Genomic DNA, 288,358 nt, shown 5'->3' with positions numbered 1-288,358 from the left:
CCTATTCAGTCTATGAGGTTTGGGGTTTTTTTTCCTCATCATGTAAATGTAATGCACTCAGAAAGTCTCTGAGATAGATTCTCCAAAAGAATATTGGACTAAGATCCTATGGGAGGCAACTGTAAAAGAGGAGACCAGAACAAGCTGCAAGTTTTGTATATATGCTGTTAGAGGTACTTGGAGGAAAGTGTAAGCTATTTTAGTGGCATTGATTGGTTTTATTTTCTTGTTTTCCTCACCTTCCTTCATATTTTGTTCACAAGCTTTATTTTGACACCAATACATTCTAACCACTATGTTTTTATATGTATCAGGATTGAAGGACTGTCAGTTTTTTCTCATTCTCCAATGCATCAGAGGGAATTGCTTACTGTGTGATAGGTAACAATCCACCTAAACATCACACATCTGTTCTCCCTTTAAACTATGCAATCAAAAGAATGTGATTGATTTGATTTCTTCTTCTTGCTGTTGCCAATATTTAAGAAAGCGATTTCAACAGTATTCCTCAAGGTTCTTGTGACAGCATATTAGCATTGCCCAAAGATCACACATTTTGGTTTTGTAAATTCTCATCACATTGTCTCTATGCTGCTCTTTAGCTGTCATTCTAATGACATTCCTCTTTTAACTACTAGCACAAATACTGCATTAACATGGTAGATCTTGTCTTTAAAACCACCGTTTATAAACAGACTAATTTTATTAAATACTTCACGGGACTTTTACCACCTCTGCACTGTCTTCTGTTCAGGATTAAATCAAATGGAAATGTGCTGTGCAAACACCTTGGATGAACTCAAAGATTAAAAAAATAAATAAAATAAAAATACACTTCTCCTCCTCTTTTAGATCAACTTTATGGGATGATTTGGTTTGCATTCTTTAGTAGGTCTCACCATCAGGATTTCACTCCTGTGAGAGGCTGAATATCTTCAGCTTAAGTTAATTTCAGTAGAAAATGTGGGAACTTCATATCTCAGAGGAGGCATTTAGCATCAGTGATATATAAACTACTTACCACTCTATCCTGTGCTAAGAAGTTAAGTAACCTAAGTCTCCATATAGGTGAAGGCAACAGTGAACATTTTACCATCTTTGAAACCTCTCCATTCTGTGCTCTGTGTGGTTATGCAACTGTCTACTTGTGGACTTAATCATACGGTCCAAATGGAAATGAAAATTGAAGCATATTACAAAGACAGAAACCAAACAAACTGGAATTAGTAAAAGAATTCAGTAAAATAGAATTCAACTTAAAGTGGAACTATCCGGCAAAAAGCTTTAGGTAATAGGATATTCTTAAAGTAATTCTGTTTTACCCGTGACATGTCTGGGGGAAACTGTGAAGAAAAAATACCTATATAAATACATACATACATATATACATACATATATACAGTTAGCATTAACCCAAAGTTGATCATTTGGGTCCTGGAGCCCTGCTCTCTATTATGACAGATAAAAAGCAATCTCTTTCATGAAATGAAGAATTTGTCCTTTAAAATTTAGAAGAAGTCAGTGCCCTTTCCTTCCTTCATTATTAGTCACTTTGGAGAGCTGTTCCAAAACCTCACTTATCTTATCCCTAGAAGGCTCCCTCTAATTCATAGACTAACAGCCCATTTGAATCCATTTGTTCTTGGTTTAACACCATCCCTTGGCTTAAAAAGATGTCTTCCATTTCTAATTATCCTAGCAACCATTCTCTTTTACTAGCTCCAAAGTAATTCACAGACTTTCATAGGAGATTTCACTGCTGTTTTGCACAAAAATGATTATCTCCTGCCATTGATTGGAAATGCCTTTCCTCATGCACCCTACAATTCATTTGCATTTTCAAGATCATTTCACATTATTGACTCTCTGTTGTCAGTTAAAATATATTTTTCTTTCTTTTTTGTTTCCAACTGATACACTTACATTTTATAACAGGAATTATATTCTTCTGTTAATTTGCCATCCCAGTTTGTTTTGGGGGGACTGGAAACGTAATCTACCTGGAGGCAAATTCAGAATATTTCAGACAGAGGTAGAGTCAGATTAAAAAAAAAAAAGGAGTGTTTTTTTCTTAACACAGTAAACTTTCCCTGTAAACTAATTCTCACGGTGAGTTACTCTCTCTTTTGCCTAATTTATAACATGGCTTTGAACCAGGCTTTTATGGTTGTTAAGAAAGTGCCATGATCACCAGGATATAGGATATGTATATAGTATTAAAGAATTAATGGAAGCAGGGTCACAGGCACTGTTGTTCTCTCTCTTCCATATAATGAAAATGTAAATATTATTAAAAGTAGAACAGCCTCAGTAGGAAGAACTGAGAGCTACACCTGAAACAACCATATAGCTTGAGCCCTGACCATACCCCTGAGACACTGGAGTTCTTTGCCCTGAGACAGATGGTCTTTTATACCACCATTCAGAAACGTTTCGTCACGAAATTTTGATATAATCTGAGGTTAAATGAAACTCCAGGATGAAACAGCATGTTGAACGAACCTCTCTCCGAAAAGGGTTTTCTTATTAAATGCAAATTTTGCCTCATTAGCATAATTCAGTAAAGCACACTCCTCTTTTTATGCACAGGCTACTTTCACTTTTTATAATATTTTCCCTTAGATGGAAAATTATGTTTCAAACTTCAGAATCACAATAACAGACAAACACCAAAAGGAGGGTTTTTCCTTTGCTAGTTAGCCTTCTATATCTGAGTGTTTTAAAAAAAGTAATTCTAGGCAGCATTTCTATAGCGGTACATCAGTGAATAAATAATCACTTTCAATGGATTTAGTATCCTTTTACCTGATAATGCAGAATGTGTCCAATCTCATGCTAATTCCTCTGCGAATCACAAAGACGATCCAGAAAAGAAATTAGCTATCAGGTGAGACATCTTTTCTCTCTCCTAAAATAAAGGAGTAGGAAAGAGGTTTCACTGGCCAATTTGACTGCCGAGCATGACAGACTGAAGACTGAAACTTTATGTCCTAAACTATACACACATCAATTTGCATGTATCCATGGCCTGCCAGATGCAGTGCGCCCGTTAATTCCAATATAAACACTGTTAATGTACTGTGAAATGATTTTCCTGAAACAGCATAAACATTTAGTCTTTTCATTAGACTAGCAAGTTGTAAATTACCATATTTAAAACATAGTACAAAAATATTTTTAAAACTTAGGTGAGTCTCATCATTTAAAATTGATTAATAGACCGACCTTGAAACTCCTTCACTTCATCAAATTATTTATAGATATTACACCAACAATACCTTTTTAATTTAGAATCCTTATTTCTATTCCAGGATTATTATTTTCAAAAGTTTAATATCTGCAATGCTGTAACTTGTTCTCTCTGTATTTGTCAGATAAAGTAATATATTTATTAGTCATATTTCCCAAACTGCTCTTGGTACCTGATCATCAATTTCAGCTGATACTTGGTTTTCATGAACTGCATTTCATTTGAATTGATTGCAGGTCATCTTATATTGCTAACCAAATTTGGTCTAATACGTGGTTTCCATTCCATCACAGTTAGTTAAACCTTTAAAATATATGGTTTTGGTGACCAAAAGAAGCAATGTAAAAAAAAAGAAAAAAAAAGAAAAAAAAAAGGTGGAGAAGAAGTTGTTCCCTGAACTTTATTTCTGTTGTTAGGGCAACCACCTGCTCAAAATCTCTAGAGAATATGCTCAGAGCAACTGCTTCATTTAATGTGTGATGGACCTAGGTAATAATAGAATCTCAAACACATAAGAGAATGCATAAGGTCTGGATCTAAATGATCATTTTATTTATTTTCTAAAACGAACAACAGTTCTCTTCTATTTTTCTGAGGCACTATGCAAAGAAATGAAAAAAAAATGATTTCAAAGCAGAAGAGATTTAGAAGTCAACAGAACCTTGTGGAGAGAGTGGGACATGATTTTAGCTGTGTCATATCCATGACATCTCGATTTCTCAGAAAAAGAATGGCTTGGAAAGTTAGACACTAGTTACAGCTCAGCCCTAATGCGTCATACTTAACTACACAAGCTAATGGGGATGTTGATGCTGGAGCACCGCTGTGGAATGAATGTAGTGAATGTTTTGAGAGGAAAAGTATCACATTAAATTACTAGCATGTGTGTGTGAGTATAGGAGTAGGAGAAATATACTGCTTTTTTCTATATTACACAGTGCAATGTCATCAGGGAGATAAAAACAAATATGCTTAAATAGTGCAAAATTGGCAAAGAAAAGAAACATGTCATTCGAGGAAAAATCTCAAAACCAGTCACCTAATTTTTTCCTTTATTTTAAAGAAAGAAGAGTAAAAGGCTTGGACAGAAATTTCCAAGGGGTGCCAGAAGCAACAGATTTGGCATACTACATTTCAGTAGTACAAGGAAAAGAGTTGAACTAAATAACTCTGTGGGAATACTTGCTACTTCTATGAAAAATGTCATAAAAGCTTCTTTGACTACTACCTCAGCAATGGTATAAAAGATAATTGTAATATCCTGGGAATACAATATATAGTAAAGAACTTATTTGTTAAAATTAAGCTAATGTGTCACCTAGAAAAAAAAGCTATTATTAACTACAATAAGGTGTTATTAATCATTCAGAATACATTGGCTTCTATCAGTCTCCTAGGAGAAAATTCTTTGAAAGTTACGATTAAGTTTAGTGTCAATTAGTCCCTTGCTATCCCAAAGGCCTAAAAAACCATGAGATGTTCCCAAATTCCAAAAGACTACTTCAAAATGTCATCTCTCGGATGTTAGGGAGCCTCATGTAAATTATGGATTAAACTAGACAACACAGATAAGGCAAGTGATTGGACTAATGATTATATGGGACAAATATAAATTATTGCATTGCATCTTACAGAAAGACACTACAAAAAGAATCAAAGTGGAAGAAAGACACCCAGTTCTTCACCTAAGTATATAAAGAGGAATTCTTCATTGAGCTGCCATGAGATCCTACTGGACAATGTCTATATTAAAAAGTAAGACGTCTTATGATTAATAAGGAAACTTTCTGTCTAAAGAATCTGTATTTACTTGGCAAGTATTAATCTTGGTAGAGATGTAGAGATATGCTTAGAGACATAAGTTGTGTGTGAAACATATCCAAGTGTTACCATTTTAGGTATTTTTTAAAAGCACATATTATATACGTATTATAACTTATTGTTGCTAATAATAGCAAGAGAAAATTTTGCTTCAGTTTTTTTTGTGATACTATATTATTAAGTAATATCACGGAATTATATTAAGATCCCTACAATATTAGTGGAAAACACGAATATCACCTAGTCACCAGTCCTAAATCAAATGCATTGTAAAATTAACTATGAAGCCAGATGATTACTGACACTTTGCAGCCCATGGCTTTGTTTCCCTGTCATGTTGGCAGACAGAGAGACGTGAAACTATGTTGATAAGGTACGTGTTGATCCTTCCTGTTCAATCAGGGTTTCTGTGGGTAACAAGATGATTTTTACTGACTCTCACCTTTTTGAAAAATCCCACTTCAGGTTTCATGATGGCGATGACAAAATACACAGGTTTATTTTAAAATAAAGGATGTATGTTAAGGAATCATTATTTTTCATGAATCTGAGCATGGTTAAGTCTGGGACAGAAATACAATTAATTCCACCCTATGAAAGAATTGTGGTGGGTAGCTGAGGGGAGCAGGGGATGCTGTCCTCAAACCCTAAGTAACAGCAGGGGACCTCTAAGTTTCAGGTCTGCTAAAAAACAGTAAATAATGGACTCAAGTAAATGCCTTCCTATTCAGACTGACAGAATAGAGTAAGTAGCAACAGGTTATGGGATGAGAAAAGGGGAAGAAAATCACAAAGGCAGTCAGTCACTTAACTCCTTGTGCCTTTGAAAATGTCTGCTTACATGTCTCAGGTCAAACAACATCACAGTATATTGACTGAACCACAGATCATTTTTTCTGCATGACTGAAAGCTGCATCTTCAAACTTTAAGCACATGGCAAGAGAATTTCAGGGATCAGTTATTTTGAAGCCAAAACATTCAGTTAGAAACTCTAACCTAGGAAGCTTTTTAAGTGCCTTTTAATATAAAATAAACATTTCTGAATTACACATTCATTCTCTGAGTACCTGAAATCATAATACTAAAAGGCAGTTTTAGCGGATTAGCCAAATTTACCTAGATGTAAGTGCTCAGCTCTGGAAGCAGCATGTTTGAATTTTGGACATATTTGGACATAATGTATACAACATTCCCTAATAATTGCTTGAACATTTTTACTATTAAATTTCTTCACTTGATTGTTTTGTGGAAAGCAAACATGAAATGAATTCAGGTTTATGTGAACAAATACTCACTGAAAATTCTTTCTATTCACTCTGCTCATATTCACCCTCACTCATATTGGCAAGGCTGACAGAAAGTAAAACAAGAAAATACTTGAGTAATAAAATCCTGGAAGTGCCACCAACTTAATACAGAAGTTGGTTATATTTGAGAATGGAACTGAGGCAGGTGTATATATATGACCTGATTTGCTGCTCACTTGTACCTGGGTAATCATTTACACTTGCAGAGAGTGGGTATGAATGCTGTCCTCCACACAACATTTTGGAGTCATTATGGATTACCCTGCTCAGGTATAAATAATGACTCATTCTGCATAGGTATAAATGCAAACTAGAAAAGACTCATATGATTCAAAGACGACTTGGAATTTATAATCTTATAAGAACAAATATGCAAAGGATGAATTCTATCTTCACAAAGTCCATGGAAACACAGAAAAAAAGTTAATAGCACTGTAAAACTTATGATGCTCACACATACACATATTCCCATAGAGACACAAGAGGCCTGACTCAGTATGCATTCAGATGATGTACTGTGGAGACAGTCTGAAACAGGGCTAAGGCAGAAGTGTCAGGCATTCCTGAAATTATGAGTTTCACTGTTAGAGTACCTACAAGATAATATTCAAATCTAAAGCTGCGTCCATTCAGAGGCTCCACGGGGAACATGTACAGGTATGCTTTTGGTCATGCACTGTCATTCTAACAGAAAGACAGACTTCCCCCTTATCCATTAACACACTAATTTTACATTATATTGATCTTGAATAATAATACAGAACAGGAAATCAAGACAATATATTTTGGGGTATATGTTACATAATTTTAAATATCATAAGAATTGGCAATTTATGAAAACTGGTACTATTATTAAGTACGGTAAATATTTACCTTTACTTTGCAGAAAAATTTTTAAAAGTATCAGATACATGATGTAATAAACAATAATTTGTTCTCTGCCAACTGTCTACCATTCTTTTCTTCTTTTTCTTCCTTTCTCATACAATCATTACTTCTGCACTCATGTACAAATGACCTTATCTGACTGGAGTCAAGTGTAGGCAAGACTGCAGTTGTCTTACCTATTTCAATTACATGTATTGCATATTATAGCTGAAAGGAAATTTTAGGGGCATACAGAGTCATGAGATCCTGATGAATCTCAAATGAAGTCACACAAGCTTTAATGAATTTTGAATGAATTAATAATGACTGCTCAGTCAAAGGAAAGCATTGCAGGGTTTTGCAACTGCCTTAATAAGGTCTCCAGTTAAGTATTCAGCCATAAAGTAATTAATACAATGATTCATCTGGACTTGAAACTAGGGTAGTAAACTTTAGTGCCTTGAAAAGGAAGACAAAAACAAACCCCAAAACCAACAAAAGCAAACAACAGTTCTTTTATACTTAGAGCTAAAACACTCTGCTGTCAGTCTCAAAAGAAGCAAGCTCATATTTGTATTCATACACAATCACTTGTTCATGAGGCAAAACCAAATATCTATTTCATATACTCTTCATCATCATGTAGAATAAAAAAAGAACTGGTAAAATTATGATTACCACCACTAATGCATTGTCAAAGGTCACCTGACTGTATTAGTAGGTCTACCAAATCATAACCACTAGTAGTTCACTATACATCTGAAAGCATAATTGAATATGACAAATTTATCCACTCACTTAAGTGAGATACAAACATGTATAAAAAAAATCCTCTGTGGCTAGACAAAGGCATCCAATTTTTACTGGTCAGAGAACAGTTCTTAAAGGAGAGAATATCTATGCTGATATAAATAAAACCTTGAAATTTAACATCTAAAACTGGACACAGAGCACTAGAAGAGACTTCAGCAAAGCTGAATAGAACAATTACTTCACTAATCTCGCAGGCTACACTATATCCCAGTTCAAAACCTCCTTCACAACTCTGTGTCTTTGCTAGGTCATACTCAGCTGGCCATTGACTATAATCTCAGATCTATTTCCTACTGCCGTAAAATACTTATTGAATTTCATCTGCTTTTACTCCATTTTGAACACTAATCCATTCTCCAGGGTCCTTTTAAGCCATTCCAGATGGATTCAGCTATTAATTAAAAACTGAACACTGTTCAATCTATCACCTGTGTCATTAATGGAAATATTGCCATCTTTGCACAATCTGATTTGATATATGCTTTCATGTTGACAATAAAGCATTTGCAATTATTTTTCAAGTATGGCTTTCCAGTCACTTTTGCATCATTTTTATAATACTACACTTCTACAATTGTATAAGACCATTACTTTTTAAATATGAAAATACATGCAAAACTGAGTCAAAACTCTTGTTATAATCAGGATATATCAACTATTTCTTTTCTGTCAACAAGACTTCTTGCATGAGATGTGCATGGTTGACCTGAATTTGCATTTCAAACATCTTGTTCACTACATCCCTGAATTTGAAAGTATCTAGCTTTCCTAAGTAGCCTCTAACCAGGCTTTTTCTTCTGCAGATTGAGTATTTTTCATTTTGCCACTGACACTAATTGTATTAGCTCCATTATTAGCTGATCCTATTAGTAAAAACTGTAGCCAAAGCAGAGGTTTTTTGCACGCATGAAGTATCAGCAGATTAAGAAAGATATAATTAATATTTGCTTGGCTTGAATCCAGACATAAACTCACCTGAATAGTGTGACTGTTACTGTGTATAAGCATTTTGTAACACTTCTAAAGCACACATAACCAGCAACAAGCATCTCGTAACACATCTAAGCATAAATATATAATTAATATTTAACTTCAGATGGTCAAATGGCGATGCTGTCCAAATAGGGTGCGGGAAAATACGTTCAAGCAGCAAATTCTGCAAGAAGCAAGGTTGTTGAACAAGCAGGAAAGATATCTGATGGAACCAGAATAATCCTGCAAGATAAAAAAGAAAGATGGCCCCCAAAATAAGATGAGCTATGTCAAGAGCAGATGTGGTTGTCCCTTTTTCTTTTGGGAATGCGGCGAGGAGCAGAGAGCATCAGCGAGGGGGCAGAAGGCAGTCGCCCATGCTGGTTCCCCCTTCTCTCCCCAAAGAGCTCTCAAGCCTCACCACAGCCTGCACCCTGGCGGCCAAGATCACCAGTGACTGCGGCCATCAGCACTGTATGGCACCAGCTCCGTGTATACTCAAAGCTAATTTATCATAAGCTTCTTCAGGGCTTCTTGTTTGTATATGTAATGATAATGACTAACAATGATTAAGGGCTAACTATTGGCAATCTGCATCATTAATTAACGTCAGTCCTGTGAAGTGTTGCTTTGAAGTTTGAAACCGGCCTGATTTGTCAGTCTTTCAATCTCTCCCATCACAGCAATCTCTAATTTCCTGATGTGTGTATATATATATATATATATATATATATATATATATATAAACTGTATGCAGTTGATATATGGTTGTGTATATATGTACAAATGGCTGCAAAAAAAACAGTGCACAAAGGTTACCAAAACTTCAGCCTTCTTAAGGCATCTGTCAACAGCCATCGCTTTCCACTGATTATCAGACCTCAATCTTCCTCATACAACTAATATACTCACAGAATGACTTCCTGTTACTTTTATGTCCTCTTCTAGTCACGTCTCATTTTGTGACTAGGCCCTTCTGATCTTGCGCTTCCTTTATGCTTGGTACATTTGCAAATCCTACTTTTAATCTGTGTCAAATTAATTAGGCATAAAGTCAGACCATGTTCTGTGATGTTGCTGCATACCCAAACGTACAGCAAAAAGTAATTAATTGAAATGTTTGCAAACCTTTATATTATCTATATATTCTGTGATTCCACTGTTAGCATAAGTGATATGGGAATAATTCATTACTGTATTATATGCCAGCTTACCTCAGGATATTCAAACACTCAGTTACGAACTTCTTAAATCATATATGGATTTAGGTTTAGAGCTTTTCTTCTGGACTAGTTTATTTCTAAATTAGTTTGACTGTTTCTTCTCAATTTTGGAGTTCGACCCTTCAAACTCTTTTCTACCCTTTAAGTCACTGGGCAGGGGGTCAGTTTTCTACACAGGTGAGAGAACTAAGATAATAATTAACTAAATGACACCCTTATCTCTTTAAAAATCATTTTTTACAGGGTTTATGGTAGGGGGTTGACTACAATTATAGATACTCACTTTCTTGGATGTTCAGTGCTAGATAATATGTTATTTATTCTGTAGCCAAATGACATGACCCCAATTTTATGTAGGTTTTTTTCCCTCTTTTCTGATTTCCAGTTTACTGCTTCCTCACAGCTTCATCATACGATTATATGATACCGTCCGGCAATTTATGACAGGTTGCTGTGTAGGAGGGAAAAAAAGCCATTTTTTCAGGTTATTAAAGTTAGCATGAATTAAAATAAGTTTATCTAGGGACATGGTGAAATATACAAAGAGGGCAGATTCCTGACCAACGTAAACTGAAATAATTACGTCCATACAACAGCTAGATACTTCAAAGCAGATATGCCAGTTGGCACCTCCTAGATTTTTGGCCCATACTTACCAATATATCTTGATCAATAGTAATATCTAGTTTCTCAGTGTTATAACCATAAATGTGTATTCTGATTTATGTGCTGATCATCTTCTCCTCAGTATATTTATGATATTCAAAACGTGAGATTCTGAGTGTCTAGACATGCAATCTGGAGTACATTCCAGGTTTTGCAAATATCCTTCTGTGAACTCATCAAGCCCCTGCATCCAAAGAGTCTGACACTTCAAAGCTTTCAAATGTTATGATCTGGACTCAGCAGCTTGGCTATATTCAAATTAAGTTTCCAGATTGACCCATTTTCTATGGGCTTCATTCTGCCAAAACAAGCAAAAAAGAAAAGGAAAATACACTGTTAGACATATGCATAAACCAATTTAGATGACTGTAGAAGTAAAGATACAAACGAAAATAAAGATCAGAGGAAAAAGTGAGGAATATTTATCTTTCCAGGCAAGCAGAATTGTTACTTTATTAGCTACTTATTAGCACCAAATCTGTTACAGAAAATGAATGCAATGGCAAGTGTTATCAAAGCACTTCAGTATTTCAATCTGCTTGACAGTAGCCAGAAGAAACTTGATTGCAGGTAAGCAAAAATACAAGCACAAGTGAGTATGATTTCTGAACTCTGTACAGATGTGCCTTCTGCCTATGCTTATCAGTTAAGAGCAGAAAGATGTCCTCTGCACACTTATATCACCACCACTTAAAAAGAAATGTAAATCAGCACTTTAGCACAGATCGTCACAACTGATGAGATTTACAGAATGAATAGGTTATCCAAGAGTACACTGACCAACTTCTTATTAAAATCAAAATGAGAATCTCTCTTTGAAAAATGAGTACCTGGATGGTCAAGTATTTAAGAATGTCAAGTATGACCTTCAACAAACTGAAACTTGTTGGTTTTGGTTCACCAATCTTGAGTAGTTCAAATGCAGGTGCTACTTGTACAATATCTGCCTTTGCAACATGCATCTCTGCCTCTAAGCAACGCATTATGATAGCGCATGCCAGTGGGATCAGAGCTGACCTTCTGTAGAGATCTACATGAACATGTTCACTTTGCAAGCATATAGGATGAAAAACTGGGTGAGTTGCAAGTAAAAGAAACCACAGTTTAATCCTGGAATTGTCATTATTTCCACAACAGAGTTTTCATAATTAGCACAAAATCATTTTACAAGAGTTAACTGTTAGTCATATTCCTGTATAACCTTTGTGATTCTTGGATGGATGTTGGAAGAGAGCTCTCAACTCTAGAAGAATAAATTATTATTTGCTCTCATTCTGGAAAACACTTAAAAATTCTCAGTAGGAATGAGATGGAAATCTCAGAAGTGTGTGATCACTTTCTGTGTTCTGAGAAAAACATTCTGGTGCTGCCTGGAAGTTTGCAAGAAGAAAAGCTGATATGCATCAGAAAAGAGAATAGTGTCACTGAAACAGAGTGCCAGGTTTTAGACCTATATCAGTCAGGGAAAAAAATGCAAGGAGAGAGTTATAAATGTTTCTCCACAGTTTTCTGTCACACAGCTAACTAAAACCATTACCGGGAGCTAAAGTCTTTCTCCAGTGCACTGGTCTTGTACCTCTTTTTTCTCTTTATTTCTCCCATAATGCATACCAGATTCTTTATTTATGACCAACCCTCAGGGCCATTTAACATCACTGTGACTTAACTCCAAAGACAGACCAAATGCCACACGAGGGATGTGGTCCAGAACAGAAAGGATCTACCACTTTCTCCCAGAGAAACACAGCAAGTCAGCAATGTGCAGAGCCTACAGTTAATTTTATCTGCAATAAAACTCAGTCTGATTTTCAGATTCTGGTCCCATTTTAAGGGGTTGTTGTGTAAAAGCAGTTCTGCCTCTGTGTGGGATGGAAGTCAGAGATCTATGTGCTTTTCTATAAGCAACAGAAATGGAGTTTTCTCAAATGTTCAGATATTCAGATCAGATAAGACTCTCTGAAAGTGTTTAATTTTTCCCCAAACTACTCTGTAAGAGCAACAAATGAAAATGTTTTCATACCAGTGATCCCAGTCTTCCTTGAATTTGACATTTAACAAGAAACAAAACCTGGCTGCAGTAACTGTAGCTCTCTGTTTCCACTTTTGGCCAGATTATAGAGCAAAATATAAAACACTTTAAAGAGAGATTGTCTAGCCCTTTAAAATGTTTGGCTTCAATTCATGCAGAATTTTTGGAAGAAGGATAATGTATTGATTTGATTTGAAATGGTTCATATGTTCATACATAAAAACAGAAAAATGACTGCATTGATCTAGAGGAACAGTAAGCGCACTGTAATAGATAAACCTTATCCATTCTTAACCCAAACTTAATTTTATCAAACAAATCTTGAAGGAAAAGATATTCCAAAAAGATAACTATTATAACTAGGATTTGGAGAGCACGCTTGTTAAAACCATTTATATGCCCAGTAATGTCAAGTTGTGTATAAGAATACATTAACAAAAGGCAAAGTGACAGACTCTAATTAGTCTGCTTTTAAACAGTGAATATATTACATAGAGGGTTTCTGTGGACACACAGAGGAAATTACAGTGATAAACCAGCAGCAGTTTGTTGGGACATTGGGACAGCCTGTCCAACAGTACCAGCAAACTTTTGCACACTGATAAAGAGGTTCTATAGCAATTTCACTACTGACTCATTGAACCTGCTGCCCTGTCCTTGGAGGATCATTACAGATGTTTGCAATTTAGAAGACATTCCTAGGCCATTAATCCAGGGTCCACTTCCAAAGCATGATTTGATCAACAGCATTAAGAGGTTGTTTTTCTTGTTTCAGTCTCCAATCTGCAAAAAGAATGCCACATTTCAAAGAAAATTTCTGTTTCAGGGTGTACAATGAAAGAATTATTATGGTCTTTTATATTTTGTTGTACTGATGTGTATTTTACAAATGTCTTAGCTAGTATGGGTTTTCTAAGCATGTCTTAAAACACTGTGTAGTTAATCTACCTAAAAGATGCTGGCCAGCATTTGAAAGATGGAAAAACTCAATTATAAAAAATGACTATAAATATGGTAGGTAACATATAAGTAATTTTGATATGTTAGCTAAAGTATTAACTGAACTGAACTCATTCTTACAGATCAAATACTGGAATCTTACAGTTGGGTAGATAATGCTGAAGGAGGGAGTACATCTCGCAGCATGAATGCATAAGGAGTTAGCAAAATTATTGTTAAATTCCTTCTAAAGAATATAACTTTCATTTCTGAGACATCATAAAAAATTGAATCTATATTAATATGAATGTGGATTTTGAAGCTGAGTCTCACTTGCATTAGTACGTTCTTATAGGTAATATTTGAAGTCACAATAAAATACTTCTTAAAAATATATTGTTTTTCACCTTTACACATTAATTCAATGGCTGCTTTATGTAACATGTTAGAAAAATATATATATTCTTTTGGAAGGTAAGCAATGATAGACCTGACAAAAAGTGAAATAATGATATGTCACAAAATAATCTTTCGATCGTATTTTTAAGATTAATTTTTGTCAGGTCTATCATTGCTTACCTTCCAAAAGAATATATATATTTTTCTAACATGTTACATAAAGCAGCCATTGAATTAATCTCCATGGTGTAATATGGCTGCCTTTCTCTTCAAGGAAATTTGTGAGCAGAAATAGAGAGTTATTCAAAGGAAAATATTTGAATAGAACCGATGGATATTTATAACAATTTTAAAAGCCTCTCTTTAATATATCATGGAATGTACAGGTCAAGGTTTAAACTACCTCCTCCATAAGCTACGCTCATCCTCTTCTTGCTTTGCAAATGTACTACCATAGGATAAAATACAGCACATAATGAACATAATCTAGAATTACATTAGATTAAGATTTTTTTTTTTTTAACATATGGGAAAGCTTTTTTGTAAAAGTTTCTGCTAGATGAGTAATGTTATGCATTCTTCCCATGGAAAATCTGCAATATACTTTTACACAACAATATCCCTGAACAGACTCCTCTGTAGTTGCTGCACAATCCTCCACCATAGCACAAGGGTCATTTCTTGGAGCAAAATCTCCTTCTGTTCTGTACTTGCAAGATGGAAACCTTTCATTGAAAATTTAAACCTTTGATTACATTTCTGTAACAGCCTGCCTCTTAATGGTTATAAATTTATGAGCTGCTGTTAATTTTTAAACAGGGAAACAGCAAGAGTAGCAGCAAATATTGCTTCAAATTCATGTTTTAACATCAGTTGCTTCATAAAAGTAGACCAGAAAGGTTATGGAGCCAATACTTGCATAGTCAGCATTCAGTAAACGATTGGCCTTGGCTTCTCTGAAGCTTGCACAGTCTGGCATGCACATGTCATAAGGCTTTACTGAACACTGGGGAGCAAGAATAAGAGACCAGGGACTTCTTGTTCAGCTTGCACTATATACACCTGAAATAAGAATTGTCTCATCAGCACTCCATGAATGAGTGGCTTTCCCTAAAGTTTCTTAATTTGACATAGGCATTAGACCACGTGGCTTGACTGAACTTAGGTGAATAAATGAAGTAACAGAAAGTTTTAATAATGCTGCACAGATAGTTGTCTTGTTGCTCCACAAGCATTAGCAAGCAGAAACATTCCACAAGGAATTAACAGTATTTCCTATTTCCTCATATATTTGAGAGAGACAGAGAGAATTCGTTATTTTGAGAAGAGTTCCATTTCTGTATTTCCTGGAATGCTCTGACCTGTGCTCATTGGGAATTTCATCTTGCCAGACTTGCCTTGCCAACATACCTGTCCTCATTAACAATTGCACCTTTCAGCTGTCATTCCAGGAGTACAGTATGTGTTGAGCTACTCCAGTGTTTCTAAGCATACTCCTTAAAAAAAGAAATTCAACTGCAGCTTAAGCAGGATGCTGAATTCTGAACACAGACATGACATCATGCTCCTCGAGGAACCAGAGCTCCTGCAATTTATTTCTGTAGCTTGATGCAAATAACACCTATCCAAGCAATACGAAAAAAGTTTAGCCATTGGTTCTTGCATGCTTATACTACATCTCATCTAGGCTGAGATTTTTTATTCTATGCAGTTGTTTTATTGATTTTAATTAGTTGGAATTCACTAACTGTTAATGGTTATATCTGTGGAGCGTCAATGGTCAATCAAAATTGGTGGCCTATGGCGCTGAGTTCCCTATAAGGCAATAAAACATAGTCTTTAGTTTCAAAATGAACACGCTTGCTTGTCCAGCAATTGATCTTTTACATTCTCATCAGACTATCTAAAATACTTTTTCCCCATTTAAGAGAACTGTGAATTAGATGTTCATTTGAATGTGACACTGTCCTTTTTTGACATACCTGTAACATTCGTACTAAGGACAATATATCTAAAGCTTTTATGAACAATTCTACTGAACTTTTGAGAGTAGATTAAAAATAAAAGACTTCTCAAATTTCTTATGAAGTCACAAGCACTTCAGCTACATAGAGACAGGTAGTCCCTGAATAACTGACACTGAAATGACTTGCTGCTGAAAGGAAGGCATGGATCAATCTGCCTGTATCTTGCATCAGATAACTCTACTTTTTATGGTTGAATTTTGATTTAAATATTTGTTTGATTATAAACTAAAACTTCAGTGTAAGAGTTTTGAATTTAGGTTACTATTTTAAGTGTCTAAAACCTGAATTGTTTTTATAAGGTGTGCTTTTATAAGGCACTTGAGACAAATCTCTGTTTTGATTCAGCATGAAGCAAGATATATGTGAGCACAAAAATATAAATCTAGATGTCCAGCTTCTCGTAGGTAGACTTAAAAATTTGGACAAAGACTTTCTCAACAACAGGGTAACTGAGCTAGGGTATTAAGTGGTTTCAGCTTGCACAGCTTTAGATTGTGTCCTTCATCACACTTCCATAGAGCTTATGATTAACTGAATTTTTAAACCATTAAACTATTCTGCCTTATATTGTTAGTGTAATAGTAAATCAACTCAATACTATTCCTAATATTTTCAAATGATCTTAAAGATAATATGGTTGAAAGGACAGCGTTTCTCTTTTCAGAATCGAAATGCAATACTGACACTTCTGAAAGAACTTTTCCAACAGTTTTGTGTTTAGAAAATGTGTAAGCTCAGTGTTGTAAGATCATTTTCTTTAGCAACTCAGCTGATAAATCTTCATAAATGAAATTTTATTTGGCTAGGCTAGAGATACTATCCAAAGTTCAGCCCTGAAATTAGACATATAAATATTTTCAATTTAAAAATATAAATATGGGCTGAGTCTCACTGAATCCATACAGCTCACACATAGTGAACAGACTCCTTACTTTCCTCACACGCAATTGAAAGTGTGACTGGCCAGCCAGAGGGTGAATGTGTACATAAAAACAGAAGGCAAGCCTGAAGTATACATAATGCTGTTTATCAAACACAGTGCACTCACCATTCAGCTTAATTTCTTAACGAAAGGGCTCTTTTATATATCTATCACTTACACTACTTTTTGTGTTGTATCTGCCCATTTAATAGAAGTCCAGATATCTAGCAGACAAATTACTGGGAGCCTGTGGGCACTTGAGACACATACAAATCCCTGTTTTGATTCAGCATGAAGCAAACTGATGGAAAGGCAACAGCACTGCAATACGCATGCCTTTTTATTGGATGTTAACTTGATTTTTCACATTGTCATTGCTTCTGGACCTCACCATGTGCATTTTTCTGATAAGCATGCTCCTTCCTTTCAGAAGTTCATACTGCTGACCTTGCATTCATTTGGAATAGAAAAACTGATCCTGGCTGCAGCAGATTAATATGAGCTCTGATCATGTTGGTTTTGATTAAGGTGCTGAGGTTAGAGAAATGTAATTTGTACCCCACAAGGTACCATAGTATGAACTGTGACAGCAATTAATCCTTTGCCTACTGATGACAATGATAAAATACCTGCTGCTGCTGCTGCTGCTAACTTCATTCATGTTCCAAAAAGGAAAATTTACCTGCCCCATGGACGTGAAAGAAAAAACTACACTTTCTATCTACCTGCAAGTTTTTTAGTCACTGAAGTTAATGGTTGCTCTTAAAAAGACAATTTATAGTTTGAAATAGTGTTTATAAATTCCTTATTTGCCATACTAAAGAAAAATTTGGATTTCTCATGAAAATTAAAAAACTGCAGGAAGTAAGATTTCTTTTTTGGAAACAATTAAAATGGAGGATGAAAAATACAAAGAGCTGCTACAGGGGAAACGAAGATTAGCTTTGAATCTATTTCTCATGTGATTAAACAAAATCTTGAAAAATGCAATAACTAAGGCCCAAATCCTAGTAAAAGCTAAACATGCTGTTTCTCTCATAAGGGAGAGAAATACCCATTGTCTTCTCCAATGAAACACTATTTGGAGCAGTATTTACATTTGTTATTTATAGACAATATTGAGTGTACTGTTATGTATGTTTTTAGACCATCGTAGCAATATTGGAAAAATCAGGTCATTTTTACATATTTCTTGGAATGTCCCAAAAGAATTAACATTTTAGGTTTCCCTTAGTAAGTATTAACTTACGTATAAAATTTCACTCTATTTCCTTCTTTCTCCCTTTTAAAAACAAATATTACAACCAAAAATTTCTATTATTTTATGACACTAAAACCTCTGATGCTTAGAGCTGTGGTCTACACCACCCCTCCACTTTGCCAAGGTCAAATTAACTACTTGCCTGCAACATATCAGGAGCCACACTGAAGCCACATTGCTGATACTCTGTGGGGGAATCGATGTATCTTCAAAACCTCTACCAAGCACTCTAACTGGATGTGTGAACACATAAAACTCTGTGCAGGCTCCAGCTACTCCACTTGCCCTTTTCATAGAAGTCAATAAGCCTCAAGTCACCTGGAACATTCCTGATGCTGCCTGTCACAAGCCCTCTCAGGTTCGAAGACAGCCTGAATGCAATCTGAATTTAAGCTGCCTATTGAAGATAATACAGGTAAACATAGCTGGGTCTGGGAAACATCACGAATTTAGACATCTCTTAAGAACACTCTGCAGATATAATATAGATAAGGCACTGAAAATTATTTTGATAAATTTATTTTCTTAATATTTATAGAAGATAATTTAGTTAATGAGGTTTAACAACAGCGGCTTCTAAAATAATCATAAGAGTTGGCACTGAATCAAGCACAAAATGGAAGCTGAATGAGGACTAATTCACAGAACTTAAAGCAATATTTTATATGCCGTAGACCATCATCTTCATTTCAGCCAAGTATAATTGGGTACAGCAAAGAGAAATAAGATGTAAAGACAAAAAGAAATAGTGACATTCTGAATTATTCTATGAGTGAATTAAGATTTTAAATTTTTACTTGGTATAATAAATTTTACTATAAACTGTTTGCAGTATAGTAGGCAAGTTGCTAATGTTCAATTCAGAATCAAAATAATGGATATAAGTCACTATAATATGTTTATATATACTTCTAGTTATATTTACATATTTATATTTATAGCATAACGGGTGTTAACATGAGTAGAAAGGTGCTTGAATGATCAGGTTCAGATGGTAGTGGTTAAAGTGTCATACTCTACCTTCAAGCCAGTAAGAAGTGGTATATGTGAAGGACATCTTCAGTAGTGACCTGGTGGAGGTGACTGATTGCCCTTTCCTCTAGTTTGCAGATGACACCAAACTGGGGTGACCAGCTGATGCAGCCAAGGGCTGGGCTGGCATCCAGAGGGACCTAGACAGGCTGGAGGAATGGGCTGACATGAACCATATGACAGCCAACAAGGACAAATGCAGAGTCCTGCCCCTGGGCAGGAAGAGCCCCCTGCAACAGGACAGGCTGGGCCAGGGGAGCACCTCTGTGGAAGAGGCCCTGGGGGTCCTGGTGGGCAGTGAGCCGAGTGTTAGCCCACAGGTTGCCCTGGGACCTATGAAGGCCAATGGCATCCCCAGCTGTATTGGCAGCAGTACAGCCAGCAGATTGGAGAAGGGACTGTCCCTCTCAAATCAGCTCTCGTTAGACCACATCTAGATACCGCATCCAGTTTTGACCTCCCAGTACAGCAAAGACATCAATAAACTGGAGCAAGTTCAGGGGAGGGCCACCAAGCTGGCTGGGGGCTGGATGGAGCACTTGTCCTGTGCGGGGACGGGGCTTGCCCAGCCAGCCCCAAGTGCCCATGGGGAGGTCACAGAGAAGACAGAGCCGGGCTCCTCACCATGGTGTGCGGTGGAAGGACAAGACATGTTTGGCATAAATTTAAACAAGAGGGCAGGAGGTTGGACAGAAGACCTCCTAGGGTCCCCTCCAGGCTGGATTCTGTAGTTCTCTAATTCTGTTCTATGATTCTATAATAGTGAGGTTTCTTCCACATAAAACATAGATACTGTGACAGTTTCTTGTGTCCTTTGTGAAGGTTTCTTTGCTCATAAGGAGAGATGCAATAGGAAGATGCATTATGTAGAGGGTCATTAAAGGCTATTGGATAATCTTTTAGACTTTGTACTTTTTTTTTTTTTGGTAGATTCTTGTACAGATGACCTTTTCTTTTCCTAACTGTTTTTGCCTACTGAATATGTTCTGTGATAAAAAGCAATGTCTTTACCACTTGCAGGTTACAAAGTCATCAGTAACCCTTGTTAATAGATAATACATCTCCAGTTAAACAACCTTGTTAACCATCTACTACAATGGATATCCTTTAAATAACTTAGCCTTAGAGCTAAATATACTTTCTTTATGGCCTTGAATTAATAGGCTAAATTCAAATAGTCCCCACTGCATGAGCAGGCATTGACATATGGTTGACATCAGTGCCAAAAGTGATAAATTCAGCATTGAAATTGCAGAGTTAGAACCTTTGACTGGCTGATGCTGCAAATTCTTTTGTCTCCGAAGCATCATATCCCAGTTTAGTATTACAAAGTCATTACACAGACTGATGAATTAAAACCATTTTGAATCCCTTTTTTGATGCTTTATAATTGAGTTAAGACAGATTTCTGTCAAGAGTTTCAGCAAAAATTAAATATTATCAAATCAAATATGAAGTTACACACAGGTTTGATCACTGCCCTCAACAGAAAGACAATTATGTGCCATAAAACCTATGCCAGTTTTGTTGCTCAATAAACTTGTTCCTGCTTATTTTCTTTCCATGAAGTCTTTAAACTTCTTAGAAAAAGGCTTGATTAACAGTAGGTTATAATTTTTGCCATACCCTCCATTGTTGCTTCTCTTTTTCAATAATAGATTCCTCTTTCATTAATTATAATGTACATCTGTGAAGGTGATTTAAGTTAACCACTTCTACTTTCCTTCTACATCTGATTAAGAGTACACACAGGATCAGATTCCACACTGGAAAACATTGTGCAAAATTAGAAAACCTGCATTAGACTCCCTTTAATGGACAGTTTACAGTACATTTTGCTGGTTAGATAATCTTTTTACAAATATCACCCTGTATTTATATAGGTAAGCAGAAGGGGTATTTAAAATATATTTGGAATTAGTTTTTGCACAACAGCACATTTGACATAAACTAAAACAGACTTTTGAAGTTTATAAAACGGTGACCTTTTTGTAGTCTGACAGAACTCAAACTCAGTGAATACATATCATTGTAATGAATAAGAACAATCCAGTAAGAATCCTCTCTGTTCAGCTGCAGATTTTGTCAGAAATCCAATACATTCACTTTGACTGCTTAACCTAAAAACAAGAACTATAAATGCAAACATCAGTTGTCTTATCTCCTTGAAGGAAAGGGCATGCACAGCTGAGCATGACAGCTTGTGTAACAGTACAAAAAATGAACCAAGTTATTTCAGAGATTAGCCATCTTCAAAATATTCAATGTCAAGTACACTTCTCCAAAAATCATGTACTGGATTTTGTAAAGGATTTTTACAGACAGTCAGCTACCCACTGTGTTGTTCTTTGCATTGTCACTATAGCCTTGATAGCATGTGATCATCTATAGTGCCCTCTTTTAAACTTGTATTTGTAGTGCCCTCTTTTTTCTTGTACACTTCAAGTGTTCACATTGAAAAAGTTTGAAAAGAGAGTTTTGTTCAGTGAAAGACTCTGTGTACTGTCAAAGTGAAAAATCCCTGGCAATGTTTCAGAAAACTGTAGATTTTTGGATACAAATGTTTACCTGTATTCCAGAACCACTTGTGATCAGTAAGATATGCTGTACAGGAATAACTCAGTAAGAGAGAACCCAATAAAATGATTTAAATAGGTATGCGTACCTCTATTCTGCACTGTGGATGACAGAACATTACACACAACCATCATATAGTGTCGGAGTGGGAGGCGGACCCGGAGTAACGACGGAGTCTCAATATGAGTATGATCGTTCTCCCTTTATTCAAGCTTTTACAGAGTATATATAGACAGGCAATAAGCACGCGCTAGCGATAGCTATATGATTGGCTTACAGCTTCTGTCCACGCGCATAAAGCGGATATATGATTGGTGCTAGGTTGCTGTTCACATGGAGGGGTCCAGGCCCCCCTTTACTTGTTTACCACTACTTGTCTTCTCCTTTTGTAATGGTCTAGGAATGCTCAAGGACAGTTCGCATAGACGTGAGGCCCTCCCTTCATCATGAAGGCAGGATTGCTCACTTCTAAGAGATCATGCCCTCTCTCACTTAACCATTCTTCCACAATATAGGTGCTTTGCGTGCTTGGAGAGTGAGAATTTAAATTCAAATACTTGATGGAAATTTGCTGCAGATCTTGTCACTTTCATTGTCTTTCATTGATGGCTTAATAAGAAAAAATAGTTCTCACATACAGTAATAAATAATTCAAATATCTTAAAATGTCTTGAAAGCAGTAAGCAGCAATTACATTTCTGGATCTGGATTCTAGTAATGGTTATTCTTTCTTTAGTTAGTATCATACAGATTTTATTAAAGCTTCTTAGAAAAGAATCAGCCCTATAGCCCTGGAAAAATAAAATTGTGCAATAGAAGGCTACAAAGAAGTTATGCTACAATGATTATACAGATCATTCAGGGATCTCATATGCAACTGAGGCAATCACTTATACCCACTTTGTACCAGTGTTATGTATTTACCATATTCGAAGGTGATTAGTTTTCATTCTCAGCAAAGGAGAATTTTTCTTTCATTTGGTTGTGGTTACTCTCACAAACAGAGTATTATATTATATATTAGGAATCTCTGATAATTTTAGTCATCAGTGATATGCCTGAGTCCACCTAGAAATCTTTCAGATGACATGTGATTTTCAGAATCAGTCAAAGTTAGCTGGATGCATTCCTAGGCTTATGCTCCTGTATTTTAGGAATTTTACCATGACTCACAATACCTCTTAGGACCAGTTCCCCTCTTCTATAAGCCTATTCTGTGATTAAAAGTCAAAGTTCCTTACTGTGACCTCCCCAGGCTTGCTTCCATCTCCTGCTCTCTGCCTGAACACTTCAGCAACCTTTTCCAGGCCAGAATTCAAAACATGAATATCATCTTCACTGTTCTTGAGTTAGAAGCTGTTTAAAATGTCTTTAGTCTACCATGTTTTTCATTAATTTTCATTATTATGTTCCCTTTTTCTTTACTCAGATCATCTCTGTGCTAGAAAGTACAAGACAGTACATACAGAGCTGGTGTAATTGCCAGTGATCCAACTTTAACATATGAAACATTCTAACAAAAAATAATGCACAGTGAACATCTTGCATCATCAGCAAGCCTATTCCAATGTCTTGGAGTACATTAAGGAGCCACAAGAACTGATTCACAGAATTTTTTGGTATCTCTGTGTTCAGAATAATCTGCTTACAATTCCCTTTCTCCAGGTCCATAATGCTTACTCTTTCTCATTATTTTTGTTCACTCTTTTGCTAAATTTTTGAGGATGAGTATGATAAGACACAGTGAGTGCAGCACTTGTGGATTGAAGGGATACAGTAGGTGCACATCTAGGTCATCCCAGCTCTCCAACCTAGGGGTCTTCTATAAATAATCAAAAAAGATTATCAAAAACTAAGTTTAATGCAAAACCCAGCTGGGAGATGCAACACATACTTTTCCCCTGCATTGTGACAAAACTAAGTTGCTTGTAGAAAGCTAACTCAGCTATGGCTGTGTTGCAATCATCCACGAGTGATCTCACTTGTGTGGCTGAGATATTGGTCATCATTCAAACAGGCAAGATCATGAGGCTCACATGGCTGCACAGCAAATTTTAATTGGGCAACCGTCAGGAAGTGGAAAGTTTCCTGAATTGTGCCAGAATAATAGACAGAAAGCACAGTTTCATCTTTTCCTTCTAACATTACCGCTGTCCTGTCCTATAAAAGAAAAAAATATTGCACGTCTATGCAATTGCTGACTGGTCAGTAGGAACATGAGTATCTGGGATTGACCTGGGAGGAAAGAAAGCATTTGATGCTCACATCTTAAATACTAGACATTTCAAAACAGCTGAAGGCAGGAATTTTCTGTTTTTTTTTTTCCCCATTGAATTAACATATCAATATTAGCAAGTAAAATTGATGGACTTATACTATCAATCTTAACTCCAGGAGTCTGTACTACTTGTTGTTTCTTTTCCTTCACTGAGGAACTGGGGCACCACCGATTGAGCTAAATATTATATATGGTAAAGTAAATTGGTGCTGGCAAAGGCTAAGTTAGATTTCAGCAACAGTAATATTCCCGTTATTTTTGCTTTATGTTGTATTTTATACTGCATCTGAGAAACAGAGGGAAAAATTTCCCCATGCGAGGGAATAAACTGGAAAGCCTGTCTGCTGATTTTGAGTTGCCAGATAAATGCAATCACAAGAGCCATCGTGATACTACATGTCTGAAGGAGGCCTTACGATAATTTTGACAGTCAGTCACAGTACTGAAGCATACTCTTTCTGTGTATGAGACTTGCACATAGATCTTCAGAGTAATTGTTAACGCCTGTCATGAAGCGCTAATACTGGGGAGTGTAATTAGAACTATGATATTTTTGTCTTGTCAGACCTAGCTACTGTTCTGCTGTGTGCTAAAAAAGTAGAAAAGTGTTAGAGTTAACTACTGCCAACAAACTTTTAAGATTATAAGCAGACAGACGTTAAGCTTCCAGTAGCAACAACAAAAAAAGCCCAAAATGCAGGACAGTGGCCTACTGGCCCTATTTTAACTACAGTTCAAAATATGATGATCATGGGGATTTCCTTTGTTTTGCTTTTAAATAAAAGGGTAGGGGTCCTGCTATCTTTCTCTATATATATCTAGATACATACATATCTATATAGCTCAGGGGACATTAGCCTGCTCATAAAGTATAAAGACTACTAGACAGGGAGCTGTGACATCATGCTCCTGACTGCTTTTCAACATCTAACACGGTTTTCATAGGAGCTCTAAATTCTGGAGCTTCTTAGTTTTCTTATCTGACCTTCTGCTTTATCTCAATTCTCTGTTCTCCCATATTCTATTCTTTTGGAGTCTAAAGACTTCAAGTAGTGGAAAACATAGCCTCTCATAAATAAATAAATAAATAAATAAATAGTATATACACACACACACATACTTTTTTTTCTTTTTCAGAAGTAGGTCAGTCTTTTACACAAGTTTCTCAAAGATAACCCAATCTCAGGATAAAGAGAAAGTGAATAATATTAAACCTGCACTTAAACCTCAGATCACCTTTATTCAGGATGGCTTTGCAGTTCTCAGAATGATGAGCAGTATGTAGATGCTGTTAAAAACTGCTATATGTCCATATGGCCCACAGAAAGCAGCAATATCCAAGGACTGCATTAGTACAGCAAGACTGGCACATTTATTTAGTAGTTATGGCTGATCTTACTTCTATTTGTGACAACGGCCAAGGGAAAGCAGCCCCTTAAGGAGATTCCCCAGTTTGGTCACTGTCAAGTCATTGACCATTATGGAAATAGAGAAGACACAATAGGAGCATAAAGATATATTGCTTGAAAAAATTAAACTATTTCCTATTTCTGAAAGTGTTCAGAAACAATTGTCAAACAACATTAGCAATAAACTTAATATGATTTCAGTGACAGAAAGGGGCATTTGCATCACAATTAGAAATCTCTTTTGGGAAAGAAGAAAGATCAGAGACACGAACGAAAACTAAACTACAAATGCCTCTTCAATGTCTTTGTCCATATATAGAATGAAAACTATTTTTATAAACTTTGGCAAATAGTCTTAGAGGAATAAATAAATAAATAAATAAATAACATTGATATTTGCAGTGTTAGAAATCGTATTTTTATAATCACATGTTCTGACCAGTCAATAACATATGATTTTTTGTGACAACATTTAAAATGTCCTTTCTATTATGTAATCAGGTATTAGTTTCAGCACATTTCAGATTATGCTAGCTGTGAATTTAGTGTATGGTAATGTTTTATGAAAAAAAAGTAATTTTACTTTGCTACCAAAATATGCTGGATGGTGAATTTTCCAGATATTGTAATACTGCCAATGCCTTAAAAACATATATGAAATTTGAAAACTTGAATATAAGTTCAAAATGGAAATTCCTTACCTCTTTTCCCACTCATGATTTCTTTTTTTAATCCAGGGAAGAAAAATGAAGGGTCTTCTGTTGGGGCCCTTGCGGTACTTCAGAACAATAATCTATATGAAATATAGAGCATGGAACTACACTGTTTAGGATTAGTTGCTTAGCACAACTTGCTTAGCATAAGTAGCTAAATTTGCTGAAGCCTTAGGCCTCAGACTGTAGCTGCTGCTATGTGCTTTGAAGTAGTTTTACCAAGGACACTGGTGCAGCTGGGAATGATACATCCTGAGAAAGTACAGATAAACTAGCAGAAGCCAGTGGGAACCAAGGTTAAGGGCTAGACAGCTTTGCTAAACAAGCAGCAAGGTACAAGGCATGACCGCTGTGTGCGTGATCGGTGCAATGATTGGCTACCTGTGACATAATCTGTACGAACCACAAATCAAGGGCCAGAGCGCCGAATACTTGTACTTATAAAATAGGCAAATTGCTGAATAAAGATGGAATTGAACCTGCATTCTGTGAATGCGTATGATTCATTCCCGTCACTCCCGCGGACCGCGACAGTCTTCTAGGACTGAAAAAAAAGTCCAAAATGAAACTGAACAACACATTTTAGAAACCATCTATTAGTAGCATTGCATTACTGACCTTCCCATTCTTACTGTCCTGGATCAAGTCTATCTTGGTGTTGAAGAAATTCTGGCTTCCCAAATGGCCTGTATGCACCTCCGCATGCCATTTTTTAGACAGTGGTGAGGTTCCTTTTCTGGTTCTGAAACGTGTCTCTTACCAGTCACGTAACTGGTGGGATGGGATTCCCTGTCATATCCAGTATCAAAATTGCCAGGAAAAGAAATTGGTACAGGGAATATCTAGAGATACAGGTTTCTTAATCTGTCACCTTTTGGTTTTGACATGTAAATTCTTCCATATCTGCAATGCTGTATGGACATCTTTGTTTCTGCAAGCATTTTTAACCTGGAATGGCAGTGTCACCTCTCTGGAGAGCAAGGGGACTCACACGCTTCCAATTTAAACAGCTTCAGAAGGTTTAGCAAGAGCTTTGAATGATGTCTGCCTGTTCTAAGCAATGGATCATGAAAACAGTATGTCTAAAAGACAAATTGGAAAAAACTTGCATGGGTAACAACCTCCAGTCAGTAAGCCAAGCAGAGGTCACAGTTTAGACCAGAACCAAATGCATGGGTGTGTTGTCAAACAATGACAGCAAATGACAGGGATTGTATGACAATTGAAGTCAAACACAGTAAAGCATAGAAATACACTATCCAAATGCACTGTTCTTTTCCCAGAGATCCATGTTAATGAGGCCATCATATCCTTTGAGGATTAAAAAAACTCAGCTTTTTTATGGCTATATTAACAGTTAATCCATATAACCTATGGTCATGAGATTCTGGAGGAAATAAAATAGGACATTATAGGACCATGTAATTAACATATTCATCTTATTATTAATAGTTACTAATTCCTGGAGAATATTTTCCTACTACTTTTATTCTCACAGAATAAACCTTTTTTATTAAAAGGCTGTGAAAACCTTTCAATAACTCCTTCACTGTATTTAAAGACTTGCAATTATCAAAATGGGAACAATGTTTGGGCAACATTTTCTCCCCTAAAACATTTAAACGAGGCAGATCACTCTGGAGCTGTTAACAACATTACACTGAATAATAGGTTTTTGCATTGTTGTTTGCTTACATTAAGATAAGTGTACATTATGACAGGAATATATTCTTTTTACCAAACTTGGCGAGTTGCAGGAAAACACCAACAAAAATTACTGGCACGAGGAACGGGAAACATAGCCTAGGAGAAACAAACAACTCAAAAGCAATGAATGACAAGACATGCAGAAAAGTTTTGTTTCTGCTACCACTCTAATAAAAATTTCCCAGAGTCACAGAGAGCACTTCACTCCTTCCTATGCTTTGTGCAAAAAACAAGCCTTTTAGAACTGGAACAAGGATAACACAAATTTTCACTCTGAAGTTTTAAATGTTTTGTAGCTGTTTTTTCCTCTTATTTCAGGAGAAAGCAAGAGGGCAGAAAATGTTTCCTCCCATTTTGAAATCAAAAAATACAAAAAGATACTGTGAAGTCATTACCCCATTTAGATATTGTCAATACTGGTTTTTCTTATATTGGAAAATAAGACAATATTAAAGTGGCTGTCAAAATTAACAGAAATAGACTATTAGAACAACGAAGTTAATAACCTGCCCTGTAAATTGAAAATAATACCCTCAAACAACATTTCTGGAAGGAGAGGTTCTTAGGAGAGACCTGATTTTATATATATAGGGACATCCCTTGACAAACAGCACTCATCTTGGGGAAAGAGAAGAGGATGTGTAAAAAGTTCCGATTTTGACAAAACCTACTTTTGTTTGACGAAATAATTCATTTTTTAAACTTTCCTATAGGACTACAGTAAGTAGAGTGATTTGGCATTTCTTCACAAATAAAATCAGAAGTCCAGAGAAGGGCAACAGGCAGTAGGTAATAACTGAATAGATTAACAGTAATAAAGCATAAAGAAGAAGGTAGAGTGGAGCTGGAAAAATGACTGGGAGAGGAAAAACTTTTATTTCTTCTTTATGTTTCTACCTTCTGAGAAGTAGGAAAGAAAAATGTGATAAATCAGCAAGGCATTGATACCAGAACCATTAATTCCATATCAGTTCTCAGCTGTGATGAGGAAAAGAAAAAAAAAAATCTGATAGGAATCCTTTCCAATTCCTGTTCAAAACAGGCAAATGCCTGTTCAAAACTAGTATTTCACAAGCTTTGTTACTATTCACTACATGGCATCTCCATAAATCATGATGATATGATTGGTAACCAGTGTCAGCTGTGACAAAGGTTAGCTGGAAATGAATCTTTATTCACAAGGGAGATGGACTGAATAAAACCATTTCCCGATAACATCAGCTTTCAGTCAGTACTGACTTGGAGTACCTTCAGACTAGCGACCCAGAGATGAACTGCCTATTATCTGTCCTCTGAGTGATTCAGATCCTCTGGAGCATACGTTCTAATCACAATTACACACTAAATATTTGACTGTATAGATTTCTGCATAAAGTGGAGAAATAATTATTTTCCACAAAGCATAAAACATTTTAATATAAGAACAGATAAACCCATTCTGCTTGTTTAAATCTTGTGGGTTCATACATTTAGATCATATCATTTAACAGAGACCAAAGGTCTGCATTGTAAAAGATAATGGTTCACACAATTAAGAAAATTGAAATTGTGTGGAGTAAGAAAGTAAAAAAAAAAAAAAAAGAATAAAAGAACATCATTTCAGAAGATAAACCAGTGTAGCATACCAATATCCAACTGCAATTTTTAACAGGGGAGAAAAAAAAGTGAAAAATAGAATGGAAGAATATTCAGGTGAAATATTCACGCTATTCATAATTGTGATGAGCTTCAAAGGGACTTATCAAAGAGGAGTAGGCTGTAAACATGATCGTACGGAAAATTCACTATTGACAAATGCAAGAAAATGCATGTTTTAAGAATCTGCACTTCTGCAATATAAGCTTGTCACACAATTCTAATGCAATATTATCATAGAAGTGAGCTATTAAGTGAATCATCATTAGCAGAGGTTACAGCTAAGTTTGCATATTCTCACATGGTTATATAGAAAAAGACTGAAGACCTCATCTCCAGAGATGATCAGATTGCTAGCTGGAGAAGACAGCACAAAGAGTCCATACAGCAATGGTTTTCAAACTTTTTCTATTCCTAGATGCTAAACAAATGTGAACTATTAATTTAACTCTACTGACAATAGGCTTTTTTTGTTACTTTGTTTCACAGAAAACATTTTGTCTCAACATGCTAAAAAAGAGCCTGAGGATTCTTTGTTCCAAGTATATTTTCACCCCAAATGATTAGAGCCAGGTCTGATCTCAATCACTTATTAAGCAAGTTATGTACATTTATTATAATTAGATGTTGGTGCAACAGGTACTGATGTAGATGATAAAATTCAGCATAAGACACATTTGACACTGAAACATAACAACGAGTCACCAGAAAGAACAGGATCTCTTCTTGGGGCACAGATTTTTTTTTCACTCAAGTCAAGTAGAGAAAATTACACCTGCATCAGTAAAGACTCATTCGCATATCTAAGAAGCAAAACAATACTCATTGTAATTCTGAAGAATGATCAAACTGTGAATAAGGAAGGAACATAACAACTTTGGGGGTGAAAGATGTATCAACGATCCTCTTCCATTTCTACCAACATGAGTCTATCAATGTAGGATCAGAGATCTGAACAGCTATGTAAGAATATGTTCCCAAAAGTATTCTTTGCTGGAAACTCCATAATAAAAACTCCCATTATAAATTGGTTCTTTGGCAGTCTTCCAGATAGGATCTCTGCTTGTGTGTGGTAGGCACAAAGACGAAAATCTGACTGCAGCCTTGTCAGGAGAGGCCAGTCTGTCAACTGGATGAGACCTTTCTAATTTAGGCTTCATATAAATAGATGGGGGAGGGGGTCTTTATTTCTTCATTTGTGTCCTTTAAAGGCATTTGTACCTGCGTTGCACATTTTGGATATCGTGAGTACGTTATCTTGTTTGCCTTTTCCCTTAAGGGGGGTTCCCTTAGTTCCCTACGATTGAAGATAACTGTGCAACGGCAGGCTCATGGCAAAACTATGAACAAGACGGGGACACCTATCAAGTATAGCAGCTCCCCAGCACATCCACTCCCAAACTGCATGGACCAAGGGGAAAGGTGGAACAAGGAGAATCAGGAGAGGCAGAAACATCTCCCAGTCATCAGGTGTGACCATGAAGGCATTTCTGACATGCAGAAAGATATTGGCATGCACGTTTAAGCCCAGAGGGTACCAGGGAGAATGTTCTGCCTTAGAGTAAATCTAACGATTGAAAGCTACTTCCAGAGAGTTGAAATGTGTCTGAAGAAAAAATCTGAGCTTGAAGGTATTTGCTCCCTGTTTCCATGCATGCTTGACATTGTAATCACGAGATTAATAGGCTTTAAAATCCATGTTGCTGTTAGACTGTAACAGCAGCATTGAACCCATGCACTTTTATATGAAAAAGAAAATACAAGAAATAGATATTTCCCTGCATCCCAGATCATTCACGAAGGCAGCATATTAATTAGAAAGACATTAGCTTAAAGTCTGATCTCTTGGAACATGTAGCATAATTTCAGCACAAGATCATAAAAGAGTCTCCAAGTTTAGAGGCAAGAAGTACCTCAATCAGTCTGTGGTCAATATAACTAAGCAACCTCGACCACCTAGGCAACATGGACCTTTTTTTTTTTTTTTATGTCTGCTACAGTTCTTTTTCTCTTCTGGGTTTATGGAATTTGAGAGCAATAACTAGCTGAAATGGACCTTTGAGCTTTACTGCAACATTTTATGCATATAAAAGATGCTTAGAGGTGTTGGAAGATACCTGGTAAATACACATTTTCAAACTCAGATTCTTATAAAATTTCAGCACAGATCCACAAAGTCACCTGAGTCTGTTGCTTTCAATGTTCTGTGTACTGAATATGTTTGCTGAGCTGAAGGCTGGTATCTCTGTATTGCAGTTCTCCATTTATAAATATAGAGAAAGTAGCTACATTAAAGAGGAAAAAGAGTAATGGAAGTCATTCAAGTATGAGATATAATAGAGCACGGTTCTGCCATAACGTCTCTTTGCTCCTCTGTCAGGAAGCTAGGAAACAGAGAAACAAATGCAGATCCAGATCAACAATGCACAACATAGTTTCTACATATATCAGGGGAATGCTCTACCACACATATGCAGTCAATTTATAGGTCCTTTTATACCAGATGAATGATATAAAGGATAAAAGAAGTAAATTCACCTGGGAATCTGGTCCTGAAGATTTGGGGGGTTATATCCTATAATGGGTATCTTCATAATTCTATTAACTTCACAAAGCATTAAAAGATTTAGGGAGAAAACAGAAAGTACAATCCTTAAGTCCCCACAGTGTCTCTAAGTCTGGTGTGATGTTCTTCATTTTGTATTTTCAATGTTTTCTCATCTGTCCATAAAAACCGTAAGGGTATATTGCGGGTCTCTGTCATGCAGCCTAGAGTGCAAGTAATGGCTCCAGTCTGTACATGTCTGGAAGTGAGTATTACAGTTTTTTTCCTTGACAATTCAATTTTTACTACAGGTGTTTCAGAAGAGAGATTACTCACTCCTACATGGGCAAAATGCCATCTGAAGCAAGTCAGGAGGGATCGATCTTTCCTGTATAATGCCCCCATTTCATTACACTTTGGCAAGCAAAGGATGTTTTATGGCTTTTATTTTCTTTCCTGCACCATTGCATTGAGAGATGGGAGAAAAGTTCTTTGGCTAAGGAAGCAATGCATGAAAAATAAAAAGGGAAGTGACACTGATATTTGCACAGGACTACAAGAACCAAAAGAGCATGAGAACAAAGGTTGCTACCTCTGCTCTTCAACACAGCTATCAACTCATTAGTGATTTTAATTACTCATATTCACTGGGTAGTTAATGCACTCAATTCATGCATCACTTTAATACAAGATCATAAAGCCCTTCAATAACTGAAGGAAAGAAAAAAGAAAAGAAGTTTTAAGGAATAGTAAAAGTTAAGTTGTCAGACTTAAGACAATGTAGGTTTCATAAGGACATATTTAAAGATATAGTGTGGGACAGCAGAAAGAAGATAGTGAGTTCTGGAAAATGCGGTGAAAGAAAATCTGCAATCTTCAAAGACGCAGATATCATTTGGTGAAGAACTGCATTTTATGTCATCTTCTTTTGCAACAAATTAGCTGGTAGGAGGAAATTCATCAGTAATAGGAAGCAATCATAGCATTTCCTTTTGATAACACTAACAGCATTCCCAATTTTCCATGACTTTTGTCCCAGCTGCAGAATTTTCTGCTGCAAATAATTCTCTGTCTACAAGAAGGTCAATATATTAAAGAATTCATAGAGCCATCCCATATTCCTTGTGCTCTGAGTACTAAAAACATATATAAAAGAGAAATAAGAAAAAAATACAACAGATGGGACTGCTAGGTGGGAAGAAGAAAATTAGATAGACTTGTAGGGAAACCTACATTTCATTTGTGTGAGGAATAAAATAGCCCTGTGATTCCAGCTTTGGAGATAGAAAGTGTTTTTTTAATATTATTCACTTCAACAGCACAAGCTCTGCTAATTCCTTTCAGCCTCAGTTCCATGTATTAACAGCCTGCAGGTAAAATTTCTTCCCAGCTCAGACATTAAAAAGCTTGTTTTGTGTTCCGATCCTGGAGTAACATGGTGATTTTTATGCAGTAGAAGTTTTAATGTTGCAGTCTGGATCCCAGTATTTAGGGAATCCCAGACAATACGAAGAATTTTCTATTACTTTCAATACAATGTTGGCCGCCCTGGGTAGTTAGGAATTGCTTGTCATAGGAGATGTGGGATGAAAAGAAGGAGAAAACAGTTACCAAAACTGTTAAAGACATTGAAACTAAAAGTAGTTACAAAAAGATAACTATACCTCATAAGAATGAGAGCTCATGAAAAGGAATTAAGAAATCTGGCTCTAACTAATGAAATGAAGATTTTCAGTACACAGCCTAAATAGGGATAGTTTGTTTCTGTGAAGCTATTTTAACATCAGCTTAAAGAATGTCTGAACAAAATAGTCCAAATTCTCTGTGTCCTTTAGAATATTTTGCAATAATCCCTTAGTTAACTGTGAAAAATCCTCCATAACAAACAATACATTTTGCTAAGTGAGAGCCTATTTCATTTTGTTCCAATTACATCACTCTCTGCCATGCAGAGTAAATATATATATGTATATTTTTCCCCTCCCTTAGCAGCAACAATGACAGTTTTATTCCAGAGTATGCTGCTATGCCCATAAGGCATGAGACTATAGAAGAATTTAAAATCACTCTGGCTACGGTCATGCCTTTAAAATCCTCAGGAACTAATGGTTTACGTTATTCTGTTCCCTTCTGCCCCAGCCACTCTGTGTGGGTTCCCTGATACTCAAAATGGGTGGGCAGAGTGGCTGCACTCCTGGCCAAGCAAATCTCAGTCTTCCTCCTACGCCACTAAGTGGCTTATGTTTGCGGTCGGGAAATGTTCTGTAGCAGAAAGAGCAGGGGCAATGCTGACCACCCCGCTACAGTACAGTGCTTCAAGCCACTCTAGTTTGACAAGATACTCTAAAGAGGCAAACAGATTAACCTAACTGATTATTATTCCCCCGAAGAGGCCTTCCTCTGAACAGTACTATGTTCTTATCTGGCAATAATCTCACAGGCTTTGTTGGCAACATGACTGGCTAGTTTGTACCACAAGTGTAATCAACATTTTTGTACACATCACACAGAATGAAAGCCAGAATATGTCTGCCTGGATCAGACAAATAATTTTCTTGGGAATTTCAGTTTGTTGCCTAATGCAGGAGCTCCTTCTATTGGTAGACAAAATTGAGAAGAATTACAAATTAGGCTGGGAAAAAAGTTACTTGATAAAAAGGAGATAAATTCTGAACACAAAAGACAATATTTGATGTAAATGATGCGCATTTGATAAATGCTCATTAAATGCAATTATATTCAACTCACTGATAAGGACATGTAGTAAATACTGCATTAAAGTGAACTGAATCACTGCAATAAAATGAAGTAGCAAAGCTTGGATCTCACTGTTAAAACATTTGTTTTAAATAACTGGATTCTCATTTTTCTCTTATCTGCAGCTCTTGTACTGAAAACAAGATCTTGGAACTACAGAGCTATGGTTAAATCTGACATGGAAAGAAAAGGAACTATCATGCTGGCTTGTTTTATTAGCATGCTACCCTGGTTTTACTAGCAATATTCTGTTCATCTAGGCAAGGATTGTTGTCATATGTCAAGAGTGAGTTCATATTCATATTTTGGCATTAATCTTAGAAAATAAGCTTTGCTTGTTTTCTATATTGTCATCCCCTGGCTGATTTACTTTGCCAGGAAATTAAACTTCTCAGGATAATTCCAAAGCAATTGCTGCTACTTATCTTAAGGAGTAACATTTTACCAAATCTAAGGTAAGTTTTAAAGCATATTTAAGAGTCAATATTTTGCAAACTGATGCAGTGACAGCAGGGTTAGTTACAGATAAGCATGTAAGAATGGATGTAAAACACAGACTGTCTTTGAAGCCTCAAATTCAAGCCTTTTTTTTTCAAACCTACAGTAAAAGTTATGCTTCTGACATTTTAACAGATTTCTACTGTGAATAAAATCTGTCTTAACAATCCAGTAAGTCTGGAAAGGTGAAAATTCATATCCAGGTTTCAACACACAAATGGTAAAGAGCAATCATGAATTTTTCAGAGACAAATTTTGAGCAGAATAGACAATACTAGAATACAGCTGAGAAATACAGAAATGAAACCTGCTACTGCTATGTGCTGCAGGCTGGAAACATGGATCAGTATGCTGTGAGAGAGAAGGGGTTTCACTTCCCAGCAAAACTCAGAAATGAATGGAATAGGTTAGTAAACCCAGAAATATTTGGGCGGTGGAATGCCTAAAGTCAGCAAAGGAATAACAAAGGGAAGAGGAAGGGGGAGGGGAAAGAGAAGGGGAAGGGACCCAGACAGAGGCAGGAAAGAAAAAACATATCTCAGAGACAACTGCTAAATTTGTACTTGGTGTTATACTTTGCACTATCTTCCCCAAAACAGAAAAGCAAAACCAAACCTGTAATAATCAAAATCAGCCTTTACTTCTTTTTAGTACCAGTGCTAAAACACCATTTTATCTGTAACGACATTTAAAATCTAGAACCACATTCTACATAAGTAATTCAATGAAAATAAGCCTAATGCCATTAGGGGTCAAGGAGAACACAAGACAAAATAGAGCCCATTTCAAGAATGCCTCTTGATGCTAGGAATCTCAGCAAGTCTTTGCTGTAATTGAAGGCTGCAGTGAGCACATCACTTCTCATAAGTCCATTCTGAGATCTATGTGTGTGTCATTTAGCATATAAACACATGCTGCAGTCGTTTGGGGTGGTGGAATTACACATCGATGGCAAAACTGTTAGATCAAGGACAGCCTTCAGAGCTGTCTCTAACATACTGGGATCACTACCACTGCAAAACCAAACCAGCAGTCCAGTCCTCTCTTATCCATTTTACAACAGTGCTGAATCTCCCCCACAGTTGTACTTTACTGTTTAAAACATTTCTTACAAGACTATTCTTACCGGAGAATTATTACCCAATTAGAGTGACTGGGTTAATTGCTCTCTTATTTTTCTATCATTTCTCCGTAGATTATTAAATTAGATTTGTAATGTGCTCAAAACTATGCTTAAATGAAAAATACATCTCATATAACTAATTTATTAAAGTTATTTAAATTCACAGACTTGAAGGCTAAATGGGACTAGTATGATTGTCCAGTCTAACGTCCCATGTAACTGGCCAAAATAATTTTCATGCAATAATTCTCATGCTAAACCCATAATTTTTGAGTTTACATCTTAGCATCTTAGCATAACAATAAAGAAAAGAAAAAGCATCTCTAGGGAACAACCAACATGCGGACAGTAAAGAGTACAATTTTCATTGAATGCCTAAGAATTGAAATCTCCACTGTTTCTAGCAACACTAGTGCAAGTTCTTCTTATTCTTTCCCGTTACCTAAGATTGTCATTTTATTACCCCATTTCATCATTTGAAGCAGTGCATATAATTGGGGGGGGGGGAGGTGGTTAATACAACATCTAACTCCAAGAAAATTTAAGCTAGCTAGGATTATAAAGGTGCCATTGCAAAATAAAACCATTATCAACCTTCTGCAATAATTACCCTCAAAATGATTTATTTCTTAATTTCTTCTTCTTTGCAAATTCTATTGCCAAACTGGCATGTAAAAAGGTAATAATAGAACTCACAGTTACTAGCAAAGAGATACAAAATTTTAGGCTTGTTGCAAAAAATGAGAACAAATGTGACAAGTCAAAGAATGATTTGTCTCATACATATGCTGAGTGGGAATGGAGACTGAGGGCCAATGCAAACAAATGATACCTTATAGCTTACAGATTGTCTGATATGTTAATGAGCTGATAAATTAAATCTCAAGTCAAAACACCATAAATAAAATGGTGTTAACCTGCCAAGACTTCTTGTCTATGGCTAGGAAAGCAGTTGTTTTGTATTTATGTGTTAGGAAAAAAACACTATCGTTACAGCAATTTTGAGATAAGCAGCATCAATCAATCTATATGAAATTGAGAAACTTCAGAATTTTTCTAGAAATTCAGAATAAATTATGAAGATTAGAAATTGCAAGTTAGGCTAGGGATTTGAGAACATACAGTATAGAAATGTAATTATCTACTTGTACTTCTCATTAGGTTCCCATTCAAATGCAGAGGAAATCCTCACTGATTTGAAGAATATGGGGTAAAGTGTTCCTATAGCTGTACATTTTGGGTTTGTATACATTTGTAGTGGCTTTTAAATTCAGGTTCAAGGTCACTGAGACACATGATTGTCTTGTATTTTGTATTCATGAACTTTGGTGGTACTGAATTCAACTGCATCAATTACATTGCACATCTCTGTCCCCTACAATGAGTCACTTTCGTATGCAGGCCTAGACCCAGCAGCCTGCAGCACACTTACCTTTCCTTGCTGCTGAGATGCAGAAGGAGGCACCAAGTCCTGAAGGCAGTTCTCCAGGGAGTCCACATGTTCTGCACGGAGGCTGTTCTCCATGTGGCTTCTGGACCTGTACAATCCCCACTGATGAGCCAGGTATATACTACCAACAGGGCCCATGATGATATTCAGGGGAAAGCTGGGTCTCCTCTTCTATACCAAGTCCAATATTTTCTTCCTCCCTCACCCATAATTAAGCATTTTCATTGCATTCCCCATTAGGAATTCCATTTTATTTTGGAATATAATGTTTGCAATGAGGAAAGATACAGCTGTCATTAAGATAGGGCCTCAGTAATCCTAAGAAACTACCTCAGACTAATATATTTTCTTTAATAGAAGAATGAGGTAGCACTGTAAACCTAAGTGGGGAGGGACAGCTCATCTGTGAGTGGACACCCACCTTCGGTATATGTAAGAAGTTTTCTTACCTTGAAACACAACTCGCATATGAAGACACTGCCCTCCTTAATTCTGAAGAATTAAGAAAGCAACCAAGGCTGCTTTAGTCATTACATCATAAAATGACTGGTCTATATGGATCTTAAAATTTATCAGACATTTGCTGACTTTTTCTACCCTGAGAAGTCAGAGCACCACATGCTTTGAAGAACCACACTCTGGATCCTGCCTGGAGATCAGTCTGAAGAGGCTGCCCAGGGCTGGGGGAACCCACCTGCACAAGCAACAGGAAGGCGAGTGGTAGCCCATCTTCACAGACCTAAAGCTAAGGAAAGGTTGGAGTACAAAGGAAGGGGAGGAAAACTGCCATCACTGTACTGGAGTAATGGCTTGAATGCATTATAAATAAATGCATGGAAAAGCACTGACAGCATTGCTTGTTCGCACTACGAACATATGCTCTGCCACTTTTACACTGTCACAGCTGATCTACCTGCTTGCAGAGCGTGGGAGGGGGGACACCAACATGCAAGAGCCAGCTGCAGATATCAGCAGCGATGTGCAAGAGAAAAGATTCCTGAAATAAGCCTTTCATTTAAATCAAGCATATAACTGTAACTGAGAAAAAGAGTTTAATTTTAATCTATCTAATACATATTTTCCAGAGATACTTAAAATCAGAACATGGAAAGAATAGAATTTACTGAATTAATTGAAATATCAGGTTATTTGATTAAGCCTAAAAAAATTAGCAGAGCAGCAAAATGTGTTTGCAGCAAAGTTATACAGTTGAATTATAATATGAGAATAAGACTGCAGTTGAAAAATACTAACACAAAACCATTAACTATTCAAATATACTACATCTATTTTGATTGTTAGAAAACTATACTCAGTTTTTTGGTACTGAACCATAGGAATAGCCTGTTAAACTGTAATAAAAATTGCATCAGGAAAACCTAGAATACAACATTTTAAGCTGTAGTAATAAAATCCTAAAGTATAAGTTGTTATTCAATTAGTCTTTCTTCAGAAAGTTTGTATAGGATTTCTACTACATTTGCACTTGCAAATGGAGTGGTATGAACCATCCCCGTTTTAATAGGGCTTTATCAATTAACTTGCTGAAATTCCCCACTTCCTACCACCATGAAGATATTTACTTCACATCTTACAGGTTCAGGCATGCTGAAATTATGGTAGAAAAGCACATGAGCCAAAGAGAGAACATGTCATAAGGAATCCTATGTAAGCAATATAGTCTAAAAGGGAGAAGGGGAAGAACCAGTCTAGTCTCTCAAAGAGAAAAAAGTTACGTATCATATCACAAAATTTGCAGATCTTAAGGATCTCTGTGGTCACCACCTCCTGTTGCAATTTACACCTCTGACTACGAGGGGACATTCACCTGTGCAATTCAGGAATGCAGGGACTGGAGTAGCCAGAGGCATAAGGGAAATATTTCTCTCCTTTTATTGCAATGATTGACTAGAGATTACAGAAAAACAGCCATTGATCTTTCATTTTGTAGCCTAGCAGCAAGAATTTTTCACATTTAGCCACTGCAGAAGAAAGGACTCAAACTACTAACGGAGGAAAAGTGGCAGTTTCTGATCTTCAGTCATCTGACTTAACTGTATCTCCATCTCCACAAGAGTAGAGCTGGGTCAATTACATGGACTACAGTTTTGCAAAATCTTCTTACTCATTTACATTTAGAATTTAAAATAATGAAAGGAAAATCTTTATTTTTAGAATTGCCAGTCTCATTGGCAATGACTCATACTTTTGATGACACATTGCTGTTTTGCAAACATCCAGTACCCAACTTCCACAGAGTTTTTTCCTCACAAACTGCATCACAAATTAAAGTTAAAACTTTAAATGATATATTAGTTCTGTTCAATTTCTGAATGTTTGCTTCATAACTAAACTCTGCAAAACATTTTACTTTTTTGAGGGAAGGGAAGAGGGGCAGGGAAGGGAGAAATTATTATAGTTTTCAAAACCTAAACTCTAATATAATGGTGTTACTAAACAAGACCAACTTAAAAACATTTTGTTTGTTTGAGCAACAATCTTGTTGTAATTCAAAGCCAACCAAATGCAAAAGCATCCTTCATTTATTCTGCATTGTTTTCACAGAAAATATCATCTTTCAATCAACTTTTAAAAATAGTATAGGTAAAGAATATCTTGTGTCTGCTTTTGTGAATATTAAACTAACATATCTTCAGGTTTTAATATTGGATAGGGGCCCACAACAATTTTTTCTGTACCCGTTACTTGATTTCTAATTTGACTTTCAGTTCATACTAATTCCACTAAAAGAGTGTTTAGATGAATACCACTATTAGACACCCATTGTGTCTTAACTGAAAACCAATACTCATGAAGATGAAGATTGTTGAATGGCTGCTGCTAATTAACAGGTTTTAAAGGTTAAAAAAAAAACACACATAGACTTTCTTTTTAAATATAAAGACAACACTTCAAGAAACTCTACAGAAAAATGGTTGCTGCATCAGCAGCTATCTTACTTTCCTCTGAGGTATAGTAAGTATAACGCTGGTTTGACTATGCAAACATAATTCTTTTTTTCTAGGTATTTAATAGCGTATTCTTTCCATGAAGCTTTCAGTCAATAGAGAATCTGGTCTTCGTTCCTCAACTTGTTGCCTAATTAAAAGTGCCAAATACGGTTTAAACTCCTCTTCTAAACTGGCAGTCTTCCTTTGATTTAATTTGCTATATTTTCATCTTTCAGTTTCTTGGCCCAGACTTTCCCAAGAGCTGTGGGCAGTATGTATCACACCAGTAACTTTAAAGGTAGAGAAAAACAGAAATGATATTTCCATCTACAACATCTTGCAGTCTGTGCAGAAATGTGGGATACCATGGTGTTGCAGAAAAATAGCAAAATTATTTATCCACAGATCTGGGAAGTTTGTGGGACCTTGAATGAGATGAGAAAGAAAAAGCCCGCTTCTCCAAGTAAGTAAATAAGGGAGACACATCGTATACACCTAGCCTACTCCTGAAATTCTAAAGATAAATTCTTTTTTCTGTTTTTTTTGAAGTTAGATTCTTCAGTGATTCTTCAGAAATAGGTGAGCTCCTCAAATCACATAGAACTATGGTATCCTCAAGACCCTGTTCAAATGCAAGCACACAGAAATATCCAGACAATTGGAAACAATTTTAAACTGATAAAAATACTTACATGCTCAGTACATTAATGGACTCAGAGCATTAATGTTTGAAACTTCTTCAAAGATAATGCTGTTGAAGAGAGAGCTTCGTAAGCTTACGAAAATATATATTTTTTTTTAACTTAAAAATATTACACAGCTTTTGTTCTTACTGTGCAATTGTATCTGACAGAGTTTCAGAGCTGCTTGCACCTACTTTTGAAAGAAGCTAGGGGGAAATCATATAGGAAAGTAGAAACATTAGGCGTCCCATCTATGCAGATCATGTTTTAAAACACAGGGATAGTCTTTATGTTATTACTACTGCTGTGTGAATTAGAGAAGACTTCTGTATGCAGATATTCAGATATAGTGTGAAGGCATCCAAAAAGCAAAGCAAAACAAATGCCAGCAGCTGATACTTAGCTGTATGTTGCTTGATGTCCTGCTCCATGTTTATACCTGCTGGTTTCTCCCATTTATTAAAAAACTATTGCACACTTCATAAGCAAACTCTCAGGCTGATGGATGAGGAGGTCTGGGAGACTTGTTATGAAAGATTCTGAAGCGGCTTTCTTTTCTTTGCTCTACAGCAAAATGCACAAAATCTCTACAGAAAATGAAATCCTCATTTTGTTACAGCTTGTTTATATGGCATCTGTGATGTTTCAATTTCTAAGTAAATACAAATGAAATGAGAGATAATAAATGTTTAAAAAATGAGGGCAAAGCCAGTAAAGTGAGATTTAAATTATAATTTATGTGTGCATTTTAATGCCTGTACTGATTTATAAGACTTGTGATAATATCAAGGTAAAGCAACATGAATATTAGTTCACAGGCAGAGAGGGTTGTTCAGGTTTTAAATTCTCCAGAGCAGGAACTGACTCTTCCTATGTTTTGTGCTGTACAAATCATAGTGGTGCCCCTTCACCACTTGAAAATGTTTGAACTTTAATGCAACATAAACGTATAAAATAATAAATAAACTTGATTTAGTCAATGCTTTAAAGAGATTCATACAAAAACACAGTATCTCTGTGGCCTTTTTCCTCTCCCCTCCTCCACCTGGTCTTATTCTCCTCTTGCTTAGATTCATATCACTCTTAACTTCAAAAGAGCTATTTTTCATGTACATTGATGTGAAAATTAGCTAATTCAATTCCCAAATCTCCAAAGAGGTAGTACATCTATCATAGACAAACACCAAACTTCTCCACATAAAGCCAGAGCATTGACGAACTCCTACACTTAGCGGCACTGCAGTGCCAGGCTTCCTCGCAGACGGCTGGTCTTGCTGCGAAACCTGCCACCACCGCGCACTGAGAGGAGGGGCAGGAGCAGGGAGAGGGCTTGGGGGACCCCCCGGGTAAGCAGGAATGGAGCAGGGGCAAACCAGCTCTTTTACAGTCTTGTACTTTACTTGTAGAAAATGGGATAACCCCAGGGAAGTGTAGCCTGAAGAAAGTTTTACTCTTCTGGAAAGACCTTTAGGACACAAGGAAACTTCAGCTGGAGTGTCGAGGGAGAAGCTTTTTGCCATGCCTTCAATCTTACCAAAGAATGGGGGTATTAAAAGAGCCCGTTAAAAGAGGCTCTTTATCCTTTTCATGGGAATAAAATATCTCCAGCAAGAAAATGTACAGGCATGACTTCAAGATTTCTTTCCCTAAATCCTATTGACCTGAGAGAGCATGAATGCATGGTATGTCCAAGGATAAATAGACATCTGAGTGCAGGCAAATTAAAATGTACACAAGCACTTTAGTGTGGGCTCCATGACTGTCCAAAGCTTAGCATGGTTTTGATCTGTGCCAGCTAACTCACTCTTCCAAACGAACATATGAAACATGCTGAGCATAGTCTGGAGGATCTGTCAGTGACCATTCCCAACAGGAAGGTTAAACGCAGTCATTCATTTCTGTCCACATGAACATAAGCCAGAATATACCATTTGGCCTCTCGACCAGAATATGGCTGTGGCCTGTTTTCTTACACAACTGTCTAAAGAGATGAGAACCTTTTCTGAGACCTCTGTCAAAAGTGGTGCTTGGAGCAATACCGTACAAGTACTCAGTCATAAAATGTTAGGTAGTAAGAGTCAAGTTCCACTAGATGATCACAATATAAATCTTCAGTCCAGTGTGCAAAATGTAGCACATTAAATTGTGCTATTCTATGCAATATAGTGTGATATACTTACATGACTTTCCAGATGAAATCTATGATACTCTGTTTACTTTATGTATGCAAAAAGCAAAATTTCTTTGCCAGTTTTAAAGTTTTATATTTTGCCTATGAAACTTTCAATAACATTTCACTGCATGATTTTATGCATAGGTATGGTATTAACAGACAAATTTCTTTAATATAGCCAGAAATTAAAAAGACATTAAAAAAGATACGATATAAGACATTAAAAATAACTTATATCATATCTAAGACATCATTCCAAGACACAGTCCCATATAACTGTTAGCAGCAGGATGAACTCTATATGCAAAATACATTTCTTTTGATGTCACCACTTCTATCTGCTTTTGTCAGTAATTCTCTTTTACGTAATTATAATTAAACAAAAATCCAAAGAATGTAGTGCCATTCAAACATCACATGATGAATAATCCTTGTGGGAAAAGGGGAATGAGTTTGATTTAACCAAAGCATTGCAGACCATGGAAACTGTTTCATCCCATAACAGATTTTGTCTCACATTGTTATCCTTCTAGGCAACAACAGTTCTCCACAAAAAAAAACCACAACAGCCTCCCCTCCCCTGCAAAAAAATAAAAAATAAAAATAAAAAAATAAAAATAAAAATAAAAATAAAAATAAAGCCTCAATCTTTATGCAGCAGATTATTGCTTAAGGATTCTTAACTGAGCTGGTTGACAATTACTTCAGTTAGCTAGTCAGATAGTATCTGAAGGAAAAACATCTCATATGTCTGGAAAAAGTGTTCAAGCTGGCTCTTTTGGGGAATATCTCCTACAAAGGTTTGACCCACCTCTAGTTTCAAAGCAGCAGCAAAGCACACTGATGCTGACATAGAATGTCACATTTACAGTATATAATGTAGCAAATATGTGCCCATCAGTGAGTCAGTGAATCAGTGCCCATATGTGCCCATGAGCACACTGCCCTGAGAACCACCTGGATCAGCTTTTTGTACTATTTTACATGACCACACTGCAAGGGAAAGTTCTATATTTTTACAGGGTATCTACAGTCTTCTCTCCCATACAAAAAATAGTATCAACAAATTCTATATAAGGCTCAGACAGTTTTACCACAATATGTAGATGAAAACTTGCAAAATTTGCAAAAACTTGCAAAATTACCTAGCATGTATTACACAGGCGAGATCCAAGACCTATATTCAGCAATAAGCTGCATGTGAGCAGTGCCCCACCCAGGTCTGGCACCCTGCTGATTTCTCTGAAGGCCTAGGTAGAAAAAACTATACATCTATGAAAACCTCATTTTAAGAGTAGAACCTGAAGCTCTTCAATGCAAGAACTATGCTTTCTTCAGCATTTGCTTCTGAAAACTAGTAGTAAACATTAACTGTACATGGGTTATGCTCACAATATCAATGCAAAACAAAAATCACTATCTCCAATCTTATTCTTTCAATATATCAAATAAAAATATGTAGAGATATATGATAAATAAAAAAGAAATATCACTAGATTTGAAACACTTAAATTAGTTTTATTTTTCAGCTTGCAGAAATCAAATGTGTAACAATATGTCATGTGACATCAGAATAATCATTTCTGAGAACTATGTGGTGCAACGGCACCACATATGCCAAAACTACAGCTCTATCCACTGGACTGATGCAAGTAACTCTGTCTTGTGAAGCTCGGGCAGGCAAAAGAAAGTATAGTGATGGATGGGACTGGTAGCAACTCTTCATCACAGGAACTACGGTGTTTCTACAAAGGCAGTAAAGCGGTATGGTAAAGTAATGAGTGCGTACTTCCACAGGGGGAATATCATGATGATCAAGGCACAAACAAGATTCAAATAAAACATATTAACAACATTTTTTGTGGGTTTCATTTTTTTTGACACCAGATGTAAACACTTTTAGTACAGAGGCAACCAATTAGGTCTGAGATAATGGTGCAGTTCAAGGAAAGAGGAAAAAAGAAGTAATTGAGGTCCATGCTCTGAAACATATGTTCTCACTTTCCTTCGCTTTAACTAAAATTTGAGCCCAGTCTCTCAGCAGTTTACTATCTGTGCAAAATAATGGGAGCTATTATTTCCTCACGAGATATTTGGGAAGGGATTACTGATTTTGTTATAAACCACTATGATGCCAAGTCATGAAGCTCAGAAGAGAATAATAGGAAATCATCTTAATGCGCTGTGCATAAAGCTTTTTAAAAGTTCCATTCAGAAAGGCAGTCTCTTCTATCATTTGCTATAGTTTTCAGTACAATTCAAAGAACACTGGGTGCTTTACTGTTGTTTCTGGTACTGCAAATAATGCCACTGGCACAGCTTTTATAAGGAACATTTGAGATTTTCCTTACCTACTGAAATGTTCAAGTGGAAAATCAACAAGATACAGGCAGATGGCAGAAGATAATAATACGTTAATGACTGCAAATATTCAGCCTGTGTAGTTGCATGTCATTAAATTATTCAGTGCTTTGCAGCTAGGCACAATAAAGCAGTAGCTATTTATGCAAAAGCCATAATGAGAGGCTTTGTACAATAGACAAAAGATCAGAATTCCACTTTTGACATTTAAGATGGGAACGAGCTCATTGATACAGGAGCCACAAACAATGGTGCAAATATAAACCATCACAAAAATCCAAGATGTTTTCTAAACCAGTTTTACAAGTGACAGCGATAATGCAAATGAAACTGTAAATATGGTATAATGATCTGACAGCAGCAACTAAGTCTCCTCAAAATGGCAATCAGAGCTGCTGAGATGAAAGCCACAAGACGCCTGCTAGTTACTTAGTAATCAGAAAACCATCAATCAAAAGCATATTCCTTTAAGATCTTTAGTTTTTGAGAGAGTACATGCACATACATACAAAAGATGTGCTTTCAAGAGAACTAGGACGTATTTTTCGGACAGAATTTTAATTGGATAACAATCACTATGCTTATTCAAGAAGCTTTGCTATACCTATTTATTTTCTCCAGTTCGCACATCAACTAGGTCATTTTCTCTTTTTGTTTTGCTATTCCTCTTGGTTAAATTACTTCCACCTCTCTTGCCTTTTTCAGCACATCTGAATCACCTCCACAGCTTACTTTCAACCAGTGAGAAGGGGAAGGAGAAGGAGGTTCTCACTCACATTTCTCCTCTTTCCAAAAAAACAGATTCAGAAATCAGAAAATCACTACTTTGTATAAACTCATGATTAGTAGAAGTATAGCTTGTTCTCAATGAATTTAACAAACCAAGTTTCACCATATTATTTTGGAATGTAGTGCTAGGACACTGTTCAGTGATAGAGCAAGAGACAACAAGCACAAATGACAATGATGTGGGAAATTACAATTAGATTAAAGGAAAAACTTTTTCACCATGACAATGGTCAAATACTGGAACAGGTTGCCCACAGAGGTTATGGAATATCCATCCTTGGAAATATTCAAAACTTGCCTGGAAAAGGCCCAAAGCAGCTTGATAAAAGTCAGCCTTACTTTGAAAGGGGGAGGGGGACATTGGACCTGTTAACCTCCAGAGCTCCCTTCCAACACATATTTTTCCATTTATGCCCATGGAACCAATAACATGATAGGGTTTTGGCACTAGAATTCTAAACTGCTGAACTGAAAGCCTTGGCCAGCTGCGAGGAAGAATAAATGACATTTGATCAGATGGACATGCAATTAGGATAATACAATCAAGTGCTGTAGCATCTGGTTTTCAATTTATTATGCCCGTGGGAATGACAGAAAACATTAAAAAGGTCTTGCCCCAACTTTGAAAGAGCTGTAAACACAAACGGAGATATAAGTATTGTCAAATTTAGATCTTCAGTAGCATTTTTATTAGGATGCCCTATCTCTCCTGAGTAATTGTGATTTTGAAACTGCCTGTCCTTTTTTGTATAAAGAGAAACTAACTGTAGGTTCTCCAGTCATAAAACTATTATTTTATCATTAGGACTTTTCTAATTTCATCTTAACTGAGGCAGTTTTCATTAAAGCCTTTTTGAGTCAAGGGCTGACTTATGATCTCAGCTGGATTATCTCCTCGTGATGCAACATAACCTGGGCAAAGGAGTTGGCAGAGACAACAGAAAACTTTCTGGAGGTCATCTTCTAGACTTTGCTACAAATAATCTCGCCAATATAGGAGATACTCACTGGACATGAAGAATGGTGTCCTACCCCCATAATGACTAGGAAGGCTACCTAAAAGTACTGTCTCTATATACTAGAGGACTCTATCTGGGTCACCATTGACTCTTGACTATGTAGCCACCAGGCCAAGGAAAAACGTGGCCACGGGAAATAATTGGTTGTTAGCTTCATTGCCTAATGTTTCTAGCAGAAATTCCAAACAGTGGAAATGACTTTCAAGGTGCGTTCCAAAATGGACCTCTTAAGTGTCTCTGTCAGGGGACAGGGCTGGCCTGAAGCACAGACCAGTGCACCTGCAATTACTGAGGGAAGCGCTTAATAACATCAGATGCTCTGACAGACTTTTCCAGTGGTTCTTTTGCTTTTGAGGATTTACAACATCCTTTTTAGTATTTTAGTCCTGAATAAGAACTCTCAGCAATATGAAAAAATACCAGACTACTTTGGTCATGTCGTGACCATGCAAAACTGTAATCACTCATATTATTTCTGTTCCTAGTACCTTGTGTTAGGAGTTTCCTTGCAATGTGAATTCACATTCCTCCCTTAGGAGAAGAAAAAGATCTCTTTAATACTATGCAAGAGCTGCCCTGAACATGTGGTCTATGCCAACAAGAGAATCCTCTGAAGAATTATTTTTTCTGAGAATTTTGGGGTTTTTTTTAATGTGCATTATATAGGTCTTTAGTATATACTATGTGAAACCACTCACCAATCTGTTTCATCTCAACTATCAACAGTCAGGGTGGTTTACAATTGCTTTTTTTCCAATGTTTTGCATAGTTACGTCCAAAGGAAACTACAATTACTCGAATGCTGGAGTTTTTAGAAGGCAGGAATAGAGAAAATGGTAAACATTACTTGTAAGTGACACTAAAGCCTTAAAATAAAGCACCATAAAGTTTAAAATAAAATACAGCAGTTTCCCATAAAAGGATAGGCGATAACTGTGATCTGTATTTATTTAGGCAGCCTAAATGTTTTTAATAGGTATGTTTTTATTCTATGATAGCTGATGAAGTGATTTCTAGAAAATATAAAGATCATTACCTAATGACATTCTCATTTTTAATTTCATTACTTTTATTTTGCCAAAAATATTGACGATTTAATTCATTTTTTATTTCTTGTATGTGAATGAAATGTCCTAACCTGGATGCTATTAACAGTCAATAGTAATAGCCTTATCTTATTTTTCATCATTCCTGCCATTTGTTTAGAAGCATTCAATGGAAGTGCTAGCCTTCTGTATATTCTCCCGCAAGTATTTCACTGGAGCCTGATAACAGGATGAGATAAGAGTTGCACTCTCTTTGCTGACAGTTCACACCTATTTATTTTCCTGCTATTCTGTTTGCAATTTTAATTTAAAGAGGAAAGCTTTAATAACCAACTGTTGTATTCACAGATTTTTCATATCATCAAAAAAAATTCTACTCAATGGATGTAAATGTAATATGCACACCATAACAAAATATGAAATAAGGTGGTGCACAGGTATGTATGCAAACATATCAAAAAGTTTCATATTAAAGACATTGTCATATATAATATTTTCAATATGAAAATTCATATTTAGGACTTTTCACTTTTGGGTTGTTCTTTTCACCTCACCTACACTTAACTAGCATCTAGTCCATTTGCATGCAGTGGTGAGAACTCCTTCTAAGAGGTTATCAGTGGTATCAAGAAAAATACCAGGTGTTTCTGGATGTTCAGCAAGAGACACTATTTGACTTATATCTAACTGCACAGTCGCTATTTTTATTGCTCCTTATGATGTAACACCATTTGAAAAAATGCAGTGTACAAGCTTCAGATTACACCTGCCATTTTATAAAATGAATTTGGCAAAAGAAAAATGTTCAGTCAGAAATTCTAGCTTTAATTATCTCATTCTATTCACCAGGGCTGAACAGGAAAGCATTTTCTGCAAGACAGAAGTGACTACAATAGCCCACCAACTATACGATTTTTTTAGCCATTTCAACATATGTTCAAAACAATAAAAAATTAGGAGTCACACAGACACACACAAAATGAGCTGGTGAAATAGCCAGAAGGTAAACAATTTTTGACAGAAATGTTATTAAAGTAAACCAAACAAATACATTTACCTTTGGATTTATTTTTGTGAGCTGCTTACACACAAAAAGTCAGAAGCTGGTCTTTTCTTTGTTCTATATTACCTAATTTTGCTGTATTATTCTTTAATTCTCATTGTAGTAATTACAGACAAGCTTGGTATTATTAGATATTTAGAATCCCCCAGTAATATCCTCTGATCTCTCCCTTTCCCTAGATAACCACCTCACAGCTAAGCAAATTTTATTCTTTTAATGACTTTCTTTCTAATAACCCAGCAGTAAGTGACTGAATAGAGTCACTATGGCCTTTGCGGAATAGGCGGACGCACACATTCCCCAAACACATGCCAACACATTACACGTTACAGCCCTTTCTAATACCACCTTGGCAGTTCCACTTTTTTCTTCTGTTTTGCATACACAGGACACACCAGCCCAGTGGGTATTTGCTGTTGTCCAGTTATCCTCCAGCTTTTACCAATTGCCAAAGGAACATAAAGGAGGAAAATATTTCCAAAATTTCCCTTATGTGTTGTAATCTTTGCAATCAGTTGTGTCTCCAGTTTACACCTTTCTCTTGACTTGCTTCACCTAGATCTTCCCAAGATCAGTATTATAAAACTGCATGATTTTTTACAGCATGCTTCTTTTTAACGTCTTTCTTTTGCTATTACCGCAGTTAATAGCTGTTTGTTCTTCTACTGTCTTCCCAACATCTTCCATGATCTATCTGCATCTACATTCTGTCTACTTTAATGCTAGAGATGTGATAAACCAAAGAAAAAAATAGCAAAGAAATAGCTTATAGAATTACAACTCCTTTAAAAACCTCACTTGACCTTGAAAACAATTTATCTTACAAGAATCTGTTCTCTAATTTTTGTGTTCCCAGGTAGAAAAAGGCTCAAGAGAGTAGCCTTTTACCATCTCAGAAATCATTTTGCACACAGCTATACCCTTGACTGATTTTAACCGGAATTTTTCTGTGGCCATCATAAGGAAATTGCTCTCCTCCACTGACTTGATGACTTCCTCATTTCAGTTGCTAATGGTTTCTTCTCCTTGACCTTGGAGATGTCCTCAATTTTGGGGACCTTTCCACACTCCTGGGCCATTGCTGCAGCTGTGTTTGTCAGACTGTTGTTATGATACCAGTGCCAGTAACCTCATTTCATCTATCTTGTGTCATCTGCCTACTATCAGTGTCTCTACTGCTTCAGAAACAACCTTTCTTTGATCTTAGATCTCACTTATTATCAGATATTAATATGCCCTGAGCTTTATCCACTGTGTCTTCTGAGACACATCTTAAATATTATAGATGAAGAAAAACCTCTACCATACTTACATGCCAAACAAATAAACAAGGAAGATCACTTACACTAATAAAATTTCAGAAAAAGCTAAATGTCACTGCAAAGGATTCATTGTCTAAGCACAGCATGTTAAAAATCACATGCTTAAACCTCTGGAAAGTTAAGACGGAGAGACTAGATTTCACTGTTAGAATCCTAAAATTACATAGTAATAAAAAGAAACTGAAATATTCTTTGCCTTTCAACAGTACAGTGAATAAAAGAGTAAGACATTTACATTTCAATATAACATCAGACAAATTTCAAAGTTCCCGAGCATTTAATGTTATATGCAAATACCAAAACTATGATGTACATTAACCTACAGGAAAATTCCGGGTATCATGGAGATATTAGGAGCACCCGCACAATAGCAGCTCACATTCTATGGCAGCAGGTAGAATTAGAGGTAGAATTACAAGAAACAAAGAATCGCGTGTATGTGTGTGTGTGTGTGTGGGGGGGGTGTATAAATCCTAGAAGCGAAGGGGATGAGGCAGGAGAGCTCTAGAAAACACCCATCTTTGCCCTGAGTGCCAGTGGCACTTTTATTATCAGAAGCTTGTAACTGCTACCTGGCTGTGGCAGGACATTTTGGAAATTAGTAATGTTCAGGACATTTTGGAAATTAGGCTCTTCCTTGACTCTTATTAATTCTGAAGTCTTAGAATAAACAAATAACCTTTTAAACAGTAAATAAACAGAATAATGTCAAAGTGTTTTGCTTTGTTTGGTTGTTTGACTGCTTGACAGTACTAATTAATAAAATGGAGTATATGGCTTTTCCTCCTCACACTTAAACAAGTGTGTGAAGAAAGCCTTACCTATCTATCATACTCTTAATATCATCAAATTCAGATTTGACCTTTGTAGCTATCCCTTCCATTATATATTCATGCCAAGTCATAATTTTTCTAGAGTTCAGAGGGAAGCTTTGGATTTCAAGACCATTTATTCTTTTTACAAGCATAAGTTTCAAAACTGCAATTTAAACCAGATTCAGTGCTCTCCTATGACTCTAGAAGACTGCATTACATAGCTACAGATTTGAAGAGTAGTAGTTACCAATAAGGACCTTTTCCAATAAAGTTCTACTTTGCATTTTTCCTCACTTTTCATACAAGTGTTCCAAAGTTTAGAGAGCCTGCTTCTTAACTGACATCCTTGTCGAGGTGATCATAGCTTCCTCTATTATAAAACATGTAACACGTACTCTCTCTAACATAGATTGTTGTCAGCGGGCAGATGTGACCCGGATATTCATTCTTTTGCAAATTCCTACTTTAAGATTCTGCTCTACTCAAATAGTTATCATTAAAAGGGACTGCCACATGCAATTAAAGAGGAAAAAAAAACAAAATAAAACAGTTTTATCTATAATGAAAAATGCCATTATCATAGAAATTACAGAGAAAAGATGTTTACATGAAATGATAGGAAGCACAAATGCCATTTGTCCTCCCTCTAAAAGTTTCTGCATTTTCCTTATCTAATTAGAATGTCACACTTCAAAAGTCAGTGCTTCTTTAATGCTTTCCATACTACAGTTGTGACTCTATAAAGACATTTATTATATAGTAAGCTACCATTGATGACTGTCATTAGTTCCCCATTCTGTAGTTCAATTGCATACTCTCACGAAGCATTAACACACAAGTCTTGAGCAGCACTGTAATTTCCTCAAAATTACCAGGAATTTTGGGCAAGACTGTTTAGAGTGAAGTGATATCATTCAAACAAACGTACTCATATTATTGACACCATCTCTTCTCTCCTCTCAGACCTATTAGTTCCAGTCATTTATTTCCTCCACTTACTATATCTTGCCGTTACCAAAGGCTCTCATCCATCAGTATGTACAATGCTGTACATGGCAGGGTAGTTTTCTAAAGTAAGGACATTTTCTTTATTACTTCTCTAACTTGTGAAAGTGCTTTCTAAGGCAGCTACAGATAGCTATCTTACAAATGATAGCAACGGGCACAGATTTTAAAGACAGTTACAATGGCTTTGGCAATGCACAGCGTTATTAGTGAGATCACCTTCCCTGTATTTCAAGATTGAGACACTCAGTGCCACAGATGAGGAGAAAGGATGCATATGTCAGTGGTAAACAATAAAGAAGGATTTAGAGAACTCATTAATTGATATGCGTGTAGTCACAGCAATTTCTATAAATGATAGACTGAACCATAGATCTGGGCAACACACTGTGAAAATAATAAATAACCTACTGCCATCTGCTGCTCATAAGTCTTATGCTGTCTTTTGGTCATTTGGGTTTGATTTACTTATGTGTTGCATTTGGAAGAAACAGTAGATCTACAATCCCAATATATTTCCACAGCATATACATAAAAATTATATGAAACAGATCAGAATCAGAATTTTTGACATAAAGATAATTTTCCCACAGCATATCAATTGTGCTCCAGTAAAGAATTAAGATTGCACTACTAAGGTTATAATTCTTACTGCTGAGCTTTAGAGAAATGGATTCTAACTTCTGATAATCATTTATTCAAGAACTAAGACACAGATGCTGTAGTAGCTCTGTTAGAAAAGGATGATTTCTATTGTGAAAGACATGGTCTACAATGTACAGTTTTAGCAAGAACATTATATTAGGCTTTGGTAAATCACTAGACTTGATCTTTTCCCTGTGTATGAATAATTCCTAAAATTTTTCAATTTTGCTAGTGATTTACTTCGACCTATATAAACCTAGATTATTAAGAGGTAAATATTTAAAATATTGCCTATTCATTTGCATGACTAGATGGAATAACCTGATGAAAAATATCCCTGGAAACAAAAAATTATTAAATAAATGGTAAAATTATGTTACAGTTAATATTGTTTATCCTAGAAGCTCTACACTTTGCGTGGCTTCTATCTGCTACATTTTTAATTAGGGAATTCTTCCATAGGAACACAGATAACATCATTATTAAACGATTCGTGCTGACATCTTATTAATTATATTCTTGAATATAGCCCATATCTCCGACCAGATGAACATTATGCTCTTCTTTAGTTAGTGGATTGTGAATTGTTTGCTGATCTCACTTTCTAACAGCCTTGCTTAGCCATGGTGTACGATAGTGTCCTTCATCATGATGCTGTTTAATACAGTATCACATCTTTTGAACAGACATTTTTATTAATTATAGGTTGGCTTTTTCTATAAAATGGTGATAGCAAAGAAATTGCTTTGGGAGAATTTTACGTTTGTATGCCTAAAGCTAGCACTTATTGTAGTACGAAATAACTGCACAAACCTTTATATTATACGGAAAGATGTGCACAATCGTAAGTTTAAACAGGTAGCATACAGTGCGCTTCAGAAAATGGTTGTTTATTAAATATCATTATAATCCGGATTCTGAAATCTGATTCACATAACAGATATCTTTACACCTGGCTGAAAGGTAATCAAATTCCACATAGGTATGGAGGTCATCCTGTGTGGAGCAGATTATAGCACTGGTGAGTAAAGACAGATGCCATTACAGCTATTCACACCTACTTTAAGCACATCTATAACCGTAAGTAGGATGAACTAGAAATCTTACATACCTCAGCTGCGTACTTAGAAGGGATTTTTGAAAGTGTTCAACATGGACCAAGCCTGGCTACTGTCTGCCTCAATACCTTTGCTAGAATGAGAACAATGTTAGGTCAATGCTTTTGAAAATCCAAGTTAAGTGTTTTTATTTGTGACAGTATGTGAAAATACCACCCCAGATCATGCCCTAAAATAAACACAAAAAGAAGTATTCTATAAAAAACATCATCTGTGTTTCTGCTGGCCCAGCCTTCAGCAGATGTGATTGCTCCTTAACAATGCAAGGGAAAGTTGACAGAATGGATTATTTAAAAAAAAGATATTTTGAAGCTGTATTGATCATCAGAGTTTCCTACCTTAAACATGAAACAAAACAAAAAAAGCAAAAAAAACAAACAAACCCCAAACCATCAAAAAACTGTTTTGCTCAAAGTCATTACAGAAATTTGTATTACAGCCTTATTACAAAACAAATTAAACTTTCTGTTTACTGGGAATCTTGTTTTGGTAAGAAAAAGCACCAGTACCTCTACTGATTCAAATTCAAGAATTCAAAGAAAAATTTAAAGGCTTCTACAATGCCAAGTCTTGTCCATTTATTTTTTCCATAGCTATATTATATATATATATAGTATCCAAAACCCTTCATTCAAAATTGCAACTCTGAAAAATGTTTATCAAGTGGAGATGAGAAATTTCTGTTCTCTTCAGTGACATTTGCACCTGCACCATTTTGAGATAACTGATTTTTGAGATAACTGATTTCTCAGAAATGTTTGTTCCTCTCCCTTACCTTCATGGAATACTACTGAATAATTAATGGCATAAACTTTAAATTGATTGTTTAGAGATCCAGTACTTGATGTTTTCTTAAGTTGTTCATCTGATGTAATGATGGTAACATGACATTAAATAACTTCCTGATCCTGCAAACACTTACACTATTTAAACTTAAAGTATGTGAAGGTTTCTCTGCAGGCAAGGAACTGAGTATAGAGAAGTTAACCACTTATGCAAACACTTATGTAGCTGTAACCTAATAAAAGAAAGAAACCTTCATTTTTAACCTCACAGAAGTTTAAGAACTTCACAATCAAAAGTGAAAATTTTGGATACTGTAAATATATTAACATATGGGATAATCTGCACATTTGTTTCAGTCTTTAAAGTGATGCAAATTAAGGGCATGAAAATTTCTCAAAAGGCCAAGCTAAGCACATAGTTAGGCTCCAGAGTTAACATCTGATTCTTTAAAAGTACAGCTTCTTCTACTATCTGTAGTAAACATTAGTGGGTTTAAAAAAAGTTCCCATAAAATTGACCTAATGAATTTTCCTTCTCATTTGACATTTAAAACCAAGAACTTGATAAATTTGGTCCTGCTATTGGTGGAAGAGTTAAAGTAACAAAAGGCTGATAGTTTTTGTCAAAAATAACCAAAAACGTTACCATGGTTTTGCTGGATGAATATTCTAATGTGTAAGTTTGGCGACACTCAAAAGGCAGAGATTTTTGTAGCTAAACCTGCAGAAATATTCCCCACTTTTAATTAAGAATACAACACCATGGTTAAGTTATATCAATTTTAAATGTATAACAAGTATTTAGAAATTCCTGAATACTGGACTTATATGGATGTCTTTGAAAGTCCTTTATAAACTAATGCTTTTGAAAAAGGCTAAGATCAGTTTTTCAACTTTTAACAGATGTCAGTGGCTACATTCTGAGATTAGAAAGTCTGCAGCCCAGAGAAAATATCAAGCCTGGATTGCTGCTTTATAATATACATTTTAGAAATACTGTCAGAAATCTCTACAGTTAAAAAAAAATCATCAAATTAATTCAGTGAAATAGTTTTGGAAATTACAGAATATTTAAGGTTTCACCTGGAAAGAAATTTTATAAGCATTATTTATTTATTTATTTTATTTAATCATGTGTTTAAGTACCTCTGACGCCTTTTTTCATAAATGTATGGGTAGATAACTACTGTCTAAATTAATGGCAAGAAACTTTGGAAACTTTCATTAAAGATCAGATTTAAAAAGTCATTTAAATAAACCCAGTCAGGAGTTACTATTTTTTTTCTGAGACAAAGACAGTTATAATTTAAATGAATCTTGCAACAAAAAAGTTTCAGGGAATTGTAAGAAATAAAGTGTTCCATTTTATTTTGCACTACTATTTTGTTTCATTTCAACATTAGGATTTCAATCTAAATTTTTCATTCTTGGTGCCAGCTTTCTGTTCATTCTATTGATTTCTGTTAGTCCTCTTGTCATCAAAATTCATATCCCCCAACTGGATTTTGCACGGCCATTGAAGTCTGCGAGAAGCCCATTCTACTTAAACACAGGAAGTACTGTGTGATTTTGAAAACTGGAAGAGAGAGAGAATGAAAACTATAAATGAAAAACAATTTAATAGGGGATTAATACCAAAAAAAGTACTACAAACCTATAAACCAAAAACACCAGAGGAAAAGAGAGGTTTATTCATCATTCACATGTTAGTAACAGGCCTCTAATTAGATGCATTTGCACAGGATCTAGGAAAAACCTGGAACACTGTATACAGCTCTGGTCGCAGGTTTAGGGAAAAGAAGTTCAAACTCTAAAGGATGTAAAAAAAAGCTATTAGGATGACCAGGGGACTTAGATCACAGGATATGGGAGGAGACTGAGAAAATCTTTGCTTGTCCATAATTGGAAAATTGAGATGAAACTACACAAAAATCCTCTGTACAGGTACCTGTGAAAGCAAAAATCAAGAGAAGCGTGACATAAACTACAGAATAATATCTGTATAAGGACAAAGGAGAATAAACTGACGATGGGATTTAAGCTTGGAATTAGGAAAATGTTTCTAACACAACAGGGATGTTCTAAGCATAGAGGAAAACTCCCAAATCAAGAGATTTATTCCAGCCCTATGTTTTTATATAGAGTATATTCTAAAGTTCAGTTTACTACACTGTCTTCGCATTTACCTGCTAGCCCATTATCAAAGCCAACACCATCCTCTGAACTGTTCAGGCAAAGGGAGATGACTAGACACAGAGTGTCCAAATATGGGCAACCAGACTGGGTTCCGCCAAAAGTGGGGGCCGGTTGACTCTGAAAACTGACCTTCAAGAAACCAGTGAATTTCTTTCTCAGGTACAGGACAACATCCACTTTATTTCAAGGTATGAAAAGTATTACGTTTTGTATTGGATTTCATTTTGACAACTATGGCTATTGTCATAGTGACTCGGTGCTTATCCTAAAAGACAGATAGTTATTTAATGAGTAGTTTGTGATCCCATATTTTAGACCAAATGTTAAAGCTGGATAAAGGTACAAGCATAAGGTGTCAATCTTTATTCAAAGCTCTACTATTCAAATTAAGCAAGTTGATTTAATTAATTAATTAGTCATTGATTCAACATGAACGTGATCAAGTCCTTTGTCACAGTCATCTGGAGTACCTAAATTTTAAACATAAGGTATAATAAATTGAAACTAATACAGCGCATCAGGGGTGGCATGTAGGAATTACTGTGTACATGTAATGACTTTTCCTGCAGGAATATTCCCTTCTATAGTCTGTGAAGGAGACCATGACATGTGACCTTGAAATCCTGAAGTCATGCTTTCTACCAATATTTTGGAATGTACTTTTTCTATTTGTTTTATAGCATGTTTATTTTACTAGAGTCCTGTCACATTGTTTAGAAAAGTAAACAAAATATCTGAGCATCTCGCTTGCAACTTTGCATTACTCATACCCGTTTTACTGCTTCATGCTTATTGTACCCTGAAGCCTGTTGGATCATTTACTACAGAATTTTTTCATCACTTGACATCTTTGAGGTGTTCTTTTGAGAACTGCTTGATAGTCCAAGACTTTAATATTTACATTGATGACCCATCTGCTTGGGGAGTTTGCAGTTGTCTCTCTCGCAGCACTGGAATACTTAGCTTTTTCCCAGCTCATTAACTTTTCTGCTCACAGGCACAGTGCAATACAGAATAGCACCATCATATTAGGTTTCACAACTTTCCCTCCCCACACCTTTTTTTTTTTGCTAGAAATTGCAAACCAGTCACTTTTTATTTCTTTCTATAACACTTTAACTGATTTCTATTCCCCTATACATTTTAACTGCCTTTTGGATCAGTAGGTAATGACCACCTCTGCTGCTGTGCACATGCTTCTCACTGCTTTCCTGAAGGTGCTGATTCATAAATACTGGATTGTAATTCATTTCTCTCTCAGATTGTTATGACTTAATATAGCCAATGTGTATTAACCATTTTTGTTTCTTTCTTCTAGTGTTATTCTCTTTTATATGTATAAACTTTCATAATTTTGGGGACTTGGGAGCTGATATTGTATCATCTGATTTCAGTGGAGCTCCTTAAAGTCTTAAGAGATGCATTTATGTCAAGATTAATTCTGATTGGGTCATGTGATTGATCTTTGGAATAAGATAATTATAAAAACAAAATACTATTTTCATTTTTCCCTTGACTTCATAGAAAAAAAGATTTAGACCTTGTAAAATAGTATGGTGTCCTTGGGAATATATTTCTCTTAGAGTTCTCAGATTGGAGTTATTTAGATATTGTTATGAATTTATGAACTGATTATACTGACTTTATGTTCACTCTCAAGCTGAAATTCTCCAATTATCTGCAATGAGCATATGTTAGCTCATCCTGTGGCTCAAGCAAGCCAACTGATTCCTCTAATGGAGAATCTCAGGCATAAAAGTGGTGTCCGGTTTACACTGGAGCTCTGACTCAAGGGAGGATCCAATCTGCTCTGAGAACTTGAGAAGAGTTATCAAAAAGTAGTACATAAATATATGCATATACACACACATTTGTATATTAAAATACATATATACAAGTTGCTTCAGTGACACAAAGATCCCATCCACTCACCAAAAGGCAGTCCTAAATGACTTAAGGGAAGGGAGATAGATCCTGGAATTTGTAAGTAAGTGTTGTATAATATATCCTCAGTTTAGGTATCACCATGGATAATAGTTGCGCTTTGCCCAAAGCTCTGAAGCATGACATTCAGCACCTTTTTTCAAAACATTGCTTCTGATAAAATGTAACAGTTGATAGTTTTGACAACCACAGCAGTACACAATTTATAAGATCTTTGCTTTAATTTCCATTAATGACGTGCTTTTACAATATGCCTGACATAACACACAAACTCTTCTTAATAATTACTTGCAAAATAAAATCATAAAACCAAAGACAAAACAGTATTGCTATGCTGTTTCCGAGTGAAAAGTATTACACTGCTTGTCACTTATGACTTTTTCAAACTATATCTTTGCTCATTATTGGCAAGAATTAGCATCTGTATGGAGACTGATCAAAAGTTTCATATGCTTCATATTTTTTGGTTTCATCAATCCATCTGCCTTATGTGGCCTTCTGGAGATATTACTAAAGATACAAACTGAACTCAGTGAGGGCTTAATCTGTCTTGAAGAATTTTGAGAGCTGATCATAAATAATAATAAACAGGAATAAACAGAGAACAAACAGGAAGAACTAGAGATATGTGTGCGGTCGCAGGGCCATGATCTCATTGCCATTACACAGACATGGTGGGATAGCTCGCATGACTGGAGTGCTGTCATGGATGGCTACGTGCTTTTTAGGAAAGACAGGCCAGGAAGGCGAGGTGGTGGAGTTGCTCTTTATGTGAGAGAGCAACTGGAATGTATTGAGCTGTGCCTAGGGGTGGATGAAGAGCGAGTCGAGAGCTCCTGGGTAAGGATCAAAGGGCAGGCTAGCATGGGTGACACTGTTGTGGGTGTTTACTACAGGCCACCTGATCAGGATGAGGAAGTCGATGAGGCCTTCTACAGACAGCTGGAAGTAGCCTCACGATCCCAGGCCCTGGTTCTCATGGGGGACTTCAACCACCCCGATATCTGCTGGAAAGACAACACAGCTAGGCACAAACAGTCCTGGAGGTTCCTGCAGAGCATTGGTGACAACTTCTTGACACAGGTGATGGAGGAGCCAACAAGGAGAGGTGTGCTGCTGGACCTCGTACTAACAAACAAAGAAGGCCTGGTTGAAGATGTGAAGGTCGGGGGCAGCCTTGGCTGCAGTGACCATGAGATGGTGGAGTTCAGGATCCTGCGAGGAGGCAGCAGGGCACCAAGTAGGATCGCAACCCTAGACTTCAGGAGAGCAAACTTTGGCCTCTTCAGGGACCTACTTGGAGGAATCCCATGGGTGAGGGCCCTAGAAGGAAGGGGTGTTCAAGAGAGCTGGTTAATATTCAAACATCACTTCCTCCAGGCTCAAGAGCGGTGCATCCCTATGAGTAGGAAGTCAAGCAAAGGAGGCAGGAGACCTGCATGGATGAGCAAGGAGCTCCTGGCAAAACTCAACCAGAAGAAGGAAGTCTACAGAAAGTGGAAAGGGGGACAGGCCACTTGGGAGGAATATAGGAATGTTGTCAGAGTATGCAGGGATGCGACGAGGAAGGCTAAGGCCCGTTTGGAATTAAATCTGGCGAGAGATGTCAAGGACAGCAAGAAGGGCTTCTTCAAATACATCGGTAGCAAGAGGAAGACTAGGGAAAATGTGGGCCCTTTGCTGAATGGGGTGGGTGCCCTGGTGACGAAGGATGCAGAGAAGGCAGAGTTACTGAATGCCTTCTTTGCTTCAGTCTTTACTGGTCAGGCCAGCCCTCAGGAACCCCAGATCCTGGAGGCAAGAGGGAAAGTCTGGAGAAAGGAAGACTTTCCCTTGGTGGAGGAGGAGTGGGTTAGAGATCGTTTAAGCAAACTTGACACCCACAAATCCATGGGCCCTGATGGGATGCACCCACGAGTGCTGAGGGAGCTGGCGGATGTCATTGCTAAGCCACTCTCCATCATCTTTGAAAGGTCATGGAGAACAGGAGAGGTGCCTGAGGACTGGAAGAAAGCCAATGTCATCCCAGTCTTCAAAAAGGGCAAGAAGGAGGACCCAGGGAACTACAGGCCAGTCAGCCTCACCTCCATCCCTGGAAAGGTGATGGAGCAGCTCATCCTGGAGGCCATCTCCAAGCATGTGGAGGAAAAGAAAGTGATCAGGAGTAGTCAGCATGGCTTCACCAAGGGGAAACCATGCCTAACCAATCTGATAGCCTTCTATGATGGAATGACTGGCTGGGTAGATGAGGGGAGAGCAGTGGATGTTGTCTACCTAGACTTCAGCAAGGCTTTTGACACTGTCTCCCATAACATCCTCACAGACAAGCTCAGGAAGTGCGGGCTAGATGAGTGGACAGTGAGGTGGATTGAGAACTGGCTGAATGGCAGAGCTCAGAGGGTTGTGCTCAGTGGCACAGAGTCTAGTTGGAGGCCTGTAGCTAGCGGTGTCCCCCAGGGGTCAGTACTGGCTCCAGTCTTGTTCAACTTACTCATCAGTGACCTGGATGAAGGCACAGAGTGCACCCTCAGCAAGTTTGCTGACGATACAAAACTGGGAGGAGTGGCAGATACACCAGAGGGCTGTGCTGCCATTCAGAGAGACCTGGACAGGCTGGAGAGGTGGGCGGAGAGGAACCTCATGAAGTTCAACAAAGGCAAGTGCAGGGTCCTGCACCTGGGGAGGAAGGAATAACCCCATGCACCAGTACAGGTTGGGGACTGACCTGCTGGAAAGCAGCTCTGCCGAGAAGGACCTGGGAGTGCTGGTGGACACCAAGTTAAGCATGAGGCAGCAATGGGCCCTTGTGGCCAAGAAGGCCAATGGTATCCTGGGGTGCATCAGGAAGAGTGTTGCCAGCAGGTCGAGGGAGGTGATTCTCCCCCTCTACTCAGCCCTGGTGAGGCCACATCTGGAGTACTGCGTCCAGTTCTGGGCTCCCCAGTACAAGAGGGATGTGGCACTACTGGAGCAAGTCCAGCGAAGGGCTACAAAGATGATTAGGGGACTGGAGCATCTCTCTTATGAGGAAAGGCTGAGAGAGCTTGGCCTGTTTAGCTTGGAGAAGAGAAGGCTGAGAGGAGATCTTATCAATGTGTACAAGTATCTGAAGGGAGGGTGTCGAGAGGATGGGGCCAGACTCTTTTCAGTGGTGCCGAGCGACAGGACGCGAGGCAACGGGCACAAACTGAAACACAGACGCTTCCATCTGAACATGAGGAAAAACTTCTTCACTGTGAGGGTGACAGAGCACTGGAACAGGTTGCCCAGAGAGGTGGTGGAGTCTCCTTCTCTGGAGATATTCAAAACGCGCCTGGATGCAATCCTGTGCAACGTGCTCTAGGTGACCCTGCTTGAGCAGGGGGGTTGGACTAGATGATCTCCAGAGGTCCCTTCCAACCTCAACCATTCTGTGATTCTGTGATTCTGTGATCATAAAAAATGAAGAGGAAATAACTTCACTTTCAGTGTTGATGGTTAATTTTCAGAGCTATCAACTAGAAAAGGAAATAAAACACTCCGGGGCTAAATTGCCTGGCTTACTTGGACCTCAGTGCTTTCTTTCCAGACACACTCCATATTCATTTGCCCACTGGCTGAAGCACAGAAAACAGGTGCTGCTCACCCATGAGGCAATGAGGCATGTCCCCCAATAGTCCCAAATTTAACTAAAAGGCCTTGTGGTTACAAACAGAGAAGAGATAAACAAAATTGCTTTACATAAACTTCCTCTCAGTCACTGAGAAGTAGAAACAAGAGGAGAATTAGTAATTTGAATTAATTTGATCTCAGGTGTGTTCCCAGTGTGGTGTAACTACCACAAACATTCACAGTATCTGACTTAGGAAGCTAGTCTTGCTAGGCTCTCTCTCGAGATGTAGTGATAAAAGATAAGCTCCTCCAAAGGTAATTTCAAATACTGTGCTCTAAATAGCACTCTAGAGAATCATCGTTCTCTCTTTGACTACTTATGGTTTGATACCAACTACCTTTTGTTGCTCTTTTCTCACGGCAGATGAAATACTATAAGCAAACCTTTACTTGTTATGACTCAGTGAGACGAATCATTTTGCAAGACCATATTTCTAGCACAGAGTCACATATTAATGACATTGCTATATATCTGTATCAGAATTAGATCTTTGGGGAAAAAAGACAGCTTTGCGAAATGAAGAAATTGAAGCAGAGCCAGTTCTTTCTTACTGTCTTAGTTATGAAGATACCACAATTACACCAATCATCTGACTTTCACCACCACTCTTATAAAGTCAGCCCTCACGCTCAGCTTTCTCCATTGCCGTTTAAGACAAGGGGTTACAAATCTATCCTCTTCTGTACTGTTGTGGAAAATACTCCTTTTAGTACTTCTCTTCATCCTTTTTCTTGACAAGCAAAAGCAAAGCCAAGTAAAGCCAAGCAAAACAACTCCAAAAAGCTCCTAGAAGACCATTACTGTAGTTCTTGTCCTTTGGGGTCTTTCTGAGTTTTTTTGCGGGGGGGGAGGGAAAAGGGAAGGTAGGTCAACCATTATTTAAAAGGACAGCAGCATTATCCTTTCAGTTTGGAATTCAGAGAGGAAAGGGAAGAACAGCAGTGAGTGTTGACACTGGCAGTCTGGAGTACCACCTGCCTCCCTTGTGTGTACTCAGAGAGTGTGTTCAAAGCAGGTTATGACCGCATGCTGGCATACGGGTCAGACTAAGTAGTGCCTTGGCTGTGCATTAACAACAAGGGAAAGAGATAAGAATTCTGCTGGGAATGCAGACAGAAGGTCTGACTGCTGTTCTTCCTGCCTTTCTTTTACTATTTTCATTAAGGATCACATGACTCTGATTGGGTGCAGAGTTCATAACAACACTTTAGGTTCACTGAAGGTTCCTGATGGGAAACAGAATTTTCTATTAGTTGTAGAGGATGTTCAATGAATGCAATTGTACTTTCTCTCTTATAACTTGGCCATCTATTTTCAGTCTTTTTCATGCTTTCAGCATTCAAAAAGGCCCTGAAGATATGACCTTGATCCATACATTTTGGCACACCTAGGGAAAACCTGTCTATTTAAATCCTGATTTTACTGAGTGAAGAAATAGTTGGTTGGAAATCCAAAATTATCCTGTCTCCTAGCTTTAAAGTAATTTCTTTGCTAGTCTGCCATATGTGAATCATTATTGTATTTATTTATGCACTTCTACAATAATCGCTAAAAACAAAGCAGCAAAACAAAGAAATGACCAGGCTTATATGGTCTCACTAAACAGCATCTCGTATTGCTACCTCTGTTAATAGGTTGCTAGGCTCGATGGACCACTGATCTCACCAAGACAGAGATTTCTTATGTTCTTCAATTCTTTGGGTTTTTATGGACTCTAAGGGAGAAGTAGTGTTGGGAGTTATATTCAAAAACCTGTATAAAAAATAATTCCTGACAAACAAGTTTGAAAAGTCTGCAATACATATTTTCACAATCAAATTACTCACACATTATTCAAATGTTTATTTCTATATATACTGACATGGAGTATCCCCATAGCAGGAGAAAGAAATGGAAACATCTATCCTGAAAATAGAAATAAATTTAACTCAAACTCCAATAGCAATATGACGGAACAAACCTAGAAAAGAGTTTTCCTAAAACACAACTATCAGTTCACAGGACAAGCCTGACCATGACCCAGATGATCTCTTGTAAACTCCTGAGTATGTCAAAACACAGTTAAGCACTTCATGAACCACTACCTTGTTACTCCAGCAAACTGCATGCCTCAAGTTAGACAACCCTGTTGTAAGATATCTCACTTGGAAATTTTTTTCTTGCTCCTTTGAACAAAATGGCTATCAAATTGGACTATTAACACAGTGCTTCTATTTATGTAATAGAATGTGTATTACTGTAATAACTATAATGAACACTCTACTAAACCTAAATGAATAACTGCCTTTGATCCAACTTAATGGTCATTTTGCTTTATCACAGTTTGGAGAGGATTCTATTTGGTGTTGTTGATTGTGACCGTCAACAAGAGTCACACACTAGGAACATTTGGAACTCTGTGTGTACAAACTGTGCAACCATCTGCTTCCTTAACTGATATGAGAAGACACTAATTATATGAGAAAAGAGCCAGTTTGCTTGTCATTTGCTTTAGAGATCTTGAAAATGCATGCATACAGTAGATACACAAATGCAAGCTCACATTTTGGAAAAGCATTTTAGACAGCATGTGTTTGAAGTGGTAGATATGCCCCAGGTCCACTTAAATATGAGGGGTCATTCATCAGTCTTGCTTTTTACTATCTATGACATCAGCAAACAACTCATTCATATTTTTTTCACCCTCACATTCCTTTGTATAAGGCTCTTTTCCCTTCCTCCACCCTATAGTCTGCTCCCTCACTACATAAACCAGCAGCACAAGTCATAATTTTGTGTTTCTTGATGTTTTGGTGCTTGACATTCATTTACTTTAAACCCTTCCTAAGTCATGTAGAGAAGCACTCATTGCTCCATCTACCTTGGAAGATGGCACCATATTCAGATCCTAGCAGAGAAAGAAGGGATCTGAGATCCTCCTAAGCTGGATGTGCTTGCATATACTTAGTAATCTTCAACAAATATTTCTTCACCAACATTTCCATCCTCCTCTTAAATGCATGTAGATCTTTTTTTTCATAAATACTGATAGATCTTTAAAACTTTTCTCATTCAAAAGACTTAAGAGGTTATTTCTGATGAGAAGAAGTTAATTTGCAAGGATGTGATGCTGCATATAATCTTTAAGATATAGATTGCTTTGAGATAGGCAGAGTTAGGAACGCATGTTTACCAGGTTGCCTTTTAACCATCCTAAAAACCAAAAGCAACATCTCCCTTTCCTTTTCAGACAGTAGATACAATCATACAACCCACCTCTGGTAATATTTTTAGACTCTGTGTTTTATTCTTTGAACAGCATTGAAGACATGTTATTTTCTTCCAAAGAATGTCAGATTTACAAGCTGCCTCATACTTGCTGTTTCAGGCAGTATCTGCCTTTTGTTTTTTTGATTTCCAGACTTGATCATCATCAAGGCTGTGAGAATACCAGATGATGAATTACCTCAGAAGAGTAGCAAAGTTTCTGAAGAAAGAACTGTTTCTAGTGATTTTTATGACTTATTTCTAGCAATCAATCATTTTAATGGATAACTAATCAGCTGTTTTAGGTGATTATCTCATATTTCAGATATCAGACACTCTCTGTTCAGTGCAGACTACATTTCTGCCTGAAAGGACAGGACTGGAGTGGACTCTGTTTCCACAGAACACATAGGAACATATAGACTTTGGCCTCTGTGTGAGTATGTATGTGTCTATATAGCATATACTTTTATTAGCGTGTTAGCCTAGGCAAAAGACGAACTGTGAAACTGTATCAGGGCCAGACTTATAGGGTCTACAGCAGTATCCTACACTGGACTCCTAAACAAGATGATCATCTTAATTATTTTGTGAAGTATAGGGGCAAATTCTCTCCTCTAATCCAATGCAGAAATGCACTTCAACTTGGAAAATCGTAAGAAGCTAGCAAGGCATTGTTTCGGTGCTGGGAAGATGTTCTAGCTCTAGCTTTTATAATTCAGTTTGTGAATAGCAAACAGGCAGAGTTTGAGACAGTGTCAGGAACAAGCTTATAGCTTATTGCTCTGCTCAAATGACTGTGGAGGACTGCTCATATATGTTGGATGCAGACAAGGAACAATGGAATTGCAAGTGCAGTCTAAAACAGCAGCAAAGACAACATTTGCTTAGCAGCAGCTCTGAAAAACATCAAGCAGCAAAGAATGGTGAGACTATACCATCTTGCAGTGCTGTGGTCACCAGCAGTGGCTTCACATGAGGTATGAACCACCTCCCCAAAAGAAAACTTGCCCCATTCCTTCATTTCAGTCACACCCATGAAAGAGATTACGCCCAAACAGAATGCTATTAGAAATACGACTAATTCTCCCTCTTACAGTTTGCGACATTTGTTGATCAGCTATGAGTATTGCTGCAGAGGGGGTCTGTCAGACAGTTCTGAAGCAGATTGCCCACGGTAGTGAAGATTGATGGTGTACCCGAAATAAGTTGTGGGCTGTATGTAGCAAGGTTTCATGAATTATGCAGGGAGTATTATGGCATATATGCGCCCATGATGTCTCCTCTAATGGTGCTGATGGGGAATATGCCAACAAAAGCAGATATCTGTTGACTGCCATGATCAGCTGTGAGCAGGATGTGAGATGCCAGATAATTCCAGAAACCTGGCTGATCCGCCTGCGCCCTGGCTTATGAAGTATAGCCCTGATGTGAGAGCACCTGGCAGAAGGAGGTTTAATTGCACACTAAGCTGCAATTAATTGCAGGATAGTTGTAAAATGTGCATTTGGGCAATTACAGACAACTTGAGGCTGCTTACAAAATTGTCTGAATGCAAAAGGGTAGAATTGCCATGTGTTACAAGGGAGCCCTTTGCACTGCATAACATTTGCAAGGAAGGGGCGGGGAGCTTTTCCCAGGGGTGGGTTGATGCCAGTGTTCGTTTATACAGAAGGAGCAGGCAGCCAGCAAATGCACCTGTGATAACAGGGTCTGACTCCAAGAGAGCAAAGGAAATAATGGGATGCCGTATGTGCCCACATGCCTGTTTTGCAGAGCAAATTATCATAACAATGTGAAACGCTGGCCAGGGAGAAACCGTCATTATGGATAATGCAACTTCAGCAATGTACCTGTGACTTGACAGATTGCTTTTAGGGTTTTTTTTGCTTGGATTTGTTGTTTTTTGCTTGTGGGTTTTTTTAACACTGAAGTAGTCAAATGTATAAGAGAATTTATTAGCGTTTGATTTTATTTAATGTTTCTTTAGCATTCCTGAACTATGAATCACTATGGCACTGCCAACAGTTTACATTCACACAGAAAAAACGAGAAGGAAATAAAGCAAAGAACACAATTTTCATTTGAATGCCTTACTATCCCATCCTGAAAAATAAAACTAAGTAAACACATAAAATAGGATAGGAAGTTGACAGAAAGCTTGTAACCAGCTGAGCAAAGGGCAGCAACAGACTGGAGAAGGGGAAGAGAGGGAATATCATTTGCAAAACTAGTATACTAAAACAATTACATGTTTGTCCAAGTATCAGTCTTACAAGATACCTTCATGCTGTTATGCCTCATGAAATGTATTTGATTCTACATGTGTTCTTCCTCCCTTTTTGCTGCACTTGCTTATAACTGAAGGTATACCTGTGTTTCATGTTCAGTGAGTAGCTGAATTCCTAACCAGCCTTGCCCACTGCCTGCACAGAGCGGAGCAGAGGCTGCTAATGCAGATTCTGCCTTCACCAGTTCCCTGCCTCCAACCTGGTGTTTACCTTGCAGCTTTCAGTCCTGCTCCCTCATGGCAACAATGTGCTAATAATAGCTCACCTTTTTCATCCGCCTCATGTTCTCCAGGAACTTGTTTTGCCGCGGAACTCTCTCTCATGTCGCAGCAGCTCATTTCTGGCTGTCTTCCTTTCTGCCTGATGATTCCTGTACCTCTTGCTTGCAGCTGATAGGGCTCCCCCCTGGGAATGAGGTCCCTGAAAGCAATGAGATAGCATTTATTTTTTGTGTCTACAAAGAAGAAAATATTTTTCATATATCTTAAGCAATACTTCTTAAGCAATGCTTCTTAAGCTCCCTTAGAGAATGTTTCTGGGTTAGTTTTAGTGTGAGAAAAGGCATTTGGCAAAAAGAGAAATGTTACTTCGTCACCCATATTTGCATACATATTTGCATAATCATACCTTTAGTAACAATCTTTGCTTTTATGGACTTCCGGGGCATGTCAAAATAAGCTGTTTTTTCATTCGTTAGAAAGCCGTTGTTTTGCACAGAGACATCAGAAAGCCACAGGTTACCTCTCCACTGAACATCATGGATCCTACTGCCTGGAATTAAAGAATATATATTTGACTAGCAAGCCTTCCATGGCTTCCCTCTAACCCTTGAGCCTGTGTTTTCTTTCCATGAAAACCAGACAACAGGGGAAGAGAGCATACATTTCCTTTCCGCTTCCCAACATAGAGCCACCAGCCCCCAACACCAGGTTCTAGAAAAAACTTGCAGGTCTCATTATTTAAATGGCTCCTCCCTCCTACATCATGAGTAGGAAAAGTCTTGTATCCTATTTCATACTTCTAGGACTTTTTACACATCACTGGGTTGATGCAAAAAACCACCCAGAGGCCTGGTAATGAATCCTGGGAATTAAGCTCCCAGGTAAGTGATCTGACCACTTGATATAAGAGTATTTATAATCAAGTGGTCACATAAAATGACTTTGTTCTTGAACAGGACCTTGTTATAAAAGCTTTGTTCATGAAACACATAGTGAACCTTGCCCCCAGGTTTATGGAGGCATTTGCTGGAGCCCTCAGTAGCAGCTTTCAGCTTTCAAAAAAGGTACAATTGCACTCCCAGGCCCGTGATCAGCACTTATTCTTGCTTAAATAGGGGTGGCTTCTTGCCAGCCTTTCGTTATTAGCGCCTCTGAATTCCATGTTACTACATTTCTCAGACGGTGATAGTGTGTGCTACAGGGGTATCACAAGGTGGACATCAGCCTTTGGGAGGCAAGCAGGGGCTGCATAAGCAGCTTTCTTGTCGCTGAGGAGACAGCCTCCGAGGGAGAAAACCTTAGCTCAGGACTGTAGGCTCAGTTCCACCTCCTTGGGCAGTATTTAAATACCCGCTGACCTGGATTTTGCTGTATGGAAGGAGGAAGGTTTAGAGACAAAATCTGATGAAATTTCTTTGTTCTTTCTGAATTTAGTCTTGGTCATTCTGAGCCACCTGAGAATTACAAATTAGTAGATTTTAGCTAAAAATTGCTATAGATTGTTTTAAAAAAAGTAGTTAAACACATATTTTTGGGGTGTCATTTTTTTGTATCAGTATTTTTGTTACCTTTTGTTACCTTACTATTATGTCTTAATTTAAAAGACGTACATTTCTCATTGGCAGTATTCTGATCAGATTATCTGAGTCACACAGCACATAGCATGTTTCTGCTAGCTTAGTTCATTTCTGTCCTTTAACTTCTGGAACGTGTTACAGTTCCACAAGTACAATGAACCCTTTTTTCCCCACCAGAGTGTTTATTGAACTCTGTCATGAACAGCCACATGTTGTAGCTGTGTATGAATGAATTTCATTTTTCCACCCTCTCTTCTGCAATATTTTTGACAAGCAATTCATTATTTGATCTCCAACTTGGACCCCAAATCTGTTATTTTGGTAGAATACCTGTCTGCTTCTAAAGCAGGAAAAAAAATCACTTTGAAATGTACTACTATTTGGACATTATTTGCAGATATGGAAGTAATATACATTCTATTTTAAGAAACTTAAAAATCATTTTCTGACTTGCCTTATGTAGTAAGAATAAACTCATGTTATAGTTTTCACATGTACAAACAAAACGCTTTTTCCACATACAAATATCACCTAACATTCATTCTTGACATTTGCCTGTTTGGAGCAATTTGAATAGTACCTTTTGGAACAAACTGACTAAATAAAAATATACAGTATTAAAAAAAAAAAAAAGGCCATCCCAGAGAAGGCACCTTATAAAGACATAGCAAGGATTAGGATCCAGTGTGAATGAATAACGGCATCCCTTACGTGATTCAGAAGAGAACAGTTCTCTCTCCAGATCTCCCTACTGTGTGAATGGGAAAGCTTACTCTGCTTTTCCATGCATCGGTTTCTGCTCCTACAACCCTTCTCTATTGCCCCTTTCAATTGTATTCTTTGGAACAGGGCTCGTCTAATTATCCATAGAGGACCTAGAGTATTTAAGGATATTTAAAGAGTATTTAGAAATTTAAGGATATTATAAACCTCAGTCAGACAGTTCTTTAAGGAAAAGTTTTAACTTTTTCCATAACCAATTGGAAGTAGTCAGAGAAACATACTTGTAAGTCTTGCCTGAAGTCTTAAGGGGAAGAATTTAAGCATCCAAGAAATGTGTGTTATTGAGACAACATAAGACACCTAATTCAAGACACCTGTTTATAAACCAAAGTGATTTAAACTAGTAACTGTAGGAATCGCAGTGGGCAAGTGACTGACTCAGGGAGTCTGTAGCATTACCAGTGAGGGATATATAGTGAAGGAAAAAGTGGGTTTTAAGCACCAGAGATGCTTTCAGGGATTTAGATACAAGTCCCAAGAAGAGAGAAACATCCCTGAGCTTTCCTCCACAGATAGGTATCTAAATTTCTTCTTCAAGAGAAAAAAGTGCCTGTCCTTTCTTTCAAAAGGATTTGTGCTGTCCCTTTACTATATAAAACACAATTTACACAATGAATGGGAAAAATTATGTTCAGCTGAGAGAAGAACTATGTGGCTTCTCAGGCTAATACATAACTGGCACTAAAAAGTAGAAAGACCTTCCCAGGGGAAAATAGAGCACAGCTTCCCAGAAAATAGTCTAGTGCTTCCATACAGGTGGCATTTAAACCCATAATTCTTGTGTCTGAGTGTTCTAGCACCAGGCTATTGAGCAAAAGGAAGACTCTTCTCCTGTCTAACTTTCACATAGAATTAAACACCCACTGAGCATTTCTATTAGATCAGGGTTTGCAAGTAACACAAGGAAGGAAATGCTTATTTCAAAATTCCTATACAAGTTTAAGTATAAATTGAGTTTTTAAGTGCTCACTAAGGATGAGACTTAAGTTTTGTTGGTGTGTAATTATCTTCCTGACCGTAACATCACTGTATCAAGTACAGAGCTATGTCTGAACCAGTTAGTCTTGTTAAGAGGCAGAGTACGCTACCTTCAGAAGGGGAGCTAATGTTGTTGCTTGACATGCTATTACACAACGGAGATGCACTAGATCCCTGAGCTGGTTGATCACTACACCATTGTCCACTAAACATAAACATATCCCAAGCTCTCCTTGGGAAACTAGCCCAAGAAACTAGTCCACTTTGCTTAATTTAAATTACCTGCTGTGTAAGAAACAGAGGAAGAAGTATCTAACATCTCTAGGGAGACTGTAGTCAGCTATTTTAAAGACGACTAAAATGCACAAGTATGAACCACATCCCACCCAATCAACATACATATGATTGCTGTAGATGCTCTTGAAGAGAAGAAAGGGAATACGCTGGCAAAGTTACAGAAGAATTTTCTTAAAAAATGCAATAGTACTCTTTATTTCATTCAGATAATTAAGCTAAGATTATCTTTAGGAAAGAAATATCCACAATCATGTGGAAAGCAACATAATCAGAGGTAATTCATTCTACCATGCAGATTCAGTGAAAACAATACTCTAAAATGAAATAAGGTTGTACACATCAAATAAGCAGAAATCTTTCTAAATGAAAATTTTCTGAATATTGGAGGACTGACTTAGTTTCTTTGTTATCTATCATCAAATGTGCTTTGCAACACAGATAAGTTCCACTACTCAGAACCTTAAAGCCATAGACTCAGAGTTCAGTAATATTTACACACATGCTTAGTCTAAATTTCTTTAAATTTTATTTCAAAATTCACTTTTATAAATAGAACCTATTATAGCTATTCTGCCTCCAACAACTTTAACAGAAATATTTATAATTCTAATCAATATAAAACTTTTTCATAACATGACTATGCAGATTTTTTGAGATTTATTTTTCTCTAATGCTTCTCCACAGCTGAGTCTCTTAATATATTTATTTCAATTCTTTTTCATTCTTTGATGGAAAGGTATTCAATAGCATTGAGTAAATGCTGCAGAAGTCACCACTAGCAGAGGAATGCCACACTTGGCTGGGGATTTAGAGCAATGCAAGACAGAATGCTGCCAGCCGCAGCATCAGTCAGGTCAGCATTTGGCACCCCTGGTGCTTGCCAGATGTGGTCACAGTATTAACACTGAGAACAATTGCATCATGAGAAAAGCAGCAGTTGGTGTCAATATGACCTAACTCAAAGGCGATTTATCTTGAGATGACCAATAAGGCTGAGCTGGCTAGAAGGTTACTAAAGCTCTGGCTCTTCACAGGAAGAGAGCCAGATAGGCCAGCAAGGCTGCAAAGGTTTCATCAACTTCCCAAGTGTGACAGAGCACAGAGTAGAGACACAGCACCTCTAGCAAGGTGTAGTTTGATGAAAAAAAATGAGCTGAACATATTTGCTTAAATTTTAAGTTTAAGCTATATTTGATAAATCTTAGAAGGATGTATCTCTTAATCATGTTATTTACTTCCTATAAATAGCAGAGAAGTTCCTTTCTGATGGATTTTACCATTATGACATTTAGAAATCAGTCTCTATATTCACAAGATGCAACTTAACTGATACCATAAGTCAAATGTTGAAGTTACATAACTTGACAGAAATCAGTAGCTATGGTTTTACAGAGATTAGATCCAATAGTATTTAAATAATGAAACCTAATAATTATCAGTATACTAAAATATGCTCAGAAAAAGTCTCCTCTTCTGTTCCCTGTGCAGAAACCAGTAAAAGCAGATATGGTCTACAGTCAACCCTGCAGATCAATAAATTAGTATTTCAGTTTGTGAGGGGAGAGCCATTTCTGAAACTAGTGACCCACAGAGGATGATCTACCACCTTCCCCAGAGTAAAACAGGATTGAGCTCAAATGCATCTTCAACACAGCTGAGGCCGAGGCCCACCAGAATGAAGAAAATGGCAGTCTCTATTCCCTGGTTAGCATTTCACAAGACCCAAACCAGAGTTCATAAAATGAGCAACCATTGAAATACAGCTATTGATTGACCTGGAATACAGTAGCCTGCCTATTTATATTTCTCAAATAACTTCAAGTTTAAAAGCACGCAGAGTAAATTGTTGTAGTCTGTTCCTGAGAGACTGAGAAATGCATCCTTGGAAACCAGGTTTACATCTAAGGTACATCTCACTGCATCTGCCTGGCCAGATGCATCTGCTAGAAAGCTTTACCATACTGCAGTCACTGGTACTGCATGATTAACTAATAGGATCTACAGAGGTGATGGCCATCATACTACCAATGTCAGTAATCTAGGACAAGCACTCACCTCTCTCTCCCACCTCTCCCCACTTTTTTTTTTTTTCTTTGCTTTTATTTATCCAGGTCAATAAATAAGATAGAAATTCAGAAAGATTCCTATTTTTTCCACAACAGTCTCTGTCAGATGTTAAGCTAACAGTACCTCAGTATTGGGTGCAACAATTCAAAAGATGGGAAACCAAAAGTTACTAGTTTAGTGGAATTACTGCAGTCAGTATCTCTTTAGTAATCCTCATACCATGACCTTTTACACAAACTTCAACTCCTCCTTGCAACTCTAGTAGAGTCAATATGGAACTCCTGTACAAGACAACGGAGCTACACCTGCTTACGCAACAGAAGACCGATGTCCTCCCCAGTAAGGATACAAATGTCTCAAGAGATATTGTAGGTTATACACAGAGCATCTTTCTGCAAAACATTGGTTACCACATTCAGAATATGTAGGGGTCTCTTCTAGGAAATGAATCATGAGAATAAAGCAGTCACATAAGATTACATTGAGAAGAAATGTAACCTTCTCAATTTTTTCCACAACTAAAATTCTTAACTGCTTGTGACAAGTTTCAATCTGCAGGTATTTTGCATTGGAACAGCTGCCCATCATAGTCTCGCCCTAAAATACAGAAGCCAGTTTGCTTCAAACCACAATGTCAGTGTCCTTGCAGTAGATCAGTTTGTCTACTAATCCATCTCCTCACTGATCATCCATGAGTCTTAAATTCTAATCCAATTTGCACTGAAGTCCAAGAGACTTACAACTTTTGACACCATCTCCCATAAAAACCTCATAGGCAAGGTCAGGAAGTGCAGGATAGATGAGCAGACAGTGAGGTGGATTAAGAACTGGCTGAATGGCAAGGCTCTGAGGGTTGTGATCAGTGGCACAAAGTCTAGTTGGAGGCCTGTAGCTAGCGGTGTCCCCCAGGGGTCAGTACTGGCTCCAGTCTTGTTCAACTTACTCATCAGTGACCTGGATGAAGGCACAGAGTGCACCCTCAGCAAGTTTGCCGATGATACAAAACTGGGAGGAGTGGCTGATACGCCAGAGGGCTGTGCTGCCATTCAGAGAGACCTGGGCAGGCTGGAGAGGTGGGCAGAGAGGAACCTCCTGAAGTTCAACAAAGGGAAGTGCAGGGTCCTGCACCTGGGGAGGAATAACCCCATGCACCAGTACAGGTTGGGGACTGACCTGCTGGAAAGCAGCTCTGCCGAGAAGGACCTGGGAGTGCTGGTGGACACCAAGTTGACCATGAGGCAGCAATGTGCCCTTATGGCCAAGAAGGCCAATGGTATTCTGGGATGCATCAGGAAGAGTGTTGCCAGCAGGTCGAGGGAGGTGATCCTCCCCCTCCACTTAGCCCTGCTGAGGCCATATCTGGAGCACTGTGTTCAAACGTGGGCTCCCCAATACAAGAGAGACATGGAGCTACTGCAGCGAGTCCAGCAGAGAGCTACTAAGATGATTAGGGGACTGCAGCATCTCTCTTATGAGGAAAGGCTGAGAGAGCTGGGCCTGTTCAGCCTGGAGAAGAGAAGGCTGAGAGGAGATCTTATCAATGTGTACAAGTATCTGAAGGGAGGGTGTCGAGAGGATGGGACCAGACTCTTTTCAGTGGTACCCAGCGACAGGACAAGAGGCAACAGGCACAAACTGAAACACAGGAAGTTCTGTCTGAACATGAGGAAAAACTTCTTTACTGTGAGGGTGACAGAGCACTGGAACAGGTTGCCCAGAGAAGTTGTGGAGTCTCCTTCCTTGGAGATATTCAAAAGCTGTCTAGACAGGATCCTGTGCAACGTGCTCTAGGTGATCCTGCTTGAGCAGGGGGGTTGGACTAGATGATCTCCAGAGGTCCCTTCCAACCTCAACCATTCTGTGATTCTGTGAATTGTTCCACAGCAACCTAAACTCTGAAGTTGGAGAGATATAAAAAGTATTTTTTTTTTAATCTTGCTCTTGTAAAGGTAACCCTGACTGAACCCTGTCATGTGCTCAGCTGCTCCCGTTGAATATACCCTGAAAATGCCTACTGGCAGGGACCCATCAAGAGCAATACCAGACTGACTAATCTATTAGAAACGTAACTGGCTGGTCCAACTGGGACAGTTCTGGAAAAGTAGGACATTTTCAAGTTAAAGAAACCAAATCACAGGCTTTCAGAGGTTAACAGGCCATACTCTTGAACTTTTTACAGCAGATTAGATTTTCAGATAACACTGTACACTGCCTTAGTCATAAATATGTTATTGAATCGATTTAAAAATAGGTAGCTGCTGACCTACTGAACTAAAACAAAAAGCTTTGAAAAACAATTTAAAACACATTCTTGCTAGTGATCAGTCCACAAAAGTCTTCCAAAATGTTCACACATGAACTACAGAAAAAAATAAACAAAAATCTTCAAAACAGCTTTGAAATTAAGACTAAAAATGGACAAAGAAGAAAAAACATATATAACAAAGTCTAACAGTTTTGCCTATCATTAGCCATTCCACATTAAGACACATTAACACCTTTAGTTTTTCTCCCTCAGAGTTAAATAGCCAGCGAACAGAGGCAGCAGTTTGCGCAGCAGTGGTTGGGCTCTGACTAGAACTTGAGGATCTTGTGGAAGTTGTGGGCTTTCTGAGGACCCCCGAGGACCTAGAAGGTGATCGCTGTGAACAGGAAAGGGGAAGCTAGGCAAGGACAACTGCAGGAGGCCTTGACTTCTCCTGGGAAAAGCTCGTGGGAAAAGCTCCAGCTAGGAGTGGCTGCTGCTAACGAGCTCTCTGGGTTGCCCCTGACCAGAGGGGGTTGGGGCCTTTGATCCCAGTGGCCCTTGATTGGGCGGTCAAGCACCCTGTGAGTCAGTGCTAGGGAGAGGCCTATATAAGAGCCAGGCCTAGAGCGCAGCTCCCAGAGGCAGTGAACAGATGCAGCAGTTTGTGCAGCAGTTTGCGCAGCAGTTTGCGCAGAAGGGATGTGCGAAGGGACCTTCATTTCTGTTCCCTGTGGTGTACACTTCCTCAAGTATGGTCGTGACACGCCGCACAGCGCGTTCCCCAGCGGCTGCTGGAGTTGCTGTGTCAGAGGCTTGGACCCAGACTGGCCCTCTGACAGTAGATGCAGCTCTACAGGTCTCAGGCTGCAGGGAGTGCTTGGGGCCTCTCCGGGAGGCCTGGGCTGGCAGCCAGCTCTCCTGCAGGAGGTGTGCTGCTGTTGTCGAGTTGTGTCGTCAGGTAAGGGAGTTACGGGAGGAGGTCAGTAGGCTGCGCAGCATCCGAGAAGCAGAGCAAGAGATAGACAGGGTATTCTCGGAGACTGTACAGCTCCAGGAGTCCCAACCCCCTGCAGCAGTGGAGTTGCCAGAGGGCTCTGTGCCGTGTGACACGGTACATCATAACATCACAGAAGAAGGCTGGAAACTGGTCACTGCTCGTGGGAGGAGAAAGGCTCCTACTCCTCCTGAAGACCTGAAGCTGAAGAACAGGTTTAGTGCCCTCCAGGATGAGGAGGAGATGGGCATGGCTGCCAGGGAAGTAACCGGGACAACAGACCCTGTGCCCTGCCGGAACACCCGGAAAAAGCGGCGGGTGATTGTTGTGGGGGACTCCCTGCTGCAGGGGACGGAGGCATCTATCTGCCGACCTGACCTCTTGTCTAGAGAGGTTTGTGGCCTGCCGGGGGCTTGTGTGAGAGATGTCATGCAAAGACTGCCTAGGCTTGTCCACGCTTAGGACTATTACCCACTGCTGCTCTTCCATGTGGGCGCCAATGACACCAAGGGCAAACTGGAGACCATCAAGCAGGATTTCAGAGCTCTGGGGATGGTGGTCAAGGGTCTGGGAGCCCAGGTCATCTTCTCCTCAATCCTGCCAGTGAGGGGGATGGATGAGAGGAGGAGGAGACGGACTTTCCAGGTTAACGACTGGCTGCGCCGCTGGTGTTGGCAACAGGGTTTTGGTTTCTACAACCATGGGACCCTGTTTGAAGATCAACAACTGATGGCGAGAGATGGGATCCACCTCACGAGGCGGGGCACACAGGTCTTTGCCAACAGGTTGGCCAACCTGGTAAGGAGGGCTTTAAACTAGGAAAGATGGGGGAGGGGGAGAGTTATAGTGACAGGGTAGTTGGCAAAAGACTGCTCAAGTCAGGATGCCTCCAACAGGTGAATGCAGCCAGGGAAGTGCGCATGGGATGTGGCTATGGAGGACCCTCTTTTAGCCCTCCTGGGAAACCTGCATGCTCGATCACCTCCCTGAAATGCCTGTACACCAATGCACGCAGCTTGGGGAACAAACAGGAAGAACTAGAGATATCTGTGCGGTCGCAGGGCCATGATCTCATTGCCATTACAGAGACATGGTGGGATAGCTCGCATGACTGGAGTGCTGTCATGGATGGCTACGTGCTTTTTAGGAAAGACAGGCCAGGAAGGCGAGGTGGTGGAGTTGCTCTTTATGTGAGAGAGCAACTGGAATGTATTGAGCTGTGCCTAGGGGTGGATGAAGAGCGAGTCGAGAGCTCCTGGGTAAGGATCAAAGGGCAGGCTAGCATGGGTGACACTGTTGTGGGTGTTTACTACAGGCCACCTGATCAGGATGAGGAAGTCGATGAGGCCTTCTACAGACAGCTGGAAGTAGCCTCACGATCCCAGGCCCTGGTTCTCATGGGGGACTTCAACCACCCCGATATCTGCTGGAAAGACAACACAGCTAGGCACAAACAGTCCTGGAGATTCCTGCAGAGCATTGGTGACAACTTCTTGACCCAGGTGGTGGAGGAGCCAACAAGGAGAGGTGTGCTGCTGGACCTCGTACTAACAAACAAAGAAGGACTGGTGGAAGATGTGAAGGTTGGGGGCAGCCTTGGCTGCAGTGACCATGAGATGGTGGAGTTCAGGATCCTGCGAGGAGGCAGCAGGGCACCAAGTAGGATCGCAACCCTGGACTTCAGGAGAGCAAACTTTGGCCTCTTCAGGGACCTACTTGGAGGAATCCCATGGGTGAGGGCCCTGGAAGGAAGGAGTGTTCAAGAGAGCTGGTTAATATTCAAACATCACTTCCTCCAGGCTCAAGAGCGGTGCATCCCTATGAGTAGGAAGTCAAGCAAAGGAGGTAGGAGACCTGCATGGATGAGCAAGGAGCTCCTGGCAAAACTCAACCAGAAGAAGGAAGTCTACAGAAAGTGGAAAGGGGGACAGGCCACTTGGGAGGAATATAGGAATGTTGTCAGAGTATGCAGGGATGCGACGAGGAAGGCTAAGGCCCGTTTGGAATTAAATCTGGCTAGAGATGTCAAGGACAACAAGAAGGGCTTCTTCAAATACATCAGCAGCAAGAGGAAGACTAGGGAAAATGTGGGCCCTTTGCTGAATGGGGTGGGTGCCCTGGTGACGAAGGATGCAGAGAAGGCAGAGTTACTGAATGCCTTCTTTGCTTCAGTCTTTACTGGTCAGGCCAGCCCTCAGGAACCCCAGATCCTGGAGGCAAGAGAGAAAGTCTGGAGAGAGGAAGACTTTCCCTTGGTGGAGGAGGAGTGGGTTAGAGATCATTTAAGCAAACTTGACACCCACAAATCCATGGGCCCTGATGGGATGCGCCCACGAGTGCTGAGGGAGCTGGCGGACATTATTGCTAAGCCACTCTCCATCATCTTTGAAAGGTCATGGAGAACAGGAGAGGTGCCTGAGGACTGGAAGAAAGCCAATGTCACCCCAGTCTTTAAAAAGGGCAAGAAGGAGGACCCAGGGAACTACAGGCCAGTCAGCCTCACCTCCATCCCTGGAAAGGTGATGGAGCAGCTCATCCTGGAAGCCATCTTCATGCATGTGGAGGAAAAGAAGGTGATCAGGAGTAGTCAGCATGGCTTCACCAAGGGGAAACCATGCCTAACCAATCTGATAGCCTTCTATGATGGAATGACTGGCTGGGTAGATGAGGGGAGAGCAGTGGATGTTGTCTACCTAGACTTCAGCAAGGCTTTTGACACTGTCTCCCATAACATCCTCACAGACAAGCTCAGGAAGTGCGGGCTAGATGAGTGGACAGTGAGGTGGATTGAGAACTGGCTGAATGGCAGAGCTCAGAGAGTTGTGCTCAGTGGCACAGAGTCTAGTTGGAGGCCTGTAGCTAGCGGTGTCCCCCAGGGGTCAGTACTGGCTCCAGTCTTGTTCAACTTCTTCATCAATGACCTGGACGAAGGCACAGAGTGCACCCTCAGCAAGTTTGCTGACGATACAAAACTGGGAGGAGTGGCCGATACGCCAGAGGGCTGTGCTGCCATTCAAAGAGACTTGGACAGGCTGGAGAGGTGGGCAGAGAGGAACCTCATGAAATTCAACAAAGGGAAGTGCAGGGTCCTGCACCTGGGGAGGAAGGAATAACCCCATGCACCAGTACAGGTTGGGGACTGACCTGCTGGAAAGCAGCTCTGCCGAGAAGGACCTGGGAGTGCTGGTGGACACCAAGTTAAGCATGAGGCAGCAATGGGCCCTTGTGGCCAAGAAGGCCAATGGTATCCTGGGGTGCATCAGGAAGAGTGTTGCCAGCAGGTGGAGGGAGGTGATTCTCCCCCTCTACTCAGCCCTGGTGAGGCCCCATCTGGAGTACTGCGTCCAGTTCTGGGCTCCCCAGTACAAGAGGGATGTGGCACTACTGGAGCAAGTCCAGCGAAGGGCCACAAAGATGATTAGGGGACTGGAGCATCTCTCTTATGAGGAAAGGCTGAGAGAGCTTGGCCTGTTTAGCTTGGAGAAGAGAAGGCTGAGAGGAGATCTTATCAATGTGTACAAGTATCTGAAGGGAGGGTGTCGAGAGGATGGGGCCAGACTCTTTTCAGTGGTGCCGAGCGACAGGACGCGAGGCAATGGGCACAAACTGAAACACAGACACTTCCATCTTAACATGAGGAAAAACTTTTTCACTGTGAGGGTGACAGAGCACTGGAACAGGTTGCCCCGAGAGGTGAGTCTCCTTCTCTGGAGATATTCAAAATGCGCCTGGATGCAATCCTGTGCAATGTGCTCTAGGTGACCCTGCTTGAGCAGGGGGGTTGGACTAGATGATCTCCAGAGGTCCCTTCCAACCTCAGTGATTCTGTGATTCTGTGATTCTGTGATTTTTAGGGCTCAGTGTTAAGACCTGACTGGTGTCACTCAGGATTGCCTCATCTTCTCAGAGAATTCAGTCAGTGCTGGTACAAACCAAGGAGTTAACTCTTTCTGCCACATTTAACAGAGTCTCTGTGCTGTTTGATGAAGCTGCAGTAAGATAAATCCTAAATAAAGGTATTTCTCAGTATTTAATTTGTATACATATACTCAGCTTTGTTGTTTGTTCACGATATAAATCTATCCAAAAGAATAGATGTAGCTAAAAATGTATTTTTTAAAAAAGTTAATTTTGATAAAGCAGGTCAGGAAACTATCTACTGACTCAAAAAAGCAGGAGCTGGTACTTGCAAAGGGACAGTCTATTTAGATCAATATTCTTTTTGTCTTTACAGTTATACACTATAATTATTTATAATGACAGGGTAATAACCATGCAGCCATTTTAGAGAGAGTCATATTTAATCCTAGGTATAGGAAAAAGAAATCAAGCACTTGACAATATTAAAAAAAACACCCTAGTGACCAGATGTATGACAAAAACATTATTGTTAAATCACACAGTAATTATAATATACCTGTAGACAACATTTTTCTATAAAAAAGCCCTTCATGACTTTCATGGAATATGTGCTGCTAAGATAATTATCTTAAATCTTTGAGCAGTATTATCTGCTGTATCACCAAAATAAGCAGCATATTAGTTAAATATTAGCTATGGCTGTAGAAGATACTATAAATTAGCAGTTGCAATATTGTATCCAAGTTATTGTCCCAGGTACTTTTAGCCAAAAAAAAAGTAACCTCATATGAGCTTTAGTTTTTCCATTTTTATGTATACTCCCATATGTACTTATGTTGACCATAAGCAAGCATATATCCACACATATAATACATGCCTTACAAAAACAAATTATCAAATGAATAGCGAATGATAAAAAATGCCATATCTTGCTCCAAAACTCAGTTAAGTAAAAGAAGACTCTCAATCTTAATTCTCAAAATTTCTCATGCTATTAACTGAAGTGCCCATATTCTCATGTTTGTTAAAATATAAACTAAAGAATGACTTAGCGAAATTCTTGCTCTCCTCTCAAACATTCCTTCAAATAAACAGTTGTGCTTTAAGCCAATATTCTCCTGGAATTTATTTATGGAATTCTGGAATTAACTTACATTTCTTACAGGTACCTATTAATTGGTGCGTGATTTTAGATTTCCAAAATATATTGCATTTATTAGTCTGAGTAACTGTATGTAGGTTACCAAAGTGAGTTAGCATTCAACTAATGGAGCATTACAAAGAAGTGGTTTAGCATCTGAAGACATATATGATTCATATTGCAGCCCAAACTCTGTCCCAAACCCCATTATTCTAGCAAAAAATGATTTCCCCGCCTTATACAGTTCATTGGCATTTAATGATGGCTTAGAGATCAGCTGATTTGGATGTGATCATATTAAAACAAGGTTTGGAAGTCAGGAAGCTCTAGTGGTTATTAAAATTGACCTGCATAGGCCATTAAATTTCAGTGCCGCAAAAGATGGTGAAAGTTAGTGAAGTTACTCTGCCGACCAAAAATGGAATTTCTAGTGCAAATCATTCCACTAGTGAGATGAAAAATGAAGCAAAATACTTTCCAAAAAGTTAATTCAGGTTTAGCTACTCCCTTAAATCTTTGCTTAGGATAAATTTTTTTCTGCAAGACTTCATTTTAAGATATTTTGCTGAAAGCAGGACATATTGTCGATAGCATCATCAAAAGAGAAAGTTTAACCTCTATCTCTGCCTTTGTTATAAACTGCTGCAAAAATTGCAAAATTTCTGCTTTTTTCTTTTTTCCTAGCTTCTGTGTCTCTCTTATTTTACATATTCTTATGGCCCTTATAATGTGTGTTTCCTACCAATTGCTAAATGGATTCTATTCTAACTGTTAAAAAAGCAATACTGTAGTCTGTTTTGAATTAGTTTGTATTTTGAGCAAATACGAAATGCAATGCGCAAACTTTGGGCATATTTGCACTATCAACTACTATAGTAGTTGATACTGTATGTGAATGAAATTGTGTTAATGCAGGATTTATGCTACAAAATCATTTGATTTTTCCGTTTGTGGTGGTTAGCTTAATTTAAGGTATCTCCTTTCGCTACAAATGTTGACTTCCCAAATTTACATACTACCCATATTCAGAAGTTTTTGTTCTGCTAAAAGAATTGATGTTACTCTTCTATTCTGGATCTAGCCAGTGTTTCTAGTTTGTTCTCCACAGTAAATCTGGCAAATTGAAATGGATTTTAGAAGAAAACTTTGATGTTACAAGTTTATACTGGAAAACTTGAGAATCTGCCAAACAATGCCAAAAAACTTGTGAAATAGATATCTAGGGTGAAGAACTGATTTGAATTCTGTACAGGTAAATAAGTCAAAAAAGCATGATGGTTTTGCTTCAGTAATTTAATGCAATACTGGATCCATTTTTGATTTTATTTGGAAAGCCAAAGAAATGAAAGTTCAGTGTACGGCAACACACAGTTTGTAAAATAAAGAATGTATAAAATACGAAGTATGTTTTATGGAGAAGTAGAACAGTATCACAAAAGCTTTTATAAAGTATGTAGAAACTTCCACTGCTGTTAACAAAACGCTGAATAAAAAGCAACTTCTGAATAGGAAGGTTTTGGTTGTAAAATGGTTAAAAAGAGACCAGATTAAATCTAAGTTTAACTGTTTTGTTGTCTACTGCATATTTCATCATTATCTTTTTTTTTTTTTTTTTTTTGCCCCCTTTCCCCCCCCACTCCCTTTCTTTAGTTGTAACTGGAATCAAGAGGTAGGAAATACAGAGAAAAAAAAGAGTTTCCTTGAACAGATAAGATGAAGTTCTAAACCTTTCACTAAGAATAGGGTCCACTCATGTAACAGTTTGTTAGTCTTAGGAATTCATACCACAAAAACCTAATCTCCATCTTCTTACTGAAACAGAATAATCTGTAAATACATATTTAATTCTGAGTGTGCAGTTATTTGTTGAAGGTTAAATGCTTATAAATGTGCATACCATTCTGCCAAGTGTAAAATCTACAGTGGGATATTGTTAGAGTCTCTTGGTACAGAGGATAAGACCAGAGCTATGAAATTCATTCTTCATGGGTAAAAAACACTCCATATTTGATAGGCTATAAGACAAATTCAAGGCCATCTCCTCCACCAACTCCTGAAACAGAGAAATATCACCTGTTTCCAAAGCTAAGTCTTGTGCTCAATAATACAGTTTACAGTTACAATACCACTCTAGAAAGAGAGAAAAACTACTGAAATGATCTTCTGTCTAGTAGAAAAATATTTACAAGATTGAAGCCAAAGTCAAAATTATGCAAATTTAAAAGTTAGGAACATTATTTTTAATAGTGGAGCAAACCCATGGAATCAAGAGTGGTAAATTCTTCATTTCCCTTTTTTCCCCTTCATATTAGGGCAGTAAAAATGATTAGCTTTGGTTTGCTCTTCATTTAATATGTGAATGAAACAAGACAAAATGCTTATTTTCTGGAGGCACATATTAAAATACAAAAATTAGACTCACTAAACAAGAGCAGACATAGTACCCACCTTATACCATCTAGTCAATGGTTACCTCCCTCTCTTGAAATACGGAGGGCCTAAAACCAAATGTTCTCTCTACTTGATACAAGTCTACTCAACAAAACTTACAGAGGAGTCTAGGGTGTATTTCTACCAAAAGCTGCAGATAAAGTTGTTCCAGAAACAAAATAAGCATTGCCAGTTAAGGCAATAAAACTACATGTATATAAAATTAAAGCTATGCAGTCATATAACTTTAAGCATGTTTTGTTTCAGTCAGTCACAAATTACGAGTCTCAGGATAGAAGTAACTGGACAAAATTCAATAATTTCTCAAATACAGGCAGTCAGATCAGAGGATACAGACCTTTAGCCTTATACAATAAGGATTATGTAGAGGTCAAAATCTAGTAATCTAGACTCCCATATTGGCATTGAAGAAAAATTCTCATTGCTAGGTAGGAATTTAAAATAAGCCAGATGCTGCTGAAGAACTGTCTGCTTTTGTCTCTTGACTACAAAGAGAATCGAAATGACTAGGTCAGAGTCCACATCTATACTATAGATGGCTTAAGTTAGGTGAAATAAATCCCACCCAATCTGAGGCACTTCAGCCTCTCTATAAGGTCTAGATATTCAGCTCAGGGTCCTAATACTGCATTCTACTTGAGGGAGCAGATATCTAGCACTCAGTGATGGAGCTAGTTTACAACTACATAATTCTTTATATTTTCCTTGTCAAAAGTTATACAAGTGAACACCACAAACATGTAAAACATGCATCATTTCTTCTGTGTAATTCTGGTAATCAGAAAACCATACTTGCTCAATTACTGGACTACAGACTTTATGACAAAATGTGGTTCTGATCCGACCTACTCTAACATCATTCATTTCAATTAAGCCATTCAAATGTAACTATATCATCTCCACAGCAACCAAGCCCTGAAGTGACTGTTTAAGTCAACCCACCCTCAGGACGGACACTGAGGTCACACTCGTGCATGAGCATACCTTGATTTTCTAACCTGTCTTTAATTTCTGTTTAAAATACAACATAAATATACTTTGGCACCTTACCAATTAATCCTTTTAAAATGAAATCCACTTCTTGGTGAGTGTCAAATGACAACAATAGTACATAGTCCATATTTTTACGTATTCCTGAAAACAAAATCATAAGCTTTTATTTAAAATGCTTAAAGTGAAAGAAATTGCCCATCTTTATTTTAATAAAATTTTTAAAATCTCCTTTCTGAGGTGAGATCTCTAAAATACTAGCCACTATCCAAAGCACAGACAATTTCTCAGGCTGTTCAGAAACTGACTTTAGAAAGTGGAGTGAAGGCAGCTAGAATGCCTGAAAAACATCAGCTACGTAGACCTCAGACAAGATTTTGGGGCAGAGTACTGGCTGAAAAAGAACAGCAGCTTGTGAACAGCAACAAAAATTTTATTTTTCTGCAGTGCTAAACAACATTTGCTTAGCACTCTTCTGGTGCTACACAGGAGCTGACCACTCTGAATAAATTCAGAACTAACAAAGACATCGGAAGGAACTTCTCTTGTTCTTTCTTTCATTTTTTCAACCAAGGTTACTGTAGAGCTAAAATGAACAGAGTTAAATCCAAGAAAACAGTATTATCTCAAAGTCCCTGGTTTTAGCTGAGAATGGCTTTCAACACATTAATATGTTCAATATAATTTTTATATATATGTATTTATATCCCTTAAAAGACTGTTTCAAATGCAGTGCACATGTCTTTGCATATGTAAATTGATGCGGTAGTTTCTTTGGGACTTCCACATATTTTTAGCAAAAGAAAGTTCTGGGTTATTGAATAGAAAAGAGTATTGAATGTCATGTGGCATAAATGTGTCTTGGAAAAATATTAGACATAGATATTCCTGAGCAATTTAGGGGTTTGTCTTTTGTTTAAATCTTGTAACTAAAGCCAGAGAAGACTTGTATAGTTCTCTATGAATTCTTGCAGAGAAGAATCTCTGCTTTTTCAGTAAGTATCTGGACATGATCAAGATTTCTTTTATAATTCTATATTCATAAAAGGAGATAAGCAAGCATCTGAACTGTTGTAGTTTTTAAATGCCTGTGAAGGAAATGTTCCTTCATAACTTGAATATGCTGTAGCTTTTCCTTTGATGGAAGGTTCCAAATGAAAAAAACACATTCAAGTCAACTACACTCTGGAAAGAATACACACAATTTTTTTTTTTATATATAATTCATCTCTTCGTTTTTACTACAAAGAAAAGAATAACAAGCCCAGTAAATCAATTATAGCAATTTTGCAGTTCTCTGCTTTCACTGGAAGTGGTTTTATTCTTGATTCTCTTTATTCTTCTTTTATTCTTTTATTCCTTGGTCTAGTTTTAGGAGAGGAGAAAGAATTACTGCTATGGGATAGCCAAAGACAACCAAATTTCACTGGATTTTGGTATGTCATTTATAAACAGGATCTTGATACAGTTATATTTAGACCATGAGTGTTTTATTTTAACAACACACTTGAATTATTTCTAGAAATTAACATTCCACAAGGAGAAATTCAGTATTCTGTTTTGAAAGATAAGTAGTGGCTATTGAAATTGGATATTGAGTAATATTCTTGGTTCTCTGAAAATATTTTTGCTGAAAATATTTTTGCTTATCAAATAAATACCTTCAGTATTAATATGCTCTTTCTCTATGCAATTTTAATTGCCTTGGTCAGAATTAATAACTTCATACTGTGCATCCTTTACCCAAGCTAACTCAATCAGAACCTAAGACATTATACAATGTAGACACATTCTGAGTTGGAAAATGGGGTGGAGGGTGGATTTATAATTCCATATATTAACATTTCAATCTCCAAAATGGCAAAAGCCACTAAAATAAACTCTTCTAAGACAAGATTGAGTTTTTAGATTGAAATGGAAAAAAAAAAGAAACTGTGCAGAAGACCATTCTATTCCAATAAAAATGGAAACAAATTAGGTCAGAGGACACCAGAAAAAAAAATCTTAAAACGTACAACCAGTAGTTTATGATTTGCAATTGTTCTTATTGTAATCCTCTTAATAGCTCTAGACAGCCACATTCAAAAGTATTCATTTTTCCTTATTGTTCATCTGATCATTTCCACAAACTCTTACACCATAGCTGTTTGGGTTAGCAACAGGGATTGCACACAGTATTTGCCTTTCATTACTGGCAGCAGTTATCTCAGATTCCAGTTTGCAGTGCAAATAGAGGTGACTACAGATTCATTTTTAAAAACTCACTGAACTTTTCAGAGATAATAACTTTTTTAAATAGTTGCAAATAAGAGGATGACAGACAAAGATCTATAGAAGTTATTTTATTTAAAACACAGAAGATTGTGGGACTTTTTTTGAATAGCTATGCATTTTTCACTGACAATACATGACAATAGCTATGCATATAATGAGCTTGTCCCACAGTTTAATCTATAGAATGGACTTTAGACTGCTTAACTAACTTGAATAGATGTTTTATAGACAATTAGATTATCTCACCTGAATCAGACTAGAAAGAAGGAGAGAAGCATTGCAATGATATAATCCAAATAATTTCAAATAATTAGCAGGTAAAATAAAGGAATTGTAATATCACATTATTCTAGCGAAGGGTAAGGAATATTTGAGAATTAGACACATTGAAAAAGCGCCCTGAAGATGAGAAAAACAATGATTTAAAAGTTCACATCTAATTATAAGATGCAACAGAATATATCACTGTAAAATCTCTAACAGAAAGATTCATTTAAAGATTAAAGATATTAAAAGATATTAATATCCTTAAATTAAGAAAGATCTTTTTAAAGATACTAAAACTTGAGAAGCTTGGCTACAGTTTGTGTTCAAGTCAGAGAGGAAAAAGTCTGCAGAGCATACTGATCTACTTTGTTACTTCCAGGAGGTAATGTATTTTTAAAAGTTTTCAACCAGCTAGAGTTACATATGGTCAGTTAAGCTGGTTAGGAGAGTATACCTCGCTGGACCAATCTGAGTATTTAACAAAACTTCTTTCATAATGAGTAGTTCAGTGACCCTGAATGTTTTCTCTGTTTTTCCTTCAATGATCTCAAATAGATTTGTCTTCAGTGGGCTGCCCAGACTGAAACCCAGAGAATATGCTAAAAGAATGGATCAACAAAGAATTTCTTACAGCCACAAAACAAACAAACAAACAAACAAACAAAAAAACATAATTAAGGCCAAAAATATCTTTCCCAATGATATATAAAGGACTCCTGTTATGGAAACATGTTGCTTTCAACAATGGATTTCAACAATGGAGAAGATTTGACATTTAGACATAACTCTTCAAACCTGCTAGTAAGAGCAACCCTCTATTGTATGGTGATTAGAAGAAGGAAAAACACTTATCAAACCTATCCCTAAGAAATTGCAGCCATGGGTCACAGAAGAATTATTATGAAATAAGAAACACTGATTTATTGTGAAGTTACAGAGTCTAATACATCCCATTTATCTCAGTCTGCAGACCACACCAACTCATTTGTATTGGCTTCCACAGGGAAAACGAGCAAGTAATGCTTTAAGTAGAGAATTTGTTGAATTTAATGGTCTTTTGACAAGCTTGAGCCACCCTTCCCCCCACCTCAAAATTGAGAATGTCAACTTATGGAAAAACTGAGGAGTTTTATGCACTAATAGGGATTGGCAGCATTATAACGAAAAACTTGGTCACTATTCTTTTGCAAATAAGTCTTTAGATGAGAACAAGCAGAAATCAATATTTCTCTATTTTGGTGTCAGTAAACCTATTCTCTCTTTGGAAAAGTGTGTAACTATCACAGAAACAAAATAAAAGTTTAGGATCCTGCAAAAAGCCTAACACTACCAATTTACACATAAATTTTAAATTTTTACAGTTGGAAGGCGCAGCAGTACAATCTGTAGAAAGGCATATATATCGCTGAGCTCAGAAAACATGTGAATATTAATCAATTAGTGTTTCATGCTAACATTGAAATAATTTAAAACAACCTAAATTCAAAGAAGTATTGGCTACATCTGTACTAAGCAAGCTATACAAGGCACCAACTTACCTAGCTACTGGTGTGTGATTGTCCAAATTATACAATTCTTATCATGCACCCTGATATGATATTGGCCCATGGCAGGCAGCAGTGCCCCAGTGCTAGGCATGATTCTGGAAACTGCTCTTGCCAAGGGCCATTCCCAGTAGGTAGTACAGATGAAGACACTTAGTTTTAGAGTGAGGGGGACAGGGAGTTTGATCATTTGTGAGCCTTACTGTACTACTTGCCTTCAAGGACAGATAATGAGCCCTGCTGAGTAGTTCATTAGCACAGATGTTAAACTGTGCTCAGATAAAATAGGAAATCCAGCTCCACACTACTGCCAAGGGTTACAAAAGGTCACTGATGCAAACAGTTGAATTGTGGAAGGTGTGTCTGTCAGAAAACTTGATCCTCATTTAATTTACTGTGCTTTGAGATCAGCCAGTAACACTCTGGTGGTTTGTCTGATTGGCCCTCTACTGCTCTAACAGGTGTCCCATTGGCATTTCTGTTCTTTTGCTTTCTAGTCAGGGTCATGGTTTTTATGGTAACACCATAACAAGATTACAATCTGTCCTCCAGTAATTGTCTGATGGAAATAGGACTCCGGACACTTTTATGAGTTCTCTAAGTCCACAAAACCAATACCACTTTCTCTTTCCTTTCTTTTCATTTAGAAATTCCTGTCTGGGACTGGGACCAGACTGCAGCTATCCTATATCTGGGATTCTCTTGTCTTGGTACTTTCCTTCACTGGGAGACTTGCCAAATCAGATAATTCTATCTGAAACCCATTCTGAAATTTCTCTGAAACTTTCTCCACAAATATTTTGAACCTGTTTGTAAAAATATAGTGGCAGTTACTTAGCTCATGTTTCTCCTCAACTCCTTCCCATTGCAACCCATTTGGTCCCAAATCTTGCCTCAGTTGGTCTACATATGCTCCAACTCTGTAATGAAATACTGTAGTTCCGAAAAGGGCAGTCAGTGGTCATGAAAAAACTCTTAGTACCTAATAGTCCGTAACTCTTTCTACCCGAAACTATGCAAAGAAAAGAAAATACTTCTGTAAAATTATCAGGCCAGAATGACTGCTTTGAAGCAGCTGAATCATACAAATTCAAGAAACTATGCTATATGCTATCCTGAGATATAGACATTCTTTCCCATACAGTAATTGAAGGAAGAGTGAGAACCTGGAGTGTTATCTCAGAAACTATAGCAAGACAATAGATTTTGTCTCATGAACTCATAAGAACAATCCACATTTCTGGTTTACATGAAGGGCTATTCTTACCTTCAGACAAAGTCTATCACTCATGGTCAGGGTTGTGGTTGGCAGTTCACCTGCACAAAAAGAGAATATGCCACCAAGGAGGGATTAAGAACTGTTTGAGAATTGTTAAAGAAGCACAGAGTGGTACAACTGGTGGGAAGTGAAGGTGAGAGAGATGCTATACTTCTGTGAGGGTAATGCTATACAAATATTGCAGAGGGGGACTTACTGTAAAAAGAAACTACTTGAGAGCATGCTTGTGAGCTGATATATTCAAGATTGTTCTGCAAAAAGTCCAGGGCATCACTGACTCTTTTTAAATATCAGTCTCTTCTGCTGCACCAAATGACTCTTCAGTCATCCCAGCCCTCATAGTTTTGGTATTCCCCTTTCCTCTGTAGCAGTCATAAAGACTCCGATAGGAAGTAGTGAAGGAGGCAACTCACAGATATTCCCAGGTCTCTGGGAACAGTTTATATTCCACTCAGGAGCCATACAGTTTTGATTATTTTTCTCTAAATGAAGGAGGACTGCTTCAGCCTACCAAAGACAAAACTAGCATTTCTCTAAATATGGCATCTTCCTTCCTTAGCTTTGACACTATGAGAAGTCACAAAATGAAACTTTTTTTTTATTGCATCCATTTTTTCTTCCTTAGGGAAATGGAAGAAGCATCAGTAATTATTGTAGTAACAATGGCTTCTCAGCTTCTAAGAAATGCAGACACGGTCGTGACTCAGTTGAGGGCAAATAAAATAAAGGGAACACAACACAAAGAGCTCCAAAGAACTCCAAATTTTGCCAGAAAGTTAAAACCCAGAATGGACAGGAATTCCAAAGAATAATAATTCCATGAGCTGTACTAGATAATGTCTGCAATGGATAAAGCCTAAATGCTTTAAATATTCAGTGGTTCAGGCATGGTGATCTGGCATTGCTATGCTCAAATAATTGTCTGACTATGGTATTAATAACATCAAGAAAGCCAGAAAGAATTTACATGAATTCCACACAGAACTCGGAAACAATAAGAAATGTGATGACTTAGTCTATATACAAAGATCACTAAAAGGGACAACTTGAGAACAAAAGGCAAGAGAGCACTGTGGAGGAATTAATTTTATATTGGCTCTGTATCATAAATGCAGCAAAATCAATCTTCCTACTAAAGACAAAATTCAGACTGATTTTTTCAGCTGCCAATGTTTAGAAAAACATTCACTCTGTGAATTCTGAAGACACTTAGTTGGGAGACAGAAACAGGGATAACTATTTCTAGGCATACAGTCTAGCAGAAACTTTAGCACAGATAAACTTGGAGGCAAAACTTAGGTCCTTATAGAGTGTCAGAGATTTTAGCATTTATGCAAGTGTTTTATTAATCATTCTGTTAGACTTAGTTACCTATGTTCCATATAGGTTCTTTATTGATTTGGTTGTATCTGAATTAGTGCATCTGGTTTGCTGATCAGGATGTGCACCTAGTCCATCTCAGGGTGCAATGTGGGTATAAAGCAATCATTCCCCTTTTTAACACGCTTGTTTCCAAGCAAAGGAATTCAGACACTCCCTGGGCAGCTTCGGCATGCCTTACAAGAAGTGCAGGCTAGTGTGCATAATCAAGTGACAAGACTTCAGGGTGGACTGAAACATGCATTAAGAGGAAAACTAAAACCCAGCTTCTTTTATCCAGCCTTTTATCTATCTATAATAGAAATTTCCATATACAGTAGACAATATAGTTTTGCTATACAGTCAAACCAGCGTTTTTCTTAAAGTCCATTTAATTATATCAACAAGAATATTTTACCTTTTATAGTAACATACAATAACATGCAATTCCAGAAACTTTTATCTTTGATGACCACTGAAACATTTCGAAGCACATTGTGGGCTTGAGAGTAGCAACATGGTGTCCTAGAAAACTGCAGGATGAGGAGACTGAGTGAGATGGCCAAGTTTCTGTCATTAGTCTCAGCTATCAAAGGAAGTTAATAAAAAACAAAGAGCTTTAAATTGAAAGTGCCACACTTGGGCTGCAAATTAGGAGGGGTAAAACAGAGCAAAGGGCTCTCAGCTGGATTATAAGTACTACCTGTATTATGGAATGTCTTTTATTCCATCTCTAACTTATTTCCTCTGTAATAAACAGAATTACTTTTCCAAGGTAATATTCTTAAATATAGCATCTGTTACTTACTTTTGGTTCTAAGAATGGAGAGTTTACTTTCTCTCAGGGAACAGAGCATTCTCTGAACAAAAGTTAGATTTCTATAAACCGATCCTACAGGAAAAAAAAATCTGAATTTCATGTGAACCATTCCCCAAAATTCTGTTAGAGAACAGACAGCATATTTCAGTAAGCTTTGACAAAACCACAGGGAAAAGTAAACATGATGAATGTTTTTTAGACAACACAAAGCAGCATTCTTTTAACAACGTTAATAAAAAGGAAGCTGCATCGAGGGAAAGGAAGTTAGTTTAGAATTTTTTTCCCCCTCCTTTTTTTTTTCCTAGGACCAATTTAATGATTCCACAGTGTGCAATTTCTCCATGAAACAGTGAACTATGTTCTGACTGAGTTCAAGCTTGAAAGGCAATGGAAATATGCACGTTTTAAAAGAACAAACTAATGCTTTGTTTCTAATACTGTCTCATGTTATGTTCTTTGCAATTCAGTCTAAAATTAAGGTATAAAGGGTAAAAGGTTACACAAGGTTAAAAGAATACAGAATAACAGAGAATAATATATAGAATAACAACCAATATAGAATTTTGTGTTTATTTCTATTGACACTATTTTAAATTAAAAAATCAGGACATTTTAACACCTCAATAGCTAAACTGCACTGTAATGGAGTAAAAGACTTCATAGAAGACTGTGGTTTCCTAATTTGCATTCTGGAATTCTTGGCATTAAATTTAGTCTTTTTCAGACAGCACTTGTATCAAAGCTAACTGAAAAAAAAGCAAAAGTAGGATAGCAAAAATAAATACTTAATTTGTAATGCTCTTCCATTTTCCTTTGCAATTTTATTATGATTGAGATTTATTTAATATTTTATCCAAAATGTATGACTGGCGGAACAGCCTGGAATACCTATTAGAGATAACTACTTTTCTCAAATTGCATGTGGATACTTATTCTGTGACCTTCTGTGCCTTCTCTGACCATTAGCAGACGAAATCAGCTACACTGGAAAGAAGCTTGCCATTTAATTCCAAATTTGGAGGAAAGAATATTGCAATACTGCAGCAACAGCATAGCAAATATGATACCTGGTAGGAGGCGAAGGTGATTTTTACTTCGAAACAAAACTGACTTCACCCATTTGCACTTTCACAGGGACATACTCACAAGCACCATGATGTCTGTGTCCCTCCTGGTAGCCTGGCCAGCATGCTGGAACAAGACACTTGGATCCAGGAGGGCTGTCACAAGATGGGAGGCAAGGGGAGCCAGCTACCAAGTCTTCTTCGCCTCTCCTGGGTTCTTCTTAGGTGGGCAGTCATGCGATGTTTTAGGATATGTCTTTTGTACACTTTAGGAGTTAACAGTCATCAGTCTCTCCATCCTGTCCCACATTTGCAAGTCATCTGTGAGGATTTACTCACTGTCCTCTGTTTCCCCTCATAGGTATCCTGAGAAGCAGCACAGAGAGATATGTTAGTATCTCGATGACCTGCTAATCTAGGTGCCATGAACACTCTGTAGCCCTTCTCCTGCCTTCTTTCTTCCTTCTGCTACTCTCACATCCAAACATTGCCTTTCATTCTCTGTTGATACCAATATGAACTTCAAAACTCCTATTACAATTCTCTACGTATTCAGACTCAGGAAGTTCTATTTCAAAAGGTTCAAATTAGGAGTTTGGTTTTGAAACAAATTTTCTGATTGTTCCCACTTACTGTGTCTGTGTAAGTTCACATTAAGGAGCCTCTCAGAGTGCACTAACTGGAGTCCTTTAAGACTGAAGTGCTTAAGAGTAACTTCCTAGCCCTGAGTGGCAAGTTGGACTGATAGAGTTAGCAGTCCTTCTTGGTTGTCGAAAGAGTCCACAAGGCTGGCAGGCATTTCTGTTTTCCCTTATAGGACAGGTCAGGCAGGAGTAGCTCATTAAAGCTCCCAGAACACATAAAACTACAGTCAAAAAATGGAGTGCATGCAAATGTAATGCAATGGTTATCAACTTGCAATCTGTAGGCCCTCAGGATCCCTCCTGATTATTCCAAAAGTATCCACAAAAACTGACAAGGAAAAATCAGAACATATCTGTTATGCATCTATTTATATGGGAGCCCACACCCTGACATGAAGGATTTTAGAGGTCCAGAAACTGACAGAGGTTGAAAACTACTGCATCAAAGCTGTCACAAGCCATAGCAGCTTTTTCTTGTTTTCCCAATTTCTGTTTATATAGCCTCTCCTCCTAAGTCACAGAACACTATGATTATGCCCAGCTCGTTACAGCTGCAAGTGCCAGACTATTCTTTAAAAGGCTATTACATCTGTTGCAGTGTGGAATAATGGTCTTTATTTGAAGTCACCACACCTACTGTGATTTAAATATACATCTTATTTAACTTTCTTGAAAATTTTGTTGTGCAGATAAGTCCTTTACAAAAAATGAATCTGCAAGGTAAACTACAGCATTTGCTTGACCAGCACATCCTTATTTGTCTTCAAAAGATGACATTTGTTACATCAGAGAAAACTCCTTTTCTTTTAAGAGGGATGTAGAACAACTATTTTGGTAAAACATAAGATGAAAATAATTCAGCACAATCCATAGAGCACAGGTTAAGCCTGAAGTAATGACAGAATGAAACAGAGAAAGAAAAAATATGCATTATTCTATCACGCAACTTTGACAAATTATCCATAAAATAACAAACATGAGACATTTTAAGGATTGTGTTATACAAAAATCATGCAAGTGCTCCATTTTAAAATGGAAAACCCCCATAGAAGGGGGTGGGGGTGGGGCAGCCGGGGAAGGGGAGGGAAAACAGGGGAAAAAAAGAGCAAAAAATATGGGAATCATAGGATTGCTTTTTGTTCTTCCCCTGAAGGAACTTTGAATATATTTCATCATGTTCCCCCAAAACATACTGAGAGAAAGCTGAACATATATCACAGTAGAAAGCTGTATATCAAATCTGTGCCCTACAAGAGCCACTGAAAAGACTCATCAGGTTTTTTAGCACAGCATCGTTCTGCCTCATTAATTGTAAACCCTTCTTTGATTCTGCTGACCATGAGAGTCTCTAGTGAAGCACTGAAATGACTGGATATCCATATCAGAACACTGAAAAGCTTTTCAGTAAAACTAAAAGCCACAAATCTGTCAGTCAAAATACGTATGCATATATATTACTGTCTCAAACTGTCTTTAGTGCTTATGAGGCTGGGTAGCTATGCCAGAGCCTTCCACCATATAACTGCATTATTTGCAGGACACATATTCATTTCACTGCCTATGATGATAAGCTCCTGAAAGCAAAAATACTTTGTTGTACAAACGTCAGTCTCTGCATTTGAAGAGCCACTAATAAGAAGCTCACTACACCGTGAGTCTGGAGGTGTCTTTTGGAGTATGACTACTAATTAACTAGCGTAACATGGAATCTGCTATCACTAGAAGCAGGGAGAATCTGGTGATTATGATGTGCAGGAACAATTTAATTTGCAGATTCATCCTCTGTCAAATTTTACAGTTGTTTGAAACTTCAAGAAGAAAGCACCTCTCAAGGCTTTTTATTGTGATGCATCTTCCAGGCTTATAGATACTCTACATGCTATTTCATTATGAAGCAATATATAAAAATCCTCCGACTGATATCACAGCATTGCAGGATGACTGTACTGAGCTTCAGCATCTTTACTCCTTAGCATAGGTTTTCATTTCAGAAAGGGTATTGATATCTTTCAGTGATGTAGCTTTTTTTTTTTAATAGGAAAAAGAGTATATGTGTCATTTTTCACATACTCTTACTACTACTCTTGTATTCTGCCTCATTTTTAGTTGATATAAGCTTCTCTTTCTCAAATCATGTCATGTTTTCTTCCTCTTTCCTGCACATCAGAATGTGTATAACAGACTACAGACTGTGTTCTTTTCATTTTAATTCTTTTGGTCTGTAAGTAATTTTACCAAATAAAATAAAAAAGTAATGAGAGTTCAGGGAAAACAAATACCCTTTTTATATCACAGAGCATTTACTGCTAGAATCTCACTGCCCCAAAAATTAACTGAGGAGAAAATATTGCATAGATGAAATTATGTACCTGAAAAGCCTATGTAATTTTAATAATTTTAGGACATTTTATTGTAAGACATTTCTCCTGGATGACTTAGGATGGATGATTAAAAATCAACACAGAATTTTATTCTCCTGGTTTTCAAATTATACAGCAGGTGGTGGGGATGGAGAGTCACAAGGAGAAAAATATGCCTTATGAAATGTACTGTGAAGTTTTGCATGCTTATGAAATTAATTAACATGATTCCCTACAAGGCTTTATAAGCCAATTTAGATAAACACTTAAATAATATTTCTTTAGCATTTTGACACACATTAGAAAAAATTCAACACAGGTGTAGATCTAAGTCTTCTTTATTTTTCTACCTTAGGCAATTCTACCTGTATTCGTGACTTGTTTAAATATCTAAAAACCGATTGCCATCGTGCCTCAAGTAGGAGGCTAAGAAAAAGTTGAGCAGCCAGATATGTTTGACAAACAGTTCAACCTTGAAAAAGAAACTGCTTATGACCAGTTCCAATCATTAACTCTCTGACATTTCTAATGTGAGTTCTTCTAGGGATGACATCCAGAGGTGTCAAAGTGGCATCTAAAATGTCGCAAACAATGTAGCCCTACCTCAGAAGTGGAGGCAGAAGGAAAACTTAAACAGCATCAAATAGCTGTAAGAAAAGCACTTGTCTCAGCTCTCCCTGAATGTGAGTAGTTTGTCTTTGCTGCAGACATTAATAACAACACAAGAAACCCATTACACCTACAGTGCATTAAAAAGGCAGATAAAGAATGATATAGCTTAGAGATTTGGACTCAGTGGACTCTCAGAAGCCACTGGACTGTATTCAGAAGACCACTTACAATTATCATAGCTGAGATTATCACGTATACAAGATGGGCAAAGGCATTATTTAGCAGGCCAGTTTTGCACAAAGGTTACATTTTTTGTACTATTATTTGTTTGACAGGCTACAGTTTGTATAGACTACCTCCTCGTGTATTGCCTTGCTATTTTCTCAGCTGTAATATGTTTGATTTATGTAACTAATAAGTGACAATTGCTAGATAAACACATTCTTTTGTTACATTAATGATTTCATTTGAAAATATGCTGATGCAATTAAGATTCACTTTCCCCACACAGAATAATTGTGATGGCTTCAGCATAGTTCGCAGCAGACTAACAAGACATGTTTATACTGCTAAAAACACTCAAAACTATACACTAATGAAATAAATTCTATTTTTAAAAAGCAATTCTCTCCATGTGAAATGTTAATTGGCAATGCAAAAAAAAATTCTTCATTTCAAAAATGTACTGAATTGACATTGTTATGTTAATTTATCCAATTAAAAATGGTCAAATGCACTCACACGGTTTAGGGTTAATAGGTGGGAGTTACATTTCACACAGCCATTTAGAAATTTGACAGTCTGGTTCAAGGTTATTTTATACAGTCTTTATATGTGAATGTCTATTGCCTAAAATCAAATTTACTTTGATGGCTGTTTTCTTTGGCTGAACTTACAAAAGAGAAGTCTACATCAGTCTGCTGGTAACATAATTGCAGTACCTTGCCATAAAAACATGACTAATACAGAAACATTTTACCAAATGAAACTGCTGCAAAATGATTCAAATTCTTATTCTAGTACATGGACAAATATTTAGTGTTGAGAAAGCATACTTTCTTTCCACTGCCATCAGGATAGAGGAGGCTATATGACCAGTAAATCACTTGCTGTCTTCTTTAGTCTCTCCAAGAGCTTTTGTTCATTGGGCAAATTAATTTATACTATTAAAAAACCCCCCCACAGATGAATAACAAATATCATAAACTCCCATTAACCATTTTTACTAAATAAATACAATATGGAGGGCTTCCTAACATAAATGCTCAGATGTTAGATTTTAAAGGCTTCTGAAACAAAATAAAACAAAACATAATTGGGACTCAGTAGAACACTTGCAAATGAATAAGGGTTACCAACTCTCTTCTTCTATTTTACACTGGCTGAATAATGACAATTTGTGAATCATTTCTTGCTTCCAGAAGAGCAGTCACTGCAGTTCAGAAGATATGCATCAATGGAAGACTGTAAGCTGCTTATACCAACTTCTGTACAATAACTGATGTTTACAAATAATCAAAAAGCACCAGTCAGCTGCAGACAGAAAGCAAAGACTGTTTAGATATTCACAGAAATTAATTTTGAATCCTATTTCATTTTTACTATCTGAAGTGCAGTGTTTGTGTTCTGTTATGAAGTCATTTAATCAATGGAAAGAGACGATAGCAACTTGCAAAGCAGTACCTAACAAGTTGAATTTCAACAGCTGACTGAAATAGTCACAAAAATCCCTTTAAATGTAGAAAAAAAAATGTTAAATATAATTTACACAGAAATTTTAATAATGAATCAATCAGAACTGGTTAACTTGATCAATATAATAAACACACTAAAAGAACATTCATCTCACTGAATTTCTCACAGTTTTTCCCACTTTTTTCAGCTGGATTTCCTACTTCTAAGCCACAACAGGTAAATGTAAGCTGTCTCAAATGGTTTCTTCCAAATGCATTCCTTTTTTCTGGAGGATTAAGTTTGCCCTGGAATTTGTGGAGCAGTTGATATCCCTCTACATCTGAACACCTGCAGCTCAGCCGCAGCAAATGTGCATTACGCCGGGCAGCGCAGCCGTGGGACATGAGACCTAATGCACATATGCGCATGGCTGCAGTGAGCCCACACCTTTGAGCTGAAGCTTCCAGAGGCATCAGCCAGACTCACTGCATCTGCGACATGCAGCAATCCTGTGCCAGCACACTAAGCCCAATCTTTCCTTTAGCAGCTGAATTCACCATTTGTTTCCAAAGTAACTGTACATAAACGTGTAAACCAGCCTGTCCAAGACAAAAATGTGGAATGTCACCTTTCTGCACTCCAGTCTAAGAACCGGTTGGGTAAACACCTAGAAACAAATACTATTAATCTACTGGGACTTCTGATGAAAAATCAGACACCTACAACTAGGAATTATTTTCCAAGATCTGGGGGGTTTCGAGCCACTTCAGAGAATTACTGAGATGAAGATGTTCAAGACGCTCAGCACCTTTTATAAGCAGGCTTAAACATTAAATATAAATATTACTAAAGAGGATTAAATACTTTAATGAGATCTAAACTTTATTCACTTTAGTTTTCCATGTGAAGTAGTGACTGGAGATCAGTTTTGAATTAAACAACTGAGCAAAGTACAGAAGACTTATGTGATCTAAGTAGTTAGGTATATGTAAGTTTTTAAACCTCTTTAAAGTACACCAAAAACATTTTTGATTGTCATCTGTACAAAATATGTCTCATAAATAATCAAGCCTAAGTTTTATTCATAATTAGTCCTTTCCAAAATATTGATGCATTTAAGTAAGCAGGAATAAAACATACTCAGTCATAAAGGATGAAGACAAAATATTTTACAGATTCTTCTTCTGAACTACAGTATTCTTTTAAATCTCTATGACTTTAAGAATACCTCCATGACAGCAGAAAGACATGACATCAGAAAGTTAAATACATTTTCTATATATCAAGTACAATCCTTTGTTCCCAGTGCTTACACTGTCAAAAGACTAATGTTATAAAAACCTACTGAAATATGCAGTGAGTGGGCTAAAATTATTCCTTCTAAAGAGCATTTTTTCTCTCTGCTTGTTAAAGAAAGAACGGGAGTTCTTAAAAAAGTGAATATAATTGTGATAGATACCAGTAAAAAAGTATTCCAAAAATGTTCCTTGCATCATGGACTATTATTTCAAATGAATTCCACTTATATACAGCTGAAACTGCACATAGGAAAGAATGAACAATGCTTAGATAATGAGACATTTGCAACTAGTTCCTATATATACATATGTATGCACATATGTTATTTATAAATACAATTAACAAGCTGCATCAATCATCAAAGAAAACATTCTGGTTATATTGACTCCATTTTGCTGTCTTCCCTTTTGCTCCCTCTGCCTGTATAGACAGAACGGTATATAATATTCCCCTCACACCAGATACATCACTCCCCCTCTTCCCCAAAGTCACTGCATGATCTGCCACAGACCAAGGACAATGCATAGCACTCCAACTGAAAAGCGGAAGCAATGTAATACTGTTTCCACACAGTTAATTTAAGTATCAACTGAATGTTATTTAAAACTATATTCTGTACAAAGGTAAAGGACCTAACCAATTTCAAACCAAATAATAATTTAAATCATGCAGCAAGGGCCCTTTTCACATTCGAAAACAAACTCTTCAGAAACAAACATTCACAATAAAATGTTAGGCTGTATATCACCAAGAAGGTAAAAAACAAATGTTTCACATTCTTTCTAATACAGAGAAAAACAATTTGAAAGAACAGAACACACAATAATGGTAGATGGTTTAATTATTTGCTTAAATTTATGTCATTTCAATGAGGAGATGTAGTAAATACCCTATGTTGTTATACTGCCATATACTGAAAAACTGATTTCAGAGGCTGCATCTAAAATACTAAACTGCAGGGCATTTTTAAGGTCCATGTCAGGGAAAGACCCCAAGCTTACAAGCTTCTCTCCATACTCCTTGGATCTCGGTTTCTGAGAATACAGACTGAAAGACAGTCACAGGATACTTCTTTGCTTCTTCTTTTCATAAAAAGACCAGTCAAAAAGACCAGACTAGCTTGTTCCAAAGAAACACGAGTTCATCAGAAGCCGGAATCAAATCTGGACAAGACCTTTGTTGTGAGAAGGAATTCAGAAAGTTTTGTCTTTTTATTAGAAAACCTGAGACTTCATTATTTGATTTTACCTTGGGTTGTAAATAGAAGTACCAAAATACAAATCACTTTTCTGAAATGGATATTGCTGCATATAGACATTTTATTTACAAGTTAAGATACTGCTCCCAGAACTCCACAATGAGCTTGCAGTATGACTTATGCACACGTTTTTTAGAGAAATGGCTCTTCAGCATCAGGCTTGTTATTCTGTATTTTTACCTCTCCCATTCACTGGATGGGTTCACTGGCACACATTCCCTACCCTTTTCCAAGTTGCTATAATTCTGCACACACAACCATAGCAGCAGGATTACAAAGCAAACCAGAGCCCTGAGTGGGGACAGTCACCCAAATGGTTGTTAATAGGGATCTCCACAGATGCAGAGGACCCAATGTGAAAAGCACTGTAATATCAGCTTAGACACAGAGGACAACCTCCCTCCCATGAAGCAAATGGAACTAACATGGGGGAAATGCTGACTTTCATAAGTAAGTTTTCCATAACTACCAGTTATTCTTCAGGTCTTAATCAGAATTCAAACAGATGAACAGCACTTTTCCATATGTGCATCATTAAATCATTTAAATTAAATCCTCAAAACAGACCGAAGGAGAAGAACACGCTAATTGCATTTCATATTTTATCCCAAATTATGACAATCAGTCAAAATAGAGTCGCCTATAATGTTTAATTCAGAAAAGCACAAATTTATTGTACTGAGTAAATGCTGATCTTAAGACAATTTTAAATTTATTGTACCGAGTAAATGCTGATCTTAGGATAATTTTGTATGTATTCATCTCAGGTACAACTTCAGTTCCTCATTTTTCTCCTGTTTCTCATCATATAAGAACTATATTTTCATACACTGCAATAATTCCATTTTCATACTTTGCATTTTTTAAATCTTCTTTCCAAATTTACATTTTGCCCTGCTCTGAAACTTAAATTAAATAAACTTTAAAATATGCTTCGTATTTTCTTTTGTGTGATTCCAACACATATTGTTAAGATGTTTCTAAAACATATGTAGAAATCTAATTTATATATATATTTAAATCTAATGTTGCATATAATCTTGTAAATTGAAGTTAATGGTGCCAGAATCTATTACCCTTGAGCATTAAAAATAATTAAGAAAATTAGTCAGGCTTTGAGATCTTTGCTTGCCTGATTTGTTATTGTTTTTACATACATTTCTGAGCTATATTCTCTGCTTTCTCAGGAAAAAAATTCTCACACAACCTTCTGGACTTTAGAAACAGATGGACTTTCATTACTGTCTAGTTTTGTCCTTCTGTGTCAATTTTTTGTCTTTTGATGGGAAGTGGAATGGACTACCTAAATATTTATGACTATATGATGAGGTCTCCAGCTAGCGCTCCATTTACCCTTTAGCTCTTAATCAGGATGGACATATTTAAAGCATCAAGTCTGAATCTTGGCCTTCCTGTAGTCAAAAGATATTTTGCCATAGATTTAAGCAAGTTCATCACGTCATCCTCTTAGGCTAGTTTCTTAGGAAAATGCTCTCTCCTGTTACTTGCTAGCTACTTGCTCCAGTTAGCTGTTATCAAGCACTTCGGATACATCAGGGTTAGCAAGGATAGTGTAAATAACTCCAAGAAGTACTGCTAACAGGACTTTTGTATTAATTTTCAGGCAGTCTTACACCTCATTAGAACTTTGAGTTTTAATGTATTTTTTAATTTTTGTCAATCTATATAGAATGGCTCACAGTAAATTTAAAATAGTCACTATCATGTTATTCAAATACAGATCTACCTCTTAATCTTTCCTTAAATTTTCTTACAAAAAACACTCTCCTTTATCTCTTTCATTTCATTCTTATAATCTTGTCTGCACATAATCACAAACTTCTACATGAATGAGGGAGAGGTGAGCTAGTGAGAAATGTTATTTTTGTTAAATTCATTCCAATTGTAGCTTTTAGAGATATTTACAAATGTCTTCTGTTTTTATTAGCAGTATGTAATTCTAACCATGGAATACAGTGCAAAGCAGCACAGATAAGCAAAAAGCAGGAACCTCATTCATTCATTCATACTGTTGAATTCCAGTTTTGTTCAAATTCTAGTTTAGATCTTCAGTCTAGACCAGAAAGAGTGAACTAGCTTCCTGGACTAGATCTTAAATTAGAAAGGCTCTATTTACTGTTTCCCGTTTGCATGTATCAATGGGATTTGATGGGAGCATGGCCAAGAGCACTATCTGAATATAGTTTAATGAATTTATCATCCATAAAGACAAAAAAATCTCAGCGTATTTCAAATTACTTCCTTATCCATTTGGCAAGCTTTTTATTTCCAAATTCATGTTCTGTTTTTTTTTCCTAAAGAATTTCATATAGAATTCCTATAGAATTATTTTAGCATATACAGAGTAGTAAACCATTGTAATATGCATCATCACTTCTACTTTAAAATGTTCATGTGCTCCCATTTTTCATTTCATCTTTTAATGAAAATTTCAGATCTACCCTCTTTAGATCAGTGTAGTTCTGGATTTTAGAAAACTTGGTATCAAGGAAAAAGAAGTTAGTGGCAGGAAAAATCACAGTGTGATATAGAGAGGTGACATAAACTATGTAGGTACCAGGATAGAAAACTGTAATTTGTACATGAAAACTGTCCTTTGTAAATGGAAACAACACTAATCTAATGACAAGACTTATTGATCAGTGTAATTAATAGAATTGTTGGCTAACTCTGTATAATCTGATGTTGCTTTTCACTTAAAGTTATACAAAAAGGTCAAAAGTTAAATTTTAATTTAGCCATAATTAAATAAGCAAAAAACAGAACATTAATGACAAAAAAAAAAAAAAAAAACAGAAGTGACTACTGCAATATGTTCATACACTTTTGTAGCTCTGTTTTAAAAAGCAGACACATCAGGTTACATACTGTTGTCACAGCACACACACAGCACTTGTAAAATAAGCAATTATAGAAACCTATTTCTATAATATCCAGTGAATAACTAACAAATTTTATGTCCACAAAGGCTTTATATTGCAGAATTTGACATTTTTGGCCCAAAGGAAGATGAAAGGAAGGAGATATAGGATTTCTTCATGGTCTCTGTGTACCAATTGTGGAGATTGGGAATGCTGGAGAGAAACGTCCAGGAAGGTCTGAAAAAAAGTTGCACCAGTTATTAGCATGCTCACTATAAAACATAAACAGTATAGAACATTTTCCATATAGTCAATCTGCCTGCATGTCTTGCAGTTCACTGCAAGACCTCAGCTACATGCAGAAGGAATTTATAAGTTCAAGGCAGACTTGTGGACCCAGCAGCTAATTATTTAATGTAAGATATAGCCCCCAGTTTCTGTATGATGTTAAGGGCAGACTTCTGTCTGCTAGTAGCTGAGGAGACCAAACACTAATTAAACAAAGAGCTGAAATGTTAATGACTCTGCTGAACTTCAGACTGTTTGTTTGGTGACCAGATTCAGACATGTTTTTGTCCAAGTGCTGACTACTGAAAATGATGACACCGCCCACCATGAAACTGGCATCCTCTCTGAACAGAGGACCAAGAGGAATATATTTATGTATTTGTGTTAAATTTTGCAAGTATAAAATTATGTTGAAGCCTTATTGAAATAAGGCTCCTAAAAAGAGAAATATCATCAGATTTATTATTAAATAAATGGTTAATATTATTTACACTATTAAAAATATTAGTTACAATATTTATGATTTTTATGAGTGCATTAAATATTCAAAGTGTGCATGGGAACTATTAATGTCTTCTCCCTACAGCATTACATAAATAATTCTGTGTAATACTTCCTGAAAAATTCTGAGAAGACAGCTATTAACACAGTACATCAATGAAGAGTTAAACTGAGATGAAGACTGAATGGGAGTAAAAGAGTTATACATAACATTATTTCTGCATAGGTAACATTCATTAGAAATTTGTCAGACAAAGCAGGTTTTAGAAGAACTCGCCAAAGTGTGAATGCATGATTATTTTTCCTGGTCTCCATTTCTGGTCACCCTTTGCTTTTAAACACATTAATAGTCCCAGAGGGAATAATTACTATTACTATGCAAAGAGTGAAATCACAGAAGTCTGCACTGGAGAACAGGCATGCCCTGTTACACTCCATCAGGAACCCCCGAGCTACCACATCTCCCAGCTTGTACTTCCGAATTTCCCTTTGATAAAGGGCAAAAGGGTGGGAGGGTGGACCTAGACATCATCCTCACACGGAGTCCCATAACTGCAACACGCAGTCAGACCTAAGAGCTGAGAAATGCTCTCAGGTTCCCCAGAACTGATGCTGACAGAGTTGTTAATTCAACTGGGTGTTGATAGACAGATGAGGATATGTTGCTGGAGATAAGACAGGGAGGTAAAGATCACTTTTTGAAACTCATCCACTCAGTATTTCAGCTAATACAGTATTGCAATGGGGGATTCTATTTCATTATTAATGTTTGTTTCCTTGTTTAATGCTGCTGTATATATTTTGTAATATATGAAAAAGGTTAGTTGCACTATATCATATAGGTCTCACTTTTTATTACTATACAAACTTTAAAAAGTACTTCCAAAATAAATACATGCAGTTGTACACATACATATAGTGGAAGTGTTATACCTTCATATGTATATACTGAAACAAATACCGGTATCTACTCATAGGCATCCCTCATGCAGAGAGCCTAACAGAATTTGAATAATGCAATACTTGCTGAAACATATATAAAACCTCAGCTTCTTGCAAATGTAGTGGGAATTTTAATTCCTTCTTTATATCCCCATTTCATAAGTGGCACCCTATTCAAAATTTTACTACAAGACCAAATGCTAAAATAAGCTGATGAATTTTTATGTTACTTTTTCTCATTTAAAAATTCACATTCAGAAATGTGTTCTCTCTCTTTACTCTTCTCCTTTTTTATTTCCTACACAAATGTCTCAGAAAAGAGAACAAGTCATTACACTTTTAAACTCAGCTTCTCCTACGCTGTCATATTGAACAGATAAATTGCAAAAGTCTATGGCAAAAAAACGTTACTGATTTGGGTTAGCACCTTCCTCAATTTTTTAGTAGCAACCTTTTTTTAATTTATCATATGCATTGACCGACTGCATGTATTGTTCCCCCAAAACATAATCATGACTTTTGTAGCAAAAGTAACGAAAAACAGCAACATGCTGGAAAACTTTTTATAATCACTTGCTCTATTCATTACAAACAGCACATCAAAGAAAATTCTTGTGGACCAAATATATTTTAGCTAGGTTTTATAAAATAATAAAATGAGTCACCTTTAGTAATACAGAGATAAGTAAATATTATTCTCTATTTTTAATTACACTTTACTAATCCCTAAAATTTATTTTAAAACTTCCTTTATATTTCACAGTAGTATCATCAAACAGCACCTTTTTTTTTTTCAGGATTTGCAGATTGTACAGATTGTTATGCTTAAATGAGAAATTCAGACCACCTTTCAGTCCTGGTAAGAAACTATTACTACTACAGATAATGAATAGCTTGGCATTCAGTTGCCTCCAAGACCCTACTGAACACTTGATTATAACACAGAGTGTTTCTGTGAGAAATTTTTAGTTTTCCAAGCCTGGCCAAAAAAGCACCCTCTTTCTTTCCTGGCTCTTTCCCAGCCATTTACTGCTTTTTGCTGTTTTCAAAATAAAATTATCTTTGAATTTCTACCTTGTGAGAAATTTAAAACAAATGCTTTCATCCCAAATAAAATTTCTCATGGAAATCATGTGTTTTGGCCAGCTCTTTCAGCAGAATGACCAGGCAAAAAGGCTACAGAGCCACGCAAGAGCAAGTTGGAAGGATAAGTGTTTGAACTCAAGTTTCCTCATGCTTGTGTGCTCTAAAAATTTGTTAGCTTCCACCACATTATCCAGGCTTTATTTGCACTCTAACATCCATCAATTGCCTCAATCATTTCCAGATTACCACATGTTCAAAGCTACCAATAACCTGGCAAGTGCTAGAAAGCCTGATGACAAAAGAGAGAACTGCCAGCAGCAGAGACTTCCACCACAACAGCCCTAGGCAGCAACACTGGTCACTAACCAGATGTAACCAGATAGCTTCCCTGCTATGACTCTGTCCTTCTGCACTGAGCAGTGGGCTGCCTTGGCAACACTGCAGTAAGATTCACGCAGAGCTCCAGAAAAGTAATATTTGCAATGTGCTGGCTTCCCCTGCTGGTCATGCAGGTCTGCATAACAGTCCTTTGAAACCCTTATGAATGGTCCTGCTCTGACCAAAAAGGAAACTTAAGACAAATTTCTCCACAAGCACTTACTCACTTTCTCCAACTAACCTCCTGCTGCTGTACATACAGTAATTGTCTTTCTCCCTTCGGCTGTCATACCAGGCAAACTGAACTCATCACTGATCTTGCTGGGATCTCCTGTTGCATTGATGTTAGCTGTTGCCTTTCTGTAGTAATAATCAGTAGTATTTGGAGACTAGCTAGTCATGCCTGGCATGAAGAGATCCACTAGAAGTTAGTAGTTTGACTGCAGGCCCTATTGATTCCAGCTAGCTGTGCCATGCATCCTACAACTGGGCACCAGGAAAAGGAATTATCTTTCAATAAACTGCACCCAGAAGAAATACTAAGGATCATCGAGTACCAGCCTGTAATGTCACGCACTAAATCTACAGAGGCTTAAATCATGTGGACGGGTTCAGAAGGAAGCAGCTTTCTACACGGATATGACTATAGCAAGTCATCTAATTAGCAGTGGCTGAGCAACCACAGCAACCATGTACCATATCTAGTGTGAATTAGCACCAGTGGTACGTAGATAAAGCCCAAATTACTGCTATCATTCCTTAAATGGATGCCAAGCATTGATCTAGAATAGCATTTGAGATGAACTCTTTGTGTCCTGTCAACTCATGCACAAAATTCCCAGTGGCATCCAGTGGATCAAGGACATAATGTGACATTTTGTATTTGTTTTCAAAGAAAACTAAAATTTACTTTCAAGGTTTTCATTTAGAGTCTTAATAGAACAAGACTAGGTTTCAGAGCAGAGGCAAAGTCTTCGTCTGAGACTAAATGCATTCTCATTTCAATAACTTTATTTTCTGCCTAGGTTATTTATTATTATTTTATTTATTATCCTATCTTATTAAATTTGCTTCCTGTTTTGTTCTCCTTCTTTCTTTATCATAGTTGTAATTAAATACTCTCAGTGACCTACAGCTGTCTAGTCACATCAGCTAGAATAAACTTAATTAATTAATTAACTGTGTTCTAGAAATGCCTTTTTCTCTCCATTGACTAGATCAGATATATATGTCTACAATATAATTATCTAAACGTGAACTGATAAATCCCACCTTTCTGCACCTATTCCTCTCAACCTTTTTTCACAACTACCCATCTAAATTGTAAGCTTTCTGAAGTTACTTCCAGGTTTGCATAGGAATTAACATAATGGGGTCTTGAATCAGATAAGGGACTAGTACAGCAGTGTCTTGAACCAATCAAAACCTCCTCCTACTTTTGACATATCAGCATTGTTGACTGTTTTGAAAATACTTTTTGCCCTCCCAGAGTTAGGATAATTTTATGTCTATAACCCAATATGCAGTTTTGCACCTTGGAACTTTGTGTGCAGGAGGAGACCCACTTGATATCATATGTTGTTTGCCCGCACAAACCATTTGTAGCTTGCTTAGTCGTACCACTAGCACTAACCAGTATTAATCTGAACAGTTCTACAACTGTTGCAAAAGTATTTGGATTTTTCAGATCCCCCTTTTCTAAAACTCCACTGATTTTTTTTTTTTAAACACAGGGTTATTATTACATGACATAGCTTTTTCATATTAGAAAAATGTAATCACAAAAATTCTAGCCTTATTATTGCTATGTAAAATAACTTAAACAACAGGTTCATACCTTTAGCTCAGGCATGTGGCTTTGCAGAAAAAGACACACTCAGAAGGTGAAAGAAATCTCAACATGAACATAATTTTGAAAAACAAATGAAGAAACATTTCTGATTTGCAATATTAGCTTTAATGTTTGGTTTTATTACTTACCCCCTCCTCTCATAAGGTAATTTTATTGATTCAGTAAAAATTATTTTGGCTTCAGTGCAACTTTCCTTTTCCTCCAAAGAAAGAAAAGAACTTTTGAGGCTTGCTCAGGCTACTGTGACATGACAGCTGGATGATGTTTTTATTAGACTCAGGTAAAATCAAAAAAGTAAAATGATTTCTACTTCTACCTAGGGACTATTTAAAATAATGTTATTTTGCAGCTCTGTAAGTATCTCAGTTTTATATGCTATGGGAATGTAAACTGCCTTGAGAGTTAGCTGTCAGCCTTAAGATATATTTTAGAATTTTCTTGCTAATGTGATTGGATTAGAAGCTCTGATACTGGTTGAGATATGTGGGGGGGAAAAAAAAGTTTTTCAGTTCTTCAGTTTTACAGTTCTGTTGCTGTCTGCCATTTACAGTTTACACTTTATTGGCAAGACTCTCTTGCCTTCCAGAGGAATACCCCACTCTCAGAGCTTAGTTATGTTTTATAGTCTCCATATTTTGCAGAATTTGGTATTGGATTTGTACAATGCTGCTCTCCACCCCCACCTCCATCCCTCCCACACTTCCTTCCCCTGCTTGTCCATGAAAAGACTTAATGACTATGTCCTTGAAATGATTCTATATTGAAAATAAATAGAGCCTAAACTTTGCCCTCAGATGAGCATGCAGTCTTTGCTGATAGAATTAATAAATATGACTCACAGCCTCTTTACATCAGTGAGCTCTGCAGAGAATGCTCAGGAAAAGCAGATGCTATCCTCTTTGCAGAAGTGGTTCTGCCAGGCACAGTGACATTTCCTTGTTAAGATGAAAATAATGAAAAATTAATCCTGTTGCCATTAGTGGCAAAAGGAAAGAAAAAAAAAAGCAACCCTCTTAAACAGATGGGTCCTGGTACACTTAAAAAAATTGCACTTGTGTTCTGACAGAAGGGAAACCTACAGGCACTTGAAAATATCAGGCTGTGTCAACCCAGGTTACAATGAGGTGTTGTTTTCTCCCAATATGTTAATTTCCCCTTAGCATGGTCCCCTTAGCATCTGTGAAATGGGGATAATGATGTAACCTTTTCCTGTAAATCTCTGGTGATCTGTAATTAAAGATGATATAGAAGAGTGAGAGATTACTTTCCCACTTGGATCAAAACGGAATAGATACAATAATTAATATTTATTAATTGTTTATTAGTATTTTTATGTATTACTATAGAACCTATAATCCTTAAATACAAGCTACAAGGCTTCTCTGCTAGGAACTAAAAAAAGTCCTTGATCCAGCTGTTTAAGTGATAACACAAAAAGCAGATGAATGAGTAGAAAAAGAGTAAATCTCTGCACCCTAACTAGCGGAGAGCCTTGTATAGACATTATGGATAAAGAGATTTTAAAAGAATTTTAATGAGAGAAAGAGGTAACTTCAGATGTGTAGGAAGGATCTGTTCAAGCATGATGGATAACCAAGAAAAAAAGCAGAGATGAAAATTAAAAAATAGTTGATGGAGTCTGGCAATATAATTGTGTGATCAGATGTGACTATCAGTTGGAATATAAATGCTGAATAAAAGACGATAGGTAGAGAAAGAAAAGGCCATAAAGAACTTTGAAAGTGAGACCTAGTAGATGATGTTTGGTAAGATAGATGAAAGGATTAAATAGAAGGATGCAAAAAAGAAAGGCAGGTAATCAAAGAGACAGCTATAAGGAGCCTTAGCAATGGTGACAGAGGACAAAGAAAGTGCCTATGCTAGAGCTGCTTGGAGGGAATTCGGAAAGTCCTGTGTCACTGCATACCTGTACTCAAGCACTGAATTTTATCTTTGATGAATACATGGTTCAATCAACTTCCAAAACAGTTCAAGAACCGTTGCTCGCTGACTTTGCAGATGACACTAACACGTCTACCAAACCAACATTTTCTCCTAAACATTATAGCACTTTTGCTCAGGCTCCCTGCACTGCTGACATGAGCTGTAAATGAGAAATGTACATGCAGCATAAGCAGGAATACCATGATTCTGAAATGTGCTATATTTTGATTACCTATTATTACATTTTATCATTTGTAATACATTTGAATGCAACTGCTGGCAATACAGGCTACGTAAAAGAAAGGTAGGTTTCTGCCAGTATATTTAAGACTAAGTCCCTAAGCAAACACAAAGCTATCTGCTGGTTCTGGCCTGTTGAAAAATGTCTACAGAACCTAGGATGAGACCGTCAAGGTCATTTCCCCTCTGATAAGATCAAAACTCTTCTGTTAAGTTTTATACCTTACAGCTTTTAAATTTCTACGGGCAGGTCTATACTTTTTCATGGACAGAATCTCTAGAAGAAAGGAACCCTGCAGAGCATTGGTGACAACTTCTTGACCCAGGTGGTGGAGGAGCCAACAAGGAGAGGTGTGCTGCTGGACCTCGTACTAACAAACAAAGAAGGACTGGTGGAAGATGTGAAGGTCGGGGGCAGCCTTGGCTGCAGTGACCATGAGATGGTGGAGTTCAGGATCCTGCGAGGAGGCAGCAGGGCACCAAGTAGGATCGCAACCCTGGACTTCAGGAGAGCAAACTTTGGCCTCTTCAGGGACCTACTTGGAGGAATCCCATGGGTGAGGGCCCTAGAAAGAAGGGGTGTTCAAGAGAGCTGGTTAATATTCAAACATCACTTCCTCCAAGCTCAAGAGCGGTGCATCCCTATGAGTAGGAAGTCAAGCAAAGGAGGCAGGAGACCTGCATGGATGAGCAAGGAGCTCCTGGCAAAACTCAACCAGAAGAAGGAAGTATACAGAAGTGGAAAGGGGGACAGGCCACTTGGGAGGAACATAGGAACGTTGTCAGAGTATGCAGGGATGTGACGAGGAAGGCTAAGGCCCGTTTGGAATTAAATCTGGCTAGAGATGTCAAGGACAGCAAGAAGGGCTTCTTCAAATACATCGGTAGCAAGAGGAAGACTAGGGAAAATGTGGGCCCTTTGCTGAATGGGGTGGGTGGCCTGGTGACGAAGGATGCAGAGAAGGCAGAGTTACTGAATGCCTTCTTTGCTTCAGTCTTTACTGCTCAGGCCAGCCCTCAGGAACCCCAGACCCTGGAGACCCTGGGCTCCCCAGTACAAGAGGGATGTGGCACTACTGGAGCAAGTCCAGTGAAGGGCCACAAAGATGGTTAGGGGACTGGAGCATCTCTCTTATGAGGAAAGGCTGAGAGAGCTTGGCCTGTTTAGCCTGGAGAAGAGAAGGCTGAGAGGAGATCTTATCAATGTGTACAAGTATCTGAAGGGAGGGTGTCGAGAGGATGGGACCAGACTCTTTTCAGTGGTGCCGAGCGACAGGACGCGAGGCAACGGGCACAAACTGAAACACAGACACTTCCATCTGAACATGAGGAAAAACTTCTTCACTGTGAGGGTGACAGAGCACTGGAACAGGTTGCCCAGAGAGGTGGTGGAGTCTCCTTCTCTGGAGATATTCAAAACATGCCTGGATGCAATCCTGTGCAACGTGCTCTAGGTGACCCTGCTTGAGCAGGGGGGTTGGACTAGATGATCTCCAGAGGTCCCTTCCAACCTCAGCGATTCTGTGATTCTGTGATTCTGTAACCCTATGTAAACAGAATGTAAATTACCCCCGAGGGTATTGCCCACCAAAGGGTAATTCCTAAGATAATTTATAACAACAACAAAAAATATATTTTCAAATCATAATAATTTCAAGACCGGTCATTGTGCCGTAACAATAGTAGAATTGTGCTTGTATAGTGACTCATTTCAAAATGATAAATGACCTAGAACGCACATCACATATTGATAAATTCTCTTTCAGCAAAATGGTAAATGAAAATGTTCAGTGAAAACAGAAAATCCAGACTGGCTCATAATCTCCCAGTAAAGAAAATAACTATTAAATCACTTTCTAATAACCATGAGTAATCTGAGATACATGGAAGTTAAAAGTGCTGTTGCACAACAACTTAGTGACAGAAAAGGGGATAGAAAACAAGAGAGAAGTAAAGTGCTAAGCAAACTGCTCTGAATTTCTGTCTTGCTTTCCTTCTTACAACAATTCTAGGCCTTTCTATGCTTGGCAAAGTTCATCTACTTTTAATTATTTCTGTTGCTTTTTAAATATCTGTATGTGTGCAAGTGTGATCCACTGTGCTGCCTTATAACAGTGAAGCAGAAAATATGATAATGGGTCTTTTTCTGTTCAAAATTTTAATTTGGCATTAACAAGTCCTGAAAATACTTAGGGGACTTTCTAATTTTTAAGCCAGAATCAAGTAAGTTAATAAAAAATGACTATGAATTTTAAATAGGCGAAGAAGTATCTTGTGTAAAAAGAAACGAGGAAAAAAATGTTGCATTCAAAGCAAATCCTTAATCTGATCTTCTTACACATTCCTTGTGGAGAGTTTTTGAAGGGGAAAATAAATGGGTGAAGCTATTTAGAGTACGGCTTGATACACATATGTTCTTGCTGTGCAGGTACGTATATTTTTGTAAGAAATGTTGAAGCAGCAATACACATGCTCTGGGAGGACAATCCTGGCTAGGAGAGTTTTACATCCCATAGTTCAGGCCACACTTCCTGTCTTCCAAAGCAGTCATACGGCAACCAACAGGGAAATGCACTGAATTATTATTGCCAGCACTATTAATGATTGCACATCAGCTTCAGAAAGAGCAAGGATTTAGTTTGTTTTGTTTTGAGGAAGGTATATTTGAGGTGGAAACAGAAGACAGTGGAAGTGCAGTGAGGAAAGCATGTAAAAAAGTACAAACTGCACCTATGAATAGGCTGTGCAGGGCTGTTTTGCGATTATCTGGAAAATGGACCAACTTTCATTTTATAGTTATTTTAATAAAATGTCATACAGATAAAGTAGAAGGGAACAAGTATCAAGATTTATTTAATAACTTTTCCATCCACCCAGATCTCTGATAAAGTGTAGTTTTCAGTGTTGCTAAGGAAATTTCAGATGAATTGTCTGCACACAATAGCCTGCAAATGGTGATAGTAAAAGATTAAATCTGCTCTGAAGGCAGGGGGTAGCACACCAACATCTGCTCTTATGTCTCTTTTCACTCCTAACATGCAAAATGCAAAGAAACCAGAAGGCTGAAAAAATATGGTGCATTTAGTATAAATGACAAATAACATTAGGAAACAATAGTTCTTAATTTATTATCATGTTGAGATCTGATTATTTTCTGTTTATAAATGAATACAGTTTATAAATAAAAAAAGATTGCAGGGGTGTCATCAGAAAGAACAGTGCTGTACACTCACATATAATAGGAAGAAATTTTTAATTTTAATTAATTTTGAAATGTAAAATTTTTAAGTTCTTTATTAGCAACCCTACTTACTATGCAAAGAAAAAATATGAGAAGGTTCATGTGAACTTTTAGGTCTTACACTATACCTTGATGTAGTATTCATTGTTAACTCCTTTTATCGAACATGATAGCATAAAAGCCACGCACAAAAAAGGGAGTTACCTACTATATATAGAAAAGACAGATGTTAAATGAGTACTAAATGAGTATTATTATATTTCACAATGTAACTAATAATTCTACTTCCATGCAACAATGTAGTTGCTAGGTACCATAAGCTTGGGGTTTTTTACTGCATTTCTTCAATAAAGAGGTATAAACCTGAAGAGGAATGTAAGGCACTAGCAAACAGTTATAACCTGAGCTATTATTAACAGAATTATAAAGATTTGGTCAATGATGGTACTGAACTAATGATAAATGATATAAGAATTCCTATTCTTATCTGAGAGATCTTATAGTTAACTTCTGCAGCAAAAACCAGCACTTAAAACCCAAGAGTATGTGATGGATCAGAAACAGCAATGTGTTTTCTTTCTCTGTATTTCTCTTCAATAGGTATTTTTAGCAGTGAGGCTTTGGAAGGATGAAAATATCAAAATAAACCTCAGCCTGAACAGAATGAACTTCAGGGAAAGTATTCCTCCCCAGTCAATCTCACACCTCCACAGTGACTACTAAATATTTTAAGTGGAAATTAATGAATTTTGCCACATTTCCAAAACCTTTTCTTTGGAGTCAGCACCGCAGTCCAGTGTACTGTACTTTCTGCTTCGCTGACCCTCTGTGCCCTGTATTTCAGTTCCCACTTGAGGCATGATATAAATATTTGATGAGGAGTTAGTGTCTGGTTCTCAACAGCACTAACTTCAGGGTTAAAGCAGTAATAAAGGGTGTCTGAACACAAGTGTCTGTATTACACTCTGAAATTAATCATCCTTGTATATCTGAAAATATTTACGTGATATAGAAACATGAAGGATTTAAGGAATGGGTGCCACAAGAGGAAAGAAAATTAAACATATTTTTATATAGCTCTGTTTTTTTAATCACAGGACTTGTTTATAAGAAGAATTAAATGAAAATGGTAACATTTTAAAAAATTGGAAGTTATTTGAGCTCAAACACAGTGAAGTAGATGAGATAAGAGCAGAAAGAATCAGTAATGAAGAGAGAAAAGCTAATATTATTACCTGTCAGATACAAATTCTGTGGTGAAGAAGAGGGAATCGTGTCATCTGGTGATTTGAAAGAGAAACAGTTCTTCTAAGGAGGCAGTAATGGGGAAAAGTTACTTTAAGGGCTCAGGAGAAAAAGAGAAACAAAAGAAGATAATCCAAGAGAAGGAAAGTAGGTAGATAAAGATTACCAGCAACAGCAAGTTGGAAAGACATGGTGGATTTACAGAGTTTTGAAAATAATAGGAGTACTGTTGCTGTCACATATTTGAGAGAGGAGTTAGACAGGAATTGCCCCATCTGCCATGGACAGGAACTGAAAGAGGCAGTCTGCTATTACCTCTTACAGATAAATGATTACCACAGGATTCATAGAATAATGGTGCACATAAAGAGAACTAGAAGTGGATGCTTACCGTGAGACACTGTCCTGATCTCACTGTCATCATGGAATCTTGCTGTAGAGGTATTTATTTTGCTGTTGAGCTCATTTCCATTGGGTTGGACATATCCGTTAATCATGTGGAAAGTCCATCTTTCCCATACTGGTTTCTGAGAACAGTTTGGAGAAGCCTGGAAAACCACTTGGCATTTTTTTCCCATTTGTTAATCTGCATCATATGTACATACGCAGCTGATTAATGATGGTGTTACTATACATGTTAATTCACACAGTGGGCATCTAAAACAGGAGATATACACAAATAATTAAAAAAATGAAATAAATATGTTTTTTCTTATATTATTCATGCCATTGTGGGGAAGAGAGTTTAATTTAACTAAGTCACATCTCCATAAAAACATTATTTCTACCTGCAGATCAAAAGGTTTATCACAATAAATATAATTAAAACTGCCAAGACACAACAGAGTATAGAAGAATGGGTATCTTTCTGGACGAAATCACCTTCACATTACCCAAAAGACACATCATCCTTGTGTTCACCGGTTGATCATTAAGTTTTTTCTACAGCAAAAAGCATTAAATAATGTATTAGACTATGCATTGAAAGCTTCTAAATTTGCCCTTACAAGTAGGAGTGAATGGTGTGGCTAATTCTTGGGCAGGCCAATGTGTTTATACTAAGAATGAACCTATGCTTTCTGAGTCCATAAATCATGATCTATACCGTACTGCTGTAGAGAAACTGGGAAAAGAAATGCTTTGTTTTAAACTCTTCTCAATCTTCTGCAAGGTGGTTAAAACTAAATTATCTGTTTGAATAGCTCCACCTGAGTAAAGCATGGAAGCATTTTCTTTTTTGTTATGTTTTTCTCACCAAGGATATTTTGTGAAAAAGTTAACAATTCTCAGCTAGAATGCTGACTTCATGCAAGCTCCTGACTCTCAATTATTTCCATCCTGCCATTTCTAGATGTAACAGAAAAGAAAGAAGAAAACAACATGGCTCTCCCTTTTTCTTTCACCTTCTGCTACCCAACCCTAAGAAAAGGAAGCATTTTCTCATGCACCCAAGGCTGAGACCTCTCACAGCTGTGGGCTCAACTCACTCCCATTTGAACAGATGGAACAGACTCTTACTACTTGAACAGGATTTGTTATAATTATATAAGGTTACCTTTTTTTCTACTAGAAGCTCCTGAAGATATTTCCCCTTCACCTCTCTGAATTATTTAAATCTACTTTTCTCAGAAAAATAAGTTAGTGTAGATATTCCTTAAAACAACTAACCTCTGCAGGGAAGCTTTAATCAAGAAAATTAAACGTAATACAAACTCCAAGATCTTACTCTGATTTTTATTTCAAAGTGATTTCTCATCAGGCACGATTTTTTGTTTTCCATCCTGCTTTCTCAAATTTAACATAACTTTTTTCTCCTTTGCTGTGTGGTATGACAGGCAGTAGGATTAATGATAAAGAACAAAAGGTCCTGTTGTTATTTAACAGATAACTATATCATAACAAACTGCGTGTAAAACAATAGATCTCTCCTGCAGTGCCACACTAAACAGATAGTCTGTGGACTTCTGACACATCTGCAATTTAGCACTGAGGGTGTAACACTGCATTTTGGTCTAACTAGCATGACTGCACTTATTCACTAAGGTTCAGCGGCGGACAAATATGATGACTGTTGTGGGAAGAAACTAATAAGGGAACAGTCACTTTTCAGCTAGAATTACTAGCTGCCAAGTTTTTACACAGATAGGTTTTTAAATGCCATATTGCTCTTAGGTCAAAGATAAACAATACTGTTCAGCATTGTTTGAATTCTTCAGCTGCTTCCACAGTCAAGTACAAGTTATGAATTTCAAAATTCATCCTCATTAAAATGGTAGGAAAATATTGTATTGTATTGCTATGATTCATGTTACTGAGATTAAAATTAGCACTCTACTAGCTTCATGGGAACAGTAAGCGTGCATACATGTCATATCGATTGCAAGCCTACTTCTAATTATCTGTGCTGTCAATAAAATAATGCATCAGCTGTCTGTCAACAATGGATCAAAACATAGTATTCAGTAAACTGTTTTTTTTTCCTATCAAAATGAATAAATTGAGTTTGTTAATCCAAGTCCTTCCTCCCCACCTCCAAAAAAATGTCTAGATTTATTTCTTTAGAAGGAAGGAAATACATCCTAAAATATCTGCCATGGAGACAGCTGCCACCATTTTTTTCCCTGTAATTTCCTATTTGCTTTACATGAGAGTCATTAAAATAAGAATAATTATTTGCTTTAAATTTATGGGAGGTCCCTCTTTCACGGGGATTGTATGTAGCAATGATTTGTGTCGAGGTAGAAATACCAACATAATGCTACTGACCTTTGGCTTTCTATTACAAGTAAAGCACCACTAATGACCCAATAAGTGTTTGTCCCCTTCAGAAATGAATTTGAGCAGAAATTCCACTAAAAATGCGTACAAGCGCACCAAAAGCTGTTTGGAATGTGGAGATGGTGGGAAATAAGCTTGTCAGTCACTCTCACAGTAGGCTTCTCAAGTTTCCCCCATAACTGATATACATCTCCATTTATACATGTTTTTTTCCGAAGTGCCAGTAATCTATCCAGTGGGAATTAAAGAGTGAAAAAAATGCTAAAAGGTAGGTTGCTGTCAGTGACTGGAAACAGACCAGTTTATTGTTGTATGAACATCAATCCATCCACCCAGGGCATAGTATCAGGGGATTACAAGTGCTACTGATATTTGTCAAAATGCGTTTCCTCTTTTTACCCGTAGCTTTACTCTGTCTCAGTCCAAAATAATAACTCTGCTGATCCAAGTCTTTTGCTGTGATGAAATAGTACTTGGCAGTCAGGAGGCTATTGGGGAAAGGGCTGTACATGTGGAAGTGCTTGCAAGAAGTTTGCCTCACAAACAGGCTATTACTACAGATGGAAAGAGAGACATGACCATAGCCCCTTTCCTCCCACCTACATTTTTATAACAAAAGATAGAAAGAGGGTTTCATAGAGTTACTAAGTTGACAATATTTGTCTTGACGATCCCCGCAGAAAAATATAGTACTTCAATGGGCAAAATCATCAAGCAATCTCTTACATTTCCCATTTCCCCAACACTTTTTCTCATAGCTTGTAAATACAAAGAACTACTGATTAAAAAAAAAAAAACACAAGATAGCAAAAACTGCACATGATCCTTTCAGGTTTCATACCTCTCAGGAGAGACAAGTAGAAGTCTGAAAAACAGAGCTCTGGTTACTGATGCCACCAAACAAATCTTTCTTTAACCTGGCTGAGGATTTACCTAAGGTTTCATTCTAGAGTGCAGTTGAGCAGGTCTGGCAAAGAGCAAGGAGAGATAACAACATAAGGTTAGTTAGGAATACAAAACTTTGTATATCTTTCTAATTGTCTTAGTCACATATGATTATAGGATTTTATTTGGTTTTATTTGTTTTTTGAATTACTATTTTAAAAGATTTATAGGGTGGTAATAAACGTTGGTATTCATCGTAAGCAGAACAGTAAATCACTATTTCAGCAATGCATGTACCTCAGTGATCAAGTGGTAAAACAAGAAAATGGGTTTCAGCAACCCTGGATGTTTGATAGCATCAGGTGGAATCATAGAATCAAAAGAAGCAAAGCTCTTGCAAAAGGTTGCCTGTTGGTTTCTGTGTTGTAGAATTTGCAATTTAATACAGTTAAATTGCTACTTGAGACTGCAAAAATTTATACATTCCACTATGATTTTGAAAAGTGGATATTTAAAGAGACATACTTAAAAGAAATGCACTAAATCAATTTACTCTAGCTTTAGAAGTTACAACATAGATGCGTATATCTGGTCTGTGGCTCCTTCCAGAGTCAATGGAGAGAAACTGGCACACTCATTTGATCAACTTGTGAACTTCAGAATGAGACAAATTATGCTATAGGAATACCTGTTCATGACATTTTGACTCTTTTGTCAGAGAGAGCCAACTAGCTTCAGATGCCTAGACTACAGATGTCTAGATTTGGCCAAATTAATCCTATTCTAAGGTTATTTCTAAACCGATAAATAAAAAACAGGTCCAGGGAGCAACCTTGACATTTACACCACTTTTCACCCATGCTTTATAATTGTTAGCATGATCTTTGGCAGCATTTTGGGCCATCATAGCTAGTGGTCTCTAAGACAATGCCTTAGAGCAGACTGGTATAAGAGAAACACCACAAATAATTCCTTGTAGGCAGTAGACTCCCTCTATCCTTCACAGTCCTCCCATACTATTTAAAAGCAAGCCTTTTATCATGTGCTTCTCTTTACTATAGCTTAAGTCCTACAGCATATAACTTCATTTTCATGCTATAAAAATACCATTTTGATGGACTAGAGCACAGTCCTAATCTCATTTCAGACAATCTGAATGAAAAAAAAAAAGTTACATTTCAAGGTACAGTGGAGTCACATGAAGCCTTGCAGAACACTAGGACCAAGCTCCATGTGGTGGGGATGCAGTCAGGTTGGTGTTAGACCAGAAAGCAGTGCCTGGACCTGTTTTATTTAGTAGAATATAATCTACAAAACCATTTAGAGTGTTGAATGTTTATTTTGCATAATTATTTTGAAAAACAGTTAAATATCCAAAACAAATGTAGAAATGGCAAGATGACTGAGTTGCAAGAGTAGAGCTATTTAGCATACTGGTTAAACAAAAAGTATTTTCTTTAGTTCTTCTCCCAAAAAGTTCAAAGTGTCTCAGTTGCATTACTGGTAGCAGCAGACAAAATAGAAAGAAAATGCTGAAGAGCAAGAAAAAGAGCCAGCTGTGTTAGAAGCTCTGCAAAAAGATGAGGCATTCTACAACCTTTTCATAACCCTTGAAAAGAGAGGGTGGTAATCAACAACTGCTAGATACGAGATCTCATTTTCAGAGACAACAGAGAAAGTTTACATAGGAATAAAGTTTAAAAACAGAGCAAAAGCAAATTTCCTTCAAATTGTCAGCAACCACCTCTACATTTGTATGTCACTAATGAATTGCTGACTAAGCAATTGCCAAGGCAATCTGCCATGGTCACAGCAAGAAATGTAAGATAAAGATCACAGTTTCATTGCTAATTTGAGTGCAGGCATACAAGAGTGTGTGCGCTGTAAAAAGCTTAATTTTACAAGAAAGAGACTAACCTGACAGGATGTACAGAATAGGTGCCAGAAATTAATAAAACTAAATATTCAGTCAGTGCCAGAAAATAGGGGTTCTGGAGGTAACCTCAGAAGGGATTTCCAGCCTTCTACTTAGCATTACTGTGTCTCAACAGGCATGCAGTACATAGCCTTCCAGATCAATCTCCTGCATCAAACAGACCTGCTTTTATTATAAGAACATCTCTAAAAAAAACAACCAAGCAAAAAAAAAAAAGCAGAAAACCTGAAATTTATGCTTAAGTTCCAAGACAAGTTTGCAATACACAGAGGAAAGGGACCAAAGTCCAAAGTAACAGGCTAACTTCAGAGCTGTTGCAAGTACAAATATCTATCTGAAGATATTTCACAAGCAATTAAATCGTAACACTTGCATCATGTCTACATTTGACAATATACCTATACGCACAAAAACCACACTTCTATTTATGTATCTATTTTTAAACTAGCCAACTTCATTGTGGTATTTAAGGTCTTGATAAGATATGATTTTTTCTAGAGAAGTCCTTAACACCTGAAGATTTTAGAAGTGAAAGTATTGTAAAAGAAATGAAAGTGTCAGCCATGTTAAAATTATGTTAAAGAAAGAAAGGCTTTTTTTTTTAGGGAAAGTTTGCTGTCATAAAATGACATCTGCATATTTTGCAAGGATCATGAACAGATGAACCCTTGAAGCTATAGCTACAGATTAGCTTTATAACCAGCTGACATTTCTGCAGATTAGAAATTGTAACCTTTAGTAAGTACTTATGGGCCAGGATTAAATGGAAAAAAAGATGAAATATAGATGTAAATAGCTTACGCAGCCAAATCAGTTTCTGGAAATCGTCCCTCTACTATGATGTTCAGAGGTTTAATGCAAGCATTAGCAGAGTCAGTATATAACAAAGTTTGGACTGATCAGAATTTAAGGATATGACAGAAGAAATTTATTTGGATTCCTGATAGCAATGGGTGACACATACTGCGAATGTAACCAAAGTCAATTTCATTAGAGAGTCAATATGCAGTTATTCATAGTTAATTAATGTTATTAAATTAACAGCATAGGAGTAACTATGCAAATTAAATGGTATTTCAACACAGTTGTTGTTTTATCTATTGTATGTAATAAATACATGGAATCTCACCACAGAATATTGATAACTCATCTCCTGGGAGGAAAACTGATCAGATTCACTGCAGGAGTAAATCACTGAACTTCCCATGCAGCTGCTGAAAACTGGTCACCTGGTCCATTTTGTAAATCATAATGCAACTCTGTAGAAAATTATTCATAGGATTCTGTAATTACAATAGCCACTGTTGTGAATTAACAGTTAACAGATTTCTAATATTCAAGATAAATTTCAATTCAGGCCTTGGATTATCAGCCTTCTTAGCATCCACCCATCCATCCGAACAGACTCAGAGCTAGAGCTGGTCAAAAAAACTTCAGAACTGTCCCATCAGAAAATACTGTTCTATAAACATGAAAGTACTTCCAGAAACTGGGCAATTTCACAAAAACTTCAATTCAGACTACATTTAGGGAACAATATTTAGGCAACATGAAAACATTTCCAGTTCAATATTTTAATACTGAACACTTTGATTCTCTTTCTGAAATAAGTTTTCATTTAGATTTTTTTTAATCACATATATATCAAAAAGAAAACTCAACGCTGAAATGAAATGTTTTGAGTCAAACACTTTTTTTTGAAAAGACATTTTTCTTTGGGAAAAGGGTGAAAATTTATATAATACAAATTGGTTTGAACTAGAAGAAAACATCTGATATTTACAAATTCTCCCATGAATATAATTTCTGTCCCCCACAGAATCTCCACTGGCGTGATTTTTAAAAGGGACCTTCGTCTGTCACTTGTCTTCTCCTCCCATTGTGTGCACCTTCCTCTTACTTCCCTACCTTAGACTTCCAAAGAACGTCTCCTGGACCCTATCATCCTGTCCATCTCCTCTTTTGGAGAAGCTTGGCAAACAAGGTCTGATTCTTGCTCCTCATCTTCATCCTTAAAAATCTGCAAGAAACAGGACTAGAAAGAGTCCTGCTCAAGCAATCCTTAACTGTAATGCTTTAGAGATCACACAAGTCTGACGGAAATCTATTATTCTGCTACTCAGGAAATATTTGCTTTGCTTAGAAGTATTTTCCTATGGCAGAAATGCTATTTAGAAAATACACTACCCGGTTTGCCTATCCCAGAAGTCATCCTGAGGGAAAGTTTAGAACATTGATGATACAACTGTGTAGCCACTCATCTCCTACTCACTACTGTGATTATTAGGTCTCTCTGGAGACCATCTGTTCAGTTTTAGTAAATGCAGCAGAGTATTAATAAATGACTTAAACCAGTAACATTTTATTTTAGTGGTATATTAAATTAACTCTGCATTACAATGGAACTATTATGGCTGTATGCATGACATCCAAATTAATTCTAAATGAATTCATTATTATTAGTGCAATTACACTGAATACCAATGAGTTAAGGACATGACACTCAAAAAAACCATTTCCATTAAAACTTAAGTACACTTACTGCATTGTGTTTTAAACCTATTTTTTCCTTTGCTGTAGCTTTTAGTTAGTAAATCCACATAACTCGCATACATGAATATTTAAAGCTCAGGAAAAGCCTTACCAACCACAAATCCTTAATAACTGTTTGACCTGTCTTTTTCTTCTTCTCTTTTGTTTTCAAAAGCCATTTTAGCCTATCTTTACAAGGGTTTGTGGGCAGCCTTCTACATCAGTTATCCTGTTTAAATTTATAAATTGCAGAGACTAGCTTGGACAATAAAATACAGTTTTCCTGACATGTCAGGCAGGTGAACACTGCCACATTAGGCTGCCGCTCTTGAGCAACCACCAAAAGCAAGCTGTTAGGAGCACGATTTCAGAAGGCTCTTACTACCTCTGCTGTGCACAGCTCCTTAAATGCTGTATTTCACATGTGAATGATTCATGCAACAATTTTGTTTTGCCTCCTCAGTCTATAGTTATCCCAGATTTCATACAAATCTTGGGATTCCCCTAAGACGTAGCGGTTTATACATATATACAATCGCTGTGAATCAACTTGGTTTTCTCTTGCATCATATCAATCTGATTTTTCTTTGAATCATCAAACACTGCAGGCGATGTTTGCAGTTTCCCAGGAAGAACTGGTGCAGACTCCGAGTGAGAAAGCAGTGCCCTGTATATTAAAAATTTCCCTGTTCAAGTTTAGCTTCACCCAATGCACAACTCATGAAATCTGAAGGCGCTTGAGAAGGCGCTAATACAACGAAGCTGTGGCTTTGCATATCTTCTTCTGTGCAGCCCTGGATGGCAAAATACTTTTGTCTAGCAAAGATCTGTATACTGATAACATTTCTCCTATCTTGAAAATTCAAAATCTTGAAAAGTTATACAATTTGAGAATTGGAAGAGGGTAGTATTAATCTTTAGAAACATGTTGGTGTTGATATTGTATATGTATAGTTATAAGTAACCTTCATTTTTAAGTGTTAACGTAGGAAAAATTAACATTTTGTTTTCAAAATTGAAACATTATTTTGACAATGTTGAAATTTCTTCAAATTTTAAATAGGAAATTATTCAAAACTGATCCTTCTCTGGGGATGACTTTTACATTAGTCAAAAACCAAAATGAAAAGCTTTTACTGGAAACTTTTAAAACTAACTCTAATAATTTGTCATATTCAAATTAACTAAGTAGAGGGCTGTATGGATTGCAGAGCTAACAGTAAATGAATGTTTTCTCATTTCATCTCAATTTTTAGAAGCAACACCTCCAAACAGGTTGCTCTTCAAGGTGCTACATTGACTATCATTCAGAAATCAAATAAATTACAGCGAATTATCCAAACTATTTTCATTCTGACCTGTGCTTCATTGCAGGTATAGAGTGATCACCAGACTGGCCAACTAATTCCTCAATACAAAAAACAGAGAAAATCATTTGAACAAATATTATAATTGAGAACAAGCAATTCTTTGTTTCAAGAGCTTCTGAAATACTCTAGCAGTGGGTTGTTGTTTATCTGGTAATTTATTCCCATTTTCTTGTCATTTACTCTTTGACATCTTTTAAAATCAAGCTAAAAACATCTTTGCACTAAAGTTCTGTTGTTTGAGTCCCTGTACAACATTTCAACCTATTTCTTTTACAGACTTAAAATGAATTGAGTCACAGACATTAAAATTCAATGATGAGCAACAATACTCCAAGCCAAAAGATCACTTCCATCCCAGCTGGCAATAATTTTCTATTAAGAAGAAAGAATTTCTTGCTCTTTCTTTATTCAAGTTAGGCAAATTCATGCCCTAGAGAAAACTTCATTATTCTGGAGCTATATTTTGATGGGTCTTTGTTCTAGACTCACACAACCCTTTTCTCTCTCCAGCTGGTCTTACTCTTGGTCCTAAAAGGCAATCATATTACATTACTTCTTTTTCATAGACTGCCAAAACCAAAAGGTTTTCCAGACAGTGTGACTGATACATTATAGTTAAGATATTCCCTGATGTTCACAGTCATGTTATAATTCTAATACTGATGAAAACCACTTCAGACAGCTCTGCTTCTAAGAGTCGAGACCTGAAAGTTGTTGAATGTCTCACAACATATACTTACTTTCCAAGACTGACTCAAAATCTTTAACTCTACCCTCTATGTGGCAAAAGGAATAGACAAACTGGCTTCAAGGAGAAATGAGAGTTAACACATTGCAAGAGCAGCATATAGCTTCAGAACCTGAAATTAAATAAGATAAAGCATTACCAAAAAACACATTGCAAGACTCAAAAACAAATAGGAAAAATATATATTTTTGATAGTATTTCTTATCATCGTCAAATAAGAAGATAACAAACACAAAATACAGAAGTTATAGGCCACTTTCTTGGCCTCATTGAAGCACTGTCCATTACATCTTAGGGTACAGCTGGACAGGTTACTATTTTAGGTTTCTAAAGTCTGGGAATGTGACGTAAAATTAATAATTAAAGACAGGATTTTTTTTTCTTTTAAGCTCTCCTACTTGCTGAAGGTAAGAGAATATCATGCTTCACACCTCTCTGGTTACAGTCCAGAAAATTACAGTATCAATATACCATATAAGCTGAGAACTACATCAGAAGAATAGATACTGAACTGCAGGGGCCTAAGCTTTTTTCTTTTCTTTATTTTCTAAGTGGGTAGGAGAGCAATAGAATAAAATAAGTAATTTGTTTCTTATTAATGTAGGAGTAGCATTAATGAAACCTTATATTTCTGTACCTGTTCCCTAAGCATTCTTTGTATTTCCTGCTTAACCTCCATAGTAAGCTCCCTAGTTTCCTATTATAAAAATTAATGCACTATGATCATATGGTGCTACATAGTTGCCACTCTTTCTCAAAGATGGAGATGGAGAATTCTTCGTGCTACAATTTCTGAAGAGCTTGGGAAGCAACAGCACTGAACAGCACTCTCATATCACTTTTATACTGCCTACTACTATTTTCACATGTAATGTCTTTCAATATCCACTTATCTTCAGTGAGACCTTTAGTGGAGAGAGCTTCTTAATTCTGTTTTGAGTATCCAATAAGTTCAACAGTTTATTCACCAAGAGAAACTATTAGCTGTAATTATTCTGTCTTGTCATTCCCTGCAATAATCATCCACACATTGTAACAGGAGTTAGTGTCTGGCAGTAAAAAATGGGCTATCAAGTAAAGTTTTCAATGGTTGGAATATTTAAAATAAATACAGACTATGCTCTAAAAACACCTGTAAGGATCAGTCTGCTTCTCAAGACCACTATCAAAACCAGAATGAGAATGATGGATGGATTAAAGCAGAATATCAAATAACTTTATGAAATAACTATTATTCTGATTTTTTAGAAACTGTTTCAAGTGTTAAGCAGGCATGTCAGAGGCTCAAATTCCCAAACGAGACCAGAAAAGACACAGGATTTCATTTGGATTCATTATGTGGAATATTTGCCACTTCAGATATACCTGAGTTGTCAATACCATCTAACATTTAATTCAGTGACTTTTAAAGGGCTTTTCCTAAAAGTCTCCAAAGGAAAAAAAAAAAAAAAAAAAAAGCAAACAAACCGCAGACTACAATTAATGCATACTTTCATTTTAAAACTGCTTTTATAGACTAACTAAACCAAAACAGTATTTTACATCCTTTTTAAGGTATACATTCTCAGTTATATTTTACTACAAAATTGATTGAGAAATAAACTCAAGGTCTTGCAGAGTAATTCTGGTTGTTAAATTTGGGGTGAAATTGCATCCTTTTAAATTTTGTTTCACCATAATAAAATACCAACAAAATTAACAAATTCCATTTCAAAGCCATATTTTATTCAGAATCAGAACCCAAAGAATTTGGGAGCAAATTGGCAGATTTAAATAGGTGGTTATGAACAACAACATATAACATTTCGGGGGAAAGAAAAAGCCAACTTTGATTCAGGGCGTGTGTGTCAGGAATATCCCTTATCGCACCGTACAAACTTACATTTTTGCTGTTTTCATCTTCTATTGTAAAAATGTTGCCCATATCAGATCTTACGGGGAAGTATATCACCTGAGATTGCAAGGATTCAGCTAATGTTACATGTTTTCAGAGCAAATACAGCTGAAAAAGGAGTACCATCTGTCCTCTAATCACTTTCCCCATGTGTGAAATCATTCTTTAAACTGATAGAAGTGAACGGTATAAATGGGTTAAGACATGATTGGACACACTCATGGAAAGTAGGTTCATCAGTAGCTATTAAACATGACCTAGATGCAGTCTTTAGCAGAGGAAGCCCTTCAACCACTGATGATGGGCAAAGGTCACCACATTTTCCCATTTGCTTATATTCTTTCCCTAAGACAGTAGTGGTCACTGTTGAAAATAGGTCTTTAAATCAGATGAAATTTTGATTTGACCAACAAGATCTGTTATCATATTCTTAAGCTTTGTTTTTCCTCACATCTTATCCCCAAGCCTGGGGAAGGGGGAGAAGAGGGGAAAGAAGGGTAGAGCACTACAGTTCAGTTCTTTAACTTCAGTGAAAATAGGTTTCCAGTATTGACTTGCTTCTCATAATGTAATACCATTTGTTTACACCTTTGGTAACAACTGTCTGTAAAAGTAATAATATAAAGAATATTAATAGTAAGCGAAAGGCTACCTCACCCTTCCCAATGTTAAAATCCACAGTAACTTTTTTTCTTTTCTTAACTGCTCAAAATCTGGACTTTTGTTTGTCTATTTAAGAAACCTGCTTCCCATTTCACTGGATTGCTAGGTCCTACCTTCCCCTCCCTAATCTGGGACAGGTGTAATATTGGCAGATAGACTTGCCAGCGGTAATATAAAGCAATATACCATATGGAAAAAAAATGATGATAGGACATAATCCTCTATATTGGTATCTCAAGTATAATCTACAAAGCATCTTTTTTTCCCCACTGAATGAAGCACGTTCAGAATTCAACTATATTAAAGATAATAAATGGAAATCGCAGACATTGCCAAAGGCAGAAGTCTCATTACTGCATACTGAAAATATTAAACTATTCTAAAAAATTTAACATTACTTGAAATAATAAACCCCTCATCATTCTTTCAGATAACTTCTGTTATTTTATTTTATTTTAACTCTGTTGGAGGTATCTCATTAGCAGACAAAATACATGAAAGCCAACAATAACATTTGCCCAAATCACCTAAGAAATTGGTCTACAATTTAAAATAGTCTGGCATTTGTTGTCATGGGTTTTATGGATAGGATTTTTCCAAAACAGTCAGGGTGAACTAGAAATCTAACTACTTATGAAAAATCTAAGAGTTAATGCTCCTAGGCTTGTTATTTTAAGTTGTTTCATGCCACTGTAACCTGCTAGTCTTAAAACTTATCACTAAGTCTGAATATATTAGAGCTTCAGCTGGCAAATATTGTCTCTTTAGCTCAGCTCTAGAGCTTTTGCTTCTAGCTCTGGTTATCTCTGGTTCAAACTTGTCTGTGTCAAACAAAGCATTATCAAATATAGCACAACTACTATATTTTTAACTTCTACATTCATTTCCTGTGACACACATCAATATGAAAGATTTCATTTGCTTTAAAAAAAAAATTTCTTTCTTTAGAAAAGATTAGGTTGAAAGTGGCACAGGAGCAACTCTTCCAATGCTAGGATTGTTAGTAAGATCAACATCATATGAGTCACTTCTTGGTAAGTTATTTAACTGGCTCCATTTTGGTAAGCAAAGTTCATTCTTGCTCAGCTAGAGAATATTTTACTACATTCTCCTCACATTCTTCCTAACAAACTATAAATATGTATAAAGGCTGAATATTCATAAACAATTCACTTGACTGAACATGTTTGTATTCTTTATTTTACATATAGATTATGATTGTTGCTTTATCCGATTTTGCATTTTCCATTCAATTACTGATTTGTGGTCTGCTTTCAACATGAAGTCAGTAACAGACACGTTCTCTTTATTTACTTTCACCGGATGCAAGCTGAATGACTCCTCAACATACTTTGTTATTACTGAATGTTTTCTTCAGGCCCATTTGTATCTCGTTTGTGTTTCTGTGGTGATAGATTTAGAATCCTGAAATATCAGTGGCATTTATGCTTTATTGATAAATATTATTATATTTTATATGCCAAATGAACTGTTAATAGCTCATGTCACTTTATGGCCATGTTAAGATTTCAACATGAGCATGTGATTTTGATTTTATGTTTTATCATTGGATTGGAGTTGCATTCCTAGTGTAACTTGCATTTGTTTCAATTAACTATCTATTTTGAACAATGGCCTGTATTTCTACCTATCTTTTAAAGAAAATTTAAAATGATAGTCAGTTTTCAATACTTGCTATGAACTAAACCCATTAAATGTCATGAGATAATTCTGTATTTTGAAAAATTACTTTGCTGATGACAACATATGATTAAACATTCAACTGTATCATTATATACAATCACAGAACTTTTATATATCTGTTGTGTCAGCTAAAATGTCAAACAACATATGCCAATATTATTTCTCTCTCCTGTCAAAAATATAGTAATGTGCTGGAAAAAGACAAAATACCAAAACTAATGTCCAAATCTTTTCTAACTACATTAAAAGCTTGTTATAAAAGACAATAATGATTGATTAACTATGAACATCTCAATAAAAAGTTACTTTACAAATGAAAACATCCATGTCTCACAACAGGAGGATTAAAAAAAAAATCCTTCATAGCAGATATCCTCTTAGGAGGAAAGATTGGACTTCATTAAATCTCTGAGATTTGGAACAGTTCAAAAATTCAAGGATATTTTCTAGACTTCACAGTATATAACAAAATGGTGCATGTGAAAAATTTGCATCCAAATACTTGCATCCAAATCCAAAGTTTTGTGGTTGGAAGTATGGATTTTTAATTATAACTACATGCTAACTGAAAGTCAAAGATAAAAAATGGTCACAGTACAAAATACTTAACAAATCCATTGTAGGATTTCATGAAACAGAGCAGATCTGTCAGAGAACCATTCACTTCTATTTATAATTGATAATACAACGACAAAAAAAATGTGGTTTGTAAAAGCAACAAAGAAACTTCATGTAATAAATCAATTGTTTTGTGATTCTTGGTATATTGAGTGACATCACATGTTATTTTATTTTTACTTCTAGGTGTATAATGTCAACAAAGCAGCACCATGGGACCTTTCTTCTGTGGTTACTCTGCTTGTTTACTCTCCTGACTGAAATGAATGTTAAAAATACTGGAGGCTGAGCAGGCCTGTAGCTTCACACAATAACATTATTTCTATTATTTTCATTATTATGAATCTTCTCCAGTTCACAGACTTACGTGATAAAATCTCTAGTGATTTTAATACAAATAGCATTTGGCTCTACATTTAGTATGTCTTAATTCACAGACATAACTTCTATCTTTTATGTTTTTCTTTTGTTTATGAAGGAACACTGTCCACACTGTGGTTAAACTTTAATGAGTAAGAGACTGTCCAGCGTAGATCTGCTTGGATGTAGTCAAGGTGAAGGTACTGAATTTTTTGACGACCTATAGCCAGGTTAGATGGTTCACAGAATCACAGAATGGTTGACGTTGGAAGAGACCTTTAGAGATCATCTAGTCCACCCCTCCTGCTCAAGCAGGGTCACCTACTACTAGGTTCCTTCTACTTATTTCTGCTATCTGGCTTGGGACATTTTTTTTAAAGAAAATAAAATTTGATGCCCAGAAACTAACTTCTCTTTTGCTACATCAATATCCAGAAAGTGTTTATAAAGCTCATTGACCAGAGAATTTATATCTAAATCAGCAAACGTGAAAGTTGGACTTATTCTATTTCTTTATGTTCTGGGCCAACGGGTTCACCATTACTCTGTAAGATTTGGATCTGATTATTACTCTGCCTTGACTAATCCCACATCTGTGATGTTCATTTGATTACTTGCCTATATATGTGCTGTCCTGTAATAAAAGGACAAACATTTCTTGCTGTATATGAGTGTTCATTCACATCTGTGAATGTTTTACACAGTCGTGATTTGAATAGTAAGATGTAAATCTGTTCAAGCTTTCCCAAAGGCTATTTTTAGCTTTCTTCCATTCTCTCTCGCTCAGTCTCTTTTCTATTAGGTATATGTGACTGGAATATTATAACTACAAAAAGATTTATGTTGCAAATAGCAAGTGTGATTTAGGAATAAGGACGCCATTATTACATTATCATTGATGGAATCTATGGTCATATAAATTTCGTAACAAGAGCAACAGAAGACATAATGAGAATATGGCTGTCCTAACTATTATGTCATTACAATGTAGGAGAGGAGGATAACTTGTGAAGAGTTATTTTCTTTTGTGGAGGTATCTGGCATGGCAAATAAAAGATATTTTAAGACCAACAGAATAAAACAAACTCACAAAATCATTTCTTTTAACTAAATAAGCCACATATTATTTTTAAGCAAATTAACTTAGAGCTCTGCCCTGGTATCTGTCCCATGGAAAGAAGTTATGCAGATATTCAGAAAATCTACTTTGTCATCTAAGGTGGGACTCGGACTTTGGTGAGGAAGTCCAAGAGAACAACTGAGAATACCAGGTCAGAACACCTGCCCTGCCATGCCACTCAGAACTTGACACTACTGAATTAAACTGTGTCTTCGCTGTAGATCAGGCACCTTAGACTTAGGCTTCCCAGCTAGGAAAACAATCTGAGTTCAGTACAGAACACAGCAGACACAGCAGATAGATGAACATTCAGAAACAGCACAGGAGGGAGAAACTACCACCAGCCCTTTGCATCACAGATTAGTAGCTGTGTGTTCACAACACACATGCAAGGGCCAAAGGTGATGTCTGATCATCTGATCTTTAGGTAGGTAATAGTTATGATCATTAGGAGTGCTATTTCTATTTCAGTGCCAGCAACCAAAGGGGGCAACAAACTTCTGAGCCTGGAGGGAATAAATTGATTATCTACCACAAAAATTATCAAAGGAGTTCTTTGACACCTCTTTCATGTATCAAAAACTGCAACTGTGTCATTGTTTATATTAAAATGCAAAAATTGTTTACTAACATGTGCCTGGAAGTTTCCTCAAAGATCACCCACTACTACTGCCATCATAAGAGGAAAAATGTGTAGGTCTCCTTTATTTTTTCCCCTTGACAAATGTTCACTTTACAGCAGAAAAAAAAATCATTCTGTAACAAACTTTACTTCTCAGTTCCATACATCTTTAATATAGACAGTGGAGATTTTGGAAACACAGCTAGATAATTTTCAGGTTTTGGGAGTATAAAAACAAGACAGCTCTGTTCCATGTTCCTGATTTATACAGGAAACCAATATACATTCCCTCAGTACAGATTAAAGGGTATGCAAACTTCTTTGATGGGCAAGTTCAGAAGAAAAATAAGCTTAATATAGTTCCTTTACCTGATAGACTAAAATACTTACTCAGTCTAAATGGTTTAAATATGCTTATTTTTCAGAAGCTTTAAATTTGAAGAGAGGCTATGTTCAGCCATATTATGAGAATATAACCAGGTATTATATATGGTATTTTTCACCATGTCGGGCAGTTGTAAAGTAATGAATCATCTTTGATGCTATATAACTAATTAGTAGCCAGCAGGAGGTAGGCTTTCGCAAATCAGAAAGGTCCTTGTATCATTTCTCAAACAAATATGCAAGCAAACCTTATAAATCTTTTAGATCTATTTAGATATTACTGATGTGTGCACAGAGTTTATTGGAGGTTTGCCTGCTTCTTGAATTTTTTTTTCTGCTTTTGACAGTCCTTGAGACACATATCCTAAACAAATGCTTTAAAAGCTTTTTTGAATTACTTTGTTGTCATTAAGTGTAATATTACACAACTCATCCAAGCAGCAGTGAAATGAGTATGCAGCGTGCCTGGGGGTTTTCGCAAGAGATTTAAAAGTCTGTCACCACCTCTGCTAGCTGGCTAATAATAAAGGATTTTCAGTTTTCTCAGACTCTGGTCATTTTGACATTTCTTTATAAAATTAATCATGAATCTTTTCTCCAAAGTGTAGTCCCAAAGACCCTCACTACTAGAGGAAGAAGCAACACTTTCTCCAAATGATGGGGTAGTCGCACAACTTCTGTATCGTGGTCATTACATCACAGGCAAATAGTTCTATAACTTCTCTGGGCTAAAGTAGCAAAGCATCTTGTGGATGGTCAGTGGAAGCATCACCAGCTTTCCCTTAACTGCTTATTCCTGCCTCACCAACTCATTGCCATCAGTAAGCTCTGAGTCTCAGTCAGAATACATGATAATTAAGTTCCCTTCCCTGATATCCAGGCGAAACTAGACACGTGAAGCTTTAGAAGTACCTGATCACTTGCACAAAAAAGTATAAGATTTGCTTCTTATAGTATTTACATTATATGTTTACGCTGTAACAGAAGCATGACACCAAAGGTGTACTCGAAGTATGAGTCAATGAATGAAGTGCACAAATTCTTGGGTGAACTGCGTCATGAAGGAAGTCAGACTAGAAATGATCACAGCAGTCTCTTCTAGTGGTGAAAATCCACAATATACTACAGTCTTGTGACTCATTTGACTTAATTCTGACACACACATTTTATCTCCTTTTCTGGGGTGTTATGATCCATAGAAAATGTCAGGGCCCTGAGTGCACTAATAAGCCTTAATTGCCCTGACAAGCCTCACTTGGGACCTCCAACCACACCAACTGTCCATGGGCCCAGGGGCTCCATTTCAACTCATATGGACCTTCAGCCCTTCTTCAAGCTATGTTGTAAGAGTGCCTGTCTGCAGCCCTGCCTCTGGCCCTACCTCCAGGATGTACTTTGGATGCATGCTGTAGCCTTGTCTCCAGTTCTGCTTCAGGTCCCATCTCTTTTTCTTCTCGACTGAACCCCCTGGATGAACCCTGGACCTGGTCCATCACCTTGCCATGTCTGGGGCTGTTGATGGACCCTGTTACCAGCACCCGCTTCTGCCTGCTGTGTTCAGACCCTGCAGGACTGTGCCATTAGTGAGGGCCCTGTCTGTGCTTGGGTTGCTCTCAGCTCCCGGCTCACTTGGCATTCAGGAGCAGCCAGCCCTCACAGCTCCCTGAGAGAAATCAGCTGTGTGGACTACTGGATGGATACGTGCCATGGTTTGAAAACCACTATCCTATGTTATTTAAACAAACTAGCTTAAACTATGGGTTAGTCTACATAAGCATATAGATCAGGTTATATTGTTTATGCTAAAGTCATAGCTGCTGATCATCAGGAATTGTAAATCCTTCCACCTAACCACTTCTGTTTGTCCAGCCTGAAGCCTGAAAGCTCTGAGAGCAATAAGCCCCATCAGGGCACCATTGATTTGATTTAGAGATATCTACAATAGGTGTAGATTTCACTCTGCAGAAACGCTCAGTGACTATGAAGGGAATCCACACAGTATCTCGGAGACAAGCATCTCCACAGTTAACATCTATATGTCGGGAGATGAATCTCACAGCCAGCGCACACAAACTTAGTGTACAGGAAATTCAGTATGAAGTACCTAGCTGAGTGTAAGTTCACACCATAGCTACAAGCACATCAGTTTCTCCATGCAGACAGGTCCCATATGGCAATAATAAAGGAGGCCATATGTTGTTCTTTGAACATAAAATGATTTTTGTGACACTGTTCTGATTTATTTTAAAGAAACATAGAAGCAACAATAATGGTGCAATGAGATCAAAAAGAAGCAGCTGAGATTTCAGAAGCACATAATCTGCTGTGGTTATGAAATCATGTCCAGCTGCATATTTTGAAAATATTATTCCTTCATGCCTTCTCATCTGGAATTTTAAACTATTGTGAGAATAGCAGTAGGCGATACAATTCTGTACTTCTCTGTAGACAAAATAACAGACTTGGTCAAATGCTTACAGTCTCAGTGGTTTTTTTATGCAAACCCAAATCTTTTCACTACTTTATATAAATGACCAACACATTTTTCAGTTGTTTCTATTAACATGCTGGCAAAGTGATGTCCAGAAAGGGCAGTGAATTGAATATTTCAGGGGAGTCTCCCTCCTGAATCACCCAAGCAAATTTAGAGAAAGTCTTAATCTGCAGGAGGTTGGCTCTAGAAATGGACACTGTACACAGTGCATGGAAACTCTACATACTGTGCTCTACAGCTCCTTCATCCCATCTAAATTTTGACTGAAACCAATATGCCTGGAAGGCTGAATAACTTGTCTAGTCAACAGGATAGTTTAGGAAATTGTCTTACAGATTCCTCATGCTCCTCTTGCTTTCTCTTCAAAAACTGAACCCTGAATGAATGCAGATAATATTCATACTTACAAACATATGACTTGACAACCAATCACACCAGCATTGTATACGCTGTCAGAACAATGTGATCCAAATGCAATAGGTTTATCAGTGAGTCAGAAAACCATTCCTGGAAGTCACACTAAATCTCTAATTTCATTTTCTTAGAAGGAAGCTGTTGACAAAAATAATTGTAATATAAATTTGTGTAAGTCATGGATGTAATTAATGAAGACTTTGCTTTGGAACTTTTACTCAGCTGGAATCAGACGCTTTCTAATGGAAATTAAAAGCAAGCATGATGAATCAACTCTGAGAAACAAAGTGTGAGGTTACACCAGGAAGACAGCAGGATACATAATGAAACAGTGTCACGAAAAATAATCTACTGTAACCCTGTTCTCAACAAAAATCAATAATTTCATATTAATTTTATATAGGTATGGAACTCTTCCATACATAAAACACTAGATTTCTTGGGTCTATTATTAGGCACTTACTCATTATAGGTAAGTCAGTGTGCTAGGGAACTATATCATCTAACATACTAGCGTGAAAGCCTATGCATGGAAATAAGGGCAGAGGGTTGTTTTTTTCCTCCTACACTTTTCTGTGACTTTGGAAAGGGAAGAGTTTGCACCTGCCCTATTTGAAAGGCCTAAAAGAAGTATTTGATATTTATTTTATTGCATACTATTTCTGCATATACTGCCTGCAGAAAAATCTGAATATTCGGTGAAATCTGGGGAGCTTACATGCAATAAAAAGAAAACTATATTAAAAAACCTATAGAAAACTACTAAAATACCAGTTTCATTAAAAAAAGAAAGGAAGAAAAAAAGAAAAAGATGTTAGGCAAATCAAACTCTCAGGATATGGTATGCTATTACAAACTCTCCAGACAACTCTAAGCATTCTGAGTGTCAACAGCTGTAAGATGTAAATCCATATATTAGTGCATAACAGCAACATTATTGTAAAAAGGCAATAAACAAGACTCAAGAGTCTGTTTAAAAGTACAAAGCAGCAACTTGAACACCAGGATGGCCTAAATACTGCTTTTCTTTCCTCTTTACGTAGTAAAGAAACTGATAAAATGCAATAAGATGTATGGTATTGAGCATGAAAACTGAGACATGACTTATTTGCAAAAGTAATTCATAATGCAATTATGATAAACACAAATCTATGTATCATGAAAGATAAATAAAAGAATAGCAACATTATAATAAGTCTTAGATCCTAATGTATTGCTAGTTTGTAGTTAAAGTTTATGAAAAACAGTTTCAGGACTTCTTGGGTAACGTATGGAGAAACTCTGTTAAGCCACTGAAATTTTTTAAGGGTTGGTGAATAGACTGAAATTCACATAAGCGATCCTGTTCATATTCAAAGTTCTAATATTCAGCAAGCAGGCATGTAGTCTTCCCACACTGAGATACTACTTTATTGCCCTTCTTTGAATTGGGCTCAAAATTATTTGTCCCAACCACTTCCAAACACATTAATGGTTATGGGGTTATCCATGGTACGTGATAGAAGGTGAAGGTATGCAGACTTTTGTTAAGTGACAGTTTTCCAAGAGATTTTGTGGTATAGCAGAAGAGGTAAAGAGGGCATTGTACATGAGAGGATGCAATGAAAATTTGGACACAGAGAGTCCTTTTTGCATGGAAAAAGTCTGGCTTTCAAAAGTATTGATGGATGCTGTACAGATGAATAGCTAAATCTGCTCCTGTCCGGAGGAAATTTAGGAAGCAAAATTTTTTCAGAAAACTATTCTGGAAATAGCTGGATTTGATTTGAGATAGCATGTGTTAAAGGGAATTAAGTTGTACCAGTTAATCTGTGGATGGGATATTCCTGGTAACAGGCCAGCAAAAGTATAAAGTATTTGCATGTGACCATCCAAGGCAGGAGGTCCCTAGCTGATGACACTAGCTATGAGGTTGTGTTCTAAGGACTTTCTAGCCAGCCCTTGCATTGGGGGAAGGAGGGGAAAGGAGTATGCTACTTGCCCAGTCGCAGATGGTAAGGGTGTATGTCTTTTAGAGGACAAGTTTACCATATTACAGGAACTCTAAACAGCATGGCACTTCCTACAGGGGTACTCATGGCTGTGAAAGTTACCTCAGAAGCATTTCCAGCTGCCTGTAATGCAGAAAGTATAACGGAACTTAAAATGATGCTAGATCATACACTACCAGGCTGAAATTTCATGCTTCCCTTTCAAAAAGGGAATACCAGACTCCACCTCAGTATCCAGAGAGCATTCAGCAGTGAGAGCTTGATACCGAGTCTGAGCTTGATACTGATACTCCTTCCAGTGCCATTTGCTGATGGCCAGTGACCAGAGCAGCTGCATTAATAAAATCCCTCAGGCAAGCAGAAAAAGTACAACACTGGGAATTCATTTCTTTTTTTTTTCCCTCTCTTTCCCTTTGCTTTCTCCCTTCCTCCACTTCCTTTTTCTATCTTTTATCATTCCTGTATTATCTAATTAGTTTCAGCACAGTATTTTCATATCCAAATCCTAAATATTAAGTATAACATGACTTCAAGCTAAATATAAGAACAAGAAGCGATCCTTTAACCTGAATATCCGATTTGAAACATTTAAGATTTTTGTCAGCAATAAGACATTACAAAAATCTTACAGGAAGACTATTTGTTCTAGCGAGATTCCCAGACCACAGTAACTCAGCTACATTAAGATAAACATCCATCTAAATGTCACCTCTGAATGGTTTGAAATTATCACCGTCCATCATTTTTTGCACACTTACACCAATTTCAAGTAAGTATATTCATAGCAAACAATCTCTTGTAACATAAAAAAATATTTTTGTGTATTATATGGTATTTTAAACCAAGGCTTAATGCCAAGGTCTGGAATGCTTTAAAAAAAATCTCTGTTCTTGTCAACGTCAATAAAATGCATTACTTAAAGAACAATTATTGATGATCTTTATATCTTTCCATTGTACTTCCTTCACTGATTGTTACCAAGTTATGAACTTAAATTATAATGAATAGACAACAGTGGAGACACTGGCTATATATTTTCCTACACCAAACCAAAATAAAATTTAATTTAAACAACACTGTTGTTTTTTATTGTTCTCAAAGCACAAGGAAGGAGATAGATCACAGGGCCTTCTGAGAATACCACTTTTACCCATTGGTTCATACACAGCTTTGGCAGTGATTGATCAAAGATTGAATATGTAGTATTTTCTCTTTCTCTAGCAAAAGAATTGTTAATTCTTTGAATAATGCATTTGTTCACCATTCATAATCCACTATTATCCTCATCATATACAGGGCCCTAAAAACATATACAGCAGCCATATTATGCAAGTAAAGATACCTTTGAATACTGTGCAGAGCATTGCATAAAGTATGTATGTTATAAAATATATGAGCCATCATAAAAGAGTTTATAGCATGTAAGTCAGGAAAGAAACCAGAGGATCTACATTTGCATATAGTTACCAATGTAACTAAGTAAGCAGCAAATAAATGGGAAAAGCAGTACTAACTGTGGGTGATATAATTTCAACCTATCAGCAACAAAGTTCTTTTAATGCAGAAGGCAATTTAAATGGCAGACTGTTTACTTCACAAAATACATGTTAGCAGGGTGGAATTTATCCTCTGTATTACAGCGCGAGACAGAGAGAGGGAGAGAATGAGCACGTGAGAGGGAGAACAAGTGCGCGAGAGGGAAGGTGTATGGTTTCTTGAAATATTTTATTTTTCAGGAAAATGCCCATTAAAAGGAGTATAGGTTCTAAGAAAACAAAACTTGCATTTCATAATATAGAATAATCCAAGCATGTATATATATCTTTGGTTTTGTTTTTTGTTTTTCCAAAAGAATACTCTATTACTCCTTCTTGATTAACTAGCTCACAAAAAGTATAAAACACTTAAGTACCATATAGCTCAGGTTTCTATGCACACTTGAACTCTAACTGCTCATTTAGATACTTAGATTCAATCTTTGAAACCAAACTTCAGAAGTTCATTTTGAAAAATCTTGTGGGCTTAGTGAAATATTTTAGGCATATCTGTTAGTAGTATTTAATTTTCCAAGTATATTTAGCACCAGCTAACAGAGGCAGTGAACAGACGCAGCAGTTTGCGCAGCAGTTCGCGCAGAAGGGCGCGTGAAGGAACCTTTGTTTCTGATCCCTGTGGTGTACGTTTCCTCAAGTATGGTTGTGACATGCCGCAGAGCACGTTCCCCAGCGGCTGTTGGAGTTGCTGTGTCAGAGGCTGGGACCCAGACCGACCCTCTGACAGTAGATGTGGCTCTACAGGTCTCAGGCTGCAGGGAGTGCTTGGGGCCTCTCCGGGAGGCCTGGGCTGGCAGTCAGCTCTCCTGCAGGAGGTGTGCTGCTGTTGACGAGTTGTGTCGTCAGGTAAGGGAGTTACGGGAGGAGGTCAGTAGGCTGCGCAGCATCCGGGAAGCAGAGCAAGAGATAGACAGGGTATTCTTGGAGACTGTGCAGCTTCGGGAGTCCCAACCCCCCGCAGCAGTGGAGTTGCCAGAGGGCTCTGTGCCGTGTGACACGGTACATCATAACACCGTAGAAGAAGGCTGGAAACTGGTCACTGCTCGTGGGAGGAGAAAGGCTCCTACTCCTCCTGAAGACTTGCAGCTGAAGAACAGGTTTAGTGCCCTCCAGGATGAGGAGGAGATGGGCATGGCTGCAAGGGAAGTGCCTGGGACAACAGACCCTGTGCCCTGCCAGAATGCCCGGAAAAAGCGGCGGGTGATTGTTGTGGGGGACTCCCTGCTGCAGGGGACGGAGGCATCTATCTGCCGACCTGACCCCATGTCTAGAGAGGTTTGTGGCCTGCCAGAGGCTCGTGTGAAAGATGTCATGCAAAGACTGCCTAGGCTCGTCCACACTTAGGACTATTACCCACTGCTGCTCTTCCGTGTGGGCGCCAATGACACCAAGGGCAAACTGGAGACCATCAAGCAGGATTTCAGAGCTCTGGGGATGGTGGTCAAGGGTCTGGGAGCCCAGGTCATCTTCTCCTCAATCCTGCCAGTGAGGGGGATGGATGAGAGGAGGAGGAGACGGACTTTCCAAGTTAACGACTGGCTGCGCCGCTGGTGTTGGCAACAGGGTTTTGGTTTCTACAACCATGGGACCCTGTTTGAAGATCGACAACTGATGGCAAGAGATGGGATCCACCTCACGAGGCGGGGCACGCGGGTCTTTACCAACAGGTTGGCCAACCTGGTAAGGAGGGCTTTAAACTAGGAAAGACGGGGGAAGGGGAGAATTATAGTGACAGGGTAGTTGGCAAAAGACTGCTCAAGTCAGGATGCCTCCAACAGGTGAATGCAGCCAGGGAAGTGCGCATGGGATGTGGCTATGGAGGACCCTCTTTTACCCCTCCTGGGAAACCTGCATGCTCGATCACCTCTCTGAAATGCCTGTACACCAACGCACGCAGCATGGGGAACAAACAGGAAGAACTAGAGATCTGTGTGTGGTCGCAGGGCCATGATCTCATTGCCATTACAGAGACATGGTGGGATAGCTCGCATGACTGGAGTGCTGTCATGGATGGCTACGTGCTTTTTAGGAAAGACAGGCCAGGAAGGCGAGGTGGTGGAGTTGCTCTTTATGTGAGAGAGCAACTGGAATGTATTGAGCTGTGCCTAGGGGTGGATGAAGAGCGAGTCGAGAGCTCCTGGGTAAGGATCAAAGGGCAGGCTAGCATGGGTGACACTGTTGTGGGTGTTTACTACAGGCCACCTGATCAGGAAGAGGAAGTCGATGAGGCCTTCTACAGACAGCTGGAAGTAGCCTCACGATCCCAGGCCCTGGTTCTCATGGGGGACTTCAACCACCCCGATATCTGCTGGAAAGACACTACAGCTAGGCACAAACAGTCCTGGAGGTTCCTGCAGAGCATTGATGAAAACTTCTTGACACAGGTGGTGGAGGAGCCAACAAGGAGAGGTGTGCTGCTGGACCTCGTACTAACAAACAAAGAAGGCCTGGTTGAAGATGTGAAGGTCGGGGGCAGCCTTGGCTGCAGTGACCATGAGATGGTGGAGTTCAGGATCCTGTGAGGAGGCAGCAGGGCACCAAGTAGGATCGCAACCCTGGACTTCAGGAGAGCAAACTTTGGCCTCTTCAGGGACCTACTTGGAGGAATCCCATGGGTGAGGGCCCTAGAAGGAAGGGGTGTTCAAGAGAGCTGGTTAATATTCAAACATCACTTCCTCCAAGCTCAAGAGCGGTGCATCCCTATGAGTAGGAAGTCAAGCAAAGGAGGTAGGAGACCTGCACGGATGAGCAAGGAGCTCCTGGCAAAACTCAACCAGAAGAAGGAAGTATACAGAAGTGGAAAGGGGGACAGGCCACTTGGGAGGAACATAGGAACGTTGTCAGAGTATGCAGGGATGTGACGAGGAAGGCTAAGGCCCGTTTGGAATTAAATCTGGTGAGAGATGTCAAGGACAACAAGAAGGGCTTCTTCAAATACATCGGTAGCAAGAGGAAGACTAGGGAAAATGTGGGCCCTTTGCTGAATGGGGTGGGTGGCCTGGTGACGAAGGATGCAGAGAAGGCAGAGTTACTGAATGCCTTCTTTGCTTCAGTCTTTACTGCTCAGGCCAGCCCTCAGGAACCCCAGACCCTGGAGACAAGAGGGAAAGTCTGGAGAAAAGAAGACTTTCCCTTGGTGGAGGAGGAGTGGGTTAGAGATCATTTAAGCAAACTTGACACCCACAAATCCATGGGCCCTGATGGGATGCACCCACGAGTGCTGAGGGAGCTGGCGGATGTCATTGCTAAGCCACTCTCCATCATCTTTGAAAGGTCATGGAGGACAGGAGAGGTGCCTGAGGACTGGAAGAAAGCCAATGTCATCCCAGTCTTCAAAAAGGGCAAGAAGGAGGACCCAGGGAACAACAGGCCAATCAGCCTCACCTCCATCCCTGGAAAGGTGATGGAGCAGCTCATCCTGGAAGCCATCTCCAAGCATGTGGAGGAAAAGAAGGTGATCAGGAGTAGTCAGCATGGCTTCACCAAGGGGAAACCATGCCTAACCAATCTGATAGCCTTCTATGATGGAATGACTGGCTGGGTAGATGAGGGGAGAGCAGTGGATGTTGTCTACCTAGACTTCAGCAAGGCTTTTGACACTGTCTCCCATAACATCCTCACAGACAAGCTCAGGAAGTGTGAGTTAGCTGAGTGGACAGTGAGGTGGATTGAGAACTGGCTGAATGGCAGAGCTCAGAGAGTTGTGATCAGCGGCACAGAGTCTAGTTGGAGGCCTGTAGCTAGCGGTGTCCCCCAGGGGTCAGTACTGGCTCCAGTCTTGTTCAACTTCTTCATCAATGACCTGGAGGAAGGGACAGAGTGCACCCTCAGCAAGTTTGCTGACAATACAAAACTGGGAGGAGTGGCCGATACGCCAGGGGGCTCTGCTGCCTTTCAGAGAGACCTGGACAGGTTGGAGAGGTGGGCGGAGAGGAACCTCATGAAGTTCAACAAAGGCAAGTGCAGGGTCCTGCACCTAGGGAGGAATAACCCCATGCACCAGTACAGGTTGGGGACTGGCCGGCTGGAAAGCAGCTCTGCGGAGAAGGACCTGGGAGTGCTGGTGGACACCAAGTTAAGCATGAGGCAGCAATGTGCTCTTGTGGCCAAGAAGGCCAATGGTATCCTGGGGTGCATCAGGAAGAGTGTTGCCAGCAGGTCGAGGGAGGTGATTCTCCCCCTCTACTCAGCCCTGGTGAGGCCACATCTGGAGTACTGCGTCCAGTTCTGGGCTCCCCAGTACAAGAGGGATGTGGCACTACTGGAGCAAGTCCAGCGAAGGGCCACAAAGATGGTTAGGGGACTGGAGCATCTCTCTTATGAGGAAAGACTGAGAGAGCTTGGCCTGTTTAGCCTGGAGAAGAGAAGGCTGAGAGGAGATCTTATCAACGTGTACAAGTATCTGAAGGGAGGATGTCAAGAGGATGGGACCAGACTCTTTTCAGTGGTGCCGAGCGACAGGACGCGAGGCAACGGGCACAAACTGAAACACAGACGCTTCCATCTGAACACGAGGAAAAACTTTTTCACTGTGAGGGTGACAGAGCACTGGAACAGGTTGCCCAGAGAGGTGGTGGAGTCTCCTTCTCTGGAGATATTCAAAACGCGCCTGGATGCAATCCTGTGCAACATGCTCTAGGTGACCCTGCTTGAGCAGGGGGGTTGGACTAGATGATCTCCAGAGGTCCCTTCCAACCTCAGCCATTCTGTGATTCTGTGATTCTGTGACCAGATTCCTCTCATCTAAGCTTAGGCATCTTGGTGAAGGCACCTAAATCAGGAACATGGCTGCCTCCTCTATAATCAAGAGAGAGCAGCACTAAGCTCTGCTCACCTAAGACCTGAACTGGAAGGTATCTATCTGCACTGATTAGGCACAGAGGATAGGAAGATAACTGTATTTTCATATTAGGCACCCATATGAAGTAAGTTGAATCTCAGCCTCACTGACCAAGAATGGCACAAAATTTTTACCACAAGTAAAAACTCTGGTGACATACTCTGTCAACAGAAATGAGCATCAGTAGTATCACCATAGAAGATAACAATTTTCTTTGTTTGGATATATGATTTTTTTCCATGTGAGAGTTACCTCTCCTCCCATATTAGAATGATTTTTTCTTAAATACTGGGCTTTTTTTTAAATAACATTCCATATAAAATAAATACTTAGGGTGTCCTGATTTTCTGGAGAGCAATAAAAACACACAGAGAAAAAAAATACATAATCTTTCACTTTGAAGACCATGCTTTCAAAATTTACCACTGGAGACATCCCAGAAATACTATCAAATATTTATCTTCTGATTGTCCCTCCAACTTTATCTATTGCAATAGTATTAAACACTACTAACTGAAAAAATAAGCTGCCTATACAGGTGAAGATAAACAGAGTTATGATAATGATAATCTGCACCACTTACTTCTCCAATGACTCTGCAGTAAAAACAGGATTTCCTCTTCTATGAAAGGGCTTCTGTATCTTATATTCTAAAAAATAAAGTAGAAGAAAAGGTTTAACAGTATAGATTTCTCAGAACATTCTGCTTTGAAAATACAGTTGCATTATATGAAACAGTTCCTTATGATCTGGATGTGAAATTAGTATACTGTTCCTAAAAATAAAAAAGGAAAAGAGATCCTTTCACAGCAGCAGACCATAACAAAACTTGCTCAGAAGTAATTAGGAAACCTTAGACCCTCCTCCTTGATACTTTTCAGCCAGTAAAAATGGGCAAGCTAAGTGTAGAACACACCTTTCTTCTTCTTTTTCAACCTCATTTCCCAGTGTGGGCACGCCTTTGAAATTTTAAGGTGCAAAAACATTAGAATAGAGGCCCCAATTCAAAGCATGCATATGCAGTATCTTATTAACTTTAATGGCATTTTGATGTATCAGAATGTAATTAGGCATGCTTGAAGGTTACAATTCTTTTAGAGTTGTACCACACTGAAGTCAGAAAAAGAAGAATGAACCTGCGTTCTACTGATGGCCTTAGACCTCATAATTTACATCTGGGTCCTCATTTGATTATCTGTAGAATTTTGGTTAAGTTTTGGTAGAGACAAACGGAACTGAATTTCCCCCAAATTTGCTTTTTGGCAACATGATTTTGATTGAAATCATTTGGTATAGAGAGGCTTTTTACCAGGTTTGTATACTGCTAGAAGTGCAGGAAATAAGAATATTTATTGTATTAGCATAGAATACTACTTTGGTGATACCAGTAACTGACATGTATATCCCATTGCTTCACTGGATTTTCTACAATGATAATTTGTAAGTAATCTACAGTACTGCATGCTATTCTGCAATAATTTACGTCAATGTACCATGTATCCTGGAAGGCTTGTTTTTAAAATGCAGAATAGATATTATTTATTACTAACAGAATAATTTTGAAAGGAAAATTAGAGAAAAAATATTTCTTTGAGATACAAGATCTGCAAAAGATTTTCAAGTAAAAATATAGGAGTGTAACAATTTGAAATACAATACTTATTGAAATATAATACAATACTCATTGAAATATAATACTCATACTCTTTAAAAATATTCACCTTCAAATTCATAGATGAAACATTATACATATATAATTATAAACATTATAATCCTCTTCTTACATGCCAACACTCTTTAACTTGATTTTCGGTATCTTCATATTATGAAGCTTTAATGGTTTTATTTGTATTAAATCCTTATCATTGACCTTCCATATAATCATTTTATTTCTGAGAACTCTTTTTGACCCAAGGTTATTATTTGTGTGGTGTTCATATTAGTTTAAGCTTTACCATTAGTTGGCCTTTAACCCTATCCTTCCTATTTTATCTCTAGTAAATATATGTATATATTTTTTACTTTCATAGAGAAACTCATTAGTATTTCATGTTTTATTGAAAATTTCATGGCTTCACTTTGTTTTTCTTTACTCTAAACAGATATTTAAAAGACGTCAACTGTGAACCTTTGCTTTGAATTTTGCATTGTTTAAATCTGGCAGCCATAAACTGTTCTTATTTTAAGGGGATTAAACTCTTGCTCAGTCCTATCAAAAGAGATTGCTTAACAGCAAAAGGATTGCTTCATACCTAAAAGGATGTTATTTCTTGAATATATTTCCAGGATATTTTCAGCAGATCCACTTCTGACTCTCTGTTTGGGTCACAGGTTTTAAAAAGCAAAATGGCTTGCATTTTTCTTGACTATCCAGTGTCTCCTTGTTTTAATGCCCATTAATTGTTGCTCTCAGCTTTTACAGAAAGTTCAGTTTTAGAAGAAAGGAATAAAAATTTCCTACTATTTTCTTTTTGTTGATGATCACATCCTAGACAAAAGTGCAAAGTTTTAGGAACAGTGGGCCAAAGGTAATACAAAAATACAAAGGTTAAAAGAACTTCGAGGTTACTAAGGGCACAGTAACTGGACAGATGTCCTAAATATCTAGCAACCTAAAAAATCATGTCTCTTAGAAATCTTGTTAACTTTTGTTTTTCTGTCCTTTTAAAAAATTTTGGGACTCAATTCTTTTCTTAATTTCAACATCTTAATTAACTTGGCCTTCAATCCATTCTCTCTTACTGACTACAATAACCTTTTCTCATGCAGAGGCTTTGCAAATTTGCCTTCTTCTTTTTCTAGAGAATTTTTCTAGTCATCTCTGCAAGAAGAATGGGAAAGGAACCTTCCAATTCTCTCTCATTAAGGGAACTTTAGTATTTCATTGTCGTTACAGAACAATAATAGTTACCCTTAATAAGTAAGTTGGCAAGCACTTAGAAAGAAATAAATAAGCAAGCACTAAGAGGAGTTTTGCTCTTACACACGGGTAATGCAATGTTTCAAAAACTTCTCCACAAAAAAACCGAAGACTTGCATTGATTTTGTGTACTCAAAGCAGGGAGTTTAAAGTTAAGAGGAAAGTTTAGATCCAAGAATCTCAACAGCCTTTATTGAAAAGAATGATGTCATTAGTGTTAGCAAATAACAATTCTTTAAGTACAAAGCTGCTATATTGACATTGCCTATCTACACAGACACATTCTCCTAAAATAATTCTGCAGGCAATCTGGGAAATGCCACCACACTAAAGGTTAATTAAGCAGTAAGACATGACAAATCATGCTGTAGTGCAAATCTCTATATACCTCAAGAAGACAACAGCGGAGAAGGTAAAGCAAAATGCCTCTGGTGCACCAGAGCTATTTGTTTATTAAAATGAACACACACTGAATAAAAGAGGTTTTAAAACATCCATTTGAAGTCTTTGAATTTGTAAGTAAAAGGTTGGAGGAAAATGTGACCAAACATATCAGAAGGATTGGAGTAGTATTCTGAGCCAAGACACCTGGGGCTAGACAAACAGCAGGACCTTAGGCAAAAGAACAAGGTACTACAGTGCAGAAATGCTTGAGTTGTGGATAATGTAATTTAAATTAATGACAAGTTTCAATTGTATTCCTTGTTCCTAAAGTAGGTTCTCCCTTAGAGCTATCATGAACTTTAGGTTTATTCACTGTAGTAACACTGGTTCAAGTCCTCAGAGGAACTGAGATGCCATTGCCATATTGTCAGATCTGAATATAGGAAAAAACAGTCTCTCTCTTCATTTCAGACTGCAGGTTCTCTCTATAAAGCATGGAAATATTCCCAGCAAATGCAGTTTCATGACACTTAGTAAACACTTGTGACACATTAATTTCACCGTTTTTCTAAACACAGGATTTGATTACAATACTGGAAACATACACATCATAGCTTTTTCCATTCTAAACAACATTGTTTGTTATTTTAACTTTAATTATATATTCAATTACAATCGTAGTCCACCTCCTGAGGTTTCATGCTAAGAAAAAGGAACAGCAGTCAGAGAGAGTATGCTTCATCAGAAACCCTGCTGTGAAGTTGCTACAATAGAACTTTCACAGATGCACTTGTTCTTAATGATTTTAAATTATTTCAATTTATTTATAACTAATTTAAAACTCAATTACATTTTATGTAACACAAAAATCAGTGTGTATTAAATCTCTCTTTAAATTCCAGAACAGCTGAGCTCATGTTTGCTCAACAGTGTATGAATTTGGAGAAGTGAATTTGCCATTTTAAGTAAGTGAGAGGAAAAGAGGGGAACCAAACACTCTTTGGAAAGATGGACAAGTGCTGAAGACACCAGATGGGGACTGCAAAAATCTGAATTCAGTTCCTCTGCCAACAGCTTCTCATCTGACCTTGGGCAAATCATATAATCACTCATTTTCCCATCTGTGCACCACGGGTATAAATGTTTCTTTTTTCATACCCTTTTATTGCCTATTTATTTGAAACAGCTCAGGGCAGGGAATGGATAGTATTCTTAGTGGGCATGCAGCACTCTTCACTGGGAGCTCTGATACCCAAAGGATCTCCATAAATATTATCACAGTAAAAATGATCATGTTTTCTGCATTTCTTCATCAGTTCTCTCTAGGCATATCCTTCCTTAGCCTGTTGAGTTTAGACTCCACTCTACTAGTCATTCCAGTTTCTGTGGATCTCCTTTGGGTTGCCAAGCCTTCCCTGTGTCTTCTATAGGAATCCCAGCTGGCCATTTTATGGATTCTGGATTCGCACTTGATGTTTGTGTTCTTCAGTTAGATCCCACAATGCCTTTCTTTTCAAGTCCAAGTCATGAGGAACTAGGTAAAATTCTGATGAATTCTCACAATTCACATTCAAGAGGTCATGACCACAGCTCTCTACCATATCCCCCTGCTGGAGTTTATTGTCCTCAGAACAAAGAAAGCACAATGAACAATATAGATGTACTGTTCAAAGACAGGAATACTTATTTAAACTGATGTTAATTACAGTTTATAAGACCAGACCTGACTGTGAAAGGTTAGAAATGAGGTCTCTGATTCAAAATCTTGTTCTGTATTTTACTGTAGCAGATAAAGAGTTGACTGAACTTAAGTATGAACAGAAACCTATTCAATTTTCAAAGCCAGATCAAACAAGGATGACATATCAGATTCCTAAGCCTATATGACTTGCCTAGCATCGTTGAGAATACCTATATGCTAAGAAGAAAATTAAATCTAGATATTCTGAAGTGGAAAGAAACCAGGTTTCTTTTCTTTTATTGGGAATTCCACAGCATGTTAAATTCTTGCTATTTGAAAACTGATGAAAAGAATATAAAAGATTCCTATTTTTCACAAAATAAATTAACTTATCTTTATATGCTCACTGAATCTTTGTGTTTCTGTAAAACTGAAATATTTAGTGGAAACTGAATACTTTTACTCTTTTTAATACCAAAATATGATTTGAGGATTAAAAAATATTAAAAAAACCTATATATCCTGTTATTCTAAAGTGGCAACTGGGATGATGTGGCATAACCAAACTTGGTCTATACCACTATAGTCGCTCACAATCTCTTTTTGCGTGTTGATTGTTCTTTTTCTTAAATTCATTTAGTTTTCAGAATAGTGTATGGATGCATAAAAAAATGTATGTTGATGATGCAGTGGATGGGAGGGAGGGAAAAGGGCTGATGAATGGAAATTTAAATTCACCAAGGCTGGAGAGCTGGAAAAATATGCTGTGGTACAAGTACAAAGCAACATCTTCCAACAGTAACTAGCATATGAAAAACGTTAGAAAGCTGTCTTTATATCTGCTTTTGATTGTTCCCAGGTAATACTACAAATCCTCAAAATCTTCTTGCTGATTGCAAAGCATAAGAAATAAAGCCTGTGATAGAAAAAAAGAATGAGAAGGGACTACTCCATGCTGTGAATATTAGCAAAAGGAAAGCCTGAGCTTGTTTTAGATGGACTTTCCTGACAGTTCTAGCTTTTAAAACCTTCCGATTCTTACTAGCATTTTTTTTTTTTTTTGGAAAGTCTGTGTTAAACCAGTGTTTTCTTAGACGTTCCTCATCCATTGTGAAAGCCTTGGCAATTTTCCACAATACTTGGCTTGAGCTTGTTAAAGGTATCGGTTCTCCAAGGCTCCATCTTCTTTAAAGCAATGCAAATACCTAGGTGCTTATTGAAATCGTATTTTTGTACATTTTACTAATCCTTCTGACACGGTTAACTTCTTTGCTTTCTTGCACATTATTATCAGTTAAGAAATTCCCATGAGCTACCTTACCCTTTGCCGCCACTGGGACTATTTCTGCTGATTTCGGTATAATCTAAGTAGTTGCTGAAGACAGAGTCATAGATGCATAACCTATTACAATTTCTTTTTCACCACCTGTCATTTTACAGTTTACAGGTTTTAGTGTTTCCCTGAAGAGAATGGCCTTCTACCTGCTGCTGCACTTTGCAATAATTTTTAGTAATGCAGACCATCTTTGATTTCCTCTAAGCTTTCATAAAATCTGTGTCCTTTCTCGCAAATAATTGCACTTTTCAACCATCACCATCATATCTTACTAAAGATTCTTGAAGCAGTTTCTAAGGCACAGAGCAGGAATCATCTTTCTTCCCAGTGGTCCTTAACAACATGATAGCTTTACATACAAAAAGCACCTAAATGTTCCATAGAATAAGGCATTCCACTGTTCTAAGTCATGTGCTAGGATAAGATTACTGTTCAGTTTACATACACTGCTTTTTATAGTAAGGGGTTATTACATGTAGAACAGAAAACACTGCCTCTGATTCAAACTTCTTTTTAAAGGCAAACATTCAAATGTAAGCTGTCAATCTGACATTAATTGACATTTCTACATATTTTGCTACATCATTAAAATGGCTTAATTTTAAGAGAGCGCATTCTGCACTTTTGAACATATAAATAAATTATGAGAAGACTGCTGTGAGAAATTATTTACTAATATTTTAATACACTTTCAGGGAATGCCAAGCAGTAGATGCCTTAAAGAGTATAAATCTTTTTTCCTAAAATATACATATAATAAGAAATATTTATTAATCTTACACTGCACAAATATGTGCAATATTTGAGCTGTCTCTTTTGCCTCTTGAAAAATATAACATACCTCTACACGGGAAAGTGATCCTGTGTAGTATATACCTTTTGGTACCAATTTCTTTTTAGGAAAAATAATTCATATTTTTATAGGACCCCTGACCAGGACTGAAGAGCTCCAGCCTTAGCAAACAGAATTAAATTTTATCATACAACCAGCCTGTGTGATATGTGAATATTGTTATCATTCTTACATTTAAGAGGATAAATTGACACATATACACACAAAAAACAAAAGGTTAGAATAGAAAGACCAGAGACAAGACAACAAAGGATACCATTCACTACAAGCTCTGATTCAAACACAAATCATTCCCACTCCACACTGAAGTTTATTGCACAGGGTCAGCTTTGATGCAAATTGACAAAGCCTTTAAGTGTCTATCTGTATTTCCTGCATACTGTTTTCAAAGACTGTAGAATCAGAAAGCTCTAGTAATCTATTCTGATCTGTTTTACAACACGTGTCCTTGGACCTCCTCATGTCAGTTCCTGTTTGAACTAGAAAATCTCTCTAACAAAAAAAAGGAATTTTAAAAACCCTTGGGAATATAGGATATAGAACAGAAAGAGGATTGCTGCCTCTGAGTCAGTGCCCTTCTATTACAAGCAATGCATAACATAAATAATTTCCTAAAAATAGCAAGCTTCATCTCAAGACTATTTCAGCTTTCTACTCCACACCTCTTCCTGGGAGGCTGGCCTTCTAAAACTCATCCTGTAAATGATTAAGTGTCTTCTGATCTCCACCTCAAGTTTATTCATTACACAACCATAATAGAACCAAAACAACCTTCAGAATAAAGCCCTTCTTCTCTGTAGTGTTTGAACTGCCTTTTCTTACTTCGTATTAAATTTAAGGAGAGCAGCCCTATTCTTCTGCTAATCTTTATTTTGCTAGACTGAGCAAACCAAGATCTATAAATCTCTTCCTGTAAGACCTCTACACCCCCCTAATCATTCTAATAGCCCCTCTAAATTTTTATTTCTTAGGTATGTCTTAAAAGGTGTCAAAACTGTTACTTTACAACAGACAAGAAATGTTTTACTTTAAGATTTAAAGCAAATTTTAACAATGAGGTCATGCAAAGCGTCAGTAATTGTAATGCAGATTGTAGATTACTATAAGCATAAAATTATTTAAAAATAACAAGAAAAAATGAAACACTTTGAAACAGAAGAGGAGAAACCTCAAGCAAAATTTAGGAGATAGCAGCCTGTATGACAATTAAATATTTTTGCCCTGCACATACAAAAGCATTCCTTCTGAAAATTGGATGTCATCTGGAAACTCAGAATCAAAAGCAATGTAGAGAAGAAATTGTTGGTTTCCATAATCAGCAAAATAAAAGCTGACAGCAAAGAATTGCAGAGAGATCTTAAGATTCTGACCGGGTAACAAAAACAGCAAATGAAATTTAGTGTTAATAATACAAAATGAATCACATAGGTAAAATCCTAACTTTACGTGTGCAATGATGGAAGCTGAATTACCTGTTATTACTAATAAAATAGATTTTGGAGCTTAAATAGATAATTCTACAAAAAAAGTGATCTCAGTGCTCAGTAGATATCAAACAAGCAAAATGAATATTAGGAATTAGGAAAGAATTAGAGAACAGAGCAGAAAATGTCATTATGCCACTACAAGAATCCCTAAGCCATCCTTTGAATATTGGCATCTGATCTCAAAAGAAATAATACAGTAGAACCAGAAAAAGTACAGAGAAGAGCAACATAGATAATCAACAGCATGGACCTGCTTATTTTATTGTATTAGCTAAGCTATACTGAAGAAATTCTTTCTTCTGTTTCCTGTTTCAACAGGGTTGTACATAACATGAAGGAAGGCCCTTAACTGAGCGTCACCCAGATGCTCTGTGGAGTAGGGCAGGGATAACGGACTGGCTCTGAAAATATTAGTGTGCTGACTTGAAGCAGTTTAGCTGTGGTAACACAGCAGAACATGGGCTAATTTATTTGCATCTTTTCTCTCAATTTGAACTTCGCTGCTTGGAGTGAATTGATATCCATAATCTATGGCCTATTTTCAAATGCAACTGTGGCCCATATACTATGCTTCTCAAAAAATTCATAATTGCCTGATTTATTGCAGTATATACTTGCTATGAAATTTAAGGAAAATGTAGAATAATCATCTAGAATCTTTTTTTTTCCTCTCATCACTAAGAAATATATTTATTTATCAGTATTTATCTATATTCTGGCTTGAAAACAGTTTTTACAGCTTTTATTCAGAGATTTTTTTTATTTAAGGTCAGAGTAAACTGTTGACCTTTCTGTTATATCAGAGTATAACCACAAAAAATGTTAGGGGCAGACTTGGAGGCACAAATACGAAAATCACACCATTTGGACCAAACTCTGCCTTTTAACCATACCTTATCACTAGTATGAAGTCAATTGGCCACTTTGATTAACACTAATTAGAGGAGCAACCATATGTGGAAAGTTAATAGCTAATAATCTCGTTCAGAGATAGATATTTTTTGTTTATATAGCAAATATAAATGTTAGGGATGGAATATTGATTATTAGCTTCAACTCACTGAAAACTTCTTACACTCAAGCTTTTCTCCATAACAAGTTGTTCTGAAGTTGTTCTCCTTTAAAATAAAGAAAAAAACATTTTTCTGCCCAGAATCCAGATTCAATGCTGCAAAAATATAGACTAGTAAACCATGAAAATGTGTAAGGATTAGAAGAAAAACATAAAACTTATCATATACTGCTTGTCATCGAAAATTAAAAGTATTCACACCTATTTGACACTTTAGCCAAAACAGGCTAAATTCTATTATTTGTCATAGACACAATGCAGGGGTATTGCCTGCCTTGAGGTGCTTACCTTCTAAATAAACCAGAAAGGGTGGAAGGAAAACTTAAGAACAGATAAGTGGGTGATTTGTCAAAGAGAGCCAGTAGCAGGGCTACAAACAGGATCAGGATTCCTGAGTCTCAGGTCAATCATTTCCGAATCACAGTAACTCCACTACCACATACACACACCCATGATGCAAGCCAGAGTTACTGCAGATAACTACAAGCTAATGAAAACTCAATGAACAGATACTTTTTGCTCTTAGATCAGTGTGCTTCCAGGCACGGTGACAGAACTCCTAAGTCCCAACTCATTATTTGTAGTGGTATAAATGAGATTACAAGCAGTCCTTTTGTCTGCATGTAAACTGTGACCTTTTTTAATGGGAAATAATCTTCTCTGAAACTGAATGTCCAAATAAACTAGCTGCACATTTAAAATAAAAATAATTGGTATTGTACTTTCTTCACTGTACATTGAGCACAGGAGGATTTATTACCCTTTCACAAATCTCATTTTTCATAATATTCTGATCAGAATCCACTATTCCTTTCCTTGTACAGTTTAATGTTCCTTTAAATTTTAGAGTGATTGAGTCCAGGAATTTAGACAAAACAGAAACACAACAGAGAAAGGCCTTGCCGTTTTCTTAGCAGTTGCAGGATCTTAGGTAATTTTATTTTCTGAAGTCAGGGAGTTCAAGCTAAGCTTCCAGCATTCAAACTGAAAGTAAGCAAGCAAGCTTGATACTGATGCTTCTTGTTCCAAGAAAAAGTAAATTTTAAGTTTGCTTGATCTGTTAAAAAGAGTAAGCACTTTTTTAAGCCTACATTTCAAGTTTTGCTTTCTGAATACCCTATGATTTTCCCTTCCCACTGTATGTCAAACTTGGCCAAAGATTCTTTGAGACTTTTCACTAGGTATCTCACAGAGCATAGTGGAGATTTAGAAATCCAGGTCTTTGTTAGCATGGGATTGTATTCTAGGAGGAGGGAAGTATGTCATCAGATATAGTGTTTTACCTCTATGCTTAAAATATACTTGCTCTGCAGATTCAGAAAAGAAACAAAAAATCTGTGAGGTTAACTAAATTAATATGCTTTAAAGATTAAAGATAAAGATCAAGATCTTAGTTACCTACATTAACAGAAGAATTCTGCCACTTACAGGAGCAATGTGCTAAGGAAACTAATGTTTTGTTTTAATTCAGCTATTGTCAGCATTGTCCTTACAGGGAGATTCTAACCATAAAACCTCCATACTAAGATTCTGCTTTTGATTCTGATTTTGTATCTCTGACCGATCATTACTTTCTACAAATTGTATTTTGCTTTTCAATGATATCTGACAGATATCTTCATGAAGATTTTAACCCTGTGTCTACAGAATACCAGGACAATGTATTTATGGGATGACTGTGGGGAAGCCAAGAAGTAACAGTTATTTTACCTAATTTGCTACAGTTTCATTAAGACTGCCAAACAATAGTCAAAATGGCATTGGGGAACTAGCTGGAGTGGAGATACCTGAGGGAAATATACCTAATGCACCTTTGTGCCTTTAGAACCTTACAGCAGGTCAGCATCCTCCTCCTCCTCCATCAGGTCCCCCCTCGTCTTCCTGTGGATGCTGTGTGTTTTTAACAATATGTCACTAATCAAGCCACACAACTGCTTGGCTTTGCTTTCACCTGCCTTTTACCCTTCATCACAAAGGCATAAGTGCTGCTGCAGTTGAAGTCCTGAGCATCTATAGCATGAAAAGGAAAGTTTTAATACCCATCTGAGCTGCTTTGTGAATCCTTTTGGTACAGCAGGGCTACGTGATCTTTAAGAGTTTTGCTTTAGTAGATTTCAAAATTCTTATTAAAATCCAATGTTATCATATCAAAACTCAACACACTCTACAAGATTGAATTCTGTCTTTTAGCTATTCAATTCCAACACTTTTGACACTTCTAAAAATCAAATTAATAGAATGGTTTATTTAGCTTACATTTGTTTCCTCTAACTTTCTGCTTTCCTGCTCTTTGTTCTCTAAGGCCTGGATGAATCTGTATAAACAAGAAAAAAATAATTTACAAAACTTAAGCACTTTAAGATAAAATTCTTCTTTTAACTCAGCAACAATGTGTCAGGTAATTCTAGACATAAATAATGAAGACTTTATATCAAGAAAACCACATATGAAAATACCAAGGTCTATCTTTCAGAGTCACTTACCCAGCTGTCATGCAAATGGGAAATTTGCTTCATTTTCCCTTGCCAGTAAGAAAAATCAAAATGCTCTGCTTATACAGTATCAAACAAATTCAAAGCTCAAATATTCATTTATTCCTTCTCTGCTTCTATTTCTTTCTTTGGATTATAGTCCTTCCTCAAGGATATAAACTACACAGATATTTCACTTAGATTCACAGTACTGCCATGTAGCAGATCCAACTTCAAAGTTTCTCCCTTTGTCCTCTTTTCAAGATACTTTTCCCCTTTTGACTCTGAGCCAAGCATAAAAATGTAAAAAGAACTTCACCACCTAAACTGGATTTAGGTGGATTTTAGATACTTAAAAGTAAAATTAAAATTTAATAAAGTCCTGTTCAGCTTAACTCTAGCCATCTAAGAGTGGAGTGTCATTTTTGACATGCAATTCTATATACAAGCACGCTTAGAAACACCCCACCTCCCAGCTAAACCTTAATTCCATTCAGAAAGCAGGCAGTACTGGGTTCCCCGAAGGCTTAACCTTCAAAGCCTAATATGTATAACAACTCTGAGTTCACCAAAAAGTACAACAGTCACGACCTCTGTCATGCAACACATGGGCAACTTCAGCCATTAATCAAAAAAGTCTATCAACCCTATACAATTAGGGAATATTATCCTAATTTTAGAGATGGAAGACTGAATAGCAGAGAAACTAATGGCTTGTCTAAATTAAACAGAATATCTATAACCTTGCAGAGAACTGAAGCATATTTCTGGAGCTATAATCATAAGAATATCCTTTCTATTTATCCAGTGAGTCCAAGCTGAGACAATTTCCAAACTGAAGAGTCAGAAACTAACAGTGCATGGGGTTGGGGGGGAGAAAGAGAAGGAGAAAGGGAATAAAAGAGATTACATGTATATTAGCATGATAGTACATGAAAAAAAAAAGCATTAGTCTAAAATTAAACCATATTTGCTTACGGTTTAAAGGAAACCCGCTAAAATTTTCTTATTCTTTCATTTCAGTAAGCATCTGTAAGCCAATCTTGAAAGATTTCGCACTGGGTTTTGAGAAGCTAACAAACACTTCCTTACATATCAGGTCTAAATGTTCCCTGAAGACTGTATAATGTTCATCAAGTATGTCCAGCATTTTGAAATATGGAAAATATTACAAATTTAAAAATAAATATTAAAGTTAACTGACATAATTACAGTAATTGATTTTATCTCTGCCTCATCAGGTGTCAAAATTAATTGCTTGTCCAATAAGTGTCCACAGGATAAATATTGTGTTATGGAGATGGATTTTAGCATAGGTACAATCTGAAGGGAAAGGCAGCTGGGTTAATATACAGTTCTTTAATATCTACCAAAACTGAGATGTATTTAAATAGCATTTTTGACTTTTGCTTTCACAGCTGCATCCACAGCTGATCCTTTCTTGACCACAACCAAGAATTTGGATCATGGATGTACAGTGTTGAAGCACATTTAGCATTTTGAAGCTTAACATTGAGTATGAAATCAGAGTTGCTACAGCTAAGTAAATTTAAAATGCCCTGTCATCTGGATGGAGAGCTCAAAGAAATACATAAGTATTCAAAACAGAAAAGAAAGAAACAAAATACTGTGTTTGTTAGTGAAGTAGCCCCATTTTACCAATGTCTGTCCTAAACCAAGTTCCTAAGCTGTGCATGATTCAACCTTTACAATTACATATTTAGTCAATGTTTTGAATTCCTAAGTATTCCATGGCATTCTCTCTTAAGAGATCATGTTTTAGTTTAATTCTTCTGGACAAGTTACTTCTCCCTGAAGTTTTGGTGAAGTGATCTCCGTATTCTGTCCAAAATATCACATAATGCTGCTACGTGATATTAAAATAAAATATTTTGGAGACAATAACTTTCCATTTTGGTTGCACTGATCCCTGCATTCAGTTTGCAAAGCTCTGGAGGCACTTTCTTCATGTAGAAGCTATATAAATGTAAATCACTTTAATCATTTCTGCCATAATATGAGCATTTCACAATGCTCATAATACACATTTTGGAATTATTTGGGTGTTATTTCCAACTTTCCTCAGCAAAAGACTTTCTTATTTTAAACTCAGGGTCAAAGTCTATCAAACAAACATGATGCAAGTACGTGATAAATTCCACCATATCATTTGCAAGACATTTTTCACTCATATTGAAGTCAGAAAATGTTTTTATTTTTCAAACATTTATTCATTTCATATCATACATAGATTTGTTCTTTGGTTTCCACTTGCCAGAAGAAACTCATATTTTAAATGCATTAATTCTACAAAGCTCCATTTGTAAAAATCATACACTTATGTTAAGATAAATGGCCTAGAGCCTGAATCTCCATCTCAAATGAAAATACAAATGTTTTTTGAAGAACAGCAGTTTTAGCCAGATTCTTTATGTTTCTTTACCTATAAAGCTCATAAAACATCCATTTCAAAACAATAGATACGGTGCTGAAGAAAGTCACCAGCCTCATTTAAGAATGCAGAGACATATCTCGAAAACTGCTGTGCTATTTCTCTGTGTAACTTAATATCTGGGCGAGTAAGACAAATCTAAATTGCTCATGTGTCAAAGTAAGCATTACATACAAGCCTTGCATACTGGAATAGGTTGCTTCACAAGTATAGTACTGAATTTAAATGTAGCATGTATATTTTATTGGCAATATGTAAGCTTTCAACGGGGTCCAATGTTATTTTTAATGAACATTTCATTAGAAGTCATCAACAAAAAGGCTTTTAGACAAGATGACAGGGCAATGATTTCCTAAGGAATGAAGGAAATTGGAAGTGACAGTAGGCCTATCAAACAAAAGGATAAGACTACAAGGTCAGGGGACCCTATCATGGGAGGGATTGCCAAGGTGGAGGTATTTTTCCTTCTATAGAAAGCTAACCATCTCTTCCAAGAATCCTGCAAGTCCTAACCATTACGCTCAAAAGTAAACTTTATATCAGAATTCAAACTTCTTCACTTCATAAAACACAGCGCTGCTTATTTTATCTGGTGGACCCTTTAAGCCGACCATTAACAATGTTACTGATAGCTAATTAGCATGGTCAAATGCACCTCTTCGTACTGGCCCAGCATCTCTTGCTAAGCTGTGCTTGATGACCTACAAACAACAGCTCAGAAACAGCCTTAGCTACGGCCATATTAATGGAAAAGAGTTGCTCCATTTCACAGAAATGCTCAAATACAGGGGTCACTAGGGAGAAAGCTGTTACTAGCACAAACACTGCAGGGCAAGTGACATTATTTACAGCTGTTTACCAAGTCATTCTGAATAATGCCAAAAATCTGCAAAGATTGAACAGGGCATGAATATATAATTTAACAGTAAACTCAGTGAACTATTGCCAATTTGATTATGAGAAAACATCTCCATAGGCCAAAAAAGAAATCCATTATTGTAAGAGAGCATCTGACACTCTCATAGATGCTTTTGATTAACTTTTTTTAAAAACTTCTCTGTATATAACCAAATTACACAAATATCACCAACTGATGAGAAATTGTGAACAATTGATCAGAATAATTTATCAGCGTCCTTGGCATCATGTGTACTTGAAAGCATCGGTGTTCTCAGCTGACAGACAGAACAAGGGAGAATAGCAAGTAGCTTCCTTACATGAAGTTCTCCAGGCATCTTATATGCCATAATTTATCACTAGACTGCTTCAGTTTATGCTCATATTATCCTATTGATTATGCAGACAAGGATAAACTGCATAGCATGAAACTGGAAGAACACTGCAGGAAATCTGATCCACACTATTTATAACATGATTAGTAGCACTCAGCAAACCAAGTCTGTTAATTTGCACAATATCTGAAACTCTGCTTAGCATTGTAATGAAAAGAAGCTCACAGTTTTGTTAAAGAGTGTTTACAGGGTGATTTTTTCAGGCTTTCTCCATATTTATGACCCCTGAATCAAGGCTCTACTTGCCTTTCCTCTATACTTCTAGCTTTTCCCATGTGAAAACAATATTTGGCCCAAAACACGCATCACACTTTAGGCTACACTAGCTGCCCACAGAAAAGAATCACGATTTTTCTCTGGAATGGCACAATACATTAAAAACGAATGTACAGAAACAATAAACTACACTGTTCTTCAGTAGCTGTCAGCTTAGATCTGTGGGCATTTTGCTACTTTCACACAGCTAATGAGAAAGTGACTATAGATTTAATTTTCTAATTAAATACGAGTTGCTAACAGCCCCTACATACTCATGTTAGACACATTTTACACACACTTTGCTAATCATTTTTAAATCTTTACAAAGTGCTGTAAGAAGGTTGTAAGTAAGGAACATTGGACCCTGGATAGAATAATTTCAGAATAATTGAAATGTTGAGTCCATTTCCAATAGCTAAACACTTTTTTCCTTCTACCCCTCTACAGTCATAGCTATCTTGCTAATTAGCTATATAGATTCTATAATTAGTACAGGTTAATTATTCATTAAAATTACAAGCAATATTTCTCAGCAACAGTTTTAAGCATTCTTTATGCTTTTCAATACAGCAATGTTTGACATATGCTTGATTCTTATTATACGAGCAATACATTAGCTGAATCAAAATAATATACTTAGTATCAATAAGCTATTGCTTAATAATATAAACATTACATCATTACTGTTATCCAATCATTTAAGCAGTACATTAAAATATCAAGTAGCATCAGAAAATAAAAGTTTTTTTTTTCTCCAAAATGTACTGAATACGAATACCATTTTGTAAAGCATATTGCATATTTTGCAAAAGATTAGCAAAACAAAGGATAGATTTTTTGCTGAGGTAAATTGCCACGGCAACAATGAAGGCATGATCTATATAAAAATAAAATTAAAAAAAAATTGACCCTGACTGTCAAAGGTGAGGCACTTAAACCTGCATTTATGTCACAGAAATCAATGGATTTAATCTACATTCTTGTAATACAAATCAGTGGGAGCTTCTGGATATTAAAAACTTTTAGTGTAAGCATAGCTACAGCAGGTTGCAAAATATTTTTCCACTCATAGAATATCCCCATAATTGAGATAAAATGTATACATTCTGCTTTGCAGAGTTTCTGTCTTTTGGGTCACAAAGGTACCTCACTGCATGTATCTGTCTGTTGCTGAAGTCAACAACCATCCCAAACTATAATATTTCACAAATGAAGAAATTACAGACAATTGCCATTTGATAGCAACTTAGCAGTGTAAAGGGAGAAAAGCAATTACACTTTTATGATCTCTTCTGATAGCCAGTAGAAGCAACTTCTTCTTAAAGCATGCTGCATAGCAAGCCTAAAAAAATTTTGTCAGGAGAATGTCAGAGGTAAGTAGCCAGTCTCACTACAGTAGAGTCAGTACAAACCTTTTGGTGGAAATGAAGAATAATGCTATTATACATTTAGATTCCAGAGGAACAGTAATCATAAAGTATCCTTCCATAAATAATGAATAACATGCTTTTCAGAAGAAGAAAATCCATGCTGCTGTTATTTGTTCTTTATCCCATCTTGGTAATGAAAGACCCTTAAACAATAACTGTTTCAAGTTCCCACTGGGTATTCAGCTGCTTCTTAAAAGTCAATGTCCTAAGGACAATTATTTTCATACATTTTAGCATGCATAGCTTCCAGGAAGAAAGAAATTAGAATTTTTCATCAAAACATAGTTGTATTGAATTATAAGTATTTTGCTCCAGACAGAAAAAGTTTAACAAGCTTTCAGGTAAATTAAGTGCAGGATTCCCATGACCCTTTGTCTGGATTCATGATGAACTTCTTTTCTGGTCCAGAGCAAGGCAAACCTAACATATGAACTGTTCCAATACCAGGAAACAACATTTCCCTGTTTTGTGCTGAGGGGTAAAAAAAAAAAAGGTTTAATAAAAGCTATGAATTGGAGTTCAAGGAAACAAAATCAAGAAGGCAAATAGATGAATACAGGTCACTAACAGGGCTGGGCAGACCTGCACAGGCATCCGCTCTGGGTGAATACTCTTCACATAGGATGCTCCACAGGGAATTGATAGACAGCAAAGAAAGATGGTGGAATGAGACCAATCGTAAATAGGGACAGTGGCAAAAGCGGAATAGTCAAGAAGGTAGTAAGTCCTATTTCCAGTCCTATTACTGTTTGCATACACAAACATGTAACAGAGAAAGGTTCTTGCTAGGAAGAAAAAGAAATAGAAGTAAAAGCACAGAGCACAAGTAGCTGTTAGATACAAAATCAGGTGAGGGTAATTAGTGCATTAAGGAATCATAAATCTTGTCTGCTAATGCAGCAATCACAGAGTACCTGCTAACTGTGTCAAATGTTTTGTAGACACAAATACGGAGATACACTGTAAAGGGAAATTTAAAAGACACCATTGTGGTAGCTGTGGTAGCTCCCATATCACAAAGATATGTGAGAAAGTGTAAAGGTATCCCCTGACAGTTTGATAAATGGTAAATGGGCTATCAAGATCTGGCTACCAGCAGAGAGGAAATAGAATCTCTGCAGCATACAGTGGTAGAGGTTGGACTCACTTGTGCTTAGGAAAATAAGATCTTTTCTTGATAATAATTTTGAAAAATCAAGCTCAAGATATTAAACTGTGACTGTTGAGCTCTTCTTTTAGACAAAAGTAGCAAGTGTTTTCAAAAACCAAAGTATCAGCTGATTTTAGTGACCATTACTGAACATCTTCAATTCCATTTTTTTATGCTGAATTAAAAGGAAATAGCCTGAACTTTTGCCTGAACTTTAAGTTAGGAAAAATCTGTGTTCCTAAAGGGAGTAGGTCAGCTAGGAAAGCTCTTGTAGTATACAAATTCTGAGTAACTTTTTGATTTTGGTCTTAAGGGAACCTCTTTTTGTTTATAAATTTAAACACTTATAAATATACAGAGAAACATGCTTTTCATACACAAAGCAGTATCTACTTACATTCATGGCACGACAGATGTGAGTGACCATTTGTGAGTGTTGCTAAAAGCACGTGCTCCTATTTATAGAGTTTTGGTTATCTAGCCAGTATATGGAAATAATGGTGTGCTCATAGAAACAATAGACTTCCACAACTAATCACACAATGACAGTGGTAACAATTATCCAGTAAGCAAAGATGTAACTAGAAAAATAAGAATATAATAATGACACACTGAAGCAAGCCAAATATATAACCCACTATTCTGCTTTCAAGTGACCAGAAGTGACTGACCAGAGAAGAGTATAAAGATAGATCTAATGTACCAAGATACTTTTTGCCAAAACTGTCCTATCTCCCACAACTTGTAGCTCAGTGTATCCCTGAGACAGAGGTGCTTTTCACATATTTAATAACCTTTCATGGATTTTTTTTAATCTATGAATTTATCTGTTCTCACCTTGAACACAAATAGACCACTACCATTTACAGCATTCTGCAGCAAGAAGTCCCACTGATTAACTACACATTTTATTTTTTTGAACCTGCCTCCTGATAGCTCCACTTGATGTCCTTTGATGCCCTTCTATTAAAAGAAGCAGCAAATAACTGACCCTTCTCACTTTCTCCATGCGGCTCGTGTTTTCATAGAGTATCAGATCACTCAGTCATTTCTTTTTTCATCTGAAAGGTCCTAGTCTACTTAATCATTCCAAGTACATAGACCCATTTATATCATCTGTATTGCTGTTGTTGAAAAATCACTTAATTCAGAATTCTACTCTTTCAAAGACTTGAGAATATATTTTGCCCTATGCACTTTGAGTAACCTTATGGCTTCGTTAGAGCTTCTCGTAGATTCTAAAGATATTGAGACGATGATTGTTTTCAAAACCGAAGCCAATGAGTTGTTTATCTGCAGGCAGAATAAAGGGCTATATTCATTATGGAGAAATTAACTCCACTGCCCTTAACAGAAGTGGTTACCATATGCAATGGATTACAAACCTGCTGCCAGTGACTGCTGACATCAAGAGCTGATTGGTGTATGTCGGAGTGGGAGACGGACCCGGAGTAATGACGGAGTCTCAATGTGAGTATGATCGTTCTCCCTTTATTCAAGCTTTTACAGAGTATATATAGACAGGCGATAGAGCATGTGCTAGCAACAGCTATATGATTGGTTTATAGTCTCTGTTCACGCGCCTAAAGCGGATATATGATTGGTGCAAGGCTGCTGTTCATGTGGAGGGGTCTGTCGGCACCCTCCTTGACTTGTTTACCACTACTTGCCTTCTTTTGTGCTGTTCAAGGACAGCTCGCATAGCTGTGGGATCCTCCCTCCATCGTGAAGACAGGATTGCTCACTTCTAAGAGATCATGCCCCTTTTCACTTAACCATTCTTCCACAGGTGTACAGATCAATGGCACTCTGAGATTTTCTTTTTCCCTGCACTCCACCTCAATACTTGGCCTCAGGGTTTCCTGGAACAAGACTAGTTTCTGTTTTAGTAACATTGGTTCATATTCTGTCTTCATTTCCAGCCATGCACTCACCTCCTAGGGACAATCTGAACTGAGTCTAGGAAATGAAAAGTCATAGAGCAAATTAAAAACCAAGAAAACCTGACCATATCTTGTCTAACTTTCTTTGATATCTGATTTATCTCACTATGCTATTTGCCTTGTGTGCTTATTTACTGCTTTTCCATGAGCATCTCAGGTTATTTATTTCTCTGTCCTTGCCTTTTATGCCTTTTAATATTGTGATATAGCTTCATTTTAATTAGATTTTTGGTATGGTAATAAAGAGGTTAGTACTCTACTAGAGTGTTTGCATATTACCAAATGCTGCTTCAAAACTTATATCTCTTCTGGAGACTAAGTTTCAGTTGGCTGCAGATTTGTGTTGACTGTCTTCAAAATCAAACTTGCTCACATGACATTAGATTTGTTCTAATTGCCTTTTGTATGCGCATCATCACCTTTCCTTTGGCAAAGGCACAGTTGTCAGCTGGACTGGATCAGTTGGGAGCATGGTTTTTTGAGGCCTTTTAACATTGCCTCACTGCATCAAAACTGGATAAGCGGCAAAGTGCCTTTTGGGTAACCCTGTCTTAGCAAAGGCAAAAGACAGAAGAGACTGAAGGAGAGAATTACTGCAATAGCTTTTAACTATAACACTGCACTCTTATTTTGCAAGATGCGCGATTTGGGTGACTAGTGTTATGATATGTATGTTTGTTGTCTCCAGAATGAAGACAGACCATGAGCAAATGAAAGTTTTTACTATCTTATGGCTGTTTGTGGATTCAGTCAAGTTCCTGATATAGAGGTACCATCACCACAAGGAAAAAACACTACCTGGCAGCCTTGTTTACAGTATTACTTGAGAAACAATAGGCTGAAAAGATACAGAGACAAAAGATTTTTCTCCATCTTACAAGGCATTTCTCTGAAGCATGTAGTGTATTGGGTTCTGAAATATTACTGAACTTGTTACCACTCTTTTGGGAAAAAACAGAATCTTATTCCTGAATCAACCCATCACATTCATTTCCAGTACTAACTACATCCTGAGAAACAATTACAGTAACTTCTTCTTTCCATCATTAAAAAGTAAATGAAAATGTACAAAGATCCTGGCCTTCATCTCTGGTTGAGCTTTCGCATTGCTCAGAAGATTTGAAAAATGTCTGGACTACCTTACACCATCACAGCTCTAGTCAAGTTTCATAAACACTTTTGAGATATTTGAATGGTTTTGTTTCTTTCTTATATCATGGCAAAAGGTTGAGACAAAATCACATATGGATAAAACACAAGTAAAATTTGTCCTGGACCAAGTATGTGATTTTTATATTTCAGATCTTTTCAAATTTAGCTTTTACACTTCTTCTAAAATTATAATAAATTTTGAGGGTGAGGACAAATTAATTTGGTTTTGCTTGGAAACTCTTAAAATATTTAAAAGTCAAAAATTTCTGGTATGTTTCTGAAAATTAAAAAGGTAATGGAGAATCTTGGAAAATACTTTGAGGAAAGCACAGAGGTATAGAAAACATAGAAGAAAACTCCTCTGACTAGCTCCAGATTCCAGAATAAATCACCTCAGTGAGACACCTTCTACAGTGTGACAAGGGTTGAGAAGTTTTCTATTATTTGAAAAATGTGCCCATTGACTAAAGTCAATAAAGCTCAGAGTGCTCTACATCGATACTGAGTCCTAAAAGTATTAACTGAAGCTCTCAATAGTCTGGGTGAAAGAGACAGCACTATAAGAAAAGAAAAATACTTTTTTTCATTTGATTCCAAGTCTAAAGAGATTATAACCAAAGCCCAGAGCATCTTTTATGATTAAGTAATGATGGGCTAATATGCTTTAGACAATGATGTTTTCCAGCCCCTTATTAATCCCAGGAAGTGCCAAGGGCTGCTGTTATTACTGTTTAATTCAAAAGTTGCAAAGCTGTAAAGCTGTAAATATGATCCTTTACCAAGCATTTACATATTCAGGATAACTGAGTCAAACAGAAGAGCACAAGAGAAAGCAAGAGCTAAGCTCCAGATGCCTTAGGCTGAGGTGAGCCATTTTTTGTCACTGCGATTAGAAAGCTCTACATTTACACAGCTATGCAGTCTCTACCTTTACAACTGTGTTTCATCTTCAGTTTTAAGATTCTTCATGGCTGATTCTTTATGGTTCTATTGGCCTCAAGTGAAGCCAAAGACTTCTGTCACTTTTTCTGGGAGTTAGGTTGTGACCAGACACCAACACACATAAGGCACACTTCCCACTCAAATTCAAGAGCACAAGAGGTCAGGACATCTCTGAAGGAATAAAAACAAAAACAGGAAAAAAAGGAAAAATAAGGTACTTAAGAGTTGTGCAATGTCTTTAGCTCTCAGAGCCTTCTGGATGAAGAAAAGGATGTGGATCTACAATCAGAAAGCTACACGTTGATGTTCTGCTACTGCATTCTTCTCTCATATTCAGAGAGATTGCTTGAGAGATCACATAACTGCTTAGTGATACCCTAACTTCGGACTCCAGAGAGCGTCTCTGGCATGTCTTCCCTCACATGACTTTCCAAGAAAACTTACAGATGCTCCCTTAATTCTTATGGTCTACAAAGTACATTTAGTCGTACCTTGAAACTATGAAACTCAGTCCAATCAACTTTCAATGAGCCTATCAATTTGGTAGAAGTGTAACACAAATATATACTTAAAAATATACACATGGTTTGTCCTGTAAAGCCACAATAAATTCCATTCCTTTCTTTAAATAAATGAATATCAAAACATCAGACTATAATACTATTTTCAAACTGTAAGAAAAAGAAAAGCTCTGTTTTATCTGACTGGAAAGGTTCCAACAGGAAACTGTTGCCAACTGAAGGAACACGTGACAAAAGCCTTATACAGATCTTTGGTCAGAGTACCATAACAATAAAACTATTTGCTGAACATTCATTCTCTCAAAAACAAAATTTAAACTTAGTGAACACTTATGATTTGTTTCACCTCCATTTCTTTTGAGAAATAACAAATTACCAGAAAATTGCAATGGGGGCTATATTTCATTTTATTTTTGTAAATATCCATTCTAATAGAGAAAAGTTACCTTAAAGAACATTAAGATAAACAGTAGTGGAGAAATAATTTTTAAAAATACTTTGTGTAAAAGTCCATATCCCCATAAACACCATCTCCCTCACACAGCCTGGCAATGCATCACAAAATCCCTCATCACTGCTGTTTCTTAATGGTAATTTTGGCAGAAAAGTGTAAGTATGAATCAAAAATATCATAAACCAGTCACCAACATGCACACACATATACACAAACAGACGGGGAAAGAGCACAGACAATGACAGTCCAATATAGAGAAGAGAAAGATCAAAACAGATTAAAAGAAAAAAATGGTTTGCTAAAAACAAGGATGCAACAACCTTAGTAAAAAAATAACAAAAAACAGTTAATGGAAAGCCACCACATTAAAAAAAAATAAGAAATTGCCAGAGATCACAAAACAAATAATTAATCAGTGAGAAAAGAGGATTTTAAGAAAAATCAAAAGGAAACTAAAATATACAAAAAGACAAAATTCAGTGTCTTCAAACTTGGTGCTTAGGCATTTTTGATCTGCTGGCTCTTCAGAACAAGCCTTCTCTCCCTCTGTCTGTCATCTAAACTTGATATGCATGACATGTATATTACTAAAACATGAGAATTAGATAACCTTGGACTTGAAGGTGGCAGAAATGTCCTGAGTGAGCTAGAGGAGCACATCATTGTAACTGATGTCACAGGAACTATTAGATGGGTGTGACATCTTTTTGCTGTATATCTCATCAGTAACAATATCAAAATAAAGAGATAGAGGTTAAAAAAAAAGGCTGGGGGGGGGGAGACTGGGAAAGAAAAAGATTTTTTTTCATGTATGAATCGAGCTGATTCTATATAAGACTCATTAAAACGAGTATAAGTGTGGAATTTAGCCATTCAGCTTGTCCACAGTTTCCACACAGCTGATAGAAATGTAATTACTCTACATACTGGTCTATGGCAAAGTAGCTATTCTTGTTGCATTGTAGCCAAATCAAATAAAACTTTCAGTGCTGCAAGCATTGCTGGCAGACAGTGAATAATGGCTGTAAATTATCAAAATTAATGCTTTCACAACCTAATTCATCAAAGGAAAAGCTGGCATCATTCTAAAGCATCTATGTAGAACCAGTCAAAGGAATAAGTTCTGCTTCATTTCTCAGAGCCAAATAAATGCTGGAATCATCACTCTTATAAATTATAGTAACCCTGTGTATACAACATGTGAACATCATGGGAAGGCAGAGAGCGTAGCTGTGAAGGATGCCTTTGCTCTAACATCTGAACTGTACTGAAATACTATATCAGCACTTCTTCTCTTTTCCCACCTTCTTTGTAGACATCACCAAACTGTTGTAAAAAACTGCCAAAAATTATAATCCTAGCTTTAGATAGGAAGGTATAAATGTTCTGTGGGCAAAATGAAAAGAATCAGAAAGCCTGTTTGTATTTGCCACATCCTGAGCAACTGTATGCTAAGATATCCTGCCAAATAAAATTGATGTTGATGACTGAGAACACAGATATTCTTGCAAACATCCCTCACTACACTCTGAACAAGGAGGTTCACACCAGCCACCTACAGCTACCATAATGCTGGGGCACGGATAACCACATCATCATTATAAAGCTAATTTTCATTATAATTGAAGAAGACAAGTCCCTTTTTTTTGGAATAGTATAGCTTTTTTCATTGGAAATGCTTTTCATAAAGATCTCCTCATATCAAGATCTATCTTTCCAGCTACCCTTAATAGGCCTAGAGGAAGCATAATCCAGTTTTAATGCTTGTAGCATTGGATTTTACAGCTATAGAACTATAAAACCAGTATATAGTCATGGTCCATCCCTATGCAAACTGTAGAATCCTCTTGGCATTGTATATTCTTCTCTTGTTAAGATAAGAATCCACTACTAAAATACCAATGCTCTTATCTCACTTCCTACACTACTACACTTTCTGAGAACTTTCACTTGAAACAGGATTCTTGTTTCCAGATACCTGGCACTGATAATAAAGGACATCAATGAATAGAGAACTAGTGCATGCTAACCTGGAAGACACTCATTTGCTGAGTTTGTGGGCTAAGGGAGAGACCGTATCCTCCACAATGATCCCTGCACAATACCATGAAGGAGAATTCACAGAACAAAGGCAGACACCTCTTTATAGCCTAGTGTCTCACACAGGTAAGTACACTTGTACATGCAACAACCTGAGTGCTCCAGAGGCCAGTGGGACCAAATTCATCCTAACTTTTGATCATTCAAATTAATTCTAGGAGGAGAACAACCCTGAAAAGATGGTATAAGATGTCAATTCTGCTGACAGAAAAAAAAGTTCAGGGAGCTTAAGGACAGATTTTCTAAATTAGGCAGTAGGATACATATGCTCAACACTAAAAATGAGTTCTCCTGTATTTGCAAACAAAGGAAGAAAAGTAAGAAAGAGACGTATTATAGGAGATGAGTGAGAAAGCACAGGTGAGAGACAGTGTAGGAAAATATCATATTTTGCAATGCAAATGCCTGTGTTCTCCATGACACAGTAGAGAGAGAACTAGGGCACAACTGCATATACATACAAATATGAAAGCTTGTATGTGCAAATATATAAGCAAAATGTTCAAATACAAATAATGGGAAACAGACTAAGCGATTTTTTTTTCTTTTTTACAACATTATTACTATTACAAGAGATGAGATTTTCATCTGAAAAAACTGTAAGCAGCTGTGTCACAGCCATAGGAGTTCCTCTGGGAGTTGTTTCTGTTCCCCCTACACTGCTAACACAAATTGCTTCTGGGGCAGCTAGGATCTTTTTTGCCTTTGTAATTCACAAGTAACTTGTGAGGCATAACACTTCTTACAATGCCAAGTACCAAAGGAAACTTGGTTTTGGTCCATCAAGTATGTTGGTGGGCCAAAGTTGTATACTGACACAACAAAATGGTAAGATCACAATTAAAGGATGAAAGGGAATTCGAAGAAATCCTAAACTTGAAATGCTTCTTAGTTCTTTTAAAATAGCTGTAAGTGCTTTGAGAAAATATGTAAAAGCAGTATTTAGAATGCACTTCAGATAGTACTTAGTTCACTGCACAAGAGTTAGGTATCTTAGAATAGTACTGACAGTGACATGTTATTATGGATGTTGATTCTTGTCTGCATTAAGGACTTTTGAACACTTTTTCAAAAATCTACAAGGAAACATCTCCCTCTCTTGAGATTCACATCTCGGAACTCTCTTCTTTAAAGCAGGGAAATGGGTGCATACCTAAACAAGCAAGTAGATTTATTTCCTCTTCTCCAGGACTGTTTTTGCATTTCACATTTGACATTAAATAATAATCCAAGTATCCTAAACTCCAGGCCACAATCTCCTGCACCTCTCTGTCCATTGCTGCCTTTCTGGTCTAACACTGAGTTCTCTTCTACCAAATGAGAAACCTTAAAAAGTTTTTTTTTTTTTTTTTAATCTCATCTGAAATCTGACAGCCTGATGCTCTGCAGTATCCTGAGAGCAAGAGGTGTGTTTTCAAAACCCTCAGGGTAAGTTAGATAAATGTACTTGATCAATCTGCTTCTTGGGCAAGTGCTCAACACCTCTGACTTCTTCAGTAAAGCTAGCGACAATATCACTGTATTTTTCTACTATGTTTTGATAGGCAATTGAAAACCGTTATCTATTATATTCCTTTTTGGTGAATATTCAGCTAAAATTGTCCCACATCATGTTCCACTGGACTTGGACGAAGTGGGAAGACCTGCATTCTTCTTCTTCTTCTCTAAACTTCATCACTTACTCTATAAAGAATACTGTCAGATCCAATTAATGCCTTTCAGAGGAGACAGAAGAAGGAACATCTACAGTATTTTGACAGTGTTTAGAAATACAGTAGGTCCTAAACTGATCAACACTGAAAAGGGTGAGAAACAGAATTTTGGCTGGGGTGGGGGAGGGAAGACAGAGAAGAGACTGTCTTTTCTATATCCTTTGTCTATATCAAGTTTTCCATAGCTTATTCTGTTCCTCACTGTTTCTACTTTTTTTTGTTTTCTACCTTTACTATTTTTTTATCTGGCATTTACCACTCCTTTATATTTCATTTTCCCTAGTTCCCTAGTCATTCATAAAAAAAAAAAGAGACTATCTTTAGAGAATGTCTTCATGTGCTCCCAATAAAGTATGCCTACAGCTATAAATTACTTTCCTTTAATGAAGAACATTTGGCTAAACTGATCCCACTTTATAATCCATTCTGGTTTGAGAAGCGAGTCAAAATGCTTCCATCCTGACCTTCCTGACTTTCTTTATAACAGGCTGCCTGTGCAGAATCAGACTTGCTGTAATTTAGTCATTCCTGTTTATATCTTCAATACTTACTGTTAAACATAGCTGTAAGCTACAGCAGTGCTCAATTAACATATTTCCCATTCAGTTAAGACAACAAATGTTATCCAGACTAAGATCCAAATATCCAAGACACAGTCACAAAACCTAACTTCAGCTGCTAAATTAGGAGGTTGGACTTTCTAAGCACATTATATTCATTAGAGAGCAACAGATTTGGAGCATTTAAGTCTGATCTTGCTATGAGTAACCTACATAATGAGACTGCTTTCCCAAGCTAACAGCCTAAAAACAGTTTGAATATTCTCTTGCCCCCTGCCCTGCAACCAGCCAGCCAGTATTTTGGTTTCATCTGAAAATGAGGTCGAGTAGACTCTAGCAGTTTTTTTCCAGATAAGAATACTGTCAGGTTTTTCACATACCAAGAGTGGTATTAGTGTTAGTACAAACCTCATGATATTGACAGCACAAAGTCCCACTCCTTCTCCACAAAGTCTAAGAAATCTACTACTCTGTAAAAAGCTCACTGGCCTATCATGTACTTTTTAATCACTATAGTCAGCATTTTTTTTGTAATTGCCAAGATGTTTTGAAACACTGATCAGTCTGCACACTGCTGCTCTTCAGATGTATCACAGTTATTCCCATGATGATTAAATTATAATCTACTTTCAGTTACCTTACTGCAAATCTGGTAGTGAACTCTGAGTGTCCCATAAAGTGGCCAACATAAAAGTTTGGATGAGGCATCAAATATGACTCAGTGGGAATTTTATCACTGATTTAATGGGTAGAATGCTAGGTGCTATATGCTAATCAAACCCATGGAAGCAGAAACCCAAGTTTATTAGAATGAAGAAAGATCCAGTTTGGAAAAACGCACTGGATAATCAGAATAAAGGTAGAGGTGCAGGGGGGAAAACAGTAAAGGCCAGAGTCTCAGCCGATATAAAGTTGCGTAGCACCAAAACAGGTCTACATTGTTAAAAAGTGTTCCTAAGTGCATTGCTTTTTAAAGAATCGTCTTGGTGGAAGATTAGATAAGCATCTTATTCCCGAATAAATATCAGTAAAGCATTATCGGTTTCAGATTTGAAGCAAACAGCAAAATAAACACTGTGTCAGGATATCTCTATTCTAGCTGAAAGATTAAGAGGGCAAGAAGATGCAACTTTAAAATACACATATTGAACATACAGATTTTAAGGAATGTTATTACTGAAAAAAAGCCACATCAGCATTTAAATTAAAACACTAGGTTCTAAGAAAAGAATAATAATAATAATAAAAACTGGTAGCTAATACAATTTCACATTGCTTATGAGACTGTTTCTTCTAACAATTTTGAATCTACAGGAAGAACATTCAAATTCCCAGTAGAATTCAAAAGTTTGAAATGAATGTTACATTACATATGCAGCTCCATTACCATATCTATAGGGAAAAATCTGAGTAATAGTCTTTTCTAATCAATTCCTTTTTACTCATGTATGAGTTATGAAAGTGGCAGGGCTATGAAGTAGAGGTAAATGGCAGGAAAAATACTACAGAGCTACATACAGGAACAATAACCAAAAAAAGGCCTTGTGACAGACACACGTGCCAGCGTCAGAGAGAGGAAGACATGAGGAGGAAAAAAAAACAATCTTTTAGAAATCTAGAGCTTCCAGAGGATTCATCAGGGCTTCTCCAAAATAAGGGTGAAAAGTGTTGGACAGCAAACTTGAATCCAGTCTGTGCCAACAAAAGTTTATGAGAAATATTTTTAAAACTTAGTATCTACATAATCAGACAGCAAAGCAAAAGTTATGTACCTTGGGATTTCTAGTTGTGCTGTTGTATTAGAAAAACTCACAAAGTTCAAAAAGTTCTACAACTGCCATCAAATTCTGCAGGCAGGAGGCATATTTATTTACATAAAAGTCAGACAATACAGTAGACGGTGCATGCTTAGAAGCAGATAGATGGAATGGAGTTACGACTCCAAATGAATATTAATCCACTACTATGGATAATTTTAACAGCTTGAAAGTCAACAAATACATTTGTCTTAAATCCAGAAGGAATAGATATGCTTTTGAAATGAGGTGATGAAATTATTGCAGGAAATAAAAAGCTAAATATTGTAGCAAGGAAGGAAGGTGAAACACTGGCTTGTCAGGTTTCTAAAGAGAAAGGAACACAGATAAATTATAATTAAATGAGAGCATAATAACAAGTTTTTTTATGCTTTAAAACTAAGCATTACACCTCATAGTTACCTTCACTGATTCACTGTTCTTAATGGGCAAAATGGGCTTTTACTAGCTATTATTTCCCAATGTTATGATGGAGAGTGCGTGTGTGTGTGCGCGCATGTGTGTGTGTAAAAGTACAGGTGACAAAAATACTGTCCCTGACCAAAAGATATTAGTGCTTGAATGGCAGAAGCCTAGAAGATGAAACACAACAGAAACCACTGAATAGGGACCAAATCTTCAGTCTGGAACTGAACTTCAGTTCCTACTGGAGTCAGTGGAAATACTTCTATTGATTTCAGTAAAGCTGAAATTGACTCTTAAACCAATTTTATACCGACTACACTAGAGTTACTATTTTCTCTTGCTTTATGCCCAATAAATATGAAAGCAATGAAACCAACTGGCATTTTTTCCTAATCTGTTAAGTGGTTTTTTTGTTTGTTTGTTTGTTTTTTTTGGCTCATGAATAAGCAGGTTTTAAAACAGGACTTAAATCTGTATGAGAATAGCTTGAAAAATGGGGAGAAAGAAGTTCCATACTTGAAGAAGGCAATACAGAAAAATACAAACACTAATGAAAGAAGAAAATACAGAAGATAATAAGGTACACTTGCAGAGCAATCAGGGGACAAGTCAGTAGAGAAGGGCTGAGTTTTGATGTCAGGTTCTAATCGCCACTTGCAATTAGCACACAACATAACAGACAGGATTTTAGATTGGAGCACTGTTTTATTTTGAACGAGATGCTTTTAAATTTTGTAGCCTTAAATACCTTGAGCTCCTTCACAACAACAACACATTCAATAATCATTACAACACAAAAAAGCATGTATAGACTTCACATATTATACTTTTCCACAACTAATTATGATCTCCACCTTAATAGTCACCAAAGCACACTGAGCCTGTGTTTAAACTCTCTATGACCAGTGTGATGATATCTTCCATGAACTGTTTAAAAGATGCAGATGAGCTAGGAATAGATTGTATTTCTAATGGATAATAAATTTCTAATCCTTAACTATGATTACCAGGAATTTAGTCAATAAATAATAGATAAGACAAGCCTTCAGGCTATTCAATTACAGAAACTTAACATCTACATCTACATGTTCTTGAATGTTATCCTTACTCTACTGAACCAATGTGTGTCTCTGTTTTGCTAAAAAGACAGGTATGTGAACACTTCACACGACTAACAGTAATGGCAACTTTGGATTTGTTAAACTTTTACTCAGTTCTAAAGGCCATGTAAATTTATGAGGTGAAAGTTATTTCTGAAGCCATCTGCTTCACAAAAAAAAAAAAAAAAAAAAAAACCCTCCAGGTAAGGTTTGTAATACTTCAGTATCTAGCATTTAGTTCACAGTCTTTAAATTAACTGAGCACACTTCACAATAACAAATCTGTCATTACTTGGCTCACAATGTATTGCATTTTTGATAAGGCTTTCTAGTTCCGTATTTTTAATTAACTTTGATGTCACTTTCTAATTTAGAAAAGTTTATTCTGCATAGCTTCATCAGATCCTTTAATTCAAGACTCTGCCCATCCACACACAGACAGGTCATCTGCTTTAGAAGATTATTTAAATGTTAAAAAGGGAAGCAAGAAACAGTCCCCTTTCTTTTCAGTTCTCAGTCTTATTAGTTCGTTCTTTCTCCACTTCTACAATTGAGCTTCTCAAATGACACTATTATATTCAACTGAAATCCTTTGCCAACTGGGAGCTCCCCAAACAACAGCAATGGTTTTCATTAGAAATATACTTTGGTCTCTCTTCTCTGATCCAGGGTATTTCTCATTTCTTTTAAACCTTCAGTGTGTTCACATCATGATTCCCAAAGCCTTGAATGAACTGTCAGAACCTTAAGAAAATGGGTTTTTATTCTTTTTCTTTAACTTCATCTTTCCAGTATCCTGACATCAAAATGACAAATACTTTTTCAAAACTACATTTCACCTTTTTGGACATAATCATTAAGTTGAGTTAACACTATTTTCCAACCTTACTTAAACTTAAATTTACCATGCTTGTTACAGGGAGTTACATTAGCTTCATTCATTCTTAAGAGTTACTCAGGGTCAGCAACATCTCAGAAATGGATTTCACCTGAACAAAGCAGATGTACCTTGTTTCCAGTGACATTTCTTTTTTCAGAACAACTTTATAATGTTGAAAGTGAAAAGCTTGGTGAAAAACGCAGACTTTGTTTAAAAATGCAAGCTCTATTGTAAATCAAGCAATTACTTGACCAGGTAATCAAGGATTTTTTTTCTTTGTCTTATTAAGGTAGAGTTACAGCTATTATTACATTTTAGTGTTTATTTTGTGGGAATGTTTTGGATCCCCGGGCATGAGGCTGGTCCCATTGTGCTGGGCATAGCATAACACAGATCAAAGCTGTCCAAAAACATCATAAAGGGCACTGTGCAGAGATGTTTAAGTTACCGTCGAGCGAGTGAAGGGTTAACAGGACTGAAAAGGTCTGCCAACTAAGGAGTCTGCATGGACCTGCAAGGAGGGAGGAAGTGATGCGAAGGTGTTGTGGTCTTGCCTCGCTAGCAGGGTCCTTCCAAACAGACAAACAGCCCTGTTGTTATGAAACTCACAGGAGTCAGCAAAAACAGTATTTGCCCAGAGTCACAGCCGTATAAAAAAGGATACTTGGGTACGAAAGACCGTCTCAAAATTATTATTATGAGCCCACAAATCAGCAAAATTAGGGAAGTTAAGGACTGAGTAATAAGCATGGTCAGGTCAAGCTGTTTACAAGAGGATGGTGGCTAGACAAACGAGGCAAAGGAGGAAGCGATGTGAAGACACTGCAGTCCACCTTCCTGTTTCGCAAGGAGCAAAAGACCATGATCACAGGACTTAACTCTGACCCACGATAACCTTCAGCTCATTACACCCTATTTTAATATTATCTCGCACCCCCCCCAATTAGCATATCAGGAAGGGAAACAAATAATAAAGCAAAAAAGGGCCAATGAGAAGCGGCTCTACGAATATTCAACTCTGCATGAATCAGCATGGATGACAATTGCCCAGGACCCCAGTCAGGTATGAAAAAGGGTCACCGACCAGGAGAGTTTGAGCAGGGACGGGAACGTGACCTGACCATCCTCTCCGGCTGGACCGTGAGTATCCCCCCCCCCCTTTTCCCGGGACGCTGGGTTAAGGTAACTCCTCATGAGGTTGAGAGCCCTCTCGCTAAGAGAGTGAACCAAAAGCTTGCAAGTAGTAACCCCTCAAATTTGAGAGACCTCTGGCTGAGAGAGTGAACCAGTAGTGACTCCTCAAATTTGAGAGACCTCTCGCTGAGAGAGTGAATCAAGAAAGCTTTCAAGTAGGGATATGCAGTGCTTTCAGTTACTAGCGCAGTAACCGACTATCTCAAGTTATCCTTTCTAAACCAATAATAGCATTGTATTGGGTTATCCTTTCCAAATCAGCAATTGCATTGTATCGGGTTATCCTTTCTAAATCAGTAATCGATGATTTTGCGCCATCCTCTTGAATCAATAATTGACGATTTTGGGCTATCCTTTCAGGCTATCCTTTCTAAATTAGTAATCGCATTATTTTAATGGATGTTACTAATCTAAGAGCTTGCGTGAGGAAGTAAGCATAGTTTTTATTATATTACCATCTCAGTCATTACTATCAAACTGTCGTAGCGTGACAGTTACCATCTCTCTAAACCGTTAGACACACACAACACTGCCAGCTCTTCCTGACCTGAGTTGGCTACTGCAGACTCAGATGGGGTATGCCTGTAAACATATTCCCAGTGTTTCAAATGCCAAGGTCAACCTTTAAGGAACTAATGCAGATGCTTCTGCGACCACACTGAATATAGACCTGAGGCAAATAAAGACAGTGCTACAAATAGACAGTACTCTGAATTATTCGTCCAGAATTTTGTATTAGAGAAGGGTGAGAAATCATGCAACCAGACTAGGGAAACTGCAAAGGGCTTATGTGGCAGATTAAAGCACGGACTCAGGAGGGTTTGCGTCCTGAGACCCTTATTGTTTATTCTAACACATATTTATACTAAAAAGTTACCTACTTCAGCGATTTCACAGATACACTTTGCTAAGCCAATCATTATGCAGATTATGTCACAGGGAGCCAATCATTGCACCGATCACGCACGCAGCGATCATGTCTTGTACTTTGCTACTTGCTTCCTAGTTGGAGAAAAGCTGTCCTGTTCTTAACCTTGGTTCCCACTGGCTTCTGCTGGTTTATCTGTACTTTCTCAGGATGTATCATTCCCAGCTGCACCAGTGTCCTTGGGTATGCTTGCTCCTGTTGAGACTCTTCTTTGTTCGAGCGAGCAACAGTTTCCCCAGTTCCCCTTTTCCCATGGCATGCAACTTTCCTCCAACTTAATCCTGTCATGACCCTCCACAGGCTTAAACTTCAGTACTTTGTAGAATAAGGCCTGTATTTCAGGCTCTTTATAAACTTTGTTGCTATAAAATGAGCAGCAGCCATGGAGGCTCTGTGGTAGTACTGACCTGGGAAGACTATCTCTGGGATTACTTCATTGGTGCTAATAGCTTCAGCCATATCTAGGAACCATGCTTTACATCTTTCCCTTTAGGACTGCATCGCTTTCTGAAATGGAAACAGGTATATTAGGAATGTAATAGAGATGCCTCCCTTTCCTTTTTTCCTCCTAATTCATTTAAGGGGAAAAAAGAAACAAAACAAAGAAAACCCCAAACTGTTCATAAATTCTTTTGCTACCAGTTCTGAACCACTTTCAGTCTGCAAACTGTCAGACGCAGACAAGAAATTGTATTCCATTTCCAGTGTTGCCAGGCATTAAGCCCCCACAGTAGCTGATTACTAGAATCATATTCACATAAATCTGTAATAACTCCAGAGAGAAACAAGCCTCATCTATCCTTTAAAACCTACAGAGAACTCTCCTTTTTGTAGAGACAATAAAAATAGCCCTCTTATGGTTGAGTTTGTTAGGACAATTTGTGAGCATTAGAGTATTCTTTTCCAGATAGGCAACTTCTTTCCCCACAAAGGTGTTTTCCTGTTTTTCAGAGTTCTTGTATTTTAATCTACAATGTATATTTTAGAAAAATCTCAAAAACTATATATTTATGAAATTATCTGTAAAGTTTTGGAGAGAGACTGAGCTACTTATACCAATAATCTCACATGTATTTTTCAGAACAACCAGCACATCATTACTTCAAACTGTCTTTTCAAACATGTTTTTTTTTACTGCACATCAGTTAAATATGTCTTCTGTTTTTCACTTGCTAACAGTGTCTAATGTCATCAAAACTCAAAAAGCTAGATTCCTTCTTGTTTCTCTTATGAATGAAGCACCAAGACATCAGCAGCTTTGCTTAGTCCGAGAAATTCACTGGCAATGTCACACTCCATGAAACAGTAACCCTTTAAGTAATGATCTACCTATACATGCATATATATAGCTATTACTCTTAAACATATAAGACTGAAAAAACATTTCCAGCATGGGTAGCCCCAAGTCAAGGTTTTCCCTACTCCATTTCCCTTTCTTGCTGGGGAAATTTGAGAGTAGAACAATTAAATAGATTCAGCTTTGCTCTGTCCCCATAGCAGACTGAAGCAAAAGCTGATTTCAGGTCTTGCATTTCTAATTAATGCTGTATTGACATCCCTCTTAGCTGCTGGCCAGTCATTTCCAACCACATCTCATTTCAACAGCCTCAACAGGCATAGCTGTCTATCTGTCAAAATGTATAGGCTATATGAGCTACTCCCATCCCTCAGCAGCCACTGGCTCCTTCTGGTATCTGTGGCACAAATGATCATACTTTTCAAGCAGTACAGTTCTGGATGTTAAGTAGCATGAAATCCCTATTCATACATTTTAGATAGAAAACTAGAACAAGAGCAAAGCTTTATTTGTATCCCATTTAAGTCATATTTTCAGGTTATAAGTTGAACTAAATGACGTATATGTAATGTGTTGGCATTCCTGCACATAATAAATTTTAATCTGAGTAGAATTTCTGGTTTCCGCTGTTGTACCCAGTAATGAGTAAAACAAACAAAACCATTTCATACTGCTCTTATACACAGGGACAAATGGAAATTCTGTATTCTACTAGCTGAAAAATCTATATACTCAATATTTAGCACAATTTTCATAAAACTGTATAATTTCACTGTACTCACTATAAACAACAGTTTCCAAGTTGACTGTATTGCAATAATTAGAATAAAAAAAAGATTTAGCTCATTCAGTATTTTCAGTGTATAAACACAGAAATACATGAAAAACAATACTTCAGTAAATCCCTTTGGAAATATTACAATCTGATTAAGTTTTACATATAAAAATATGCAGGGGGAGAAAATCTAGTAAATGAAGAAAACACAGCAGCTCTTACTATAATATTCCACATTTCATACAAAACAGAGTTTGACAAGAATGGGTGCCACTAGTGTATTTTGCTACCGTCCTTGTTAAGGGTTATTTTCATTAATTTTAGATGCTTGTTTTCCATATTTTCAACTTTCACATTGTAATGAAAGCTATGTAGTATTGCATTAAGCGAAATCTAACAACTGAGAAAAAGAATCGTGCTACTAACCACAAACATTCATTTATTGATACTAAGAATTAAGTTTATTAGATAACAGGTAAATATGAACCCTAATTTACTTTTGGGGACGAACATCGTAAATTAGCATCTGTTGTCAGAAATATAGTTTTATATAATAGCCATATCTATTGCATTTATGAGGAAAAAATCTTTTAAAATAAAGCTACCAGATAATATGTGACTTCTGGAAAATGATTAGGCTTTCATTTTATTGCATAATAAAACAGATTTAGATGTTCTATTTGTATGCAACTTGAAAGTTACCAAAACTATATTAATCTTGAGAAAAAAGCACTTAATTGAAGTTTCACTCACAGACACCACGATTTCTTCTCTCTTTCCTACCTTCCTGGTTATATGCTATATACATGATGCAAAACAGACTGGAATATTCCTCCAGAAAAGTCTATAACATGAGCATTATTGTAAGCCATGACCAGTTACCACTGTGAAATTTAATTTCAGTCACTCTACTGTCTTTTTCAGTATCTTAGCCCTTCAAGTCTCAGATTGTTTAAAATGTTCCTTGCAGGTGAAGCAATACTTAAGAATTCTATACCACATTTACTTGCTTTTTGTTTTTTCTCATTTTTATTGTCCTCCTCACACTGAGCCAGAAAAATAATTCAAGGCTTTGCTTATAACCAGTCTGTTAGAAGAACATTCGTATGATAATCAACTTTCAAGCATTGGATACCTTAAAATTGAAGGAGAGAGACAAAGCTTTTGACTCAACATGAAATTGCAGTTCTGGTTGGCAGCACCTACCAACCTTCCAACTACCTTTATATTCTCATTCGTACTTGAATAGATGGACAGACCAGTTATCTCCGAGTTTGCAGAACAGGAAATAAAAAGACAATCCAGTTTCATATTTTGTTGCTTTTCCATATCCAATTTTCTTTCTTCTTTCAATTATAAAACTGAGAAAGGGATGATTCATAGTAAAAAGGTATCTATTTTTCTTCTTTTTCTACTGGAGTACCTCACTAAGAGGTGAAGTCTCTCAGGTTTTGTATCTTTCCTCATCTAGTAGCAGATTTCAAAAGAATGCAATATTTCCATCTCATGAACAATCAAAGTTAGAAGAACACCCAAACCTTCAGATTCTTGTAAAGTTTTCCTTAATAGTACTGTAAGTAGATCAGTATTGCCCCCTAACTGCTGTTACTGTATCCAGTACGAAATTTTAAGAGCTTTCTGAAAAAGTTTTGAAAACACTTTGCTTCTCAAACAAAGCCAAGTCTCTTAACATAATCACATGAAAATCATGGGAGTATGGCTTTTTGACTTAGTACAAAGAGCAAAATAAGAGTTTTATTCTCATAAGCATGAGGTAAAATAAACACATACCACTGGTTCACAAAAACAAACAAACCAAAAAAAAAAAAAAGTATTTGTTGAAATTACCAGAAAATGACTAAATACTTTCTCTCCATCTGGTCTTACTTCCAAAAGCTTATTAAATTTAAACTGTAAGCAATTTCAAAACAGAGGTTGCTTAAGGCAGGTTCTCCTTACAAATTGTGTTTTGCAGTGCTTTTTAACTTTGAATTTGCATAGAAATCTTCAATGCAACATGTCAAGATTATCTTTTTCTAGAGAAAAGCAACCAAAATAACTCAGTCATTTCTGAAATAAAGGCTAGGAAGTAAAATGGTGCTTTGTTCATATGATAGCAGCATTTTTTTCCCCAAAAAACAATGTTTATCTTTCTTCTGCCTCTTGCCAGAATGCTGTTGGCTGAATTTTTCTCCTTTCCTACTACTTGATACCAGCTGACCCTTAATGTTTTCACAGAAGATTCCCTCTTGGGAAATCTTGGATTATATAACAAAGTTGCCCTTTGATTTTGGATGTTCTCCTTTTGTAAAAGCAATTGCCTTATATGTGTGAAATTCACAGGATTTTGTTTTATTAAAAGATAAAATTAAAATGAAAACTTGTTTCACTGGAACAACATAAACCACCTGGATCTTGATTGGAAGACTGGAAACACAGTTACCAAAGAAAACGAAGAAGTCTAAAATAAGCAAATGGACACTTAAAATGCTTCTGAAACTAACCTATTGTCTAAACTGCTATTTAGAATTTCTCTAAGACTGCCCTGAACTGCAAAAGATAAGTATTAGTTCAACAGTGCTTCACTGTTACGGTGTTGCCTTCCAGAGCAAGCCATATGAAGCTTTACTCAATAAAAGCCGAGAGGTCTACTCGATCATATCGTTTTCTAAGGGATAGCTTTCAGAGGTGAACTGTTAAGTTAACTGAGCAGGTTGGCAACTAACACATACCTGGGAAGTTTTCTGAATTTTACCTTTGTCTTTTGTCAAAATTGATCTTGCTCTTCCCCTTTCTGTATGTTTTGCACTCAGTTCATTTCACCCAAAGGCAATGAAGGTATGAGTCTATACCAAGCAAGGCCAGGACACAGAAACTTTTCCTACCCTGTTCCTTGTTACTGAGGTCAGAGATACAAAACAGAAATGCAGGAAATGAGACAGGGACTTGAAAAAAGTTGCCCTGTTTTTTGGGGATGTGAAATTTGTCACGAGACAGTCTTTGTTCTACTACTGAGACTGAAAATCTGCCAAAATCTGTAAATTAGGGAAGTGATTGAGGTGCCTAGACATAGGGATCTGGTTTTATTTTAATTTTGCAGTTTAGCCTGCTTGAACTCCACCTTCTGCTCTTCAGTGGCATGATTTTCTTGTAGGTTTTCCCTCTGATCTTTCTAATGCAGGTAACTTAGACATTTAAGGTGACTACAATGCCAACAAAACAAAACAACAAAACCTCCCCAAAATAGTCCACACACCTGCAGAGCCAGAAGTACCATAAAAATTCCTCTCACAGGTGGCAGAGACTCAAATAAGACTTTCTACTGAAATGAAGCTCCAAGCTTATTTGGAACATGCAGATTGTGGACAAAGGTACTGGGAATAAGAACTGAAGAGCTGTTCTCTGCATGACTGAGAAAGCTGGTTGAATTGAATGCAAAGGTTACAAACATTTATCCTGGTAAATGGCATGGGATGGAATTAAGTGCAGCTCGGTAACAACCTTTGAGAATAAAAAGATAGAATGTAGAGATGTTTCTTTACTTTCCTCCTCTTAATTATATGATATAGGTCATTAAATCTTATCATACTTCTACACATTCAATTCCTAATGCTACTTGAATGTAATTTCCTGTTTTACCAAACCAGATTCAAAGTCAGTATTTTTTCAGCGAATCCTTATTGCAGGAGCAAGGGGATCAGACAATATGGTTTAGGGATATATTTTGCATGCATTATGTAGAAGCCACCTTCACATTTCTTGCAAAAAAGCAGAAATTTTGACCTAGCTACTGGCTCTTGGAAGAAATAAATCACTCTATTCTTCCATGAGCACACATGAGATAAAAGTCTCCATACAACTCATAGTTTACATAGACATCTCTCAGTGGGGTCCTCTTTAAGCACTCTAACTATTGACATTCTTCTGAAAGCAGCTGGATAACCTTGTATGTCCAGAATGAAATGAATTTGCTGCATCAGATGAATGTTGACATTAGCTACTGCTTTTGACAAGCAAAAAGTTCTGAAGTTTCATCTTTGAGAGCAATGGATCATTAAGTGATAAGGAGTATGCCTTCCCAGAAGGACAAATTTCAGTCTGGATAGCTCAGAATCTACTGTCTGTGGCTTCTTTCAAGTTATCCTAAAAATATAAAGAGGGCACTAATTCTAGAAGTCACTGTACTGTTTGAAATTCCCCTTTTCACTTCTAGCCTAGATAGAATGCATAGTTAGCCATGGAGGCTTACCATCAAGGGGAAAATATGCTTTACCCACTAGTTTATTAAAAATTAACTACAACAAACAGGGTCAAGATAAAAAAGAAAAAATAAAAAACAGGTAAGTACAACAGGGATATCACCCAACGTAAGTTTAGCCAGTGTGCAAGAAAGCTACAGATGTAGCTGTACAAGACTTGCTATGAAGCATTACCAAACACAAATACTCAGTTGACGGAATACATACAAAGACAACTATGTATCTACAAACAGTTGAATTTGAAGAAGCTAGAGAGGACTGTCTCAACATCAGCAGGGGAGCAGGACTGTTTCAGCCACTTTATGATAGGAAGCTTGCCATTCATAAGGATTACACCTTGCAAATGAGAGAAAAAGAGCAAACATCATGGTTAGGGTAGGACAGCCATGTGTACAAGGCTACAAGTGTACAAGGCTCCTAGCTGTTGCTCCAAAGATACTGATACTTAGGGATGCAATTGGAAATTCTCTTTTAAGTGGGAGAGAATGGCCTATTTGCTACCGTGATCTGACATCCTGGTGTTGTCTGCATAGCCCTAAAATATAAGATTTTATACTCAGACTATGCAGGTTCATGTAGAAGTTAAATCTTTCTTCTAAATTATTACCAGATTTCAACTGACTTGGGGGGAATGAAGATGAATGATTATGATGCATGAGTAGGTTTCCTTTCAACCCTTCTGAATGAAGCTAAGGATTCGAACTGGGACAAACGCAGATGAAAACACAGCTGTAGACATGGAAAAAAGGATTATAATTTTTCTGACTAGAGAATACTGATTGCTATATATGAATCTCCTAGTGAAGAAAGCAAGAGTACACTGACTCAGTAATCTAGTCAGAAGATTGGCTCAGGACTCACAATGGGAGTGTGGTGGATAGAAAGGAAGGAATCACATTCAGGAGAATATGCTGGCTCTAAAATCCAGTGAGAGAAGAAAAGCTGACCTGCTCTAAATAAAAATACATTGCCAAAGATCCTGAAGGCAAAATCCCATATGAAGAAGAAAGCTGGAAATTATTAAACCTGGAAAATAATCCCAGAGAGGAATGACGATAGCATTGATGATAGTCAATGATGATAAATACATGAAGTAAGAAACAAATTGGGCTGTACAAAGAATGCCTTAACAACTCCAAAATCTAAAAAAGACCTTAAAAGGGTGAAGAAAGAAGGGTTCCAATTAAGCCTAATATTGCAGTGCAGTCACATCAGGATTAATCAAGAAGGTTACGGTGCAACTAGCAAAGGTTATAAAAAGTCAAGGACAAATACTAGGAAACAACAGAAGCAAGTAAGGAAGGCAAAGGAAAATATGGTTGCACTGGATGGAAAAAGGGGACAAATAAATGATTACACTGAAAAAGCTAAGCATATTCAGGACTATTTTAGCTGCTGTCATTAGAAAAATGGTTAATTATGACAAGATCTTTAAACTAAAAAACACAATAAGGAAAAAAATAGATCCAAGAATGTGTGGATTGATTAAATGTGTTCTGGCAATATTTATTTTGGTACAATTTCTGAATTATTAATGATTATATTTGAGAAGTAATGGAAAATGGATGAAAGCCTGGAGGACTGAAAAAGGGCAAAGATATTATTTGTCTTCAAAAGTGGCTAAAAAGTGGACAAGTTGTCCTAACTTCAATACACAGGCAAATGTCTGAACAAATTACTAAACAATCAATATGTAAACAACTTGGGGATTAGAAAATGGATTTGTCCAGAGCACATTATATCAAACCAATTTAATTTCTTTCTTCGTAAAGGTCATTTAAGCTATCGTAAAAGAAAAGCATTAGTTCTAAAGTAACTCAAATTTTGTTGGAGTCCCAAGTGAAATTTTTTTAAGGAAAGAGAATATGTTGTAAATAAAACCACTCTGCAGTGTACGACTAATGTAGTTGAAAAATCTTATTCAAAAGACTTGTTGTAAATGGTTAGCAGTTAAACTCTGGAGAATTAGGCAAATGCAAGGTATTATGTTTGGAAGATTTAAAAAATAAATCAAATGTACCAATATAGTTGTCCTCTTAATATATTTATAAATGTATTTTTGTATTATTTTATGTCATTTCTAATTAAAACTTGTTTTGCATCTCAGTTTTTTTTTATTTTATTAGATACTTATGTAATCCTTTCACAGTTTGCTCTAGAGAAATATGTTACTACTCTTTGCATTATCACTTTCTGGCTTTCACTAAAGTGACCTTGACGTAGCCAGGATGGTTATTCACTATGCTTCCTAATTTTCATTTGTATTGGGAAATTTTGCAGTTGTGCATACTGCTAGTAACTTTCATCTCATCTGAAATATGGTATTTTCAATATTTTCTCATGAGGTTTTTCCTACTAATTCCTTAGTTGTATCAAATTCAATTTTCTGAAGCCTATAATCTGTATTCTACTGTAATAGCAAACTCCCTTCCTGAGAATGAGTATTCACATTTCATGATCTCATTCATTTCACACAAATTACCTTCAGTCTTTCACTTTCTCAATCAGTTGCTTTCTACTATACAGCTGCTCCTCAATTAAATTTCTCCACCTTCTGAAATACAAAGATGTCTCCACCTAGATGGAATACCTAAGATTTTGGGGGTTGTTTTGTTTTCCAGTATACATCTAATAATCTGATAATTTCCAATACACATCCATAATCTTGTTCTTTGGACATTTCCAGTAGTTACTAAAGTATCTCATGTGTCCTATGCAGCTAGCCTGAGAACAAACTCCTACATCACATTTTCCCTCCTCTTCTCTAGCGTTTTCCTCACTAGAAAAGATTCAACAAACTTGTGTCTCATGTCTTGCAAAGTAAATATAAATTATATCTACATTAGCAAGTGATGGTGCAATATGAGAAGATCTAGAGAGCAAAACAGTTGATGTTAGGATTTAACATTTATACTACACACACTTCAGAAATTTTACTTTTGACTAGCTTTAACCTGATCTCCTAATCTGAAAGCCCATTAGTAGGTAGAATGCATTAGGTCCTGTTGGGGGTCCATCTTCTTTGGTAGTTTCATCCAAATAAATCGTTTGCCACATGAAACACTGCATGCTAACTAGGGATGATCAACAACACCACTTCATAATTGCATTCTAGATCCAAAATAGATGTTAATGTAGAACAACACATACAGATATATTCTTTGAAATAAAAGACTATCTCCTTCCTTTTGCCTTCTTTTCTAAACAGACTATACTTTGTTAAAACCATGATTCCAGTCCTGAGTTTCTATAACACTGACTGTGACATGACATTCGTTCTGTGTTAAACAAGTAGAGTTTGTGTTCTTTATTCTACTATTTCTGACATTTATATATTAAGCAAGCTATTTTAATGTCAATGTCATTTCCTCATTAATGTTTCCTCACTGGTAAGTATGTACTTAACCCTGAGGTAAAATACAGCAGCATCTGAGGAAATGAAATGAAATCACCTTGCCTCATAAAAAAAATCCCCCAGAGCACGTGCAGCAATAGTGTCAACATCCTTTATACTTGGAAACATTTTTTTTAGACATCAAAATAATTCTTTGCATCAAGTTCCACTTCTTTCCTTTCCGTCGTAACTCTGCATTGTGCATAGCTAGCAGTTAACAAAAGGAGATTGAAAAAACCTGAACTCACCACACCGTGAATGTTTCAATTCAGTGAATACATACATGCTTATGCTCATACATCAGCAAAAGATTAGATAACAGAATACTAATGCAAAGTGAGAGCGAAAGAAATAGTACGTAGACAATTTTCAAATGGCAAGTTATATCACATCACTTATATGGGGAAAAAAATGGGGGGAGGGTAAAAACTCTTCAGAGCATATATTGCTCAACACCAAACAGGGTCATGTTCAAAGTCACACAGCTGGTCCTACCATTTTTATTTTCTTTTCATAGTACCTTTTCTTACTATGCTTTTATTTACAAGCATTGATGTTTTATCCTGTAAAGGTATTTATGGTTTATCATTTGGAGGATCATTAATACTTGCGTGCCAGCATGATGGATCTCAGATCTGAAGAAAGGGAAAACTCATTAATATTTAAGTTTCCATTCTAATATTTACTTAGAATGGTCATCAGTGGGATCCTACAAATGCTATGGCTAAAGAAACCATTATGAAGAGATATTTTCTGTCCAATTACTGTAGTCTGCTTCAACAACATCAGAGCAGATTTGAGCAGGAACTTTAATTTACAGGGGCTCAAAAAATTAAAAACATTCATGTATAATCATGGTAAGTAAGCCATTTTACCTCTAATATCTGAACTATTTTCAATAACAAGTAGTCAGACCTGGCTGCATAAATAGGTTGTAAGGATAAAGTGAACATGCTGGCAACAGCAATACGTAATCAGCAACCAGTAGTTCAACTGCAACCTGAAGTGTCAGACACACCAGCAACACAGCAAAAGGATCTTAACAGCTCATTAAACAATTTGCACAAAAAGAGCTCAGAAATGATCTTATAGAATCTTGGATATTAGATCATTAGCAAAATGACATAAGAATTATACATACCAGAGGATGTGAGAATACTGAAACACAAAATAGGATAATTCATTTGTGTATGACTGAAGACTTCATTACAAATTACCTTCTGATTGATGATTAGTGTCCAAACACCTTCCTCGCCTCAGAAAAGAGAGAGGTTTCACTTACTGCCTACTGATATGCATTATGTTATCTGTAAAATGGTCACGTTACAGCAACAGTTCTTCATTCTTGGTTTACCCATAAGGAAACATCACAATACTGTTCTTAGAGATCAAATACACACAAAGACTTTTCTTAATCACCTTTCTTAAGCTTTTCCTTTTTCCAGAAATATGGTGAATACAGAAGCAATGACATGAAGAATATTGTGACTAAGTATTGGTTTTAGACATAGGAACGCTTGAAATCCATTCCCATTTGCACATCCCAACAGGGAGAGAAAACGCCTTTTATCCTTTCTTTTGTAAGTCCTTTGCTCATCCTATGGCTACAGTCTAGTCTTTGAGAACGCTAGCCCCACATCTGCTTTGTATTAGTTTTGCCAAAATATTATTTTCAACATAATCTTTCTTCTCCACTCTTGAGGCTTCTCCACCTGACATTGAAGTTATTTTCCATGAGAAAGGTTACAATCAAACAAGCTGACTTCCCAGCTTACCAATATCATGCTTTAGTCATTGTGCCTAACAGGCCAAGATTTCTATATCAGCTTCTTTCACCAAACTTGTATTTATTAGCTTACATAGCAGTGGAGTCTTCCCCTTAATCCTAGTTAAGAGTTGGTTGCACTCCCATGGTTTTCAGGAATTGGGTAACCAACTACTTTCTTCTCTAAGAGCCAGATAGGCCCACTATCATTCCTGTTCATGGTGAAAATTATATTTGTAAGAGTTTAGTAGGAAAGCGCTAGATAACATGACCCACTAAATAGGGAATAAACAAGTAACTAAGGATTTTATACTGATCTGCACTGATTTATGGTCTCCTCCAATACTGATATAGCCAAATAAATCTGATGCTAGTAAAACTGAGGGAAAATGTTTTTTTCCCTATTCCATAAAGTAAGTTTCTATTTTCTTTGCAGTGCCAAGCAAATAAAATGTACCGGCTCCTGGTTTTTTATTGTATCAGTTTAACAAAATATTTTTATTTTCCCCCTAGAAACTCCAACTATTTATGCACCAATTTCTATTCACCAGAGTAAAACAATTGATCTCATCTTGTGACTATTCTTGAGGTTTTGTTTTCCTTGTTTCTAGAAAAATTTAAAAGGACAATTGAAAATAAATACAAGAGGTGGAGAAGGAGCAGATGGCAAATCATTTTCGTTGAATGACCACCAAAAGCCTAGTACACTTAGAGAAGAAATTCAGTTTGACTTTGAAAAGTCTATGTAAAAACACTTCATCACTAATCTGGAGGGGAGGCCTATTTACATCTTAGCTACCCCTGGTATTGTTAAAAAATACACTGTTAGTTAAGAACAATTTCTAAATAATTGAATCCCTATAATTTTACTGAATGTTGTGTGTACTGATTGCATAAAAGAGCTAGAAAACATGGCAGACATTCCTCTCTATGGAATTTTTTTTAGTAGTTGTTTTTATTATAGATGCCACAGCAATAGGTTGACTTGAATTCTATTTTGAAAATCATAGCCACTTACTGCCACTTTGAGTGTTCATGGGTGAAAAGAAATTGTATCCCTTTTGAGATCAATAGAGATTTCTGCTTAAAACAGATGATAAAATATAGTGAGATACATTGATAATATTTTCATTAAGCAACTGTTTATAGTCAACAAATATCATGCAGAGAACAGTTCTACTACCTTTATTTGCACAGTTCCTATGAGTAAGGACTGGAGAGAGAGTGTCTTAAATAGTAGCAAAAGTTAGAAATGACAGTAGGTGAAAATTGAACACATTACAGCAGCTGAAGTTAGCATTGATATGTAATGGATATAATGACTTAGAATTATAATGCTAATTGTGGGCATTTCTGAGCATAACTAACATTTTAAATAGATAAAAACAAACCACAGGGAAGTCTTGTACATGTTTTTCTCTCTATACCAGTCTAGCACTAGCAAGAAGTGCTGAATAGGTCAAAAATCTAAATACAGATTACCTTTCTCTTCACTATTATTATCTGTCATCAGTACTCACATCACACTTCCCATCCTCGTTATGTCAGCAGCAACAAATTGACCAAGGACTGCAGAGTACTGTAGTTTCTGGGTAAATAATTATATTGCCAGAAATACAGAATCATGCCAAGTATATTTCATAGATGGCTCAGAATAGTGATTTGAAACCCTTTTATACCTGCTTTTTAAAAATTTTCTCTAAATAGTACTTGTGCACAGATTGCTCTCTGCAAACCACATCAAGGCTGATCTCACAGGGTTTAATTAATTCTAAAAATAACCATTGCAGAGAGCATGGCAGGGAAATATCCATTTCATGCAGGTACACACCAGCTTACAAGAAAGCTGTAAGTCATTGGAAACTGACGGAAAGAGCATACTGGAAAACAAACAACAAAAGAACAAGCATGTGCCAGGAGCTTCTGATTTTGACTCTACTCTCTGAAGGAAATATATTCCTTAGATATGGGAATAGGTAAGGACTAAACTTCCTCGAGAATTTTTTGTAGGTGATTATGCCATACAAGTAAGGGAAGCAATTTTTCTGGGTTTGATGACTGATGTAACAACATTAGATTGCCATTGCAAGCTAGATTAGCAGTTTATTTATATTAATGAAGGAAAAAAAAAATCCCAAAGGCAGAGTAATGGAAGAAGAGACAGTTTTGATAATGGGAGTAAGCTTCCTTTGCCCACGCTGCATTTAAAAGCTTTGAGGCATAAATGGAAATGAATTCTGACATTCAATTTCTCCCTTTTACGTTGGCTTTATTTCAGTTTTATCAAGTTTGTAGCATTTCCTTGAAATTCACCTCCCTCATGTCAGCAGGGGCTCTTCTTATTAAGGAATATATTTTTCTGGACAAGTAGTTCATTACATTACCAACATAAAAGGCATGGCAATAGATTCCCAATCTGGAGACAGAAACTAAAGAAATAATCTGATTTGGGGAACAGAGCATGGAGAGGAATGGGAAGAAGGAAATTCTTAAGTATAGTGCAATGCCATTTTAATTTAGTATGTTGGTTCTCTAAGAGTAACAACAAAGCTTCTTAAGCCAGACCTAGCCCATTTTATACAAAGAGATAGGGAAAGTATATCTGTTAACCAGGAAATGGAAGCGATCACAGCAAAGCAATAGAAGATCTAGGAAGTAAATCAATACTACTTCTCCCATTCCAGATCTCTCCTAGGCATGAAGAAGTGCTATAACCTGCGGTCCTGGGACAGGCTGCCAGACTAGCAACATTTCTTGAGAATGAAAAGAAATGAAAAATGTATTTAAGTAGCTTGATTAAGTAGCTTTAAAAAGGGAGGTAGCTTGGTCATTCTCTGAAAAACTGTTGTCCTTCCCTGAGGAAAACAAAAACAAAACCAAAAACATTCTGAATAGCTTGCTTTTGCTATGGATCATAGAAAAAGTACTAATCATGCAGTGGAAAGATTCTAGTATCTAATCACCCAGGAAAGATTCTAGTACTCTGAAATTTGTTTTGATCTTGAAATAAGACTGGCAATGTTAACAGAACAGACTCAGAAATGCTAAAATATTTCCATGCTCTAGATATGTGATTTGCTGAACTAAGTCAAAACATTTTGTTGCAATTTTGTTCAAAATTAATCTGTATTTTCTATATGATGTTATGTGTTATGAAAGTTGCAAGTTGAATCTCACCTCTATTACTTTTAAAATATTAAACTTCACAAACACAATATATTTTCTATGATATTGTTTGTCAGCAAACTGAAGGAGAGTCCACAGTACATTATTACATGTCCATCCAAAGTGTCTGGAGAACTGTGGTGAATTTAAACATGATGCTAAACTATATTCCATATTAAACATTACGAGATCTCAGAAAAATACAACATTGAGAACAATACATTAATTAATAATGAATGTATTCATAATGAATTAAATACATTAAATATTTTGCTCAAACAAAATAATTAAGTCTTTCTAATCAAAAATTGGAACATAATGGAAAAAAATAAAATTTTACTATAGCAAGCTTTCTATGTGGGGGTTTCCAACCATCTCTAGGTATAAAACTTCACAGGAAATGTAAATTCTTTAGGTAATGGTCACGGGGTGCTGTCGTTTGAAAGAAGGGCATGGTCTGTTATCAGTTCAGTTTGAGTTATTTACTGTTAATGAATTTCTTATTAAAGCCAAACTTAAGAGTTTGAGCAAATTTCCTTCTGTTTACCATAGATGTTGTTTTAGAACAGGTTAAAGAATTAATATCTTTCTTAAAGTAAATGTAGCAGGTAATATAATTTTTGGAGACAGGCTGTAAAGAATCTTGTGCTTGTTAGCAAGTTCTTCCACACTATTTTTGAGCTTTCTTACTATGTTCTTTGCAAATAATAACTCAGATAAAACAATCTGTTCACTGGAAATAAGCCTTTTATACACATATATAATTTTTAGAGTGCTACATAATGACAGCTTTAAATTAAGCTTTAAAAGATTTGTATAACACATTTCCAAGTAAGTTTTCAGAGGTGCTTGAAGGATATAAGGAAAAAAGATTATTTACTGCAACCATTTCAGTGCTTTCAGTTAGATCTAACATAATGGAGAGAAAGCTTAATGCTTTCAGAGCTTTATTCCTTCTGCAACTAATATTTTCAGATTCTAACACAATGACCACCGGAGCATAATTCACTACATCCTTCCTCTGCATTCTCATGTGTTGCTGGAGAAACAGGAATCTATGACAGAATTTGAAGGAAGAAGGATGACAACTATGTAATAGGAAGTCTCTGAATTCTGCGTGCCCACTGTCATGGAATCCTTGACATTATCAATTTTTCAGAAACGGGCTCTTAAATTGCTTTCAAGTTGACAAAATGCAGACAATAAATCTTAAAGTAGAGTTTATACGGACCTTATTTTTTGAACCACACTGAAAAGCCAAGAAATAAAAATATCACTCTAGAAGTAAAAGTTTGCTATCATTATTAAAGTATACACATCAGCAATGAGTTGTTGATCCTGGAACACTATGAAGAAGGAGATTTAGCAAAGTATTGCCAGTTACAAAATTTATGTTTATTCTCCTCATTTTTTAAAGACATCACTCCTGGAGTACCGTTATTAAAAATAAGCTTTGCCTGCCAGCACTTACTTTATTAAATTAATCACATTTACCCAGAAAACCTAAAACATGTTTAAAGATTAGAAGTCCTAAACTTGACATTTTTTTAAATCTCATTTCTCTTGTATGCTTTTCATGAGATACAGGGCTTTCTTTATTTTACATTTAAGTTGGTTATTAATGGTATAAGGATGAAAAATCTCTACATCCAAAGCTGAAAACCAAGTATGATTCCTTTGTAGAATCCGATAGAAGGCTAAATCACCTAGAGATGGAAATTAAGTGTGTTTGAAGCATCAGAGCTCTAACCTGCAATGTCTTTTAAACCCATTTTTATCTCCCAGGGCATCTGAATTAGTTCTTGCAAAAAATCAGCAAACTTTGGATAAGAAAAATCCTAAGGAGTACAGATCTCTTCCACTTATAAAACTGAAAACCTCAGTGGAAACAGTCTCAAAGAACTTTAATTAGTCTGAATCCCTTCCCCCCCATACGCTGTCCCTCCCCCAACCCCCCCCCCCCCAAAAAAAAAAGTCTAACTGCTAATAAGAGGTCTTGCATGAAAATGTGCTTTGAAACAGTAGTAAGTCCCTGAAAATTTCAGAAATGATATTATAGCGGCTTGGATTACACTTCAGACAAAGAAAGCCTATTTCAATGTACAATAATACACTATTTACAGATACGATATATGCTGTTATGAATGTAGTATGTGAAGCATCAGGAAATACATAATTTAGCAAAGGACCAGGGAGAGTTTACACTCTGGTGAAGCATAACAAACAAGAGGCAACTCATCTAATGTCACATAACAGAAGCACAGACAAATAGACTGAAAGAGTCTTAAAGATGTGTAGACCACCCACCTCCCCACAGACATTAGTCGTCCTTAACAAAAAATTTAACATGTTCTTAAAAACCTCCAGGGCTGAAGCCTCAACAATCTCCCTAAACAATCTGCGCCACTTTTTCACAGTTCCTCCTAATATCTAAGCCAAACTTTCCTTCTCCTGTTAAAGCTTATTAGTTCTTATTTATTCACCATAGACATGGAACAGAAGCCATTTCTTTCCCCTTTTCAGGAGCCTTTTACACATAAGAAATTCATTATGTCTCACCTCTAGCTTTCCTCATAAATCATTTTTCAAGACTCTGACCATTTTCTTTGTTCCCTTCCAGGCTCTCACCAGTTGGTCTCACCTCTTCTTGAAGGCAGCACCCAAAACTGGAGATATTATTCCAGGTGAGGCCTTACCGGTTATGAGTACAATAAAAAGATTCATTTGTATGATCTATAGTGTATACACTTACATGTACCAGGCACCATGCTAAAGGTAGCCTTTGGATGATATGCAGGCTAACCAACCACATAGCTACTTCACCATTCAAGTTTACAGCACTAGGCAGTGTTTATGACAAGCTTTCAGTGCTATTAGCTCCCTTTTCATCTTAACACAGCGTCTCTTAGCTTATTTGCTTGTAAATGCTGGTGATGGCATCTCCATTAGATATCACTAGCAGCCTCATTCTTAGATAAGCTTATCATCTTATGCTGCAAGAATCCTCTACTAGAAAGTTTTATTTTTCCCGCTTCCACTGCCCAATTGTTAAAAATAACTCATTACTGTTGATTCTGCTAAAAAGGATTATATATTCTTTGTGAACAATGACACTTCATATTTAATCATGATGTCCAAAGTTTTTTTTTCCCCACACTTGACCCTTCTGTTGTCTGCAAAGATTTCAAGCTTCCATTTTCTTGTACTATTTCTGCAAAAACATAATTTCACTATTTAGAGCTCAGATATGTGGGGAAAAAAAATGTCCAGTTCATTGACCATCAGTTAGGATTTCAATAGTTTCAAAGTAATGTATCTCTATGGCTTTTCATAGTATTCAATGAGAGAAAGCAACTGCTGCCAAAATTTAATTGAAAGTACTAAAGGCTTTGTCTTTGATTGTGGTTGGAATTTGTTAAAATCTTAATTTGTTAAAAAAAAAAGTTATGTTTTTATGGACCTTGCAATAAAAATAAAGGAAAACAGCAGAGCTGTCAAATCCTTTCACAGAACCACCATCAGTGAGCCATAACAATAGGATATTGACATGCTTTTCCAATAATATACTGAACTCATAATGCTGTTCATATTTTATTGCCCCTTGTCCTACAACTAACTTCACAAGCAACTTTCTTGTCTTTCATAGACTTCCAGCAAGGATCTCCTGCACAGAGTCAGTTGTGACAGAAAGTCTTCATCTTTCTCTCACTCTGTTTTTTCTGCTTCATATTTTTATTTAATTTTTGAATTACAAATAGCCTCTGTGATTATATGGCATAAATCTTTGTTTTTCAGCTTGTTGTATGTGTGAAGACCGTTACAAACATTTCTGACTGCACACTATTTTCATGTCAGTTCCATCAAATTTGAAATGGTTAATTTATTTAATAATAATAATAATAATTTTTAAAAAGGATGCATTTCTGCATCCTTTGTTTGGGATGTTTGGGGCTGTTAGTTTTGTACTTCTAATACAAAGGGACCTCTATGGTCAGTTATCTTAATTATTGGTGCCTAACTTAGCCACTCAACTTGTGCTTACATTTTAGGTACCTAATGAAACAATCATAAAGTAAGCATGCATATTTCCTATATACTCAAAAATACTGGTAGGTATCTGCAAAAAAGCCAAAGTGAGATTTGTTTGCTGAAGATTAGGTCTTTATCTTAGCAGGTCTCACTCAGACATTGCCTGTTTATAGCAGATTCAGAACAGTGACTCATATATATGCTGCAGTTCATCACAACACAGATTTTTGGAGCCACCCAGTATGTGTAGTTTTGCATTTATTCTGTTTCACAAAATTCACTGAATATGTGTTTAGATTATGTCTGAGTGAGATTGAGGGCCAGAAAGGAGGAGAGATCTGCTATATTGATTGCAGCAATTTATTCCATGAAAACAAGTTGACATTTGATAGAAAAGCTGTTTTTATTAAATGCGACCTTCATATTTGCTCTGAAAGAATCAAACAATTGGAGGGCTCTGAAGGATATTACTAAACTCATTTAAAGTTTTATAACATCTTTTTCTCCATCAAATTCAAGCTATATAGTGAACATTTCCCAGGTCTACAAAATAAAAAGGTGTGACACTCTGACCAAATTATGTATGCTGCAGATTTGGTATTATTTTACTAAAAATATACACATTTCTAAAACAAAAGAAAAATCATAACCAGAAAAATAGATTCAGACATAGGGATTTGTTCATCTTATTCTTTAACATAATTCAAGTGAGTAAGTACATCTTCTTGTGCTAAATACTTAGCTAGCTCATCTTTTTTCATTTTTTTCCTCCCATGAAATATCTAAAGACAACACCTTCATGATTTCATCCTCCATGATATCAAGCTCTTTCCAAACTTCCTGGTACACACAGATCTCTATATTATATGTTAGATCTGAAATCTGTATACAGCAGTCTTTCTCCTTGATCAATCTATGAAGGATGGCCTTACTGATAATTTCACAGCTCAGCTGAGAGTACTTCTGGCTCTCAGTGCGTTTGTTACCTGGCCGTGACTAACCACAACACTTGAAGACGAAGCCTCATTTTAGTAAAACTTACCAGAATACTTCTGTCTGAAGTGGAAATAGTAAGGAAGAGGAAATCATGAAAGAAATATATTTACCCACCATCTTTATAGCAAATTTTCACCCAAATGAAATTTTAATGAATATGTGTATTCTTGAGTGCCCTGGCACACACACACAATCCTTGCAGTGAAGAAGATTTTCTCATACACAAAACAAGACATTTCTGTGCTTTTGACTTAGTTCTCTTTATTAAGGCAGGACAATGCCCTACACTTACATAGCAAGGTCTTGATGCATAATCAATACCTTTGTTAACTGTAGTCCTGTCCATGTGCTACGTATTAGTGTCTTTCCCAATAGCTGTTGACTCATAAAGCCATTCTTCACTTCTTGTCACATTCTTTGTCCGTTCTAGTTAGATTCACCCCTCCAGAATTTATCAAACCTCTACTATCTCTTCATATTCATTTCCTCTTCACACTGAACTCTCCAGCCCTCCCCAATTAAAAAAAAAAAAAAAAAAAAAAAAAAAAAAAAAGGACTTCTTTACCTCTGGTGACATTTACCTCCTTCTATCCTTGCTTCTTTCCTACCATGTCTTAAACTACATAGATGTCACCTCTGGCTCCAGACATCCAGCCACAGGTTTCTGAAGCCTGTAAGAGTGTACTGAGGAATTGCCACAATATTTTTGCCTTATTCTTACAGTCTTTTCTAAATATGTCCAATTGGGTCCTGTCAGGAACAGGGTTAGAGGGCCCTTTAAGTAGACAGTAAACAATCAATTGATAACCAGCTTCTTCAGCAGCATACTAAATCTTATCTCATACTTTGCATTTCTTCTTCAGATTGGAGAGTCCTAGATTATTTAGCCATTCCATGAGGGAAAACATTTAGTCACTTTTGTCATTTTTCTAAAGCTTTTCAGCTTCTTCTATATCCTTTTTCAGTCAGGAGACCAGAAGCACGTGTGCATTCACATTGCAGGCCAGCCATGGATTTCTGCAATACGCAGCAATGCTGTTTTGTTCTCTATTCCATTCCTAATAATTCCTACCACTAGATTGCTTTTCTGTTTATTACTCATTATTGCTAAAGTTTTCATGGAGCTATCTATCAAAACGTCAAGATACTGCCACTGAATGATAGCAGCCATCATTTTATATGTGAAATTAGGTTTATTTTTCACCATTCACATTGCTTTATAACTATTCACATTGAACTTATCAGCTACTTTACTGCACAGACACACAGATTCATAAGGTCTTCCTATAATTTTCCATACTCAGCCCTTGTCTTTATTGTTCTGAATAACTTAGTATCATCAGCAAACTTCTTTCCCCTCACTGCTCACTTCCTTTTGCAAGTAATTTATGAAAATGTTAAGCATATTCCAGTGCAGAGCGCTGAAGAGCTCAGGTGGCCTTTCTCTACTGAAAGAGCTGACTATTTGCTCCTCCACCTTGTTTCCTACTTTTTAAACACTTATTTATCTATTCAGGGACCTTCTTTTTATACTAAGGCTGCTTAGTTTCCCTAGAAGTCTTTGATCAAGGATTTTGTGGAAAGTCTTTTGGAAATTCAATTGCATCAGCTATATAATTCTTATGCCTCTTCGATTACTATTTAATTTCCTTTTGTTTTTAACTTGACTGAAAATACTCTGTAGCTGTTTGAAATTTCAGTTTTATTTTTCAGTTTGGTTTCCACCTGTGAAATTGTTCTCTATGTCTAAACTAATATCTTTTTACTTGCTCTTGTTTTCAAGGCCCTTCACTACTTATTTTCTACTGAGACCTTGATTATTGCCTGCCATCTACTCTTGATAACAGATTTCGTTGCCCAATTCAGATCGTCTGTTTTCAAATCTCCTCTGTGCTTTTCTCCTTAATGTTTCTCATGAGTAAGAAAAACTCTCTAGAAACCTCATGCTCCTCTATATTCCTCCTTTATATTCCTTTTAAAACTCTCCTTTTCTATGATAAAAAACTGACAATGGTGAGGCTGCTGCTAACAGCATTACCTCTTATTCTTACCAATACTTTCTCATTGACTTCTTGTGTTTCTCCACCCGTTTATAGCTATCTGCCAGCTCTTGTGCCTGCATAGACTGAAAATTTGTTGAGACAGTTCTCTTCCTACTTCCTTATATTGTGTTTTTACAGACTTCTAGTGTACTGTTTGCTTTTGTTCCATGACTAGGTCCGATACAATAAACAAGTACTACTAACACTTATATTAATACTTATAAATATGGTAATATAAATATATAAAAATGGATAGTGACGCCCACATAGTACTCCTATATGTAATATTCAGATGTGCTTGTATTGCATAGGCCAGTTTTTCTGATTCTGGACAGACTTGCTCAAAGCAAGAGCAGAATGAAGATAAGTATATTCTATACAAACTGAGTTAATTCTGGAGCCACTACAGATGTCTTTGGCATGGCTCCTGAGCTCATAAAATCTGCCAAATTCACAGCTCAGTAGGGACTCAAGTGCTCCTGCATCTATGTTATGCTTAACTGACAAATCAGACAATCTGCTCACAGATAACAGAGTTGATTGTAACAATTGTGTATTTTTTTTTTATATATTTACCATAGAACCTGTCACCTCAGAACCATAGCTGACCATCAAGAAAAATAACTTACTGCTAGAAAAGCATACTCCTGATTGGCTCCACACTACAGTTCAGCAAACCATCCACTAGCAGAGAAAAATAGCTCTTTCCCACACCAAACAGTTAAAAAAGCACTCCCCAAAGTCTTGTGTAAACAGGGAAGTGCAACATTCAAGGATCTTATAATGTCTATAAAATAAGAGCTATGTTTCATTGCTAACACTTTACAGCAGAGGTTCTCAGGACTTAAGGAAAGGATGAAGCATGGGAACTTTTAGGAACTTTTGCTGCATTTTCCATACTGATTCTTAGCTAACAGTCGTCTTTCACTTCTCTTTCCTTTTTATCTATTTGAATCCAGCTGCTGGATTTTCAATCCAAACACATATCATGATCTATAAGATGACACTACCATCTCTTGCTAAGCAACTGCTGATGATTTGTAGTAGAGGCAGACAGCCATCAAAGCTCCTTACAAATCACCATGTGTGAGAGTAAGGGAAACATAGCATATGAAAGAATTAAGTGTAACAAGGATAAAAAACAAACTTTGCAACAAGTTTACCATTCTCAATTAAAACTAGATTATTGCTGGAATTAAAGTGCTTTTCTTGCTCACCTCCACTGAAGTTGAGAGAAAGGAATTCAATAGATGTGCTATTCTGTCATATGCCTAATCAATCCTCCTGATTGCACAGCCCTTCCCGATAGCTGCCCTGGCACAGGTAAAACTGCTGACCTGAAAAAAATATACACATCTTATAATAAATATAGTCTATCAAATCCACATTCACCTGTCAGATCCTACTACAGAGAATGAATTTTGAACATGAATTACTTCCAAGAAAGCAGGTTCTGGTATTCACACACATTGTCATTTACCAGAGTTGGAGGGTGTGAGGGGTGCAGTGAAGGAATATAATTCATTCCCTAGCTTACTGAAGAAAGTTCAGTACTGTGTTCACATGCTAGTAAGTAATACCATTACTACTGCAGCAATTTCATATTTTGACTAATATTGTACACAGCCTGCTTGCCATTAGCCTGTCTTTGAAGCATTTCCTTCCCTCGTAAATGGCTAAAGGATTGTTCTTGATAATACATATTTGACAGCACAACATTAGGCATGTAAGAAATCGCACCTCTGAGCCTACCACTCATGCATTTTTCCAGACTTAGCTATCATAAGCCAATTTTTAAGATTCAGAGAGCTTTCTTCAAATATAAACAATCAAAGGGAGATTTTGCTGACTGAAATCTTAAGGGTTTTTGTTGTTGTTTTTTAAGGTTATTGAATTGTCAAAGTAACAAAATATCTGTAACAGTTAAATAAGAGCTAGGCCTAGGAATAATGAAATTCTACTTAAAATTCACTTGAGCTTTTGTCATATCAGTGTTCTGTATTTGTTCTTGATTTACTCTGAAGGAGCTCCCCGTGTGGTCTCATTGAGCCTTGAAGTTTTCCTCTTGCACACTACCTTCTTTCAAACAGCCAGAGTTTAGGCTACACAGCACATGCTGAAGGTCACTATCTGTTTATATCTGTTTACCAGAACTCTTTGCTGAGGAGGAAAGAATATGTCAGATAAATTCAGGCAAAGATATCTTCCAACTAAAACAGCCTGCTGTATGGATCATAAATCAGTATTTATATGGAATGGGACATTTTTACTAAATAAAAAGAATGTGCGCACATTTGTCCAGCAAAGAAAGGCCCGAAGACAAAAATAAACCATGACTATTCACATAAAAAAAATCCAAACGGCTGAGATCAGCTTCAAATAACACAAGGTCCAATTAGATTTGATATGTTTTGCTAGTTTCACATTCAAATCTTTAGAAGTCAGATTTACTTAAGCAAAATCAGAAGCTAAAATCATTAGTTTTTTATTAACTGAATAAGAATAAATAAATTATGTTGATTAGCTAAATCTACCTGGCAGAAGCATGACAGCTGGTGTCCAACAATATCACCCTTTGGAGAGCCCCCAAGACACAGTAAGTTTACAGTTTATTTTATCTATTTTCCATATTTACTTGCTAAGCAGTTTTTAACCACATTAGTTAGTACATTAAAATATAATTCTTATTACCTACTCAAATCAGCTGGTGAAACCTATCTCAGCAATTATTACCACATTACCATATCTATATTATTATTACAATTTAACATTGTACTTGATTGTTAACTAAGAACATTATAATGTAGCAAAATACTATGAATTTTTCTTTCTAACCAATGAGCAAGGCCACTGAAATCTTTCTGGGTAACAACAGAGCTATCAGTGTATCTACAACAGAAGTTACTTCTGTCGAGAAAGAATTTTAAGCTAGATTTCCCATGCTTGCACTTCTGCAAAGCTAAAACACTTCAGCAGTGCCAACACGGTGCAAACAACCTCCCTGGAATCAAAAGCCTTTCTGAGGCTAAGATATCCCACCAAGACTGGTAGGTAGTTAAGGCTCCCCAACTTTGGAGTAAATACCATGCAAGAGAGCGATATGACTTACATCACACCTGGCCGATTTGAGTTCCTAGCCTTGCTAGATCTAGGTGGATAGTCTTATCCTTACAGAATGGCTCAAGCTCATACCATTAACATCTAATGTCTTATCTCCTCTTCCATAACACATTGCTGTTTCTAGGAACACATAGCTAAATTTTCTAAAACTTAAAATTTTTGGAGAAAAAAGTATTATTTATTAGCTTTACTTTTAATATAATCTGTCAAACATTTTCTGGGTAACCCTTTTCATGTAACTTTTGTTTCTTTTTTCCCCTAATATCCCAGTAGCATACATTTCTAAATGCCTTCACTAGCTTCTAAAAAGAGCACCATGGCAATAGATTAAGTGGCTTATCACAAAATGTATTTAAATCAGCCAAATGAGACTTATATAAATAGATTAAAATGGCTTTCGGTAATCCAATAAGAATAGGTACTTGGTAAAAATGTGATCATTTTTTTCCTCGAGGCTTAATACAGACTAGCAAAAAACCCACAATTTTAACTCACTATGCTGACTTTGATTCATGGACTACTAGATATTAGAACACATTTGTTTCAGTCAGGATGTCCAACCACCATTCTAATGAAAGATTGTTTTCCCCAGTTTGCTCTCAAATGCTTTGTCCATCTGTTTACAATATGAGGACTTTGTCATACAACAACAATCCAAAAATTTGCTTTTGATGACCAAGACTTTCCTAGGCCTCACTAAAAAAAGGAAAAAGATAGTTAAAGAACACTTTGGAACAGAAGAAATAGAATCAAAATTCTCTCCCTCTCAAAGCCAAATAATCTTTGCCATAAATATTTAAGCCTCACAAAATAAAGTGCTTTCCTGTATTTTCTGTTTAAGAAACTCACTTTGGGAGGGAAACAAGAAGTTTCTCTGGCTTCTCAGGAGTCCTGAACTATAGCAGCTTTAAACAAAACTGATACATGAGGGAAACTTTTTCTTTAGAGAAGCTGGAAAAAGAAAATCTTTTCCTGCTCTTCAGGATTTGTTTTTCAGTGTTCTTTTTAACCCTTATTCTTTCTTTTTTAGTTTTGAAAGCACTGTAAAAGAACAGAGCAAAAAGCAGAAATCTTCTAAGGGCTACTACTGCTCAGTGCAGAAATCATTCAAACAAATTAAACCTAATCATCATCGTGAGCTGTCTTTTCTCTGGATAAGAATTTGGAAAATGAAATATTTGTTTAATTAAAACTATGTGCATTTCTTGAAAAAACAGTGGAGGTTAATAACTTTTCCGTGGTTATTAAAACCACACAGCAAAAATTAAGGCAACAATTCAACGACAAACAGTGACTAATTGATCACTACATTGAATATGTGTTTTTGAGGGCCTTTTTTTAATTTTTGCTTCCTGCAGTAGCCCATATTTTCCTTTTTTATAATTTAACATGGTTTCAGTTACAACTGTAAATTTGGTCTTAATTAGAAGCTAATGACCTTATCATTCAAAAAGAGCTGTGCTGTGATATTATCAAGTAAGGTTATTCTGAGCATTAAAGACAAGCAACAGAAAAATAGCTCCCATCAGTAGACTGGAGTGGGCAACATGAGAAAAGTATTTTGATCCTAACATCATCTGATAACTACAACTGGATATCTAATATGCCAGTTATTAACTTGTGGTAATGGACAGTACTAGACGTTTTCTCTTATCTGCCTGCATTTTTTGGTGATAAGCTAACCGAAAATTTAAGAAAAAAGTGCTGCAATTTGAATTTGGTGGTTTTCTCAACAAATGGCTATAGATCAAGAATTTTAAAAAAGACCTTATGAGCTGTACTACTAAGCAACTGTAAGAATTTTAGTTACCTTTGCTGGTGGTGACTCCTTCAAGCTCATTTTCAACTGTTTCCCTCATGATTTAGTTTCTATATATTCATCAGTATGTTTTGAAAAGGTGTAGAGTGACACCTGCTAGAAGAGATAAGCTTTATTGCAGGCTTTTATTCATGGATAGAATATGGTTCCCTTTTCATTCCAGTAAGGCTGTATGCTACTTTTGTACAGGAAGAAACCTTTTTCTTACTTGACACTAAGAACTCTGAAGCCCAGCATTCACATATCACATCACTGCAATACTAACAGTAATAATGAGCACACTGCTGTATTCAGCCACAGAACTGATATTTTTAACAGCATAAATCTGATGAAACAGCAAATGCAGTCTTAAACAACCAGCAAAGTTTATTCTCTGTGGCAAACATCAATGCATTCACTCTCAATAGCTCAGGACCTATAATGAGTAAAATGCGTTCCTGGTCCTATAAATTCACGTGGTTCCACAGAAGTTAGCTGAACTACACTGAACTGTTTCTTTTTTGGTAATATTGACTATGTACTTAGCATTCAACAATATGCACCCTGCAGTCAGAGTTTACAGATCAACATGGACAAGCAGAAACAGTATCAAAATCAAAACCATAGAGGACAGAGACCAGTTTTGGTATTTTATAACCAGCTGGCTTACGGTTGGACTAAAAAAATTTTTTGTTTGTTTGTTTTACAAATTCCCTAAAATGTGTGTATTTATTTCATTGCTTTGGAGGAAAATGGATCAACCATTTAAAAGCTCTAAGGGAGAGGATTCCTTTCAACTGTGCAGTTACCTGATATGACAAAAAAAGAGAGAGCTGATTCTTCCAACAAAAGTACCAGAATATGCGTACTGTTACAAATCATATAGGAGAACTGTATTTCTACAAGATGATGAGCTCCATATGGAGACAATTTTTAAGAATGTCTTCAGGCTGTATAGATCACCTTAGTAAACCCATTAAAGTATTTGAATAGCCACATATAGGTAGTATATCTAATTTTCCAGTATAGGAAACTGTAACTTGCATAGCTTTCAAACCATGTCTCAGACACTATACTAAAATGATAGTCTAAGATTAAGGTCCTGAGTCCAGACATAAAGTACAAATATGCCGATTCTTTGTATCATCAAATTCTTTATATCTCATAGCCCACAAAGAGATAATGGTACCACATACAGCAAAAGTTCTTTTTTTAATATAGCATTAGTATTTTTATATAGCATTTTTATACATTTATATAGCATTATTAGGCTTTTACTTGTAATATCTTATGAGTTCTGTAATCTTTAACCAAATATACATATTATTCATTTCAATTGTGTTCCCACACATGTTCATTCATTTTGCATAAGCATTCTAACAAACGGATTTCCTACCAGATAGACAGAAAAATGACAAATAGTTCATTTTAAACACATAATATTCATGGAGATGAATTCCAAATTCATAAACATCGCTACCTAAATAGAAATTTGATTCCAACTGCTATCTTCATGTAGTAATTGAATGAAAGTAAATGATCTCTGATGTGAGAGGGGTTCTCGGAAGGGTTGAGTGTTGATCTAACTTTTACATACTGAAATTAACTTCAGCAGCATGCATATTCTCACTTATAGATACTCAATATACCAGAGGTGTTTATAGCTATCACACCATATATAATTTCAAGTAATCAAATGTAAGAAGTCATAATTGGCTATAGATGACTAAAAAACAGAAACATTTTGTTCTTTTAAAATTTTTCTTAATTTAGAAACAAATAAGCAAACAAAATGCTACTATTACAGGTAGTCCTGTACCTTAAATACAAAATGTACAGAAAATGTAGTATTTTTTCCTTCCTGTTCTCTAACAGGCCTGCATTAGCTGTTATGGAGTCAAGACTAACATCTCAAGCAAACATGAGCATGTTTGGGATTTCAAGTTGCTTATTGTTCCAAACCAAGAGACGCAAAATAATGCATCCGCTTAACATACTTTCATCTGCAGCTTGCCAAAATAAGCATAAGAAAAGACACACTAGTCTCTCCTAAATTAACTTTAGTTTACTATTTTTTCAAGTAACATTTTCAGGTACAAGTCACACGCACGTGCCTTTTCTGAGGAGCTCTCCTTTATTGTTTCATACATGCCTCAGCTAACGTTAAATGAAATAAGAAATGTTTCTACTGTTTTCAGTGGACCAGGAGCTGGAGAGACCATATTTTACCACCTCTATGCAGTCTATAAAATGGAATTAAGGGTTTTTTTATTTGATTAGCATAAAACTATCATAATTTGCATTATTTACCCTTTTTTTAAAATCTTTTAGCAGTTTAAGAATAATAAATCATTCAAAACACTTCATTCACTGAACTCAAAGCTGTAGGAATTGCGTGATAATTATCAGTGTGAGGCTCAGGGGACACCAGATTATTATGAAACCAGTTTGTTGATTTGTTTTTTTAAGTCATTAATTTAATAAGACATGTACTTAATTATACTGTCAGATAGGTGTAAAAATGTCCAACTTCAACAAAGCCTACTAGCATTTGTAATTACAGCACCACATATGCCATGCTTGTAGATTTATTCATTTTCCTTCCATCCTCCACTACAGCTAGAGGAAACTGAAACTCAGCTAAATATTACAATAGGATCTGGTTAGTGCTGAAAACTAAACAAATAGGCAAAGACAGTGGTGCACTGTGCAGCTAAGAGAGTCATATACTGAGGGGCAAACACTTGCAAGAACACTTCTGACAATTTACATCAGTCCTTAACAATCACAGTTACACATACAGGAGACATATCACGGATACACTTTCGACCATTTAGATTTACAAGTATGCCTTATGCAAGGGGAAGTCCTCCTATGTTTAAAGAATGAAGTCATTATCTAGGCTTGCATGTACATTTAGGCAGTCATGGATGGGACTCTCCATCATGGCTGGAGTCACTGAGTGTGTCCTTCTCTCAGTTTGATTCCTGCAGTACAGGTGCTGCTGCTACTCCAGCAATTTATATTTTTCTGGTTTCCAGCCAGAAAAATACTTGCTCTCCCTTGCTCCTCCTCTCAGATAACACACTCTTTAAAATCCTTTACTCATTGGTGACCCTCTGCACTTCCCTGCTGTCTCCTACATCTCCTAGGGTAGCCCCCTAGACTTACAGGGTGCCTACCTGTGCTTCCCTTCCTCCAGTTTAGATACACAGTAAACAGTGCTGGTACATTCCTGAGCGCCCAAACACAGCAAGCTTTGCGAGGTACCTTCCCAAACAATCCTCAGGAACTGTCATGGACAAAGCTCAACCTGCCCAGGAGGCTGTTCACGTGAGGCCATCCTGGTTTAGAGACTAAAATAGTTCGCTAGCAAAGATGTGAACCATTCCACGACATTTGCCCTCACAGCAAGGACACTTGCCATTTTCCATTAAATTTACTTGTATAGACACAGCATTTTTCATGCTCCGTGTTCAGCTTCCTACTGATATTTGCCTTATTATCTGTTTTTTCACAAAGCACCTCTTCCATAATTCTCTCTTGTGTAGGTACACACACAAAAGGTATTTCTCTGGCTACTCTAACTTTTTTCTTTGGAAACTCTGCTTCCACTCCACCCTAGTGTTCCACTCGGGCAGGCAGAAAGCTGGTGACAGGGTGCATCCTATCTCGGATGCTAGGGAGCAAGTAATCCCAGGGAATCGACGAAGCCAGGCAGCTCATCACGCAAGGCTATCAGGTCTTCTTACGCTTTGGGCTATTTCAGTTACCCAGCTTGAATTCTGAAACTGGAAGTTCACCTTAGCCTATGGTTTTATTTTGAAAAGGGTTTTGTCATCACTTTCCTGAAAAATCAGTCTCCGAAAGATAATCCCCCTTTTTCTTGAAGCCGTACAAAAGAATCAGACAACTAAATAGCTTTAGATTACTTTATAATGCATTATTCTTTTTAATGAGAATTTTTTAAAAAAGCAGATAATGAATGTTTCATTAAGCTATTCATACATCAACCATTTTGATTATCTCTAAACAAGATCATTATGAAATGATAAAAAAGATTATATCTAATCATATTTCATATATTTAGGAATATACACTGAGAAGTGGTCTGTTTCAGATGTTAATTTTGCTTTCTGCACTATTTGCCAAGATTTTGTTTCTGACTTTGCAATCATGCAAGGTGGTAGGAATGAATGACAAATACTGCATTTAATTACTTTGGCAACAGCATGTTCCACAGTTAAATAAAACATATCAGGGCCATCTTTTCTCATGAGGACCAAAAAAAAAAAAAAAAAAAATCCAGGAAAGCAGCATTTTCAGGTTTGATTTTTTGAAAATATACTTTTCTACTTTGTTTTTGGAAACTCATGCAATGTTAGGCACTGGAAGAAAATATGATGCATAAACAGAGGAAACAAGCTTTTACATCTCTGCAGCATTTGAATAGAGAAAATATTACTTTTGAATCTAGCCCAGATTCAATGTATTATTCTCTGTGGTTTCAGAGAAAAGAACCCAATGAACGGCAGTACATGATGCTGCTTTCAAGACAACACCAAGTTTGACAAGATACATAGCAGTACAGCTGCACCAATACTTCAGGAAATGTTTCCCCTCCCTTTTGAACAGATTAAGAAAAGAATATCAGTATGATTCTCTGATATCAGCAGTGCAGAATATAATAGAAAATATTCCGTTTCAGACAGTTTCTCACAGTTTTATTAAAGATGAAATCGACCTTGTCTATTCTCAATATATACACTTTTTCATTTTCTAAGAAATACAAATTCATATTTTAAGAGATGGGAGAGCACCCACCTGTTGCATCATGATTGACAGAAACCCCATTCCTGAGAGCTGAAATGGCAGATGGCCTTTTGTGATCTTTGTCAGTTGGATTTGCCATAATATGAAATGTGTCTTTTCGTTTGACATGCTCTTTCTCATTGATTTCCAGATGACAAATAACTAAGAAAGGCACCGAGAAATAAACAAAAGCTGGCCTTGGACCTTGACTCATAAGGACTGGAGTCCCTTGAATTTTCTGTTCAATTAAATGAAGATGTGCATAAGAAAGTCAGCTTTACTGTGTTTTTTGAAATGGCTTCCTTAATTGCTCCAGGTAAAAAATGTTTCCAGTTAAGAGAGAACATTTTACAGAATGCCTATGCAGTCTTTACTGTACAGTGACTAACAGGAGAGTTCAGGTTGCAGACACAGATTCCACAAAAGGCCTTTTTCCAGGGATAAATAAATATACACATTTGAGGAGGGGAAAAAAAAAAAAAGGACAAAGAACAGTTTCTTAGCTGAATCTTCATCATCTTTTTTAATATAACAAAATGGCTTAAACAGTTTTGCATGAAGCAAGATTTAGACCTATAGTATCATCATGACAACTATGAGTTCAAGAAAAAACATCCTGGAAACCTCCCATGCAGACTAACTGCAATACTCATGCCCAAGGAAACATGCATCTGTTTATTTAGATTCAGACCTTTATTTGTGCAAATATGGAATATATTACATCATATAAAGTATAAATAACACAAAAAATCACTTACAGGGTAAAAAAATTGCCAGTGTCATAAATATAGGCATAGAAGATTATTACTGAACACTTTTTTTTGGCTTCCTCTGCCCCATTCTAAATCCATTTTTACTTGATGAAATCATGTCTACAGTTTCAGTCAATGATGCCATGCAGTGCCTAAATACCCTATCACATTGCCAAGGTATATAGCTCTATGAATTGTACAGTTGGGTGTTTCTGGACAGCCTGAATTCTTGGCACCACTGATTCTGTTCAAAACATTTCAGCCTTTTGAATAAGTCATTCTTTTGCTTGACCAGAAGGCAGAATACCCTTTTAAAGGTATCTGACAAAAATTTGAGTTTTCGGGGGGGGGGGGGGTTACTAGCAGCTTTTTTTTTTTTTTATGTTCAACCGATCTTTGCCTCATAACTGAACCTTGCAATGCCATTCGAATTTGGAGGTTGCACAACTAGTTAAAATGTGAAAAAGTAGAAAATACTGCAAACTAGAGTTCTATTTTTTCCAAGGTGATTGTTCTCAGAAACAGTTCAGCAAGCTGTACTGTTCCACTAAGTTTATTAGTTAATTCCCTTAAGTATCTGAGACTGCATCCAATCTGTATATGAAGCATACAATATGCCCAATTTGCCTTTTCCTGCATTTTATCAAAAAGGCGGCTGACAAGGTTTTTATTGCTTCTTAATTGCTTCTGCATTTTTCTTTATTTTTCTTGTAAAAGGTGGATGTAAAGTGAACAGATCAATAGTTCAATCATTGTTGAGTTCAGATCCAATTTGCGTACAGATTCTTCAAGAGGATTGGCACTGGAGCTCACAGGCCTCTCTCAGTGCTGATGGACAGGACAGCAACTTCATCTCTGTGACTCAGCAACTATTTTTGTGCCAACTTCTCTAGAAATTACAGTTTAAGACACACTACAGTAAACCTATTCACCATATCTCAGTGAAACTATTCATTTCAGTTTTTGTTATGCATACTCTAAAGCAGGGAAACAAAAAAATCTTGCAAAACACAAGGTCATTTAAACTTCTTAAGGAAAAAAAGCAGTAATGAGAACTTTAGCTTTTAAGACTGACCAAAGAAACATAAAGCAGAATTACATCAGTTCTGTTATTGATACTGTCCCTGGTCATCCGGGACTGCTTTATTTAACACACCTGTTTTCAGAAAGATCAAAATGTAATCATGAGTCTGTGACTATGGTTTAATCCAATACCATAAAAGAGGAGTTAACATCCAATCCTGCTAGGTATGAAAAATAGCTTCCTCAACTTCCCATCTTGACACTGGAGTTTAGTTTATATAGGGTTTCAGAATACTAGAAAAATGGAAAAAGTTGTTTTCCTTTTTTAAGGGTCGTTGAGTCATCTCTATATTCTGATTGATAACAAAAGGTCTCCTTGCAAGTCTGCTGAAGGTCTGCCTAGCTTATTTTGTAGTCCACTTACAGTCAACATCATAGAAATCACTCCAAACAATGTCTTCATATGCATGATGGCAAATGGTCATCTTAAGTGTGCCTTCTATCCAGAAACTCATAAGATTGTAGAGGAGTTGCTGAAATGGTGGATAATAATCAATGACTTCTACACATGAACATGGCAGTAGCTGAAGTGGGAACAATGTCAGCTCTTGCTTGCTAAATGCTCTTGTTGCTGGGAAGACATACATTAAAAAAGAGAAAAAAGACTGTTTTCTTTTGAGGGTCCCTGTCTACCTCCTCTCCCATAATAACTGATGGAAATAACAAACGTGAGCAACATAGGTTGAAAAGTCTGTATAGCCAAGGGTGTAGGAGATAAAGGCAGTTTGTCTGTCACCATCATTAAGAAGTGGGCAGAAGCACAGAGACAGCAATGGGCATAGATGGAAGGCAGGGAGAAAGATATTTTTGCCATACCCTAGAGTGACGAGAGGTTTGAATTAAACTAAGATGCCCTAAGATTTAGGGCAAATCCCAAAAGGAGCCAAAGAGTTCTAAATCATTGATGGTGGACCTGAGACTACAGTAGGGAATGCAGCATTGCCCCCTAGACAGATTCTCCTCAAGATATACTGGAGAGAGACTGTCCTACAGAATTGAAAGACTACATTTAATAACATGCATCAATATAAAATCTATTTATATTGATATTACTCTGTTTTCATTCCTCTCTTGTACTCTGTTTATTATATCATTCGATTTCATGCTAATTCTATTCCTAAGCTTAGTGCCACCCTCCTCGACTTTTTCCTTCTTCCAAACACAACCACACAAACACATGACCACCTGAAAATGCATAGCAAGCAAATCTCCAAGTTTGAGGCCAAGCTTTCATTGGACAGCCTGGCTAAGCTGTATCCACCCGGGATCACAGACTCATGGCTCAGAATGCAGATGCAAACTTTTATTGTGGGCATTTTGGAATACAGTACCAGAATCTGCTCTATTTGGCACAACACTAGGTTGGATTTCCTTTTTTGTAGTTGTTACTGCAAAATATACTTGTTCAAATATTTCAACCTGAAGACAGAACAGTGAAATTTTACTGTTGGAGCAAATGAAAGTTTGTATAGAACTGTGCTCAAGTGAAGCGCAAATCTGGAATTCGGCTGGTATCCCAGAAAATACCAGCTCTGCAAGAGTTAACTACATCCTACTTAAAATATCCTGCTCTATAACAGTATATATATTACCTTTATCCAGATTCTTTATATATCCAAACTCATTGTACCTGTGCTTTTGAACCCTGACCGTTCAGTGGAACAGATATTCTAGCTCATTTCGTGAAGACATGGTAAGGTCACTGTATTAAGCACATTGGTTTGCTTTGTGCCACCCCACAGTTCATTGAAGTTGCAGTCAGATTGTTTATAAAGTAAACTAGAGCCTTAATCAAATGAATAGTAAGACTTCCTTTTGGAGTTAAGCTCAAGTTCTATCACAGATTCCAGTAACACCCACATAAAATGCTTGCCATAATGAGTAATCACAGCTGCAAAGGCCTACAAGATGACCTGAAAAGGTCAGATTCAGATATTGTATCTCTTCTACTACACCTCCAGTGAACATTTGGTTTGGGGTATAGCATGCTGAAGAATCAAAGAAACTAGAGTACAAAAACCAAAGTGGAAAATGAAAGAAAGAAAAAAATCACAGTCATATTTTTACTTTCCTATTGATATTAATTTCTTCATAATGTTAAATGCAACTACTCAGTTTCCTAGGCCTAGAATAATAAATATATACAGGAGAATAATGAAATATATAATTAAATCACAATAGGTAAAAAGGACAATAGAAGGTCTCCCCGTAAAAATAAATGAAATCTCTTCCCCTGTTTTAATTTCAAGATCATTTGATTCCAAGTGCTTCTATTGATTATTTAATACTTTATAGCTCTTAGAAACACTTTATAGCATAGAGTCCTTAGTACTCAGTAAAATAAATTATTAGAACCAGTTTCAGACTAACATTAAGGATTCATCTTTAATTTTTCAGAACTTCATACCCACTTTGGAATGTCCCATGTCTCTTGAACAATTTCAAAATGATTATTTTCTACAGGCCTACTAGATCTGTATCGTTATCAAAATATAATCTCTTTCAAGATCATGAAAGAATGTTTTTCTATAAACTCATTTTAAATAAGATTTTGAAATGAATATAGGGAATGTCAAAGGCATTAAGGCTAAAAGCCTTTGATAACAATATTTATTATTTAATTGAGGATAAGGGACTTCTGTAAAGATTTGCCTATTACTCCATCTGTTTCAACTAACCAGATGAGACCACCTGAATAAACTGGAGAACTTCACATATTCTAAATGGAAAGAATATGATATCTAAGCTGTATATACAACTTGCTTATATCCAAACTACTTTTAAATCTCTAAACATGATTCTGACACTGTAGTTGTAGAAGTACAGAACTTCTAAGACCTGCTTAGGATCCCAGATAAATATGATGGCAACTAGGCTGTGTTAAACATCATACTACCACAGAAACACCGTTATCAGTACCCATGGCAAATCAGGAGGCTATTACCCCAAATTTGGCAAAAGGCAAAATAATTCTTCTGCATGAAGCACTAATACAAAACACCAGTTTTAGAGAAAGGCTGTCAAGAATTTAAGCATTTCAGCTAACAGAAAAAGATCCAGGACTGAAAAGAGTAAAAAGTTATGATAAAAATCTTCAAATATTTAAGAATGTGACAAAAAGAGACAGAAACCTGTGCATTTTCCATGCCAGTAGCAAGTGGGCCAAAAGGCACTGGCCTATGCTCTAGCACATAATTTTCTGAATTATAGTGGAAAGAATGGTAAGAATAGAAAAGCACTAGAATAAACTGTGGAGGCTAAAGTATCTCCATCATTGGAGATCTCTAAGAACAGGTCAGAAACAACATTGGTAAGGACTGTTTTGCATTGGAGCAGAGGGCTGGATTGTATCTCCTCAACGTTCCTCCCAACCCTATGAATTACTGCTAGATAAAATAGTCATGTCAACACCCCCGAAACCCCGGATTTAAATATGCTGCTCTGTTAAAATCCACACAGTTTCACTGCTACGTATCCTTTCTCTCATTCTAGAGCCTGTGGCAGGGAAAGCAGCATCTTACTAATAGGAAATTCAGGTTCAGGTAACTAATCTGCAAAGTTCTGAACAATCCAGAAAAAATGAGTAAATAAATAAATAAATAAATAAAGGATATGAACCAGAAAGAGAAAGGACTTAATCCTGGCATACCCTAATCAGTGAGATACACTCCCTTCCTGTGTCAGAAAGTTCAGGTTTTGCTCCCTAAACTGAGAGTGTTTAACATGGTTGATTTTAATGACAGCCAGGGAGGATTTTCTTTGGCAGGAATGGGAGAGCAACACACTCCTCAGATGTTCAAAGAACAGCTGTATAGTTAAAACAGCTATATTCAAGCTCCCTACACAACTGGGGAAAAAAAAATAGGATTGATTTGTTTCAGGAGGAGATGACAATACCTTGCTGAAAAACTAAACAAAAGCCCTATAGTCCTTTGAAACAGAACACTGCAGTAGCCAGCCTTCTTGCTAAAAGCCACCTGATACATTCCTCAGCAGGATCAATTTAGTTTTATGGTAACATGTCTAAGTGCCTTTGGAAAGTGCTGGCTTGTACCATGCCAGTTCATATCATGGTAAATCTAGCATGCAGCAGTCTGCATCTGATCCAGCAGGTATGCCCTATGTTAATTCTGCCACAGCAGTATTCTGATGTCCAGAATTTATTTTTTTATTGAAGGGGTATGAAGGTATACGTGGCTCCCTGCATCAGTTTTAACTTTCCACACTATAATAGTTACCTTCTGAACTGGTTTCAAAAAGGCAAAAAGCAAAGCTTAATTTGAACCTCACTGAGTAAGTATAAAGCCATAAAGAGCCTTAAGCAATGTTAAAGACAAGAAAATGTGACCAAACACTGCTTAAAAGATCAGTTCTTTTGAAAGAAGTTTCATTTCTCATGTGAATTTAAACTTGTTTAGAGGAGGCCACACTGCCTCTTTGAGGAAAATTCAAAAGCAGCACTATTGGCTCTTCCTACTGATGGGAAAATGACTGAAAGGCAGTATCCATCCCTACTGATGTGATGGAAAAGCATATGGTAGAGACAAGCATGTATACCACAAGGTCATGTTATCAGAGAGCACTTGTTTGTATGTCCCATCACACAATCAAATATACAGCTCTTACAAAATGCAGACTTTTCCTTGTAAATCTAGTCTCGAGACAGGGGACCTGTTACACTCAAGATCTTGCTTATGGGTAGAGAGGAAGCACATCCTCTACATATTTACCTGTGTGTGTGCGTGTGTATAAAGCCAAGAATTGTCACTGTAATTGACCCCTTAAGAATCTAATTATTATTAGTCCAAATCTAACTGTTATACAAGAAGAAAGAATAATAATGCAGTTAAAATTGTTATACACACACTTTCTAATTTCTCCTGTTTTCCTGGTGTTACGCTCACCTTTCCACTGTTCTTTGGGGTCCTAAGGTTGGTAATTTCATTCTAGTAGGGGGGCTGTTACAGTGAGCTGTCAGCATCTGGAGTCCTTTGCCGGAAAGAACACAATGTTCATGTTGATGGTTTCTTCTTCCTCACTCCAGGATCCACTTGGGGTCTTTTACACATTTGCTAACATGCTTTCACACCTTTCACTTTCTTCATTAGTCTGCAACTCCATGTTACATCCCAATTTACTACATATGGTGACTTTTATGTATGTTAGATACTATTTCTTTTTTCTCTTTATTACCCCTAAAACCAGTTTTATCCAGCTTCACAGCTCCAGGTCTGCATTTCTTTAACTGACCATGGATGAGTTGTTCATAGCCATTGGGTCTCCACGGCCAGCCTGCACCCCTTCCTTATCACCCCATGCTTGTGCTTCTCTATATCACATCCTGTGTCTCCACTTCTCAAGGCCTCTGCTGTCATACAAGGCCTGCATTCCTCTATACTACATCCTTGTGTTCGAGTTGAAAATAGTTCATTCTACAAAGAATAACTGCTTGCTACTGGTCTATAAAACTATGAATCTACCACAGAAATGTAAAACAAATTAGTCATACCTGATCAGTTAGAGAAATTGCTGTGTCAGCAAAGTCAAGTAAAAGCAGCTGCATGCAAGTCAAGAAAACTTTAAACAGAGCAAGCCTGACAGCCTCAGTCCTGAGGCCTTGCAAGCTCAGTACAAAGCTTATGGCCTATTACTAGCAATGGCAATACTGTATTACAGGGCTACATGGTTACAGAACTCAGAGCTATGATGTTCTGCTCTTCAGTTCTTCTCTTAGTGACACATGGCTCAGCCTGACCAAAAGACATGGCAGCATTTCCATGTTACTGGTTTCTTACAGTCCAGAAAGAGGAAGTATTTCTAAGCAAGTTATTTGAAATATGTCCAAAATTTTCAAGATCAAAGCATTTTTAATAGTCAAAAATCAACTTGGAAATACTCACTCCTCACTCACTCTCACTTCTCTGCCTTTGGATCTCTCACTCACTCTCATCAACTGTTCTTTAATCCAAGGGCTACCATATTTCTGTTTAGGATTTTCCAGACAAAAAAGCGTGCACATGTGCAGTGGAGTAAGTTTAACCCATCAAGAATGCATTAGGTTTAATGCTCATGCACAGACAGTGCATCTAAGTTTTCTACTATTCCCCCCTATAATCTTCTCCAGATTGCTCCTTATTTTCTGCTTTACACTAAATTCTCTCTCTGTTCTCCATTCCACAGTCTTTTTATCAGCCCTCCCCGTACAGCTCACTTCATTCCGGTTGGAGTTCAAGCTACAAGCAAAGATGCTACCTCTGATGTGGAAGCAGCAGAAGATAGCAGAGATTCTCTGGCCTAAACTCCAGAAGGTTTCCTTCTTGGTTTTTCTCCAGAACACATTCTTCTAGTATTCTGTTTGCAGCAGGGGTGGGGAAAAATCAGTAAGGTTGTGTTCACCAAATTCCTTGAACTTTCACTGACATTACAAAATCAATCAGTTTTAAGGTCACTGTGTTACAAACAAATAGAAATGCCACTGAGGTGAGGTACACTCCTTCAACTTCCGTTTTTAAAAACCAATTCTTTGCTTCATTTACCCAATGATTATTGCACAGTGCAGTAACATCTAAGCACCTCATACGATCCAAAAGGCCCTTTTTATTATGCGCTTACAAACAACAACTTCTCCCTGTAGGAGCTCAAAAATTTATTTTTTAAATAAAATGAGGCAAGTGACTAAACAGACCACAGAATAGGGAGAGCAAGCACACGAGAATCCACTAAGTTTGAATTAATAGCAACTATTACTTACTTACATGCCTAACTAACCAACGTGAATAGGCAAGTAAAGGTTTAAACATCAGCTTCTACTTATTAGATGGTTTGGTCCAGCAATGCATGAACTATTTGCATACTGTGCTATCAATCTGCAGTTGTTGTTTGGCTTGGCAGTTTATTAACCCTATGAAGTTCATATGCTAGACTTCCACATATTTACAGTTTCCTACTTCTTGTGTTATTAACAGCAATGGAATACCGACGTACTGAAAAAAACAAGGAGATGGTTATAGCATTAGCTTTTTAATAATGTAAATGTAAATCAGTCACACAGACATCTCACTGCATACTTTACCTCACAGATTGCTTTATAGACAATTGTATCTCTTCCTTATCCTGTGTCCTCACCTGATCACTGACATGAATTATTAGACAGTCATTCAAATACAGGATGCCAATACTATCATGGTGGTTCCTGAGTTGTAAGGATGAGATTAACTGAAACCAAAATACTGTATCTGCTGGTAGCTTCAACAATATAACTTCATTATGAAGCACCAACTTATTAATGGTCTTCTCTGCTGCTTGTCAGTACTTGAGATTAAATCTTATTACTAGAGTTTATCTTTTCAGAGAATACATTTTTTTAAAACTATATAAGACCTAGCAAAGAAGGGTAGTTTTGTATTTTTTATTGTGACGAGTGTCAGGTATTAGCAATCCTACTGCTATGAGCTGGTGAGACTGGTTTTCACATCCCCAGTGATTTTAAACAAGTAACTGGCACTCAGCAAAGTCCCCTTCTGACTAGTGCTCTTGACAAACACACAATTTTAATACCTGAATGAATGATGGAGGTCTGTGAGTCTGCTTTGCCAAAAAAGGGAAAACTACACCAACTGATTACAGTGGGGCATTTGTGTTGCATTCATCTAGCTTGTGAAACATATGTAACATAGAAGTCTCAAATCGTAGGCACAACTGATTGTGAAGACATACTATCACTTAAGCTACTGATAAAAACAAGTGTGATCTTGTACATCAGTCGAAAAATGAAAGCTTTGAGTTTTCTTTCAGCAGCATCAGCTACAAGATGAGTGAAAAGTTCTGGGGGGGAAAAAAAGTATATTGTTTGATAACTGGTCACATCATAGTCAAGACTGAAGAGAGGTTCTCATGACAAACCAAATTTCCTTAATCTGTTCCTCAGCAGCAACTTCCCTAAAGAAACAATTCCCTTCTAAAATTTCACCTCATGCCCATAGATACTAATTCCTGTCTCAGAAACAACTTGACTGTTTTCACACACTGTTATGATGTAACTAATAAGCCATACCTTCTGGGTTTTTTTCTTAGTCATAACAACAAGGTAACAGTGGATCAAGAACATCCATGTAATGTACACATGACTGACTTGCCAGGAAGAACTGGAACTCTGCCAAAGGTAAAGAACATATTTAGGCTCCACTCCTAGAAGAAGTAAATAGAGCTGGCCAGAACGTTTTGTTCATAAGAATTTCATTAGAAAATATTCTTTGGATGCATAACCTATGACAATTGTGGTGAGCACAATATCTAAAACCTGATTATATGTGACTTAATGTTGCATATGAACTACTAACGAAGCATCATGAAATATAAAATAAATTTTCCAAAATGAAATTTCAGATTGCTTTCAAAGAAGCTTTTCTAAAACAAAATACTGTCAGAATTCCTGATTCAGGTGAAATTAAGAATTTTGGTTCAGAATCCAAATATACTGGTTCCTTGGAAGGGAAACCACAAATTTTATACTTTTTCATGTGGCTTCTTCCCTATGTTTTAAATACTAAATTTTCTCACACCATTGACAGTCAAGCAAAGCACACATCTGTACAGTCTCAAAAGCTGCTGCATTAAGAAATGAACTCACATAGTTCTGAATATAGCTGTTTGGGATTTTTTTTAAGCCTCACATTTTGTCTTTTGCTGTCCATATTATGTACAATTCACAAGCATGTATGACAGTTTGTCAAGCTAAACTTTTAAAATGTTATTTTAGCTAATATTTTGTAAATACAGAAGTAAAGGAAAAAGAGTTCCCCAAAGCCAAAGTATTAGGAAGATACATTTGAAGAAAAGTTATAAAATATACAGCCAAAAATATATTTGTTTTCATAAACAGAATCTCTCTTTCTCTCTGCATGTATATACAACGGTGGAAGGCTCCATTTTTGCAAAGTTAAAACTTTTTGAGCTTTATGAAACTGTAAGTGTTACAGCTCAATGAAATGGCAAGCACTGGATATCCAAGCAACTTGTAGTCAGGACATGGAGAGAGTCCATAGGGACTTGAGGGACAAGAAATGTTCCTAGATCTGACTACTTAAGTTTAACCAGTTATTCAGAAACATTAGCCATGCAGAGATCCATCTGAACTGCCAAATTAGAAATGCAAATGAAAGTCCATACTGTACTATATTTCCTATCTCTTTCCATTTAGGCATTTTCTTCTGTATTTAGATCCCAAACAAGAAAATGAGTTAACACTAAACAGACTATACCATGACAGTAATCAGCAAGATCTGTTTTCAAGTTATCACTTTGGCCAAATTAGAATAGAGATTACATGCCCTTAGACTTGGAAAGTCTCCTGCTGAGCTGTCCTGGAGAAATTCTCTCCACCTGCTCTTTTGAAGTTGTCCTGTTTTCAGAATGGGTTAAAATAGTCTGCAGAGCAGAGGCTTTCACAGAACATTAGTATATGTCCTAAGCAGCAGAAAACTGACACCAGTGTGGCAGATGTTGTTCAGGGCTAAGTTTACATTAAATCTGGGCCAAAATTAATAATGTTAGTATTAATTTCAGGTCATTAATAATTACCATTGTAGAATCAATGACTGTTCTGAAAGTTTCATGGTGGAACAGCTCCATCGGGAGAGAAAGCCTGAGTCTTCAGCTTGGCAATAAAGCCACTAAGCTTGGGGAAACTGTTATGCAGTTTTTGCTGAGAATCATACAGAACACAGCTATGAATAACAGTTTCTTACATCTCAGCAGAGAGCTCACATGGGCTATTCTGCAGTACACATTTCTGAAGTGAGCCTCTCCATCTTCTGTCATTCCAGTCCTGAAAGGCCTTCCCAGCAAGTATCATTGAAGACATTTATATTTTCAGGAAATGTTCGGCTTAACAACTCACTGTTTCTTGCCAAAAGCACATATCCAAAAAATTCCTGACTGTGTCTAAATTCTCTATATAAGCAATATCATCTGTATGTTTATATATAGAAAAATGTTTTTCTAACACATTTGTAGATGTGTTCAGAACACTAAGTGCACATTCATAAGGACATGGCTGAGCATACAGACAAATGTATTCAGAGAAAGTTAGTTCAGGGTTTCTTAAAACCACAGACCCAGCTCTGACAGTTATTTCAGGTGAAAACAAGGATTAGAGACTTTGGAAAAGGTTCAAATTTCTGTTAACAACTCACCATCTTCTTTAAATATAGTGCTTCAAATAATGAAAGAGATATTCAATAATATTCATAAAGGCTGGGGTTTTCAGAGAAGCCTAAGGGAGTTAAGCAATCCCAGACAAAAAATACTAATATTTGACTGCAGCTGAATGGTAAATATTTTGCACTGGGCTTTTGACATTTACCTCAGAGGGTTCAGCAGTAGGCCCAAAACACATAGAACCACTAACCACTGCCAATCACTGCATTAAGAATGTTTGCATTCAGTATGGAGAGCAAAACAGAAACCCCTAGATATTCTAATAGCTCCCTGTCAAATATCAAGATGAATAAACCTTAAGAATATGGACAAGAAGGAAAAAAATCTCACTCAGACAGCTTACTATAAAAAATATGGGCTGATCTGAAGAGCATAAATGCATCATAAAAGGGAAATCAGTTTAAGGACTGCAATGACAGCCCTCATTCTGCAGTTCCATAGTGATGGTGGCCTTCTTGGCTGACACATGAGGTACTGAGCCACAGACATCCAGTATTAGATAATTCCATCATAAAGTCTTGTTTTTGACAACCTGATCCCGCATACTTAAAACATGGGCCCACCAATTTAAAGTTGGTGAATGGTTCTACTGCATTCAGAGAGAGCTTGCATACTTGTATATTAGAGGATCAGGCCTAACATTCAATTGACGTTAAACTAGTGTCCACAGTCACCATCCATCCATCTAATAAGTTACCAAAAATATATCTGTTAAAATGATGCAGGATAAGATACTGTGGAAGACTGCTTAAACCAAGGCCAAATAAGTAGTTCTGGCAACTACTGACAGCTCATGTTGAAGTGGCAGCAAAGATCCTCTACAATGAGAACTCATCCAAAACAAAAAACGTACATTTCTAAGAAAACCAAGTAATTTTTGCCCTAGGTTTTCTTTCCCATCTTTTCTTCCAAAGAAAGCAAACGAGGGTTATATAAAGGGAGATAAGTTGAAAATGATGGTGTGTTTGCCAGCAAATGTCTAAATGTCAGTCTAGCTAGAAATGACATTTTGAACATACAGAAAAAGGAACAGTTTCCTTAGCAACCAGAGCAAAAGCTCTAAGAATATCTCGTGTCGGTGCAGCTTCACTCGTCTCATGTCCCTTCCCCAACTCAGTCTGGTACCTGTCACTCAGGCATTTAATTTAGTTTAGTTTTTAATTTAGTTTAACATGTCATAAGGTTCATAAAAGAGAATTCCTGCATTCCCGCTAGTTAGAAAACAAAAACTAAAGCTAGAGAAATTCTATTAAAGAAAGAAAAAAAAAGACATTACTTTCTCAATAAGGGGCATGGCATCATGTGGTTCTCACATCAAGTGGCGCACAGATGAAGCAGTGTGCACTGAACAGTTCCCTCTGGTTTATCAAACCAATGCTGGCCTTTCCAAATAGAAGATCACCTCTCCACAGAGCCTTTGCTCTGCCCCCTATCTGGAACCTCTTCACTCAGCTGTCTTTGCACAAGCCTTTGCAAAGCAGCTTAGGGTCCCAGCTGCAGTTCTTTTCCCCTTTTATACAACTGTTTCAAGCATGTATAGGAGATGATGTCTACATCTCCTTATACTTCCAAAGGTGTGGCCAAATGTTAACCCATGCGTTTGATTTTTAGACTAATTAAAATGCTAAACTATACTAGAAAAATAGCCACTTTGTTTTGTGTTGTGTGGAGAGGTGAGGGGATGGAGAGGAGATGACAGATGAATTTTATCATCTTCCCCATTTCCTCTTTTTAAATAAAATGCTTTTTATATCTTAGTTCCCATTTCCTGCTGTATCCAGACTTCTTAACTCTTTTCACACCTTTGTGTCCTCTTGAATGCATGTATTCAGGCTGCTTCATATGTTTATAAAACCTTTAATTAGTATATGCAAAGAAGGCTCTGTTTTCTCCACTAAAAACTTTAACATAGCCCTCCATATTATATTTCACATTAATGGATCCATATGCCATTTTGATTTGACACTGCATAGCATATAGACTATTAATAATGCTAATAAATGCTACGGCTGGAAAGCAAACTTACATTCAGTAACCTAAATTCAGCTTCCAGTCTGAACAGATTAGGAGTTTAAAAAAAGTAAAGCAGCATCTCTCATGCTACCTCTCATGTTACCTCTGATGTGGTAACAGATTGTAAGCCTATTGACCACTTTGTGTGACTAAAAAGTAAGTCTGACTGATCTGTTTGTTTTTTAAATGTGGAATTCAACAATGCTTGCTGCTAAAATACCCTAATGTTTCTAAGAAGAATCTGAATGAGAAATTCATTGATTCTGCAGAAAAAGACAAGACAGGAATCCCTACTGACTTTAAACCACTTACAGGAGAATTATATTTCATTCAGGAGACATTATTTGGACCTAATGTAAATATGTTAACTGAACTGTCTATGATAAATCCCTAAAAGTTGGTTAGGTGATGATATCCCAGGACACTTTAATCACTGTGATATTCTATCATGCACATGTTTGGAACATCCATTTGGAATGACTGATCTCATCTGTTCCTAATTCATCTATCTGTGTAGCTCTTTACAAATAGTTAGACTGTGTCAGGTCTGGTTTTCTAGAGCTAAATGATTGGAATGTTTTCAAATGCACTTTCCAAATTCAATTTCCCCATTTGTTAAAGGATTCAGCAGGACTGTGGTTCTCAGTCTGAGAATCCATCCTCTACTATTGTAAGCTACTGAAATATAGCCTTCAGGTAAGAATTATTTATAATAGTTTATTATTTATAATAATTTATCTCTTGCTGGATTTAATAGCATTGAAATGAATATTTGGATAAGAAGGTTCTTCTTCCCATGTGTATTTGCAATCCTACATACATTGTTTCACTGAACTGCTTTCTCCAGGGTTAGGAAGTTTCCCTGATTTCCCAAACCAATTACAGTCCTACTAGCCAACTGATAGAGTGATTCAAATAGCAGGTAAAAGGAACCAATTTTCAGTCTCCTTTTCTCCTCCTTTCTACAGCCTTTCTTTTACTCCATCTTTCTCTTTCTCATATGAAAAACAGCTATAATACTGAGAAAGTGAAAAAACATACATAAGAGGCAAAGCTCAGTTTGTGAACCAAATAAAATCCACATTGATTGAGGTAAATCAATCAATGGTGGTGAGGGGGGAGGAGATGAAATAAGTGAAAGAAAGTATTATTTGAGGGAAAAATATGTTAGAGTAGGAAGGGAACTGCATAGGAAAAGAAGGATATGCTTTTAGAATTAAATCTTTTCTAGCCCCATGGTAGTAAGTGGGAATTTTGATTTTGAGAATCAGGGTATTACCCATGGAATTTAAATAGCAGTTGGCAGACATTTAATCTGCAGATAGGAAGAAAATTAGAAGAAAGATGAGAAAATAATTCCCCTGTAGCTGTTTAACAGTGAAAAGTTGTCCTTCATTCATAGCCTTTCTAAAGCTGATAGTATCTTCAGCTTATTGTTCAGATTGTATTTAGTCTGTTCCAAGTACAGTGACCTGATTATTAACAACAAATTTGAAAAGATTCACTTGAGGTGGCCAGCTAGCCCTAGAATTACCACAGCCATGTCTTTCAACTCAGTCGTCCCATTCCTGCTTGGTGTTTATAAGCACAGGTAGCACAACTATGGAAAAATGCAGCCTTGAATGACACATGAATCTAGTAGACAAAGCCTCCATTACTCCCATGTGTTGCTGAAATGTGAGAGCAGGTAGTCAGAAACAAATATGTCAGTCTATATATTCAGTCACAAGTTGCAGGGGACAGAGCGAAGAAAAGAATGTTGGAAAATGAAGGAAAGTAGCATAGGGCGGAAGGAGGAGGAAAGAGCTGACCTGACAGGAGTAGTTCAGATAATAGGGAAGAAATGGCAGCAGAAGAAATTGGTGTGCCATTAACACAGGTTTTATTTTTCAGGTTAGGAAGTGGAGGAGTTTTGCCTCTAGTTTCATCCTTTTTTAGTTCTTGACCTTCTGTTAGTGTTATTGTCACCAATAATATTAGTAGGTACCTAGCAGACCAGCTCAGAGAAGAAAGCTAGGTGCTTGGGAAATTCTGTTTTGATCTGTATTTATACCCAAAGAGAGACAGAGAGAAATAACTGGAAACATTTATTTGGGTCTCCACGTAAGTTCTGCTCTTGGTTACATGCAATACTATTTTAACACTACAAAAATGACAAGGAATGTAGGTAATTTTTTTTTCTTTTTAAAGACAAAATGAAATCAGATTGGAAGAACAAACACTCTCCCAGGACAGTGCTGGGAGAGCTGAAAAGACCTCATTAGGTCCCAGGAAAGAGTAGGGAGGGAAAGAGTCAGAGGGAGCAGTATCTCAGATAAGAGGGGAGAGAGAATACTAGCACCTCTTTGTTTTGCAGCCTCCATCTACTCTGAGGTGAAGCAAACCAGTGTCAGCTCGATCTCAACTACGGGATAAAGAACAGATCTGCAAGAAAATGGTAGATCCAAAGGAAAGATTTCCATGCCCTATTCACAGTCCTCTAAAAACCCATGAATTCTTCTCTACTAAAGCTTTACTAGTTTTACAATATTTATACCAATCACAGTTCCTTGAAAAGTGTACCACAAATACTGTGAAAGATTCATGTGCTACTGGCAGTAGCATATTTCCCTTTCTTGTTTTTCCCCATTTGGATGAATTGTTAAGGCTTTCCTTAAAACCTTAACAAATAAGAGACCACAGAAATTATAAATAACAGCTTGGCTTGAATTCCTCACCACTAGATTCCTTTATGTCTTCCCGTTACAAAGCTGTCATCACTTTAAATAGTCTCCCTGAGTACTTTAAGTTTCCTACTCTTCCTCACGCAAAATAAGATTGTGAGGTTGTGAAGAACTGTGAAGTGAGGGTGACATGTCAATAACTCAGAACTCATCCCACACACCCATGCCTAGCATGATCTAATATCTTCTTATGTTGCTCCTTTACCGAATTAACAGATAACAGTCCTAGACAACTAGCAGTGACACAAATACACATGAACACCCTCCTTAAAAATGTCAGCAACTTTCATTGTGTTGGCAAATGCTGCCCAGCAGCATTAATGATCCTACAAGGGTCATAACAAAGTAAACAAAATATTCTGAGCTGAGGAAAGCCTGCACAAAAACAGAACATAGGCAATTATGATCCAGATGCAGCACAGGGAAAAACGCAAACCTCGTATTCATGCTCAGAAACTTACTGCAGCACTTCTCAGCAAAGAGTAATTGCTCCTCTATGTAGCAGCAAGCGCCCTCAGAAAGGAAAACAATGTTAAGTAACTCCATTAGCTGAAATACTCAGCTGGATCCAAGTGTTTAGAATAGCAGTATTTCAGAATCAAGGCTACCTGGGCATGAGGAACAGTCCTAGAGAAAAAAACATAATAGCAACAGCAAGAACTTTCTTTGGTACTCTGCCTAACAATAAGAGCATTCTCCGCACTAAGCCTCAAGTCCCCTAAAAAGGCTTGCACAGTTCTTGTCTGCAGGTACAACCACATGTCAAAAGGAACTGGAGAAAGAATAAACCTCAAAAGTTACAGAGCCTCAGTTCAGCTGAGAAAAGCAATAAAAGAATTCTTCTCTTTTCCTGCACTACTTGATTCTCTACAGCCATGCTTGACACTCCCTCAAGAGCTTTCAGAGCTTCCTGCTCCCAGACAGGATGCAATATTACCAAAATAGCCTCCTTTGTAGTTAATCAATACCACTGCTTCTAGCTGTTGCCAGACCACTACACTCCAAGTTAAACAAATACAAAAATAGGAGGAAAGAATATATTGAACTTTTAAACCTTGAAGATCAACATGAGTTTCTCAGTTTTAGGTGACTCCCTTTGTACTTCCTAACTGAAACAGAGAATCATTTCAGATATCCGCAAAGTGAACCGGACAAACAATAAAGTAATAATAGTGACTAAAGACATGAAGAGATTTAAAAAAATAGAAAAAATAATAAAAAAACACTACCTGGGAAAATTGTCCTTTCCCCTAGTTCTAACGTATTAAAAGGGTATATTAAATTCCATCGCCATCTCTCTTCATAGCACGCAGTTTGGCTGCACCCATTATTTCAGCCAGTTACATTGTTAACCAGCATTCTCAAGCCTCACAATTTACATAAGCCATATTTAAGTCTTTTAATTGGACATGTAATCATAATAGCCAGTAAAGCATCATTACAATTTTTTCCTCTAATCATAGTTTCAGTCAATTTTATTTATTGTTTTTTTTTAATATTCTAAGCACATAAGAAATTAAAGGACTGATTTTAGCTTTTTTTTTGCCACATTATGCACACAACTCCAAAATTTAAAGCCTCATATTCTCCACAAAGGTATCACCAATGTTCTGGAATCAGCTAAATGCTCCTAGGTTCTTCCAGGAAGTGCTTCTATTTCTGCTTCTGGGTAGAGGAGGACTATTTATTCACACAGGACTGAGCTTTGTACTCATGCATAATTTCTGCTAGGATTTACAGTCTAGACGTTGCTTCATTTATCAGCATCTATATAAGCAATCCATTAGGGGCACTCAGATTACACACAGTCCCATTTGATATAGTCTCCACTTTTTTTTTTTTTTTTTTAAACCTAATAGCTTCCTACATACAGTTTTCCCAGGAACAGATATATTACATCCAGTCATTTCTCTAGTGACCATGGAAGTATTCCAAGCAACCTGAAAACACTCTTATGAGAGAGACTGAGAAAGACAGCAATCTTATCATACAGATAATAGTAATTCAGATAACAAGCAGAAAACAAGAATACATACCTGTGACCTTACGTCGCAGGCAAGTGTGTGTGTTCATCAGTGATCTTGCATCCCTAAGACTCTATGGAAGCCACTTTCTTCTCCAAGAGAATTTCACAGACCTGAAATAAGTAGAGAAGGAACTTCTTAGTTCCTTGTGAATGTTCGTAGCTAATGCTCTGGTAACTTCCTATGACAGCAACTTATTTAGCAAGAGAAGAAACATTTACTCAGCCTATTTAGCTAAAAAGAGAAACAGAATAATAGGAAAGACCCTGTCAAATTCTGTACCTATTCAGAAGAAAGACACTGATAGTTAAGATGAGAGCAAAGACAGCACAAAGACATCCACACTTGTGGATGGCAGTCTCCTACTCACAAGACTCAGTCTCCTCAGTGCAGAAGGATAGAGACCAATGACTGTTCCCCAACTCAAAAAGGAGTCACCTGGCCAGCTTAAGCCTGATAAGGCTTTTCAGGTGGGAGACAAAACACAATCAAAAGTATGTATACAGATATGCCAAAGCATGCATAAAAAAAAAAAGTGTGTTAAAAAAAAAAAAACACACTAAAATCTTAAAGGTGTAACAATAAATATTGCCCGTTCTCTGCATCTGGTAAACTCCTAAGACAACACTGCAGCCCCATTTCAGTGGGCTCCCTTCTCTGGGATGTAGCTACAGGTGAGTAACATTCTTGGATGAAACTTTGGGGGTCAGCAAATAGACTTTCAGCATATGAGTCTGTCTCTGCTACCCATTGGTGACTGCACACTCAGATCACAGCACAAAGTTCATTTCTATGTTTAGTTATTATTTATATTAGTATGCACAGTAATAGATTCCCTCAATGAACAATCATGAATTGTCGTGTATTAGTAGAAATAGCAGGGTCACCAGAAGCTCTTTTAAAACTGTGCACATCACAGTTATGCTGCATATGCTGCTCAAAAACATTCTATAGTGACACAAGGTGCTACTGCCACCACATAGCTCAAGTGACATAGGTAGAGAAAATGAAGTCATTTAAAAAAGAGGAATAAAAATCAGACACAAATCCTTAAATGAAGATAATATTGGGAATATATGCTATCTATCTAGAGCAACATTCTTAATGCTCTGTCAAGATCTCAACCACTTTCACTGGATTCTTTTCACCCTTACATAGTATCAAGTCTAGATCAGGCATCTATATCCAAGTCTGTAGAAAATATATGAATATATACATCATGGTTTATATTCAGGCCTCTTCTACTCCCTTCAGCCAGGCAACCAGCTTTTTAAAACCCATCACACTGTCAGTCTCCCCCTCAAATGAACTTTATTCTCGGAGTACTACAGTAAGTCGGCATAAACTTAGAATTAAACTGTCATCTTGAAGTTTTCTTTCTCTACATTTTGTCACACCTTGAGCTAGAAGAGTACCTAGCAATCACTTTATTACTGGAGCAAAACAGGAACAATCTTGTTAACTGTAAGGGAAAAACAATCGTGTCATTTTATCATTCTTTTTTAAGTTGCATGAGAAATGTTAGCAAATAGATTGTACTCAGAAAAGTCATTCAAAAAACCTAAACTGTGTGACTAGTCACACTCTACTGATTCTATCACACTGCTGGAGGACCTGATCTTTATCAACAGGAAGATGCTCTTTTCTGTTAGAAACTTGTCAATAAATTTTCTCAGATGCTTTTTAAATGATTACACACATCTTTCTCTTGTTCACTCAAATATGTAGTTGCAGTGATAATCACTGTTCTTTTATTTGTAAATAAATAAACATTGCTCAAAAAAAATTTATAAAAAGTGAAAATAAAATATTTGGATGTTCAAGAACTAATAACATACAATTTAGCTAATATTCGTGAATAATTTTGCTGCTGTCATCTTTCAACCTCACTCAGAACTAAAAATTTTACTTAAATACAGAGATTCTTATCTTAGTAATTTGATATACATATCCAGTAGCACAGGAACTTCATAACTCATCTGAACTTATTTAGATAAAGTACCAATAAAAGTTCTTTAGGCAACAAGAAAACCTTGAAGTTTGAGATTACTGAGTCTGAGTTTGCTTGAGAGGACAAACTGTTAAAACAAGACCGAATGGGCACTTTCCTTTTATCAGAAGTAATAGGTAGTGAAGAGGACCTTGGAAAACAATTCTGCTTCCTTTTCAGTGTAGTTTGAGGCCCCGATAATCACTGACATCAAACAGATTAGCTCACACAGAGCGGTACTGTACATACAAAGAAATACAATGCTTTTCTTGAGAGTCAGAAGTAGTGCAAAGTAAATGAAATGTGATAACTATCTATCTACTCAGGGTGAGACCACTCTTTGAGAAGAGCAAGAAAGAACTGGATTCCTTGGTGAAGCTGCAACCCCTTTCTTTAATTTCTTATAGGTTTGCAATTTTCTGTCTCTTCTATTCCACCTCCTAGTAAAAGTGTTCCAGATTTTAGCCTGAGCTGATTAAATGAAAAGTCAAGCATGCCTCACCATGGGCTGCCTGTAAATTTCTGTTCAGTTCCCGTCAAATAAATGGCAGGGCATGTTTTACTTTCTTGACAATTTACTTGCTGCTTGTGGAAAACTGATCCAAATGATCAAGCATCCATACAGTTTAACAGATATGTTAATTTGGTAAGATACTGAACAGTCTCCTCTCTAATTTCACTGACATCAGAGAGAGTTAGGAGTAACATAATGTGGGAGAAATAAGCACTTAAAATTGATCACTGTTTTTTCCCCACCTAAACCCTCCAGGTATCAGAAGGACTTAGGATTCCTTTATGCCATATTAAAGGTACGCTCTAATTGCTCCACCTCTCTTTCTGCATCTTTTTCCAGGATTAACTCTGCAATCCAGGAGCTCTAAAACTGGTTCTCTGAACTGTCTGCTGTTTACCAGGCACATATGTCAAAATATGGCCCCTTTTTCACCAGGATACTCCAGCCAGTGAACTGATTAAAAACACTTTTCTAAATGAAGAAATTATTCAGCCTTACAGCAGCCACAAGCACACAGACAAAAGGCTAAAAATAATAAAATACTAAGATACATGGGTATAATGTATCTACGTTCATTTCTCACCCACCCATTTTTGCAAATTGTCCTTTGCCCAGCCAGGCTGGGTGAGGAAAAAACTTTGCTGTTCACAGTCCAATTTCTCTATATGCTCCCTTGCCAGCCTCTTCATATTCATTTGGGCTCCATGTCTACACCCAGGTACCTATGGTGTTTCGGTATTCCCTCTGAGTTCAGTCCTCCCAGCTCTGGCAAAACTAGAGCTATGTCAGTCGGATTAGGGCCCAGTGAAATCACCACGTAATGGCTTTAAACATAATGCTGCCACTGGAGTGTTGAGTTACTCCTTCCTATAGCCTTTCTTTACCTTTTCTGCAACAACTGGATTGCTCTATCTGCATAATGTAAATCAAAGGGGTACATTATGGCCATGAGAAGTATGACATTTTTCACCACATCACATAAGGAAATTGTATATTTCACTGTTCTCATTCTGAAAGATGACTTTAAGTCTTCTCAGCAAGAACAGTCTATATTACTGCATCTGAATTAAACTCTAATGAAGATATTTTCATCGGTATCACTAGTCTTTGGGTATGCCAATATTGCTTTACTGAGAAATTACCCTGGCTAACTACAATAAATAGAGTAGCTTATGTTCCAGATAGGGAGACAAGAAAACATTTATATTTATGCACACATGCATATATACACTCTCATGTATATGCGTATATATATACACACACATATTTTACACACACTCGCACATATACACACACAAAAATATGCACTTAATGGAGTCTTTTGGTAGTCTCATTATTTTATCTACTATGAAGAAAGAAAAGTAAACATCTGCAAGCTCCAGATAACGAAATATGTTTTTGATTATTTGGATAGCAATAAGATATTAACAAAATGCTCCACAAATTGATTATTATTTTCAGAGGTATCGATGTAAGTTATAACATAGCAGAACCTTGGTCCAACCTGCATGATCAGTTTAGTAGAAAATCAGTTCTAATTCTCATTTACCATTCACAGTTCTGCTGCCTGTTTGGCACATAGAAGATTTATACACTTTTCCCCCTGAAGTAGGCAACATTTTCACGTATCAGTATGGGCTCCTTCTCACGTTACATTTCATTTTTCTGTAACTTACCACAGCAGATGTCAACCGATTTTTCCATTTGACAGTTCCGAAGCATTAAATCTAACATCTTGGAAACAAAACCAAATACAAGTGGCACAATCATCATAAATAATTGAAGTAAATATTAAGGGACAACTGGCCTTTGGGGGAATTCTGTAGTTGTTCTATATTCTCTCCATATGAGGAAAAATTAAAGCTAGAGCATTACACTTTATCTCAGGTATCCTGCTAAACACAAACTGTTTAAATCAAGAATATACTACAAAGACTGTAGTCAAAATCTTAGTACAGTAAGCAAAGTCAGCAGCAAAGGAAGCAGTGCAGAAAACATGATCTAATTTAAGAAACCAAAATGCATTCTCCATCCAAATTGTAACCTGAGCCAGAAATTTAGTTAATGAACTGTATCAAGAGACTGTACTTAATAGACAGGGCCATAGGGTCAGACTGAGTCAACTCTTCAGTCTTACACACGAAGATTAGCAACTTTCCAACTCTGGGCCCTTTCACTTTTTTAAACTTATGCACCATATTTAACTTATCTGTATGCTGCACAAGCTTCCTCTAAAATCCCTAGTTCTCTGAGTGAGGTCAGTAAGCACAGACAAAAATCTTTTCTCTTGCTGACTGAAAAACGTAGATATCACTGATCAGGCAGGCACCCAGGTGCATCTGTGACTTTTGCCAAATTATCTCAGAGGCTGGGCTGGGCTTTGGGATAAGGTTTACATAGCTGTACTGTAATTTTTACGTAGACTCAGTTCAGAGGTATATGCCAACGGGGAAATCATTCTGATTCTCAAATCTGCGGCAGTCTGATGGATGGCTTCAATGCCATACATGCTGCCCTTGTACCTGAATGTACTACCATACAAAAGCTCTTTCTTTTGATTTTTTTTAAACATTTCTCACTTTCAGGGAAAAAAAAAATCCAGGAGACCCTCAGATTGTTTTTTCTCACATCTTGTGACTTCTTACTTATGGGATTATCATCAGGAGGTAAATGATGAAGGTGCACAAAAGGAAGAGAGACCTTAGAGGAGTACTAGCAGGCACATATTAGGGACTGCACGATATTCAGAAACTGCCCTGATAAGGGGCTAAGTACCTTCAATATTGATAGAGAGAAGATATAATGATCTACAAGGTCAAGCCATCACTGCTTCTGTGAACATCTCTGAAACTATTGCTTTGTAATAAGAAAAAAAAAAGTTTCAATATTTTGGCTGTGTTGTGTTATACTGAATGTGTGTGAAATTACAGTCTTTTCCTTTCTGTACTAAGCTTTCAGCAAGTGATACACACAGATTTTAGTAAATTGAATATGTTAATATGAAATATCTCTTGTATCCTTTCTATGAAAAAATTATTTTTGGTACGTGTTTCCAGAAAATTGTTTGTCAAAAGAATTTATTAAAGTGATTTGTTAACATCATCATAACATGTTTTTCCCTTTGCAACTTGGATTCATGGTTGTGTAAAAGAAACAATGAAATATGGCATTTAATTCAATGCATCTCATTCAAAAAAAAGATGATACATAATATACTGCGCACGTGCCTTGTTCTAATCAGCCTATCATGATTATACTCAAATAAAAATACTTGATTTTTAGGCACTATTGAGATGTTAATGTGAATCACAAGCAAAATACTCATTGTTTTTCCAGTTCAGTCTTTCATTGAAGGAAAAAAAAAAAAAGAAAAAAAAAGAAAACTTTGACTGTAAATGTTGCATCTGAAAAATGCATACAGTATGCAGACTGTAACCATATTTCCCTACCACTGTGTTTTGTTGTAGTTTATGCCTGATCCAAAATCTAATGAAGTAACAGTATTATCTGAATAGGTTTCAGATTCATCCCAGAATGGCCTCTTTATAATGTAAATGAAGACACAGATAGTTATGAACGTAGAACTAGAAAGGCAAAGAACTAACACTCTTGGAAGTAGAAATAGCATAGTAACATTATCTCTCATGCTCACCTACCGATAGATGCTCCACTGCCCAAACTTTCTCTTGCTAGTTTCTCCAGCTTTTCATACATATTGACCCTAATTCATACAAACAATTGCAATGGAGTGAGACTAGACAGTTTTCTGAGGAAATTAAATGTTTACTGCTTAAACATGAATGTTCTTCCATTAGATTTTACAGAAAAGTCAGTATTAACGAAGGACAAGAAGAAAATATTTAAATATCATCTCTAATTTATATTAAACCAAATTCCTTTAATTAGACAGCAGTGGAAAATACTGAAGTCAAAGAAAAAAAATCCCTAGCCAGTTCTATAACTGAATTTAAATGTAGAGAAACGGGCAGAAAAGATAGAGTTAATGCCACCTTAATGTTGACATTGAGAGCACAAAAAAAGTCATGTATAAAATTCAAAGAAAATCAATTAAGAAGTATTTTTCTTTATTAATTGTCCATCTGGAGCTTTCAAATATGGTTGTTTACAGCACCTAGTTTAGTTAGATTTAGCTAATCTGGGAAATTCTTGTTGAGTGGCAAGAGTTCATACACCTCATGCTCCTCAGAAATACAACAGAACTGGACGACATCACATCACCTTATTAACTTGGTTTCTCCTGCAGCCATCTTTCAGATTTTACTTATCAGCTTGCTCACTGTGCCAAGGGAAATCAGCAGTAACATTGATTCTGTTATTTGTTGTTGTTACTCAGCCTCTTATATTTCAGTTTCTTGATGATTTTTTGAAAAATGAAGCAAACTATGTTACAGAAAAAGCAAACAAATGCATGAGAAACTGTAAAATGTGGCAGGTTAAAAAAGATCTGCACCAGGCAAAGACCTTAAAGATCATTTGTTTCTAACAGCTCTAACCTTCTTATCACATCACCTTAATATGACACCACTCCCACAGCCTATCTGTCAAAGCAGAGTACTGCTTTTAGATTATGCAGTTAGTGCAGTTTGTGATGGTGAAAGAAATAGTTTGCTGTATGGTTGCTCTTGTTCATATATACCTCATCAGCAGGAAACGCCTTATCCATTAAATACCTCTTTACCTTTATTTTGTTCAAGATAAGGAACAAGAGCCTCTCCTGACAGCAAAGTAATTCAGCCTTAAACAAGTGACATCTCCCTGACTTTACAAAGCCTGACCCTACAAAATCTGGTGAAGAAAGTGGGGAAGGAAGGAGGGGCAAGGGGGAGAAAAGGAAGGCAAATTTCAAAGGTATAAATATAAACATCTACTTAAGGACTGTTGCTGAAAATCTCTAAGAATTTTAACCATCACTTTTGAATACAGACACCTAAAATTAAGCATCTAGATAGAAAGTGTGATTGTGTGAGTTCAAAAACTGATAAAACAGCTTGGAAGTATCTCTGTGGAACAGACAAAAGAGGGGTCCATGTAGCCTACAAGACTGGACAAAGTTCAAGGCACAAAAGAAAGAAATATCTGGCCTGAAAAATAAAGACAATAAAGGTAGGATCTACCTCCTTTAGGCAACCAGAATACATAAGTCTTTACCTAACCCTGTCATTTAGCCTTACTCTATAAGTAGTGGAATGACTATATAATTTTCAGTGTTATTCATAAAATTAATTATATGACCAACTTCAGAATGAGGTGACTTGCACCTTAAGAGTGCTATTTTTCTCCACTGACCATAAAGAAATTCTGGACAACTAGCTCAGATGTAGATATGCAGACAGTAAATATATAGATTTGGAGAGAAGCATAACCATTATTAACTAGAAGGACTGTGCAGATACTTTGCCCTGTTTAGCAAAAGTGTTTGTGGCACTGTAATTGATGTACACTGCACAAGACAAGGTCATCTGGAGACTTTTCTTATTCAATAAAGCACTTCAAAAGATGCACACAAACAACAGGATTTACTCCTGTGATTACGAACAGAAACGGGTCTGTCTAACTGTAGGTATGACTTAAGAGTTACATAGACTCAAGCAGCAAGGAAACTTCCACTCATGCTTGAAGAGTTCTTGTAGAAGAACTCTTGCATCTATATGTCTTGCACTGAACAAGATGAAAGTTCTTGCAGATCCTTACTGTAAGCTATGTATTGTTCACAATGTGCTACAGATGCAATGAGATAAAGACTGGAGCTCCTGGAAAGAATCAGCTGATGTAAAGGGCTTCAGCAAGGAGGACCAAGAATTGCACAATCCAGCTACCAGAAGAGCTTCAGTCTGGTCAGTTAGGAGAAAGGAGAATGAGCACAAAGAGGGAATCCATGTAGGATGAAATAGTCCTAAAAGATAACCTTAAATATCCCAAATAAACAGCCAAAAACAAATATCCATTCATTTTACAAGGTATCATTGGCTCCTACAGTGGTCTGTGCAAAGGTATTTTAATCAAGGTATTTCTGGTGAGATTATGGTATTTATTATGGCACTCCTCTGGATACACATTTGAGATATGAGCCAGAGTCTCCCTTCCCTTTGCAACGCAAGCAGGGACTGTGAAAGCATTTTTCTCTAGAGGCTGGAAAAAGGGAATCCTCCAACAAACTGAAGAGTTTCTCCACAGCCATAGATTTCTACAGCTATTACTGTCTCTCTCCCGTGATTTATGTAAGTATGACCTTAGGGCAGCCTTGCAAACTGATCCTTGCCATTGCAGTGGTTGCTTCTCAAAGCACAGCTCTGCACCCTTTCTCTTCCCATGCAGAGTGGTAGCTCTTCAGGAGAGCCTCAGATGAAATCTGAAATTCTTTGTGCTGTGCATCAAGCTAACTAATCATTTGTTATCAGTCTCATGGCTAATCCATTTAAATAATCTTTGTTAAAGCACTGCATCTATTTAAGATGCTACAATTTTCCTTCAGCTGAATTAAATGCACCCATGGAGACAAATTTCAAGCTTTACTGGGAGGCTTAATACAAAAACTGTACATTGAAACTTGACTTTTCAATTTTTGAAGTATTTCTTTCTAGTTTAAACATTTCTTTAAAGAAGGCTAGCAAACCAAAACATCCTTTTATGGAAAAAGTAGCCTGCTTATTAACTGGTTAAATGCATAATTTAAGTTACCTTGTAATTTGCATGTTGGAATCTGACATGCAACATGCATATCTTTTTATGATATGCATAATCTTTAACTGATCTGATAAAAAAATTCTCAGAGAAATACTATAGAAAAACTGTTTTCTACCTCACTGGCACTATTGACTCTAACACAATAAAAAATTAGGAAGTCAAAAGACACCCAAGATTTAACATTTTCTTCTAATTTGACTTTTTTTTTCTTTTTTTTTTTCTTTTTGAGATGGATGGACCTTAAAGAGAAAGCTCATGTCAGGCAAATATGTCTGAAGAGAAACAATTCATGTATCACAGCAGTGAGAGCTGTCTATATCTCTCAGTTTCCAAATATGCACATGATCACACATTCATTTGTCCTGGGGCCTCATTTTGCAGTGAATTTCACAGTCATACAATTGATATGATGAACAGGATTTCGCAAAGTACCTCTACTTAGGGATTTTGGCCCTGTCACAGTCCTTTTATTATATCAAAGTGATTATATTGCTTTGTTGTTGTATCACTGACATAATAGAAGGGCTGTGATACATTATAGATGATTCAACAAAACCTACCAAAAATTCAAGAGTAATCAGGATAACTGTGACCGCTGCAGATCACGGCATAATAAGAGCTGTTCTACCAAGCAACTGGAAAAGATATCATAGGCGCTGTACGCTCTATGCAGCAAAATACACTGGTTGACATTTGCAAAACAAACAAACCAACCTTTTAAGTATAAATGATGCCTTTTGCCTACCCCCCCTCCCAAACACACTAGCTCTAAAAATGACATAAAACAAATTGCGATTAATCCAGTCATAAGGAACCTAATTTGAACCAGTCAAATAATGGAAAAGATTCCTTGAAAATAATTTCAGGTATGCTAAAATATATATATATTTATATAAAATATTTACTATATATTTTGGATTTTTTCCAAAGCTAGTTAAATACTGTAATTATTCACTAATTATTTGTAAGAAGAAAACAGCAAAATCCTAGGCAGAAATTATCCATAATGAGCAATTCAGTCAGCTCTAGATATGACTCAGAGCAATTTTTAAAATGCTGTGGTACAAGTTCCTTGTATAACACCCGAAATGCCATATGAACAACTAATGTGTGTTTGGGATTTCAGACACGTACTCAAGCAACACATTCATGCACCCACGTTCTTTCAGTGCAGACCCTGTAAACAGATCCCAAGAGGGGGAAATTTGCCTAAACATGTACAGATTATCTGCTGTCTCTCCTTTGCCACCTAAAGGGCACAACAAAGATAATTGTAAACTTAAACCAAATCCTTCAGGGCACTGTCTGCACTCTGTTGTTATTTTATATAATGCCTACTAGTACAATGGAGACTAATTCTTTTGTGGTCTTCAGGTTATTCATTTCTCCTTACATAAGGGAGTATGTATCATTTCATACCTAAAGGCCTTGATCAGATCAGAACCTGCAGACGTCAGCATTGCACAAATCTCTTGAGGGAAGATGGAAAGGATAGGAATCATCTAGTCAAACATACATCTAGCTAGTCCTCCTCATCTCCCTTCAAAATGGAATTCAAAATGGAAGGTATTTCTAGCATGCATTGCATTTCATCCTATGCAGACATCTAAAATTGTCAGGTACCCTTCTCTCTCCTATGACTACAGAGAGCTTTTGGTGATTAACTTATGACATGGACATCTGTACTTCTAATGCAAAAGGAGATGAATGCCCTGCAAAGTGTTCAGATTTTTTTTGGGGGGGGGCTCTTTTTTTGTCCTTTTTCTGAACATTCTGTAACTACTCAAAAGAAAAAAGAAAAAAAAAACAGAAATCTGCTAAGTATCACACACTGCAAATATTTTCATGGAAAAAACCTCTAGTGAGAAACTGAGGTTTGTGTGTGGCCTTCTTTAAACTTCCTAGGAAGGCCATCTTGTTCTCAGGGAATATTGCTCCCAGTTAAAATTGTAGTATCTAATGCATAGTGCCTCTCCAGCACCTACCTATAGGTCAGAAAAGAAGGTAAACATAGTGGGTGGACAGAATAAAATAACAAAAACTGAATTTAAAACATTCCCACTATGTTTTAAATAATGTTATGTAACAGTTAAATATGTTACTAGACCTTGTCTCCCGCAAATCCTGCAACTGTCTCAGTGTTGTGCTGTTACAGCTCACAACTCCAAAGCCTTGAAAACCAGTTCGCGTTTCGGGAGGAACAGAACCAGGACAGGTGCACTTCCACATTTCATCTGTATGAGGAAGGGAAGCAATTTATTTCCTTTGCCTCCTTCTCCTCTGCTAATTCACCTTCAATGTGATAAAACGCTATTGTAAAACAGAACATTAGACAGCCAAAAAGGAAGCATACTGTAAGAGAGATATTCTCCTTACGTAAATCACCTAGCACAGGTCACTAACATGATGCAGATTTACTATGCAAATATACTTCCATGTATTTAAAGAGAACAAGATATAGCCAGAGTCCACTTTCTTCAAATACATTTGATTCACTTTCATTTTAAATATTTGAACTCTTCTCAGTGTTATCAAGACTAGTATATATTATTCATTTTCCTTAATGTTCCCTACTTCTCCTTCCTCTTTCCTTCTCCTCTGAAACTTTGTCTTCCAGCACCCAAGAGAATCCATAAAAATAAGCAATTCAAGTTGACTCCTTCCATCCTAAGTTATCCATTTCTGCCTCCTCCAAACTCCAATTTACATTTCAAGAGTCTTGGTGGCTGGCATGGGATTAAGTACTTTTTTTTTAATTTAAATGCTGTGTGTTCTGTTCCAAACACCACTATTTCTAGGACAGATTCATGCATCAAATATTCACAACAACAAGAATGTAAAATTGCCTTGGGATGACTATTTCTAGGACATATCCAAGTGTTAAATTTGTTCATTACAATAAGAAGATGAAATTGCCTTGGAACCTAGCATTTAACTATTTTTAAAACTGTCCTGTTGAGGTGATATGCAGTAATCCCCTTCTGTCTACTATAAAGTGATCCACATTAATTTAATATTTTTCAGTTTTCTAATTAGCTATATTTCATTCTTGGTAACATCAAAACAACTTTTTCTTAAATGAATAAATTTAAAATATAAATATACATATCTATGGATTCCTGGACTTCTCCAAGCACATTTCTTGTATCTCTATTGAATAAATATGACATGATCCAAAGCCCCTTAAAGTCAACAGAAATCTTTCCATTGACTTTAGCTGAGCTTTGGATCAACCCGAGTTCTCCAGTTTGCCTTGGAAGATTCCTGAGCATTCCTGCGAAAAACCCAGCAAAGTGACTGCAGTGTTCTTGCCCCCCCCCTTTTTTTTTAAACCTACAAGTAAAAATTGCCTCTCTTTGTAATCAGCTGCAAATTACTATATGCACAAAGCAATTTCAAGACAAAAAAGTTTTAGAACTATACAGAATATAAGTAGGAATACTCCTTCTCCTACTCCAAGTAGGAAAAGAGTATGCTGTATCAACAGGGTTAGAAAACTAAAAGCTACATTTAAACTGCCTGTTGCAGACTAAAGACAGGGTGAGAAACTAAGGAAACCAGAGTCCAAAGAAGGAAGAAAGGAAAGCAGTATAATAAGCTTTTACTGCTTTGAAAAGTTTAAGAAAATATTGACCAGATAAAGGGCCAAACGCTGCAATTGCTTCAAAAATTTTAATATTACATATTAGTAAAAGGAAAATAGATTCTATTTGGCTTACTATTTCAAATGGAACTGAAACAGAAATAATGAAAATGATGAACAAGACCACTAAAGAAAGAAATATAAATCCCATTTCCTCCTACTTGGTAATGAACATTCTTTGCTTATGATCCATATGATTTTTGATCAGAGGTAGTTCAGAAGACCTTACTGTAATGATAATCATAGTACAAGATGCAGAAGCATATGTGGCACCATAAATATGATATGGAAAACAGTAGAGGCCTTTTCTGAAAATACAGACAGTGAAAGAAATGTCTATACTAATCAGATATGATTACTGCACCCCTTTACCTGTTCAGAATGTCTTTAACCTATCTAATACAGGAAGGATGAACAGTGAAACCCCAGCTCCACAGACATCATAATAAGATACGCAAGTGCACCCAGAACTTGGAGAGCTAACTCAGAAGCTCAGCCTCCCACTGAGGTCCACATGCCCATGGTTTCACTGCTACTGGGAGCTAGTTTTAACCTACCATGTGTATACTATATAATAGAACTTACAAATAAGAGTGCAAAAGTTTAAAAGCTATCATTATTGTTGAAGAACAAAAATAATTAGGCAACAGCAACATTTTAGCCATGTGTTATCATTGGACCAAATATTTATCATTTAAAAATTTAACATTTTATCATTTTAGATAAATTAGATACTATTTTAAAGCATGACAGATGAAAATACATTTTTCAAGAAGGTGTAGGAGACAGGTCAAGTTTCAGAAATAATTCAGGAATCTTTTACTTTAAATGACTGCAGAAGTGAGTTTTTACAGTGGCACTAGACCTGGAAGTTCAGAATCTTCAAAAGACGAAGTCAGACACTTTGGGTGTTCTTTGTGTTTTTAGTACTGTAAGTACTAAAAAGCTCTGCTTTTTACTATTTAAACTTCAAACTACCTTGTTCTTACTTTGTCAGCCACAGTCTGTCCAAGTCCTTCAGTAATGTTTTTAAACCTACTCTGAAAAAATGCCAGACAGGTTCAACCTTTAAAACTACTGTCCAGTTAGTGCTCCATTCAACAGAGGTGTGCAAATAGAGTTCTTCAGACTCCTCTCAGAGCTCTAAGTGTGCAGCGCTGTGCCTCAGTCTCCCCCACCACTGCTTTTGTACACATTTTTGTACTGTTCAGCAGCAGATCAGACTGCAGCTCATGTCAGACTATTTAATTAGTTTATTCCAGAAATGCATATATTTTGTGAACAAGAGGTATGTAAGTAATATAAGGCATGCCACAACCTCAGCTGTGTGGTGGACACCAGGTGACTCTCCAGTGGCTAAAAACTCAAAGGGAGAAATTTTTCTATCAAAAGGAATCACCTCAAGCTTTTCAGCAACCCTTACTGCCTTCTATGCTCTTATTTTCCTTGCATACTGAGATATAGTCAAGATATGCCTTAATTTTTCAGCTTCAGCTACTGGAATGATCTGGCATGGCCAGTATGAAATAAAACAGCTGGGGACAGGGGGACAGATCCCTTCAGACTGCCCCAATATCTTGTAACTCCCTAGGTCCAAGGAAGTGTTGCACCAAACATAAGTCATTGACCATTTGGGACAGCTTAGAGATGGCCAAGATGTGGTCATCCAACTTGCTCCCAGTGACAATTTTCATCTTCTCTAAATATAAACAGTCTTACAGAGCAGTACAGCACAGTTAGCTCAGCTCCTCAGATAAGACTCAAGACATCCAGCCCAACAACAATTCTCAGACGACTTATTATTGCATTGAACACCCTAAAACTTTTTAATGAGATAAATGGCAGTGCTATCTGTTTCTAAAAAACAACACAGTGCAAAAACTAATATATAGCTAGCATAAGCTTCTATCATCTCAGTTTCTCAACATATTATACAAAAACACAACTGACTAACTGTAACTTCCTCTTCCCCCACAAAAATGCTTAATGTTGTACTAAATTTTAAGTTATCCCCTTTATACAGAAGCTTACTTAGAAAAATGAGGAAAGCAACATGGCACCCCAGTTAGAAACACCGTCTTGCTTTGGCAGAAAATATTATTTCTATGGACATATCTTACTACTCTTGGTACATGGGCACAGGCAAAGGGAATAGTTTTACTGGTTGTCAAGCTCTGACTTCCACTAACAGAACCATTACTTTGCCAGTAAGATGAACCTTGGAAGCAACCAGTAGCTTAGCTCTAGTTATCTCTGAACAATACACAAACTGCAGAACCAGACTTCCTCTGCCCTGCCCTGCATTCTCTTTGGAGGGTGAAACGTGATTTTTGGCAAAAGGAAGAGAGAATAATTATTTTCTTTCCATTAGCACATCTCTGTTCCTTGCTACCAAGAATCTTGCTACAATTGACTATACTGTAAATACAAACACCTATTGTACAGAATTTTAAGTAGAACCTGTCATCAGAATTGCCCATTTACCATCCACCTCCATGTGGATGTTTTCAAAAGTAGAAAAAGAAACTGAAGTTTCACCAGGAAAGCAAGAGATCCAGTACCCACTAGAAGCAGTCCTAAAGCCAGCTGCTAAAGCAACAGTGGCCTCAAGAAAAGTGTTAAATGAAGGAAATTGCTTCATTGAGCTGTCCATTCAGAGCCATGGAAAATATACAAAGAGCAAACGTAAAAAGGGACCTCAGGTATAATACAGGACTTAGAGGCTTGAGGCACCTAAACCGGAACGTTGAAAATCCATGCTTAGCTGCTGTTTAACACTGGAAAAAGCACAGAATTTAACTTTTGACCTAAACATTCCCAGATGTGGTTGTGCTTTTTCCTAGTACCTCTTTCTTGATAATACTGAGCTTTGCTCATATCTGATTCTTACTAGACAACATCATCTCCTGCATAAATCTCCCAACGAGCTTAATCCAGTAATTGTTTTGAGAATAAACCTAACACTCACCAGAACTGGGAGCCCCATAAAATACAGTACCAGCCACCTCTTTCCTTTAAAATATAGCCAAAGACAATCTTGATGTTCAGAAACCCAGAGTACTCACCCAACAGCAATCACACAAAAGTAATCCTTGAAACAGTTACCTTTCACAAACTTTATGGCCCATTTGTACTTCATCTTCCTGGTCCAGTGAATGTTTTCTGAATACTAGGCACAATTTCTACAGGACAGAGTAAACCACACCTCAAAATGAGTATTTAAGTCCTTCCTTTCTCTCCCTTACCATAAAACATTAAGGTGCCTCTCAGTTGGCAAGAAATAGAGGAATGCTTTTGCCAGAAGGGAGACTGTATAGAAAATAGGTAACATTATTCTATCGTTTTTAAGATATGCCTTCAATGTTTTCAAAATGATGATGAGATGTGTCTATTCTCAGGACAGTAGCCATGACTCTTGGACGGATAAAGGCACCCTTCTGAAGCCTTGTGTAAGAAAGAGGATAGATTTAACACATAAGAGAACTCAGCCCTTCTTACTAGCCAGGATTAATAGTTTTGTTTTAATCACATGTTCATGAAGCACACCCGCTGTTTCGTCCCATTCTGAGAAACGCAAGAACTCTTTATAAGAGCACAGACAGCCCGCATACCGAACAGGTTTTATATTCTCTTTCTTGGACAAAGGGCCTTAAGAAAAGGCACTGCAGTTTTATTTCCTCTTCTGTTTGACCTGTTCCTTTTCCCTATCATAAAAGATGAGACAAGATGTGCTAATCAGAAACCTGAGGTTTCTCATAGAACACAATTTTCACCAGAAAAAAAAGATAATAAAAACTATAAATTATCTGTATCCAGTAGTGATCCATTGTCTGATATAAAGTCAGAGCACTTTCTATGCCTATAGATTTTAAGAAATTCTATTCTTAATTCCCACCAGCACAAGTGGCTTTGAAACATGAGTACTTAAGCAATGTTATGGAAGAACTGGAGCCATTTGGAAGCTTTGTAGTTTTTAAGTTCCCATTCCTATCTGTATAAAATGCCTAGTCCTTTTAGAAATGGTACTAGGATTTTGTCTTCAAAGATATACATGATAGAAAAGATTAATGAAAACGCATTTCCCAGATACACATGCTTGTCAGATACTTACAGACTTTCACATCTGTAACTTCATGTACCAAAAAATATCCATTACAGATTATTGTATTTTTGTTTATAAATTTTTTTATGTTAGGAAGAAATGTAATTTTACATGCAATACATCAAAATTGTACACAAAAATCTAGGAACTAGCTGTGCTAGAGTATCAACATTAAATTAATTTCTATAAAAGCAATAAAACTGATCCTGTTTAGTATTTCTCAGATTAAATGATTGCCAGTAGTGTAAGAACTTGTATAGATTTTCTGTTTTCCTCCTTATTAAAACATAATTGATACTATTTAATGAAGGCAGAAATACTGACTACAGCTTTCAGTAAACTAATCTTATTTAAAAACAGAGAAATATATAAAGCATGCCACCACTACATGAAAGCCTTTGTGTACAATGTACTTTCTTTAACCTTTATCATCATAAAATGTGACAAACACACACAAGTGTTAGCAATCTACAGTCTGGAAAGTTAGAAGTCCTGAATTGTCAAATGAATTTCAGTTATTCCAGCTGCTTGGCATTTGCTCTTCTCTCTGTTTACTAAACTCTCCTACACAGATACCCAAACGATTCTGGAAAATATGCATTTGTATCTATTATTTTCCCCTATAGCCAGTGGTACAGATTTTCCTTTTGCAGAATCATTTACCTGAAAAGATCACACAATTGGATGAGGTTATCCCAAAAGAAAATTCAGTCAGGGGAGGCAAAGTTTGGCCTTCCCGGGATAAACCTTGAAAGATGCTCATGAACAGATCAGTCATGACCTGCATTATTCAAAGATATCCACACAGATGCTCCTCTCTGTTCATGACTGTGGGTGTTCATGATTCAGTCTGCCAAAAGACTTTTCAGAAAAATCGTGTGTCAAGGCTTACCCCCCATCCCCCACCCCATCTGATTTTAATGTTTCTAGAAGGAAAGAATATAGCACTAAGGACATAAGAGACCCAAGGTCAGTCTCCTGATATTACACGTAACTTTCAGGGACAGGTCATGTAACCTCTCTGAGGTGCAAAAGTACTACACTTCCTTACAGATGCGTTGTTAAAATAAGAATATTAAAAACACTTCAGGCTCTTTCATACTTGGTAGCAGCGACCATGTTGGCACAAGAGAGAAAGCATCCTGAAGTCATGCTTACGTTTCTCTCTACAACAATTTGGGTTGGAAGCTTTGTAGATAACGGGCTGCAGTTCTAACCCTTCGCTCCATTATATGAGGTTCTTAATACAAGCACGCCATTAGGCAACCAGGTGCTCAATGCGCTCAGAGCAAGTATGCCTAGTGTTCCTAAAGCACTTGTGCCTCTGTCTTCTTCTGAGCCTTGTTCGGACTGTTAAAGGAGGACTGCACACGGCCTGCACTTGTGAGGGACTGATTTGCAACCCAACCAATTTCCTAGTTTTTGCATTCATCTGTATTTATTCCTGAAATAACAAATCACACATAAGATACCTGCGTGTTCTGTAAAGCATACTTAGAAATACATGGTGGGGAAAACAGAAACGAGAGAGAATGCTTAATCATTTAACAGTATTTAAGTAACTAATTTACTCAGGCTCCTCAGAAAGGTAGGACTATGCTATAGGTGGTACTTTATATAAGCGGTTTTAGCTTTCCTGGACATTTTGTTCTATAGAAAACAAAAGACTTGATAGGGATATTTTAGTTCACACTTCCAATTATTTTGCAGCAGATAATATGGCTAATGCTCAACAGCCAGCTTGGAAGAAAATGAAATGGTGTCTCTATGAAGTTTGTTTCCTAGAAAACAAAAGGCACAGTCCTGGTGTTGCTCAGTGCCCTCAGCCGTCACCGACTTCCCAGGGACTTGGAAGAGTTTACTGCAGAGAAGTGTTGGCATTCTTCAGTACTGGGTCTACAATGTGCGCATCTGCTTAATTTTCAGTGAAATAATGGGCTAATTATTTTCTTCCCCAGCTGAAAAGCTTCAGACATTTTCTCCACAGAGGAATACTTAAAAATACTTAAAAATATTTTAAAATACTAATATTTAAAAATATAAATGCATATATATTTATCTGATTGAACCTAAAATGAAGTGCATAACAATCATGCATATAGACATATAGGAACAAACCACTACTAGAGAAAAAAAGCAGTTATTTCAGCACTAAAACAACAGACTTATCATGTCAGCTGAAAGATAAATCTTATAGATGGAATAATTAGGCTGCTCAGTTGCTGGAAGCAGGTGCTAACTGAGATAAAGATTTCTGATTTTTTTTCCCCCTCAGATGAACATGCATCTAAAGAAAATTAGAAACTGACCATAAAACTGGTTTTACACAGCCTACAAAACTGCCACCTGAAAGAAACTTTTAAGCCCTTATAACCTGAGCCAGGCAAACTGGGAATCACAAGTGAAAGGTCCTTAATTTGTCAATAAAACTAACGTGCACAAACCTGGTGTTTAATGAAGGAAGAATGAAAGCTGGACAATACACAAGGAGCAACTAGCTCACTACAGCTATCCTGCTGTTTTCTACTCTCTTTATGTGAAGATTAATTACTTAGTTGCACTTCTTAGACATCTACAGATGTGCAACTATTAAATTAATTATGCATTCTTCTCAAAATGGAAGTTGTAATTATACATTTCTTTCACTTTTTTTGTTTATTCTTTGCCACTATCCATTTTTCCACAAGCATTATTTTCTGTCCGATCTTATAAAAAACAATATGGTATACATATGAAAATCATACATATATTAATGGCTTATTCACATAAACAAATGCAAACATGATTGATGCCTATATGGAGTCACACAAAACAAATAAATAGGTAATTGTAGAGTGTTTAAAACTTGATAAGCTTAGTGATCTTAAATCACTTTTCCACAATTATCTCATATGTAATTCCAATTTAAAATGCTGTAAATTATTGCAGACCATTGGATTTTTTTGGCAGTAAAATATATGAGGTTGTCAGTTTTACCTAGGAAGCTGCTCTGAGCCCAGGTTTCAATGAGCAACCTTGAGCTCCTTGAAAAATTTTCACCAGACAGAAAACAGAAAGTAGGCACGGAAAAGCTAGGGAAAAGCAGCTTTCAAAGTGAAGTATGATGGAAGTCCTGTGACCTTTTTGAATCTCAGTGATTCCCAAATCTGTTCTAATGTCATAAAATAGAAGTGAAAGAGTTTCTCCTTTTGAAATCATTACCCAATTCCATTGTCTTACTAGGCTCTTGTGTGGAAATTCTGAAATGCTCAGTTCTATGCATAGAGACAGTTGTGCTAGGGCCACATTTTCTGAAATAGATTTTATGCTAGCACTGAGCAGGAAGTGGCTTTTTCCCCTCGTGACCAACAGCTGAGATGAAATTTCCTGACCTGAGAATATAAGTGCATTTTCAGTTAGAATTAATCAGCAAATTCAACTGACTTCATAATTCTTCCATTCAATTTGATGGATTTCTAAATTTCTAAACATCATGCACTTAAAATTGTTTCGGAAAACACAATCAAAACTTATTGTGAAAAGGTGAATGAGGGATATTATAAAAATAACTGTTTTCAAAAACATTTGTTGAGAAATTAACTGAAGCAAGTGCTTGCTCATGAGAGGTTTCTGTTTTGATAAATCACCATTTTCAACAGGAAAAATACTTCACTACGCTTAGACCCCTTAATCATAATGAATTCTATCTTTTTCACTTTGTGATAATATATCTAAAAAAAAAAAAAACCCTCTTCTCTATGTTAACATGCTAATATTTTCCCAGAATTCAAGCCATATCTGAATTTACTACACTTACCAATGATCCCTGTATTGCAATTTGTGGCTGTGAAGGACTCTGGGATATTATTTCTTTATAAAACACACTGTGTCTAGAAAAGTAGAACTGATTCTGTACTTTTACATGTTTAGGACATCTATAGGATAAAGACAGGACAGTTCTGCAACAGTTTAGAGAGATGCAAAACATCTGTTTGACCATTTCCTAATGTTGCTTCGCAAGTCTGTCTCTTCTAATTTATTCATTATTCCTTTTGTCCCTTCCAGTCCATTGTCTTCCTTAGTCTCTGTTGCAGAAAATTAAGTATGTCTGGGAGGTCCAGAATGCCCTGTTGGCCTCATCTAAAAAATGCTGTCACTTTGCCTGTGACTGTAAATAAACTGTCTAATTCCACCTTCCCCTCCCACCCCACAGAACAGAAGGATTTTTGTCTTCCATTTTTCTGTTCATTGCTGTTCATTGTTTCCCACACTCAGAATAAACATCTGTGCAAACCTAGAAAAAATTTTCTGTTTATGTCAGATACGCTTGCTCAAACTTCTTGGCTAGCTTTCAAAAGACAGGAAAAGTAACTTTTCAAGCTTCATGATCCCAATGAAATCATAGCTCTGTAACTGTACACAGACTTCTACCTGCTCCTTAAACTCTCCCCTGTGCACCCATTCTGCATAGGAGAATAAAAGTAAAGAGAGAATTTTTCTCATCCTCTTCTCAATCCTCACCCTATAAGACCTGCAGATAAACAACTGAGTGGATAAGCTAAGCTTTCCATGCCTTAGGCTGAGTAGAGATGTTTTGGGAACACTTTCTCTCACTTACAGCCATGTGAAGACTGGAACCTCTCTTTCTGCAACACAGACTGAAGAGAGGCAAAGGCAGCCAACAGCATTCTTGGCTGCATTAGGCAGAACGTTGCCACAGGTCGAGGGAGGGGATCCTTCCCCTCTACTCAGCACTGCTGAGGCCACACCTGAAGCACTGGGTCCAGTCCTGGGCTCCCCAGTACAAGTGAGACATGGCACTACTGGAGCAAGTCCAGTGAAGGGCCACAAAGGTGATTAAGGCACAGGAGCATCTCTCATGCAAGCAGAGGCTGAGAGACCTGGGCCTGTTCAGTCTGGAGAAGAGAAGATTTGGGGGGGGGGGGGGGGGGGAATTTTATGAGTGCATATAAATATCTAATGGGGGAGTAAAGACTGGACCAGACTCTTCTCAGTGGTGCCCAGTGACAGGACAAGAGGCAACGGGCACAAACTGAACACAGGAAATCCCACTTGAACATAAGAAAACACTTCTTCACTGTGAGGGTGGCCAAGCACTGGAACAGGTTGCCCAGATGGGCTGTGGAGTCTCTGTCTTTGGAGATATTCAAAGCCCAGCTGGACACAGTCCTGAGCAACCAGCTCTAGGTGACCTAGCTTGAGCAGGAGGGTTGGGCTAGATGATCTCCAGAGGTTCCTTCCAACCTCAACTATTGTGTGAAGTGTTATAAAGGGATAATGTAAATATTCCCTTAACCACTGCAAAGCAGGAAAAGTTGCAGGAATGGTAAAATATTTCCCTTACATAGAATAGACAGCAGATGAGAGATTCGTATCCTTACAGCTCTAGAAAAACATGTATTACTATGCCGAAGTGTAAACAGCAGAACTTATGCAGTAGGATGCTAATTCCTAACTCCAAAGTATAAAATAGATGTAAAGTTCAGATAGAAACTGTACTTTGACACGGGAATATAAGAAGTGATCCTCTGAACTCTAACAGTACTTCATGGCATGTTCTAAACAGCTCTGTGTTGAAGTGCTCTGCTAAAACTGGGTGACAGCTACCCACCTGGGCATTTTCGGGGCGGGGGGGGGGGGAATGTATCAAGTAGAAATTCTAGAAGAGGCATATTTCCTAAACGTGCTGGCTATAAAGGCAGACATGGTAGCATTGCATATTGTTTACCACTAGTTAGCATTCTACCCTTACATTTTCAAAGCAGTAGAGACAGGCAAGGTTAAAACTCTGAAATGCTGTCTTGTTAAGGCAGTACTTGGAACTGAAGATATGAATATTAGAATACCCTAGTGGTTTGTACTCTCAGCTACAGTTACTAAGAGTATGTTTTTGTTGCAGTCACTCCTACAACTGTAGCTGTTATAGGCATATCCACTCCAACTTTAGACCAGTTATCTCTGTAAACAGCAGAGAACTCATCACGGACTGCAAAACGCACCCAGCGAGTTAATACATATCAGCTAGCTCTCACTGAGCGCTCTGATCCTACACCTATGTTTGTAGCAATGTCTCAGCTAACTTTTTTGAAAGGTAGATGAAGCATGACTACCCAGCCATCAGTCACAATTGCACTACCATTTTAAGGTAGGGAAAAAAAATTATTTATTTTATATATATAAAGTTGATGCTTAGTAATGTAAACGTGGACACAATTTTAGTCACCTCAAAGACCAAGTAATCTAAAGGTTTTCTAAATAACAGACAACTTACAGAAGTTTGACACTGGCTTCAGCCCATCATCAATATGCTCAGACTGCAACAGGCTCACTTGTTCATCTGACAGTAAAATTTCTTGTGCATAGAGGTAATAATTAAAGGAAACAGAGAGCTTGGGCCCATTCTTCTTCACCCCAAATGTTTGGTTCTTGCAGTGATTTCCAAAATTCCCTTCCAGAATTTTTTTTCCCCCTCTGCTTTATGAAAGTTAAGCAAGCACACAAACATGTTTAGGCAACTTAGAGTATAGCCAAAATATAGCCATGTATTTACTACATATTAATTTGCTGTAGCACTGCATTCATTCTTCAACTCTCTGAATCATATGTGCTTGTGAGGGGAAGGAATAGGATTTGCCCAGCCTATATGAATAGTTTTCAAAATTAATATTTGAACTCCTAGCCGTGTATTCTTTGGGTGCTCAAAGAATTCTTAAAGTACCTGTAAAGAACAGTCTCTTTAAAATTCCATAGCCATATTTTTAAGTAATTTATTCTGCAGATAGTAACATGCGCTTTTCCTGACATTTTTTCTTCCAAAATATTTTTATTGGGCAAGGACCTTTATACATTTTTAGTGACTAGGTCTTTTAGAAGTGAATAGAAGTATAAACTGAAAAGTTCTCATTCTAGTTACACGAAAGTTCCAGAACATGTTTCAAGAAAACTCTTTAAAAACCTTGACACACTATGATGATCTTATCTATCCCACAGACATAGGAAAACAGACATAGATTATCCTTGAATGTAAACAAAAATTCAGTTTGAACCTTTTGCATTAAAACTTTGTGACTATAGTTAATGATTTTGATTTGATCAGTGAATAGGGTTATCAGATATTCACAATTTAGAGTCTAATCAAGCACTAAATCAAAACAAAGGAGAAACATCATTTCTTTATATTGTAGCATTCCCAGTGGTTTTCAAGGTACTAAATGCAGGTGTCCATTTAATCTCTCCTAAAAGCAGTATTTCTAGAGGACATCATATGCTTTTATGCAATGTCTTTCAGCTTTATTTGTAATTATTAGAATGTTTTCTTGAAGTACTAATGACTGAAGTAAGATAGTGACCGACAGCTTGCCTAACCTGAGGGATTTACTTCAGAGAAAGATGCCTTTTTGCAATTGCTTTGTGGATTTGTTAGTAAGCAGCAGTGACAACCCAATGAACAATCAGCTTTTACTTCAATACAAGTCATTTCTTCTGCTTTGGAGGGGAGGAGGAGATTTCCTCTGAAACACATTCTTAATGTAACAGCTCAGTTTGTGCTGTTATATGACCCTAAATTTTATGAGATAGGTTCTGGACGGTTTTTCTCTTCTCAGCTGATATAATAAATAACTGAGGAAGAACAAATTCCAGTGATTTCTCCCTCACCAAAATTTACTTTTTTTAGGCAACAACTCATAACAGACAAAAATGACTAAATTAGTTTTCCACATGCAGATGTTAATAGGCAGAAGCAGCAAATTGTGCACCTGGAAGAGCTGCAGCTGGACAAATCAATTGCCATGTTACAGAGCAATTCAGCTGCCTTTTTCCCCAGCAAGAATGCTATACCTACAACAACGACTCCTCTTTGAGATATACCAAAAGCAAGAATAGGACAGAGAGTACAAATAGGCCAGTAGGTAATATTGATAGGCTGCATTAGGAAGGATTTCTAATAGGGCAAGTTTACTCCATGCAGCAATCTTCAGGATGTGCAAACCAAATCCTGTGTTTCACTGATCGTCTGAAAGCTGCCCTCTCTTTAGGGGTGCATGGTCATTACCATCGGAAATCTGCAAGTCCTGGTTCGTACAGTAAGTCATCACCTTGTTCAGTGCTGACAAACTGGCTACGGATACTATTATGATTAGGGCAATTAATAGACATTTCTTGGAAGAATACTGTATATTTTACAAGAAATAAACCTGTCAGTTGCCTTGGGACAGTTGACAGTCTCAATATTTCGGCATGAGACCTAGCACAACAGGTAATGAATTTCCAGTTTACAACCCGTCTCTACTTTAAGAGCTAGAAGAATATTATAGAATGGAGATCTGTGCAAGAAGGAATCCGACTGTTAAAATATGTGTATATATATAGTCAGCACACTAGCACAAGTAACAATATAAACATTAAAGTGCTAATGCTCCACACTAACCAAATGCTTCGTTTAAGTATTTCATTAAACATGTGGTTTGTAGGGAATCTAAAATTTCAAGATGATGATGAGCATACTTCTGGGATACTACAGAGTAGATTATTATTAACTAAACAGCTTAAAACATCTGAACAAGAACTGCATGCTGTGTTCTGTGCTAAATCCACAACTGCAAAGTGAACATCTATAGAGACTGGAAAAGGAGAGTTTGGAGACTTTCAGTATGGTTTGAACAGTCTTCAAGGTATTGCCAAGCAAGCAGGACTCACCAGGGATGCCCTGTGATTCTACAACAGGGAACACAAATTGGATACACGCTTTACCTACTACTTTGAGTGGCATGCAGTGTATGACAGGCCCAGAACTGTCCAAGGCCTGTCAAGGCCTACAAGGCTGTAGGGATACCATTTATTTATTTACAGATGATATGTGATTATTTACTAAGGTCTGTGCACTTCTATCAATTCTAAGCAGATTGTAGGATGCCAAGTCACTACAGGGCATGTGTCAGTGTTTGTTAAACACGCTCTCTACACTCTTATTAATTTTACATTGACATGGTTTCAGTTGGGGAAATGCAAATGGCAGCACATCGCATTGCCCTGTGGAGAAACACAGGAAATGCTGCATATTTTAGTTAAGCAGGGTTTGTTTTGTCTACCTTCATAGACCTCTTTGCATTTTTTGCTGTATGGACAATTTCAGTGCCATATCTTACTGGCCTAAGGCACTCCTTGTCTATCAGCAGGATTTGTTACACATGGCTTCCAGACCTCCAAATTTTAAAAAGAATGAAAGAAAGAATATCACTGCAGGAGAACACTTTTGACAAAAATAAAAACATTCACTATTTAAACAACAACAACAAAATCCTTTTTCCATATATATTAGTCTATGGAGACTACTGGAGTTTGGATAAAGAATCAGGAGGTATTCAGTTCTAAAGCTTGTAGGCTTTCAGTTCAAAAGCCCTATAGGGTGTAAGAAACAGGATTAGAATGGTAGGGGATGAACCTCCTAACTCCCACAGGCAACTGTTTTTACTGTAATGCAGGAAGGATTTGCAGCTGAGGACTTCTGTGGCAAATTGATGTTCCCAGAGGCTAAAAGCAATCAGGAATGGTGAAGCATGAGGTTAATGTGATTGCAGTGGAACATCAAAACGAGAGGACAAGGTAAACCTGCTGCTCTGACAGAAGATGCTTCTAGCAAGATTATTTTGATACAGTCATCATCTGCCTCTGCATTTTTCTGCCCATTTCCACAGTATCCATGGAAAATTCCTTTACCAGCAAAACCCCTAAGTATAGAGATTTCTTCCTCTGCATAGTCCCTTGGCCGCAGTGGTCAAGAATCTGGAGGATCACCTTAACTATAACTCAAGGTGTAGTCATTAATTTCCATATGCTTTCCCCTAAAGTGACAGCCCTTTTCTCCGACTGCACTGGACCCAGGCATTAGATCCCAAAGTTGTGACAGCGACAGGCTTCCTGTTTCACCTTGCTGTTTTATGGGATGAAAGGTTCCCTGTTTCAGCAGTCTGAGGTTTTCTTCCTGCATCCAAATTCCACTGCATGCCCCTTGAGCGTGAGCTCGAAGTTCACTGAACTTTTAAGGCTGCTTTGCAACTAACTTTAGCGATAGCAACAGCTAAAACTGTGTTAGTATCTGGTTAACAGCAAGCACTACCTGCTGTGTGCTTCTTACCTGGAGTTTGCTTATTGCTACAACATACTTTATAGATTTGTAATGACTGGGAAAAAAAATCAGCTTTGTACTGATTACTCTGTAATCAATACTGTATCATGCATTATTTATACAGTGCAAGATATTTACTATGTGAACAGCTGGGAAAGTATGCACCCATATCAGTGGCCAATATCTTTAGGTAAGCACTATCTATACTTGACTCAGAGACACAGTCAAGTCTTTAGTTCCAGAAGACTGTTGTTTTTAATGAAGAAAAAAATTAATTTATGGGAAGTACAGAGCATAAGAGTTTCTGTTTTGTGGGAATTAAAATAGGTGCGTATCTCAGTTAATCTGCAGTGCAAAACCCACCTCCCACTCAGTCAGTAAGAATAGTGATTGCTTTTGCTTTCTCTCTATGGACTAATAAATCTTGAATTCATTTCTGTTCAATGGAACACTTAACAGCCTTCACACCAGGGTAGAAAAAAGTAGATTTAAATGTTTTTAGCAGAGGAGGGACTTCAGTCTGGACCTTCCACTGACACACACCGTACTACTTGCCCCAGTAAAGTCGGTGCTACCACCAAGACCTCTGACAGTTGCAATGAAAAGTGTGAATTGTGTTCTTGTCTTAAAGATGTGGGGCAGAAAGCATGGGCACCTACCTCCAGGCTAAACTACTGGGCTATACATTTCCCTTCAGCTCTGATTAAAGCAATTAAGCTCTAGGGAGGGGTAAAACACAAAACTAACTTCATCATTTACAATGGATTGATCCCTAAGTAGCTTGTTATTCATCATACTGACTATTTCGCCTCCCATTAGAAATTCCTGATTCTCCCCAAGCACTCTCTAGCCCATGTGTACAGAAACCATCAGTTACAGTTTGGAGCTACAATATTAGCACAGTTTAGACTAAGAAATGGGGGGAAAAAAGAGCTGAACAGGCTATATTAGAGCTGCTAGCCCACACTAGGAATCCATTTTGCAAGACAGTAACAAGCTAGGCAGCAAACCAGGCAGCTCCTAAGAGAATGAAAATATTAACATCCCTTTTCCACAGTAACACAAGGTCACCAAGGAAACCAGTAGTAGCCAGAGGAATCAACTCCAGAATCCTGAATCTGAATACTGTAACTAGAAGAGGTCTAGGACCAGCACACAAGGCTGGTTCATTCTCACACAGAATTATGTCAGCAACAAAAGCCTCTGAAAGTAAGGTGGTTGTGCTCTTCCCATGCTCTAAAACGCCCCTTTCCCCCCTCCAGAGGCAGAAGGAGGATTGCCGATTTAACTAAAGAAAAGGGAGTAAAAGAATTTTGCTACAGACTTCAGTGAGGACAACATTTTGTTTTAAACTTCTCTTTCCTGGGGAATCTAGGTATTCCCGTCTCTGCCTTAAGTCCTGCTGAGCCAGATCTTTAATATATATATTTTTAAAAGTGTTTGGCAAATACCCAAGTTCTTACTTTTAAAACTCCTTGAAAGCTACCAAAAAGAAAAAGAGAACACAAGAAAGTTAAAAGCCTAAGAACACTGACACCTGTTGAGCAGCCTCATCTCCTCAGATTTAATTGCTTCCACCGCTCTTTTCTCTCCTTAATTGAGATGATCAAAGTAGACATTAGTTCTGCCATGACACTGTAATGTTTCTTAAAGAATCTTACAGAAGTGCTCAGTTTCATTATTTCTCAGTTCTTTAACAAATATATACTGAGAATAATAAATGCTAATAACAGAACAGGGTTTGGGATGAAATTAAAAGACTCCAAATTTAAAAATGAATAGAATATATTATTCTCCTTTACAAAGCACAAAATTATCATGTGGAACCTGTTGGCATAAGATAGAGAACGCCCAGAATTTTCAGTTGTTTCAACAATTATGCACAAGTCTTGTGTGTGTAAAAGTTATTTGTGATTTTTATTTTTTCCCCAAAAATTCTCTTGCTCAAACTTTGAAGTACTTCACAATAAAAATACTGGACTTGAATAGCCATCACTCCTAGAAATAGATTCTTTCACTCATAAATACTACACGTTCCAGAAAACCCCTTCAAACTATCTTTAAGAAGTTCATCATACACAGTTTCAAGAGATGCAATTCTAATTTCTTTGAATTTGATGGGAACCTTGTAATTTATCATAGGAGGCAAAGCCAGGACCACATTCAGTTCCAGTTTCCTCATGCACTTTAATAGTAGGGTATCACAAGATCTCCTCAGACAGAGCCTTAGAGTTTGTAATGTTTTTCTGTGATGCATATATAAGTATACAGAGAACAGGGTGACACAAGCATACAGGAAACAGACAAAAATAAATGGGACTGCAAAACCACAAGTTTGGGGCCTGGAAAAACACACTGAAAAATCATTTTAAAATACTCTGGTTCCAAAACTGTTTGCCTTTTTCCTCTTAGAATGGCTATCCCTTACACGTAATTAGTAGAAAGGAATAAACACCTACCACACCAGTTCACAGTACTTCAGGTTAAGTACTTCAGGTGCTTAAGCTCATGTATTAGACTGAGTTGCAAATTTTCCTTTCTCATTCACACCAGCCTTTTAGGAAGTATGTGCTTTCAGACTCTCATAGAAATTTAAGAGATTTTTCTACTGTAGGGACTACAGAAAATTGCTGGATATTCTAAGTAGTTACACATAAAGAGAATGATATTTACTAGCTCTTAAAGGAAAGGCATTTACTTGTACAATGAACAGTAAAAACATTGTGTTCTGCCAATATCAGAACTTTAATGGGAGAAAAAAAAAAAAGCTTAAACGCTTATTTGAATATTTTCAACTCTTTTTATACAAATACATAACAATTGGTTTCTCGTTATTCTGACTGTAGTAATTTATCCTGTATACCATGAAAATGAAAATAGCTCTTGGTCTGTTTAAATTTTCTGTCAATGAAGATTATATCAGAGCTAAGGTCTATTATCTCTGATGTTGCAGAAATTAATCCTTAAATAAGGTTAGCATGTCTATACACATGCAAGCACCTAAATATTTCATCATCTTGAAAAACAAGTGGCCAGTGACCCATCCGAGAACCAAAAGGGGACAGCATAAATTATTTGGATAGAAAAACTTCTTGAAGAAGCTCCATCATGATCAAATGTCTTTCGTATTACAAATCAGTGTTTTGTAAAAGGTGGCCTGTAGAAATTCTGATTTTAACTTCTCTTTAGAACAGCACTAGTTTCTTCCATACTCTCCCTCCTGAGTGGGAATTTGGCAGTCGTTTGCCTATGCCATGAAGCTGTACTGGGCACTAGTCCACAAGGTTGGGCTAATGATTGTTTATGGTATCGCAATCATTTTTCAGTATTAGTATGACAAAAGGTTCAAACAGAACTGATCACCTAAGCAACCCCACGGACATGGACAAGGCCCTCTGAGCAGACGCACGCTGCTGCAATTGCACTGCTTCCCTGAGCTCTACCCAAGGTGCATCTGACTATGCCCAACACTGCGGAAGCACAACTGAGAACAGACCCACTGAGCCATTACAAAGATGCATTAAGACAGGGTGCTTATTTAGGCACTCAACATATTAACAGGTTTCTAACTTTCATGAAAGCAGAGATAAGCAGGAAAAAATACCACTGAGTATTTCCCTTACATTAGAAAGCACTGTATGCCTATATGGAGCAAATTTAATATGGATTCCATCTTTTGACGACTAAAATATTCAGGCAAGTCTTCAGCTGTCAAGAAATCTCACCGAAAGCAGTGATTCATTCACAGACAGACTAGAAATTTTCATAATCACTGGGTAAAGCAAAGCAAAGTATATGCTTGACAGGTAATTTTTTTTTTTAAACCACTCTCAATTCCACTTTTTTTTTTTTAAGGTCTTCTGTCAAAAAAAAACAAAAGTAACAAAAGGAACCTTTGAAAAAGAGATACTTGATTTTCTCATTTTTCAGTTTCTTCTGGTACTGCAGCAGCTCTTTATACTTTTGGCTGGTCTTAAAGACTGAAATTTGGTTGCTGATGGCAAATTAAGATAAATACACTGTATTTTCTGCCTTAAGACATAGATATCTTTTATTCTGCTTTTTTTTTGGGGGGGGAGGGGGAGAGGGGGACCCAGATGAGACAGAGGAGGTTGTTTGACTTGCTTGCTTTTTAAGGTGCAGTTGGAAAGTCTAATTTAAGGATATTTCTGTAGGTTCAGTTTTCTACGGATTTTGTTATATTATCAAATTTTGGGAGTAGAGGATCCACTACTGTTGATTCCACTCCAAATTGAGATATATGGAGAAGGAGACAGAGTTATCCTGTCCTTCTAGGGGGTACTTATTATTTGGAGATTAATTTCATTAAAATATTCCATACTTTGTGGGATAAACCCTCACCAGAATTGTGAATACTCGTTGTTTGGTTGTATTGTTTTGTTTTTTAAATACACCATGGCATGAGATACACATGGAGTAAATCTGATATTTTAAACTAGTTTTACATATTCCACTCACTTGCTCACTGTATTCCAGGTCAGACTTGCCCCATCTTCAGTCCCAGCCTGTAACTCAAATCTCCTTACCAATCATTCAACATTTGTTGGCTTAAGTTGCAATTCCAACTAATGCTTCCCATGCGCTTTTTTCACTTTATGCCTTTTATTTTTTAATGTTAGCACCTGTGCAAATAATAATTTCCTACTACATTCAGCATGACATTCCACACCTTTTCAATCAAGTTCCTGCAAAAGCCTGGGGCTGCAAGAGGTTTTTGTTGTTTTTGATCAGTGAAAGTTTCAGGTTAAAGAGCCCAGACTTCTTGAGAATTCAGAAGAAGATGTAGGTTATTTTGCTGGGAGGGGGAGTAAAGGGGGAGTGACATAACTCATAGATTGCAACAGCAATGGCAGCATCCTCTCTTACCGCTGGCTAAAGGAGCGGTGGAGGAAGGCACTCTCCCATGACAGAGGGGACATCAGTTTAAATCCATGCTCTGTCTGATTTGGAGCAGGGATTTCAACATACTTGCCAGAGAAATTCATACATGAATGAGCTATAACAAATTATAGGCTGGAGTCTCTCTGTCCCTCCTATTGGAGTGATTCCACATGGCATAAAATACTTAAACAGCCAATGAGAAAGATCAAGTGTACAAAAGTGTGAGAATGGTGCTACAGGTGGGGGATCAGAGCACTCACTTGAGAGGCAGACAGCTAGGCCCTATTGCAGGAAATCCTAAATGCTTCATTCAGAGTGAACTGGATTTAAATGACAATTATAACTTAAAATGTCTTTTAACCTAGAAGTTTTGCAGGAAAATGTGCATGGGGACTCAAGTCACCTCAAACAGAGCAGAGAATAGAACTGATCTTCCCCATTTCCTGTAGGAGTGTCACTCGTTACCATACTGAATTAAAAAACATTGGCTGATGCTATAACCTTCTCATTTGGCAAACTCAGTCTCAGTCTGATCCTTCATTTCAGCTGCTTTGCTTTCATTAAAGATTTGTGAAATGGAAATTAAATATTTTATTTCAGACTTAATGGAAAGAAGAAAATGTGTGGGGAGGAGAAATGTTTCTTTTGAACAGAATTCTTCTCCCCAAATCCTTTAGGGATGGTGGGGAAGGTTGGCTCCTGAAGCCTCTACGTCTTTCCGTTTATATAATCCAGGACAAACTTTGCAAGGCAGAGCTTATTTTGCTGTCTGCCTTCATTCAACTCTGAACATGTCAGAAGAACATTAACACTAGTGACATTCACCTATTATTGGCATATTCTGCTGTAGTTCAATGGTTCACTAATACTTTTTCCAGTGCTCAGCAGGCATGCATAAGAATAACTATAATGATTCTCCTTTAGTAAAGATCCAGACAAAGACCTCACTAAACTGCTGTAGGAAGAGTACATGCTAATGTTTGACTAGAGCATATTCTGAGTTTCATTCTTCCCTATTTCCACGCTCCTCTGAGACGAGATTTCTCAATGACGACATCACCATACACAGTAAGAACGGAAGCAGGCACATCAGCATAGATTACCTGACAAGTAGGCCAAGCTTAATTCTGCTCATCTTAAACCTCAACTCAAACTGACTACAAATATTTCATCTTTAACTATTAGTAGATGCTCTATCTTAAAAAAGTTCTCTATATGAACAATAAATTCTCCCAGTTAAGCAACTCATCTTAATTTCTTTTAAAAATCTTGAGAGGATTCAGTATAATCTCGTACAAGCATTTTGCAGGGTCTCAAATACCAAATTTATTAGCCTCACATTTTTGCCATCAGAGCTTTCAGTTTACACCAAAGAGACAGTCTTTATTATACAGAGTAATTAAGTAACAGCCAAAAGCAACAACATGCATGTAAATTAAGCAATGGATAATGAATATCTAAGAATAATGGAGAATGTCACTTATTTGAGTACAGAATGCGTAAGTCGGCAGGGTGGGGTTAGGGAAGAAGCCATCCTAAACTTGGATATGGAAATAACAGACATTAACCAGATAGAGATTACCCATTTACCACCACCCCCAAGAGAAGCAAGCAAGCAAGCACACCCCCACAGCACACCACACGTTTTCTAGCAGTTGCACTGGACTTGGCTAGTCTGAAAGGTCTGCTTATTCATGGACTAAATAACTTCCTTCAGAAACCACACAAATCTTATCTGTACATCCTTCTGTGCTCTGGGAATGAATAAATTCCACTTCTAGCCCTCAGGTCTTTGTGTACTATGTATTATATCTGAAGTATTTTTTTGCCATCTCACTCTTAAAACTTTATTATGCCCCTTCAGTATAATCTTCTTCTGGTAACACTAAAATTGTATTAGATATGACTCTAAGACAGATTTTGTCTGAATTAGGGGAAAACACCTACTACAAGATTAAAAGCCAACTACCCTTTCTTACACTTATTTCCTCAACTGAGACTTATAGTTTCTATCCTTTTTCTATTTTTAAACTAGTACAATGTCATTTTAAAAAGTCAAGTAAATGCACTATACAGTAACTTACTATATTCTTCTATCTATTGCCAGTTTCCAAATAACATTTACCAATTTCAACTTAGCATTGGAAAAAAAAATTGATCAGAACTTATTTTCCTCCAATTAAAAGATAATTTTCACTCAAATGTAAATTTTCACAGAAATCTCTTCAAAAATATTTTCCTTAGTGAACTGTATCTTTCAACTAATCAATAGTCATAGGCCATTTCGCGGCTAAAGAAAGCACAAAGCTTTAAATTTTAGAATGCTGAATTGAGGAAAATATTTTCGTGCTCATATTTTTGTTTCTGGTAGTCAGAATCTTCCAAAGAAAATGAGCCTTCCAGATCAGGCTTCGAATGGTTAAATAACATTGATTCTTCATTTTTATAAGTCCTGCTGCTTTTGGAAAATCAGATTGTACTCTGCAGTCTTCAGCAAAACCACAAGAAACCTGTCTATCCAACCCTAGACTACGGGGCGGGGGGGTGTTATTTGGAATAACTGGACACTAACATTAGTTTCTCATTTCTCCGCTACAGTTGATGGTTTTGTCTGGAAATAAAGTATGCTAGTGGAAAAAGCATTAAAAAAGGTGTAATTCTTGGGCAGATGAAACAATGATCAGCCACAGAGTCTGCTTTGTAAGCCTTGCCTTACACTGGATTTTAAAAAAAAAGGAGGGGGGGGGGAAGGGGGGCGGGAGAGGCATCATTTGTGGCACTTTACCTTCTTTGCATTTCCCGGTACCAGTAACATGTAAGTATTAACGTTCTATCGGCATGGAACTTAATGGGCTGTAACATTAGCCACGCAATGAATAACTACAGGCTGGAATTAAAGCTACAGTAATGTCATACTATTACCTAATAAAATATTCCCTGTAGAGAAAGAAGCTATTATATCCCCTTTTGGGTTTCCTGATTTTCTGTGACACTCAAAAAAAAAAAAAAAAAAAGTATGTAGCATAGTGACAAATATCCTGATATATATATATATATATATATCTCCTATATATAGCCTGATAAAAAAATACATATTTTATCTCCTTCCTACAATGGCCAAAACATCCCTGCCACTTTCATAAGCTTAAGCAACTACACCAATAACCAGTAATACCGTATTAGCAAAAAAATCTGACATAATGTTAATAGACACTACTGGAGCAGTCCCCCTGCGTTCCCACTCAAGCACGTTTCAGATGAGGCTCGCCAAGAGGGCGCTTAACAACGCAGTGCCACCACTCCCATCATTAAGGGTTCTCTCCACACACTAATCCCCCCCCCAAACTTATCAGTGTCATACAATCACATCTCAGTGTGGCAATTCCTATGTAATTCTGTTTAAATACATCTTTCTGCAACATGAAAGTAGAGTTTTCTGAAAGAGCATAATCTCTTATAGACATTTCCAAAAGTCCTGTGAAGTATACCTCTCACTTCATGGAAAATAAATTTACTGCCCGTAAATCAGCTAAAAATTATACTGAATCATATTTCTGTAGATGGGCTATTCTCTAGCTTTATACGTAGTATTAAACACCTGCTTCAGTCTATTGAAAGGGTTTGAGGTAGTCTACAGTTTGTTTGTTTGGGTTTTTTAACTGTATTTTTAAATGGCTCTGATTTGGATGAGTATTTTGTGATATTTTAAAAGCTGTTTATGTAGGGCTGGGGATATATTTAAAAGGATGATTATAACTGTGAGAATATATTCAATAGGTAGATATTTACTGAGCATTTAACAGTCAACAGTTCCTTAGCTATAAAAATTAGAAGCACACAGGAAATGTTCAGGTACCAGGTTGTGCTGTCCTAAGTAAAAGCCTTAAGCTTTCCTTCATAGGCCACTTGTTTGGCCAGAGAAATATACATTTTGCCTTAATATATTCATGCTGTTATTTTCTAGAGAGACACGTTGGCCTATAGAACGTGACTCAGACTTCCTTTTTTCCACCTTCTTTAATGAACCTAATGTTATATTTATCATTTCAGTAAAAAAAAAGAAAACAACTAAATCAGGACTTCTTTACAAAGAAAGAGGTCAAAAGAAAAAAAATACAGCTTTCAAAATAAAAATATTAGAATAGTTGAATTTTGCATCAACATAAAAAAAGATTGCAGTCCAGAAGTACTTCAAAAGAAAAAGCCTGTGTCATAACTCTCCAATTCTCAACTCTCTCGATGATCCAGAACTAACCTCAAAACAGAACTTGGTAAAGAGGAGCCCAAAAGGGCTTTAGCTGTGGTGCATTCGGACAATGAAGTCAGGGAAATAGATATGGCGTAACAGAAGGGTTAACAGAAGAAACAAGTCACTCTGTGTATATCTATGTGCAACTGCACAAAATGCTTCATTTACAGTTCTTTTGTAGGCAAAGATCCTTTCGTACCCACTCCCCATCCCCTTCTTATGTTTAAAATAAATGTTGAATATTGCTCACTTTGTGTCAGGTGGGCAAAAAGTGAATATATCCCTTATGTATCCAGACATCCTTTGCAATAATTTTACTAATGGGTTAAACTAAAACTGTTTGAAAAGTCAGCAAATTTGGGAAGAGACAGCTTGCAAATGTCTAGCTTTTGTAACCCATGCATAATTCTAGTACATCAGTTTTAACTAGAAATAAATATGTGGAAGGCATTGTTCCTGACAATTTATGTTTATTCTTCTTTCCTTCCTTATTTCCATGACAATTACTACAAAACACTAGATATTGTAGTACTGAGCATTTTTACTAATATTTTGGGAATAGCATCACAGTGTATTACAGTGCATCACATCAGAGGAGTTAAAAGGAGTGTAAGATGGCTAAAGAGCAGACCAACTTCAGGTGCTGTTTTTTCCCTTCATTGTTTCTCAGTAGACCTGAGAAACTACTGAGGGAAGTGATAGTCTCTATCCAGATCTTGTATTCTCAGTCTCTTCATCATGCACTAGCAAATACAGAATTCACATATTGCTTGGTTAAGGAACATAATACAAAAGAAATCTCTGTTCTATTTCAGAAAAAAAAAAAGAAAAAAAAAAGTACACTCCAGTATACAACTAAAGCTTAGGCATCTCTTATGTATGCACAAAGCATGATACATTAGTAAATGCCCTGGCAGTTGCTATAATGAAACACATACTTGTGTCCTTGTATAAGAATCTTCTTGTTAAACCTTGGGGTAGGTCCGTATTTTCTGGCTTGTGGTGTATAGGACCTCTGTTCTAGAAAAACCTAACTACTGATGTTCTCATGACAAGGTCTTCCTTCATAATTCAAAGTACAAAATTCCCAGTAAAGGCTCTTGATTGATTCTCCTTTAAGTTACAGTGCAGACTTATAGCTAGTCCTCTACTCTTAATGCCCTCTCCCCCATTACTTTCAAACACAATTCTACATATTCCTATACTGGAAGCAGAGAGGGAGGAACTATTTTATGGCACTGAGTCACACAGCTCCAATGAAAATCAGCAAGTGACATATAGCTGCATCTCTCCATTTGGGGCATAGCCTTACATAAAGTATAAGAGTTTAACAAGTTATTGTCTATCATCTAAGCTGATAACTACTCGTGTTCAGTTTTAGCCCATAAAAAACAGAAGATAACTCAGCTTAACTTCCAGTGGAAGGAGGTTAGGGGAAATTGCATGACCTTTCTTTACACTGAGGGCTAAAAGCAGGCACAGATAAAGGTACTGCGGCATACTTCTACTTGCTCTGTTGCAGCTTGTTAGGCTGTGGCAACCTGAGCACAAGTCTGACTCCATACGAGAGAGTTCTTAGATATTTTGCAAATATCCAAGTGCCTTATCCAGCCATTCACTAAAATCAGTTAAAAAATTCCAACTGACTTCCAAAGAAAATAGTTACAATTTGTTTCTTAAGTCTCAGACACTCGATCTTAAAAGTCTCATTAGATATAAATACCTACTAATGCACTAATTTGAGTTCTGTATCACATTTACCACAATAATCACCATTGCATAAGTTGATTATAATCTATTCACATAAATTCACTTCCCAACTCTGGGGGGGGGGGGGTGCACCTTACTGCTGAACTCTGTATAAAGAACTATCCCTAAAAGGGAAGACAATTTTGAAACACCCAAAATTTTGACATAAACATGCGAGTTCTTACCTCTTGTAAGTGCATATATTTAAATTTACAGTTTAACCTCTTAACAGTAGGATTTATGGGAAATGTTTCACAAATTAGAATTCATTCCAGATGCTTCAATGTCTGGACATCTCAGTGAGATAAGGCTTTTTAAAAGCTCTGCTGTGTGAGTGTGATTGCTCAGGATTTTCTGAAAAATCCAGTCTCAGAAATGTGAATCCTTTTTCTCTCTTCAAAAATGTCTGCTAGGAATAGTGCACTTGCATTACCTAAAAATGCCATTTTTTCAATTCAGCAGAAGCTGAGTAAAATACATTTATGAAATTGATAGCTATTTGGTTTAAGAAGTCTTGACCTGTAAAATGTTGCTATGATATATTGATTTTTTTCTCAGTGGTTAATAAGGGCATGTAGATGAATAGGAACTTGGGCTGATGGATGCAAGAGAAAAACTTGCTAGTTAAATAAAAATATAAAGAGAAGATAGCTTTCTATACTGTCAAGGTTTTATTTCCATTTAGCCTCACCATTTGCTAACATACAACCTCAGTGAATTAAGACAAACTGCGTATTTCTTCAGTATCGTTACTAATGTAATAGTGGCAGCAGCTTCAGATTAACAACTGTATTTGAAAAAAAAATAAAAAGTGCTTTGAATAAGCTTTTATCTACTTTCAGCCTTTTACTTATCTAAAAAATTATATTCTTAAGAATAAAGGCATTTTTTATTATATATCCATTCAGCACAGAGCACTGGTAAGTTGTGGAGGAATCATTGGAGGAATGGTTAAGCGAGAGAGGGCATGATCTGATTGGGATGAGCAATCCCGTCTTCAGGGTAGGGGAAGGAATGTAGGCCAAGGCAAGCGATCCTTGCAGCGGCCTTGAGCACTACAAAAGAAGGTATTCACAAAACTGGTAAACAAGTCTAGACGGAACTAGGTTCCATAAATGTCGACAGAGCGTGGACAGCAACCTAGCACCAATCATATATCCGCTTTATGTGCGTGGACAGAAACTGTAACCAATCATGTAGCTATTGCTAGCGCATGCGTATTGCTTGTCTATATATACTTTGTGTAAGCTCGAATAAAGGGAGAACGACCATACTCATATTGAGACTCCGTCGTTACTCCGGGCCCGCCTCCCACTCCGGCGTCCTCCGACAGTAAGTCTTACTAGATGCTTATGGAACTTTTATGTTATAAGTGTTAGAAGTGATAACATGCATTTTGAAAAGGCTTTGATATGTGCAGATATCATGCCTCTTGCTGTATATCCCCAAGATACTCAGATTTTTCTGTTGAGTTTTGGATAAGCCCAGAATGAACAGAAATTCGGGAACAGTGATAGACTTATGGCTCAAACACCACTACTGCATCGAGTGTTTGAGTCTCATATTGCACTCCTGAAAATACTTGCTTATCAGTCACCTAACTCTGGATGCATCTGAAGTATCTAAGTGCTGAAGTATTGCATATACATTACCCAAGTAAGTTTAAGTTCTGCTTCTGATCATGTTCAGAAGCTCTACAACTGAAGGCACCTCACCAACTGTCTTTCATTTATGCTGCTCAGGGTGCACAAGCTTGTCCACAAATACCATCTGAGGACTCCAATCAGTTAACTAATATTGGAGAACACTTAAAGCACGCATGAAACAGTGAAAGGAGGTAGATTTTTTCCCCCTTTTTAAACAATAGCATAGTGCTTAGGTTAGCTACAGAAGAGGCACATTCTCTTTTACCTCAAGCAATTTAAATCCATATCTGCCACCTCCTAGTAGAGCTCCCAGCCATCAGGCCATAAGACACACTAGCCCTGAGAGGCTGGAAAGGGTTGAGAGGATGGGCTCCACCAGAGCAGTGAGCTTTAGGATGCACTTCTCTAGTGGCTGGTTTTGGCAGCTGTGTAAACAGCCTCAGCTTTTGAGAACCTAGTGCTTATGCACCTGGTTTTTCCACATGCTTCATAGCTCCATCAGCTAAATCTAAGCCATGAATTCTGCCATAGCAGCTGTATGACATCAGCCCCGTGTGCTTTTGCGGATTTAGCCATCACTGCCACAAGTTCAAAACTAAGTTTTTGAAACTGTGCAAGGACCACCATCTTTCAAAAATACTCAGGGGGTGCATATATTATGCCACAGAGTGAACACTTTCAGTAGTACAGATATTCTTTCATTTGAGTTTACCCTTTCTATTTTCTTCCTTTGTCATTTTTATCCTAGTTTTCCCTCTAACCATCTCCTCCTCTCATGTATTCACAGAATTTCTCCTCTTCCATCATTTATCTGCCTTTTCCACCTTCCTTTCAAAATTCTCCTTTTACTTCCTGCTTGAAGAAGACTATAATTGAAAGAGAAAATAACAGAAAATTTATACACTATTCCTGCACCCTCTCAGAAGAGGTATGAACATCTGATTGCCTACGAAAATAAATGGAAGTGATGATGAATTTATGATTACAAAATAAAGTTCTGTTAAGCTAAACATCAGTGAAATATGCAGTGTTTCTACCCTTATTTTTAAAAGCCTGCATTTATGCCATTTTTGACAGCACCCAAGACTCTTTTGATGAGACACTGGTATCACTGTTTAGACTGATCCTGGTAAAATAAAAAAATAAAAAAAAAATCAGAAAAAAAAAGCATATTTAAATAAATGCTAGAGATTCAATAGTTAAATACTGGAGCATATAAGACAAATATAAAAGCTCAAAACCAATGTCAGGTAACTAGCAGAAAGGATGTTACAGCAATCAAGAGACCTTTAACATTTCTTAGGGAATAATTTAATAAATCCTGTAAATTATAGGAGGCACTAGGCAGAATGTTACCAAGCTCCACAGAGAATCCTCTAAGAATTCATAATGCAGAAATAATATGTATTAACCAAGATGATGATTTAAAGAGCTGTGGATAAAAGAGTCTTAGTAGCAAAAAGTGAGTATAACATTCACTATAAAACTAATTAAAGGCCAGTCTCTTTGGTACCTTATTGTAATGCGCTATGTAGTGCCAAGACCTTGCTCCTTAGCAGGCTGGATACCATCAAAAAGTGTGCCACACTCTCCTTTAGGTTTTCTGACTATGGTATGGCAGGCAGAAACTGGTCTAAGCCAAAGACAATGTCCTAACAGGATTCAGTAAGGATATTTCAGCAATACCCTTCCGAAATCCAGGGCCGGGGGGACTGTTTAAGTGAAAGAGAATGTTAAATACCAGCAAGTGTTAGACAGGTGAGTTGGATGAAGTTAATTGTGCACTTTTGAATTCCCATCCAATCAGATACCTCTTCTTTGTAAATGCTGATATTGTAATAATAAACAAAATTTCATACTACTTTGCTTATGGGACACTAGTACTGACAAAAATATGTTTCTGAATGAAAGGCATGTAGGGAAAACATGCAGAGAAAGATGACGCTCAGGAAAAAAGTAAATAAAATAGATTAATAAATTTATTGCATCTCCTGTTCTTCTCATCCCCAGGAAGAATAAGCTAGATTTGCTCAAATATTAACAAGGATATATATATAGATATTTATAGACAGATACACACACACACTCACATATATATATATAAAACCATACATAATACATCTGTTCTGCAGTGAGAAAAAAGTAACTGATCAACTGTGTGGAAAAACAGAAGTCATATTATTATAGACTCGTGTTTTTAAAGTGTGTGTCGGAGGACGCCGGAGTGGGAGGCGGGCCCAGAGTAACGATGGAGTCTCAATATGAGTATGATCGTTCTCCCTTTATTCGAGCTTACACAAAGTATATATAGACAAGCAATAAGCATGCGCTAGCAATAGCTACATGATTGGCTACAGTTTCTGTCCACGCGCATAAAGCGGATATATGATTGGTGCTAGGTTGCTGTCCACGCTCCGTCGACATTTATGGAACCTAGTTCCGTCTAGACTTGTTTACCAGTTTTGTGAATACCTTCTTTTGTAGTGCTCAAGGCCGCTGCAAGGATCGCTTGCCTTGGCCTACATTCCTTCCCCTACCCTGAAGACGGGATTGCTCATCCCAATCAGATCATGCCCTCTCTCGCTTAACCATTCCTCCAATGATTCCTCCACAAGTGTGTATTTACTTGTTTGTGCATATATCAAGAGAAGAGAAATTCAAAGCTATTCAAAGTTGTTCCTTTATTTTCAAGCCTGAAAAAATGACTAAGTCTTGCTTCTATATTTTGAATATAAAATACAGTTGCAGAACTAACTACTGAGCATTTAAGCTTATAGGAAATTTGCATTTTCATATGCAATAGCAAAGTTTGGCATTCATTAAGAGCCAGATTTCATAACTACTAAGATTTGCCAATTACAATGTATCCACGCACCATGTGAAAAACTGGCATAGATAGGAATAGTTCTAGGAAATCTCACCTCATATCTTTTTCTCACCCACAGACCAAGGCTACCCGAACAGAATGGTAAAACTCAAACTGCATGATACAGCATGACTATTTGCTGACAATATTTGTGTTTATTGTGTTAAATAAAAATCCAAGAATTAGTAGAGTAGCTCAGAAATTTTATACGAGGAATACAGGCAGGAAGGCACCCTCACACACATTCTCCTTCTTATCTTTCACTTGATGTCAAATATTACTACTATATTGGCCTGGGCTTCCGTTAAATCTTACTGAAGACCTCTTGAAAGAGGTAACAGTGTGGAAAAAATGATCTTCACTCTAAAGCTAGCAAGCTTTTGATTTATAAAATAGTAATAAATCATAATGCATAGTTTATTGATATTCTGCAAACAAATTGGCTCCAGTTTAGAGATTATCTATTGACAAAGCTTTGGTATCTTAACAGTTGTATCTAATAGCTGTAGAAGAACCAATCATCTCCTCCTGTGGTTTAGTAATAAAATATAATGCATAACCATGGCCCTTTTCCTGAAAATGCATCCTAACTCCTGTATTTTCTCCTTGGACATCAAGGAGATGTCCCACTTTCTGAGGACAAGTCTTACAGAGGCACAGGGAGGTTTCTGAAGACAACTAAGCTGCTGAATGGGAATCACTGAAATCCATAAAGATATGGACCATTATTTGCTGCCTACCTTTAGATATAACAGAGTTAAAGAAAGGATATGAATGGTTACTACTTAAAGACTCAACTATCATCTGCTTTTACACTTCTCAAATGCATCAGAGAACTAGACGAAAGGGCTACAAAGATGATTAGGGGACTGGAGCATCTCTCTTATGAGGAAAGACTGAGAGAGCTTGGCCTGTTTAGCCTAGAGAAGAGAAGGCTGAGAGGAGATCTTATCAACGTGTACAAGTATCTGAAGGGAGGGTGTCGAGTGGATGGGACCAGACTCTTTTCAGTGGTGCCCAGCGACAGGACGCGAGGCAACGGGCACAAACTGAAACACAGACACTTCCATCTGAACATGAGGAAAAACTTCTTCACTGTGAGGGTGACAGAGCACTGGAACAGGTTGCCCCGAGAGGTTGTGGAGTCTCCTTCTCTGGAGATATTCAAAACGCGCCTGGACGCAATCCTGTGCAACGTGCTCTAGGTGACCCTGCTTGAGCAGGGGGGTTGGACTAGATGATCTCCAGAGGTCCCTTCCAACCTCAGCGATTCTGTGATTCTGTGAAAGCAAAAATCAGTCAGCTAGGTATTCAAGATAAGAATAAGTCTTAAAAAGAAATTTTCCTGGACAGTCAAAAATGGAAGAAGCCCTCTCACTAACTTATCTTGATCACATTTCTTCTGTCACTATTTTTAATTTACTGGCTGTCACTGAGTATATTAGCTCAGTTTCAGAGATTAAGAAATACTGGGTAGACAAATGTTTTGCCCCTGGAAGGGTTTAGCAGCATATATTTCATATCTGTCATATGAACAATTTGATATAATCCTCTCATTAGAGGCACACTACGGAGTTATGGAAATTCTGTGGAGTGAAAAGTGATGCTTGCACATTTTGAGGGCAGGCTCAATCCTCCAAAACACTAGGATGTTCTCAGAAACACAGAATCTTTATCTCCCACTGCTTTCCACGGGCATTAATGACACTCAGCGCCTTCCATGAGGAAGTTCTATTTACCCCTGAAAATTCTCTACTAAGTTTTGTGCCTTTTGAAGGTTCCACATTTCAAAAGAGACCATCTACCTTATAGATAGACTGTTTTTCTAGAAATCAATAAAGTATTCACCTGCAAAGATGAAACTTTTTTGGAGGCAGTGCCTTTGGTGACTGTTTCCTCATACAGCCAATGGATTATTAAAAGGCGTTTCACAAGGGACAGAAAGAGGCTGAACAAAATATAAAGAAAAGTATTGTACGAGTAAGAGGTACTATGCGCAGTCTTGAAAGCCTATGATGCAGCTGTCTAACCAAAAATAACACTGTTGCTGGGAAAGTCTTAACAGAGAAAGAAACACTTTCAGGATTCTTTCTTTGCAACTATCATATGGATTTATCTTAGCTCATGACGGGCGAGTGAAGAGTTAACAGGACTGAAGTTTGTCAATTGATATGCAGAAGAACTGATAGCACAAGAGCTGACGTGCACAAAGCTGCTGAACAGAGGAGTTAACAGGACTAAAGTCGTCTACCAACCGATATGCGCAAGGATTGATATGTATAAGGCTGCGGAATGGCAGCATTAACAAGACTGAAGAGGTCTGCCACCTGGAATCTGCACGGACCCCCAGGGAGGGAAGAAGCAATACGGAGGTGTTGTGGTCTTGCCTCGCTAGCAGGGTCCTCCCAAGCAGACAAACAGACAGTCCTGTGATTGTGAAACTTGCTAAAAGTCAGCAAAAGCAGTGTTTGCCCAGAGCCCCAGCCGTATAAAAAGAGACTTGGGAGCTAGGAGAGTTTGAGCAGGGACGGGAACGTGACCTGATCATCCTCTCCGGCTGGACCGTGAGTATCCCCCCCTCCCCTTTTCCTGGGACGCTGGGTTAAGGTAACTCCTCGAGGTTGAGAGCCCTCTCACTAGGAGAGTGAACAAGAAAGCTTTCAAGTAGGGATAAGCAGTCCTTCCCATTAATAACGCAGTAATCGACGGTTTCAGGTTATCCTTTCTAAATTAGTAACTGATGGTTTTGTGTTATCCTTCCTAAATTAGTAATCGCATTATTTTAATGGATGTTACTAATCCAAGAACTTGTGTGAGGAAATAAACATCTTTTTTATTATTATTATATTACTGTCTCAGTCGTTGCTATCGAACCTTCATAGCATGACAGCGTGACAGTTTTTGGCGTAGTCGGCAGGATAGGATAACGATAGGATAGGACACAGACTTAGTGGATACATAAGCTGGGGTAACCGGATAGAAATATTTTTGAACTATGTCGTTGCGCAAGTTATTGAGAAGGCACGGAAGCGGACCCTCAAGCCCTGGGATTGACTGGGCAAATGATAATTGGGAAAATGAAGCCTCTGTCGTGTGTAGGCTAGAGGAAGTCAGAGGTAACCAAAGAGATGGGAAAGGAAAAGGTGGTATATGTGCCATCTTAGGGGCCTGTTTACTGGCGGCCCAACAAGCCAATCAGACCCATCAAAAAACTAAGGAACAGTTACAAGAAAAGGTGCAGGAGTGTGTAGATCTTGAAAGAAAATTGAAATTAGAGAAAGAGCGAAATCAGAAATTACAAAACAAGTTAGAACTCGTCCTTTCAACAGCAAGGAAGCCCCCCACAGCAGCTCAGATTAGAAAAATGTTGGTGGAGGACCCGGACGAATGGGACGGAGATATATGGGAAAACAGCAGTAGTTCAGAGGATGATGGTGATTTGTACCCTCCAGAACCCTCACCTCTGGATGTGCGGCCAGCTGTAAAAACCGAAACTGCAACAGGACCCAATGGGGGTAACGCTAGAACCACAGTTAGAACTACCCCTTACTCAGGAGACGAGATGGGAAAACTGCAAGAAAAATACTGCAGGCAATCTACAGAAACTGAGTATTTGTGGCAGGTATCCTTAACAGGAGGTGATCGCATAATACTAAGTGACGAGGAGGCATCAGGATATTGGGGACCAGGAGTTTTCCTGACGGGTAGAGTTGGGAATCGCTCCCTCACCTCCCGAGTAGCCTACTGGGCAGGGGGACAAGACCCGAGGAACAGAGGAGAACCTTTGAGAATAGGTATAAATACCCATAGTGAGCTTACAGAAGCCATACAAAAGGCGGCTTGCGTACAGCAGATATATGAAAGGGGAGCCTATGACGTCCCCATGCAAGCCCCAGTAAGCCCAAACAGCCTAACGCCTTTAATACGGGGATTGCCTACAGCGTTAAAGCTGAAGCTACAAGCAATACGAGATCGCACTGTAGCTGCAGAGGCACACAATCATAATAACCTCAATGCTCCCCCCATGCCAATACCGACATGGACGGATACCTTGTTAGAAGTGCATCGAACTGCGCAAGAGATGGGGATGGATACCAAACCACGGGAAAAGCGCATTAGACAGGCTACTGCCTCATATGCCCCGAGGAGAGGACATTCCCCCCCCAGGCGGCACAACAAGGAAATGGGAACTAAACAAGAAGACAGGGAGAAACGAAATAGATTGTGGCGACATGCCCTGGCATTAGGTGTTCCACGATCCATGCTACATAATCAGAAAACAGAGGACATAGAACAGATAGTGAGCAAGCTGGAACAAGCGAAAGGGGTGACTCTGCCATCCGCCCCACCCGGCTCACAAGATAGTAAACAAGAATCTAAGCCTAGTAACCCTTTCTTGGAGTTACGAGAAGAGTTGCATGATCTAAAAAACTAGGTAGCGCTGGTCGAAAATCAGGCCAACCGACCCGAGTACTATCAATAGCGCAGCGGCCTGAAAGTTTAGAACCCCGGATTGTGATTCCGGTAGGACCTAGAAAACACAAAGTTTCTTTTTTAATTGATACTGGTGCACAGATAAGTGTTTTGGACAAGCAGACAGCCAATAGGTTAAATATCAAACCATCTAGACGATCAATTTTTATAAAGGGAGTTACAGGAATTGCTGAATCTTGTCCTTTGGCAAAACTTTGTGGCTGGCTCCCGGGAGACAAACGTCTTACCAAATTTGAGGTAGTAATAAACCCAAAGGGAAATGACAACATTTTAGGGTTTGATGTTTTACGAGGAAGAAACTGGATACTCCCAAACGGTACCCGGTGGAGCTTTGGAACAGCTAACATCAAGCTTTTGCAAACCTCCCCCGCGCTGCCGCCTAGTAAGATAACTAATGTTAAACAATACCCTTTAGCATCTGCTGCACGATCCGGGATAAGCAAAGTCATCAGAGACCTAGAAGAGCAAGGGATTATAGAACGCACCCACTCCCCCTATAACTCTCCGGTGTGGCCTGTCAAAAAACCAAATGGAGAATGGCGATTAACAGTAGATTATCGCCGATTGAATGCTAATACCGCTCCCCTCACGGCTGCGGTCCCCAATATAGCGGAACTGGTGAGTCAGCTTAGGACTGCAGCCCACCCCTGGATGGCCACACTAGATGTAAAAGATATGTTCTTCATGGTCCCGCTAATAAAAGAAGATAAAGACAAATTTGCTTTCACCTGGGAAGGCATTCAATATACCTTCACTCGGCTGCCCCAGGGATACAAACATTCCCCCACCATCGCTCATAACGCATTAGCAAAAGTCTTAGATTCGCTTGGTACAACCCCTGGAGTAAAAGTCTATCAATATATAGATGATATACTAATAGGGGGACCTGAAAAGGAGGCAGTGCGACAAGAAGCCCACTTAATTTGGGAAAAACTGACTGAGATAGGGCTAAAGATACCACAAGAGAAATGTCAAGGACCTGCCCAAACAGTGACCTTCCTAGGCGCCAAATGGATAGCAGGAGCAGAAGCAATCCCTGAAAGGGTGCTCGAGACTTTAGAAAAATCCAAAAACCCAACTTGTAAAAAGGAGTTGCAACAAATTATGGGTACGTTGGGATATTGGAGAAAGCATGTCCCAGGATTCTCGATAATCGCCAGACCTCTTTATAACCTTATGCGAAAGAATAGCAAATGGGAATGGGACAACACCCATGAACAAGCATTAATGCAAATAATGCAAGCAATGAATCAGTATCAAAGATTAGGTCCCGTGCATCCCAGTAACCCTCTTGATGTAGAGTGGGGGTTTAGCACACATGCAACTTATTGTGCCATCTTCCAATCACCAACAAGTGAACCTAAACGGCCAATTTTATTTGAATCCACTGCTTTCAAGGAGGCAGAACAAAGATATAGTGAATGGGAAAAAGGAATCTTAGCCATGGTAAGGGCTGTGAAGGCCACCGAAAAAATAGCGACCCAACAGAAAGTAATCTTAAGAGGGCCCTTCCACATTTTAGATGCTGTGAAACGAGGAACACCACCCCCTGAAGGTATAGCCCAGAGACAAACAGTTCGTAAATGGTATGCATATCTATCAGGAATCCAAGATAGCCTGGAAATAGAGGAGGGACCAGTAAAGATAACCAAATACCAATTACCCCTAACTAGCCTTGTACCAGAAACAGTACCAAACTACCCAAGATCTCCCATTGCAGTAGCTGAACCACTCACTGAAAAGTCTGACCTAAATGGGGTATGGTTCACTGATGCCTCTTCACATAGGATAGCCACGGGGTGGCAATACAAAGCAGTTGCCTTAGAAATAAGCACAGGCCATACGATAATAGAAGAAGGCGATGGCAGCGCCCAAGTAGGAGAACTCAAGGCTGTCCGACTTGCCATAAGAAATGGAGCAACAACAGTGTATACCGATTCATATGCAGTATTCAAGGGGGCCACAGACTGGATAGGATTCTGGGAATGTAATAAATGGCAAATAAATAGGTGCCCAGTATGGCAGCAAGCAGACTGGGAAGAGTTGTTGGAAGAAGGAAGGAAACGGTCTATTGCAATAGGGTGGGTGAAAGCCCACAGCTCAGACGGAAGTCTGGCAGCTAAATGGAACGGGATAGTTGACAAGTTGTCGAGGGTAAGAGGAGTAACAGTAAGCGAAGTAGAGTGGGACAGAATAGGAGAATGGCTACATATACAGCGAGGACATTCAGGGGAAAAGGATTTAGTAAAAGAAAGTATAGCTCGAGGATGGCCCATAGATATAACAACTGCACGACGAATCATAACAGCCTGTCCTCAGTGCCAACTAAGATTAAAAAGGGATCATCCAGAACAGCAAGCTCCACTACATATCAGTAATAAAAAACAATTATGGCAAACCTGGCAGATTGATTATATAGGGCCTCTTAAACCATCAAGTGGGAGAAAATATATATTAGTGGGAGTCGAGGTGGTCTCCCGTCTCCTCCGAGCGACAGCTGTCAGAACTGCAAATGGAGAAACTACCATTAAGGTATTACAAGAATGGTTCAGTGTATTACCGGTACCAAAGGAAATACAAAGTGATAATGGGACTCACTTTACAGCCCGCGTAGTACAGGACTGGGCGACACAAGAAGGGATTAGTTGGACATTCCACACCCCCTACTATCCCCAAGCAAACGGGATGGTGGAAAGGGCCAATGGCTTACTTAAAAGATATGCTCAAGTAGAAAAAGCGAGTTGGGACCTACACATTAACCATGCTGTGCATCTACTTAATAATCGATGGGGAACATTTGGTAGTCCCAGAACCCAGGCCTTTTGCCCTATCGATACGGGCATCGTTAAGGATAATCCTGACATTGATCCTGCACGTGGTAAACCAGGACAGCCTGTGATGGTAAAACTACCACAAATTGGAGTAGTCCCGTTAACATTGTCTAAACCCCGAGGACCCCTTGCATGGGAAGCACTTGATGCCACAGAAAAAAACCATCGAATCAGTTCTCGGTGGATAATTCCTGATTATTAACCACTTATTCCGAGGCACCCTGCCTCGAGGAAAACCTAAATGTGTTCTCTTACAGGATACCATGTGGAGACTTGTGTTCCTACTCCAGACGGCCCTGGTGACAACATTGATCTCAAACCCATGGGGCAGCAATGTCAATATTTGGGAAAAGTTAGCTAGAGAAATACTAAATACCACTCACTTTTGTCTAGAAGGAGGAACTTCGGCGGCCCAAATTTACACCACATGCAATATTGGGTTCCCTATACCCCTAGAGACAGTGCAAAACAAGGCAATACTAGCAAATTTCAAAGTAACTAATACGTTTAATCAGATGTCTCGATGGGGTTCCGCCACAACACAGTATAACAAAGCAATGATAGAAATTAAGGTGAAAGGAATGTTTCCTGCGGTTGAGTGTGCTATGATGGTAAATTGTACCAGCAAAACCCGACCGTGCCACAATTTTACGGAAGATGGGCCTCCTCTTAAATGTCATCAAACAACCAATGTAACCTTTAACTATGCACATATTGTGCTCCCTACAGGAATGTTTTGGCTATGCGGGGTAAAAGCTTACTCCTACATTCCAGCCAATGCTACTGGTGGCCCCTGTACCATAGGTCGCTTGAGCATCTATATGCCAAGCAAACAAGAGATTGAGGAAATAGCTGGGAATCAAACACGAAAGAGGAGGGAGGCCTCATCCCTCAACCCTGAATGTAATTCAGAAGTAATCTTATTCTCAGCATCACAAATCTCAGCTGCAGCATTCCTTACACCTGGGGTGGGAGTTGCTATGAACTATCAAGCTATAAAAAAGATTGCATGTTCTTTAGCTAAAACTATCAACACCACTTCTGCTGCCTTATCAGCAATGTTTAGAGATGTGCAAGCCTTGCGTGCCGGTGTATTAGAAAACAGAGCGGCAGTTGACTATCTTCTTTTACGACACAACCATGGATGCGAAGAATTCAAAGGCATGTGCTGCTTCAACCTGAGTGACCATTTGACCCTGATTGAAGGGGAGATCACAAACCTTAAACACCTAGCTTTGGACATTAAACAGCATAATGATAACGGGTTTAATTGGCTGCAAAAATTGTTCCAAAATTTCGGACTGTCTGTATCAGCTTGGCTCGCGTCGGGCTTACAAACTGTCATAATAATTGTACTCATGATAATCATTATATGTATTGCTTTTGTCTGCTTGAAAGCTTTAATATTACGCACAATCTTTGCTAAGGTAAATGCTTTAAAAACAGGCTACTTGCCTTTGCAACAACAAGATCAAACCCATGATTGTCCTTGAGGGGCAAAAAAGGGGGGGGTGTACGGCTGTGACTCTGGTCACGGGGTGGACTGACGGGCGAGTGAAGAGTTAACAGGACTGAAGTTTGTCAATTGATATGCAGAAGAACTGATAGCACAAGAGCTGACGTGCACAAAGCTGCTGAACAGAGGAGTTAACAGGACTAAAGTCGTCTACCAACCGATATGCGCAAGGATTGATATGTATAAGGCTGCGGAATGGCAGCATTAACAAGACTGAAGAGGTCTGCCACCTGGAATCTGCACGGGCCCCTGGGGAGGGAAGAAGCAATACGGAGGTGTTGTGGTCTTGCCTCGCTAGCAGGGTCCTCCCAAGCAGACAAACAGACAGTCCTGTGATTGTGAAACTTGCTAAAAGTCAGCAAAAGCAGTGTTTGCCCAGAGCCCCAGCCGTATAAAAAGAGACTTGGGAGCTAGGAGAGTTTGAGCAGGGACGGGAACGTGACCTGATCATCCTCTCCGGCTGGACCGTGAGTATCCCCCCCTCCCCTTTTCCTGGGACGCTGGGTTAAGGTAACTCCTCGAGGTTGAGAGCCCTCTCACTAGGAGAGTGAACAAGAAAGCTTTCAAGTAGGGATAAGCAGTCCTTCCCATTAATAACGCAGTAATCGACGGTTTCAGGTTATCCTTTCTAAATTAGTAACTGATGGTTTTGTGTTATCCTTCCTAAATTAGTAATCGCATTATTTTAATGGATGTTACTAATCCAAGAACTTGTGTGAGGAAATAAACATCTTTTTTATTATTATTATATTACTGTCTCAGTCGTTGCTATCGAACCTTCATAGCATGACAGCGTGACAGCTCATATACCCAAATCCTCTAGAACAAAACACTGGAGGTATTACATATGAATTCAAGGATACATTCGTTACTATACATTCAGGGCTGTCATAATCAGGTTTTCTGGGTATTAGTACAAAGGCAGAATTGTAACATGTGCAATCATGCAAGTTATACCTATGTAAGTGTCAACACCACTCTTGCTCAAAGATAGGGTGTAGGCACCATAAAGGATGGAAGTGGGAAAGACAATTTTATGGGTAAGGATTGTTTGTTGATCAGACGTGGGTATGGCCAGTATACAAATCTTAGAGCTACATGCTTCTATGGAAGCATCATTCAGGACTGTGGTACAGTCTCTATCAGGTCAAAGGGGAACACTATCACCATTTGAGCTGCCAATATGATTTCTGTAGAGGTTGAAGAAATAATCTCATCCTGTTCCAAACCTGAAGAAATCTGAACCTCATTAGCGCCCACATAAGCGCAGCTAAGTGGATCAGAACCAAGGGGCAAGCACGGTTTGCATGCCTTCCCTCCATTTGGGTCAGGCCTTCTCAGAATCAACTATATTAGCAAAACACTCACCAAGTATTTTAAGGGGCTTTTGTACCTATCCATATGCTTAAGTTAAATTTGGCCTTCAGCATCTTATGCCAGTTTAAATAGACCAAACATGCAGTTCTAGCAAGGAAAAGGATTAAGATAAGCCCTGAGCACCCAGATACTTCTGTAATGGCAGAAGCTGCCAAAAATCTATGCAAAAAGTTTGAGCCTTACAATAAGAAGGTGGTATAGTGGAATAGTATGGACCCTGGGAGAATGTAACTAACATTTTTCTGTTGCAGGAATGAATATATGAACAAGAGCATGGGGGAGTTGGAAGCAACACATGAACACATCTGAAGGAAAAGGTTGTCTGATGATGATTAAGAAAACCTACCTCTTCCCCCACCCCCAAGAATTTTGTGTTCTCTTGCTCAAGAAAAGATTTTTAGTTTGAATAAAGAACTGTACATTTTCATTTTCTCGGTTGCAAGGTATTAGCTGCCATCCTTGTGATGAAGCTGCTGTCATTTCTGTGGTCTGCCTTACTGAATATGGAAAACATGTTCTACTAGCAAAGTGAAATCCTATTTCAGTAACACAGACTTTCTTGAAAACCTCAGTGCTTAATCAGAAGTATATTTATCAGAAGAGGGACTTAATGTGCTATGCACTCTTTGCTCTGAGCATTATCTTTTGAGACATTCACTGCTTTCACCTTTTCTGTTTTAAAAAAGCACCCACATACAACACACAAAAAAAACCCACCACACCCACACACCCACCAGCACACAACACCCACAGTTCAAAGTACTATTCATCACTGGTGACCTGAATGCAATGATTGTGATTAATGTATATTTATTTTTCTTGCTGATCCTACTCCTTAATAACTATTCCTTTGCACATTGTACTCCAAAAACAGGTACTGTCTATCACAACCATGTAAACTGAACACAACTAGATGTTAATCCCTGCTAGATTAAGTACTACTTTCAAATCATGACCTGTTTTAGCATTAGTTATCTGAATTGGTGATTCTAAACAAATAATGAATATTACCCTTGTGGTACTTTGATAATTTGACCTGAAGGCTTTGGAATGATATTTTAGGTTTCAGACTCTGTATACAAGAAAACCAAAAAAATGTGTATTTTATCGGTCATCTGTGCTGTACAAAATGCTGGGAACTCCCTCCCCCCCCCCAAAAAAAAACCAAAACAACAACAACAACAACAAAGTAAACAGGCTAAGCCTGAATTACCTTTCACAAACCTACCATATGCCAGCTACAGGAAACATCTATGTTCTTACCTTCCATTAGAACAATCTAAGTTGGATCTCTCCTGCCACCATCAGGCAAACCTACAAGAGGAACAGCATGTAATACTAGTGAAATGCATTAGTTCCTTCTCTCTGCTTAGGAGCAGGTTATTTCACTTGCAATAAGAAAAAAAAAATGAAAAAAAGAAAATTAAAAGTCAAAACCCAATAACTCAATCAAAATCCATGCACGTATTAACCTCCGTTCATTTTGAGGTCAGCTAATTAGAAGTGTTTCATGGAAACATCAATAGCTTTAGCCTGATCTCTTCAGGTTTATTTTGCCAATTTGGCTAGCTCTTTGAAAATATAATCAACCAGCTAAACAGAATTTCAGCTAAGATATATGCTTTAATTATAGAAACTTCAAGCAAGTTGCCAACTTGGCTTATATGACAAAAACCTTTTCCAATTTGAATTAGAATATTATGCCACTGCATCATTAGTACTACAGTTAAAATGCATCACTTGGGTCAAAAGAGGAAAATGTATTGAAAGTCTTCCACAAAAAATAAAAAACATTTTAATTAGTGTAATGGATTTCTTTAGAGTTCTAGCAAGTTGTCTGATATGCAAAGGTGGTAAAAAGCAAAATGTTGTCAAGAGAAAGATCCTAGGAGCAATTTTGTTTTGTTTGCTTCTATCAGTTCATTCATTTTTTCCTAACAATTTTTTCTAACTGGTCACTTCAAGCAGTCTTCTGGGGGAAAAAGTGCTTTCCTTCCATATTTCATTCTTTTTGATTATGACTTTCAGAATTGCCTCATAATTTGGGATGCCTGTATTTTCTGAGTGTCTGGTTTGAAAGATATTAAGGGAACACGATTTTCAGATTTCATAAGACATTTATATTTGGGTACCTAAAAACATAAAAGCACAAAATCATCAGCTTTTCTATAGCATGCCTAAAATTACTTACATCAATTTGACTAACTCCCAAATGACTGTAAAACTACAGCAAGCAGCTTGAAATGATGAGAGAATTTAAAAAGAAATAAAAGCATAAGTCTAAAATTGATATAGAATGGGGGGAAGAAACCAGTGAGATTTCAAAGAGTTATTTCTGTTCACCTAAGGCAGACTTTGCAGTCAATCTGAGGAACACTGATGCATCAGTGGTTGAAACTCAGATATTTCCTACAAGCTATATGTATAGAAGCCCCATTTTCTAAGTGCAATAGCATAAAGCATTTCTAAAATAGTAATAGAAGACTTTCAGGTTATCCATCAAAGGAAATGTAGTGAGAAATAAAGTGTATTTCGTTGAAAATGAGGGGATTCTGTCACATTAGGCAGCACTGCCCTCTTCAGTCAGACAGGCATTGATTTTGCACACTGTTTAGAGAACTTAGCCTGATGATCTGCCAATAAAATATTGACCAAAAAAGCCACACTTTCTTTTGATAGTAATGAACCTTTTTCTCATAATAGCAAGGTTTATTCAAAAACCAAAAATAATTTGCTGTGATGTTGTTCACTGATTTGGCATAAGGTTCAGGTACATATATTTTATATTTTTATATACACACACATATACAGATACACACAGACCGCACAAAGACAACATACATTTCTTTACACACTTAAGACTTCTGTCACTCATATACAGTCTTGAGAAATATACTTCTTTTATGGGGAAAGACTGTACAAGAATCACAGAAGAAAATGCACTGCAAGAGTGAGACATGGTTTTCATTCTCTTCATACCCTATAGGGCTACTAGAAATAATCACACCTCAAAAAAAGATTGAATATTCCCTAACTGGTGCACAGAGATGCATGACTGGCATTGGAAAATGTTTCTTAAGGTGAAAACATACATTTCACAAGAAAAACCTCACACTTAAGATTTGCAAGTTTCCAGAGACGTTAGGATCAGAAAGCAGCAATGAAAATCCAAATGGTCCAAATAGAGGTCTGAATGTCAGAAGACCCTTAATTCAGTCCTTGTTTCTTAATAGCATCATTTGATAGTCAACTGAGTCAGGATTTTAGATGCATCTAATCTCACATAGCAAGGCAGCATGAGAGTAAACACTAGGTAAAAGTTTTCACTTCTCCCCATGCAAAGCAAAATCCATTTCACTTCTCTGAGCTTCAATTTCTTTTTCTTCCTCCCCCCCCCCCTTCAGAATGGAAATAAGTTGTATTAATTATCACCATTTCATTGCTTATTTTTCAACTCTCCAGTTTTACCAATGGAGACAATTCAGTTATCTGGAAGTATGTCATACAAAAAAGGGACTTCTAGCAAAGATTCTAAGCAAACTTGAAACAAATCATTGGAGCAAAAATAAAATTGTACAGCAGCTTATCTCCAAGAGCCAGCAGAACAGAAAATCCCAAGCACTCCTTCTCATGCAGATCTAATTCCCAAATACCAGCTTCTGCAGCAGCCTATCCAGATAGACACATCAACTTGCTTGGCACAAAAGCCAATAGGCTCTGGCTATATCAGATCCTATTTCAGAGGTGCAGGAATTACAGGAGTAGCACATTTACTGCACCAGGAAGTGCAATAAAAAATCAACCTTTTGTGTTTAAAGTCACATGTGGGAAAATAAAGGCTTCACATTAGCTCATAACGGCCCAGTACAGAAAGTTAGCACCTCCACTAGCAAACTTCATACAGCTTTTGCACTTTCTTACCAGAAAATATAATTAGATTTTCACTGTCCTTGGATGACTTCTCATGTTTGCAGACAAAGGTCCAAGAACACTAAAG

Source organism: Apteryx mantelli, chromosome Z (genome assembly GCF_036417845.1).
Source record: "Apteryx mantelli isolate bAptMan1 chromosome Z, bAptMan1.hap1, whole genome shotgun sequence".
Classification (NCBI taxonomy): Eukaryota; Metazoa; Chordata; class Aves; order Apterygiformes; family Apterygidae; genus Apteryx; species Apteryx mantelli.
This window is presented reverse-complemented; position numbering follows the sequence as displayed.